Here is a 213,218-nt window from a genome sequence, read left to right as displayed (position 1 = left end):
CCTTGGCAACAGGAAGCTGGGGCAGGTTTAGAAATGCTGACATCTTGCCTCTCCTGGGAAGACAGCCCTCCGTCCAGGAGCTGGGGGAGAGGGAGCCCTGTGTTCTTGACTTCACCATTCTGGAGTGGAGTTTCCATCATGCTGAGCTGGAGGTCCGAAGTCCAAAATCAGTCTCACTGGTCTAAGTCAAAGTGTCAGCAGGGTCAGCACTTCTTGGAGGCTCTTGGGAGAATCCATTTCCTTGCCATTCTAGATACCACCTACATCCTTAGGCTTGTGGGCCCTTTCTCCATCTTCAAAGCCTGCAGCGTAGCATCTTCTCTGCTCTCTGACCTCCTGCCTCTCTTATAAGGAACCTTGTGTTACATCGGGCCCACCTGATAATCCAGGTTAATCTCCATCTCAAGACCAGGAAGTTGAGATTGGTTCAAGATGGAGGAGTAGAAGGACATGTGCTCACTCCCTCATGCGAGAGCACCGGAATCACAACTAAGTGCTGAACAATCATCAACAGGAAGACACTGGAACTCACCAAAAAAGATACCCCACATCCAAAGACAAAGGAGAAGCCTCAATGAGATGGTAGGAGGGGTGCAATCACAATAAAATCAAATCTCATAACCGCTGGGTGGGTGACTCACAAACTGAAGAACAATTATACCACAGAAGTCCACACACTGTACTGAAGGTTCTGAGTCCCACGTCAGGCTTCCCAACCTAGGGGTCTGGCAACGGGAGGGGGAATTCCCAGAGAATCAGACTTTGAAGGCTAGCGGGATTTGATTGCAGGACTTTGACAGGACTGGGGGAAACAGAGACTGAACTCTTGGAGGGCACACACAAAGTTGTGTGCGCATCAGGACACAGGGAAGGAGCAGTGACCCCCATAGGAGACTGAACCAGACCTACCTGCTAGTGTTGGAGGGTCTCCTGCAGAGGCAGGGGTGGCTGTGGCTCACCGTGGGGACAAGGACACTGGCAGCAGAAGTTCTGGGAAGTACTCCTTGGAATGAGCCCTCCCAGAGTCTGCCATTAGCCCCACCAAAGAGCATGTAGCCTCCAGTGCTGGGTCGCCTCAGGCCAAACAACCAACAGTGGGGAAGTCAGCCCCACCCAACAGCAGACAAGCAGATTAAAGTTTTACTGAGCTCTGCTCACCAGAGCAACACCCAGCTCTACCCACCACCAGTCCCTTCCATCAGGAAGCTTGCACAAGCCTCTTAGATAGCCTCATCCAACAGAGGGCAGACAGCAGAAGCAAGAAGAACTAAAATCCTGCAGCCTGTGGAACAAAAACCACATTCACAGAAAGATAGACAAAATGAAAAGGCATAGAACTATGTACCAGATGAAGGAACAAGATAAAACGCCAGAAAAACAACTAAATGAAATGGAGATAGGCAATCTTCCAGAAAAAGAATTCAGAGTAATGATAGTGAAGATGATCCAGGACCTCGGAAAAAGAATGGAGGCAAGGATTGAGAAGATGCAAGAAATGTTTAACAAAGACCTAGAAGAATTAAAGAACAAACAAATAGAGATGAACAATACAGTAACTGAAATGAGAAATACACTAGAAAGAATCAATAGCAGAATAACTGAAGCAGAAGAACAGATAAGTGACCTGGAAGACAGAATGGTGGAATTCACTGCTGTGGAACAGAATAAAGAAAAGAGAATGAAAAGAAATGAAGACAGCCTAAGAGACCTCTGGGATAGCATTAAACTCAACAACATTCACATTATAGGGGTCCCAGAAGAAGAGAGAGAGAAAGGACCTGAGAAAATATTTGAAGAGATTATAGTCAAAAACTTCCCTAACATGGGAAAGGAAATAGCCACCCAAGTCCAGGAAGCGCAGAGTCCCAGGCAGGATAAACCCAAGGAGAAACATGCCAAGACACATAATAATCAAATTGACAAAAATTAAAGACAAAGAAAAATTATTGAAAGCAGCAAGGGAAAAACAACAAATAACATACAAGGGAACGTCCATAAGGTTAACAGCTGATTTCTCAGCAGAAACTCCACAAGCCAGAAGGGAGTGGCATGATATATTTAAAGTGATGAAAACGAAGAACCTACAACCAAGATTACTCTACCTGGCAAGGATCTCATTCAGATTCGACAGAGAAATCAAAAGCTTTACAGACAAGCAAAAGCTAAGAGAATTCAGCACCACCCAACCAGCTCTACAACAAATGCTAAAGGAACTTCTCTAAGCAGGAAACACAAGAGAAGAAAAGGACCTACAAAAACAAACCCAAAACAATTAAGAAAATGGTCATAGGAAGATACATATTGATAATTACCTTAAATGTGAATGGATTAAATGCTCCAACCAAAAGACACAGGCTCGCTGAATGGATACAAAAACAAGACCCATATATATGCTGTCTACAAGACACCCACTTCAGACCTAGGGACACATACAGACTGAAAGTGAGGGGATGGAAAAAGATATTCCATGCAAATGGAAATCAAAAGAAAGCTGGAGTAGCAATACTCATATCAGATAAAATAGACTTTAAAATAAAGAATGTTACAAGAGACAAGGAAGGATACTACATAATGATCAAGGGATAAATCCAAGAAGAAGATATAACAATTATAAATATATATGCAGCCAACATAGGAGCACCTCAATACATAAGGCAAATGCTAACAGCTATAAAAGAGGAAATCAACAGTAACACAATAATAGTGGGGGACTTTAACACCTCACTTACGCCAATGGACAGATCGTCCAGACAGAAAATAAGAAAACACAAGCTTTATATGACACAATAGACGAGATAGATTTAATTGATATTTATAGGACATTCCATCCAAAAACAGCAGATTTACACTTTTTTCTCAAGTGCACACAGAACATTCTCCAGAATAGATCACATCTTGGGTCACACATCAAGCCTCAGTAAATTTAAGAATATTGAAATCATAACAAGCATCTTTTCTGACCACAACGCTATGAGATTAGAAGTAAATTACAGGGAAAAAAACATTAAAAACACAAACACATGGAGGCTAAACAATATGTTACTAAATAACCAAGAGATCACTGAAGAAATCAAAGAGGAAATAAAAAAATACTTAGAGACAAATGACAACAAATACACTATGATCCAAAACCTACGGGATGCAGCAAAAGCAGTTCTAAGAGGGAAGTTTAGAGCAATACAATCCTACCTCAAGAAACAAGAGAAATCTCAAATAAACAATCTAACCTTACACCTAGAAGAACTAGAGAAAGAAGAACAAACAAAACCCAAAGTTAGCAGAAGGAAAGAAATCATAAAGATCAGAGCAGAAATAAATGAAATAGAAACAAAAAAAACAGTAGCAAAGATCAATAAAACTAAAAGCTGGTTCTTTGAGAAGATAAACAAAATTGATAAACCATTAGCCAGACTCATCAAGAAAAAGAGGGAGAAGACTCAAATCAATAAAATTAGAAATGAAAAAGGAGAAGTTACAACAGACACCGCAGAAATACAAAGCATCGTAAGAGACTACTATAAGCAACTCTATGCCAATAAAATGCACAACCTGGAAGAAATGGACAAATTCTTAGAAAGGTATAACCTTCCAAGATTGAACCAGGAAGAAACAGAAACTATGAACAGACCAATCACAAGTAATGAAATTGAAACTGTGATTAAAAATCTCCCAACAAACAAAAGTCCAGGACCAGATGGCTTCACAGGTGAATTCTATCAAACATTTAGAGAAGAGCTAACACCCAACCTTAAACTCTTCCAAAAAATTGCAAGGAAGGAGCACTCCCAAACTCATTCTATGAGGCCACCATCACCCTGATACCAAAACCAGACAAAGATACTACTAAAAAAGAAAATTACAGACTAATATCACTGATGAATATAGATGCAGAAATCCTCAACAAAATACTAGCAAACAGAATCCAGCAATACATTAAAAGGATCATATACCATGATCAAGTGGGACTTATCCCAGGGATGCAAGGATTCTTCAATATATGCAAATCAATCAGTGTGATACACCATATTAACAAATTGAATAATAAAAACCATATGATCAACTCAATAGATGCAGAAAAAGCTTTTGAATTCAACACCCATTTATGATAAAAACTCTCCTGAAAGTGGGCATAGAGGGAACCTACCTCAACATAATAAAGGCCATATACGACAAACCCACAGCAAACATCATTCTCAATGGTGAAAAACTGAAAGCATTTCCTCTAAGATCAGGAACAAGACAAGGATGTCCACTCTTGCCACTATTACTCAACATAGTGTTGGAAGTCCTAGCCGTGCAATCAGAGAAGAAAAAGAAATAAAAGGAACACAAATTGGAAAAGAAGAAGTAAAACTGTCACTGTATGCAGATGACATGATACTATACATAGAGAATATTAAAGATGCCACCAGAAAACTACTAGAGCTAATCAATGAATTTGGTAAAGTTGCAGGATAAAAAATTAATGCACAGAAATCTCTTGCATTCCTATACACTAACAATGAAAGATCAGAAAGAGAAATTAAGGAAACAATCCCATTCACCACTGCAACAAAAAGAATAAAATACCTAGGAATACACCTACCTAAGTAGGTAAAAGACCTGCTGTACTCAGAAAACTCTAAGACACTGATGGAAGAAATCAAAGATGACACAAACAGATGGAGAGATATACCATGTTCTTGGATTGGAAGAATCAACATTGTGAAAATGACTATACTACTCAAAGCAATCTACAGATTTGGTGCAATCCTTATCAAATTACCAATGGCATTTTTTACAGAACTAGAACAAAAAATCTTAAAATTTGTATGGAGACACAAAAGACCCTGAATAGCCAAAGCAATATTGAGAAAGAAAAACGGAGCTGGAGGAATCAGGCTCCTGGACTTCAGACTATACTACAAAGCTACAGTAATCAAGACAGTATGGTACTGGCACAAAAACAGAAATATAGATCAATGGAACAGGATAGAAAGCCCAGAGATAAACCCACACACCTATGGTCAACTAATCTATGACAAAGGAGGCAAGGATATACAATGGAGAAAAGATAGTCTCTTCAATAAGTGGTTCTGGGAAAACTGGACAGCTACATGTAAAACAATGAAATTAGAACACTCCCTAACATCATACACAAAAATAAACTCCAAATAGATTAAAGACCTAAATGTAAGACCGGACGCTATAAAACTCTTAGAGGAAAACATAGGAAGAACACTCTTTGACATAAATCACAGCAAGATCTTTTTTGACCCACCTCGTAGAGTAATGGAGATAAAAACAAAAAATAAACAAATGGGACCTAATGAAACTTAAAAGCTTTTGCACGTCAAAGGAAACTATAAACAAGATGAAAAGACAACCCTCAGAATGGGAGAAAATATTTGCAAACGAATCAATGGACAAAGGATTAATCTCCAAAATATATAAACAGCTCATGCAGCTCAATATTAAAAAAACAAACAACCCAATCCAAAAATGGGCAGAAGACCTAAATGGACATTTCTCCAAAGAAGACATACAGATGGCCAAGAGGCACATAAAAAGCTGCTCGACATCACTAATTATTAGACAAATGCAACTCAAAACTACAATGAGGTTATCACCTCACACTGGTCAGAATGCGCATTATCAGAAAATCTACAAACAACAAATGGTGGAGAGGGTGTGGAGAAAAGGGAACCCTCTTGCACTGTTGGTGGGAATGTAAATTGATACAGCCACTATGGAGAACAGTATGGAGTTTCCTTAGAAAACTAAAAATCGAATTACCATATGACCCAGCAATCCCACCACTGGGCATATACCCAGAGAAAACCATAATTCAAAAAGACACATGCACCCCAATGTTCCTGCAGCACTGTTTACAATAGCCAGGTCATGGAAGCAACCTAAATGCCCATCGACAGATGAATGGATAAAGAAGATGTGGTAAATATATACAATGGAATATTACTCAGCCATAAAAAAGAACGAAATTGGGTCATTTGTAGAGACGTGGATGGATCCAGAGTCTGTCATACAGAGTGAAGTAAGTCAGAAAGAAAAAAAACAAATATCGTATATTAATGCACATATGTGGAATCTAGAAAAATGGTACAGATGAACTGGTTTGCAAGGCAGAAATAGAGACACAGATGTAGAGAACAAATGTATGGACACCAAGGGGGGAAAGTGGCAGGGGGGTGGGCGGCGGTGGTGGTGAGATGAATTGGGAGATTGGGATTGACATGTATACACTAACATGTATAACATAGATAACTAATAAGAACCTGCTCTATTAAAAAATAAAATAAAATTCGAAAAGAAAAAAAAGACCAGGAAGTTTCCTTTTGTTGCATAAGGCACCATATTCTGAGATTAGGACACAGCCATTGTTCTGTCTGTTGCAGGGTGAGAAGTAGGAGAAAGACAAAGTGGTGGCTTCCAGCTCAGAAGCTGGCACTTTTACACTAAGCCAGCTTGGCTCCTTCACTGACCTAGCTGGGAGAAGCCCCCCGTACTGTGGGACTGTCTGGGGAGTGTCTTTCCCAAACACCATCATGCTGGGGGTCCATCTTCACCTGGGCAGTCAGCAGAGTCCAACCTTGGTCTTCTTCCCAAGCCCAGATGACAATAACTACCATTCATTGAACACCTACTGGGCCTCAGGCTTGGTCTGAATCCATATGACTTCCCTTTGAGGAGATAGTGTTACACTCATTTTAGAGATGAAGAAACTAAGGCTTGGGAGCGTAACTCATCCAATACCACATAGTTAAGTGCGGGAGTAAGGATTTACATGTGTGGCAATTTTAAAATATGTCCACAGATTCTTTAGTACTCCTCCCTTCAAAAGGGGAGCTTAACTCTCATCCCCTTAAGAGTGGCTGTACCTGGTTGCTGGCTTCTAGAGAATGTAATGTCTTTGACACCTGAGACTAGGACAGCAAAGGAACTGTCGCTCCCTCCTTGCTTTCTCATAGGTACTTAGCTTAGGGGAAGCCAGTTGTCATATTGTAAGGACACTCAAGCAGCCCTTTTGAGAGCCTGGGTGAACCATCCTAGGAGAGATCAGCCAGCCCCAGTCAAGCGTTCAAATGATGGCAACCCAGCCACCATCTTCATCCTGCCTGCCTGAGAAACCCTGGTCTGAGTCAGAACCATCCAGCTAAGCTGCTCCTGAATTCCTGATCCACAGGAACTGGGAAATAATAATAAATGGTGGTTGTTTGATGCCACTGGGTTTTGGGGTTGTTTGTTATGCTAGCTGACACAGCAGCTGAGCCTCTGCTCATTCCATCAACTGCTGCTGTCTCCAAAAATAATCCAGTTAAGGAACTATTTCTTTGGAAGACTGAGAGAAGCTGGCCTTGAGGGGTAGAAGGTGGGTGAATTTCAGCGGATAAAAGCGAGGGATCAGTGCCCAAGGGAGCAGGGGAGAGAGTCACAGAAGATTGGGTGGGAGGCGGCCAAGGAGACGGGGAACCAGCTGCCAAGAGCTGTGGTAACGAAGCCCCAGGCATTCCCTCCCTTATGATCTATCAGGGGCCAGTTTCTTCTAGAGCCTTCGGGTTCTGACAGGGGTTCTTTCGAGAAGAGCAATGAATGGGCAACTAGAGCACCAGACCTTTAGAGGACTCGGTGCAAGGGAAGCTTCCTCTACTTTCAAGGCAGTGCAAAGCAGAGCAGACAAGTGCGACTAAGAGAACAACAGAAAACTGCATTCCGTTACCTACATGCAGTTTTAGCACAAGCAAGTTAATTTGAGTCATTCCTCTAAGACACAAAATTACTGATATCTACTGTTGTGTTACTTTAATAATCTTACTTAATTCCAAAAAACAACATACTATAAACAGCTCTCTCTGCCCCAAACCACCTCCCCCCAGATCCAAAACAGGTATCAGGTGTTTGTACACTGACAGGTTAATTTTTTTCTTAAAGCTTGAACAAATACATCTTTACACACACAGAAGTTGGTAGAAAGTAAGCCCTTACTGCTTTGTTAAAAATAAAACCCATAAATAAAAACTGTCTGGTCAGACTTCCAAGGCAAGAAAACATCATGTTTTACAATATATCTACCTTTTGATACATGTGTGTTTTCCAGTGATACGACTCATTCAAACCTGCCTGAACAAAGGGAAAACTAAATTTGAGACCAGGAAGGGAAAAAACACATTCCTCTTATAAGTCTTAAAGACAAGCAGCTATGGGATTCTGAAAATTCTCAATAAATAGTATACCGTATACAAATTTTTAACTCCATATATTTTACCTTTAATCAATGGCAATACCAATTATCACTGTAATAAAGCATTCAAATAACTTTCAAATGACTATGTATATTTATAGCAACAAAAAAAAAACGTGTAACGTTTAGCTCTTCTAATAATCCCAGAAGAGGAAAAGTTTATTATAAATTAATACTTGAAGATTCTAGCACAACTAGACTTAATCAATTTCAAAAAAAAAAAAAAATCCTACCATAAAGTATTATAAATATGGGATTCAGGAAAGCAGCTAAAGAAAAGCTTCTGCCTACTCAATGTGGAAGGCATCAAGCCACTCCCTTTGGGGAGAATTAATACTAGATTAATACTAATAATAACAATGGAAGATGGCATAAAGGCAGATATAAAGTAAAATTGATCCTTGATGTGAGAATAATTTTATTTCTTGCATTGTCAAAATGTCTTAACATTCTTCTAGAGAGACTTAGAAAAAAGTCATGCAAATAAAATTGTAATTGCATGCCAGTTCAGTGACTCTGTCAGAGGATTGCCCCAGAAGGGCTTTTTCAAAGAGTTTAAAAACCCATTCTAATCGCCATCCAAATTGAGGTTTACAACCGAAAGAAGAAGAAATCATCTATTCCCAAAGCAAATCCTATCTATAGACTTCACTTAAAAGGATTTTTTGCTTCTTTCTCAAATAAAAAGGAATTTTCCATATTGGAAAATTGGGAGTAAGGTGAGAGAGAGAGACAGATATGCAGGTAAAGAACCTCATTAAGGCAGGCAGAACATGACAAAGATCAACAGAAGAAAAATACAATCAAATGTCTGCAAATAGAATAGTTCCCTCCTTTGATGACAAATGAGTACCTGATCCTACCTGGGGGGACCTGCACAGGCTGCCTGGGAGTCTGAATATAACAGCTGCTCCTCTGGTATTTAGGGAATGATGCATTAGCTACTGCCTATCAGGCAACTAACAGAGCCAGCAACAAAAGGGTTGCAAAGACACCTTCAGAAACAGCCCTTTTGAGACTGGAAACAAAGTTTTGGCCAGAGAGGAACACGCACCCATATGTCTGAAAAGAGAAGCTTTTCAAAGGGGATCACTAACTACAGGTCTTTTATTTTAGAAACGTATCCACTCTGGTTGGTGATTCTTCTGCCTGAAAGGCCACCTTGAACTGCTAGACAGCTGATGTGACTGGACAGCAAATAGCAAAAAACTGTCTAAAATAGTTAATTTGGTGGCTACCCACAGATAATCCCTGCTACAGGGTTTAGAGTCTAAGGCTGGTTCATTTAATATGGTGACATGGTGACCTGGATTCCAGCAAGAACAAGCACAGCTTCCTTTAAAAAGGTGGGAGAAAGCAGAAGGAATGCCATGGGGGAGAGAGACTGAGTGAGAGAGAGAGAAACAGAGAAGTGAAAACCAAATGAAAAGATGCAATCAAAGTGATTTACTTTGTTGATGCACATCTGGGCCAGTTAGCAAAACCAAGGTACTCTCATTTCCCAAAGATGGAACAAAGGGTGGATTTAAATATCAAAGCTACATAGGTCCCTAAACCTGACCTGCTAAAGCAAAATGGACACATTGTTTCAAGACTGTCTTACCTGGCAGCTGGCGCTACACTAGAATGCCATGTCTCTGCCGTGTCTCTCCTGGCTCTTTGAAGCATGCTCCTTAGAAGGAAATACAGTTTCGGGACATTTGGACCCTCTTCTCTACTCTGGGGTGCTCTCAGCTTCCCCTTCCCCAGAGTTCCTGACATCACTTCTCAGGCATTGCCCTGAAAGGAATGGCTTCTAGTTTTGAAGGACCTTTAAATAAGAGACGGTCATCAATCCAGTTGCCATAGTAAGACAAAACAGAAGTTATGATTTCAGCCCATTGAAAAAATAGACATCCCTCCCCTCCTTGCTACCATAAATGCTAAGTGGAAGAAGATACAAATAAAAAGGGAAGAAAATATTGTCAAATTATTAAGAAAATGGAGAAAACAACCCAATCAATGGGGAAAACCATGTCAAAAACATAAAACAAACCCCAGAAAATAATACAAACCTAGGCCGTTTAAATAAGGATGGTGTTCAATACAAAATTTTAAATGCTTGCATCTTCTCATGTAACACATGACTAGTCCCAAGTTTTAGGAAATTCTTGAACAAAAGGTACACATCAAAGCAGTGAGGTAGCAGCACACTCCTTCCCCAAAAAGTTTTCAGGAAGAGGCTGCATAAGCGCCTGTCAGTGACGTCACCAGGAAGGAACCTGGTTTCCTGCAGGAAATTGCCCTGGGTGAGCTCCAAGGCTCCTAAACTCTAAGATTCTGGGATATGCTAAAAATACTGCTATGACTACAGTTTGATCTGATTAACCCTGCAGCCCTCTGAAATAACCAAGTCAACTCAAATAGCAAAGACATTCTACAAATTAGCTGAGTGTAGTGATATGTTTTTAACCCACACTCAGATCTATAACATACACTATAAATTTTTACCAATATTATTTGATGACCTTAAGTATTAAAAATCTATATAATTAAAAAACTCCCTATTATCAGTTTCTACTTCAAAATGCTAGTTGATATTCACTATACAGTACCAGGCAAAGATACAAGGAAATTGCTATATAGCAAAGCTGTCATGATTAAATAACAGCTACATCTATGTTCTGTCCATCTTTTGGATCAGTGCATCTTAGAGATTTTTTTCCTCTACTTTAATTGATCTTTCAGTATGCTGCTGAGGTGGGGGGAGGACAGGTATAATTATTTTCATTTTACAGATGAAGAAACAGAGGCACAGAGATGCTGAGTGTCTGGCCAGTCTGGAAATCCAGTACTAAACTGCCTTCCCACCTCCTTTTTGCAAAATCATCAGCAATACTCATGGAGAGGCATACATAATCCATTTTACTCTTCAATTAAAGCCAAGGGTTCAGAGAAGAGAGAAGGAATAAAGTGAGCTTTTTATAATTATTAAAAACTGAACACTGAGAAACAAAGCTGGGGCACTGACTAAGCTACGTATGAATGACGGGCTTTATGCTTCATTACTCATAGCTTCCTGAGCCTTCGGTTCTCCCAAGAGGTTCACTGTACAATAGTCAGCTTTGCATCCAACTTCAGCACACAGTGTTCCCAATCATCTCAGAGCTCTTTTGAGCAAAAAGAGCTAATTTAATAATATGTTGGTCGATATTAAGAAATAAATAGTATTAGTTGTTAACAGCCCTAGAATATAGAAACATAGCATTATGCCCAACCAATCCATCTACAAAAAGGTTAAGAAATGGAAATTTCATTTCAAATGGCTCCTCAAATCTATGGCTCATAAGCAAGCCATTAATTTCCAATGTCTAAATACCTTCAAAGGAGTAAATATTTATGTAATAGTCCAGTCATGTGAAATCTGCCCAAATAAGATCTGATTTGAAAACTTTCAATGTAAAGCGCTAAATTTAATGAAAAACAGTATATTTGCATGCTGTTAGTATGGTTGGTATCTAATGCTGTGATGGAGTAATGCTAATTTAGAGTTTGCCATATGAGAGGCATATGTGCAGCTTTTATTTTTTCCATATTAAAAATATTTCTTTAAACAAAAATAAATTCCAGTCAGCCTCTTATCAGGAAGGACCATTATTAAGTCTGCAAAACAGTCACAATGAAAAGAAGCCCAGAATATTAGCAAAAACTGTTAAATATGCTTGTCATTCTATACATAAGCTGAATTCACTATGATGCTTTGCTTAATTTGCCTACATCCCAACACAGGCTTTGAAAAACTCCTCTAAATGCCACAACTTTGTAAGGGACATATATGGTTTCATGATATTTCTGCTGCAGAAACTTCTTAGGTTATCACCTCTCCCACAAAAAAAATCCCAAAACCAACCAAACAAAAAAATTCAAATACCCAAAACCCAGCAGAGAGAGTTGACTAATCAAACTAAAATTTCCTATGAAGGCACCAACTATGAAGTAGCTTGGAAAAAAAAAATCACATTTAAAAAGTCTAGATAAAATCAACCAAATAAACAAAATGCATTCCTTACTTAATCTTCAAAAAACAAATACCTACTATCTCTGGATGTTTTAAATAACCAAGTTTAGGACTCTGAAGTCTTGAATAAAATCAAAATCTAACCATCTTTAAAGCTACCTTAAAATAATCATGGAACTCTGGAATGTTACCACCTCTTATAGCTATATTAGTTCTTAGGAAACCAATCTGGTATTACTAGTTTGAACTGTTTGTATCCATATATTTCATTTAGAAAGAAACAAATACAGATATCTCATACCCTGTGGTTGACTGATCATTCATACCAGAGAGTACTTCAGTATAGGTGGGGATCACAGCAGGGTAGATAGTGAATTTAAGGAATGGATCTTATTAACCATTTATACACAGATACACACACACACACACACACACAGAGGTACATTTCACTGAACTATTAAGTAACTAGTAACAATTAAGTGAATTGTTAAATAACTAGAAAATAGAATAGTATTTTTTCCTCCAAACTAAGGTATCTATTTAGGCTATTAATGCAGACTAATTTTAAGTAATTATCATGCAAGTATGAAGATTTGAAATTGTAATTTATAATTTAATGATTCCTAAATATGCTACCAGATTTAAAACAAAACCCTTTACTATAACCACCATAATCTGCTAACGTTTGAAAAACTGAACATGAAACCACTGTAGAAACTAACTTAAAAATAAAAAGTCTGAATAATGAAGATTATACATTAAGGGCAATAGTAACAAATAGTTATCTTTTTAGCTTTCATAACATACATATGGCTCAAATGAATCAATTTAAACTCTAATTAGAATTTTAAAAGACTCGAGTTTTTCACTGAATGTATTTGTCATTAGAAAAAATTTCTGAATTTTTCAGTTAGTAGGATTTATTCTGACATTAGAAAGCCAACACTAGGCTCAAAAGCAAGGACACTGAAATTAAAAAAATAAATCTGGATTACTTTGTCAGTAGGCTTTACTCAAATATCTAAAAGAATCACTCAGTAAAATAATAGTGTACTTATTACAAATTAATCTTTATCTTCCCAGCCCATTCTTGTTTTAAAACATATATACAATGAGACTAATGATACAACAAAATACTTATACTACTTCATACATTTTAGGTGTGATTTATTCTAAATATTTTAAGAAAAAAAATTTTAATAGTTACTATTAAAAAATACCTTCAAAACATTTACCATTCAAAATTTATAAAAAGTACTGATTTTATTGTGCTGAAATATATATTCTTCCCATAAAGATTTTATGTAAAACAACTTGTGGTTTGAAACAACTTTATTTGCATTTTCTATAAAAGCATTTTGACACTTCTAAAGTCTAATTAATTTTCTTCAAAATAGTTCATCTTTGCTAGGACAAAAGAAAAGTTTCATGTGATGTCTCAATCGGTGAATAAAAAAGGTTTATAACTTCACTCTTATGTTGATAAAACCTTTGCATTCGCTGAGTAGAAATAAATTATTGAGGATAAAATTATTTTAAAAATATACAGTGGAGTTAAGAGAGACAATATAACATCTGATCACAGTAGACCCTTTGAACAACATGGGGGTTAGGGGTGACGACCCTCCATGTGGTCAAAAATCTGTATATAACTTGTGGTTGGCCCTCCTTATATGAGGGTCCTCCGTATCTGCTGATTTAAGCAACTGGGAATCGTGTAGTACTGTAGCATTTACTATTGAAAAAAATCCATGTATAAGTGGACCCGAGCAGTTCAAACCAGTGTTGTTCAAGGGTCAACTGTACTTTTAGTAAAATGGCAAAGTCATGAGTAGCATAATTTTCTGGTATTTCAATGGTATGGTGTTTGAGAAAAAGATAACTGCTCCAAATGACTTCATGATTAAATAAAATACTTCACTGCACAAATGAATCTGCTTCTGAGAGAAAGTTAACATAGGCAGGATTAGAGAGATTTGAGAAAAGCATTCACCAAAGAAAAATATATGTAAAACAAGAGGCTTGTGGTCCCATTATGACAACAAGGCCAAAAGTGAGGGATTAACCCTCAGAGCAGAGATAAAAGTACAGTAATGAGAAGCTGGATGTAATCACCATTAAAACATAGAGCACATTTAATAGCTACCCAAACATTACCCTATGCTGGAAAAAATATGGTTCAAAGGAGATGCCCTCTCTCTGTTAGGCTGGGTCTTTCTTTGATGCTATCTGCAAGAAACACATTCACTTTGTCCCCAAGAACTCAATTTCTGTGTGTAAGAGAAGATTTTCCAAACATAATATCAACTGTGCTTCCGAGTTGCTGCTGATGTAACTGGGAACAGTATTCTCTGAATAGCAAGGTGTTAGGACTGACTTCCTCAAAATAACTATTTGCTCTTTAGTTGGTAGTTCTTTTATATGTGTGATTTTTTAAAAAATTAAGGTAACTTTGGGACTTCCCTGGCAGTCCAGTGGTTAAGACTCCTCGCTTCCACTGCAGGTGACACGAGTTCAATCCCTGGTCAGGGAACTAAGATTCTGCATGCTGCATGGTGCGGCCAAAATAATTTTAAAAATTTAGGATAACATTCACATAACATAAAATTCACCATTTTAAGTGTACAATTCAGTGTTTTTTAGTATATTCACAATGGTGTGCAACCATTACCACTATCTAATTCCAGTACATTTCATCATCCCCAAACCTCATCACCCATACACATTAAGTAGTCACTCCCCCATTTCCCCCTCCCACCATCCCCTGGAAACCACTGATCTACTTTCTGTTTGTATGGATATGCCTATTTTGAACATTTCAGGTAAATGGAATTATACAATATGTGGCCTTTTGTGCCTGGCTTCTTCCACTTTTAACTGCCTGTTCTTAGACCACTCCGAAAGGGCCGTAATTCCAAGTACACTGAACCGCAGGTGCTGAAGATTCTTGATCTGTCCTCTGAGTGCACTTTAGTTTCTACAGACCTCCTATGTATGATGATGTTCTAGTTCTTTGACTGCCTTTTGATCACATGAAAATGGACTGTAATGGGAAATACAAATTATTGTCTCTGGAATATGTCTTTGGAATAGAAAATAACCCATTGGATGGAGTTTCTGAAGTGGGAAAGAATAGCAAAGAACAGGGGAGTAAAATTTTTGATTTGACCATAATATCTTAACAGTGACATGTACCCAGGTTATATTTTTCTCAGTGACATTTAAGCTGTTCTGGAAGACTGAGAACACCAAGCCATTTTTTAGTATCTCAGAGCATTTAATAAGTGCTCTGTAGCGTGTGAAAACTGAAGTTCAAGTGAGAAGCCACAGTAGGCTGATTCTTTATCAGACTCTTGTTGACACTCATGGAGAGATTTAGTCTCAGAGTTAAATTTGTTCTCCATAAGTTAGTTCCTGGAGCTTCAACTCAAATTGTCATATAATTGTGCTTCAAAGTGAGTTTTTCATATGTTTGTCTTGTCTGTATGATGTAGAAACTCATAGATAAGGAATTAAGCATAATGTCTTAGCTTTCCAAAGGTGGAAAAAATATTGGTGTATTGTGTGTGAACTGTGAACTGGGTTAATCTCTGCAGAACTTTATAAAAGGCTAAAAATATTTGTATAAAATAGGAAGGTGTTGTCATCCCCAAAATCTTAGTCTCAGTCTGTCTTTCTCTCACCCACACATAAGAAAAGTCTTTAATTAGTACAAGCACGACAGAAACCATTTAGTAGCCTTTCTTTAAAACAAGAGGCAGAGATCTTATCTAACTTACTGTTATATTACCTGTGTCTAGAATAATACCTGGCTTGAAGCAGGAGCTCAAAAAATGTTCAGTGCATGAAGGAACAAATTTATAAATGTGAAGAACCTGTGACAACCAAGTTCTCACTGCCAGAAGGTACTGTGGGGAAATAACAACGGTGATTAAAAATGATGACTACCAGATTTCTGCTTTGGCCATAGTAGAGTAGCTTGTGATTGGAACTAACTCTCCCAGTGAAAACAACAATGAAAGCTAAATAAAATACATAACATCTGCTTATGGACATCAGGGAGCAAACCGATGTAGGCAGAACCTAAGGAGCTGTAGTCCCTGAAAGAAGGAAAGCACACAGGGGTGAGCTCCACATTCATTCTGCCTTCTCTGGAGGCACTGAAAATTTACACAAGGAAATAAAGTCTAGCATAAAGCAGCAATCCCAGTTGGTTGAAGAAACAAAGGTTGGGGCTTCCCTGGTGGCGCAGTGGTTAAGAATCCACCTGCCAATGCAGGGGACACGGGTTCGAGCCCTGGTCTGGGAAGATTCCACATGCCGTGGAGCAACTAAGCTCGTGCGCCACAACTACTGAGCCTGTACTCTAGAGCCCGCAAGCCACAACTACTGAGCCCACGTGCCACAACTACTGAAGCCTGCATGCCTAGAGCCTGTGCTCCACAATAAGAGAAGCCACCACAGTGAGAAGCCCGTGCACCGCAACGAAGAGTAGCCCCTGCTCGCCACAACTAGAGAAAGCCTGCGCGCAGCAACAAAGACCCAATGCAGCCAAAAATAAATAAATAAAAATAATTTAAAAGAAAAGAAACAAAGGTTGGAGTTTGGGCTACCAAAGTAGCTAGGACATGAGGGACAAAGTCCCAGAGAGTAGAAAAGCTCAGGAAAGTGAGCCTGAAATACTTCCTCTTGAAGTATTTGCCAATCCTAAACCATGTGCACAAGGTGAGACCTTCAGAAACCCAGCAAACAGCAGCAACTGGGAGGCTAAGGAGATGAGCAAAACTCTTGGTGCTGAGGAGAGAGAGGCTGGAGTTCAAGGTCACCAAGGTGAAGTGGCCCCAATAAACACCCCAGCTTTTCAAATGAGAACCCAGAGAGTCCATGTGCCAGGAATAAGGGAAAAACTGAAAACACTCCTAACAAAATCTAAAATCAACCCTCAGTGGGGTTATGGTGATCTGCCTATACTCTACCTACTTGCTGGAAGAAAACAGAACCATTTTAGGAGGAAGATATCATTCAGGGCCTCCACAATTTTTAATATGCAATGTATGGTATTCAGCTAAACTTACTAGGCATCCTAAAAAACAAAACCAAATGACTGAAAAACAAGAGGAAATATACATGGACAGTAGAAACAACCAATAGCTAGTAATTCAGACACTGGATTTATCAGACAAGAACTTTAAAATTACTTTGATTAAGAAGTTCAAGAATATAGAGGAAAAGACTAAGAATTTCAGCAGAGACCTAGAGTCTATAAGAGAGTCAATGCATATTTTAGATCCCAAAATACAATATGTGACATTAAAATTAATATTCATTAGATCCAGCAGAACAAAAGATAACTGAATTGGAAGACAGGTCAGTGAATATTACACAGATTGAAGTAGAGGGAGAAACAAAGACGGAAAACACAGGAAAGACTGTAAGATATATATGGAACATGGTGGAAAGGTTTGGAAGATTCCTAGAAAAGAGGAAACAGAGAATGGATTGGAAATAATTATTCGAAGAATGATTGGTTAAGAATTTCCAACATTGAGGAAGAACATCAACAGATTCTACAAAAATATCCTTCAAAAATAAAGGCAACATTGAGCTGTACACTTTTAATGGGTGAATAGTATGTTGTATGAATTTTATCTCAATATATGTGGTACAAAAGGAAATAAAGGCAAAAGAAAGTTTCAAAAAACAAAAACTAAGATAATTCATTGATAGCAGACTTGGCACTAAAGTAAATCCTAAATAGAGTTCTCCAAGCAGAAGGAAAATAATCCCAGATAGAAGTAAGTCTAAGGCGACTGCTAAATGAATTTTTAAAAAATCTCCAACAAACTAAAATACCAGAGAAAAAAAGGGTAACAGAGAATACTTGGTTTATTCAAAAGAAAGCAGAACAAGAGAAATAGAGGAACAAAGAGGAAATGGGACAAATAAAAAACAAACTGAGGTGGTAGATTTAAAACCAGGAATCAGTAATCACATTAACTGTAAATGGACTAGATACCCCAAATAAAAGACAACTCAAAAATCTTAGGCAAAATATTAGCACACTGAATCCAATGATATATGAAATGAATAATACACCATGACCAAATGTGGTTTATTCCAGGAATGCAACATTTGAAAATCAATTAGTGTAATTTATCACTATAAGAGGATAAAGGAGAAAAGTCACATGGTCATCTTAATAGAAATACTATTTAATAAAAACTCTCAGAAAGCTAGGAGTAAAAAATTTTGGGTAAATGGTATCTATTTTAAAATTTATATCAAACATCATATTGAATGGTGAAATACTGAATTCTTATTCTGAGCTCAGGAACAAGTCAAAGAGGTCCATTGTTACCACTTCTATTCAACATTTTGCTAGAAGTTCTAGTGAACTCAATAAGGTAAGAAAAGAAAAACTGGGAAGGGAGAAATGAAACTATCATTATTTACAGAAGATACGGTTGTACATATAAATGAAGAGACAAAAGAATCTACAGAATTATAATAATTGAAGTGAATTTAGTAAGGTTACTAGATGCAAAGGCAATATAAAAAATCAATTATATTTCTATCTACTAATAAAAAAGAATTAGCTAATAAAATACAAACATCAAAAATTCAGAAATAAATTTAATCACTACATGTAAATCTTAAAACATTGCTGAGACAAATTCAAGAGGACTAAGTAAGTAGAGGGATATACCACATCTATGATTGCAAAACCCAAAATTGAGGAGATATAAATTCTCCTGAAATTGATGTATATTTTCAATGCAATACCAGTTAAACCCTAATGGATATCTGCACCCACCCCCAAGGAAACTGACAAGCTGTTTCTAAAATGTGTATGAAAATGCAAAGGGTCAAGAAGAGCCAAGACTATCTGGAAGACAATCAAAGTTAGAAGTCTTTCATTATCAGGTATGAAGACTTTGTAAACGTTCCAACTGCAATGCACTGAGCTTTTCAATACATTGGCCTGGGTCAAGTGGATACTCTTACAGAAATAAATGAACTTTGGCTACTGTCTCACACCATATACAAATATCAGCGCTAGATGGATTGTATGCCTAATGTGAATGGTAAAACAAGGCTTTTAGAAGAATTTAAGAATATCTTCATAATATTGGGGCAAAGATTTATTAAACCAGACACAAAAATCGTTAGCAATAAAAGAAAAGATGGGTATATTGGACTTCATAAAAATTAGTGCTTTCTGGTCATCAAGGGTCACCATTTGGAAAGTGGAAAAGCAAACCAAAGAGAAGATGTTTATAATAATACATCAGACCAAAAACTCATATCATTAAAATATAAAGAACCCCAGCAAATCAATAGGAAAAAGACAGATAACCCAATAAATATGAACAAGTGACTTGAACAGGCACTTAACAAGTGAAAATTTCCAAATGGCTAATAAAGATATAAAAAGGTATTCCACATATCATTACTTCTCAGAGAGATGCATATTAAAACCACAACAAAATACATACTTACCATAATGGATAAAACCACAAAGAAATACACACTTGCCAGAATGGCTAAAACTAATAAGGCTGATGGTACCAAGTACTGCTGAGGACATAGAGCAGCTGGAACTCTCATACATTGTTGGTGGGAGTTTAAATTAGTACAACCACTATTGAAAACTATTTGGCAATATCTTCTACAGCTAAATATACATCCATCCTATGATTTAGTAGTTTTATTCTTATGTATACACCCAAGAGAAATGAGTGCATGTGTGCACTAAAAGATATGTACAGGAATGTTCATGGCATCTTTAGACATAAAAGCCAAAAATTATATGCAACCCACATGTCCACCAACGGTAGAATGGATCAATTACAATATACTTATTTGATGGAATACCACAGAGTAATAAAAAAGAGCAAACTATTGTTATTGCTACATGCAACAACATACATGAATTTCACAGACATTATGATATGATCAAATAAAACCAGACACGAAGACTACAGACTGTATAATTCCATTTACAAGAAGGTCAAGAACAGGCAAAACTATTCTATGGTGACAGAAGTCAGAACAGTGGCTACGTTTGAGTATGGACTGGGAGCCTCATCTTGATCCAGGTGATGGTTATATGGGTGCATATATATGTAAAAATTCATTGAGCTGTCACTTAAGATCTGTGCACTTTATACGTCATACTGCATTAAAAATGTTAAAAATATGATCACTACTTATGTAGTGTTAGTCCTCCATTTTGACTGGTCTCTTTGGCCATAGAATGTCAGGGGTCTGGGTGGAAGGCAGTAGGAAAAGTTTGGGAGGAGGCAGAGAAACAGAGAGGAAAATGTTATCAAATGGGCCTCCCAGAAGAAAATCACCACCTTACATTACAAAGCTTGTGTATAACATGTTGAATAAGTTCATTTATCCACACAATAGACAAATTAAAAGATATTTATCTATAGGCCATTGAAATAGCATTCTTGTAAAGTAGCCCTCTCCATGTTCATACCAAATGTTTGTATCTCAGAGTGGTAAGGTTGCGCACTTTCTCACATAGGATCATTATTTTCTTATTCCTAAATAACTTTCATCCCCAAATTTATCTTTCTCTGCCCCAATCGAGTCTTTATTTCTCTGATCTTAATTACAACCTATAAATGTTAGTCAATACGTATTAAGAAGTAGTGAGTGAAACACCAGTGTAGGGATACATTAATGTGTGTGGTCATACAACTGGAAAACAAAAAAACAAGAAAAGTACACGTGCTACAGTGAATGAAGACAACAGACAGCAGTGGACAGGAATGGCTTTCCTTTGAGTTGTGGCTTGACAATACTTTTAATTGTCCACATAGAACAGAGGAAAAACTATGTTTTTCATCTTTTTATCTTCCATTTACTTTCTAGAAAGACAAAGCCGTATCTTTATGCAAAGCAGTGGAAGAATTTACATAGTTACATAGATTACTGCAGCTTAGATGATCTTCAACAAGTTTTCAGTTCCACACCCAAGGATACATTACCATTTTACACAGAAGTATACAAGCTATAAATTAAAATGCCAGTCTTTTCAAAATTCTTCCAAGTATGTGTATATGTGATTTCCTCTTCCTGTTTAAAATTCGTGCAGTAAAGTTCTAGGGGTATTTTTCAAAATTTTCGTACTAAAGTATTAACTTTATATGTGATGTAGCACCTTTACATTCCCCTTCTTATCCATCAAAAGAAAGAGAATTATTGTACATTTAATCTCTCCTTTTACCAGTATTTATGACTTGAGCGAATAGGAGAGCACTACAGTACCTAAAATAAACTGTTATGAAGAATCAAATGTCTACCACAGCAACAGGTCTTTTAGGAGGATTATCATCGCACATCCATTCCAACACAACAGTGCACATTTACTCGACCAGCCTCTCACAAAGTTAAAAATAAAACTGCAGTTAAGAATGTCAAGTTCCTCAACCTTACTGAATTTTAGAACAAATAAAACAAGAGAAACAGTGATTTTCCAATCTATCTACAAGCAGAAATGCCAGGAAATAAACCTGTAGTATTCTGCTCATACAACTTAAATGTCCTTTTCTAAGTCATGACATTTTGGGGGGTTGTTCTTTCTGTTTTATTCTTCTTTTTCAACATAGGAGGACTTCAAAACATAAATTAAAAGATCAAAACTGCTCCCTATGGGAAGGAACAAGAATTAAAATGGATTTTTTTTTTTTTTAGCGAAGAGACAAATTTTACATAACTGTACAAATTAAAAATGTTATGGGCTTCCCTGGTGGCGCAGTGGTTGAGAATCTGCCTGCCAATGCAGGGGACACGGGTTCGAGCCCTGGTCTGGGAAGATCCCACATGCCGCGGAGCAGCTACGCCCGTGAGCCACAATTACTGAGCCTGCGCGTCTGGAGCCTGTGCTCCGCGACAAGAGAGGCCGCTACAGTGAGAGGCCCGCGCACCGTGATGAAGAGTGGCCCCCACTTGCCACAACTAGAGAAAGCCCTCGCAGAGAAACGAAGACCCAACACAGCCATAAATGAATGAATAAATAAATGAATAAATAAAAATTTAAAAAAAAATGTTATGCAATGGAGAAGATTAAATGGAAACCACATCATGTTAAGTATTATCCCATTTTCCTGTGCTCTGGAGAAACATTGCTGTATTGAATACTACTTGACTGATCTGAAGTATTCAACTCTTTATGACAACCTAAGCAGTATTCTAAGTAGAAAAATATTACAAAATGTCCTTCCACCTATTCCAGCAGAAATACACCAGGAAAATTAAGCCTGAAGAATAACTACCAAGAATCCTGTCTGTTAATTCCAGTCTCCTTCTAAATACAAAGTATCAAGCTTTTCACCATGTGCTCAAAGGAATAATGGAAAGGAGATGGCTGGCAATAAGCAGTACCTATTTTGCACTAATATGAAGAAGCCAAGACAGATGTATTTGGGAGCCACTTTAATGTCTTACTCCTTTTTGGTGTAATAGTAGGTAAATATAAAATACTGGCACCTGCTTAGTTCACAAATTCATGAACTGAAAAGTGGACAACTGCCTTGGGGAAGGGAAACACAATTACCTAATTACATAACAGGGAGCTGGGCATACAAAGAAAAGGGCTCAGAAGAAATATCTTGAAATCTCAAAGGTAAGAAATGCTGAAGATGAGGACTGAAATGAGACTAACAAAATGTTTCTAAGATGAAAAATGTTGCCTCCTTGAAAATATACTTTTGCCCCATATAAACAAAATTTAAATAATTACCCTTAAGGGAAACATTCTCTCTAAGGAATATCACAATTTGGAGTTACTTAACAAGACAGCAAACAAAACCTTTATGCAGCTGTAGCAGCTATTTTCTTTGGATGGTTTATACTTAAACTATTTATTTGATGCATCTGTTATCTTATGATTACTTTTCCATTCCTTGAGTTTTATAATAACTTGAATTTAAATTCTGAATTTTATTAGAGCCTGCTACATTCATTTTAGTGCCAGATAAAGGTATCAAATAAAGGGGGACTCTTGTGTGGGGTAAATAAATTAATTAAAGGCCAGAAATTGGGGTGTTACAGTGTAAGACATTTGAGGGTCCAAAAGTTATACAATTGAAAGATATTTCATTATATTACAATAATTCATCTATAATTATATTGCTATGGTGTAAGTAGCATATCAGTATTTAACTTATTTACTTAGATCTTAAGAATATCAGAAATGTGATCATACAATCACCTAGACCATGTTATTGATCATTGGGAGAAAACCCAAAGTAATAATGTGGTCTAACACACATATAGGGCCAATAACTTAGAAATTTTCACCATTTTGAGGTAACCTGTTTTTAATAAATATGACAATAACAGGTGCTTGAAATGTGGGCAAGGTGAATAAGTAGACTTTAAATTGTATACTTTTATAAAGTATTTGAGAACATACTCCAAAAACTGAGATACAAAAGGAATTCCCGTATTAAAAAAAATAGTCACAGCTATCCTAGTAGGTTTCTTTCAAATAACTTACCTTATACAAAGCCATTTTAGTTATTTATGTATCAGTAATAGTTTTTTATCAGCATATCATAGTTATTTAAGAAATCAGCAGTAATATAAAAAAATAAATAAAAGGCAGTTTTTCAAGGGTAAATGAATCCGTAATTCCAAGATGGACCAGAATATTGAAATTAACTCAGAAGACTTGATTTTCTGTTCCAGTGGTTCAGTGGTTTATTGTTTTATAGAGGTTTGGAAGAATTAATGAATTTCAAAACAGCTAATTTAATTCATTCAACCATAGGATCTGGCACAGTAATTAGAAGAAACTGGTCTTTTAAAATGTCTTTCCTCTATTACTTTCCTTTTCTTATTCTTGCCTCTCGATTAGCCATATATAGTTACAAAATATATGAGTCAGGATTTATGATGATATGAAAATTACATACACTATAATCAATAAAGGAAGAAGAGAAGGGATGATTTGGCTCTATCTCCAAAACTGTTACAAAGAGAATTTAGTGTATGTATTTGTTTCTCTTAAACCTACTTCTGTTTTTCTCCTAATACCAAAAAGAGTTCTTTCATTTAACATTTTCATATGAATTATTTTTTAGTTTATTTTTGATGTGACTAAACAAAAGCCTTGTGAATTTTAAAGTGCAATTCACTGACACTGACAGCCTGCATGTACCATAACTGCTGCAAACTCAGCATCTTTCTGTATTTATAAGTAGAGTGAGGATGAAGATATTCTATAAGTGGGCACTACTCTGAGTGTTTTCTGACCTCTTCTCAAAAGCCCATTCTAGATTATTCAAGGAGGCTCACCAGTTGATAAATTAGCCTTCTCTTTCCTTCCTTTTACTCTGCCTGCCATTTTACCATTTCATTTTCTGTCAAGTCCTCCAGAAGAAGAGGCAATGAAAATAAATGAAAGTGAAACCCACTGATTTCCAATATTCACAATGCATCAATTACACCATCAGTCATTAGGGTATACCAACCATTCTTCTGGATCATTTCCCCTTAGCAACAAAGTCCCTTTGGTTTATACTTTACTAGTATCTTCTACTAGAATGCACAGTTTTAAAAATGTCTTGAAGAGCTAACACATTTCTAGATATAGTCAACCTTACTATAGCTATAAATGGACATTTTCTTGATTATTGTAACCCTGTGCCTGATGGGGTCACATTCTGTGAATTAGCTACAGAGTTGTTTGGTAATAATGCACCTAAGATTTCCCGTCATTACTAAGAACAACCATAAGCTAGCAGTACAAAATTTTCATTGACTCAGTGAGAACTAGGTAGCCATTTGGGCCACTGAAAAGTATAAAAAGTTATTTCCGATAATCATTGTGGACAAAAATGTGAACAGGATAATACATTTTGAAAATAGTTTAATATTTGCCATTTTTGTTGCCTGTGCTATTAATATATACATTGGTTCAGTAATAAATATACTATTACATAGAGTGCAATATTTTTAGTATTCATAACTGGTTGAAATTAATGCTGCTATTATCTCAAGAAAGGAATAAATAAATATCATGCCCAATTCCAAACTAATGCTCAAGAGGTTATCATTAACAAAAACTACAAAATAAACATGTTGGGCCTTTTTAAGCATGATTCCTGTAAACATCGCAAAAAATCGCTTTTCTCAGTCCTGACATTTCGTGTGATGGCTTTAAAAGAAAATACAACATACAAATCCTATCACTTCTTTTTTTGCATAGGGGATGAATTAATCATATTTTAAAATGCAGCAATCATTCAGTGAAATGTCTTCAGCACACAGCACTTGTTTTCGGTATGAATTCAGAACTTTTGAGCAATAAAAGTGCTCTGCATAAGTTTATAAAATATGCTTTCTGGATTTAAATTTAACAGAAAAATTTCAAAACAAGTCATAGTTATAATTCTAAAGTATTATGTACATAATATCTGACTACAGGAGGAAAAGCCTCACTGCAGCACAGCACAGTGTACAAATAAGCACAGTGTTTAATAGAATTTCCCTTTAGGTGTTCCTCACATCAGTGCCTCTGGGGCTAATGATTACGTTATACAAGGCCCCTTCTACTTGTTGCATCCAAAGTGGAAGGGGGATGTGAGGGCACATTTAAAGTAGATAATGGGGGGCGGGGGAAAAAGGCAAAAATACAGTACATATGCTTTAAAGAGTGCACTTTATGAAATAGCTTGCTTTATTCATGTTCTTTTATAAAGTGCAACATTACTTAAAACAGAGACATGTACCTTAGTATTTTGCAATAACCATTAAAACAAATTGCCAGGAAAGAGCAGTGCAAAATTAAAAACATAACGTAGCTTAGCATGCATCTCAGATGGGTCCCCGATATAGAGCGTGGGACCTGAAGTTCTCATATCTTTTCTTTTTACTTTTTAGAAAAAGATTACTAATTAGCAGGTTATCGTCATAGGTAACCATAAAATAAAAACAATAAGTTAAAATCCTCTCTGAAGAAATAAGTTTATGCCACACGTAAAATTCATTACAGACTCTTTTTCAAAACAGACCTTTTTTTGCTGATACATCACTGTTCAAAGGGTGCAAGTCTCTTAAAAGCCCACGATGCCCACAGGGTGAAGCAAAAGGTATCATCACAGTACGAGGAACTCTTGCTGGCAGACATCTGAAGAACCTGTGACTTACTTTGTCAGCAGCTCAAATCTCACCCGTCCCTAATTAAACTGACATCTTTGCTCTTTCAGAAACAGTCCTGTTGGTACCATGCTAGGTCACTAAACAGCATGACATGTGGTCTAGTCACAGTAACATTCTCTGTCCAGTGCTTTTGGATGAGGATAACCAATCGGGTTTTCCTGAAAAAATTCCCTGCGAGGCAGATTCCGAGGAGACCAATGGGACACGTTTTTCAAAGCACAGAACCTGGCCGCAGGCGCACGATGAGGGAGCTGAAGGGACAATGGATCATCTGTTATGCTGCTACCGTTCCTATGCTACTCAGTCTGCGAACTGGAAGAGGGTCTCTGGGTTATTGCTGTCGGCAGGATTGCTGGGCTGCAATGTCTTTGTGGGTGTCCTTTTGCCATGAGAATGGGAGGAAGAGGAGTGAGAGCTTTCACTGGAGCTGCTGCGCGTCTCGGTACTGGTGCTGGTCTTCTTCATTTTCCTTCTCTTAGCCAAAGGGGCCTTATCAACATTCTGAAGGCAAAACCCCTCTCTCTTGTATTTGTTAAAGGCCTAGGGGAGAAAACAAGGGGAACCCCCGTGAAGGTAAAAGGATTGAAGTCTTCCTGGCAGTCATGACTTACAGAGAACTTGCATTTGGCAAGCTTGGCAACCACAGCTTCAAGTTGTTCTGGGAACATGGTCCTTAAAACCACTGTATCCAAAACTCCAGGCAGGGTACAGAAGCTCATGGGAAAGGGTTTCTGAGGGCTCTGTTTAAATCCACATGTTAGGGCGTCCAGGAGTCACAATTCTAATAAATATTTTGAAGAGGGCAGGGCTACCTCTCAGTTAAAAAACCACTGACAGACTGGAAATTCTTGAAGAATATCAGCAATCTAACTCACCTCTCTCCATTACTTTGACTAGTTCTGTGTCTGAGATTTAAAATTCCAACCACAAAGTCCCAACACAGAGCCCCTGATCTCCACTCCCACGTCAATGCAATTTGGGTACATCTTGGACACAATATATGCAGAGAAGATTAGCTCTATAAACCTCAGCCTGGCTTCCTCCTCACAGCAGCCTGTCTTTACTTTTCTTAGCTTCAAGCTTAGGCATTGCTAAAGTGACAACCTTACATCATATGTCACTGAGAAGGTTTGGATCACCTGCCTCAAATGCTTGCAGTTCATCTCTTCACACCCCACCAGATCCCAGTTCATTAATATTTTAATCCATTTCTGCAGCTGAAGAGGAAATGCTATCCTGTCTCCTTTCTCAAGATAATCCCTTCAGAAGTAATTTTATTTCTCTCTAACTCATTGGCTCCTTATCCTTAATGTATTTGCATCTGCTTGGCACGAATGTGCAGAATCTACAGTTATTGCTATGCAGTCTCAGCCTTTCAAGTATACAGTCTTTACTTAATACCAATTAATTTACTTCTTATCCCTCACAGTCTCTAGAACATATTATGCACAAAATGATTTTTGAATGAATGGACCTTCACATGTGCCTTAGTTCCTAATGTCCATTTACAGTTTTTACAGACAGTCATTTAGCTTATTTGAGAGAAAAAGTGTTCTAACACAGACTTGTGGTTGCCAAGGGGGAAAAGGGGTGGGGGAGGGATGTATGGGGAGTTTGGGATTAACAGATGCAAACTATTATATATAGAATGGATAAACAATAAGGTCCTACTGTATAGCACAGGGAACTAGATTCAATATCCTGTGATAAACCATAATTGAAAAGAATATGAAAACGAATGTGTATATATATGTATAACTGAATAGCTTTGCTGTACAGAAGAAATTAACACAACATTGTCAATCAACTATACTTCAATATAACAAAAATTTTTTTAAAGTTCTAATAGTATGCATGTTGTTTTCCTTACCGAGTCAAAAATTTCAACTATTCAAATATCAGACTACTGCCTCATCTCACAAACTCATTCTAAATGTCAAATAAATATTTTGTGGGTTAGCGGTGACTCTGGTCCCCATGCACTTTCTGTTTATGAATGTGTTTATATCATGAAGGGATTTATAAAAGCATATCTAAAATTAAAAGAACCCATTTTAAAAACTGTATTGCTAAGACGGTGTCTCTTAGCAATAGATTATAGAGTAAGAACATCTATCTGATCCCTTTCCAAACCGCCTTACAAGTGCAGAGCCCAGAGCCTTACATGGAAGGTTGCTTTCACACAGGTGTGCACAGCAGCTCCTGAAGACCCTAGAATGTCTGGAGTCATCAGAGGATTTGAGGATAGCTGACTGCCATCTTGAAGCCATTCATTGTATCTCAAGCCAGACATTTTAAGCCTTTTATTTGGATCGACTGTGAGAAGTCCTGTGGGAATAAATAAGATATTTTTATTTTAGGATTTGTCATTTCAAACATAGTTTAAAATCAACCTCAGACATAGATCTCAATTATGTTCACAAGACATGATGGTTTCTGTAAGGCGTCAACCTCCTACAAAGGTAATTACGTACATTTTCATGTACATTTAAATCCCCTAGTGAATACCGGATGCTAATAATAAAGCCCACAGTAGCCTATATCTGGAGGCTGTAGGCTAGCTGGCTTTCCAATCAGGAGAAAATAACCACCTAAAACAAGGACTCCCACTGGTGACCAGGCAAACTCCCCCAAAACAAAGAGTACCGAGATTTACTTCATTCATGTACCAACATCTTCTACAAGTTAGGGAGTGTGGAGGTATGCAGATGGACACTCAGAGAAGAGATGCGGGGAGGCACACAGACAAAACCCAGGTCTCATCACATTACACGACAAGTGCTGTAGCACGAGCCACGCGCACGGCAGGCCCAGGGGAAAGGCTCAGCCTGGGGAGTGCGGGCACCCTGGAAGGCTCCCAGGGGATGAGTCCTGGGGGATGAGCCGTAGTGGGTTTGATGAAGAAGGGTGCCCTTCTTCAGGGATTAGGAATAGCACATGTAAAGGCGAGCAGAATCCGAGCGCTCAGCACATTTGAGGAATTCAAGTGTTCGAGAATGGTGGAGCGAAGGTGACAGGAAGCAGAGGCAGGCAGGGCCAGGCTGTGAAGGGCTTTGAATTGTGAAGGCTGCACTCTGGAGTTTGACCTGAGGCTCACAGGGATTCTCTGAAGGATTTTTAACAGAAAAGAGGCATGATTGCATTTGGCTATTAGGAAGGTCACTGTGCCGACGGATGACAACCACGTAAAGTGAGAGGAAGTGAGACAAGTTGAAAGCATGTTGTGGATTTTAGGAGAGAGACGATGACAAGAACTAAGGTGACAGCCATGTGAGTGGGGAGGAGGGGTGGCTGGGAGGGATGCTGCGCCCGCAGGACTGGGTGCCTGGCTGCGGAAGGCGAGGGGGGTTGCGGGGATCTAGGGTGATGCTGGGCCCTGTCCTGGTGATCTGGCTTCGTGGCCATGTAAAAAGAGGGGGAAAGGAGGAGGCACATGCTTGGGGGAAAGGAGAGTAAAAAGGAAGAGGTTCATTTTGGAGGCGTGAGACTGAGATGCTGGTGGATCCAAGTGGTAGTTCACGTAGTGAACGTGGATAAGATTACTGAGGGAGAGTGTTCTGAGAAGAAAATAAGGCTGCACAGAGTAGCCTGAAACCTTTCAGAACACACAGGGATTCCCTGAGTAATTCACAAACAAATATATGTCGTGGGTATGATTCCACTTCAGTCACTACACATCATATAAAATACGAAATTTTTCATTAGATTCTTACCTTGGATCAAATCTTTAGCCTCTTGGGATACATTCTTCCAGGCTTCTCCTTCAAAGGAGAAATCTCCCTTTTTAATTTTCTTCATGATTTCTACCGCACTGGTGCACGTCAAACTTTTGTCATGAGATTGGAATGGAACTTGCCCTGACAACATTGTATACTATCAAGAAAAAAAAGGAGCAAAACAGAATGTCTGCCAAAATCACCATCAAAGCCACTCTGGTAATTTCATTACCAACTTAGCGTAATTTCCTAGATATTACACTTAGCATTACTGCGTTTAAAAGATTACATGATGGGGCTTCCCTGGTGGTGCAGTGGTTGAGAATCTGCCTGCCAATGCAGGGGACACGGGTTCGAGCCCTGGTCTGGGAGGATCCCACATGCCGCGGAGCAACTAGGCCCGTGAGCCACAGCTACTGAGCCTGTGCGTCTGGAGCCTGTACTCCACAAGACAGGCTGCGATAGTGAGAGGCCCGCGCACCGCGATGAAGAGTGGCCCCTGCTCGCCGCAACTAGAGAAAGCCCTCGCACAGAAACAAAGACCCAACACAGCCAAAAATAAATAATAAATAAATAATAATAAAATAAAATTTAAAAAAAGATTACATGACTTCAATCACTGAAACAACCAACACATTTCAGACTTGTGTGATATCAAGATTTAAAACCATTTTGATAACTGTATTCAGACAAGAAGAATAAAAAAGGGATACTCTAACCATCTCAAAAGATGGTATTAATGTTGACAGGGGGATGTGTACATGCCAAAGGAATTGCAGGCCCTGGCTAAAATGGCCCAGCAGGGATCAGGGGACACAAATGCGAATGGATCTTGAAGATGCTGAGCTGGAGTGGGTGTGTGGAACATAAGACCTGACTGACGGAGAAGAAATTATTGCCATGGAAACACTTGTCTGAGACTCAGGATTCAACATCCTGGCAGGGACACCTGGAGCCAGTACGAGTAGTCAGCTGAAATGGCTCCTTGAAGCTCGAACAAAACTGTGTACTGGGGATCAACAGATGCACTGATTCGTAAAGCTGCAGCAGCAGTCGCTGTACTATGGACACGGCACACTCAGAATCAACCCGAGGAGGTCCAGAAGGCACAGCAAATTACATGCATAGGTGCACATCACCTCTCTCTGTTGCACCAATGCTTCTTCCTTAACTCACACCTATGGCCTCACTGAGGGGGGCTCCTGATGATCAACTGATGAAGGAAGAAAGGAAATTGGGCCTACTTGTCAGGTGGGTTGGCATTCTTTCACTTGGGTGCAGCTGGCCTGTTAGAACATGAAAAGCTCAGTGAAGACACCAGCTCAGGACAATACCCTGTGGGGTTGGGGTGCTGTCCTTTAGGACTGTGCTGAACCAATGGCTGATCCATTGTTGCTGGGTCCCCCATATGTAGATTCTATGGGTGCACGACCCACTTATAGAATTCACGTTTCCTGTTCCTGCAGCCTTAGGGTCTGCTCAGTTAGAGGTCCTGGTTCCGTGAACTCAAGTGATCAGCTCCACTTGGTAACAGTAGGTGGCAACTCAATGGGGCACCCTCTGCTCTCCCTCTTTCCCTGCCTCCCTGGGATTATGGTCCTTACGTACATGATAAAACATAAGCTTTAACTTCAGGTTCTGCTTTCTGGGGAACCCAGACTAAAATATCTTTCTATTGTTGATGAAGATTTTGACCTGTTTCCAGTTTGGGGCATTTTGAAACATGCTGCTATATATCTTCTTGTACATGTCTTTTGGTACATAAAAATACACATTTCTGTTGGCTATATCCCTGAGATTGGAACTGCTGGGTCATTTGGTCTGTGTATGTTTGGTAGATACTGCCAAGTAGTTTTCCAGAATCTGCTCGGCTTCTTATCTTACCCCACTTCCTAACAGATACATCTGTGGCTAAGTACGAGAAAATATCCTTCATATTACAGTTTTTTTGCTCTCATGTGTAATAATTCAACAGGCTGTTGCGTGGAAAAATTAATTCTCCGTCTTTGGAAATCTTTAAAGGAGACTGGTGACGGGGACTTTGTAGGAAAGATCCCTTTTCTGGAAGAGTTAGAATTAAACAAACTTTAGGGCTCCTCTCAACTCCAAGATCTTACAATTTAGTTGATTATCCAGGAATCAACTTCTGTTAAGAATAATTCTGTGCCTGCAAACTGTTTGCAAATGGTGTGATAAGAAAGTATCTATATACATAAAGATATACATCTCTCTCTATATATGTGTATATATATGTATGTATATACACACAAGAGGGAATTAGGGAGAAAGGAAAAGTAAATGTGGCAACGTGTTTAAATGTTCACAGTGTTATTCTCCCAAATTTTCTCTAGGTCTGAAATTTTCACAACAAAATTTTGGGAAGAAAGTGAAAAAATAAGAAATCCTGAATAAAACACTTGAAGAAATATGTTTTAAATGTTATTATATTCCATCTTGTGGATTTTCTAAATACTGTCTGTTAAGCTCTGAATCATTGTGTGCCTTAAAATTCATATGCCGAAGAGCCAACCCCCAATGTGAGTGTATTTGCAGGTAGGACCTTTATGGAGGTAAAGGTAATGAGGTCATGAGGGTGGGGTCCTCATCCAATAGGATTAGTGTCCTTACAAAAAGAGACACCAGGGAGCTGGCTCTCTCTCTCTCTCTCTCTCTAAGTGCATGCACTGAAGAAAGGCCATGTGAGGACGCAGTGAACAGATGGCTGTTTGCAACCACAGGGGAAAGCCCTCACCAGATACCAACCTTCTGGCACCTTGATATTGGACGTCCCAGCCTCCAGACTGTGAAATAAATTTATGTTGTTTAAGTCACCCAGTCTGCAGTATTTCATTATGGTGGCCCCAAGCAGACTTAAGACACTGTGTAAACTCTATTTTAATTAAAGTCCTGTGAATTTCCAGTGAACTGCACATGCATGAGGTAGACTGAGTTGTAATCAAAGCTGCATGATATGACGTGATGCATCTTCCTGAAGTATTTGTTTTACCCAATGGGGGTAACATAAATTATTTTCATATTAAAGTATCCATATTCATGTGTATTAGATGCAACATGTAAAAGGGCCATAGATTTCTAAGGCAAACCAGATGACCCCCCCAAAAAATTTTGTGCTTACTATGGGATAGCTCAGGCTTTGTATCTAGATCCTCTGGAGATATGCACTCATTTATATGGAAAAGTTTGCAAAGCATTCCTATTTTTTTTTTTTTTTTGGACAGTTTAATGCAGGTGCTAACTGCTTTTCATCTGTATTTCGTGTCTCTAAAAGCAAGGATTTTTAAAAACCACAACCACAACCTATTATCACACCTAAAACAATTAGCAGTAATTCCTTTGTATCATCCAATATCCAGTCAATATTCAAATTTCTCCAATTGTGTTATATACATTATATAAATATATCTGTATGACTTAGATTTAGAGTTTGAATTTAATAAATAGATTTGAAATTAGAATTTGTTTGAATCAGAATTCAAGTAAGATGTAAACATTGTTTCTTAAGTGTCTTTTAATCTATAGGTTCCCAGGCTATTTTTTTCTCATAATTTATTTGCTGGAGAAACTCGGTTGTTTGTCCTGTAGAACTTCCCGCAGTCTGGACGTTGTGATTGTACTCTTGTGGTATCATTTAATCTGTTCTTTGTCCCCTGTTCCCGTTTAAAACTTGACAATTAGATCTAGAGAGAAGCCTGGCTTCTCTCCATGCCATTATACAAAGTTATTTCCATAGACAGGGCATTTGGAGGCTCTAAAATACCTGCCTGCATGTCTAAGACTGTCTTTTAAAACCTTAAAAAGCATGGTAATTATATTTGGCCTGTATTTAAGTAAGGGCTCTTTTACAAGGGGTAAACATATTATTGCTAAAAAAGAAAGGCTCTTTTTTATTTAGACGAATTTTTTAGGAGAGTGCTACTGTAATCAGTTTAAGTCAAACAAAACTCTCAAATCTACAGAAATTCGTTTTTTATTTTAATTTAAAAATCATATTCATAAATATGTAATTTCATTTGAAAATTATAAATAATGACTTAAAACTGCTGAAATAAAAACCATATAAAGCTTAAAAATAAAAGAACCATCCTGCAAGGACAACTGGCTGCCATTGGGGGAAAACAAACTGACACCAAAATAAATCCCAGATGGAGTGCATAAGTATAAAAATAAAACATAATTCTAAAGGAAAATTTAAGAGAATATTTTTATAATCTTGGGTTGGGGTGGAGTGACAATCTGACATCAAAGCCAGATACCATAAAGGAAAAGACTAACATATATTACAACATAAAAATAAAAAAACTTCTCTATTTAAGCCTCTCAAAAAACAAAATTAAAACCCCATATTACTACAAACAAAGTTTTCAAAGACATGAAAAACCAGAAAAAACATATCCAATATTAATGGCAGACAAAGGATTAAAATCCTTAATAGACCTTTCAGTTTCCATAAGAAAAATTTCCCCATAGGAAAGTGGGCAAAGCTCATAAACAGCAATTCATAATAGAGAAAATAAAAATGTTCAAATACATGAAAAGATGCTCAAACTGAATACTCATCAAGGAAATGCATGCAAATTATAACAACAGTAGGAAATAATTTAAAATTGAAATTGATAGTATCCTATGTATTCACATACAGTTGATGAGAACATGATCTGATAAACCTTCTAGAAGGAAATATATGTCAAAATAAAGATCTATATATCCTTCTCCTAGGAATCTATTCTAAGGAAATAATGAGACATCAAACTACATATATAACATAATCTCATTTGTTAAAAAAACCTGAATATATATACAAATATATAGAGAAATCTGTAGAAAGATATAAAGCATACATAATGGGGGTAGGGATGGGAGGAGAGTAAGAGCTTACACAATATTATCTCTGTATGATGAGATTACAAGTGATCTCACTTTGTTCCTTATATCTTTCTCTGTTGTCTGAAAACTTCTCCCTATGATTATGTATTACAGATTATATGCAGAAAAAGTAAAGCAATTTTGAGAAAAATACATGCCGAGATTTTTCTAGCTTAATGTTCTGTTTCTGATCCCGGCATCCAAGGAGATTTTGTGAAAAGCATGCTCACCACGATTACTATAAGTTACTATAAATATTTTTAATTTTTTCTATTAATTTGTTAATTTATCCTAAGTGATATTCCTTAATTACCTTTTAGCCTGAAAACCTCAGAGAATATATTTTAAAATATTAGTCTATTAATGAGTCACTTAGCTATTTTCACATTATATCTAACATGCATATCTTATGAAAATATACTACTGCTTCTTTAAAAATACATATATACATAACTGTAATTCACATTAAACACAGTTGCCTTAAATATTCCAAAATAAACCAAAATAAAAATTCCTACATTTTCTCCAATGTAAATTTTAAGAAAGGGAAATAGTCTTCAGTCAGGCCTTTTACTGAAAAGAAAAACCAATTTGCCAATTTTCTCACAAATTTAAGAAAAACAGCAAAGACAGAGATATACAGAGGACATCAGAGAACTGACTGTGTTTAACGGCCTGACATATGAACTCACCAAAATGACACCCAAGCTCCAGAGGTCACAGGACTCATCGTAGCCATTGTGATTCAAGAGCTCTGGGGCGGCGTAGTGAAGAGTGAAGCACGGCGTCTTCAGAGGCTGATTATCGGGTGGCTTTAAGCGTGCAAACCCGAAATCAATTACTTTAATTTCCAAATTGTCATTTTCATCAGTGAACAATAAATTCTGCAAGATACAAACACTTCATTAGTTTCTCGTTAAAATGTCATGGGACTTGGTGATGCATTTATGCAATATTACCTTTCTATCTATTTACATTGGATTCAGATACAGAAAGGTCTGACGGGGTAGGTCTGGGACCTGGATGTCAGCGTACTGTTGCTCTCTGCTTTATACTTTTCTGTATCACATCAATTTGTACAAGGTCATGTGGAACATTTTCAATGGGACCATGCCTCTTCTTTGTCTATGCTTTCCCTTCTGCTTGTGTCTGTCTTTGACCTCCTCCACCAACCTCCCTTCCAACCTGGCTCTCAGGCATCTAATCCTCATTTAGAGATGCCACCAAACAGAAGATGGAAATTATTATATTTTCTTCTAGCATTTACTTTTCTTTCCTGGCACTTATCAGCTCTGCAATATTAGTTCAATGTCTTCACCCACATTAGACCATAATTCCATGAGGCCAGCAACTCTGCGTCTACCTTATTCATGACTCTCTCATGTAGTAGATGCTTTGGTAAATATTCGTCCATTGAATGAAGTCATAAATAAAATAGTTATACATAATATCTAGTAAAGCCTATTAAAGAATACATGGTGGAGACATACGTTTCAGAAATATTTTTTTCCAAAACAGTTAATACTTGAACATTTTTGATGCTTATGGATATTACCCTCTATTATTCAGAAAACATTGTTATTTTGAATCATTTGCCAAGCCGTGTCAATCACTAAGGTTTTACTGATTACTTTTGTATTTACCACTTGTTTAAAAAAATCTAACTGTACTGATGGGCAAATCACCATTTTTATTAGTACATCAAGCTAGTACCCACAGTAATTTAATCTGATTATACTGTCTTTAGACATCCTAACAAAATCTGTTATGCCTTTTTGATCATTAAATTATTCCCCAGTTCTGGAACACAATTTGCTTTTTAATATTATTTGAAGTGAAATAATATATATCATAGCATGCTTCACTGATACAAAGAAGAAAAATCTTCTAGGCCCCCATTCAAACGTTAAAAATGAATGAAGTGGTAGGAAAGCAGCAAAAAAATTAACTGAAAGTTTTCTTAAATTTTCTATTATACAAAATGCCTAATCCTGAATTTGTGATGGAATTAAAATGTGAATATAATTCAATGGAAGGCTTCACCACAACTGAAGTCATAGCTGGGGTTCATGGACCGGGTACTTGGGAGAAGTCTCAGCAAATGACCCCTGAACTCTTCCACAGCACAAGGCACCGTGCTACATACAGAGCAGTGGATGAAGCACACCTGGCCTGTCCTCCCAGAGCCTACAAGACTTTGGAAATGACTTCAGTGTCTTCTATACTAAGACCGGCTAAGGACTTCCTTGTTCTTAGATCTTGAAATGGAGGAGACGTGGTACACCCCTCTGCACTCCTCTCCCAATTCTCAAAGTGTAGTTGGGTGTGCATGGTCAGAAGTGGCAGGAATTAGTCATTCAAACCACATTTATCCTTGTCTCAAGTTCTGCCAGAAACTAGTTTGATAGAATGTCTCATCTTTCAAGAATATGGGGACCAGTTTGAAAAATACAAAGCAGCTTACTAAGAATGTCAGCCGGCTTCTAAATTTGTTTGATTCTCACCTAGAAATTATCTTGCCTTTGCAGAATATGAATACCACATAAATATCTACCAAAAGATGTACAGTCAGATCTTAAAATGCTACATCAATGTGAAAGGGATTAAACTTTTAGCTTGAAAATAATATACTCTGCCACTTAAAAGTCAAAGTGAAAGCTATTTTATTAAGAAAATGTTAGTACCAAGGCACATTTTCATGTCTCCAAAATATATGTTGATTTAGGACTATAATGGTAGTAGAATGTCCTTAATAATCAGACAATTCTTCTTTTCAAATGACTATTTGAAGGAAAATCTTTATGACAGATTAGAATTAAGCTATGTGAGTATCTTTTTAGTCAGTAAAATAGGAAGGCAAATTTCAATTCCGCTGGAGAGGACAGTTGCATCATTTGAGACTCATGAGGTGACAGATGGCCAGTTATCAAAGAATAAAACATGTGAAAATGAATTCTAGACAGTCATGGAACAGATCTTTTCAATTAAAAAAATTACATGCTTGTTCCTTGTCTATCAAAAAAAAAAACATTTAAGTGGTATGCTTTCACATTTAAAAATAGACAGCTAATCTCCAATGTACAGAGCACCATATTTTTAGTGGGCGTTGTGTGGGAGAGTGAGAATTGTGATGAAGGAAGCAGAGGGGTAGCTATCATAGTTGCAAGTTCATAAAACACAATTCACTTTTGATTAATTACGAGTAATATGAATAACAGTAATAGAAAGTACATAGAAGCTTAAATACTTTGGGACTCAGTCAATTATATCTGAAGGCACAGAATTCCATTTTAAAAACGTCCTCTTCCTACCAATAATCCAAGGTACTTAAATAAAAGGCAAAAATGGTGCTTTTTGAGAAATATTCTTTTGTAACCTAATACAAAAATAAACACCAAATTATTATTTTAAATATACTTAAAAATGTATTATAATCACATCGTAGTTAAAATTGAAATTCTATTTTAGATAGTAAATATATATAATTTTGTATAGGGTAGAGGATGATTCATTGTTATTCTTTTATAAATTATTGGGTTTTGTTTTTCAATTTTCATTATTCTTTTGATGATTTTCTAAAAGGGAGGAATTTTCATATTTTTGATACTAAAAAGGGATCATTCTAGAGTTAGAACCTTCTTTCTTAACCTTTTGAAAGAAGAAATATATAAAAAGCTGCTACTTCTACATTGCTACACAGTTCTATAAATATTATAGTACATGAGCAAAGAAAAGCACATGTAAGGATGGCATAACTCATTAAACAAAGACAATGCTTTATATTTAAAAATTTAGAACAGAACAACATACATTGCTATTCATGAGCTAATCAATTTGATTACAAAAGTGAAAGATAAGCTTTCAAAATACACGGTTAAAACCCCTCTAAAATGGTATACATATAGGAGGGGCATTATTTTCTGCGACAAAAATTTCCATTGCTATTTTTAGTCCACAATTGTTGCATAAAGTATTTCTTCCATAAAAGGCTCTCACACTTACAAATATAACCTCAAGATGATCAGCTGGCAAAAAAAAAAAAAAAAAGAAAAGAAAGAACGAAAAGACAAATTTATTTTAGACTGAAATAGAAAAGAAAAAAAAAGTGCAAGAAACGTGATATTTGCAAGTATCTATTTAGCAGAAAGCCCTGAAAATAAAAAACCAAAACACCCCCCCCCAAAAAAGCCCACACGTATCTGGGGGATATTTAATAATGATGCTAGATTGCATTATATGAAAAAACATGTAATTTTATACCTCGGGTTTCAAATCTCTATGTACCACTCCAACATCATGCATATGGCTTACAGCTGAAACAAGCTTCCGCATGATGTAGCTGGCTTCTGTCTCACTGAAGTGTTTCTTTCTCTTAATGCGTTCAAATAGCTCTCCCCCGTTCAGAAGTTCCATCACTAGAAATGTGTGAAGCTAGAAGAGAAAGAAGAATAATGTGGAGGGCCTTAATGAAGAGGAGGAGAAGCTTATCAACGTATAAAACATTTCCTGACTATGAACTATAACCAATAAATTTAAATAGTCCCTTGTTAAAATAGTCAACGGTGATCCTTGTATTTTAGAGGAAAGAGTTGAAGGATAATGTGGCTTTTTTAGAGTTCTATTTCGGTAATGGAAAATTTCAAGTACTGCAGTGAAATCTTTGTATATCCTTTCCTTGACTAATTCTTCACTTGAATTCCATTCCAACCCTCTCTATCAAGTGTACATATCTTTCTTCTTAAAGTGTAACCTAGTACAGATAATAATGTGAAATTGGCTGCTTTAAATAATATAGATTACTGATGGAATATGGGCAACTACCCCCAGGAGGCCTGACACACACATTTAATGGCAAATTTACCTTTTAAAAAAGGCACAGTTGGATGATGTCACTTTAAATCTTCTGTTAGGGCTCAACAGATTAGTTTCAGTGTTCCTGTTAATTCCTATGCCAAATACCCATAACTCACTTCGGGATTTTTTTTTTTTTAAATAATTGCTTTTGATCCCAAGGCATTATCTTAATTAAATAGTATTAAAAGTCATGTATTTACTATGTTTTGCATACATTCCCATAAAGAAAAAATGTAGGAGCTACTGAAAGGCAAGGGAATTACATCAGCTCTCCGATGAACACAAATGGTTTAAAAAAGATACAAATCAATATTCAGATTCAAGTGCTATGCCTTATAACACCAATGTTACTCAACAAACAAAACGAAGTATGCTTTCCTTTGAATTAGCAAAGTCCAGGAAAATTGCTTCATTAAAAAGATGATTATAAATACATTATCCTGCACATAATGGGCAAATTCTAGAAGGTGAATAACCCTTTTATTAAGAGAATTGCTCCCAGGCTATTAGAGACCATGCTAATTTGAGTTTCTACATCAGACAAATTAAGATCAGATCTAAAGGTCTGCTACAAGTATATGCCAGCAAGCTTTAAAAAAATGAGGGGCAAGACCTATAGTGGTTTAAGAGATAGGTTTTAGAGTCAAACCTGCATCTGAATGCCAGTTCTGCTACTTACTTATGACCTTGGGGATGTTACTTTACCTCTATGAACTTTAGCACCCTTACCAATAAAATGTAGGTAACAGTGAAAAATGTATATAGAGTAGCTTGAATAACGGCCCTCCGAAGATGTCCATATCCTAATCCCCAGAACCTATGGATGTTACCTTATACAGTAAAGGGGTTTTTCAGAAGTGATTAAGGATCTTGAGATGGGAAGGCTATCTTAATTATCCACCAGAGTCAACAGTATGAGATGGGACTATGGAAACAAAAGACTGGAATGAAACATGGAAGGGTCACAAGTCAAGAATGTGGGCAGTCTCCAGAGCTAAAAAAGACAGGTAAATAAGCTGTCCCTTAGAATGTGCAGAAGGAACCAGTCCTGCTGACACCTTGACTTTACAGCAGTGAGGCTGATTTTGAATATCTGACCTCCAGACCATAAGATAATCCCTCTGTATTGTTTTAGGTTTGTGGTAATTTGTAACAGCAGCAATAGGAAACTAATAGAGTAGTAAAGCACAAATCATGGTACACAAACTACACTGCTGTAACAGTCAAAGTTGGAGACACACCCTCAATCAATTTCACCCATCAGTTGAAAAGAGGACTATGGTGGATTCGGGCATGATCTAGGCAACTGTGTCACCATCATGGAAAAAACAACCCAAACTATCAACAACTGTATATTAGAATGATAATATATTTATACTGGTATACATAGGATTACATCATGAGATGGTTTCTATTCTAGTAACTCTTGAATATAAAAATAGCAAATAATAAAGTTAATTCGTCACATAAATAAAATATCAGGGATGTAATTCCTGAGATCTGACAGTGGCCTGACGGTCAGAGATGGAAAGTCTTTCGGGGGAAGTAGCTAGGGGCACAGCTGCAAAACCGAGGGGTGCGTCGAAGGTCATCCACCAAGCCCTTGATGGATGTGTGGATCGCCTTCAACAGGAGACTGCCTAGGCTCCTTGTAAGCACCCCCAGTGGGCAGGGGACTCCACCTGCACTGTAGTTGAGTGGCCCGGTGAGGTGGAGGCCGCAGAGGAGCAGGGAGAACAGTTCCCCCCGAGCCCTTGCTTCAAAGAGCTTCCTTTCCTGACTATAAGCACCAAGAATGCAAGTAGATGATGTCATTTTTGGGTGCTCACTCACCTGATGTGAAAACCAGGCTTTGCGTCTGCGTCCTCTAAGGCAGTAGAACAAAGTAATTAAGTGCTTGTTCTGAGGTTGGACTGCATGGGTTCAGATTCCAGCAGTACCACTTACAAACTGGGAGACCCGGTTACTTAATTTCTGGGAGCTTGATGATACATGTAGAATGAGTGCTATAATACCTGTACCACGTAACATATGTGAAAATAAATAGCAGCAGTTATTATAGTTATGAAGCTCCTGCTGCTGCCGCCTGGTTTCCCCACCATGTGTCATTCTTGGCCACGGCACTCTGGGATAGTTCAATGTGGTAGAGAACTGGGCCACAGCTCTCCTAGGACGTGGATGTCACGGTACCACACTGGAGAGAGCCCAGAACCGGAAACCAAGTTTTCCTACTAGATTTTCACTGACCTGCTCTGTGACCTTGGTTGGACGAGTCTCATGATGCCCTCCCCCCTTTTTTTTTCCTGTGGGAAAACACTCATGACCCTTCTGAACCTCAGTTTCTTAGGACCAACCACATCCAGGATTGGTTTTAGCTCTTGCGCGCAGCATGCTGTCTTGCGTAAGACTGTGCCATCCCGCCCAGTCCCAGGAGGAAAGATGACTGTAATGGAGAGATTTCTGCAGGGAAGGAGACATGGACCTGCCAAAACAGTGTTCCTCCTGTCTCCAAAGTTATAGAACCCTGTGTGAGGGTACTGCTGGAAAGTGGGACTGGGGGTAGAAGGCGGGTAGCATGAGCTGGCCTGTGGCCTGAGCAGAATCTGTCACCTGGAATAAGAGGATGGAAAGAGGGCTTCCCTGGTGACGCAGTGGTTGAGAATCTGCCTGCCAATGCAGGGGACACGGGTTCGAGCCCTGGTCTGGGAAGATCCCACATGCCGCGGAGCAACTGGGCCCATGAGCCACAATTACTGAGCCTGCGTGTCTGGAGCCTGTGCTCCGCAACAAGAGAGGCCGCGATAGTGAGAGGCCCGCACACCGCGACGAAGAGTGGCCCCCGCTTGCCGCAACTGGAGAAAGCCCTCGCACAGAAACGAAGACCCAACACAGCCAAAAATAAATAAATAAATAAATAAAAATTAAAAAATGACTAATACTCTTAAAAAAAAAAAAAGAAAAAAGATGGAAAAAGAGTATCTTTGCCCTCTGCTTCCTATTTGCTCTTTAGTTTAAACTAATGAGGCTTTAGGCTAAGTTCTACTCTTGAAGTTAAAGGATTAAGTTGAAGGCTGAAAATGACTGAGTACTGAGAGGTACGCGGAGATGAAGCTTTGCGGGGTGGTAGCTGAACTGGCAATAAGCACAATGAGCTGGGCTTTAGCCCCCCGTCCTCCTTCCAGGTCCTACACGACCACTACTGAGTGAGAGAAGCAGAAGTGAGAGGAAGCATTGATTTGGGGGTGGGTGACAGTGTGTGTGGAGTGGCTTCTCACCCTCTCACGTGGCTCGGTCATGTCCCATATCCCTCCCCCTGACTTTGATCCAGCACCAACACAACTGATGAAAAGTAGAACCTTGTATATGAATTAGTATCCACAGAAAAAAAAGTGGACTACCTGATCATGAAAAACTTCGTGTAATTTCACGATATTGGGGTGTCCTTCACAGAGTTTCAGAGCTGTTATTTCTTTCTGAGTATTGGCTTCCAACCTGCAAGATGAAACAGTTAGTCTCTTCATCCCTCTTCACCAAGTTTTTGGAAGCATTGCCCCAATCCTAATTTTGTTTTTATTTACAGTATATTCAGAATGTAAGTGTCAAAATATCAGAATGATGCTTCCCTGAAAGTAGTGAGTCATACACCCACCAGAACAAGTAAAGCATTATTCTTGAGAAAAATGATCATTTCTGAGTCAGGAAAGAGCTAATCACATGAAGAAATGGATGCTCTACTTGCCTGACAATTTGGTAATAAGAATATACAATCATGGAGGTAATAATCAGTTACCAAAACAACTAGCTGGCTCTCAAACTACCTATAGGTCACTAAATAATTGCAGAACAAAATATTTCAAATATACAACTAATAGGAATGGCAAAAGCTGCTGAACTCACTAAGCGAGTCTGATTGAATAACACCGCCACAAGAAAGTCTTCTCATAATAACCGCAAAAGCATATCATACTATGATTTATGTCTAAAATGGATTACTTTCTCAGAGCTAGAAGTATAATGGATCAACTGATGAGCTGAATGGCTAAAACCTTGGTTAAAAACCTTATAATATACCATTATTTTCCTTTTAAATAAAAATCTTAATTTATAGAATCCATTGACTAGGACGAATACATAAGAGAGACTGCTGGAAATGTGATACCTTTTGCTGATTATTTTGACCGCAAATGCTTGGTTACTTTTTTTGTGTATGCACTTTCGACAGATTGAAAAACTTCCTTCTCCCAATGGTTTGTCCTTCAGATCTAGGTCATAGTGTTGATAGAATGGAGAGTCCTGACAGGAAACCAACATCATTTCACTTAAGAAAATATTAGTAATACACAGGGATAGATAAAATTGTTGAGTAATAGAACATTATTAATGTTAATAAATAGGAGTGGAATACATTTATAATCTCTAAAAATTCATCATTAGCTCATTTCTATCATGTATATCACTTATTTAAAATATATTACTTTCTATCGTAAGAAAGGAGCTCATTCAGATGGATGTTAATAATTCTCTAGGACAAATCTTACTATTTCCATTTATTCATTTTTTAAAACTACGTTTTAGTCAAATGGAAAGTCTATTAAATTTACTTGACTTGAGAAAGTCAATTAGTGTTGGTATTTAAACCATGAATATGTCATTTAATTAACCACATGGCTACACCTTCATCATTGCACTCCTTGCCACATTCGTCACTCCGGGACGATCGACTCCCATGTGAAACTGAAGAGGGTCTATGACGGCTGCATTACGCTTGAAGAGAATAGAAGGAGCAACAAAGGAATAGCCCTAAAAAAAAAAAAGAAAGGTAAAAAAACAAGGATTTGCAATTTTCCAGTTTAGCACAGACTAGATTGTAATAATTTTTTTCTTCTTTGACTCCGTGCTTTCACTGCTGAGGGCGTGGGTTCGATCCCTCATCAGGGAACTAAGATCCCGCAAGCCACATGGCGAGGCCAAAAAAATTAAATAAAATAAAAAGCTCAAATATTTGTTAAGATGAATCTAAAATGCAAGGTTATTTCAAATCAATAGAATAATGCTTTTCAGAAGGAGATCACGCCATCTTCTGGTAGAACTAAACCGATTCAAAACTAAAGGCAGAAAAATACTTCCTTCCTATCCCACCCCCAGTATCTGACTCATAGATATAATTATTTTGCATTGCTGATAAAAGTTTGCTTATAAACAAACACAACTAACTTCTCAAAAAAGGTACAGTTAAGGAACCAAAAAGTGGTCCAAATGCTACTGGTTTTCAAACTAGATAAATAGCAAGTTTCATTCCAGTCAGTTTCTAATTCAGCAATTATTTGACTCATTATATTTCCTTAGGTTAAATTTAAAATTGAGTTTTAGAAAAGGAATCAAATCAAACAGCAGAATGATGTGCTGAACCAAAAGTGGTACAGATCTTCCTTGACTTACAATGGAGTTACGTCCTGATAGACCCACCATAAATTGAAAATATCCTAAGTTGAAAATGCATTTAACACACCTAACCTACCAGACGTCACAGCTTAGCCTGGCCTACCTTAAACGTGCTCAGAACACTTACATTAGCCTACAGATGAGTAAGATCATCTAACACAAAGCCTATTTAATAATAAGTGTTGGATAGCTCATGTCATTTACTGACTACTGTACTGAAAGTGAAAAACAATGGTTGTTTGGGTTCCGATTGGTTGTAAGTGCATCAGCTATTTACCCTCGTGATCGAGTGGCTGACTGGGAGCCGGGGCTCACTGCTGCTGCCCAGCATTGTGAGAGGATCGTACTGCACATCACCATCCCGGGAAAGATCAAAACTCTAAGTATGGTTTCCGTGGAATGCGTATCACTTTTGCACCACCATAAAGTCAAAAAATCCTAAGTTGAACCATCGTAAATTGGGGACCATCTGTATAATGATGGATGATTAATCTGTTTAAGCTAGAACATTCACTAATTCGAGGAACATTTTTTTCAACATCTGCTTTGTCCCAGCCAAGTGCTAGCCACTAGTGTCACCTATGTCCAGAGACAGTGTCTGGACAGCCAGATTAAACCAAACTACTGGGATGCTAATGGGAGTCAAAGAAGTGAAGCTATGATGCCATTTAATAGAATATTTTATCTTAAGGCTGAGAAAAGATCCTTTCCTAAGTGTAAAATCCTTTCTAAATCTTTTTTACGAGTTGAGAAACAGTTCTGATTAGTCACTGAAGATAAGGAATCAGATAACACAGTTTATGAATTAAGGAATATTTTGTATGATTAAAAGTAGGGTAGTATTATGTTTTCTATAAAAGAGCTTGAACAGAAGTAAAATTTCAGGTGTAAATTCAACACATTTATTTGCAATATCTCTGTATTTAATAATTTTGAAGAGATTAGACAGTCCTGTTTTTCAAGATGCCAAAAAGCTTTCACATGGGAAAATTAATCTTTTCTTTCAAAGCATACATGGCCAACAAACACGTGTGGGCTCTTGGACATTACCTGAAACAGCCTCTCAGAGCTCTGGGGCAGTGCTGCGGGAGAGTAGGTGGGGTCCATTTCTGTGAACTCTTCTGCAAAGTTACTCACATCTAATTCATCTCGGATGACTGGCTTAAAGGGCGCGGGCACTTTTTTGGCAGCTAAATCATCCCAATTTATTTTCTAAAACAGAGAAAGAAAATTGGTACAAAGTAGAAATCAACAAAGTTGAAATATATTTTTGAAAAATAACAAAGATAATGATTTTAGTTGAACAACAGAGAGAGGCACATATTTATTTATTTTTTAATATTTATTTTATTTATTTATTTTTGGTTGCATTGGGTATTCGTTGCTGTGCATGGGCTTTCTCTAGTTGCAGCGAGCAGGGACTACTCTTTGTTGCGGTGCACAGGCTTCTCATTGCAGTGGCTTCTCTTGCTGCGGAGCACAGGCTCTAGGCGTGCGGGCTTCAGTAGTCGTGGCACGCAGGCTCAGTAGTTGTGGCTCGCGGGCTTCAGTAGTTGTAGCTCGTGGGCTCTAGAGTGCAGGCTCAGTAGCTGTGGCGCACGGGCTTAGTTGCTCTGCGGCATGTGGGATCTTCCTGGACCAGGGCTCGAACCCGTGTCCCCTGCACTGGCAGGCAGATTCTTTTTTTAATTAATTAATTAATTAATTAATTTATTTCAGGCAGATTCTTAATCACTCCGCCACCAGGGAAGCGCGAGAAGCACATATTTCAAACCAATGATTTTAAAAAATATTTTTTACAAGCAGGAGCACATTTTTTGACCACAGCTTATAGCTCACCAAAGCTGTGACTGAGATGAGACTTTCTCCACCACTGTGGAATCTCGTCCTGGCCACTGGGGGGCACCAGGACACCCTAGTTCACCCTTAGGGATAACAAAAATTATTTTGTCATGAGTCCCCTGAGACAGGCGTTAAGCCAAACCAAAACCAAACCAAACCTAAACTATAATAAAGGGCTTTAAAATGGATATGAATATTAACTCTAAAGGAACATCCCTATTTTTTAGAGGCAGTGTTAACTAGCTTTCCTTCTGTACTTGCTTTTCCTCCTGGCCATCTGGACAAATTAGAAAATAAACAAACTCACTCTAATTCATGCACTGGTTTATGTCTATAAGTCTAAATGATACTGTGATAGTATGAACTGATGTAACCATTCTTTTCTCATTCAACTGTATTCAAGCTATTCAACATTGCCTCTTCTCTCCCCCATGGGATAATCCAGGCCCCCTTTCTACCCATGTCAGTCACTGTCTGATAAACTGCCATGTCTTATATTATTCAAATTCAACCCTCTGTTCCGTTTTCTTTATTATCCTTCTGCCACGAAAAACAACCTCAGATAATACTTACTGAACGGAATCCCACAGATACCCTATTAATGTATTTCTCTTATAATCTAAGATGTCATCCTTGATAGTAAGATACACACTTATTTTATGTACCATTAAGAAAGAAAAAGCATTACCAATTAGAATAGTAAAATGTTGTCCACTGTAAGCTGCATACTGATTTCAGAGATGGTAAAATGTGAAACTTGCACTTCTTGGTTGATGACATTCAGTAAGTATAATCAACTAACATAAAATGTTTTTATTATGCCCTCTTGTGGAGGCAATGGAGGTAAAATCATTAAATTACAGACCTTCAAAGTTTTCAACTAAAATGGGTTTTAGAGATCATTTAGTTCATCCTCTTTATTTGATCCAGATGGAAATCGAAGCCCGGAAATCAGAACTAACCTTTTCACTTAAACATTTGGGAGGGTCAGTCTCTTGACTTTCTAGTTCGTGTTCTTTCCTAGCGTATGATTACATTACAAGCATATGATTACAAGCGTATGATCTGTGCTTGGCTCTTGTACATACATTAAGAGAAACTTCTAGAGTAAAGGGGTAATTTAAAGAAATATACTGTTAGCAGGAGAATGTTTAGTATGGAGAAAATTGAATGCTCTTACAATCCTCTCCACCTCCACCCCATTTGGGTCTTTACAAGTAGAATTTTGGTCTTTCCTGAAGTGTCCCTGTCATTTAAAAAGTCAAGGCAATTAAATAACCTAAAATTACTATTCTAAGCTATAGAAAAGAGAAATTTCTCTAATATGAAAGCATTTTGCAATATTCACAAGTACAGGGAACTGTGGAGAAAAAGATCCTACGAAAATATGATTTGGGGTATTTTGCTTGAGTATGTTCTTGAATTTTACCTTATTGTTAATTTTTGAGCCAAACTTCTGAACAAGGTATATGAAATAGTTTGTTCAAATGTTAACGTTTCCAAGCCATATTAATCTATGAAATGCACATGCTGAGAAATTAATTTTATTCTAAAGATACTTCTCACTATGTTACTGAACTTCTGTAAGATGTACAGTAATGATTTTCTAAATGGTTACACCAAGAGACTGAAATAAATGTGCCCTTTTTTGAGTATATAAGTACAGAGAGAGAATTCTTATTCTCAATCACTATTTGTTTTTCTATATTAAAAACACAATAAATAACAACATGAAAGCTTACTCTACAGCAGAGTTTTTTTCTTTGTTTTGGTGTGATATTTTCATTAATTTTGGTGATAATAATGTAAAAGCTCAGTCTGCAAAGTAAAAATAAAACCTTGATGGTCCCTTTTGAGCATCAATATTTAGGTCATGCTTATTGATATGAGGAAATTATTTAAAAGTCATAAGCTCAGAGTTTTAGGAATCGAGGTCATGGTATCCCAGGTTGACCATTAGACTGAAATAACTAGCCAACTCAGTCTATTTAACTTTTTTTTTCCAGTTATCTAAAATTTTGGTAATTTTTTGGACAACACTTAGCGTACTAGGTTGAGCAGACATGTTGGTGCTCTGCAGAATGGTCTTATTAGGCTTTTGCAGAATAAGAAAAGCACTGTTTCAAGTACAAAGAAAATAAATGAATAATTCTCTATATATTATAATACGTAACTGAGAAAGAGGCTGATTTTGAATTTTCTAAGATTTCTGGGAAAAGAAGAGATGAAATCACTATCTAAAAAGCATAACATAGTGGCAGTAATAGCTCGTGAACTGAGAAGTAAAAAATATAATAAAAGTCTCCTTAGTCTATATGCCTAAATCTTGAGATCACAAATGGAAATCAATACTCAGAAACTCTAACCAATAAGTATGTAGAGAATCAAATGTTATTATAATCCTCCCCTCTCTCCCTTCATATAGACCATTTAGGTCCCTACAAGTAGAATTCTGATTCTTCTTAAAGGGTCCCTGTCATTTAAAAATTGGGAGAAAATGACTCCAGAACAGCCCAAGTTCACTCATTTCACCAAGAATGCCAAGTACCCTGAAAACAGCAGGGCATATAAGACCATCTGTTCAATACGTTTCACCTGAAAAAAGAGATGTTCTTTGATTTCATCTGCATCACGTGGACCACATCCCAGTCTTTTCTTGGGATCTTTCATCAAGAGACGCTGAATTAGGTCTTTGGCTACAGCACTCATTTCTTGGGGATACGGAGGCTCGCTTTTTAATATTCTCCTGTAGGCAGATAAAACTTGCTGTTAAAACAACCATAGGATGAAGTTATAGTGACCGTATTCTTCGCAGAAAACAAGTATGGCGCAACACACTCTGAAATTGAACTCTATGTGAAAAACAGAGATAAAAATATGAGATACCATGAAATCAAATTTCTCAAACTTAAGCAGAAACAAAAAGCATTGATCATTTCCCAGTATAAGTCAATCCTCATGGGAAACTAACATCCCAAATATTTAATTAGGAAAAAAAAAGGCTTAGGGTTGGATTAGATCTCCTATCTATGGACTAGACTCTATGAGTAAAACTTTTACAATGGAAACAACTTTAATAAACTCAGGGAAGAGAATTCAGCACTCAGATTTGGAAGGACAAAAGAAATCCCAACTCTACCTGCCTAGCTTCTCTTGCCCTGTGTGCCAGTGAACATAAGGCGCCAGCGGGAATGGAGAGGGAAGGAAGCCCCAGAAAGGGAGAGTCAGAACCCGTTGGATGTGGCTCAACTCTTGATACCAGAGCTGGGGGCTCTTCATGGGATGAAAGCATCTGCTTATTTATCTGCGACGCTAAAACAGACTGGCAAGCCTTAGAAGGCAAGTGGTGCTCAAAGATGGAGTAAACGCTACTATTTATTACAGAAAGTAAAAAAATTAAGATGATCAGGTTTCTTGATGAAATATTTTAAATTATTCTAAGGTCACAGATGAAATCGATCCAATCCAAATGTACCTTTGCCCCTCTTAAAAGCCAGAGCAATAGTTTAATGAGAAAGAAATAATGGAAGGGGCTGATGGAAACTAAGAAGCTTAACATAGTACACATGGAGATAAACAGTTTCTCAATTATTTGGTTTGCAAAAAGATCCCCTGTTGTGCATTAAAATAGTAATAACTGTTGTGGAACAAAAAATAGATAATAAGTTAATAAGAGATAGTACAGTGCAGTTAAGAACAGGAATTTGGAGCCTTTTGGGATCAAGTTCAAGCACTGGCTCTGCCGCTTATTGGCTGTGTGACCTTAAAATAGTTAATTAATGCCTCTGTACCACAGTTTCCTCAACCGCTTTCTCAACCACAGTACCTGCCTAAAATGGGTATTATGCCTCTTAAATAAGCGAAGACGTGATGTACAGTGCTTGGCACCGCCCCTGAAACGCAGCAAACGCTTGATCAATATGAGCTACTCGCTGTCCTGCTCCCTCATTTAAGGCAACCACAAAGAAAACAGACAGACAGCCTGGAGCAAGGAGCACTGAGCATCAGGGAAATGACGGTGGGATGGTAACTTCTGACTGAACATTCCAGCAGTGTTGTTCATTTCAAAGTGAATTCTACTTCTAGCGCTCCATCCTGGGAACCTAAGAAAATGCTGAAAGAACAAGCAAAAAAAAAAAAAAAAAAAAAGCAGCAGAACCCTCTTTTCTTTCTGATTCTTTAGTGTTTTCCCATGGCTCACTGCCCGTCAGCGTTGCAGCATTAGAGAGAATCCTCTCCTGACATAAGGTGCGGGCACCCTGTTTCTCAGGGAAAAGCAAGCATAGCCTGTTCCACTTCTCCATCTTTAATGTCCTTTCTGCAGGCAAGGGTTTCTTGTGTAAAAGGACCAGGCTCTAGATTCACTGCTGCTGAACCATGTGTAGAAAGAAGCACTTTGGCTGACGTCATCTGAGGGTACCGACTCTGTACTGTTACTCTTACACCTAAGTCAGCGACGTTTACTGGCAGTCTGCTCCGTACCAAGCACTGGGGATAGGAATGGTCAGTCTTGTTGACTGTGGTGGGTTCGTGGAGAAGGAGGGCCAGCGAGAGAGCCATGAGCACCTGAAGAGAGGCACGGCCCCACCGAAATGCCCAGACTGGAAGCAGGCACAGGAGACCCCGTGCACACGTCAGGGCAGTAGTCCGGACACACAAACAACAGCATCGGTGTGCCACCGAGGTGTGCGTCAGGTCCACGTGCAAGGGAACGAGAGGTTTAGATTCGGGTGAGGCAGGGATCAGATCGGGAAGAAACTGAGTAGAAATCTACAGGAATTCCTGCTGAAAACAGTGCTGATGAGGGAACACGCAGAACAAACAGCGATGGCCCCAAACCCTCCCCTTTCCTGAGTGAGAATAATAGGGCCAGAAGCAGCGGGAGCAGACCCGCACAGAGCATGCTCAACACCCACCCGACGTAGAGGAGTGACAGCAGGAGCCTTGCTGGAGACTCACGGAGGGACCACTGCTGTTGTCATATAAGCAGAGTGAGACAGGGTTTCCTTAGCGATGTGGAGAGGCTCTGAAGCCCAGGAAGAGGACCAGAAACTGGGGATGGGGTGGTAGGGAGACAGTAGGCTCAACCCTTTCCTCCACGGGAAGATGATCCCGGATTTACCTTCTTCTTATACTGTTTCCTTGAAACGCACCGGGTCAAGATGGATGTGAAGCGTCAGGTGTGTGGTCATTCTGAAGTTACCCCTGAGAAGTGAACCGCGCCTGGCCAGACAGGTGTGAACAGGCACGTAGGTCCTGGGAGTCGTCTTGTCCAGGAGTATTTAAAACATATTCACGAGCCTCTGTGTGTTCTCTCTTATTCCCAAGGGTGTCCTTGTGGGGGCTTGGAAGCTGTGTTCGTGGGAGTTAGAAGCCAGAGTTCCTGCGCTGAGTTTCCTCTGCTGGGTGGTCCATGCCCGCCCACTAGGTCCCATCACTAATGGCTGAGCGTGTCCCTTCTGGTCTGGGAAGTCAGGTCTAGGTGGTTGGAAAGACCTCTGATGAGATGTGTTTGATGTTGTCATGCAGATACACTATGCTTCCTGACCTGTATCCTTCCAGAAAGCTAAGTAAAACTGGTGCCAGATTCCAGCCTATTGTGCCCTGTGAGTATGAATGTCAGCCTGAGGGCCAGCCCACCGTGGCTGTGCAGGGTGGGCACTGAGAAATGCAGGTGCAGGTGGAGGGTTTCTGTGGGATGCCCACTTGTAACAATACCAGGGCATCTTGCAATAAGGGCTGGGAGACATTTCTTGGGTGTTGCTGCCACTTTACCTCTTCCAATGTGCTTGATTTCTGAACTGGTAATAACCCAGAGCTATTTTTTCTTGCTTCCAAATGAATCTTAGAGCCCTCTGTAAAATCAGAACAAGCTCTGAATTAACATATCACGTTGAACACTTCACGTGTATATTATCATTCAATCCATACAAAAATCCTATCAAAAAGCTATTATTATCCCTGTCTTACAGATGAGGAAAGATTCCTTTCAAAAAAAAAGCAAGAAATATACATATGAATTAAAATTTCAACCAGATATTTTAGAACCTGGATAATATTAATATTTATTTGCAAGAATTAGTGATAACACAGCTTAGAAAATTTTGAAAAAGAAAATAACTGGGGAGAATTTGCCTAACTACATAGTAAAATGTATTATAAAACAAAACTGTGAAAGTGAAGTGGTAGTAAAATAAATTAACAGCCATATCAAGTGAATAGAAGAGACAACTTGAAAAATAACCAGGCATATACAAAAACTTTTTAAAAAGTTGTTTTTAAAAAGTGACCAGCCAACATAGGAAAGACCGCATTGTTTGACAAATGTGTTGGGTAAACCAGCTATGTGGGAAAGAAACAAACAAGGCAAGACCCTTGCCTTATACCGTAAGCCCAAATAAACTCTGAATGGATTGAGGAATTACATGTAAAATGCAAAATGAAATAAAATTAAAATCTATAATAATATATAAATGAATATAAAATTTCTTCCTATTCATGGATGGAAGTTTCTGAAAACCCCTGTGGTAAAAGAAATGCACAACTGATTAGCTTAAGAATTTATGGAGTAAAGGGTGAGGACATCAAGATTAAAATTAAACCTATGACGGAGAGAGAGGTAGGTAGATACAAAATAAGCAAGGATGGTAAAATATTCACGGTAGAATCACGGCAGTGAGTATGTAGGTGTCCACCATAACAAATATTTGCAACTTTTCATAATAAAATGTGGCGGAAAGAGTGAACCTATGAAACTTGGCACATGTGTTTGGTATGTTCACTAAAACATAACAACAAAGAACTGTCCCAATAAAAAGTTATCAGTGACCTTTAGGACAGTGGTTTATGCTCACCTCATCCCTCCACATCACCCACCCACATCACCTACATCCTACAAAATTGCCATTTCCCCCACTCTTTAACCTTTTCCTTCATTTTTCTTCACAGAATTTATAGACTATTATGTATTTATTTGTCTATTATTTATCTCTCCCAACTAAAATATAAGCTCAGTGGGAGTAGGGATTCTTTATTTTTTTTTTTTAAAAAAAAGCAGTCTTGTTCACTGCTTTATTCCCTGGGGCCTAGAACACTGCTTCAGCCTAGAGCAAGTCCTCAACAAATATTTACAAAATCAATAATTGTTCTCCATTTACTATATGAGGAGCTTTCCTCCTCAGTTTCCGTAGATGCCTGCAGATAACTTTTTCACTTTTTTGCAGATAGCAAATGATGAGTTGATTATTTCTATTTGTCCTCCATTTATAAGTTCACAATCTTCCCCATTTCATTGTGGACTCTCACTTCCTGGTTCCCCAGTGGTCCCCAAATCACAGAATCACATACGTGCCTGCCTGAGTTAGAACGATTTTTCACTGAACTACTGACTCTTGATTTTTGTGCAACACAAGGGGGATAGTAAAGCATATCATGGTGTTATGTACTCAGTGGTATACTACACAGCCATTACAAAAGTATGTTTATGAAGAGTTTGTAATTAGAGAATGCTTATAAATTTACACAAAAACTGCAAAATATGAAGTTAACTTCTAATATGAGCACAACATTATTCAGGTGAAGAAGACTAACGGGAAATAGTAGCAGTGTTCATCTCTGGGTGCTATTACTGCTGTTTTCCTCCTATGCACGCTTTAAACTATAGTGAACATTACTTTTAAGAATAGGAATGCTAAAATGAACTTCATTTACAAGATCACGGACCTGCTGAGAGCACTGCCCAGACTGGAGAGGACTCCAGGGAGTCTGCAGGCCCCTGTGCGTGTTTCCCCACCGTCTGAAAGGCATTTCCTTCTACCCTCCGCCTTTGCAAACCTCATCGGCGCTCTCAGCCCAGCCCATGCTGTCTCTCCATCAGGAGGGCGTCCCTGACGCTCTCAAGCCCCAAGGGACTGTGCCACCTCCCAAACCCAAGGGACTGTTCTGCCTCTGTACTTCCACAGCATTCATCTTACCACTCAAACATTTGTCAACACTCCCTCTTATGATGAATTGTCATCTATTTATTCCATATCTTCCCAAACAGTATGTAAGTTTTCTTAGGGCAAGAACTGTGTGCTTCTATTTGTCTTCCTCCTAGGAGTTAAAAATCACTCAACAAATCCTCAAGTGATTAATGAAATCAATCCCTCTGTTGTCTCTGGACCAGTCCTTCCCAATCCTTTACCTGAAATAAGCATCTGCCTCACCAGCAAACAGCCACACGGAACCAAGTATTGCCCAGGAAAGAGCATGAAGCAACTTTTCAGTCACTCTGCACTTGACCCCAGCCCCACCTCCCTGGAGCTCTGAGTCTGTAGGTAACTGAAGTTTAGCTTCCTTGTCTGTAGGACAGCACATGCTGCTACCTCATTTTCAGCATTGTAAGGATTCAAGGCCATGACATGGGTGACTCTGGGCACAGAGGTTGGCACACAGGGGGGCCCTCAGCCTGGCTACTCCACAGGAGCGCCCCTTCTCTGAGCCACGAGACTGGCTGCCCAGAGAGGACGGTCCCATGCGGTCACTTCCCTCTGCATGTCACTGAGCTCTTTCTCGATCCAGATCCACCTAACCTGTGCTTCCTGAGGCCACATCCACTGGGTGATTAAGAATAATGAGATTCTTTGGCTGGTACCCTTGCTGGCTTTTGCGGAATGTGCGACTCCACTCAAAGTCTCATCCAGTAATTCCTGGGAGTCCCCAGGGCATGTCTTCTGTGAGCTATGAATACTCCTCTTCACTCTCTCCTAAAGCATCTCGTTTTGTCTTTCACCCAGTTCCCCAACAAGGCCTCCGACCCCCACTGCCTGAGAAGCCACCCGACGGCTCCCATTCCTGCTGCTGCTTCTGGAGCCGAAGGGAGAAAATACCTGTTTCTCATGAGGTTAGAGGAACCAAAGATGTGTGCGTGATCTTGTAAAGATTTGGGCTAAATTCCTTTTCTTTTCAACTTATAGCATCTTCTCCCTAAAAGTGACAGATGAAACCTAGAATTGTCCTTCCTCGCTCAATGGCTAAGGCCTTTGTGAACCCAGCTGGTCTGCCTGGGCTCCTCTCCCTTCGACTCTCGCACAGTTAGATTACTGATGGGTCTACTAGACCGGCTTATCAGATGTGCCTGAATGCGTCTTAATCTCAGAGGTGGGCCCGGCTTAGGCTAAAGCTGGGATCCCATTTCACTCACCAGGGCTTTACCGGCAGACCTCTTCCCAGGCCCTCCTCCTTACTACACTCTTTTCTGTGCCCCAGACGATGCTCTCCAAGTCAGTACTTCTCCACCCACTTCCTTCCTAACAGGGCAAGATGACAGGGTTAGGAGAGTGCCCTTCCTAACAGGGCAAGATGACAGGGTTAGGAGAGAGCCTTGGGGGTTCCTGCGGACCAAGTGGCTGCATGTGACAACAAACTAAGGCCGTGTTGGGGGTCAAGAGCTGAGTGGAACACACGGAATTTCAAAGAGATTGAAATGGAAAGGAGCCCAGGCAGAAAGCAAGAGCCAGAGTACGGAGCCAAGATGCTCATCCAAAAGGATGGGGCCCTCCCGGGAGGCCTGCAGAACCATGGCACGTAAGGAACAGCAGATCACACCACAGACCAAAATAAATGGCGGATTTGTGAATGCAGGGGCTAACTCTTCTTTCCACGGCCTTTTCCAGTAGCTGTGAGGCTGACCTTTGAGGCTCCAGGTGGATGGGAGCAGTGGAGAACCGGCTGGGGTGGAAATCAGAGGTGGCAGTGAAGCAGGAGGTGGAGGGGAAGCTCAGGAAATGGCAACCACTCTGACGGCGTCTCTGAGGGGCCCTCTCCACGGCGGGAATGATCAGCCCTATGTTTTATGAAGGGCTCCAAACCCTCTCCCCACCCAGGGAGTGCTTCAGAGGCAAATTAGTAATTCAGTACCATTTGGCCCTCCCCCACACGTGTTATGCAAGGGAAGCAGGAGTGAAAAGATCGGAAGGATGATAAGAGGGAAGATGGAAAGCTGAGGATTATGGTGCCAAGGGAAGGGTCATTTTCACCCTGCTCCTCTTCCATCACTGGACTCCGGTCTGAAGCTGCTGTAATTGCATCCTGTTAAATAACAGGTAGAGGAATAGCTCTTGTGACAAACATTAATAGATTTGGGGTAACGAGTCAAAAAACACCTGGGAAATATAGATACTGCTATTGGATACAAAAATACCTAGAGAGAAGAAAAGAAAAAAACAAATTGCATATGGGGAATTAAGAAGGCTTTATAAAATATGCTGACAAAAAAATTTCATCATAAAGACATAAGAAGAATAAGAAAGCCAAGGAAAAAAATAAATTTGATCTCTTCTTAGCGTTAAGAAATAATGATACTTGTTGTTATTCTATACGTAACTCTGAAAGCAAGACATCAATAAACAGAAAATGTAAAATGATACAAATGGGCTAATTCAATATGTTACTGAATAATTAACATGGATAAAACAGAAAAATTCAACAGAATTACTGTTTTTTGATTTTGCATTTAGAAGACTAAATTAGCACATCACGCAAAATCAATGTTTTAAAATAATTACTTAAAGAGAAACACTCGTTGCGAGGACAGATAAATTCTTACCTAAACCAGGGGTCGGCAAACTTTTTTGTAAAAGGCCCATGGTAGGCAGATTTCTGAGATGCCCATGATCACTGTCTCCTTGTATTCACAGCCTCGTGTTGCCTGGACCTAGTGACTTTCTTATAACCAATATTACTCAGCAAAGATGAGAGAATGCCACTTTCATGATTAGGTTACAAAACATTCCATCTTCCTAGCAGACTCTCTCTATTGCCTTCCCAGCTTGCATGCTTCGATGAAGAAGCTGCCATGTTGGAAAGGCCCACACAGCAAGGAAGTGAGGGTGGTCTTCAGCCAACAGCCAGCAAGGAACTGAGGCTCTCAGTCCAACAACCCAGAGGAACTGAATCCTGCCAACAACCACATGCACTTGGAAGCAGATCCTTTCCCAGTTGATCCTTGAGATACTGAAAGCCCAGCCAACACCTTGATTGCAGCCTGTGAGTGACCTTGAAGTGGAGGACTTAGCTAAGCTGTGCCCAGATTCCTGATCTACAGAAATGCGGAGATAATAAATGTATGTTGTCTTAGGCCACTAAGTTTTGAGCTCATTTGTTACTGAGCAATGGATAATGGGTAACTAATACAAGGCCAGACAATACATTCTTCAGGCTTTGGAAGCTATATGGTTTCTGGGGCAACTATTCAATGCTGCCTCTGCAGCATGAAAGCAGCCAGACATGATACGTAAATGGATGAGTACTCTGTGTTCTAATAAAACTTAACTGATGGACACCGAAATTTAAATTTCATCTAATTTTCACATGTCACAAAATATTGTTCACCTCCTGAGTTTTTCAACCACTTAAGAATGTAAAAACCATTCTTAGCTCACAGGCTACACAAAAACAGGCAGCAGAATGGATTTGGCCATAGTTTGCCAACCCCCTACCTAAACAACACCTACAGCTCTGTTTAAACCATTATTTTTATAACACTTAGACCTGAATTTATACAACATTATGCTTAGGATAGCACTATGAAACACATTAGTAAAGTATACTTTATTGATGGATAATGAAATACCAAATAAACATCTCTTGGCAAGTATTTTGTAAATTTCCAAGGCAGAGAAAGTGAGACAGAAACAACCCTGCCGGAGATGATGGAGGAGCTGCAATCAGAACCTCTATGTCCTGATGCCCAGGTGAGGGTAAATCTAATTATCCTGGTTTACACAGCCCCAGGCAAGAAAAAGCTTCCTTCCTGAAGGGGAGGCAGAAAAACTGCTAGCAATACCAGTGGCTGAGGGGACACCTTCCTGTGTGGCAGTAACACATACCCTGAAAGAGGAAGCTCTACACAGAGGCAGTAAAAGCTAGTGGGAAACATACGTGTATGAAAAGCACATGCTACATACATGAAATAAAAATAAGAAACAGATTCCCAGAAAAGCTAAAGAGCTATCATTCAAATCTATAATGTTGACAATTTGATGTTTGTTCAGAATGGTACCGAGGAATGACGAATCTAGAAATCATTTCACATGAACAGTTAAGAGAACTAGAAAGGTTTACCCTAGATAAAACTATCTTCAGACACCTAAAGCAATGTCTGGAAGAAACCACAGAACTACTCTGTTCTTCAGAGGACAGGACCAGGACCAGGACCAGAACTGACTTGCAGAGGTTAGAGGAAACTAATTTCAGCTTGTTTTACGGGAGGAGAAATTCTGATGGAAGGGGCTTCCTTGAAAATACCTTACACAACAGTGTTATCTGTTTACTGATGGCACTCAGACAGAAAGGAGAGGACCGTCAGGGACACTGATAAAGGGATTCTTACACCATGGAGAAAGTTCTCATCTCATCCTAAATTCTTATCATATTTTAAAATTTGATAACCAGAGAAAACATATTTGTCCTGATTTTAGGCTACCTGTAGACAACAACAGGCAAACAGATAACTTGGATAATATATTATTCTGATGCATCTCAAATAAACTCTATAGAAAGTATGCAGAGTTCAGGGGAGATCACAATAATTAAGGAATGGAAGAATTCAATGATCAGAAAAAGCCCTGGCTATTTAAGACATCTGGGGACAAGGTAATGATACATTTATCTGAATGGTGCATATTTTATAAAGAACAGACTATAAAAGATTTTACACCAGTAAAGACAATCAGAATGATTATCTTGAAAGGCAAAAGTAATGTGGGATAATTCAGCTATTACACTGTTAGTAAATTTCAAGAAAACAAAACAAAACAAAAAAACCATGGAATCATAGGTTAACACCAAGCTTTAAACAAAATTATTAACAACATGACAAAGTGAATAATTAATTGATTAAAGGGAAAGAATCCTATTTAAATTCTTGAGAAATCTGCTCTAGTTTTAAGATTTTAGACAATATGATTCAGGCTCTCTTTCTCTTGCTAAAACCAGAATGCCAGCTAATTGATCTAAAGGCAATAAAAGCAATTTAAATTTGAACATCATTTGGTTCAGAATTTTCGTGCCATTATGATAAGCAATATACTGTCTCTCTACGGGCAGACCTGTGGTGGAATGGAAAACTGTAAAAAGAAGATTGCTTGTGTATGTGGAATCAGAAAGAGGGAATTAGGGGAGCCACTATTTAATGTTGTCAGGTTAAGTCTGCCCTTTCATTTATCACCATGACAGGTGTGACCCTGCAAGGGGACCCGAATTCTCAAGACTATGGGCGAGGTTTCCTACAATTCTGAGGCATTTTCAAACTGTCAAAAAGCACATTTAAAATAAGCAAAGTCATGTTTAGAATTTTAATAATAGGCATGATTTAAATTTGATTTTAACAAGAAATATTTCTGATCACTTAGCTTCAAAATTAAATAAGCTGTAATAGTGGGAAATTATTTACTTCCTAATATGTCCTGTAAACGGTACATTCTAAAAAAATTTAGCAGTTTTATTGAAGTAAAACTGATGTATTATACAATAAACTCACCATATAAAGTGTACAACTTGATAAATTCTGACATATATATATATATATATATATACACCTGTGAAACCATCCCCACAATCAAGATAATGGACATACCCAATGCCCTCCAAAGTTCCACTGTGTCCCTTTGTCATCTTTCCTGCCCTCCCCCCAGTCAACTGTCCCTCAATCAATTCCCACACTTGAGCCAGTTTATATGCCCACAACCTCTTGAATAAAGGGGATGGTGGGTCACCTTGAGGAAGGACCCTGAGAATTTGTACTGTTAATCTTCCTCCCAGCCTTCCCCAAAGGGACCCACGGCCTTTTACCAGAGTAACTGTACACTGGGGAAAGGAAATCATCAGACCTTTCGGGGACTACTGGTCACTGGTTCTGAATTGACACTAATTCCAGGAGACCCAAAACATTACTGTGGCCCATCAGCCAGAGTAGGGGCTTACGGAGGTCCAGTAATTAATGGAGTTTTAGCTCAGGTGCATCTCACAGTGGATTCGGTGGGTCCCTGACCCCATCCTGTGGTCAGCGTCCCAGGTCAAGAATGCATAATTGGAACAGAGATACCTGGCAGCTGGCAGAATCCCCACATTGGTTCCCTGACCTGTGGAGTGTGGGCAATTCTGGTGGGAAAGGCCAAGTGGAAGCCATTAGAACTGCCTCTACCTAGGAAAATAGTAAATCAAAAAGCAAGACCGCATTCCTGGGGGATTGCCGAGATTAGTGCCACCAGCAAGGACTTGAAAGATGCAGGATTGGTGATTCCCACCACATCCCCATTGAACTCGCCTACCTGGCCTGTGCAGAAGATGGACGGCTCTTGAAGAATGACAGTGCATTATTGTAAATTTAACCAGGTGGTGACTCCAATTACAGCTGCCGTACCAGTTGTGGTTTCATTGCTTAAGCAAATTAATACAAGCTCTGGTACCTGGAATGCAGCCATTGATCTGGCAAATGCCTTTTTCTCCAGCCCTGTCCATAAGGCCCACCAAAAAGAGTTCCTTTCAGCTAGCAAGGCCAGCAACGTACCCTCACTGTCCTACCTCAGGGGTTATCCGTTCTCCAGCCCTGTGTCATTGTTCAGTTCACAAAGCTCTTGATCGCCTTTCTTCTTCATAGATAATCACGCTGGTCCATTACATTGATGACTTTATGCTGATTGGACCTGGTGAGCAAGAAGTAGCAACTACTCTAGACTTATTGGTAAGACATTTGTGTGTCAAAGGGTGGGAAATAAATCTGACTAAAATTCAGGGGCCTCTAGTGGATTTCTAGGAGTCCAGTGGTATAGGGCATATCAAGGTATCTCTTCCAAGGTGACGGATAAACTGTTGCAGCTGGCGCCTCCTACCGAGGCACAGTGCCCAGCGGGCCTCGGGATTTGAGAGGCAACATATTCCTGATTTGGGTGTGTTACTCCGACCCATTTACCAAGTGACCTGAAAAGTTGCTGTTGAGTGGGGTCCAGAACAAGAGAAGGTTCTGCACCAGGTCCAGGCTGCTGTGCAAGCTGCTCTGCCACTTGGTTCCTCTGATCCAGCAGATCAGCGGTGCTGGAAGTGGCAGACAGGGTTGCTGTTTGGAGACTCTGGCAGCTCCTAGAGGTGAACTGAAGCACAGGCCCTTAGGATTTTGGAGCGAAACCCTGCCATCTTCTGAGGATAACGACTCCCCTTGTGAGAAACAGCTCTTCGTCTGCTACGTGGCCTTAGCAAAGACCGAACATTTAACGATGGGCCCCCAAGTTACACGCAACCTGAGATGCCCATTTATCTGATCCGTCAAGCCATAGAGTTGGCAGTGCACAGCAACGCTCCATCATCAAATGCAAGTGACATGCGCAAGACTGGGCTGAGCAGGCACTGAAGGCACAAATATGTACGTGAAGAAGTGGCCCAAATGCCCATGTCCCCGCTCCTGCCACAGCGCCTTCTGTCTCCCAGCCGGCATCTGTGGCCTCATGGAGAGTCCCCTACCTTAGCTGATAGAGGAAGAGGAGGCTCAGGCTTGGTTTACAGATGGTTTTGCATGATATGCAAAGGTGCAAGCAAATCTTCCCAGTGGGCAGAACTTTGAGCAGTGCACCTAGTTGTTCATTTTGCTTGGAACACGCAATTTTATACTAATTAATGGGCTGTGGCCAATGGTTTGGCTGGATGGTCAGGGATTTGGAAGGAACATGATTGGAAAGCTGCTGACAAGGAAGTCTGGTTGACAAAGATATTTGGGGATGAGGAGATGTGGACAGACCTCTCTGAATGGGCAAAAATGTGAAGACATTTGTGTCCTATGTGAATGCTCACCAAAGGGTGACCTGAGCAGAGGAGGATTTTAATAGTCAAATGGATAGGCTGATCTGTTTCGTGGATACCAATCCGCCTCTCTCCATTCACCCCTGTCATCACCCAGTGGGCTCATGAGCAAGGTGGCCATGGAGGCAGGGATGGAGCTTACGCATGGACTCAGCAACATGGATTTCTACTCACCAAGGCTGACCTGGCTTCAGCCACCACTGAGTACCCAATCTGCCAGCAGTGGAGACCAATACTGAGTGCCCAATCTGCCAGCAGTGGAGACCAATACTGAGTGCCCAACCTGCCAGCAGTGGAGACCAATACTGAGTGCCCAATCTGCCAGCAGTGGAGACCAATACTGAGTGCCCAACCTGCCAGCAGTGGAGACCAATACTGAGTGCCCAATCTGCCAGCAGTGGAGACCAATACTGAGTGCCCAACCTGCCAGCAGTGGAGACCAATACTGAATGCCCAATCTGCCAGCAGTGGAGACCAATACTGAGTGCCCAACCTGCCAGCAGTGGAGACCAATACTGAGTGCCCAATCTGCCAGCAGTGGAGACCAATACTGAGTGCCCAACCTGCCAGCAGTGGAGACCAATACTGAGTGCCCAATCTGCCAGCAGTGGAGACCAATACTGAGTGCCCAATCTGCCAGCAGTGGAGACCAATACTGAGTGCCCAATCTGGCACCAATTCCCAGGGTGATCAGCCAGCTACTGGTGGCAGGTTGATTACAGTGGATTGTTTACATTATAGAAGGGACAGAGTTTCACTCTAATTGGAAAAGACACTTACTATGGATATGGATTGCTTTTCCTGCATGCAATATTTCTGCCAAAACTGCCAAAGTTCCTTACACACTGTCATGGTATTCCACACAGCACTGTTTCTGATCAAGGGACTCACTTCACAGCAAAAGAAGTGCAGCAATGGACCATGCTCATGGAATTCACTGGTCTTACCATGTTCCCCACCATTCTGAAGCTGGCTTGATATCATGGTGGAATGGTCTTTCGAAGACTCAGTTACAGTGCAAGCTAGGGCATCAAGGTTCTCCAGAAGGCTGAAATGCTCTGAATTAACATCCAATATATGGTGCTGTTTCTCCCATAGCCAGGATTCACGGGTCCAGAAATCAAGGGGTAGACATGGGAGTGGCACCACTTACTACTATCCGTAGTGACCCACTAGCAAAATTTTTGCTTTCTGTTTGCATGACTTTATGGTCTGCTAGCCTAAAGGTCTTAGTTCCAGGGGGAATAATGCTTCCTCCAAGACACGAAACAGTGATTCCATTGAACTGGAAATTAAGATTGCCACCCAGCCACTTTGGGTTGCTCAGGCCTCTGAATCAACAGGCAAAAGGAGTTGCGACATTGGCTGGGGTGAATGATCCTTACTATCAAGGGAAGTTGGACTACTATTCCACAATGGAAGTAAGGAAGGCTATGTCTGGAGTACAGGAGATGCCTTAGAGGGTCTATGAGCATTACTAGAACCTGTGACGAAGGTCAATTGAAAACTACAACTCAATCTAGTCAGGACTATTAATGGCCCACATTCTTTGGGAATGAAGGTTTGGATCACCCCACGAGCTGAGGTACTTGTTGAGGGCAAAGGGAATACAAAGTAGGTAGTGGAAGAAGGCAGTTACAAAGACCAGCTATGACCCCGTAACCAGTTATAGAAATGAGGACGGTAACTGCCATGTGTATTTCCTCCTTATTTTGCTATGAATAAGTGTGTGTATAAATTATGTATTTGTTTCCTTTCCTCCCTTATTCCTTCATCATATCAGATAAGATGTGTTGACTTTATACCATGGTATTTAAGTATTTTAAATTTATAGCATAGTCTTTAAGTTATGGGATTTCAAGGAGAAGAGCGGATATCACTACACCACCCAAGGACTTTAGGTCCTCTTCTGGGGAAGGGGTTAGTGGGTTGTTGGGACAGCTGTATCATGTTAGGTGGAATGACCACCTTATTGTCTTTATTTGGAGATCAAGTACAGTTTAAGGAGATGCAAATGGCTGCCAAGGTGACAGGGGCTGGACTTGTAATGGTTAACTTCAAGTGTCACATGACTGGGCCACAGGCTGAGATTAAACATTATTTCTGGGTGTGTCTGTGAGGGTGTTTCTGGATGAGATTAGCATTTGAATCCCCTCCCCAATGTGGGTGGGCACCAGCCAATCCCTTGGGGGCCTGAATAGAAAGAGAAGTGGAGGAAGGGAGGGTTCAGTCCCTTAACTGCCTGCCTGCTCAACCTGCAACACTGGTCTTCTCCCCTTGGGCTGGGATTTGCACCATGGGCTCCTCTGGTTCGGAGGCCTTCGGACTTGGACTGGAATTGCACCACAGCTTCCCTGGGTCTCCAGCTTGCTGACGGCAGATCGTGGGACTTCTTAGCTGTCATAATTGTGTAAGCTGATTCCTTATAATAAATCTCCTTTTATATATATGTGTGTATATATCCTATTGGTTCTGTTTCCCTGGAGAACCCTAATATAGTCAGTCACTTTATTTTTAGCCATTCCAGGGAGTATATAGTGCTATCTCATTGTTGTTTGATTTGCATTTCCCTAAAGACTAATGATGTTGATCATCTTTTTATGTGCTCATTTGCCACCCACAGATCTTCTTTGGTGAACTGTCTGTTCAAATCTTTTGCCCCTTTTAAAAAATGGAGAGTTTTTTTTTTTTCCTTGAGTTTTGAGAGTTCTTTATATATTCTGCATACCAGTCCTTTATCAGACATAATTTGTAATTTTACCCCAGTCTGTGCCTTGTCTTTCCATTCTCTTAACAGTTTCTTTCGAAGAGCAGAAGTATTTAATTTGGATGAAGTTCAATTTATCAACGTTTGCTTTTACAGATTGCACTTTTTGTGTCTTATCTAAGAAATTTTTGCCTAACCCAAGGTCACAAAGATTTTCCTTTATGTTTTCTTCCAGAAATTTTATAATTTTAGGTTTTACATTTAGCTCTATGATCCATTTAAAATTTTTCTATAGAGTGAAGTATTTATTGAAGTTCACTTTTTTCCATATGATAGCCAATTGTTGCAGAATGATTTGTTGAAAAACTATCTTTCCTCCACTAAACTGACTCTGCACCTTTGTGTAAAAAAAAAAAATCAGTTACCTATATCTGTGTGGTTCTATTTCTGGGCTCTCTATTCTATTTCACTGATGATTTGTCTATTTTGATACAAACACCACAGTGTCTTAATTGTTGCAGCTTGTAAGTCTTCAAATCAACTTTGGTCTACTTTTTCAAAGGTGATTTGGCTATTCTATGCATTTAGACCCAGGTCCTATGCATTTAGACCCAGGGAGTCAATTTCTACTAAAAAAAAAAAAAAAAAGCCTGCTGGGATTCTAATTGTGCTGAATCTATAGATCAATTTGGAGAGAAATAACATCTTAACTATACTGAGTAGTTCCCTCACACATGGCGCTTATCACTACTTAACTGAATAGTATTTGAGGGGTACCTTCGGCAAAGCTCTGAACTTCACTCTCTCTCTGCAGCTTTCTCCTCTCCAACACTCTACCCTGCAAACTCCAGCTTCCCTGGCTTTCCTGGACTGTCATTTCCATCTCAGCTCCACTTGTGTTACCCCTCCCTGCACTGCAGCCTGGATACTCTCTCAAGGCAGTAAGCTGGGCAATCATAGGGCTCACCTCGTTTATTTCCCGTCTCTCAGGGTTCACTGTGCTTCATTGCTAGATGTTCAATGTCTTCCATACTGTGGTTTCATATATTTTGCCCACTTAAAAAACTGTTTCAGGCAGGAAAGTAAATCCGGTCCCTGTTATTCCATCTTGGTAAGAAGTGGAAGTCTCAATTTTTAATTTTTAATGTCAAATCTGTTCTCAAAGTTATAAAATTCAAGTAAAAACAGGACAAAAACATAACTAGTAATTAGTACAATGTTTTATCACACTTCGTTTATTTGTTCATTAACTCATTTCATTCCAAGAACATTCATTGAATTCTGCATGGTAAGCACTGTGCTGGCATCTAAGCATACAATGCTGAGGATCAAAGCCAGACAGGCCCCTGGCTCTCACAGAGCTTACAGTCTAGTGGGACAGACAGACATTAATCAAATAATTACAAACAAAAATCTAACACTGCAATTGTGATAACTGCTATGAAGGAAAGGAAAACAATGCTATGATAACCTACAAGAGGGTGATTTTATGGTATTTGTTTCTATTGAGCCTATATCCATGATTTGAAAAATATCACTACTGTTTCTTTAAGTTAAAGTCACAAAGAAATTCCATTATGTATACAACGGGAAAAAAGTATCCATCAAATAAACATTAGGTTAAGACGATATGCTAAGTACTTTGGAGCACACAAAAATTACGACACTATCTACGAAAATTAAGATCTAATTGGGCATATAAAATATAAAGAAATATAAAGGTTATATATCTATATCCTACAGGAATATAATTGGAAATTTACCACTTACACATCGTTTTTGTCTACCCCATTAAAAAAGGTATTTTTTCTATCAGCCCAATTGCAGAAGTTTGATCAGTTCCTTTGAGAAAACAATACACTTATTTTATTTTGTTAGGTCTTACCTAGATATCTCAGCTTGGGAATTCTTCTCTCCATCAACAGTGAAAGGAGATGCTCCAGTTAGTAATTCATACATTAGAACACCTAAACTCCACCAGTCAACTGCCTATAAAACAACAGTAATTTCATTTTCTAGAATATTAACTAATTTTATTTTATAAAAAAGAAAAATGAATAAATCTATATATTTGACAATATTTTGACAAAAAGATTTTGTACACAGCTTCCTGTGCAAGGAGTATTAAATTAGCACATGCAAAAAAGACATTGAGAGGACAAATATTCAGGTATCCTCAGAACAGAATTTAAACATAGAGAAGTCAATCAAGTGTTTCTATTGCTAAAAGTGTTTCAATTATTTCCTAAACTAGTAATGATTTTACTTAGGTTAATTAAAAAAAATTTTTTTTAAATTAAAGTATGGTTGACTTACAATGTTATGTTAATTTCTGCTATACAGCAAAGTGATTCAGATATATACATATATATATATAATTTTTTTATATTCTTCTCTATTTGGTTTATCACAGGATATTAAATATAGTTCCCTGTGCTATACAGTAGGACCTTGTTGTTTATCCATTCTATATATAACAATTTGCATCTGCTAACCCCAAACTCCCAATCCATCCTTCCCTATGCCCCAAAAAATTTTTTAAATTTTAAATAAATTTTTAAAATTTTAAGTAAGGAAAATCTTTGGACTTATGATAGGGGGAAAAACGTACCCATCAGCATTTTTATTAACTATTCAGCTCCAATAAATATGAAATTTCTTAAAGCCAAAGAACGAAAATGAAAAAAATCCCATCAAAAGATGTTATTTTTTCATAACCACCTATATCAATTCCTCTTATGGAACCAATCACATAAATCTAGCAGTCTTCACTTTCTGGGAGGTATGGAAAGACTGAAAATAATATAAAATAAAATGTGATCTACGTTGGAAAACAATTTATAAAAGCAGTTACCTGAACTGAGAGCATAACAAATTATACAGAATTTAAAGAATCTTGATATATTGAAAATTAGTTCCTTTACAATTAGGCAAATCAAGATTTCAATAATTGTTGGATATATGAGCTTACACCAATGAGAAATTAACTGGTGCTAAAATTTTAAACTCTCTGCTTCCAAATTTCAGAGCCAAGATTTCAGAGAGATGATGTAAAGTTTGTGAGCCTAGAGTTATTTTAAAGAAAATACATAACAATAATGTATAAACTAAATCAGTAATTCAATTCTTTTATTTATACAAGCAGCTTTACTGCCATCTGAGTCAGGACCCTTACAACGTTGGATCTGAACCATGCTCGTAAATTAATACAGATCTATAATCAGATTCCTAGTCACGGACTGAAACCAATACCACACAAACTTGAAGAACTCCTAAGGGCTCGTAAATGCACGATTAGTCGTTAGCAAGGAGACCACCGATTCTCCACTGTTAAGATATTCCTACTGGGGACTTCCCTGGTGGTCCAGTGGTGAAGAATCCGCCTTCCAATGCAGGGGACGCGGGTTCAATCCCTGGTCGGGGAACTAAGATCCCACATGCCACAGGGCAACTAAGCCCATGTGCCACAACTACTGAGCTCACATGCTGCAAACTACAGAGCCCATGTGCTCTGGAGCCTGTGCCACAACTAGAGAGAGAAAAAAAAAAACCCACACGCCACAACTAGAGAGAAGCCCGTGCGCCACAATGAAGAGCCCGCGCCGCAACAAATGATCCCACATGCCTCAGCGAAGATCCCGCATGCCACAACTAAGACCCGACGCAGCCAAAAAAAAAAAGATATTCCTACTGTATATGTGAGATTTTGAAAGGGGATGAGGAAGATGGGGAGATAAGGAGCAAAATAATAGTCAGAATTCCTTATTTGGAGAACGTTATTAATAAAGCAAAAGTGTTAAGAAAGAACTGAACAAATCTGTACCCTTTAATACAGGAAGAAAAAATATGTGACCTAGATTTTATAACTACTTAGAAAGGCTCATCTACAATCTTCATTTTGCACATACAAAGGGAAGTGAGGAGGGAAAAAACTGAGTTTTTTAGAAGGCTTAGGAAAACAAACTTAGACTATCCTGAATGCAGAATTGTTTTCTTTCTCCAAGGATTGTCACAATGGTTTTTTCTGTTAAAGAGGTAATCAACAACGTTTCCAATATCACTACAAAGTTAAAAGCAGAAATTGAGAATAAGAAAATATGAGAGAGTCCCTTTTTAAGGATCTCTTACAATGCAAATTATCGACTGAAGGTGAAATAGTTTCCATATGTTTTTCTAGCAAAAATCAATAATGCCAATAAGCACTGTCCATAGTCATTCAGCATGACTCCAATGGGGACAATGTGCATTGTTTATGCATTCATGACACCTCTGCATTGTACTGTGGCCCAGGTGTGTTCTAAAAGGCCAGGTCACATGCAACAGACAAAGGGTGATTTCTGTTTTAAACAGGGTTACAACGGATGCTTTGCTCAAGACATGATACTTTTAACAGAAATAAAATAAAAATTATTATTTGAAGAATTAGTCGATTTTGAGATTTCCTTTAACAAGAGTATTATTCTATAAAACAAAATATTATCCTCATCAACAAAACCTGAAAAAAGGGAAATCTAGAATGTCCTAACCTTTCCATTATCTTTTTTCCTCCAAAAGACTAGATATCATAATATGTTTGTGTATACAAAGCAAAGGAAAGGTAAAAAAATGAAGATAACACCAAAAAGAGGGCCTAAGTTATTAACTAGGATTCTTTTTTTTTGTAATTATTTATTTATTTATTTATTTATTTATTTATTTATTTATTTATGGCTGTGTTGGGTCTTCGTTTCTGTGCGAGGGCTTTCTCTAGTTGTGGCAAGCGGGGGCCACTCTTCATCGCGGTGCGCGGGCCTCTCACTATCGCGGCCCTCTCACTATCGCGGCCTCTCTTGTTGCGGAGCACAGGCTCCAGACGCGCAGGCTCAGTAGTTGTGGCTCACGGGCCTAGTTGCTCCGCGGCATGTGGGATCCTCCCAGACCAGGGCTCGAACCCGTGTCCCCTGCATTGGCAGGCGGATTCTCAACCACTGCGCCACCAGGGAAGCCCTAGGATTCTTAATATACATTTTATAGAGATATATCAGGAAGTGTCAAAAATAGAACATACCTTGTCATGTCCTGAATCTCCCCCTCTGACAATATCTGGTGCCATGTATTCAATAGTCCCACAGAAGGAATATGCTCTTTCAGCCTTAAACAAACAATCAAACAAAGAAAAAGGGATTTGATTTTAAGCTCGTATGACAAGTCACAAGAAGAGAGAGTTAATACTACACGGCAGTGTTGAGATACACCACAGTAGCAAAGTAGTGGTAGAAGCTACTTGACAGACCTTCTTCTCACCAGGACAGACCTATATATACACACCTATACAGTATGAGGTAAATGGGTAAACTTTTTAAGCCCTGAAACTCTACTATCATCCATCCGTCCGTCCGTCCCACCATCCATCCAACCATCCGTCCATCCATTAATGAATCCACTCATTCGCTCTTCTTTTTTTCTGTGTGTGTATATATTTCAATCACTGACTTCTTTAACTGTTCTTGTAAGTGCAAATAGTCCTAGTAGTGTGAATGACTTTATTTCCAGATCGGCAAGATTGGGAAAACATTGGGAAACCTGAAGGAGAAAGGAAGATCAAATACTAAGAAGGGAAACAGGGAACCCAAAGATGAAAAAGGATGAAAAGAATTTTTCCAATCTTACCATCATGTTTAAGTTTGGCACTGCCGATGGTGGGTTTAAGTGATGATGAGCAGAACTGTCTTTTAAAAAAAATACTGCCTCTTAAAGACAGTTGTTTCTCTTTTGTAAAACTTTAAAAAGGGCTAATTTAATATATCAGCCTAAAAATTAATCTTAAAAAATTAAGTAAAAAAGGACCAACTGTGTCATATCTCAATGTAATAAGGAGAAAAAAATATATGAATTGTTATGCAGATATATTAAATAGGGGAAAAATAATTCTTCTTTAACAATGTACATTCATATGGCTATATCTAAAATTTTAAAGGCACTTTGGTGCCATTAAAATATTTTACAAAACTATTTTAGTGGAAGCTTTTCAATTTACACTTTATTCTTCTTCTACCAGCAAGGTTTCAAGAAAAATAAGCATTCTTTTTATTCACCAGCTTTAAACATAAAGAACACTACCCTACCAATGTTATAGAAGTGGTAGAAGGCCCTAGTTTTATTGGCTGAAAGTTCAGCCCAGAGATAATGAATGTAATGAATTTATTTAAACCCTGTGATAACAAATGTATTAAAACTACTTAATTATGATATATACAGCTCAATAATTTTACATAAATAAATATATAATTTTATATAAAGAAAAATAAAATTAATATGGTTTATGACTCACTTCTTTTTATGTACTATATATATTGAAAGATTACTATTCCCCTAGAAACTAAAAGAAATAATCCAGTTATGCTTAGATCTGCAGAAAATTTTCTTTCTTGTTACCTGGCAGAATAATCTCATTGAACAGCTATGATAAACCATATATCAAATGTCATTATCTCTCTGCTTCATCACTTCAGTACCAAATGCTAATTTTGTATCAAACTACTGGAACGATTAAGGCTAAATAAAATTGATTTCATATAAATTTGCATATAAAAAGTAATGAATAATTTTAAACATTTTGTTAGACATGTTTAGATTGAAAAAAATATGTGAATGCTTAGGAAGCATTCATTTCTTCAATGAATTATTAAAAAAGAAATACTCCAAAATTACTTTTTAGTGGGATGGGGGGAGTGGGAGGGAGGCTCCAGAGGGAGGGGATATAGGTATACACATAGCTGCTTCACTTTGCTCTACAGTAGAAACTAACACAAATTGTAAAGCAATTATACTCCAATTAAAAAAAGTATATATATCAAAAACAAAACAAAACAAACAAAAAAGAATGTGTATGAAGTAAAGCCTGGTCATAGTTTGAAAATCTAAAAAAAAAAAATTCCCAAGCTTCATAAAACTAAATATGTAGTGTTTTTAGTTAATACACTATTTATTATGCAATAGCCCTTTATAGGATATTAAGCAAAAATCATTATATAGCTGACATAAAGAAACACATAAAAATTGCTAAGTCATAGTATTTATCATTTGATCTCATCTTTCTTTGTGAATTCCAGTCAACTGTTTTAGTTAAAATTAATTAATTTATTGAAGTATAGTTGATTCACAATGTTTCAGGTATACAGCAAAGTGATTTGGTTATACATATATACATATGTATATTCTTTTTTAGGTTCTTTTCCATTATAATGGTTATTACAAGATATTGAATACAGATCCCTGTGCTATATAGTAGGTCCTTGTAGTTTATCTATTTTACGTACAGTAGTATGTATCTGTTAACCCCAACTTCCAAATTTATCCCTCCTCCCCCTTTCCCCTTTGGTAACCATAAGTTTCTTTTCTATGTCTGTGTCATCTGATCTAATCTTAAAAGATATCTTTAAAACATATCCTAAATCAAGTTTAGATATATTGAAAGAAAATAAAAATAATTCTCCAAAATGGTTTATGAGTAAAAAGATCGCAAATTTTGATTTATTGCTTCTCTAGATTTTTATTTATTTAGAAAACTAGACTTTTTAGTACATATAAATTTTCATTTCTATTTATAGGCATATCTGTGTTACAAGCCACTTTGGAATAATGCATATTTTCTTTTAAGTATGCGATAGTGATTAAATTTTACAACTTGAAAGTCATGAAAATCCACACTCTCTTCTTCAAAATACTAGATATTCATAAGTTTAGTATAAAACCGGTAAGAAACATATGGATCTTATTGATTACTGTGGGAAAGATCTGATAGTCACCACCATTTTCCATGTCTCTTTTTTTTCTTTATCTGACAATGAGAACTATGCAACGATGCAGTTCAGTTCTCCATTGTCTTGACTTACAGGAAGCTCAGAACCACATTAAGTCCTCAAAGATATTTCTTCTACCTTCTCCGTGTGATTTCTGAGCTTTTTTAAAATTCACTTTAGCTTCTCCGTTTTTTGGGGGGAAGGAGGGAGGGACGTAAGTAGTGTCTACGTTAATAAATAATTAAGAGATAATTATTTATTTTATAAAAATTCCAAGAGACAGCAAAATTAAGCTTAAGTGTTGGGAAGTTCCAATCCCTGAGGAATAATAGTAAACAAAGACAAAGTATTTCTTAAGTCTCTCTGTTATTTTAAAACATTGCCATTTTAGCCTCTTGCAATTCTGTATATGCTTCTTCTTCCTCTGCCCCAAATGGAAGTGTTACTCCCTCCGAATTCTAACTTTTAGTGTGTCAGTCTCAGTTTTCTAAGAGTTTATCTTCTATTGTAAAAAATAGCCCCAATTTTAACTTTTGAATTTGTGTTTATCTGCCTAGGAAGATGCATGTTATCTAGAGCAGTGGTCACCAACCTTTTCAGCACCAGGGACCAATTTCATGGAAGACAATTTTTCCATGGACCAGGGGAAGGGGGGGAATGGGGGGATGGTTTAGGCAGCAATGCAAGCAGTGGGGAGGGATGGGGAGTGGCAGATGAAGTTTTGCTCACTCGCCACTCACCTCCTGCCGTGTGGCCCAATTCCTAACAGGCAGCGGACAGGTACCCGTCAGCGGCCCGGGGGTTGGGGACCACTGATGTAGAATGTATGCAGAATGCCTTTCAAATAATTGTACCCAGAAGACAAACTGATGAAGTATGATAGGGGAAGGTCTCTGGTGGGGACAAAAAAGATTTCAAGGTAATATGTTATGAACTATGATATAAAAAGGCTAGGATAGCATAGCTAAACTCTATTATGATTATTATTTATTAAAAATTAATATTTTTCTCAAGGAGACAGGCAATCAGCCAATTTTGCAGTTAAGTCCATACTATTTTATAAGCAACATTACTTATTAAACACTACAGTGTTAAAAGATTGTGAAGGAGAATTTAATTGAATGTGAAAATAGTAAAAGCAGTGTGTGCACCATCCTGGCACATAATACGGAGTATTCTTGTGTTTAAGTATCAGCTGATCAAGGAGGCTTCACTGTGCCTTAGAGAGAAAGATCAGGTAACACTGGACAAAAAACTGGTTTCCTTCTAAGGAAGAATCCAAATAGGAACTCAACTGCCAAACCCTCAGGCATTACTCAATAAACACGAGATTAAATCATGCCTAGCTTTTATTTGCCAATGTTTTATCTTGATCTTATCGGCTTATGATATATAGATTAATTTGTGAGTTAAATGTAAAATTACCAAAGAAATTTTTATTCCCCCATTCTGTATTTTTTCCCATCTCAATTTTGACAAATCTCACAACAAATATCCAAATGTTGGATTTTTAAGAAGAAATATTGCATTGCTAATCATCCAAGTCTATGCTCACAAGACAGAAAGGCGAATCCCTAGGTGCCAGCCACAAAGAGGATGCTGAAAACCAGAGGTACCCATAGGACCTGGGCCGCGGCAGCACAAAGGAAAGGAAGGGAAGTTGTTTCAGATCCTAGCAATCCAGAAGCTTGAATTTCAATACTTTTATAAGGACAAAAGATGAGGCCCTCGGCTCTAAAGAGGTGGACTGGAATTACTACTCTTGTGTAAACCTTGGAATCTAAGAAAGCTGAACCCTCAGTGAAAGCAAAGTCTAGAAAAAATAAATTCACCCAGTAGCCCAGGTTTGTTTCTGTCTGAGCCCTAGATTTAAAAACAAACAAATAAATGTTCCTCTTGTGGAATCAAATCCCTAGACTTGTGGCTCTTGTAGATTTGGGACCTAAATTTACTCTTTCCTCCATAGTATGGGAAAGTGAGAAAATCTGGTCCAACATGGTGACACTCTGGAACATATGACAGAACTAGAGGAATTCCCACTACTTAGCTGCCTCAGGATTCACACAGATAAAGCACTGAAGTCTCAAAATTACAAATTAGTGAACTATACTGTGCAAACAAAACAGAAGAATTACTTGAAATACTAGAAGAGCAATCTAGAAAAGGCCTAGTATGTTGTAAAAGATGAAAGACATAAAGGAAAATATCCATAAAACAATATAGCAGCATAGAAAAGACTAGAATGATATGAAAAAGAATACAATAGAACTGTATAAATGAAAAAATACAATAAAAATAGGCAGACTAAACAGACTAGACACAACTAAAGAGAATCTGTGAGGTATAAGACATATTTGAGAAAATTATCCTGAATGTTGCGAGAGTCCCAAGCAGACTAAATAAAAATATATCCATGGGTAGCAAATTTCTATTTTTTAACTTGAGTGGTGGTTATAAGAGTGTTTGCTTTATAGTAATAACTCACTAAGCCATATTTTCATTTTGTTTTTGTGTTTTATTTTACAATAAAAAGATACCAAAGACAAAAACCTAGTCCATTCCTAGGTATGTTCATATCCAGCTAAATTATCACTGAATATGCAAGGCAAGATAAAGGCATTTTAAGACAAAGATAGAGTTTACTATTCATTGATCCTTGTTTAAAAAGACATCTAGGGGCTTCCCTGGTGGCGCAGTGGTTGAGAATCTGCCTGCCAATGCAGGGGACACGGGTTCGAGCCCTGGTCTGGGAAGATCCCACATGCCGTGGAGCAGCTGGGCCTGTGAGCCACAATTACTGAGCCTGCCAATCTGGAGCCTGTGCTCCGCAACAAGAGAGGCCGCGATAGTGAGAGGCCCCCACACCGCAATGAAGAGTGGCCCCCACTTGCCACAACTGGAGAAAGCCCTCGCACAGAAACGAAGACCCAACGCAGCCATAAATAAATAAATAAAATAAATTAAAAAAAGAAAAATTCATTGTTAAAAAAAAAAAAGACATATAAAGGATGCACTTCAGAAATAAACTGAACTCACAAGAAAAGAGTAAGATGTAAAAAGCAGTAGTGAGCAGAGAAAACAGGTAAACATGTGAGAAAATCTAAACAAGGTTTGAATTTATAAAATGAAAATAATAATTACACAATAATCAATCTGGGAAATATAACACAAGATGGGACTAAAATAATAAGTAACAGTAACATATAAAACGAGATGGATAACTGAAGCTAAAACATTCTAATGTTCTTGTAGTGGTCATGACAATCATAGACATAATTGTTAATTTTAGACTCTGTTAAGTCGGTATACAGGCACACCTCGTTTTATTGTGCTTTGCTTTTTTTTAAAAAAAATTTATTTATTTATGGCTGTGTTGGGTCTTCATTTCTGTGGGAGGGCTTTCTCTAGTTGTGGCAAGCGGGGGCCACTCTTCATCGCAGTGCGCGGGCCTCTCACTATCGCGGCCTCTCTTGTTGCGGAGCACAGGCTCCAGACGTGCAGGCTCAGTAGTTGTGGCTCACGGGCCCAGCTGCTCCGCGGCATGTGGGATCTTCCCAGACCAGGGCTCGAACCCGTGTCCCCTGCATTGGCAGGCAGATTCTCAACCACTGCGCCACCAGGAAAGCCCTGTGCTTTGCTTTATTGTGTGTTTATCTGTGTTTCACAGATATTGTGCTTTTCACAAATTGAAGACTGTGGCAACCCTGTGACAAGCAAGTCTATTGGCACCATTTTTTCCAACAGCCTTTGCTCACTTCTTGTCTCTGTGTTATAGTTTGGTAATTCTCGCAGTATTTCCAACTTTTTCATTATTACTATATTTGTTGTGCTAACCCGTGATCAGTAATCTTTGATGTTACTATTGTTATTGTTTTGGGGTGCCATGAACTGGGCCCATATAAGACAGCAAACTTAAATCGATAAATGTTGTATGTGATCTGACACCAACTGGCTGTTCCCCCATCTCTCTCCCTTTCCTCGGGCTCTCCTATTCCCTGAGACACAACAATATTGAAATTAGGCCAATTAATAACCCTACAATGACCCTTAAGTGTTCAAGTGAAAGGAAGAGTCACACAGCTCTCACTTTAAATCAAAAACTAAAAATGACTAAGCTTAGAGAGGAAGGCATGTCAAAAGCCAAGAAGGCCAAAAGGTAGGTCTCTTGCACCGAACAGTTAGCCAAATTGTGAATGCAAAGGAAAAGTTCTTGAAGGAAATTAAAAGTGCTGCTCCAGTGAACACATGAATGATAAGAAAGCGAGATAGCCTTATTGCTGATATGGAGAAAGTTTTAGTAGTCTGGATAGATCAAACCAGCTACAACGTTCTCTCAAGTCAAAGCCTAATCCAGAGCAAGGCCCTAACTCTCTTCAATTCTATGAAGTCCTGAAAGAGACGAGGAAGCTGCAAAAGTGAAGCTAGCAAAGGTTGGCTCAGGAGGTTTAAGGAAAGCTGTCTCCATAACATAAAAGTGCAAGGTGAAGCAGCAAGTGCTGACACAAAAGTTGCAGCAATGTATCCAGAAGATCTAGCTAAGATAATTAATGAAGGTGGCTACACTAAACAACAGATTTTCAGTGTAGACAAAACAGCCTTCTATTGGAAGAAGATGCCACCTAGGACTTTCCTAGCTGGAGAGGAGAAGTCAGTGCCTGGCATCAAAGCTTCAAAGGATAGGCTGACTCTCTTGTTAGGGGCTAATGCATTTGATGACTTTAAGTTGAAGCCAGTGCTCATTTACCATTCTGAAAATCCTAGGACCATTAAGTATTATGCTAAATCTACTCCTCCTGTGCTCTTTAAATGAAACAACAAAGCCTAGATGACAGCACATCTGCTTATAACATGGTTTATAGAGTATTTTAAGCCTACTGTTTTAAGATCTACTGCTCAGAAAATAAGATTCCTTTCAAAATATTACTGCTCATTGACCATGCACCTTGTCACCCAACAGCTCTGATGGAGATATACAATGAGATTAATGTTATTTTCATGCCTGCTAACACAGCATACATTCTGCAGCCCATGGATCAAGGAGTAATTTCAACTTTGAAGTCTTATTATTAAAGAAATACATTTAAGGCTATAGGTGCCATAGACAAGTGATTCCTTTGATGGATCTGGGCAAAGTAAACTGAAAATTTTCTGGAAAGGATCCACCATTCTAGATGCCATTGAGAACATCTGTGATTCATGGGAAGCAGTTAAAATACCAACATTAACAGGAGTTTGAAAAAAGTTGATTCCAACTCTCCTGGGGGACTTTGAGGGGTTCAAGACTTCAGTGGAGGAAGTATCTGCAGATATGGTAGAAAAAGTAAAAGAATTGGAATTAGAAGTGGAGCCTGAAGATGTGACTGAATTGCTGCAATTTTATGATAATATTTTAACAGATGGTGAGCTGCTTCTTAGGGATGAGCAAAGAAAGTGGTTTCTTGAGATGAAATCTACTCTTGGTGAAGATGCTGTGAATATTGTTGAAATGACAATAAAGGATTTAGAATGTTACATAAATTTAGTTTATCAAGCAGTGTCAGGATTTAAGAGGTTTCCAGTTTTGAAAGTTCTATTCTGGGTAAAAATGCTACCAGACAGCATTGCATGCTACAGAGAAATCATCTGTAAAAGGAAGAGTCAACTGATGAGACAAACTTCACTGTTGTCTTATTTTAAGAAATGGCCACAGTGAGGTCAGCGTTCAGCAGCCACCACACTGATCAGTCAGCAGCCACCAACATCGAGGCAAGATCCTCCACCAGCTAAAAGATTATGATTCACTGAAGGCTGAGGTGGTGGTTAGCATTTTTAGCAATAAAGTATTTTTAAATTAAGGTGTGTACTTTTTAAAAGACATAATGCTATTTATAGCATACTTAGTAGACTGCAGTTTAGCATAGACATAACCTTTACATGCACTGGGAAACCAAAAAGTTCATGTGACTTGCTTTATTGTGGTGGTCTGAAACTGAACCCACAATAACTCCAAGGTATGCCTGCATAAGTTAAAAATTTCAGGGTAATAACCACTCAAAGAACAGATATAGAATATATATAACTTCTAGACAACTGGGAAAATGAAATAAAGAAATCTTAATCATTTAAATAGAAGAGAGGAAAGAAGGCGAAAAAAGCAAAGAGAAATCATGATAAAGAGAAACACACAGCAAGATAAGAGAAATAAATAAAACTATATCAGCAGTCATAATATACAGATTTAACTCACCAGTTAAAAGATAGAAACTCTCTGGATCAAAAACAAAATCCAGTTATATGTTATTTACAAAAGGCACACCTAAAACATAATGACAAAGAAATATTGAAAGTAAAGAGATGGAAAAAGATATATCAGACCAGCATTAACCAACAGAAAGCTGGACTATCTTTATTAATAGCAGGAAAATGAACTTTAAGGCAAAAAAAAATTATTAAAATTAGGCAGGGTCACTACATAATAATGAAAGGAACATTTCACTAGAAAATAACACTATTCCAAGACTAACACAATCAAAAATTTTTGAAGAGCCTTAAACCACATAAAGCAAAAATGGTGAGATTTCCAAGAAGAAACAGACAAATCCGCAATCATAGTGGGCACTTTAACATATCTCTTTTATAACTGACTGATCAAGCAGGAAAATAATTGGTGAAGCTGTGGAAGATATGCATGATGTTCACGAAAATATATAAAATTTGATATCTAACAGTTAGAGAATGACTATACAGTCTTTTCAAGTATTCATGGCACATTTACAAAAATTAACCAAATAATAGGTCACAAAGCAAATCTCAAAAACCACAGAAATAAAACCATATATGTGTTCTTGTCCAAACAGAAAGCAATAAAACTAAAACTCATTTACAAAAAGATAGTTCAAAAATCCTATATACATGAAAACTTAAGAACCCATTTCTAAATAATTCATGGCCCAAGGTAAAAAACCACAATAAATAACAGTAAAAATGCTATATATTATAACTTGTGAGATACATCTAAAGCTGTTCTTAGAAATTCAGTTTTATTAAAAAAAGAATGATTAAATATTAGTGAGCTGGATGTCCAACTCAAAAGTTTAATAAAAGAATACAAAAGAAACTAACAGAAAGTAAAAGGAATGAATTAATAAAGGAAGATCATCAAAGAAATAGAAAAATTGAGAGGCTTGATAAAAGCTGTTTCTGGAAAAAGACTAATAAAATGGACAAATCTCTAGCAAATTGAGCAAGAAAAGAGGAGGAAAGTTACACATCAGTAATATTAGTCATTTAAAAGGAAACATTACTGCAGTCACAATACAGATTAAAAACTAAAGCACTTCTATGAATAATATGATGCCAAAGAATTTAAAAACAAAAATATAACATTTTCTATAAAAACATAACTTACCAACATTGACTCAAGAAAAAATTGAAAACCTGAATATAACTGTAAATATTTTTAAAAAATTAAATCAGTATTTGAAAAGCCACTCATATGCACCTAGAAGGGAAAAAAAAAAAGAAAAAAATACACCCTCATAGCTAGAAGTGCATTCAGAGGAAACCTTCAGAGGAACTGTCTATCTTATATAAACTATTCCAAATTACTTTCATGATGTTAGTATAATCATGATGTCAAAATCAGACAAATACAATATTAGAAAGGAAAATTACAGGTCAACTTAGACAATAAAATCTTAAATAAAATATTAGCAAACAAAATCCAGCAATATATTAAAAATATATGTCACAGAAAGTAAAGTTTATTCCAAGAATTGAAAGATGGTTTAACATTGAAAAAGAAAAAAACCTATTAATGTAACTCACACCACTAGGTGATTAAAGAAAAAACCATAAGAATTTCCTTATATCAATATACTAAGAATATAATTTATCTATCAAAAACCTAGAGCAGATACCATACTAAATGGTTAAAACCTAAAACACATGGCCTTAAAGTAAAAAGCAAGGCTATATACATATAAAACTTAGTAGACAGAGCAACAAAACCAAACCAAACCACACATCCCCAAACACACACAAAATAAAAAGTATGAGAATCAAAAAGATACAAAGCCATCATTACTTACAAATAGTAGTTCTGATTTTTCTTTTAATATAGTAATCTACATAAAAAATCCAAGTGAATCTGCAAATTAGTGGAACTAATATGAATTCACCAATATTGCTATGTACAAGATCAACAACATTCCTATGCTTTGCCAAGAAAAACAGATATTCTAATTTTTGTCAGTAGGAACAAAATAAGTTAATAGAAATAAATCTAATAATATATGTATAAATCATTACAAAAATTAGAAAATATTATTGAAAGACATAAAAGACAAGGAAATAAATGGGAAAATATGAATATTTATGCAAACTTGTGTTGTTAGATTCAATACCCAAAGATCACAGTTTTCTCCAAATTAATTTATAAATTCAATACACACTGAGGAACAAAAGACCAAGAATAGCAAAGACAGTGAAGAGGCAGGAGGAAGGTCAGGGGAAATAAGGAGAGAATGACAGGATAAGAGTGAAGAGGGGAAAGATCTCACCTTTCCAGATTAAAGACATACCTAAAGCTATGGCCCTTTAGATTTTTCAGTTTTGACTCAGGGAGAGGCAAGCAGACAAACAGAACTGAATGAAGAGCCTAGAAATAGACTCACAAGCATGCATAGGAATTTGGCATATGACAAAGCTGCTTTTCAAATCAGTAGGGAAGGGATTAACTGACTATTCAATGAATAGTTCAGTCAACTGGGTTATCTATATAAAAAGAGAAAAAAATAAGATCCCCACCTCGCACATATATATAAATTAATTCCTAATAAGTTAAAGATTTCAATATGCTAATTTCAAAAAGAAAACAAAAGAGAATATCTTAGTTCATTGAGACAGGAATGGATTTCATTTTAAAAGATTCAAAGAAATCAACAACTTAACTTTACACCTCAAGGAACTAGAAAAAGAAGAATAAACTAAACCAAAAGTTAGCAGAAGGAAAGAAATGATAAAGATTGAAGCAGAAATAAATGAAACAGAAAACAGAGGAACAACAGAAAAAAACTAGCAAAACTTAGATTTTTGAAAAGATAAACAAAACTGACAAACTCTTGGCTAGATTAAGGAAAAGAGAGAGAAGATTCAACTAAAATCAGAAATTAAAGAGAAGACCTTACAAGAAACTAAATTATACCCCCACAAATTGAATGATTTAGAATGGATAAATTCCTAGAAACATACAATCTACCAGGACTGAATCATGAATAGAAAATTTGAACAGACCCATAATCAGTAAGGACACTGAATTAGTAATCAAAAATCTCCCAACAAAGAAAAGGCCAGGACCAGATGGCTTACTGGACGTTCTTAAAAAACATTTAAAGAAGTAGTAGGACCATTCCTCCTCAAACTTTCCCTAAAAAACTGAAGAGAACACTTCCAAACTAATTTTATGAGACCAACATTACCCTGATACCAAAGCCAGGGAAAGATACTACAAGAAAAGAAAATTACAGCCCAGTATCCTTGATGAAAACTGATGTAAAAGTCCTCAGCAAAATGCTAGCAAACTGGGGGCGGGCTCCAGCGCGGGAGTCCATGTGGGCGCCGGCGCCGTGGGGAGCAGCACGGGGGGACCATGGCGGAGCTGCAGCAGCTCCGGATGTAGGAGGCGGTGGACTCTATGGTGAAGAGTCTGGAGAGAGAACATCCGGAAGATTCAGGGCCTCATGTTCCGGTGCAGCACCGGCTGCTGTGAGGACAGCCAGGCGTTCATGCAGCAAGTGTACCAGTGCATTGAGCACTGCCATGCACCTCTGGCTCAAGCCCAGGCCCCGGTGACCAGCGAGTTGGAGAAGTTCCAGGACCGCCTGGCCGGGTGCACTATGCATGGCAACGACAAAGCCAAAGATTCAATAGATGCGGGGAGTAAAGAGCTTCAGGTGAAGCGGCAGCTGGAGAGTTGCGTGACCAAGTGTGTGGATGACCACATGAACCTCACCCCAACCATGACCAAGAAGATGAAGGAGTCTCTCTCATCCACTGGGAAATAGATGTCTGCTATTGGCCACCGGGGCTGAAGGCAGGAATGTATTTAAAAAGAGGAATGGGGATTTGGGTTTTCTGAGGAAAGTTTATGAATGAGGAAATTAAGGATGGCAGCAAGTTTAAGGCCTATGTCACTTGCCTCTGGACACTGGTTCCTTTGTGTTTGAATCCTAGAAAGTGAAAAAACCTGGTGCTAAAATTTGGGTCAGAGATAGCACAGGAGAGTTTTTGTGAGCCTGAATTTCATGTGGCCAGGGGCTTATCCTGGCAACAGGGAGTCTCCCTTGTACCAAACCAGAGCCCTCCAAGGTACCAGATTCTCTTAGTACACAGATACCAACAGGCTAGCAGGTTCATCTGACCTGCTTATGATCTGGTGGAGTGTGAGGAGAGGTGTTTCTATTTGTTGCCAGCTTCCTGTTTGCCAGAAGGATCACTACAACATTTTCCATAAACTGGAAATAAAACAAAATCCAGGAGGTCACTAATTTAGAAGGGGAAAGGAGGCTTCTGGGGATTTGTTTTGCTTGGTTTTGTTTTATATACAAGGGCATGAAGTTACTTTAAGATGTAGAGTTGGGAGAGGTAGTTTGGATAAAAACTTTGAAAGGGTCCTTGCGGATATTCATTTCTGGCCATCAAGATGTGGATGCCCATTTCTTAAAATTCTCACACATTACATCTTTCAGCCTGGAGACCCTGCAAAAATATAAGAATTGCTATCACACTGGTAGGGGAACCAAACCTTCCCTCTAACTGGCAGCCATGATGAGCCCTGAGGCTGTCTGCAGCAGAGTCAGCCGAGAGACAAGACAATCTTGCAGTGACACTCACCTTTGAAGGGAAAGGGGATTTTGACTGTGCTATATGCTAGTATTCAGGAATGAACAGCGAAAGGGAATGTTAGCTGCTTAATTAAGAGAGTTATGAAGTACTGGCTTTGGAAAAATCTGGTTTTCATAAAACAAAATAGAACGAAAGCCTAAACCCAGTATTGCTTACTTTGCCCCCTGTAATAACAGAGCTCTGTTGAAACGATCCCTTGGCAACACGAAGGTCAGAGGAGAAAAAGAAAGCAACTCGGGCAAGCTGTGACTCCTTTAGAGCAAAAAACAGGACAGCCCTTCGTTACCAAATACCACTTTTGCGACATGCGTTGTTCTTGCCCCAGTTCTGGCACCTTATCGTTTTATCAAGGACCTCGTTGTGTTTTTACCAACTTATTACTTGAAATGATAATATAACCTGTCTGTTTGCTATTTCAGGACTGTGATATATTTTCCTAGTGGTTTGGTTTTAAACATAAATAAGACTTAATTTTTCTTCCAAAAAAAAAAAGTGCTAGCAAACTGAATTCAACAGCACATAAAAAGGATTATACACCATGACCAAGTGAGATCTTGGAATGAAAGAATGGTTCAAGATTCAAAAAATCAATCAATGTAATACACCACATTAACAGAACGAAGGACAAAAACCACATGATCATCTCAACTGATACAGAAAAAGCATTTGACAAAATTCAATACCTTTTCATGACAGAAAAAAAACACTTAACAACAAGCTAGGAATAGAATTAAACTACCTCAACATAACAAAACCATGTATGAAAAGCCCACAGCAAACATCGTACTCAATGGTGAAAAACTGAAAGCTTTCCTCTCAGATGAGTAACAAGGTAAGGATGCTCCCTCTCACCATTGCTATTCAACACAGCGCTGAATGTCTTACCCAGAGCAGTTAGAAAAAGAAATAAAAGACATCCAAATTGGAAAGGAAGAAGTAAAATTATGTCTGCTTGCAGATAATATGATCTTATATGTAAAAAACCCTAAAGATTTCACACACAAAAAACCCGTAAGAACTAATAAGAGAACCAGCAATATTACAGGATACAAAATCAACATACAAAAATTAGTTATGGGAGTTCCCTGGTGGCGCAGTGGTTAAGAATCTGCCTGCCAATGCAGGGGACGTGGGTTCAAGCCCTGGTCTGGGAAGATCCCACATGCCGTGGAGCAACTAAGCCCGTGCGCCACAACTACTGAGCCTGCACTCTAGAGCCCTCGAGCCACAGCTGCTGAGTCCACGTGCCACAACTACTGAAGCTTGCACGCCTAGAGCCCATGCTCTGCAACAAGAGAAGCCACCACAATGAGAAGCACGTGCACCGCGATGAAGAGTAGCCCCTGTTCACCGCAACTAGAGAAAGCCCGTGTGCAGCAACGAAGACACAACACAGCCAAAAATAAATAAATTAATTTTAAAAAATTAGTTATGTTTCTATACACTAACAATGAACAATACCAAAAGGAAATTAAGGGAGAAAATCTCATTTAAAATAAGCATCAAAAATAATAAAGTACTTATAAGTTAACTTGACTAAGGGGTCAAAAGACTTGGACAATTAAAATTACAAAATACTGTGAAAGAAATTTAAAAAGACACAAATAAATGGAAAGACACCCCATGCTCATGGACTGGAAGACAGTATTGTTAAAACATCCACACTACCCAAAGTGATCTAGAGAGTCAACATAATCCCTATCAAAATCCCAATAACTTTTTGCAGAAATAGAAAAAAAGATCTTAAAATTCATATGGAATCTCAAAGGATTTGAGATTAATAGCCAAAACAATCTTGAAAAAGAAGAACAAAGTTGGAGGTCTCACACTTCCTGATTTCAAAACATATTACAAAACTACAGCAATCAGAACATTTTTGACTTAAATAAAGACAAACATACAGACCAATGGAACAGAATAAAGAGCCCAGAAATAAATCTTTATGCACATGGTCAAATGATCTTTGACAAGGGTGCCAATGCGGAAAGGATAGGCTCTTCAACAAATGATGCTGGGAAACCTGAATATTCATACACACAAAAAAATAAAGTTGGATCTTACCTTACTCCAAATACAAAAATTAACTCAAAATGAACTGAAGATCTAAATGTAAAACCTAAAACTATAAAACTACTAGAAGAAAACATAGGGGGAAAGCTTCATGACGTTGGATTTCGCAGTGATTTCTTGGGTCTGACGCCAAAAGCACAGCACCAAAAGCAAAAATAGACAAATGGGTAGACATTAAAATTTAAAACTTCCTTGCATCAAAGGAAACAAGCAAAGTAAAAAGACAACCTACAGAATGGGAGAAAAAGTTTGCAAACCATATATCTGATAGGGGGTTAATATCCGGAATATATAAAGAACTCCTACAACTCAACAACAAAAGAGCAAATAAATTTGATTAAAAAATAGGCAAAGGACTTCAATAAACATTCGTCCAAAGATGGTATACAAATGGCTAATAAGCATATAAAAAGATGACTCAACATCACTAATCATTACAGAAATGCAAATTAAAACTACGAGATATCACTTCATGCTCATTAGGAGGGCCACAATCAAAAAAGCAGAAATAACAAGTATAGGTGAGGATGTGGAGAAACTGGAACACTTGTGCTCTGTTAATGGGAATGTAAAATGGTGCAGTTTCTATGGAAAACAGTATGAAGGTTCCTCAAAAAATTAAAAATAGAATTGTCACATAATCCAGCAATTCTACTTCTGGGCATATATGCAAAAGAATTGAAAGAATGATCTCAAAGAGATATTTGTACACTCATGTTCATTGCAGCATTATTCACAACAGCCAATAAGTGAAAGCAACTCAAGTGTCCATCAGTGGACGAACGGATAAACAAAATGTGGTATATACATACAATGAAATATTATTCAGTCTTAAAAAAATATGGAAATCCTGTCACATGCCACAACATGGATAAACACTGAGGACATTATCCTAACTGAAGTAAGCTAGTCACAGAAAGATAAATCCTGCATGATTCCACTTATATTAGGTATCTAAAATAGTCAAACTCATAGAAACAGAAAGAGGAATGGTGGTTGCCAGGGGCTAGGAGGAGGGGAAAATGGGGAGTTGTTGTTCAATGGGTACAGAGTTTAGTTTTGCAAGATGAAAAAGTTCTAGAGATCTGTTGCATAAAAAATGTGAATATAGTTAACACTACTGAACTGTACACTTAAAAACGATTAAGATGATAATTTTTACATTATGTGTATTTTGCAACAATTTAAAATTTTTTTTAAAGATTCAAAGAATATAAATCTTAAGAGATTGGTAAATTTGATTACATTAAAATGTCAAATCTGATAATGGCAAAAACACCATTAGTCACAGTTAAAGGCAAGTAAAAGATCTGAAAAAGAAATTCACAAAATGCATAATTATCAAGGATGGGTAGCTGGAATATTTAAAGAACTCCAACCAACCAATAACATCAGAAAAAAATTGCAACACTGTGATAGAGAAAACACAGAAACATAAATGTACCTCAGAAGCAGAATGGATAAATAAACTAGATAATTCATATAAAAGAATATTATAGAGCAGCTAAAATGAATGAAACAGATTCCTGTTTATCAGCTTGAATAAATTTCAAAAATAAGTCAAATAAAAAACAATCTGCAATATAATATGCCATTTATGTACATTTTAGAAACATAAGCTAACAGTATATATTGTTTATGGATGTAATATATAAAGTAAGGATATTAAAACAAGATTAAATTCAATCCACCATCCACTCTTTGCCTGCACCTGTGCTGCTAAATGTAGTTTTAAGAAAACCATTTTTTCTATATTTGTGGCTGACAGTATATCTATCCCCAGTCTCTCTCTTCTTAGGTTTAAATTGAGCCAATGCTCAATTTTCAGTCCGTGTCTTACTTGACCTAACAACAGTATCTGATATAGTTGATCATTTATCATCCCTGAAACACTTCTTCACTTAGCTTCCGGGGACAACACACCTGCCTGTTTTCTTCCCAACCTCCTCATCCCTTTTTCTCAGTCTCTTTTGCTGGTTTATCTTCCTCTCTTGACTCTCTTAATGTTGGAATAACTAGAGTTTATACCTTTGTCGTTTTTTCTTTTCTATCTATACTTACTCTGTTGGTATTCTCATTCATTTTCGTGATTTTAAATACTACTTATATATTGGCAAATTCCAAATTCCTATCTCTAGATGAGACTTCTCTCCCAAATTCCAGATTCATATACCCTACTGCCTATTAAACATCTCTGTACATCTAACAGACATCTCAGACTCAATTGGTTCAACTGCATTCCTCCACCCACCCAAAACCTCCCCTTCGGCATATTAGTTGACAGCAACTTCATCCTTCCAGCTGCTCTGGCCCCAAACCTTGGAGCTACTGTTGATTCCTCTTGTTCTCTCACACCCCATATTCAAGCCATCAGGAAATTTCCTTAGCGCTAATGTCAAAATATATCTAAAATCTGACTATGTCTTCCAACCTACTCTGCTACCCCATGGTCTAAATCAATGTAATCTCTTGCTGGGGTTAATGCAACAGCTTCCTAACTGGTCTCCAAGTTTCCAGATTTGTCCCACTACAGGACCATCGTGCTTGGCAAACAGTATCTTCTTAGATAACTCAGGCCTTGTCATCTTCTACGCAAAGCTCTCCAGTGGCTCCCATTTCACGCGGAGGACCCATAGTCCTTACAATGGTCTCCCATGCTCTGCACGATCTGCAGTCCTTCCTCCAGATGACCACCTCCACGTCCTTCTTTCCCACTACTCTATCCTCACTCACTCTACACACCCACACTTACCTCCTTTTTGTTCACAAACAGCCCAGGCATATTCCCACCCGAGGGCCTCAACAATGACTGATCCCTCGACCTAGAAATCTCTTTCCTGGATATTGATACGGCTCATGCTCTCTCACTTCCTTCAAGTCTTGACTCAACTGTCACCTTCTTAGTGAAGCCTTTCCTGATCACCTGATTTAAAAGTCCAAGCTGCTCTCACCCTGCTACTTCCTATCTCTCTTTCCTACTGTACTTGTCTTTGTGTCAATTACCATTATCTAACATATTCCATACATATTTTACTTGTTTATTTGTTATTATCTGCCTTGGGGGGGAAATTTTTGTCTGTTTTGTTAATTGCTGGATTCCAACACCTAGATAGAACAGTGCCTGGATCACAGTAGATGTTCTCTCAATATTTGCTGAATGAATGGGAAAAACCCACAAATTGTCCATAACTGTATATGTGACTAGTGGGTGCACAGATTCTGCTATACCATTTGCTGTATTTTTATTACATTTGAAATATTTTATAATATAAAACATTTAAGAAGAAATTTGGAAAATATAAACATTTATTAATCACATTTATGCAATGTTAGTATTCCAGGGTGTCTCTTGCTAAATTCCCCTTATGGGTTTGAAAGTCCCTGACACTTAGAAAATAGATTAAAATAATCTATTTATAGGTTTATATATTCTGTTTATAGATTAATATATCCTATATTAATATAGAATATGACTGCTAAATATAGTTTTCAAGTAAATTAGAAGTATATTTAACATAATTTGAACAAATGGAATCTACAGTAGAAGTTTCTCTGAAAAGAATCTCAATTCAAAAGTTGTCCCTGCTAGCCCTGTGATGTATTTGACATAAAACCTGCCCATTGAACTTGTGCACTGAGCCTGCCTTAAGATAAGAAATAGTATATGAATAAATCTTACCTGAGCCAATAATTTCTCCCATAAGAAAAGTTATAAAGGGATCTGTGAGGCAGACACCTGAGGACAAAGCCATCTCTGCCACCCTCCCCCTCCTCCTGTCCAAGGGCAGGGGATCTGCTCTGATATCTGGTGGAAAAAACCTTTACAAATGGCTAAAGCGTTATGTATTAGTATCTGAATATTGTGTAATATTGTTTGAATAGAGGAAAAACGGGCCAAAGAAGAACCCTCTGACTGGTTTCTAGGTCTCCTACTTTCCCAGCACTTCCATCTCAATATTTACCTTAAAATAACTAGAATTAACCCAGAGTCATGATTTTGGCAAATGACTGATAGGACTTATCGACAGAGACTTAACAGGCTCTTCAGGAGCACATGCAAATGAACAGAATCGTGACTAGATGTCAGTCACTATGGATCTATCAGGAAGGGAGATGGACGAAACTAAAAAGCTGCCTTAGAGAGTTGGCTTGTCTGATTCCTCATGCAAACACGCTCTTTATGGATCCTGAACCTCACCTAGGCATCGTGAGACATGCACATTGTAACAGCAGAATCCTGCGAATGACATTATAAACTAGGCATTTATTAGACAAAGATGTAATTTAAAACTTTCCTACAAATAAGAAAATTATGGGAGAATAATTTAAGATTCTCATTTGTATGTTTTAATTTTACTCATAGTAATCTGAAATCTGAATAGTACCTCTTTAAGTGGAAACTGATATTTACATTGTGTTTTACACTTTAAAAAAGTACTTTCATGAGCATTAACTCATTGCATCCATATGAAAATTGTATAAATTAGATATGACAAATATTATTTTACAGATGAAGAAACCAAGACTGAGAGGAGTTAATGACTAAGTGACTTGCCCAGTGTCACACAGCCAGGAAGTGGAGAACCGAAAAGGATCCTCTAACTTCAATATGCGTTCTTTCCACTACACTAAAATGCCTCTTCTATGTTCAAAGAATTAATTAATGAATAACATTATCTGAATGGAGCAAAGATTGCATTTTTCTGTTTTCTGGAAAGAAAAATCCACAGGCCTTTTCCTTTTAAGTACAGCTACCATGGCAGTGAGTTATAATTAACTTAGCTACCTCTGTTTTAAATGTTGGGATGTTATTTTTCTTCTAGTTTTATTTATCTACCTGAGAATTCATGTTAATAACCTGTTGTGAATTTTTTCAAATGCTCCATGTTAAATTATGAAAACATAGAATGCATATACCATAGTTAAGTATAGGGGAATTAATAACACATGAATGTATCACTTTGACATTGTTTTCTTATAAATAAGAACAGATGCCCTTTTTAGAAAAGTGCCTTTAAAGTCTTCAATGTCAATGTTAAAATCATATATCCAATACCTAGCAGACTCACAGTAAGAACTCAACAAATGTTTGCTGAACTGTATTCTCAAAAAATCTTATGAAAAACATATATATCAGTGTGCAGATATTTAGAAACGTCTTCTTTTATTCTCAGAATTACAAGGGATTTGTGAAATTATGTGGTTGAGAAAAGAACATATCAGGAAAAGTATCAAATTTGTATAGTGTTCATTATCATATAAAAGATTGTTAAGGCTTCTAAAATAAATCAATTTTATCCAGTATACAATTTAGTTTAGCAAATTACAATCTAGAAATAATTATATGAGGTAATGATGAACACTTCTAAAACCTAGGCTCATGAGGGCAAGGAATTTGTTTCTTTCACCACTATATTTCTAGGGTCTAGTACAATACCTGGCACATAGCAGGTACTCAATAAATATTTGTTGAATTATTAAATTAACAAATATACAGAAAGAAGAGTAGTACACCATGAGTAGAAACTTCAAACATGTCTAAAAAGTAATTCCTGAAAATTAAATAGAAATATTTCCCAGATCAAATGAGAGCAGAATTTGTAATACACAAAACTGTGATAAACTGAAAAAGAAGCAGATTTTGGTGGGGGAATATTAATTCAGGTTTGGAAATGCTGGGCTTGTGTGATCTATGAGAGAGTCAAGGGGAGACACACTAGGGGCATGTTTGGGTCTGGAGCCCAGTAGAGCGGTCAGGGTTGGCCATGTATATTTGGGAATCACCAGCATACAGGGAGAGAGTGCAAGCATAAAAAGAGAAGAGTACCTAGGACTGAACTGTGAGGAGCCCTCAGGTAGAAGAGAAAGAGCCTGCAAAAGACACTGAGAGAGAGAAGGAAAGGCAGGGGAGCATGGTGTCACAGAAGCCAGGGTGAGACGCAATTTCCAGTTCAACACTACTAGGTAGTCAAGTAAGGTGAGGACTCAAAAATACTTAAAATGTGGGCTTCCCTGGTGGCGCAGTGGTTGGGAATCTGCCTGCCAGTGCAGGGGACACGGGTTCGAGCCCTGGTCTGGGAAGATCCCACATGCCGCGGAGCAACTAGGCCCGTGAGCCACAATTACCGAGCCTGCGCGTCTGGAGCCTGTGCTCTGCAACAAGAGAGGCTGCGACAGTGAGAGGCCCGCGCACCGCGATGAAGAGTGGCCCCCACTTGCCGCAACTAGAGAAAGCCCTCGCACAGAAACGAAGACCCAACACAGCCAAAAATAATAATAATAATAAATAAATAAAAGCATTAATTAAAAAAAAAAAAACTTAGGGCTTCCCTGGTGGCGCAGTGGTTGAGAATCTGCCTGCCAATGCAGGGGACACGGGTTCGAGCCCTGGTCTGGGAAGATCCCACATGCCGTGGAGCAACTAGGCCCGTGAGCCACAACTACTGAGCCTGCGCGTCTGGAGCCTGTGCTCCGCCAACAAGAGAGGCCGCGACAGTGAGAGGCCCGCGCACCGCGATGAAGAGTGGCCCCCACTTGCCACAACTGGAGAAAGCCCTCGCACAGAAACGAAGACCCAACATAGCAATCAATCAATCAATCAATCAATCAATAAAGAAATCTTAAAAAAAAAAAACAAAAAAACAAAAACTTAAAATGGAGGTCAATAGTGGCCTTGGCAAGAACAGGTTCAGTCAATTGGTAGGAGGTGCAAGCCAAACTGGAGTAGATTGAGGGGTGAGTGACCTGTGGGTAATAGACTGCACAGACAAATATTGACAAAGGAGAACATAGGGCAACAACTGGAAGGGAATAGGGGATTCTGAGATTGTTTGCTGTTCATCAGTCAGTCCATTCATCCATTCATCTCTCCAGTTCTAAACATTTAAGATGGGAGAGACTAGGCTTGCTTAAATGATGACAGAAAGGGTCCAAGCAGAAGAAGAAGAGGTAGAAAAGAAGAGGGGTCAGTTACAGATAGAGGTAGAGATGTATAATCTCTCTATATAAACTGGAAACCAGGGAGGAAACTCCTCAAAGTGAAGTTTAAGCTGAAAACCAAGGAGGTAGCATAAGAATAGACAAAAAAAAAGCTCATTCCAAGAAATGGTATTTTGATATAAGTCAGGCTGATGTGGGAAACCAAAAAGGAATGCTAGCTAATCAAAATAGAAATTGTTGGATGGGAATATTTTTGAGGTGCAATAGGTCTAGGCAGGGACACTTGCTAAGCGGATGCCAGGTGGAATAAGGGGGGAGCAAAGGACCATTAGATCAAGTTTTAGGGGACTCAGAAAAGGAGAGTCCCTACTTGAGCCCTAAGAGTTAAACCTGAAGCCTAGCAAGACAGTATGTCCTCTTCAGCTAAGAGGAATAATGAGCTGGTAGTCTGAGGGGAGAAGACAGATGAAACCATAAGGCTTAATAACACATGACTATAACACATAACTACATGAAATGCAGCTAGGTTGCATTGTGAATAAGGGAATCTATAAATTACTTCTCCACTTCAGATTGAATCCCATTGTTTCATTTTTGCACCTAAATAGCCAAGTGCTCAAAAACTGTGGCATCCGACAAGAATTCCCTTCATTCCCTTGAGGAATAGTTGTTGAACTGACCAGCAGAAAACACAAGTCTCTCTTGTGAGAAGTGACGCAGCTGATTCAGTCACCCAGCAGTTCTGACTAATTTGTATTACTGTATTAAAACCCAACAATTCTGATCATGTTTGATTTTTGTTTACCTCTTGCTTTGGTTTCAAACATTTTGCTCTTCCTCAGTGCCAAAGTCTGTTTCTGCCTATTGCCAAATGATCAGCCACACATGTCCAGAAATACAGGATTCACGAAATGATTCTTTCATTGTAGTATCACCAGAACCTAGCCTAATGTCTAGCAGATAGAAGTCTCTCAACAAATACTGATGAAGTGAATGAGTATATGTACGTGCGGTTCCACGGGGAGAGGAAAAAGTGATCACCAACTCTCTCTATGCGGGGGGAGTCCTCCATCTTTACATGCCAAGGGTCCTTTGACAGTCTGTTGAAGCCGACAGACCCCTTCTCAGCATAATGCTTTTACATATATTGTAGGACAGAGCAGACTAATGATATTGAAATACAATGAAATCAAAATATAAAGAGAAATTGTGACATCATCACAAATGTGCTTCTGCGGCGTGGGCTGGGCTTGCTAAGCCGCAGGCCTCACTGTAGGGAGATCTGGCTGGGCCAGTTCACTGGCAAAACCACTAGCCGACAGCATCTGTAGATTTCTGTTCTCAGTTCTCAGAGAGGAATCCTCCCAGCTCTTGTCTAGGAAGCCACGGTTCTCAGAAGGAAGGGGCAGCAAGAGGCCATGGCAGTTCCACAGTGCAGTGTGGCAATCTTCACACCACCCCCTAGCTTTGAGGGTGCCCTCTCCCTCAACCGTGCCCCTTGTCCCTGAATCCACAGTTTTGTCTATTTAACCTTGTCAGTCTTCCATGAGGGTCAGAAAGGCGAGGTTTCCTACGGGGATAGTGTAGATCTGAGATCTGGGGGGGTACCTGTTTCTTATATAGACTTCCAACTAATCCTCTTATGTCCTGCACTCTTGCTTTGAGCGATGCCTGATGCCCCCAATTCCTGAGCCTTTCTGGGGGTCAGAGGTGCAAATTAGCCTGCTTTGGGGATTCTCATATTTACTGGCTTAGGATTCAGCTGTTTCAGGCATGCTAAATCGGTTACAACTAGTATTTCTGCTGTCCATCTTCCAGAATCTGGTTGCTGTTTTCCTCTCTCCCTTTTGAGTATATGCCTATTTTACGCCTTTACTTTTACTTGTAGTAGGGTTTAGTGAGGAAACAACCATGAACATATTTCATCTGTCACATTTTTCAAGTTGCCACTAAAATTTTTAACAAAGTTTGAAAAATCAAACTTTGAAGAAAAATCCTTAAAAATTCATCTCATCTTTTTCATAACTATGATTTTTCTATCAAAGATAATCAACATATTGTTATACCCTCAGGTTCATGAAGGCAGAGACCATTTCCCTTTTGTCATTGTATTATCCAATACCTAGCATAGTAGAGGTGGTCAATAAATATTTATTGATAAGTGTGAATGAATATAGATATGATAAAAAATTGGGATCCTTTGTTTTCATAATTTTAGTACTTATCTAACTCACCTAGGACTGCTTTGGCAATATTCAAAAAAGCAAACAATCAGAAATACATACACTTAATTTGGAACCCAAATTACAATAACAAAGCCCTTTATTACAAAAATTTAACTATGATTCTGTATACTGTAACAATAATTTCTTGGATAGAAAGGAACTGGCATTCAAATTACTTAGTTGTCTTGAAAAACTAGTAGTGTAAAAATGTACTTTTTATTACAACTGCTACATAAATAGTATTTAATTACAACTAATAAATGTACAATTTTAAATATTATTAAATAAATCTTTAATAATAAATTTTAATCAATGCTGAAAACGCAAAGTCCTTCATATTTAAAATCTGTACATTAGCTACTACATTTTAGTTTGTATGGGCAAAAAAACAGCAAGTTTATTAAAAAATTAGGTCTAGTAGATCCTCGCTATTCTTGTCAAGTGAGTTCAAAGAGCCATCATAACATGTCCTACTTTGTAATTATAATGTAAACTGTATGTGCTTTGTTTTGTAATTCTTTATTGGCTATTATCTAAGCCACGATTTTCCTAAAAGGCCCAAAGCATTATTTTAAAATTTCAGTTATATTTTATGGAGAAAGTTAAATGCATAATTTTGCTTTGTTTTTAACTGGGGAATTCTGATATATCCGTAAAAGGATTACTGGAATTCTAGCAGGATGGTTCCATGGTAATTTTAAACTAAAAACTTTACAGCTATCCATGTCAAAATATTCCTCTGGGCAAACTTGTACAAAAATCCATAATCTGTTTAGTACTATCCCATTAAATGCTCATTCTATAGCTAATTTTTCATCATTGTTTACATTCTGTTTTACTAACTTCAAATTAAAATATAATACTCACTTCATCAGCCACAAACTCCTTACTCAGACCAAAATCTGTCAGCACCACATGGCCATTAGAATCAAGTAGAATATTCTCAAGCTTAATGTCACGGTATATAATCCCCAACTGTAAAAACAAACAAATACGCATGTTAAAATAACAATTTCCAAAAAATAAATTAGGAAAGTCTTTCTTATCTACCTTAAAAACAAACCAAAAAAAAAGGCATTCTTCTGCTCAGGGTGCTATGACGGCTCTTAGTCACAGGTCAGGGCAAATCTAAATGCCTCCATCTCAGGGTTTATCTGCTGGGTTCCCTCTGCAACCATGTCTTCATGCTCCATAGGGTACATTCCTGTCGGACTAGCTTCTGTTGGGTCTACTTTGACTACTGCTTCTTCCTGGGTTACTGTTCTTGATGGAGTTCATCCTCACTCCAGATGATCTTCAGGTGCTTTCTTAGCCAATTCATGTCCATCACTTCTAATGGCTTCAGAAGGCTTTCCTGACTAACCACTTCCCACACTGGTCATTTCCTTGTTTTTATTCCTATAGCATCTATATTTACATTGTACTTACCTAAAAGTAATTGATATTTTCTAGGTACTTCCTGCTTTTCTTGATATACCCATATCCAAACTCTGTTTTTTCACTTTTTATGCATTTACCTAGTATCTAGCACAGTGTCATATGTCAAATAGGTAATTAATAAAGGCTTGTTGAATAATACGCTCCTAAACACGAAGGTTGAAGATCACAGGTTAATTTTAGTTGATCTTTAGTTCTAAATAAGCAACGTAAATCTATTAGATATTTAAATATCCTTCTATTTTGTTTTGTATGTAAGTTTTATAGTAAAACACTTCAGCTATATAACATAAATGAATCTACCCAAGTTATATAAGAAAGTACTTGATATGCATGAATTCCACGTTTCATGTTATGTCAGCCCGAATTAAATGTTTTTAAACTTAGAAACACTGCTTTCCTCAACACTAAGTATATGAAAAATAAGACTCTTGATACTTTCTTAAAATTGAAACAAAAAATTACACAAGGAAAAACACTAGGCAATTTTCTTCCAAGAACCTCAGTGGGTTTTTTTTTCATATTTTAAAACATTATTATATATTGTAAATGCACAGTCTGTTAAACAGACATTTGACTTGAAGACTTACAAGCACCTAACAACCAGTATGACTTTTTTTTTAACAACCTCTTTGGAAAAGATTTTAGGAGTAAGTCATTTACTACCTACTTTACCTCATCACTTCCAAGTAAACTCCCCGTTTTTGTCTCTTCCTGAGAAACTCAGTGTTAGTAGCTATATCAAGATTATCATTATTAGCTTTGTGTTATATCTCTTTGTATTTATCTTGTTAGGTAGTCAGATTAAGAGAAATTTAGCTAAGACCTAATCTGCTATATACTTTCCCTCTATATCAATTACATTTATATCTTGTACTCATCATGTTCTCTACCTCTGTGTTTCTGATTACCCTGTTTTAATAATAATGAATGTTCATGGATTTTCCCTTTAAGAAACAGAATTAACAGTTTTCATACTAACTAAAAACTGAACTTACTAGCTTACCTGTCAGAGCTTTGTATTTTGTTTGTGTTTACTCTGGTATTTATGGTGATTTCCACCATCATTTTTATATTATAAAAATTACATCTGATTCCCCTAAGCATAAAACAAAGCTTTTCAGCCTATTCCCTGGCCCAATTTGGCTCATGTATAAAAATGTCCTAACTACTTTATACCCCACAAAAGTAACCATAGGCATAAAGCTCATCCCCACACCACCAATTCTATCAGAAGGAATACAGATGCCTGTTCCTATCACTTCAGTTCAGCTCCCACCTTACACTCCCCTTCCTTTCACTCATGGCACTGCAGCCCTGAGCCCCAGAGCCTTCTCTACTTCTCTCCTGTTCTTAGACATTTTTTCATTCATTCTCCTTAGAATTCCTATTCTGAACCCTGTCTCCCTCTACCTGCCCAGTTGTGTTCCTGTTCTGGGCTAGATCTACCCATTTCTTGATCCCTTCCTTCTTATATCTTCTCATCATCTTTTCTCACAGCCTCTCCCAACCGTTACCTCCATCCTGCAATTCTAATCTTCCTGCCCCTTTAAAAATTTCATCCTTCTTCCTTGTCTTTTTCCTTCATTTCTCTCCATTCTTTTTATGCTCCATAATCAGCACTTCAATCTTTTTTTTAATCTGTAATCTAGTGTAGCATCTGAATATATAACAAAGAAAAACAGCGGCTTTATGATGTACCCGTATCATCCGAATTTAGCGACTCGCGTCATCCTCCTATGGTCTCACACAACTTTGATAAAAATTATTCTAGTACTTTCTATTTCTTGGAAATACACACAAGCCTAGGCTACATAATGACTGTTTGCTTCTACAATAATGCTTCCTCATTAAAAAAATATTTTTAGTCAAAATTTCTTGGATCAAGATTAGTAGTATCTGAAATAATATTTTTTAAAAGTTTTAACTGATTTTATAGAGTTCAAACAGCATCACATACATATATGAATTCCACTGAAAAATTTGAGTAACTGAGTTCATGCCACATGAAGGCAATGGAGCAGGAGGGAGTGGGGGAGCAAGAGAGGACCTTAGGGTTGAACCAAATGGAAAAGAAAGCAAGAGTGGGAGAGGGGTATAGCTGGGTAGCATAGGTAAGTGCTTCTTACAGATATTCCAAGCTAATTGGGAAACATACTCTGAAGATGCACAGGCAGAGTCTGCAATGGAGTAAGTCACAATTAAGGAAATACATATTATGACTTGTGGGTTCACCTTAAAGGTTTTTTAAAGAATGAAAATCTTTTATTCTAATGATACTTTGTAATAAGCATCAGAATTTTTCATGAACAAATCCAAAAAAATGCTCAGGTTCTACCTTTTTAATCTGCATCCCAGGAACTATAAAAGGAAAGTAGACTTTTACAAAGGGAATGATGAAATTGAAAAAATTGGTAGTGGTCTATGAGTGTGCTTCCACAATCTCCACGAAGACAATGACATGTACGCATTAGCTCTTTTAGCTCCATCATTACTTTAGTTACTAGATTTTCTAAAAAAGGAAATCCCAAAGGTTAAGCATCTCTTACCTTGTGGAGATGTTCGAGGGCAAGCACGATCTCTCCAACATAGATCTGCACCTCGTGCTCTGTGAAACGCTCTCTTTGAGAAAGATGAGTAAAAAGTTCTCCACCATTTATATAATCTAAAAATGAAATATATTTTTTCTGTCTTTGACTTGTATTCATAAACTAAAGGAAATATTTCCTTTTAACCACTTCAGATTAACTATAAGGCATTGATTTTAATACATTATTTTTGTACAATTCTTAGTACATAGTTTCATATAGAATATATTACTAAATTCATATAAATACAGTTTCATAAGTTAATGACTACCCTAAACCACAAATGAATTTGCATAGAGTATTGCTATTAAAACTATTACATGAAATCTGCATATATTTAAATAATTTTCCCAAATCCAGCATATCAGAAACCTCTGTCATCACCATACAATTCTTAACTTGCTGTAGAGTACCAAAACATCAACCACTACAATAACTAAAATAAAAAATGAAAAAAACAAAACAAAACTCCCAGCCTTTCCTTTGTAGTAATGGCCGGTCACTATTTTTTTTTTTTTTAATTATTTATTTTATTTACTTATTTTTGGCTGTGTTGGGTCTCTGTTGCTGCAGGCGGGCTTTCTCTAGTTGTGGCAAGCAGGGGCTACTCTTCCTTGTGGTGTGTGGGCTTCTCATTGTGGTGGCTTCTCTTGCTGTGGAGCATGGGCTCTAGGTGCGCAGGCTTCCGTAGTTGTGGCTCATGGGCTCAGTAGTTGTGGCTCGAAGGCTCAGTAGTTGTGGCTCATGGGCTCTAGAGTGCAGGCTCGGCAGTTGTGGCACACAGGCTTAGTTGCTCCGTGGCATGTGAGATCTTCCTGGACCAGGGCTCGAACCCGTGTCCCCTGCATTGGCAGGCGGACTCTTAACCACTGTGCCACCAGGGAAGCCCACGGTCACTATTTTTAAGCAGATTCCCTATTTTCCAGAATTGTCTGTGGAGAGCCCTTCCAAAAATGTATATTTGGTAGCAGGTAGCCTTCTTATGGTTCCACATAACTCAAAAGTAAAAGTAGCACAACATGGGTGAATCAAAACACCTGAAACTAAACGATTCCCATTTCCCTTTCAATTTGCCCATTTTATTCCAAGAGGAATAATGAAATAAGAGAGAAAAAAGCTACAGTGAGACATAAATTAGGACTTGAATAGTAATAAACCACAACTGTGTTCATAATAGGCTCTAAGAAGACATTTATTGATAAACTGATAATAGTTTCATCAGAAACTAACCATTACTATCTTACACAACATTTGTGTGTGAGAAACAATGTACACCTAGAAAAGAGTCACAGATATAGATTAAAGCTTTTCTCCTAAAAAAAAATCTGAAAAGCATGTATCCCAAGTATATTCATTTGTCAAGTTTACCACAGTTTGATAAAAGACCAAAGCAGAATCTTCATTAACTCACAAATTTTTATCTTGCCCGTTTAACTTCAAGTTCCAAACAGCTGATGCAACAGAATGAAAGAACTCTAAAAGCTGGTTGTTTTGCAATGTATTTAACAAAGCACATGCCAGCAAAAAGCACTGCCCTTTTAAGACTTTTGTATTTTGCCAAGAGGTTTTAATTATATCTTAACACAAAGCTAATTATTAAAAAGGTGTAAAGGAACATAGCATTCCTGCAAACTAACAGTGAATTTTTTCTACCTTTAAGTAGTTACTTATTTAAATCTAATACTGATGTTTATGCATATGGTTTCCATAGTTAGTCATGGTACAGATATAGGCATTCATAGGTCAGTTGACCAACTGACAAACTCCTACACACCCTTGAATGTCCTACTTAATTATCTCATCTTCAATAGCCACTCCAGCAGAGTTGATCACTCCCTTTTATGTTACCCCCTGTGTTTATTAAAGACTTATACCACTGCAATTATCTTGCTGCACTGAAAATGTTTATTTGCATACTTCCTTTCTCTGCTAAACTCTGAGCTTTTTAAAGTCACGATCAATGTATTCATCATTAAAAAAAAAACACTGAAACTCAAGGGCAAATGAGTTGTAAAAAAAAAACAACAAACAAGAACCCAATGTACTCCTGTCTTTGAGGCAACTTGATATAATCCAAAGAACCTGGGCTTTATAATCAATAAACCTCAACTAGACAATGGCTCTACTGTGTCCTGTCTTGAGCAAATAAAGTCTCTCTCAGTGTCAGTTCTTTATCTATAAAATGAGAATCAGAACTACTATAGATTATTGTTTCTTGGAACATAGAAAGTGTTTTATTTTCATTTACTGGGGAGACTAAGAAAAATTAACTGTAAATCTAAGAAGACAAAACTAAAACAACATCAAGTCACCTACTTCCTACTTGTAGAATAGACCAACAGCCCAAGGTGAAGACTTGACATTCATAAAATAAATATGCTTTATTTGTAGGTACAGAGTTGCACACTTTATAAGCTGAACAGCCAACTCTATCCAGTGGTCCAAGCTGTCAACATTGGTAAGGCAGATACATAGGCTGCCAAAGGACTGTAACAGCAGGAGCTGCGATATCTGGAGTGGTGTTACAGAGTAAGTGCTATCAATAGCAGGGATATGAGGTTAGTGGGAATCTCTGTAAGCTAAGTACCTAGTACCCTCAGTTGTTATAATTCTAGTTGTTTTGTTTGGTATGTAGTGGTATCTCGTTATGGTTTTAATTTGCATTTTCCTGAATAATAATGATATTTAGTATCTTTCCATGCCTTATCGGACATTTCTATACCTTCTTTTGTGAAACGTCTATTAAGGGTTTTTGGTGTTTTTTTTTTGCCCCTCTTGGTTTTTTCTTTTTTATTTGAAACATAATTCACATACCATGAAATTCACCAATTTGAAGTGTAAATTTCAATGGTTTTTAGTATATTCAGAGTTGTGCAGCCATCACCACATTCAATTTTAAAATATTTTCACACACTCCCTCCCCAGAAATCCCAATTCATCTGCTTCTCCTTTAGTTGCTTGTGCTTTTTTAAAAAATTTTATTTATTTATTCATTTATTTATATTTTGGTTGAGTTGGGTCTTTGTTGCTGCCCGCAGGCTTTCTCTAGTTGTGGTGAGCAGGGGCTACTCTTCGTTGCGGTGCACGGGCTTCTCACTGCGGTGGCTTCTCTTGTTGTGGAGCACAGGCTCTAAGCGTGCAGGCTTCAGTAGTTGTGGCTCATGGGCTCTAGAGCGCAGGCTCAGTAGTTGTGGTGCACGGGCTTAGTTGCTCCGTGGCATGTGGGATCTTGCCGGACCAGGGCTCGATCCAGTGTCCCCTGCATTGGCAGGCGGATTCTTAACCACTGTGCCACCAGGGAAGCCCAGTTGCTTGTGCTTTTGATGTCACATTTAAGAAATCACTGCCAAAACCAAGGTCACAAAAATTTACCCCTATGTTTTCTTCTAAGAGATTTATAGGTTTAGTTCTTACTTTTCATCTTTGATCCATTGAGTTAAGTTTTGTATATGTTGTGAGTTATGGGCCCAATTTCATAATTTTGCATATGGTTATCCAGCTGTTCTAGCACCATTAGTTAAAAAGACTGTTCTTTCCTCATTGGTACCCTTGTCAAAAAATCAATTGACAGTAAATGTGAGGGTTTATTTCTGGACTCTCAATTCTAATCTATTATCTATATGTCTATCTTTATTCCAGTGCCACACTTTCTTGATTATTGTAGCTTTGTAGTAAGTTTTAAAAGTGTGAGTCTTCCAACTTAATTCTTCCTTTTCAAAATTGTTTTAGCTATTCTAAGGTTCCTTGATTTTTCCACACAATTTTAGGATGACTTTGCCAATTTCCATAAAAAAATAAGCTGGGATTTTGAGAGAGGTCTGTTAAATCTATAGATCAATTTGGGGAGTATTGCCATCTTTATAAAGGCTTTCAATCCGTAAACATAGAATCTTTTACCATCATGAAGTATCCCTTTTTATCTCTAGTATACTTTTTTGTTAAGTATATTTTGTCTGATATTAGTATAGCCACTCCTGCTTTCTTGTGGTTGCTGTTTGCATGATTTATCTTTTCCTATCCTTTTTCTTTTTAACCTATTTGTACCTTTGAATATACAGTGTATCTCCTGTAAACAGTATATAGTTGAATCTTTCCCCTCGTCTGACAATCTCTGTCTTTTGATTGTACTGATTAATCCATTCACATTTAATGTTACTATTGATATAGTTGGACTTATGTCTTGCTATTTTACTTTTTTGTTTTCTACATATTTCGTATCTTTATTTGTTCCTCTATTCCTCCTTACTTCTTTCTTTTTCATTAAGTAAATATTTTCTAGTGTAACATTTTAGTTTCTTTAATGAATTTCACTTTTTTTAGTTATTTTCTTAGTGGTTGCTCTATGGCTTACCATACACACATTATCACAAACAGTTTCAGATTTATACCAACTTAATTCCAGTGATATATAGAAACATTTCTCCTACATAGCTCTATTCTTTCTTCCTCCCTTTTGAGCTATTATTGTTATACATAGTATAACTATATATGTTACAAACCCAACAATACATTATAATTATTACCTTATATAGTTTTATGTCTTTCAAAGAGGCTGAAAGAAAAGAGAGCAAGTACATATTTAGAGTTTGTCATATTAGCCTTCCTATTTACCATTTTTGGTTCTCTTTATTTTTTCTTGTGGCCCCTGGAGGTGGACAGCACAGAGGTTTCTGGCCATTGTAAGGATTTCATATTTTACTCTGAATGAAATAAGAAGCCTCTGGAAGATTGAGTACAACAGTGGTATGATAAGACTTCCATTTTAACAGGATCAGTGACTCTGGCTGCTGTGTTGAGAACTTTCAAGAGGGAAAGTAGGGAGATCACTTGCAGTAAACAAGAAGAGATGATGGAGCCTAGGAGAAAGGTGACAGCTTGGTGGTGGTAAGGATCCAGCCCTACTTGAGCACATGAAGAGATGGAATTGGTGTTACCTGAGATGGGGAAGGCTGCAGGAAGGACAGATTTGGAAGGGATGACCCAGAGTTCACCTCTGGAAATGAGGAATGCACAGGGTCTAACAAATAGTAAAAGCTCAATAAATGGTAGTTATCATCATCACCATCACCATCTTGAATTATATATTCTAAGACTGTTAAAAGGTACAAAAGAGCCCTTCTGGAATCCTTTTAGGAAAAGGAAGATAAATTTCTTATGGCCAGTTAGATCATTAAGAGGAAGGTGCATGTAAATTCCTTGAAATTATGCACAATTTTTTCAAGTATATGTAAGCATGTGTGCATTCTACTGAGAAGAGAGGGTCCACAGCTTTTATCAGATTTTCCAAGGAGTTACAAGCCAAAAAAGTTTCCAGAACATCACTCAAAAGACAGCATTAAAAATTTGAATGGAAAAGTGCCTATGAAGTTTATTTACAAACAAACCAATGAATGCGGACTGCCAGCACATGGGAAACATCTGAGAGTAGCGTCTTACAGCTCGCCAGCACCATAAACTTCATCATCACAACGCAAGCACCCAGCGCCATTTCTCCTGAGCATTTAGATCACTTCTCCCTGACTTCTGGCCTTGCTTGGCATAGCTGTCCTGGAGCTTATTGTATTTAGAACTGGACTACTGAGGTTCAGAGCTTTAAAAAGTGAAATGGAGCATGAGGTTTTCATTGTCAACAAGATCTCTGCCTACTGAGGATGTGCTGGAACTGCATTTCTGGTCTCTTTACACCTCTGTGTTTATCCAGAGAGCTAGCAACTCTATTAGGGGAAGGTTAGGGCTTGGCCTTGAAACTAAAAACAACTTAGCGAGGCAGTGACACAACAAATAAAACAAAATTTAGAGAAGACTACAGGGATATTATTCAATTTGAGTTGAATTATTGATATAAAATGTTTACTCTCTTGAAAGAGAACACTGGAATCAAGAATGCAGGCAGATTCTGGGACAGAGTTAGCAGTGGCATGAATATGGTCAAAGACATCAATGAAAACCCAGATCATTACTAACATCTGAGAGGAAGAGTCTTCTCAGCTTTGTAACTCATGGAACATCCACTTTCCCCTACCCCCCATCCCAACCCTTTCCCACTGGGCATAAATTACATTTCTCCATAAAAAAGACTTATTTAAAAGCTCAGATGGAATAAAGCACGTGAGTGGAAACTGTCTACTACTAGAATTATTTAAGATCTACTCTGCCTGGTGGGCCTTGGTCCATGCCAACTCATCTACCCTGAATACTTTCCTGTCAAAATTATGGATTCATTAGAATTCTAGAAATTAGATTTCTCAAGTCTCTGCCAATTTCTTTCTCAACAAACTGCAAGCACGAGGGGTTTTTTTTAAGCCAATGCCAACGGTTTTTATTCTCTTCATGATAAGAAATAGCATGAGAGTGTCCAGTTTTTATTGATATTCCTGAGGCTTTTTGCCCCTGTGGACATACAACGAAAATGGACTAAGTGGTGTTGGCTCAGTTTACGCTCCTGGCTACTGCCGTTTGTGTAGAAGCAGCATCTTAGTAACCCCGGTTAGTCACGGTAAGTGGGAAAGGGCTCCTGGCAGATAAGAACTAAGAGATGTAAAACAGGGTTTTGGCTGCCTTCCTTTAAAATCTGTATCTCATCACAGCTCACTGCTTTTGAGACTAGACAAAGAAATAAAAACAACTAGAGATATTGGGCACTTTCTATGTGCCTGTTCTATTTGGATATGATAACAAATTTGATCCTGATAAACAATGCTACGAAGTTGGTGCTATTAAAATAATAGTATAATCCCCAGAGAAAATAGGTAATCTCTAGAAAATACTGAAACCCAGAGAGGTTAAAAAAATTATCCAGAGTTGCATATCTGTTAAGTGAGAGAATAAGGATTATGAACATGGGCAGTCTGACTCTAAAACAGTGATTTTTTTAAATGCTATATAGGTTGCCCTTTTTCCCCTACTGATATAGTTTTTACTATCATTTATCAGGACCAGCCCCACTGGGCAACTGGTATTGCTAATTACTGTCAGAAAAACTGTCTTAAAATCAACTATCCTGTCCTTCAAATATCTGAAAGGCTTAGAGCCAATAATTCTATATATTTGGTCATAAAGTTTCTCTATTTTACATGCTTTTCTTAATCAGGTTTTGGAGGGCTCATAAGAATGTCACAGTACTCAGAAGGAGACATTCCTAGGGGGCTGTACTAAGATTTCTTTTTAATGTCCACAGTAAACAATAAGTCTCCATCTTTTTTGAGAATGTGCCAACCTAAGATTATTGCTGACATATTTCTGACATAGAACTTAAGAAAGTCAATTTATATCTTGTAGGAGAGGGCCTAGGGCTGTTTTCTCCAAAAAAGTACTTGGCCTTGCCCTGCAGTTCTCATCTTAACCCACCTGCCTGTTAAAGCAGATGGCTCTGAATTTGACCACAAAGAGCTACATTCTAGGTTCTTGTCAGAGAGTAGAACCTCAAATTGCCTGCAGTCCAAATCTCATCATATGTTCAGTTGTGAGAAATAATACATACAGGACAATAAATGTAATCTTTACATCTTTCTCATTATTTACTATAATGACTTCAGACAAAGCCACAAACTTGGATAACACTGTTTTGGAAAAATTATACTCTAACCTTGTTCCATAGGCTTACATTGTAAGGGACAGTGGCATAAAACTTGGAATTATATCCTTAGTCAAGGAAGGCTGGTGAAAATTGTCCATTATATCTGGGTCCTATTTAAAAAGCTTTTCCTAGATCATAATGCCTTACCTATGGGTTTTTTTTTAATATCTTGATACAATTTCAAACTTACAAAAAGTATTTGCAAGAACAGCACAAGTAATCCCCATATAACCAGCATGCAAATTCACCAATTGTTTATATTTTGCTTCATTGGCTTTAGTATTCTCTGTGTAATTCCCCTGAGCCAATTGAGAATAAGTTGGAGACATCAAGCTCCTATGTCCTTCAGTGTGCAAATACTAAAAAAAGAATGCCCTTTCATATAACCACAGTACAATTATCAATATCAGAAACTTTATGATAAAAATACTATTATCTAATCTATACTCTCTATTCAAAGTTTGTCATTTGCCCCACTAATGCTCTTTGTAGCTACTCTTCCCCAGCCAAGGATCTGGTTTATGATCACATATGCATCAGATATCATGGCTCTTCAGACTCTGACCCTAAGTCACAACATACGTACATATTAATTTTATTAATTGCTGCCAATGTTTACAGGTACCTTCCTCCAAAAGGTCATTTATATTCCCCACTAACAGTGAATGGATGTCTTAGAAAACAAAGTTCTCACCAACTCTTGATATTATCATTATCTTTAATTTCTACCAATTTGATAGGCATTTCAAATTGGACACAGAAATTTTGAAGGTGCAGAAGAAAGAAGAGGGGAAGAAAATCTGAGAGTTTGCAGCAGCCGGACTTGATAGATTTTCAGTGGCAGTAGGACAAGTGGGCACCTCAGACAGGGAAGACGACGTTGATAAGGCTGCAGGGCTGAGAAGTAGTAAGAGGTTAGCAAAAGTCACATGCCGCTCAGGAGAGAGGAGTAAAATGTCTGCTAACCTCTGTGAAATTCTGTTGAGACTATCAGCATGAATTTCAGGCCAGACCCAGCTGACACATTTTGGAGACATATGAGGAAAGCTTAGAAAGCTGGTACTGGAAAAAAAGTTTAGAGAGTAATCAAAGCAACTGCCATGTCAGGCGAGGAGGAAGGTTAACAGGGCAAGTGGTTCTCGTGTGCCAGACCAGGCAGATGCCAGGCCAGTAAAGAGGCACGTGGAACCCAAAGATGTTGCAGGGAAAGGGGCAGGAAAGACTCGAGGGAAGGCAGGGTCATTGAGGATTGAAGAACAGGCCCAGGGAGTGTGAGAAAGGAGAAAAAGAGAAGATTATGGTCAAAGAAGAAACCTGATTAGAAGTCTTAGATGTGCAACTGGTTTTAGTGACAAGGCCCAATGTGTGACTAGGCTTATGAATGGCTACAGTGAAGTAAAGGTTAAAACATCACAAGTCAAGGTGGCTTGGCATGGTGTTGAACTGGTTATCAATACGGCTGCTAAAATTGTGGAAGGGGATGGAAGGAAACTGGAGGAAAGGGAAGCTAGGCCTGAATAAGTCACTGGAAAAGGCGAGCACGTGTCCCAGGAGTCAGTTAAGTACAGGACTGAGGTTAGGGAGTTGGAAAAAAGCGCCTTCACAAATGAAGCTCTGGTGGGAAATGACTTTTAAATGACGTTTAACTACCATTACTTTGTTGAGCATAAGGGGCCCCTCTGTAAAAGGGGCTGCTGGATAGGTACCATCCTCCAAGGACAGGAGGTTTTACTTAAGATAAATTAGGCACACTCGGTTAAGATTTAGGGTGCTTGTGCACATGGGGTTATCCACCGAGCACAATGGAAGGGGTTAGAAGAGGAAGATAAGGGAAAGAATGAGGTTTAAGCAGGGGAAGAATAATTTTAAAATTCCTAAAGACATTTTTTTAAAAAACCTCCAAATCTTCTAAAATAGTAGACACAAAGATAAGCTTTATAGAGAGTATAGTCCACAAATAGATTCATGCTTTTCTAATGACGTTTTACCTTTTAGTCTAAAAGCTTATTTAAATGTATGCTGTCAGAAAGCAAAGTTGAAATGTGACACCAATGAGGCAGATGAAAGTCCCAGGGCAATTTTCTCTCTGCCAGGCACAGGGTCTGACACTAGCAAATATAAAGCATCCACTAACATCAGTTGCATGAATTGAATAAACATGCAATACTCTGCTTACTGGCTGCTGTAGCCATATAGGAGAACTAGGGCAGATTTTTCATCTCAAGTTTATTAACAGTAAAAGTAGAAAGAAATAGTTAAATATTATAATAGCTAAAAACTGCTATTCAGATAGACCAACGGGCAGCAAAAAAGAAGGGGAAAAGTAGAAGGAAACGGGTAATAACATAGCAAGAACACATTTCCTGATGAACATATCTCTTAAATTCTGATCTCTTCCCCTCCTAGAAAGGTTCGGAGTAAGTCTTAAGATTCATTCTGTTCATAACTGAAGAAGAGAAGGAGACCATCAACAGTACACCTTTGTGACAATAATTATAAATAAACAAGTGAATAAATATGATATGTTCTCAGGAGCTGTGAGGCACATTTCATCAATGTGACTCTTACGAAAAAACATTTATCAACTTAAAATTATACTGAGATTTACTTACAGTCCATAAAATGGAATACCTCATATGATGCTTGTATAGACTACTGGTTCCTTGATTAAACCTAAAAGGAACTTCCTATATGAAAAAGATTATATCTCAATTCATTTGTAATTGCTAGATGATCTTCTTTATATGTAGAATGGCTTATACTCTATATCCATAAAATAGGAATATAAATAATTCCAACTCGCACATAAGATTGTCATGGTGATTAAATGAGCTATTGAGAGTTAAACTTGGGCCAAACATGCAGTAAGCATTTATTTAAAAATGACTATTGACTACTGTTATTGTTTACAGACATCAGTTACAATTTATAGAACTGAAAAATAATGACATGTTTAATTATAATGATTTTAAAATAAAATTCAAATTTATGGTGTCCTGACTTACCTATTCTCTCAATGTAAGCATAATTTCAAAGCTTATAAATGTTTAATATATACTTCTACAAAGTACTACAGGGTCTAATTAGTTTTAGTTGGTATTAAGCAAAAGAGAAATTTTCTTAAATAACTGATATTTTAGTGCCATCCTCCTGTTTCAAAATTGCAGAGATATCTGGTTTTTATTCAAATGCAAATAAATTGCTTTTAAAGATTTTTATGTGACAGTAGTTAGAGTGCCAGATGAAGCACTCTGATGTTGTGTTTCTAAGAAGCATAAAAATAACACAGAAATCACACAAATAATGTGAAAATTCAAAGTCACAAAATCTCTCCCACTTTAAAACACGACCATCCTCCCTAAATCCCGTATGTCCCATCTTCTCTTCTCTTCTTCCTTTCATGGCAAAAGTTCTTTAAAGAGTGCTCTACAGGGCTTCCCTGGTGGCACAGTGGTTGAGAATCTGCCTGCCGATGCAGGAGACGCGGGTTCGAGCCCTGGTCTGGGAAGATCCCACATGCCGCAGAGTGGCTAGGCCCGTGAGCCACAACTACTGAGCCTGCGCATCTGGAGCCTGTGCTCCGCAACAAGAGGCCGCGACAGTGAGAGGCCCGTGCACCGCGATGAAGAGTGGCCCCCACTTGCCACAACTAGAGAAAGCCCTCACACAGAAATGAAGACCCAACACAGACAAAAATAAAAATAAATAAATTAAAAAAAAAAAAAGAATAAGAGTGCTCTACATGTCTGATCTGACTCTCCTTACTTACTCTCCGTTCACTTCCTATTGCTGCTGTAACAAATTACTACAGATTTGGTGGCTTAAAACAAGACAAGTTTATTATTTTATGTTATAGATTAGAAGTCTGGTGTGGGTGTCACTGGGCTAAAATCAAGGTGTCAGCAGAGCTGCACTTATTCTGGAAGTTTTAAGGGAAAGTCTGTTTCCTGCCTTTTCCAGCTTCAAGAGGCTGCCCACATTCCTTGGCTCATGGCCTCTTCCTCCATCTTCTAAGCCAGCAGTGGCAGCTGAGTCACTTCCCACACTGCATCACTCTAACCTCTTCTGTAGGCATATCTCCATCTGACTCTCCTCTTCTGCCTTCCTCTTCCACTTTTATGGGCCCCCCCAGGGAATCCAGGATAATCTCCCTATTTTAAGGTCAGCTGACTAACAACTTAAATTCCATCTGCAACCTTAATTTCCTTAATTTGTTTGTCATGTAACCCAACATGCTCACAAGTTCTGAGGATGAGAATGTCAGCATCCTTGGGTGGCTGTTATTCTGCCTACCACAGCCTCTATTCACTCCTAAACACAGGGCTGTTCCACTTCCACCCCCATAACACCAGTATAGTCTAAGGTTTAAAACAACCTCATGTTACTAAAGTAAATGGATACTTTGCAGTCCTCATGTTTCTTGACTTTTCAGCTGCACTTTGCAAACCAAGAGAAAGACTATTTCAGGAAGAGCACAGCACAAGAATCATCCCTGTGGGTCCAGCCCAAAGTGAGTCTCCCCCAATGGTTGTGTTAAAGCCACTTAATTTGGGGTAGTTTATTATGCAGAAAAGGCTAATGGATACACTAATAACTTGTAGATCATGCTTGTAACCAAATAATTTGCTCAAGATCACACAGTTATTAAGTGATGAAGCTGGAATTTAAATCCAAGTTCATCTGACTCTCAAATCTAAAGGCCCTGCATGGCCCGCCTTTACTACACTATATTCCCATTTACCTTCCTGTCTTTAGGCTATCACAGATGCTGGGTGAAGCCTTGCGTCTGCAATGTTCATTCCTATCCTCTCCTGTTGCTCCTCTAATTTCTATTTTTCCTCTTAAGTTACACTTTAAATGTCACTTCTCTGGACGGTCTTCCCTAATAACCCAGAATAGACTTAGGTCTTTTCACTAGTAACCTCTGCATTTCCTTCCAACTACTTATTTCAAGGGTTATTACTTAATTGTGTACTGATTTGTTTAATGTCTGTTCCCCTTTTAGATTATAAGGCCCGGAGGACAAGAATCTTGTCTAGGTTGTTTGCTACTCTTATCCAAGCACCTGGCACATAGTAAACAGGCAAGAATTTGTAGCATGAATGAAGAGTTCTACAACTGACAACATCTTGATGCAGTTCACTTGTTGTATCAAAGGGTCAATATCCCAAGAGTCCTCCAAGAAACCTACACAATGAACTTGAAGACTCTGAAGCCATATATTATCTCTTAGGTGAGCCATCATTTATTCCTCTCCTTTCAAGTTCTGCAAGACTCCTGTGCTTCTAAGTGGCTCAGTATTAGGCCCATGGACTGTGGGAAAAAGGCTTCACCAAAAGTTTGGCTGAAGTTTATGTCTAGAGAAGTAACAAGTTAGAATGCTCAAGACTTCTACCAATGTGCAATAATTCTAGTACTTTGACACATTAATATGTCCTTTAGAAAATAATTTAAAATTACACTGTTAAAATGCCAGATTCTTTATTGTTCCCTTTTGAAAAAAGTTCTTTTTCTCTATTTTACTAGAATGACATTAATTTAGGTCAAACTTTTTTCATATTAGGGACGTAATTTATGTCTCATTTCAGTGACACTTAATTGACACAGATACTTAACAACAGCAAGTAGATTTTGTTTTGTTGTTGTAAGGTTACCCCACCCTCAATAACATTTCTTCTTGGATATAGGATAGCGTATGTGTGTGTGTGTGTGTGTATGTGTGTGTGTGTCTGTCTGTCTGTCTCTCTGTGTGTATAGGAAGATGGGTGGAAACTGGAGGAGAGAGAAGGAGCCTTTGAACTAGTAAATTTATTTTTTTAAACAATGAATTAACTTTAAGAACTTGAACTGAAGATCTCCACAAAATTTCCAGGATTCTAGCAACTCCCTAAGACAAAACTTTTAATATAGTTGTGACAATATCTCATGGGGTTATCATTAATGATACTGTATTATGAAAGCTGCTAAGAGAGTAGATCTTAAAAGTTCTCATCACAAGAAAAAAAATATAACTATGTGAGGTGAAGGATGTTAACTTATTGCAGTGATCATTTCACAATATATACATATATCAAATCATTATGTTGGGTACCTTAAACAAATATAATGTTACATGTCAATTATATCTCAATAAGACTAGAAAAAATGTATCTCATGAGATTAACATTAGTGCAAACAGCATCTGCTTTCAATCAAAATTATTACTTTTAAAGTACATATTATTTAATTTACATTTCAAAACAAAAAAAAATTAGGTGTTCAAAGTCACCTGTAAGTATTTGCAACAATTTTTTCTTATCACACTATTAACATCACTGTTAAGAAGCCACGCTATTAGAGCATTAAGAACACGGAAAGAATTCACTTTGTCAAGAAGAAACATACATTGTTAGTTGGTAGAGGACAGTTTCAGCTGCTCAAGACCTCTACACATTTGACTTGACTTAATGTTGAACCCAGAAACCTCTCTACTGTTTGTAGTTTACGTGCTTCTATTAACAGACAGAGAAACTGAAATCCACTGGAGATACTGAGTTGCATAAGCCTTAGAGTATTACTGAGAACTACAGAAACTTCCTGATAGCTCTATTTTCCATTGAGGATGCAAAAGGATAACCATGTAAGGATCTGGCCAACTTTTTAGGCTATGTCTTGTTCATGCAATCTCACGGAAATCTGCTGGTAGGAGAGGAAGTAGCTGAGTTAACTGACAGAAAGAAGGGCTAAAACCTACATCTCCTACTTTCAAAGAAAGAGTCTCTGTTCTGCTTTCACTCTCCAAACACCTACTTCTATCTAGTAATGTTCTGACTGACCTCTCGTCCTCTAGTCTTTTTATCTCAAATTCTTAGAACTTCTCTGTTTCATATTTCTTCTTACAGTGGCAGTTTCCAAACAGCTAACTGCCATTATCCCATATTTCCCCCATCTTTCAGTACCCACCCATCCCCAACCATGCCCTGTTCCTTGGTCTTTTTTTTTTTTTCCTACAAAATTTTCTGTTCCTTCGGAGACACTTCATGTACATCAATCCCACACATTCTGGTCCTCACTTCCACCTACTCTTCCTCCTCCAGACCACCTAAATCGTGCTTGATTCCTCCCTGTCTGGTGTCTCAAGTGCAGTCTTAATGTGATGGACCACACATACCTGAAGGTAATTTCTTTTTAATGTCATGCCAGAGTCATCTCACTTTTTTTTCTGGTTTTAGCTCAACATTCGAATGGCACCTCTTGCGAATGCATTCCAGGGCATCAAAATCATTACAAAGTTCTGACAAAGACATATCTATTTATCAGTGCTGTGAATTAGTCATATTTACTTCAAAGTGGGGAAGCTCCTTCAGTCACTGTCTGTTTTGCTCTGTGCTGTAGAATGCAATGGATCATGAACGATTCTAATTGTTACCATCTCAGCAAGTATCCTCACCCCTGCAATTTCTGAGATGAAATTAATACTTGAAAGCGAAACTTTAATGTCTTAAATACCTTTTAGCTCATGTTGAAAGGATGACTCATGATGACAGAACTATCTACAAGGCAGGGGTGGCATTCATTATTGAGAATGCTCCTTGGCATCACCTTTATAAATACCTTTGTGATTTGCTTCTTTAGTGTCTTGTGAATTCTGATTAATCTAACAGTTTACACAGTCATAGATCAGCTGGTGTTTGGACAAAATTACTACTAACAGACATCAGAGGACACCAAAAGAAAAATTGTTTTTTATGGATTATTTTCTACATGGCATTCCTTCCCACTGACAGTTGAAATGAATACGAGTTTTAAGAGCGAGAGAGAGAATAGATGAAAATATTTTTATATTTCTTGTTGTAAGCACGCAGAGAGAGGTACAGAAAAAGTGATAAAAAGAGGTATGGCCTCCATGTTATAATATTTGGAAAGGCTAAAACAATATAAAGGAGAAAACCCATCAAATCTATATGATGCCATTAGATATAAATTAAAACAAAGCCTAAAAAGATATTAATAATGTAGAATTAGAAGAAAAAAACATAGATGTGACTTATAACAGATGAATTTACTTCAGGGGTCAACAAATTACAGTCCAGAGACAAAATCTAGTCCACTGCCGCTGACCCCTGATTTAGAGGATAGCAGAAACAATACAAATGGGTGGAAGGCAATTACACCTAAACAAAGAATACTGTGGGAAACAATCATCCGTACTCAGTGCTGAGAGAAATGCTATGTTCCGTATCTGGCAAATGTCAAAGGTAGGCATCTGTCAAAGTAATACCAACACTACAATGATCTTATCATGTGGAGAAGCCTGTGCTAAGGAAGCAGTTTATACCAAAGGAGCAGCCTGGTGAAGAAATCCCCAGTGAGCCACGAATCCTGGTAGCAGCGTGATGGCAGCCTAGACCTGCATCTCTAAGTCTACTCCCGAAGCATCTTAAAGAACAGCAAGAATGACTGTAAACCTCCACAACCTACTCCTTCAGCAAAACTTAGAGCCTAAGAAAATCCATACCCACCAAACAGCATGCGGTGAGCAGGCTGAGAAAGAACAGGGCAGGACACAAGCACTCGCGGGAAGGTAGGAAAATGCAGTAAGACAGCAAGAGATAAATGAATGTACAAAAATTAACAGCTCTCCACCAGAAGATATGGTTGGAAAGAAGACCCTACTAACAACAGTGACAGATGATTGAATATCTAAGATTAACTTAAGAAATGTGGGTAGGAGGAAAATGATTTAAAAAACTCCTGAAGGTCTCAGAGGAAGAGTTCAACATATGAGAAGACATACCATGTTCTTGAACAGGAATAACCCAAATCATAAAAATGTCAATTCTCCCTACATTTTTAAAAAAATATAAAACAATTGCACTAAAAACACCCTAACAAGTTTCCCCCCCAAAAACCAGGCAATTTGATTCTAAAGTTCATGTTGAAAATAAACCAACATGATGGGCCCCCAAAAAGCTCTGAAAAATAAGAGAAATGAAAGATAAAAGGGGTGTAGCCTGCCCAGGTATTAAAACTTATTGTAAAACTTTGATAAACTAAAACAGTATGGTAATGGCATATGGTTCAACCAAACAAACAGGTCAGTCAGTCAGTCAGTAAGCAGACCTGAACATATATGAGAATTTAAAATATGAAAAAGGCAGCACCTCAAGTCAGTGTAAACTTGGACTTTTTACTCCATGGTGTTGGGAGGAGTAAACATCCACACAGATGTTCTCCATGCAAAAAATTAAACCATCCAAGTACTGAAAAACACATCAGTGAACTCCTTTATAACCACAGGAGTTGAGGAGATCTTTCTAACTATGACTTAAAATCCATAAGCCATAAAGATAGTTTTTAAATAAATTCTACTATACATAAATTTAAAATTTTTACATGGTAAAAACATCATAAAGTCAGGACAAATGGAAAATGGAAATATTTACTATGTATATCACAAATGTTTAATCTCTCAAAGAGCTCCTAGAAAATTGAGAAGAAAAAATGGGCAAAGGGTACAAACAGACAATTCTCAGAAAAAGACAAATGACCCCCTTAAACATATGAAAAGATGTTCAACCTCACTTAAAAAATGCAGATTAACTCTACACCGAGACACCACCTCATCTACGAGACAGGCAAATATCCAGAAGCTTGAGAATATATGCTCTGTGGAGAAATAGATACTCTAATACAATGCTGGTGGGAGTGTAAAATGGTAAAACCCTTATGGAAAAGTATATGCAAAATTACAGATGGCAAAAATATACATCGAGCAATCTCCTTCCAGGAATCAAGCCTACAGTTTTTCCCTATGCAAGTGGGAAATGACATGTACAAGTTGTACCCTGAATCATCAAAATAAAAGACTGGAAACAACCCAAGGATCCAGTCCTAGAGAACTGGTTAAGTATGCTATGGAATGGAATGGAATGCAGGGATAAAGATCTTCCCCATTCTTTTTTATGCAGGGATAAAAAAGAATGGGGAAGATCTTTGTGAACTGTTACAGAGTAAACGCTAGGATACACTGCTAAGTGAAAAAAAGAAAGGTCAGAATAGTATCAATACCTAGAGCAGGCTACCTCTGGTTATGACTGAAGACAGCTGATTATCAGGGACCCTGAAATACAGCACCATTTGAGTTTGCTCTTTAACTTCTAACTTTGACTATTGACAATTAAAGGGACTGCGTCTTGCCTTTCCATCAGAAACTGCATCTCAGGGAAACCAAAACATTACAGTGGATGAGAGAAAACCATACTCTTCAGAAGAATGACAACTAATAAATATAGAAGAAATGACAGATTTAGAAAAATCACCATTTTGCAACTCATGATGAAACAGTTGATTTAAACAAAGAATTATGAAGTGTTAAATGTTAAAACCATAAAGTGTCAAAACATCACAGAGATTATTTTCACTTCTAAGGAAAAAAACATAACTCCATTATAAATGGATCAGACTGTCATCTCTGTAACTGCCTTAGCATTACTAACAACCAGTTAATAGGTTCCTCTTGATGTGATATAATATGAAATATGCAACATCACCTATGGTGTGTTCTAGCTAAAATATTTAATGTCAATCTGTCAAGACTTTAGCTCTAATTTCCCAAATACTGGAATTTAGCAGAGGAATAACCTAAAGATACTACAAGATATTTTTTCAGACCGATAAACCAAGGATATGAAAAAGGGAATGTTCCAGATTAAGAGACTTCAAGGACATAACAACCAAGTGAGTGTTCCTGGTTTGCACAAATCAGCTGTAAAGGATATTATGTGACAATGAGTGAAATGTCAATATGAACTTGTATGGTAGATGGCCACAAATTCTTTGCAGTCGCCTCATTAAGAAGTGAAGTCTATCGAGGGTGTGGAGAAAAGAGAACCCTTGGCACTGTTGGTGGGAATGTAAACTGGTGCAGCCCCTATGGAAAACAGTATGGAGCTTCCTCAAAAAATTAAAAATAGAGCGACCATATAATCCAGAAATTCCACTCCTGGGTATTTATCTGAAGAAAACAAAAATACTAACTTGAAAAAATATATGCATCCCCATGTTCACTGCAGCATATAATAGTCAAAATATGGAAACAACCTAAGTGTCCATTAATGAATGAATGACTGAATAAAGAAAATGCTGTGTGTGTGTGCACGTGTATTTCTATATATATGTAAAATGGAATATCATTCAGCCATAAAGTAGAATGAAATCTTGCCATTTACGACACTATGGATGAACCTTGAGGGCATTATGCTAAGTGAGATAAGTCAGACAGAGAAAGACAGATACCATATGATCTCACTTTACATGGAATCTAAAACAAAGAAACAAACAAATCAAGCTCATAGCTAGAGAATAGATTGGTGGCTGACAGAGGTGAGGGGTTGGGGGGATGGGCAAAATGGGTGCAGGGAGTCAAAAGGTATAAACTTCTATCTCTAAAATAAATAAGTTATGGGGATGTAATGTACAGCATGGCGACTACAGTTAATACTACTCGACTGCATATGTGAGAGGCCCTAAGAGAGTAAACCTTCAAAGTTCTCATCACAACCAAAAAAGTTCTGTAACTGTGTGTGATGGATGTTAATGAGACTTACTGTGGGGCTCATTCTGCAATATATACAGGTATCAATTCATTACGTTGTTCATCTGAAACTAATATAATGTTGTATGTCCATTATACTTCAATTAAGAAAATCTTAGGGGCTTCCCTGGTGACTCAGTGGTTAAGAATCCGCCTGCCAATGCAGGGGACACAGGTTCGAGCCCTGGTCCGGGAAGATCCCACATGCCGTGGAGCAACTAAGCCCGTGCGCCACAACTACTGAGCCTGTGCTCTAGAGCCCACAAGGCATGACTACTGAAGCCTGCGTGCCACAATTACTGAAGCCCACGTGCCTAGAACCCATGCTCCACAACAAGAGAAGCCACTGCAATGAGAAGCCTGCGCACCACAGTGAAGAGGGGCCCCTGCTCACCACAACTAGAGAAAGCCCGTGTGCAGCAACGAAGACCCAAGGCAGCCAAAAATAAATAAATAAAATAAATAAATTCATTTAAAAAAAATCTTTAGAAAAAACGTGGAAAGAAGCGAAGTCTATTTCCCTAGTCACTATATCTGGGTTGGTCTCATGTTAGAAGTGAGGCTCATAGGGGCTTTTGGCAGTACCTGTTAGGCTGAGCCCTGGCTCACGAACTTCCAGGGAAACAGCACAGGTTAATGTGTCTCTATAGAGCTCATGAAGTCGGTTTAATTCATGCATGAACATGAGTTCATTTTTCATACAGCTTTTTTAGAGACACAAGCCATTGTGCATAATTGAGCCAAATCCTTCAGTTCTTGTGTTTAGAAAGGTAACCAGTGTGTGTTTTCTCCTCTTAATCTAGTGTGTGCAGTTACACATCTGTCTGTGGATAAACTCATAATGTTCATTGCTTAGCATCTCCTATGAACTGATTCCCAGGGAGGAAAACCAAAAGGGAAACCTCCGATTCCTCTCCTTTCAGCAGATGTGGGGGAGATGGTTGGAGGCTATGGGCTCACCCGTGAAGTTCAGCTGTGTGTGGCGAATTGTTAGCAGTCATGTTCTGACTTGATGTGAGGAGGCTCCACATCCACCCCTCTGTGGGGACAAGTGACTTGTGAGATTAACCCTGGGAGGCAGGTGGGTCAGCGTGGAGAACGAGAGAGGCCCTGCCTGGCTGGGGAAGAGGAATCGGTGGTACCAAGAGAGGAGTGGCAGCCCTCCTCCCCTTCTACCTTGAGGAGGAGGTGCCAGGAAGTTGCCCCCTTATCTGAGCTCCAGCTCAGGGGGAACTTGCTTTGTGGCCTCTGACACAGAAGCTGGAGCCCTGCCTCTCCACTGCTAAGTGGAATCTGGAATCTCTCATCTACCTCTTAGGCAATCAGTTTCTACATGTGAGAAGCAAGCCTGTGGGCCAGTGTCCTCATACATGCTGTGGCCTTAAAAAATAATTCAGAGGTTCCCTGGAAAACCAGTCCCAGGGTTCCTACAATTGGTAGTTTCTACCTGAATTTTAACTGGTATTGCGTACCTGGATTTTGATCAGTTAGCCTTAATTATACCTTGGCATAATCATTTCTGGTGACCAAATCATAAAGTTCTATCAGGGCACCTGTGTCAGTGGTGCTATGCTGGTCAAAATTTGAGACTTTGAAATAAAAAATTTGTCATATTCATGCCTCAAAAAAAAAAAAAAAAAAAAAGAAGTGAAGTTATGTAAGTTCCAGAGCCTGGCCTCGTAAGGCTTTGCAGCCTCTATGTTTGCCTTCCTGGCTGTCTTCATGAGCTGCCCTGAGACTGCCATGATATGAAGAAGCTGATCTACTACTGCACTGGGAGGATGAGAGGCCATGTGAAGAAGAAAAGAGGTGCCCCAACCAATAGCAGCACCAACTTTCAGACACAAGAATGAAACCACATTAGCTCTCAAGCCCAGCCAGCTCTCCAGCTTATAGCCACACGAGCAAGCCAGCCAACCCATAGAACCATGAGAGATCTGCCCAGCCAACCCAGAGAATCATGAGAAAATAAATCATTGTTTAAGCAATGAAATTTTAGAGTGGTTCATTATGCAGCAGTAAATGTGTATCACTGAATATTAAATGAAATGAAAATTTATTAACCAGGAAAAGTGGACATCATTAACTGAAAGAAAACAACAAAAAAAGCTGGTTACAGAGAAGCAAGAAGAACTACAATCCTGCAGCCTGTGGAACAATAACCACATTCACAGAAAGACAGACAAGATGAAAAGGCAGAGGGCTATGTACCACATGAAGGAACAAGATAAAACCCCAGAAAAACAACTAACTGAAGTGGAGATAGGCAACCTTACAGAAAAAGAATTCAGAATAATGAGAGCAAAGATGATCCAGGACCTCAGAAAAAGAATGGAGGCAAAGATTCAGAAGATGCAAGAAATGTTTAACAAAGATCTAGAAGAATTACAGAACAAACAAACAGAGATGAACAACACAATAACTGAAATGAAAAATACACTAGAAGGAATCAATAGCAGAATAACTGAGGCAGAAGAACGGATAAGTGACCTGGAAGACAGAATGGTGGAATTCACTGCTGCGGAACAGAATAAAGAAAAAAGAATGAAAAGAAATGAAGACAGCCTAAGAGACCTCTGGGACAACATTAAATGCAACAACATTCGCATTATAGGGGTCCCAGATGGAGAAGAGAGAGAGAAAGGACCCGAGAAAATATTTGAAGAGATTATAGTCAAAAACTTCCCTAACATGGGAAAGGAAATAGCCACCGAAGTCCAGGAAGTGCAGAGAGTCCCATACAGGATAAACCCAAGGAGAAACATGCCAAGACACATAGTAATCAAACTGACAAAAATTAAAGACAAAGAAAAATTATTGAAAGCAGCAAGGGAAAAACAACAAATAACATACAAGGGAACGCCCATAAGGTTAACAGCTGATTGCTCAGCAGAAACTCTACAAGCCAGAAGGGAGTGGCACGATATACTTAAAGTGATGAAAGGGAAGAATCTACAACCAAGATTACTCTACCTAGCAAGGATCTCATTCAGATTCGATGGAGAAATCAAAAGCTTTACAGACAAGCAAAAGCTAAGAGAACTCAGCACCACCAAACCAGCTCTACAACAAGTGCTAAAGGAACTTCTCTAAGTGGGAAACACAAGAGAAGAAAAGGACCTACAAAAACAAACCCAAAACAATTAAGAAAATGGTAACAGGAGCATGCATATCGATAATTACATTAAACGTGAATGGATTAAATGCTCCAACCAAAAGACACAGGCTTGCTGAATGGATACAAAAACAAGACCCATATGTATGCTGTCTACAAGAGACCCACTTCAGACCTAGGGACACATTCAGACTGAAAGTGAGGGCATGGAAAAAGATATTCCATGCAAATGGAAATCAAAAGAAAGCTGAGTAGTAATACTCATATCAGATAAAATAGACTTTAAAATAAAGAATGTTACAAGAGACAAGGAAGGACACTACATGATGATCAAGGGACCAATCCAAGAAGAAGATATAACAATTATAAATATATATGCACCCAACATAGGAGCACCTCAATACATGAGGCAACTGCTAACAGCTATAAAAGAGGAAATCGACAGTAACACAATAATACTGGGGGACCTTAACACCTCACTTACACTGATGGACAGATCATTCAAACAGAAAATTAACAAGGAAACAGAAGCTTTAAATGACACAATAGACCAGATAGATTTAATTCATATTTATAGGACATTCCATCCAAAAACAGCAGATTACACGTTCTTCTCAAGTGCGCACAGAACGTTCTCCAGGATAGATCAAATCTTGGGTCACAAATCAAGCCTCAGTAAATTTAAGAATATTGAAATCATAACAAGCATCTTTTCTGACCACAATGGTATGAGATTAGAAATCAATTACAGGGAAAAAAATGTAAAATAACACAAACACATGGACGCTAAACAATACGTTACTAAATAACCAAGAGATCACTGAAGAAATCAAAGAGGAAATCAAAAATTACCTAGAGACAAATGACAATGAAAACACGACGATCCAAAACCTATGGGATGCAGCAAAAGCAGTTCTAAGAGGGAAGTTTACAGCTATACAAGTCTACCTCAAGAAACAAGAAAAATCTCAAATAAACAATATAACCTTACACCTAAAGGAACTAGAGAAAGAAAAGCAAACAAAACCCAAAGTTAGCAGAAGAAATCATAAAGATCAGAGCAGAAATAAATGAAATAGAAACAAAGAAAACAATAGCAAAGATCAATAAAACTAAAAGCTGGTTCTATGAGAAGATAAACAAAATTGATAAACCATTAGCCAGACTCATCAAGAAAAAGAGGGAGGGCTTCCCTGGTGGCGCAGTGGTTGGGAATCTGCCTGCCAGTGCAGGGGACATGGGTTCGAGCCCTGGTCTGGGAAGATCCCACATGCCGCGGAGCAAGTACGCCCGTGAGCCACAACTACTGAGCCTGCGCATCTGGAGCCTGTGCTCCGCAACAAGAGAGGCCGCGACAGTGAGAGGCCCGCGCACTGCGATGAAGAGTGGCCCCCGCTCGCCGCAACTGGAGAAAGCCCTCACACAGAGACGAGGACCCAACACAGCCAAAAATTAATTAATTAATTAATTTAAAAAAAAAAAAAAAAGAAAAAGAGGGAGAAGACACAAATCAATAAAATTAGAAATGAAAAAGGAGAAGTTACAACAGACACTGCAGAAATACAAAGCATCCTGAGAGACTACTACAAGCAACTCTATGCCAATAAAATGCACAACCTGGAAGAAACAGACAAATTCTTGGAAAGGTATAACCTTCCAAGACTGAACCAGGAAGAAATAGAAAATATGAACAGACCAATCACAAGTAATGAAATTGACACTGTGATTAAAAATCTTCCAACAAACAATAGTCCAGGACCAGATGGCTTCACAGGTGAATTCTATCAAACATTTAGAGAAGAGCTAACACTCATCCTTCTCAAACTCTTCCAAAAAATTGCAGAGGAAGGAACACTCCTATACTCATTCTATGAGGCCACCATGACCCTGATACCAAAACCAGACAAAGATACTACAAAAAAAGAAAATTACAGACCAATATCACTGATGAATATAGATGCAAAAATCCTCAACAAAATACTAGCAAACAGAATCCAACAACACATTAAAAGGATGATACACTATGATCAAGTGGGATTTATCCCAGGGATGCAAGGATTCTTCAATATACACAAATCAATCAATGTGATACACCATATTAACAAATTGAAGAATAAAAACCATATGATCATCTCAATAGATGCAGAAAAAGCTTTTGACAAAATTCAACACCCATTTATGATAAAAACTCACCAGAAAGTGGGCATGGAGGGAAACTACCTCAACATAATAAAGGCCATATATGACAAACCCACAGCAAACATCATTCTCAATGGTGAAAAACTGAAAGCATTTCCTCTAAGATCAGGAACAAGACAAGGATGTCCACTCTTGCCACTATTATTCAACATAGTTTTGGAAGTCCTAGCCATGGCAATCAGAGAAGAAAAAGAAATAAAAGGAATACAGATTGGAAAAGAAGAAGTAAAACTGTCACTGTTTGCAGATGACATGATACTATACATAGAGAATCCTAAAGATGCTACCAGAAAACTACTAGAGCTGATCAATGAATTTGGTAAAGTTGCAGGATACAAAATTAATGCACAGAAATCTCTTGCATTCCTATACACTAATGATGAAAAATCTAAAAGAGAAATTAAGGAAACACTCTCATTTACCACTGCAACAAAAAAGAATAAAATACCTAGGAATAAACCTACCTAGGGAGACAAAAGACTTGTATGCAGAAAATTATAAGACACTGTTGAAAGAAATTAAAGATGATACCAACAGATGGAGAGATATACCATGTTCTTGGATTGGAAGAATCAATATTGTGAAAATGACTATACTACCCAAAGCAATCTACAGATTCAATGCAATCCCTATCAAATTACCAATGGCATTTTTTACAGAACTAGAACAAAAAATCTTAAAATTTGTATGGAGACACAAAAGACCCCAAATAGCCAAAGCAGACTTGAGGGGAAAAAACGGAGCTGGAAGAATCAGACTCCCTGACTTCAGACTATACTACAAAGCTACAGTAATCAAGACAATATGGCACTGGCACAAAAACAGACATATAGATCAATGCAACAGGATAGAAAGCCCAGAGATAAACCCACACACCTATGGTCAACTAATCTATGACAAAGGAGGCAAGCATATACAATGGAGAAAAGACAGTCTCTTCAATAAGTGGTGCTGGGAAAACAGGACAGCTACATGTAAAAGAATGAAATTAGAACACTCCCTAACACCATACACAAAAATAAACTCAAAATGGATTAGAGACCTAAATGTAAGACCGGACACTATAAAACTCTTAGAGGAAAACATAGGAAGAACACTCTTTGACATAAATCACAGAAAGATCTTTTTTGATCCACCTCCTAGAGTAATGGAAATAAAAACAAAAATAAACAAATGGGATCTAATGAAACTTAAAAGCTTTTGCAAAGCAAAGGAAACTACAAACAAGACTAAGACAGCTCTCAGAATGGGAAAAAATATTTGCAAACAAATCAATGGACAAAGGATTAATATCTAAAATATATAAACAGTTCATGCAGCTCAATATTAAAAAAACAAACAACCCAATCAAAAAATGGGCAGAAGACCTAAATAGACATTTCTCCAAAGAGGACATACAGATGGCCAAGAAGCACATGAAAAGCTGCTCAACATCACTAATTATTAGAGAAATGCGAATCAAAACTACAATGAGGTATCACCTCACAGCAGTTAGAATGGGTATCATCGGAAAATCTACAAACAACAAATGCTGGAGAGGGTGTGGAGAAAAGGGAACACTCTTGCACTGTTGGTGGGAATGTAAATTGATACAGCCACTATGGAGAACAGTATGGAGGTTCCTTAAAAAACTAAAAATAGAATTACCATATGATCCAGCAATCCCACTACTGGGCATATACCCTACCCAGAGAAAACCATAATTCAGAAAGACACATGCACCCCAATGATCACTGCTGCGCTATTTACAATAGCCAGGTCACGGAAGCAACCTAAATGCGCATTGACAGACAAATGGATAAAGAAGATGTGGTACATATATACAATGGAATATTAGTCAGCCATAAAAAGGAACGAAATTGGGTCATTTGTAGAGACGTGGATGAATCTAGAGACTGTCATACAGAGTGAAGTAAGGCAGAAAGAGAAAAACAAATATTGTATATTAACACATATATGTGGAACCTAGAAAAATGGTACAGATGAACTGGTTTGCATGGCAGAAATAGAGACACAGATGTAGAGAACAAACGTATGAACACCAAGGGGGGAAAGTGGCGGGTGGTGCGGGTGGTGGTGTGATGAATTGGGCGATTGGGATTGACATGTATACACTGATGTGTATAAAATGGATGACTAATAAGAACCTACTGTATAAAAAAATAAATAAAATAAAATTCAAAAAAATAAAGCTGGTTACAAATCCTATGTACAGGACAATTTCACTTTGATAAAACATACATGCATGCAGACACACAGATAAAAAGGTCTAGAAGGATATACTAGGTAATAACAGAGAAATATATGTATAATGAGGTAAACTCTGGGTAGTGAAAATATATGTTTTCTCTTCTTATTTTTGTTTTCCTATAGCTTCTATATGCATATATATGCTTTTGTAGTAATAAGGCAGTTGTTAAAAATATTATGTTTTTAAAAAGGTCTATAGTGTTTACTTACTCATCAGAGCAGAAGGTCAGCTGGACCCCTGAAAAGCTTGACTTGTAAATTCTTGCTATTAACCTCTAACAGTACCCAAAAACTAGATAAAGTAAGTTAATCAATAAGCCTTTAAAGACAGTTATGGGCTGAAACTGTCTCCCCCAAATTCATATATTGAAATCTTAACCCCCAACACCTCAGAATGTGACTGTATTTGGAGTCAAGGCCTTTGAAGAGATAATTAAGTTATTAAAATGAGGCCATTAGGATAGGCTCTAATCCAATCTGATTCCTGTCCTTACAAGAGAAAATTTGAACACAAAAAGGGACACCAGGGGTGTGAACGTACAGAGGGAGGACCATGTGAAAAGGCAGCAAGTGGGGGGCCCTCTGCAAGCAGAGGAGAGAGGCCTGGGACAGACCTTTTCCTTATGGCCCTCAGAGGAAACCATCCCTGCTGGCACCTTGATTTTGGACTTCCAGGTGCCAGAACTGAGAAAAAAGAAACTTCTGTTGTTTAAGCCACCCAGTCTGTGATATTTTGTTATGGCGGCCCTAGCAGACTGAGACAGTACTTGGAGAACTGACCTGGCGTGAGTTCTAAGCACTGCAAACAAATAATGGAACCATAAAAACAGTTTATAATAATGTCCTGTTCAAGATTTCTGAAAAGTTTTGTCTTTAAAGTCAAATAGGGACTTCCCTGGCGGTCCAGTGGTGGTTAAGACTCTGCGCTTCCACTGCGGAGAGCACGGGTTCAATCCCTGGTCGGGGAACTAAGATTCCACATGCCACGCGGTACGGCCCCAAAAAAAAAAAAAAAAAAAAAAAAAGTCAGATAACAACTACAAACAGGCACAAAGAGAATGACAGTAAACATATCCACGAGGAGAGGAGGTAGAGGGCATGCTTTCAAAGTGCACTGCCATATGATGGAACGAGTTCACTGTCTACATTCTACTCGTGAGCTGGCACAAGAGATGGGTTTTCTTATCTTGGTTTGTATTTATTTATTTGTGGGCTGCTGACAAAGAGCAAAAGTAATGAAGAGCCAACAACAAAAAAAGCAACATTATCAAGGACTATTTGTTTTTTAATCAGATCCAACATATTTCACTCATCTACTTTTAAGTTAAAAATATCAGGCTGGCCAAAAGGCTCCTTCAGTTTTTAAGTAAAAATGAAAGACACATTTTTTATTTTCACCAAGAACTTTACTGAACAACGTATTCACCGAACCTTTTGGCCAACCCAATATCATTTATAAACTATACTATTACAATAAACAATTTTTAAAAGATTGAATCCAGTTATGGTCAGAGAACAGAAAAAAGAGAGAAGAGAGAGAAGCTGTGGTGTGGTGATGCAGAGGCCAGGAGTTTGGGTTCTTACTGCTTCTGGCTACTACGATCTTATGTCCCCTACAACCTACTGGGTAAAAACACAGAAGGAATTATATTTAAAAATCAGTAAATAACATAGCTGAGCAGATACACATGGGGGCAGAATGAAGGCCTGAAACAACAGGCAGATGATAACATTAGTGGAGACTCTGACAGGATGGGAGAGACTGTGGCCTATGTGTATGAAAGATTTGGGATGGTTAGTTGACGGTAAGCACTGCAAGAGAGGCCTGAAGTGTAACTTCATGACTCAAAAAGTGAATGCAATTTTAGGCATCACTAATAAAAGTATAAATTTCAAACTGAGAGCATTCGCTAAAGTTGCCAAATACCACTAGTAATCAAAGAAAACAGGAGCACTGTTGGGCAGACTTTGAAATGAGTCAGATCTGAGTTCCAGTCTTTATTCTCAAGCTTATACAAGATACGTGACTGCAGGAAATGCAGCTTCCAGAACCTTCAACATCTCTGATGAGAGGACTGTGGCAGTGTTGCAGGGGTCAGTGATACTGTGGGTAACACCTAGTGCGGTGCTGGTACACTGAAGGCACTCAAGAAATAGCTAATGCTTACAGGGCACTGTGTGAAATTCTACTCCATCTAATCCACAGAAGAGATCAATAACAAGGGATTATAATACATAAGTGCAAGTTCTCAAAAGAATGGGACTAAAACTATAACAGAAGAAATATTCTATGATGGAAGAGTATAATACTAGAAATACTGCCATGTAGGAATAGAAAATGGTACAACTTTTCGCAAAGAAATCTGGCAATATGCACAGAGGACATTTCCAAAGTCCGTATACAACGGTCCAACTCTGGGAAAGGAAAGGATTCAGAAAGTGTCTGTGGGTAGAAACGGGAGTGAGCAAAGGGTTGACTGATTAGTGGGTATCTCCATGAAAAGCAGGTTTATCACCAGAAAGGCAAAGCATCTCTAAGAATAGAAATCTTTTCTTTTTTCTTTTTCCTAATTACTGATTTCCATAAATATCCCCTTGTTGGCCCAAACGTGTACGTGCCTAAGAATTGTGGCCCATTTTCCCACTCAGCTCAGCACATTTGAATGGAAGACACCACCCAGGGGAGCAGCCACCCAAATGACTCCAGTGTTTTAAGATTCATAAAGGAGTGTGGAAGAGAAGTACACAAATTCCTTCAGGATGGGAGGTCCCAAATCCAGAGCAATTCATGATGTTCAAGGAAATGCCGCCACTGAGAGAGGAATGAAAGTCAAAAGATTTCAGGGCTTCCCTGGTGGTGCAGTGGTTGAGAATCTGCCTGCCAATGCAGGGGACACGGGTTCGAGCCCTGGTCTGGGAGGATCCCACATGCCGCGGAGCAACTAGGCCCGTGAGCCACAACTACTGAGCCTGCGCGTCTGGAGCCTGTGCTCCGCAACAAGAGAGGCCGCGATAATGAGAGGCCCGCGCACCGCGATGAAGAGTGGCCCCCGCTTGCCACAACTAGAGGAAGCCCTCGCACAGAAACGAAGACCCAACACAGCCAAATAAATAAATAAATAAATAAATAATTAAAAAAAAAAAAAAAGATTTCATTTCTTCTAAGTCTGAAGTATGCTGCCTTTCGAGTGCATGACGGCACGAGACCCAAGTTTTCGTAAAAAGTCAAAAGTCTGATGACAACTGACACTTACCTAAAATGAGATGAAGCTTGGTTTCTGTCTGGAAAGCGTAGTGCAAGGTCACCAAAAACGGCGACTGCCTGATGTGCTCCAAGACCTGTCGTTCTGTCCTCGTGTGCTCGGTGGTTTTGGCCTTTTGAACTATTGTTGCCTTTTTCAAAACTTTCATGGCATACAGCTTTCCAGCATCATGACCACTTATTTTACGAACCAGAAACACTTTTCCATAAGCTGAAAATGAAAAGAAAAAGAGTTAAAAGGCTACACAGGCAGAGTGGTAATTTAGTGCAAGTCGAAAGTTACAATGCACAAAAGAACACTCTTTGAATGAAAAAGTATCCTTAGTGCTGTTTCCAATAGTTCTTTGATATATTTCTTCAATTTTATGTCAGACATATTTCTAGGTCTAGCCTTCAATATTTACATATCTAATCACTGCTGACAAAGTTATGCTTTCACTCTTTTACTGTTATTCTCTCCTCAGTATTTTTAGCTGTAGAAAACTAGCTGTTATTATGGTCAATTAACCACAATCCAATTCTGGAGCAACTAGGACATTTTAGACATCAGATAAAAACCTCTAGGTTTTGCTGCTGTTGTAAACAAATGAAAATAGTTCTTAAGAATCTCAAAAAACAAAAAATCTCATACACACATATAATTCAAGTACCTCAAGTACCCCTCTATACTTATTTAAAAAGTCTAAAGCAACATAAGCTGACATTATATAAACAAAAGAGATCTCCAGATGTGAAAGACATTAAAAGACCCTAAATTGCAAGCAGTACCAACACAAGCCCCTTTACGTCTCTGGGCAGTAATTCACAGGTTAGTGGGTCAACCTCGCCACATTCTCCCTAAGTGAGGGCTCAGTTGGGCAAATCCTGTGTGTAGTGCCACTGCCCTAAGTGAGGCATTGGGGCCATATGGATACTGTGCCCACAGCAGGTATCCGCGTTTATTTCCCTAGGGAAGTGGGGAGAGGGCAAGAAGAGGTGGGACGAAGGAGGAAGGGGAAGGCAGGCAAAAACACTGAGAGGGAAGGGGTAGGCCCCCAATTCATCCCTACGAGTTATAAAGGCTCTTTTCTTCTCAAAATGCAAACACCTCCTGGGATGGCTGAGCCCAGTCCCACTTTTGAAGTTAATCAGACCATCTGCATTCATCAGACCATTCTGGAGTTGGTCTGAGTTCTGACCCAGACTGGTGCTTCCATAGACCCTGCCCACACCTCGACAGTATTTAGCACAAAATCCTATTCTAATCCAGCCACTAGACCAAGAGAGCTTTAAGGCAAGGGCTCTTGTATCTTGGCTGTTATTCAGTTTAGTACTTCAGGAAGTAAATGAGTGCCGACCCAGTATGTACAATGGACAAAGAACGGCGGTGGTACTCCTGAGGAGGGAGAGAAACAACATTCCTCAAGGACTTGGCGATGCAGTCTCCGTGCCAAACATATCCACACAGTGATTCACTCACTCCTCAGAACAGCCAGTGAAGTTGGTACTTTCAGTAATTCCATTCTGCAGATGCGGAAACAGATTCAGAATACTTAAGCACGTGGCCAGAAGACTTGGGTAAAAAGTGGCAGAGCTGATTCAGATGAAAGCAGTGTGATTCCAGGGACCACACGCTTAACCATAAATGAATTTTTTCTTTAAATAAGAGAGATTCTTCTTCAGTACTAGAAATTGGATGTTCTGGATTTTAATAAAACCAACACCATAAACATGCTGAACACATTCTGGGATACAGAAAAAGTTCATAAAAGGTTTGTGTCTTATCTCGTTGTAAATAAAACAATTATAGATTGAGAGCTTAGTAAGGCAGAAGTGAACCAAAAAAGAAAATGACAACTTTTAGAACCTAACAAATTAACCTAAAGTATACAAATGAAAAAAGTTAATCTATTCAAAAGCAGTGAAATGAAGCTAGAGAATATTCTAAAGAAGAGTACTGTACCTTCCATGGAGTAAGGCACTATATAAACCCAGAAGAAAGTCAAGTCCTCTCTAATTACAGGGCTTTTGTGTTCCCTACACACATGGCACCTGCCCTAGATTCCTGTTCTGAGGTTCCTATCTCCAGAGTGCTGTGGTCCTTAGAAATTACGTTATCCATCTATCTTCTCCAACAAAGAAAATCTTTCTACAACATCACGGAAAGATGGCTAAGAGCTTCTTCCCAGTGCTCACGTGTGTCTTTCAGTCCAGGTGCTGACCCATGTGGCAGATGGACCACAGGGTGTTAGCATCTAACAGCTGAGTACCTGTCAGGCACTTTAGAGTTGGATTACTTCATTTGATTCTTCTTGCATCCCTACGAGGAGGTGAGGAGGATGACCTCCACTTTACAGATGAAGGAACTGGAGCGTAAAGGAGCTGGGTCCCTTGCCCAAGGTCATACTTGCCCATGTGGCCTGACTCCTGAGCCCACACTCGGAGCAGTGCTCCAGCTAGCTGCCTTCCTAAGGTGAATGACCTCATAGGCAAAGAAATTAGGAACCAGACATTAAAAAGAAGTCACAATACAGGTTAGGTAGGTGTTCTAATGGTGGAATAGATACATTTCTACTACTTCCAACTAGAGGAGGTTTCATAAAGTCACCCATTTTATTGATGGGGTGATCTAAATATTCAAAAAATATGCCTTACCTTGAGTGGAAACAGGCCTTTCTACAATATTCATCTGTTAGCCCTTCTATACCTTCTGGACTTACAAAAAATAATATTACTCTTCTTTTCTAAGATAATTTTTAAAATATTTAAAAATACTATTATGCCATCTCATCCAAGCAAAATGTTCTTTCTTATTCCCTAAACCAATCTAAAAGTAAATGACTTTAAGACTTTGTACCACTAGGAGGTGCCCTATATGTGTTCCGTGAGTTTGTAAATACTTTTTCTTTGATTTCTTTCCTATTACCTTAAAAATGTCATATATCACTCCAAATAAATGTGAGGTAGCAAAGGACGTTAATGCATGTGGGCAAATAATATAAAATCATCCTTAATGCCACGTTATACACTGTATGGTCAAATAATAAACAGTCATCCTCCTGCCATGTGATGATATCCAGAAGTTTTCCAATAATATGAGCTAAAGACTACATATTCTGCCTTTACCATTATATTTACCTATCAGTAAAATGTCGGGGGGAAAAGTATGATGAAGCTCACAAATCTTTTGATTTTACTTTTATAATTTCCATGATTAACTAAAGCTATGGTACTTCTATCACATGGTACATGCCAATAGATGCTTACAACAATAAACTTCAAGGAGTGCCTCACAATGTTCCAAGCAACAGATATTTCAGATAAACAGGATCTTACTTACAAGTAGGCTGCTTAATGAAACAGAGTTTGCCTCCAAACAGCGTTGTGTTTTGAAGCACCCATAAGGCTGCTTATCACATTGCAAAAGGGGAAGAAAACACATTCACTGCTGGAGAGACCTTGAAGAAGCCACCTTCTCTGACTGAGCTGGTTTGCAGATTAGTACAGAGGGAGAAAGTGAAGGAGTCCTTCTGTTGAAGAGTGCCATCCAGTCTAGAACCACCTACATGCTTTCCAATATTTTAAGAGGGGCCACTGCAACTGAACTTGGTGGCAATATTATTTCCTTTTAGTCTGTAATGAGATGAATGACTACCTTGTTGTGAAGCCAATTCCTGGCTTTCGTTCACTGTGTGCTGATGTTGTTAAAGAATTCCTATTTTGAAAGCATCTTTTGGAAACTGCAACAGCTACCAATGGTGGAAACTCTTCTGGCCGAAAAAGGTAAACAATAGTACTTCCGGCTCAGATGGAGCCCCTAAAATGGATGTTTAGCAACACAGCTGGGATTTGCTGCTTAGGTGAAGAGACTAAGCTTCAGGCTTCAGCATAACTCTAATTTCAGCATCAACGTGCAATGGCTTCAGATGCACTCCCAGCAATCTTCACAGAAGCCTTGTGTACTGCTCTGATCTTATCAATTTCTCCAGAGCCAGGGCCTTTCCAAGATATTCTGTCAAGAAATGTGAGCAGAAGAGGGCATGGAGTTCACTGGTTTCCCAGAGGACAAGGCTAACAGCGCTTGATGGGACTTGAGGTAGAATTTCTACTTAGTAGACTGAGGGAAAGTAAACTCTAAAAATAAATGACAAGAAGGATTAATTCCTGACTTAGCTTGACAGACACCTACGACCATATGAATGAGGTAAATCTTTCAATTCAAGGCCCGACAGACACTGTTCTGGATGTAACCGATAACCTGTGTGCTCTTACAGCCGCAGGTTATAGCAGCCGTTTCAAAGAGAGGACTGGATCCAGACAACCATGTAAGCTTTTCCAAAGCTGGGGGAAGAATTCCATAGGTTGGGGGGCAAACTACAGATACCTTACAAAGGTCATTTCTGTTCAAACTGAAATATGGATTTAGAATCCTAGTCTACCTGACACAGCACAATGTTGCCAATGGTCTCAGTGGTTTGATGATAAAGGAAATCATGTAAAATGAACTAAACGCAGTGTCAAGGGGAAATGTCTAGTTCCTTGGACCAGGTCTCAGTTTGCTTTTCCACAGATGTGACTCCTATTCCATTGGCCCCAATGATCATTATGAATCAGGTTTTTAAGCACGTGTTGTCATAACAGAAAAATTAAAAAGGGCTGATGGTTTTAAAACAAGATGACACTCATGCTGTCACATCATAAGCCACTGCACAATATCAACTACTTTTTCAAGCTAAACAAAAGCAGCCTTCTTGCTTAAACTTATTTTGAGCATAATTAAACTGATTTTTTTCACTTTATTTGCAAAGTCTGAATTCATTAAAAAAAATTTTAGGAAGTAGCCTTTATCTTGGCATGAAAATGATGAGATCAATTTGTTAAAAAAAGTATTTTTACAGCCTGTCTATAAAAGCAATCAATTTACAATGCCATATAATTAAATGCAAGGAAAATCTGTCTATGTTTACATGCATTATTCTGGAGAAAAGGGTTAAGAACTAGAAGGCCTCTGGATTAATTCCTTCAGTAGAGTACTTATCCAGGACACGCTGCTCCCATTGGGATCCAAATGCTCCACCACCGTGAGATCCCTGTCTTCTGTCACTCAGACTTTTATTAATGCTGCTCACAACCCTATACATTGTACACTCTGCTTAACCAGCCATGCCACACTTTGTGTGCATTCCAACCTTGCAGCATAAACTGCTGTACTCAAACTACGGCTTTAAAAACAGGATGGCAGAAGCTCTCTTGGCGACTTCCACTTAGACAACGCCCAACACTAACTGGTACCCCCCCGCCGGTTGTGCACTGCACACTGATGCCTATAACCAGTTCACACGTGCACTGCTGTGCCCACGCCGTTCAGCTGTCTGCTTCACACCAGTCACTGACACTCGCTGCCTCACTTGTGTGTGCCTGTTGTATACGTTATTCTTATATAATTTAACTACATATTACATAAGCCACTGAAATGTAAATGTGAAAGAAAAGAGAAAAATGAGGTTAAAAGCTTTGAAAGAACTACATAAAAGCAAGACACTTAAGAAAAAAGAACTGCTGAAAAATCAGGTGTGGGTGAAACAACTATAAAAGGCTAGGGGAAAAAATTGTGAAAATCTAAAAGGATTCTGTATCCAGATCACTTCAAATGTGTCTGGTTCTCACTCCACTTTAAAGAATTGGAAACTTAATTTTAGATGATGCATTACAAGTGCGGTTTATGCAAAACAAACCATTGTTTAAGAACTTACTCTCAAAGAGTCTTGTGCCTACACGCAAAGTGAATATATATTTATATATTTTAAGTGAAAAGTAGTATGCCCAAAGTACATGTATATATCCTTTTAAAATGATATTCCACTTTAACCAACTTTTTCTGATTAGCCACAAGTACCAGTCATGTCACATGAGGGAGACTCCACTAACTAAAGGATCATATTCAATGCTGCTGGAATTCATCCCTCTCTCACCCTTCCAGAATAAGGGAATTTTTTTCTTTAACTTTTTATTTTATATTGGGGTAGAGTTGATTAACAATAGTTTCAGGTGTATAGCAAAGTCATTCAGTTATACATATACATGTATCTATTCTTTTTCAAATTCTTTTCCCATTTAGGTTGTTACATAATATTGAGCAGAGTTCTCTGTGCTATACAGTAGGTCCTTGTCGGTTATCCATTTGAAGTATAGCAGTGTGTACATCTTAATCCCAAACCCCCTAACTATCCCTTCCCCCAACCCTTCCCCTGGTAACCATAAGTTCGTTTTCTAAGTCTGTGTGTCTGTTTCTGTTTTGTAAATAAGTTCATCTGTATCATTTCTTTTTAGATTCCGCATATAAGCAATATCATACGATATTTCCCTTTCTCTGTTTGACTTGTTAAATCAGAATCTTGTTAAAGAGTGACTTGACCACCAACCATACTAGCTCTGCCTCTCAGCTTGCTTTCCTCCTCAATCTGGTAAACATAACTTTTGTGTTGTCATCTAAATTGTTGATAAAAATATAACCCTTCTGGCTCAAAATACTTGATTTCCCATTACTCTTAAGATAAAGAGAATCCTTAATATAACCTAAATTATCTGGCTTCTACCTACCTCTCTCCACCTTCTCACCATCTCATTTTCTCACTCCTTCAGACATACAGCCTTTCCTGACTTCCCAGACTAGCACAGTTCCTCTAATTTTATACTCTCATAACACCCTGTCATAGAAATTGTCAGAAACATGAGTTTTCATTTATTTGTGTGATTGCCTCATTGTGTAGCTTCCACAGGACTGTAAATTCCACAAAACCAAGGACTATGTCCAGTTTTACTCACTTTGTATCATTAGCAAATTCTAGAGCTGGCACACTGTAGAAACTCAAATAATGTTGAATGCATAAAAAAATAAACAAGATAGCAAACAAAGAAAGAGTTCTGTAGCATATAGCCAAATACCCTCTTCTCAGCTGACAACTCTGATCTAAAGTTGAAGGTGGGTCTTTAGGAAAAGAAACTAACAGTGCAAATCCGCAGTACAGAGCTATATAGCTCACCCACTCTTTCCCTTTGGAGAAGGAACAACGGGCTTTCATGAAGTAATCACCTTTAATTTGGGTATTAAATATGATTCCTGACAACACTCCCTGGTGAAAGTGAGCTCAGGAAACTTAGCTGCCACCACTGCAGAAAAGGAAAATGTCTTAACATGGTGACATCTGTAACTGGCCACTGCTTTGTGACCTGCCACAACTACATAAGAACTGATGGCCAGTGCCTGGCCACATCCCTCTCTCATAGACAATTTAACTTGAGGAAAGACTGCTACCTTTCCACGTGTGACATGGACACTGACAACCAACCCACCTGCCTTCCCCTCCACCTTGCCCTGTAGAACTTCATTCACCCCAAGTCAGCAGGGTCAGAAATGGAACCAAACAAGAAAAACTCTCTTGGAACTCTACATTTCACTTGTCCTGCCCTTGGAAATTGGTACCCTTGTTAATAGGCCAGCCAAACGTACATGGTAAGTAATGCTAGGGCAGTATATGTCAAGCCCCAGGAAAACCACCATCACTGAAAGGGTTCTCAGAAGAGCAGCTTCATTTCAGTGTTAGCACAGCACAAACAGTACACAAAAAGCAAACACTCAAGGGGTTCAATGGTGAAACCTGGCTGACCATAATTTGGTACTTCTAAAGACTCATCTGAAATATCTGATTAATGAGACCTCAGAGCTGAAAAGAAACATTACTGTCCATCCCAGTAATTCTCTAAAATCTACCCTATGTTAAGATAGATGGACAGAAATCACCTCACTTGGACCAAAGTAGTAGATAAGTTCTACTCAGACACACACTTTAGTGAATTGAGGTTTAATCTTCTGTGTGCCACTTTTTAAAGAGACTATATACAATAAAATTATGCTTTTTTCAATAATATCTTCATATCCTTTATCAAAGATGCTAGTCTCATGATCTTATTTACTGACCACAATAAAGGAGCCATTTGATAACTTCAGCACTTATTAAAAGTCTCTCTAGACCAGTTTTTTTTCAAACCATGGGCTGTGACCCATTAGTTGATGATAATATCAATTTAGTGGGTCCAACCAGCATTTTGAAGCTAAAATACTAAAAAAGAACTGAATATACTAAATGTGTTTCATGAATCTTCTGTCTCCCCTTTATACACACACACATGTGTAGGTATATGTGAATGTAAACAAGTCTAAGCACATGAGAGAGGAAAAAAAGAGGGCAGTACAGAACAATGGCTAAGAACATAGACTCTGGTGCCTGGCTGCCTGGGTTTGAATCCTAGATATGCTGTTTAGTAACTGTGTAACCCTGGGCAAAACAGGAAACACAACTGTGTCTCAATTTCCTCATTAGGGATAGTAATAGTTCTTAACATCATACAGTTTGGGGATTAAATAAATTAATATAAGGATCCAGAGGAGGGCCTGGCAGATAACAAACACTACAGAAATGTTAGTGGAAAAAAAGTGTGTGTATGTGACTGCACGTCTATACACATACATAAATACACATACTGAAAAGCAATACAAAAATGTACCTATTTTGTCCTATGGGTAATAGTCAAAAAAGCTTGAAAGCTACTGCTCTATATGAATTTATATGCCTTTCCTTTAAAAAAAAAAAACAAATTATGTAGGCCAAAGAACTTTCCCTTTATACCTACCTCCTAGTAAACTCAGGGTTAAATTTAAGACTCAATTGCAGTGACTATGTCATCCCAGATGTCTATAACATCTATTTCACTTCCCTATTATCTGGCTTTTGCTCTGTTTTCATCTGTTTTTGTTTTCTCTTTTTATTTTTTTTGATTCCTTATCTTTTTTTCTATCTTTGAAAATGCCCTTAAATCTCTTTTCGAAAGTCGGCAAATTTTAAACGTTGAAAGTAAAATGCACTTGATTTCACATATTTATCAAACAGAAGCACTGATTCCTAAATTCTTTTATAGAATACATAATTGCACACTAAATTCCAAATACTAAAAAAAACCCCACATAACTATAAAACTAAGTATTTCAACATAATTTTAAAATAAAAAGTGAGAGAGTGGCATGGACATATATACACAACCAAATGTAAAATAGATAGCTAGTGGGAAGCAGCCACATAGCACAGGGAGATCAGCTCGGTGCTTTGTGTCCACCTAGAGGGGTGGGATAGGTAGGGTGGGAGGGAGACACAAGAGGGAGGAGATATGGGGATATATGTATACATATAGCTGATTCACTTTGCTACACAGCAGCAACTAACACAACATTGTAAAGCAATTATACTCCAATAAAGATGTTAAAAAAATTTTTTTAATAAATAAATAAAGTAAAATAAAAACAGAATTTGAGCCATTTAATACAACCATTTTTAAAATTAGCCCCTGTTGCCAGGATTTGTAACATCATAAAAACAAAATGTCTAAGATTAAGAAAGGTAGACTGATTAAAATAGACTATTCTTCTAACATACAAGGAAAAGCTGTGAACCCAAAACATGCTTGATTAAATACACAGATGCTAAAGGCAAACAAGAGACACAGTAAAAGCACATGAAATCATAGGTGGTAATTTTTATGAAAGAGACTGAGGTAGGCCATTTGTTTCAGGTATAAAGTTATATCCTCTCTAGAAGATATAGAACACCAAAGATCTGGAAGAGAGTTAATAAAAGTGCCAGGATTCCAGACGTAATCCAGTTTAAGTTTTTAAACTAACCAGGGCCATTTGACTCATTTTCTTAATTACTTTGAATGGTCAAAAACAGTTGCACAGCTGAAATTAGGACCACGAAACCAGTGCATTTTCTCATGGATGGTGTTAGCGTCTAAAAAAAGGACTTAATATGCGAGAAGGTTGAAAATAAAAAATAGTTATAGGAATGATTATCTATGGAGTCCATTTATGCATACTGTATTAGCTTGAATAATTAAAGACTAATTGTATAATGTCTTCTAGATCAGCACTTCTTAATTTCGGAGAAAGCACTAAGACAGTACATGCATTAGTCCAGCTAATTAACTGCATGTATGTATGTGGCCGTGGCCGACTCCTGACTATCTCCACATGGATGACCCACGTAATCCATATGGCATTTCTTATCCCTGGTCCCAGATGACTTGAAAACCAGAGATTCTGGTCCATCAGGCAAGAAGAAAAAGTCACAAAGGAAACCATGTCCCGCTGTGAGGTCTAGACTTGAATTGATTACCCATAGAATGTGATTACCAGAGGACCTTACTAAAAGGAAAATACAGGAAAACAAGGAAATAAGGACCAAGAAGCACATTCATATCAAATTATTCTGTTTATATCTCAACAAACAAGCTATTTGAGTACAAAAGGCTTGCCTCCTCACTCTTGCTCCAAAACTTCCCAGGGTTCAGGCTGAACCGAAACCCCAGCTTAGACCACATGCTGCTTAGGCTCTTCCTCTGCCCTTGCTACTCCCCTCACTCTCTCCTGAGAGCATTCCTGCAATAAATCAAGTGTGCCCAAATCCTTGTCCCAGGCTCTGCTTCTAGCAAATGTGACCTACAACAGCATCAGGAATAAGTCAAATTGTATTTATACTAGGGAGACAATGTCAACCAACATGTTCAAATGGAATCGTCTTTTGTGGTATAAAACATCACAAACATTTGACCTCTAAGATTTCCTTAGACACTGTAGGCTTACACTGAAGCACAAGGTATAGTGGGTACACACAGATGCAAAATTATAAACTTATTTGAATGACGATTTTGACAATTTAATGAATACAGGCTTTTAAAAGTACTATTTTAATAGGGATACTTTCCGAACACCTAAGCGAATTAAATGACAAACGATGACTAAGTCATAATACTTTTTAAAACAGTTTTTATATGCCTCAACCAAAGTTTTTTTCCCTTTGATCATATGGCCAAAAAGTAGCTGTGTCTTTAAGTTGCCTAGTGCAATTCCTAGCACCATCTAGTGGCAAATTACCCAGAAAAAGAAACGTGTCTTATTTAACAAATAAGATGTGTTTCTGAAAAGTCTGCGGTAAAAAAATATATATATATATTTTATATATTATATAAATATATATATATATATATAAATATATATTTTAAAAGGCTGTCTTGTTGGGGATGATTTTCACAGAGTCTGGGACCGAGGAGCAAAGAACTATCAGAGTTAACATTTCAAGGATGGCACTTAGGCTGGGGTAAACAACCCAACAATAATCTCTCCTACTTGACAGTATTTCCACAGAACAGCTTGCAGCATCTCCCACTGATTACATGACCAACCCCTGACCCCCAGCCAAAAATAAAAACAAAAAAATAAAAACCCACAGGATAAAGAAAAAGTAACCTTCTTACGAGGGCACCAGGCACTGAGGAAAACACAAATGGTTGCTGCTCAACAGACATTATGGGAGGCAAGGCCTTTTGAATCTCTCTACTCTGCCAGCACTCATTTGAAGATTTCATAAACCCAGAAATAAACATTAAATGATGGCCATTATTATTCAATTTTCAAGTTTGTATGTAATATATCCTTTTTTTAAATGCTCACTATTCTTCCCCCAGCACCCAAACAGTACTTGCCTCTTAATAAAACATGTGAATGGGGCTTCCCTGGTGGCGCAGTGGTTGAGAATCTGCCTGCTAATGCAGGGGACACGGGTTCGAGCCCTGGCCTGGGAAGATCCCACATGCCGCAGAGCGGCTGGGCCCGTGAGCCACAACTGCTGAGCCTGCGCGTCTGGAGCCTGTGCTCCGCAACGAGAGAGGCCCGCGCATCGCGATGAAGAGTGGCCCCCGCTTGCCACAACTGGAGAAAGCCCTCGCACAGAAACGAAGACCCAACACAGCCAAAATCAATCAATCAATCAATCAATCAAACATACGCATCTGATTCAAGATCCTCATTAAAAAAAAAAAAACAAAAAAAAAAAACATGTGAATGAATGAATCCCAAGAGTAATGGGAATGAAGTGAAAGGTTTTAAATAGAGAAGTGACATGATCAAACTTATACTTAAGAAAGGTCCCTCTGGTTGTAGTATGGAGAACAGATTAGGAAGGAACAGCCTGAAACCCAGAAGATCTTTTGGTAGTTGCATGTCCCTATTTATTGCTGGACATATTTTAGGCTTTACAATAAAATATTTGTTAAGAAATGACTATCACTTATGTATCAAGCTAATCTGAGACATTGGTAATGCATTATACTAGCTCTTTTAGAAGCTGGGCTTCTTTCCCTTTCAGATATATAAAATTTATATAGCATTTACTATATGTCAGGCAATCTAAATGTTTTATTACTCATTTTATGCATATTTTAGCATAAGACTGTTAACCTAACATACAAAAGGTTGTTCAGAACCTAAAATGTTTGAGTAGTTAAGAGAAGAAAACAAAGAAAGAAACACAGTCTTCATTTGACATGTTATTTTGAAGGTAATATACAAATCAACTTTTTAGAAATGCTAATAAAATTTCAACTAACATCACTTATGAAATATTTGTTAGATTTTTATTATTAGAAATATAACTTTAATTGAAATTTCTCCCAGATATGCTAACAAAGTGACTACATGAAAGAACTAATAATCTATCCTTATGAATAAGTCCTAAATAATTTTGTTTTTCTAATTTAGGGTGCAGCTTTAAAGTGGAGTTCCCTGTTGAATAAATAACTGCAACTGATGGTTATCTAGCAATTGGCAATTCATATTGATTATCTCACTGATATTATCACAACATTGTGAGATAGATACTATTAACTTAGGCCAATAAAGACTTAGGCTCACAGAGTTCATGCGATTTACCCAAGGAACACCAGTAGGCAATGATAATGTCAAGATTCAAACCTGAGTCTTCTAAGTCATCCTTGATATCCAAGTACTTCACAGCTATGAATGCACCAAAATTAGAAGAGAAAAATCAACTCAGCTGCACCCTTTACAGTTACAGGACAAAATTTATCTTTTTTGCCATAATGACAAAAAATCTCTGAAGTACAGATCTAGTATGATGAATAAAGAAAATTCAAAGAGAATACATGTTTCACTTCATTAAGCATCAGAATTACTAGTAATGCACACAATGGATACATTTAAAGACTTTCTTCTCTACTTAGACAGATGTCTCAAAGAAAGCAAAATCGTTAAAAGGAAGGCAGCAGAAAAGGAGAGAAATTAGAAAGAATCATTACTCCCACAAACAATCCAAAATTTCATCATGAAACAAAATAATTCTAAAAGATGAACCAAAGATACTTCCTGAATTTGGGAGTATCAACCTCGAGAACAAAGCTAGAGACAAAAGCATGAATTATATACTTGTTAGACTATTATTATACTTCATACTGTTATGGGCTATGGGGAGGGAGGAGGGAAATAGGGTTGGAAACATATATAAGGATGATCTTAAGAGTTCACAATCTAGAGGAAAAATATAGCAGATGTGAAGGAAGATTCAGAGAACCACTGACTGCCATTTCTCTACCAAGGACTTTCAGTGCCACAATTCAGAGAATGAAGCAATTGGGAAGGATTCGGACAGGTGGAAAAGGGAAGGAGCACTAAGGTAGGGGAACAAGATAAGGCAGGGCCTCAGAGGATGGGAAAGTACACATAATTGTAGGGGAGTAAAAGAAAATCAACCAGACTAGTAAGTAGGTGGAATATTGGGGTTAACTGGAGAAAAAATACAGAGCTAAGCCTGAAAGCAAGGCAAGAATTTGGACTTGAATAATAACTAGGAAAAAAGCACTATAAGTTCTGAAACAGGAGAATAGCATGATAATGTTGAATTTTAATGAGGCTGCATATTATTTATAACAGAATATGTATAAAATGCATAAAATGGAAGAGAGAACTTGCAGAAAGACCAATTTAAAAAACCTTAACAACAATCCATGTATAAGGTAATATGAGCCATGGCACTAAGAACAGAAAAGGTAAATCCAAGGGTCATTTTGAAAGAAAAATTATAGGATTTTGTGAGAAACAAGAAATAAAAAAGTCAAAATAGAGAAGGGTCAAAAATTATTTCCCAGTTTCTAGCTCAGGAAACTGATCAACAAGATTAGCAATAGATCAAAAGAAACAAGATAGCTGAAAAGATACAAATCAATACTCTGAGTAAAAGAGAGATTTTTTTCATGAATATTACATGCATTTAAGTATGAGATCAAAAAGTAAATCTTTCATTTTCCAATATTCCACAAAGTCTTCAAGATATTGGATGAATAACATTTTTTCTGGTTCAAAATACATAAAACTTAAATCATCAGAAGATTTCTCAGTTTCACTTCCAAAGAAAGCCTGACATGACACATAAAGACATCTGATGAGGCTTTTCTATTACCCTAAGTAGTTCTGGAAAAAATTAGCTTAAAAAGGTAATGAAACTGAAAGATTAGTGGTGAAATTTTTGAATAAAAGTTGAGATTTTATTATATTCATAATAAAAGTTTCCACCTACTCCATTTAGTCATCAAAATTGTGATTTTAAATACAGAACACCGACAATGACACTTCTTAGTTATTCCATCTTCTCATAAGAGCAAGATACTGTTAGCTGATGAAAAGGAAAAGCAGTACCCATGGCTAACAAGAGACCAGTTTCAGGAAGAAGCATGAAATGAAAACGCAAGTAAAGCATTACTGGTAAACTCTTTTCTCACGTTTGCAGAATTATCTTAAAGATCTGCCTATGATAGAGCCACTCAAAAAGTTGAGGTAAATAATGAGACAAAATGTTATATATGTTGAAAGAAAACATATACAAGGTTTGTCCTTTTTTTTTTAATTATTAGCACCTTTAATTATTATTTATTTATTGATTGATTGATTTGGCTGTGTTGGGTCTTTGCTTCCGTGCGAGGGCTTCCTCTAGCCGCGGCAAGCGGGGGCCACTCTTCATTGCGGTGCGCGGGCCTCTCACTATCGCGGCCTCTCTTGTGGAGCACAGGCTCCAGACGCGCAGGCTCAGTAGTTGTGGCTCACGGGCCCAGTTGCTCCGCGGCATGTGGGATCCTCCCAGACCAGGGCTCGAACCCGTGTCCCCTGCATTAGCAGGCAGATTCTCAACCACTGCACCACCAGGGAAGCCCACAAGGTTTGTCTTATAAACCTGATATTAAATTAAAAAACTTTTTTAATTAAAAGAATTTTTAACTGACCTGTAATTTTTCTTCCTCATACTCTGTGTGTTTTTGGAATCAAGGTTATACTAGCCTTATACAATGAGTTGGAAGAAATAATTCCACTTTTTCTGTCCTCTGAAAGAATTTGTGGAAGATTAGAATTATCTACGCCTTGAACGTTTGGCAAAACTCATTTTTGAAACTGTACCAAGTGTTTTCCTAGCAGGAAGATTTTTACTTACTGACCAATTTCTTTAAGAATTATAGGACTGGGCTTCCCTGGTGGTGCAATGGTTAAGAATCCGCCTGCCAATGCAGGGGACACAGGTTTGAGCCCTAGTCCGGGAAGATCCCACATGCCGTGGAGTAACTGAGCCCGTGCACCACAACTACTGAGCCTGTGCTCAAGAGCCTGCGAGCCACAACTACTGAGCCCACGAGCCACAAGTACTGAGCCCGTGTGCTGCAACTACTGAAGCCCATGTGCCTAGAGCCCGTGCTCCACAACAAGAGAAGCCACTGCAATGAGAAGCCCACACAGCACAACGAAGAGTAGCCCGTGCTCGCCGCAACCAGAGAAAAGGCAGCACGCAGCAACGAAGACCCAACGCAGCCAAAAATAAATTAATTAATTAAAAAAAGAAGAAAAAGAATTACAGGACTATTCAGGTTTTCTATTCTTTTTTCAATCAATTTGGTCTTTTACACATTTCAAGATTCATGTGCATGTTAAAATTTGAGGAACACTACCTCAGACCACTAAATTCCTATCAACTCCCAAATTATGTGCTATTTTTGTCCAATACTTCAATTTTCTTTTTTTAACCCCACAAATTAGACATTTCAACTATGGTTTTACACAGTCAATATTGTTTAGATCTTCTTTATTCACCAACACTTTTTCATCCCAGAATCTCTCCTGAGATCACTTTCCTTCTCCCTAAAATTATATCCTTTAGAAATTCTTTTAGTGAGGATGTACTGGTGGAAAACACACTCAGCTTTTGTGTGTCTGAAAATGTCTATTTTGCCCTCACTTTTGGAAAATAGTTTTGCTGGGTTTGCAATTCTAAATTGACCGTTATTTTCTCTGGGCATTTTGTAGATATTCTTCCACTCTCCTATGGCGTTCATGGTTGCTGTTGAAAAATCATTTGTTAATCTACTCATTATTCCTCTATAAATATGTCTTTTCTCTCTGATTGTTTTTAGGGTATTTCTCTGTCTCTGATGTTCATCAGTTTCTCTGATGTATCTAGGTAATAATTTCTTTATACTTGTCTGCTTGGGATTTTCTGTTTCCTAGATCTGCAAATTTATATGCTTAATCAATCCTAGAAAATTCTCAGCTATTATCTCTTTGGATAGGACTTCTCCCCACTCTATTGGCTCTTTCTGGGATTCTGACTAGACAAATTTATATGCTGACAAGACCAGCCACATAATTGGCAGGCTCAGTGCGAAATGAAAATCTGGGGTGCCTTGTTCATGAAATATTTAAAATTTCAGAACAGTGAAAGCAGAGCATTAAACCAAAAGTGAGGCTCTTCTACTGCAGGGATCTCTGCACCTGCACAAGTCATATGCCCATGAATCCCTGACTTTAGAGCAGTGAGAACAGTGATAGCAAAAATTCAGAAGGCACAAAGAAGTATAAAGCAGAATATCAAGATCATCTAACATCTCACCACCCAGGGACAGCCACACTGTTATCATTTTGGTGCACAGATCAGAGATTTTTCTATATATTTACATGTAGACATTTATTCACACAATTTTTATACTATGGAAATGGTACATTGTACATTCTCTTCTATAGTCTTTTCTCAAATTTATTACATAATGGAGATCTTTCAAAAATGTTAGTAAGGGCTTCCCTGGTGGCGCAGTGGTTGAGAATCTGCCTGCCAATGCAGGGGACACGGGTTCGAGCCCTGGTCTGGGAAGATCCCACATGCCACGGAGCAACTAGGCCTGTGAGCCACAACTACTGAGCCTGCGCGTCTGGAGCCTGTGCTCCGCAACAAGAGAGGCCGTGATAGTGAGAGGCCCGCGCACCGCGATGAAGAGTGGCCCCCACTTGCCACAACTAGAGAAAGCCCTCGCACAGAAACGGAGACCCAACACAGCCAAAAATAAAAATAAAATAAATAAATCTTTAAAAATTAAAAAAAAAGACCAACTAATAACAGTAACAGCTAACATTTAAAAAAAATGTTAGTAAATACAGATCATTTCAATCCTATTGCACAGATAATAGAACATACAGATGCATGTTCATTTAACCAAATTCATGTCATTAGGTTTCCAAGAGTCTTGAATTTTTCATTATTAAAAATGATGAGCATGGACTGTCAATAAAATTGAGCGAGGACTGACTGAATCAATCAGTATAAAGCACTTCACAGAGTAGTTGGCAAGTAACAAGCTCTCCATAAATGTTAGTGGTTTTTTAAAAATATTGTGTCCTGTGTAAAAACTGAATTAATTTACATTCCCAACAGCAGGGTAAGAGAGATTGGTTTTTCTTGATCCTTACCAATTCCTTTAAATTTTGCCTTTTGTATTTCTTCTATGAATGCTTTGTTCACATTCTTAGTTCTCCTATTGGATTCCTTATGCTTTTTAAAGATTAATTGATTTCTGTATTGGGGCTATAAATCCTTTGTCATAAGGATATCAAGTACTTTTTTTCCTGGAAAAAAAAAAAGAATTAAGACTTACCTCCAGTTCCTAGGACCTTTAGGAGCTCGAAATTTTCAATCCCCACCTTCTCTGCATGTCCTGTTAAATTAGCTAAAAAAGAAAGAGAAAAAATAAATAATTAAGGGGATAAGCAATAGGAGGGGGCCCACAGGGGCTTCTGAGGTACCAGCAGTGTTTTATTTCTTGAGTTGGGTGGTTAAACCAGGATTCACTTTATAATTATTCGTTAAAATGTACAGCTATGTTTTGTGTAATTTTCTGTATGTTACATACTACGATAAAACTTTTTTTATTTAAATGTTTTTTAAAATTACTGATTTGTTTTTTGTTTTTGTGGGTTTTTTAAAAAAATTTTTCTGGGGGGGCTGCACCGGGTCTTAGTTGCAGCACGTGGGATCTTCATTGCAGCATGTGGACTCTTAGTTGTGGCATGCAGAGTTCTTAGTTGCGGCATGCAGATTTCTTAGTTGTGGCATGTGAACTCTTAGTTGTGGCATGCATGCGGGATCTAGTTCCCTGACCAGGGATCGAACCCGAGCCCCCTGCATTGGCAGTGCAGAGTCTTACCCACTGGGCCACCAGGGAAGTCCCACAATAAAACTTTTCTTTTAGAATTTAGTAACTATATAACATTTGTACCAAAGGTTAACATAAAAATAAAGTGCTCTACTTTATTAAAATAAAGACTCTCTAAAAGTCTGAGTCTAAAGTCTTTAAAAATAAAGACTCTCTACTGACCAGATAATCTGAAAATGAACACAAATTCTAACATGTAGATAGATATGTAGTAGAGAGAAAATTGGACAGATTTAGACGATGCATTCATTTATTCAACAAATATTTACTGACTATAGATGCCATTCCCAGGTTCTAGGCTGGGCTCCACTCCCATTTCTGTCACTAAGCCCTTGAACAGGATGTAGCCTGCACTGGTTACCTGACCACCCTGCATCTCAGTTCCCTCATCTTTGAGGTGAAAGCACTGGTCTCAGTGAATGCTAAGATCTCTGCCAGCTCTAAAATTCGAGGACTACGTTTAAAAATATAAACTCTTAAAAGACATATTCTGTAGCAAATAAACAAAATTAGGATACCTTATAAATGAGCATTTTCCAGAGCATATTCCAATGAATTCTGATCCTATCCTATGAGATGTTAATAGATGTTATGTTTGGGGGGAAGGTGGGGAAAGAGTGTTCTGGTTGAATAAATTTGGAAATAGTTAGCTTAAACAAGGTTTAACAAGTTTCTTCAACGCTGAACCTCACAGATCCTGCACCATAAAAATATGCATGTGGAGCTTCAAGATTGCGATACTTATATTTGACAAATTTATTGGACTATGAATTACTTTTTATGGTAATAACCTATTCATATTGTGTGAACCAGCATTCTGTGATAAGAAAGAAATGATTAAGAAAGGCTTGGTCCAAATCCTAGCTCTACCACTTAAAAGCTCTGTGACCGTGAATAAATTACTTAACTTCTCTATGTTTCATATCCCTGTAGTGTAAAATGGGGATAATAAAAATTCCTACCCTCAAAGCATACTGGTGTCTACAATTTACTTTGAAATGTATTTTTATTGGGTTGGCCGAAAGGTTCGTTCGTTTTTTTCCGTAAGATGGCTCTAGTAGCACTTAGTTCTGTTTAACTTCATTCAAAACAGTTTTGTTAGATTGTACGTGACAGCTGTCATATCAGCGTGCATTTAAAAAAAGACGTCAAAATTGGTGAATTTTTGTGTAGCCATTTTAATATTGAAGATGGAAGAAAAAAGCAACATTTTCAGCATATTATGCTTTATTATTTCAAGAAAGGTAAAAACGCAACTGAAACACACAAAAAAAGATTTGTGCAGTGTATGGAAAAGGTGCTGTGACTGGTCAAACGTGTCAAAAATTGTTTGTGAAGTTTCGTGCTGGAGATTTCTCGCTGGATGATGCTCCACGGTTGGGTAGATTAGTTGAAGTTGGTAACGATCAAATTGAGACACTGACTGAGAGCAGTCAACATTATAGCATGTGGGAGATCGCCAACATACTCAAAATATCCAAACTGAGCACTGAAAATCATTTGCACCAGCTTGGTTATATTCATCGCTTTGATTTTTGGGTTCCACATAAGTTAAGCGAAAAAAACCTTCTTGCCCGTATTTCCGCATGCGATTCTCTACTTAAATGTAATGAAAACGTTCTGTTTTTAAAACAGTTGTGATGGGCAATGAAAAGTGGATACTGTACAATAATGTGGAACGGAACAGATCGTGGGGCAAGAGAAATGAACCACCACAAACCACACCAAAGGCCGGTCTTCATCCAAAGAAGGTGATGTTGTGTATATGGTGGGATTGGAAGGGAGTCCTCTATTATGAGCTCCTTTCGGAAAACCAAACGATTAATTCCAACAAGTACTGCTCCCAGTTAGACCAACTGAAAGTGGCACTCGACAAAAAGCGTCCAGAATTAGTCAACAGAAAACGCATAATCTTCCATCAGGATAATGCAAGACCACGTGTTTCTTTGATGACCAGGCAAAAACTGTTACAGCTTGGCTGGGAAGTTCTGATTCATCCGCCGTATTCATCAGACATTGCACCTTCGGATTTCCATTTATTTCGGTCTTTACAAAATTATCTTTTTTTTTTTTTTTTTTAAATAGCCATCTTTCCTAAAGATGGGTTTTTTTTTTTATTCACTCTTTCCAAAGATTGAGACATCCATCCTCACTGAAGACCATACATCTATTTTTTTTTTTTATAAATTTATTTATTTATTTATTTTTGGCTGTGTTGGGTCTTCGTTTCTGTGCGAGGGCTTTCTCTAGTTGCAGCAAGCGGGGGCCACTCTTCATCGCGGTGCGCGGGCCTCTCACTATCGCGGCCTCTCTTGTTGCAGAGCACAGGCTCCAGACGCGCAGGCTCAGCAATTGTGGCCCACGGGCCCAGCCGCTCCATGGCATGTGGGATCTTCCCAGACCAGGGCTCGAACCCGCGTCCCCTGCATTGGCAGGCGGACTCCCAACCACTGCGCCACCAGGGAAGCCCCAAAATTATCTTAATGGGAAAAATTTCAATTCCCTGGAAGACTGTAAAAAGCATCTAGAACAGTTCCTTGCTCAAAAAGATAAAAAGTTTTGGGAAGATGGAATTATGAAGTTGCCTGAAAAATGGCAGAAGGTAGTGGAACAAGAGGGTGGATATGTTGTTCAATAAAGTTCTTGGTGAAAATAAAAAATGTGTCTTTTATTTTTGCTTAAAAACCGAAGGCATCTTTTGGCCAACCGAATAAAAAGATGGATTGATGGACACATATAGGTATGGACAGATATGTGATAAAGAAAATACAACAAAATGTTAACTGCAGAATCTAGATAGTGAGTGGAAGGATATTCAGCATACAACTCTTTCAAATTCTCTGTATTACATTTGAAAATGTTCATAATAAAATGGCACATAATAAAATAATACCTACCTCATTGGGTTGTGATGAGGATTATATGAGCTTAATTCACATAGTGTTTGCTGTGTTCCAATAATATTATTAGTGTTTGTAAATAAATTAATGCTTTGGGACTACAATTTTAAGAAAATTAGACCCAACTAAAAACTTCCAGAATTAAAAGTTTCAGGGGGATAAGTAATTTCAGTGTCTTTCTGAAGTTTAACTAAACATAACTTTAAAAAATATTTTTAATTGTGGTTAAAAACACATAACACAAAATTTACCATCTTAACCATTTTTAAGCATCAATACAGTAGTGTTAACTATAGGTACCTTGTTTACAACAGATCTCTAGAATTTTTTCACCTTGCAAAACAAACTCCATTGAACAATTCCTCTTTTCCCTCTCTTCCAAGCTCCTGAGAACCACCATTCTACTTTCAGTTCCTAAGAGTTTGACTATTCATGCATAATTTCATAGTGGGAACAAATCAGTGTACATGGCCCATGCCTCAAGCTCACACTGGTTTCAATATAAATCTAAAACAAATACCAAAAACATAGGTAGTATCTTAAAGTAAACACACAATAGCATATCCTCCTGTAGTATGTCAAGCAGGTTATAGTAAAAGTGAAGCTCACAGGAAACCATCACTTTTGAAATAATGATTTGGCTCTAATTGAATGTTAAATTCTGTTATTTTACTGTGCAAGATTTTTGAAGTTTAAGACATTATTAAAGAGTCACATGTTAAAAATTATCAATCCTGTTTCTCGCTGTTAGGAGTCATCTTTTATTTACTATGAGATGTGTATAGGCCCAGCTTTCCAAAAGCATTGTCCAAATACTATTTCTCCCATATCTATATTTGCAGCTGGACTAGGAAGATAAGAAACTATCTTTTGATACACAGCCACTTCAGCCTTTCTACACTAACCATAGAATTATTCTCATAGGAAATTAAAAGAGGCCACAGATTAATTATACTTGGTTCTACAAAGCATACCATCCCGGAAAGCCTGATCATTCACTAAGATTGTTCAGATAATCTGTGAAGGCCTGCTTTTGTTCATAATCTACTACCGCTATTATTTGGTTTCTGCCATAAATTAACACTTTGTCTGCAAAGGGAGCTCAAGCCTTCCCCAACCTCCAATCCTGGGGAGAAGGAATTGACAGAGCTCAAGAAGAACAGCACTGATGCCTTCGGTATTTGGGGGAGGAGTGGTCACAGTGGTAAAGGTTCCCCCAGGAGGAGGAGGTTAGCTCTGCTTTCTTCAAGGTATGTACTCTTTGGAATCTCCTCTCTTGGCCTTAGCTGTGGACGAGTTTATTTACTCTTTGTATTGCTTTTCTATCAAGATTGTTACCAGGTGGCTGGTGAGTTAAGGTGGAGCTTGGGAGAGGGTCTTCACTCCCTCATACCTCAAACCCCAGGTCCTAGGAATTCTGGGCTTGAAAAGAATTTAGCCCTAGGCTTATAAAAACACACTTTATCCACCTCGAGTTTCTCCAAGAATTTATCTTTCCTGGCCTTTCCTTGATTAAGAATGGTTAGATTCCAGTGAACAAGCTTAGAGGGTAGTATCTGCTTAGGGCAAAGGGCCCCTGTGGCCCAGTGCAGCTCACCCAGGTCAATGATTCACTTTGGGGTAAGGGACCAAAGATGAAGCTTGACAAAATGTACTCTTTTGGTTTACCCTGTCTTGTCTTAACCTCAGTTGAGGCCCAAGCAGATGCAATAGGGTTTTTCACCCAAAGTTCATAGCTTACATTAGGGTTCACTCTTGGTGTTGTACATTCTATGGGTTTGGACAAATGAATCCACCATTGTAGTATTTATATCATTCAGAGTAGTTACTGCCCTAAAAATCCTCTGTGCAGGTTTTTGTGTGGACACGAGTCTTCAACTCCTTTGGGTAAATATCAAAGAGCACAACTGCTGGGTCATATTGTAAGAGTACGTTTAGTTTTATAAGTAACTACCAAACCGTCTTCCAAAGTGGCTGTATCAACTCTGCGTTTACACCAACAGTAAATGAGAGTTCCTGTTGCTCTACATCCTCACTAACATTTGGTTTTATCAGCGTTCTGAATTTTGGCCATTCTAATAGTTGTGTAATGGTATCCCACTGTTGTTTTAATTGGCATTTCCTTGACAACATATGATGTGGAATATCTTTTCATATGCTCATTTGCCATCTGTGTATTTTTGTTGGTGAGGTGTCTGCCAAAGTTATTGGCCCATTTTTTTCAATCAAGTTGTTTATTTTCTTATTGTTGAGTTTTAAGAGGTCTTTGTATATTCTGGACAAGTCATTTATCAGATAATGTCTTTTGTAAATATTTTCTTCCAGTATGTGACTTGTCTTCTCAGTCTCTTGACATTGTCTTTTGCAGAGCAGAATTTTTGAATTTTAGTAATTTTGATAAAGTACAGCTTATCAATTCTTTCTTTCATGGATCATGCCTCTGGTGGTGTACCTAAAAAGTCATCACCATACCCAAGGTCATCTAGGCTTTCTCTATGTTATCTTCTAGGACTTATAGTTTTATGTTTTACATTTAGGTCTGTAATATACTTTGAGTTAATTTTTGTGAAGGATGTAAGGTCTGTTCCTAGATTCAATATTTTGCATGTAGATGTCCAGTTGTTCCAGCATCATTTGTTGAAAAGACTATCTTTGTTCCACTATATTCTTTGTTCCTTTGTCAAAAATCACTTGACTATATTTATGTAGGTCTATTTCTGGGCTCTCCAGCCTGTTCCTGTCTATTCTGTCCTCAATAACACACTTTCTTAATTACTATAGCTTGATAGTAAGTCTTACAGTAGTGGGTAGTGTCAGTCTCCTGACGATTCTTCTCCTTTAATATTGTGTTGGCTATTCTGGGTCTTCTGCCTAACCATGTAAACTTTAGAATCAGTTTTTGATCCTCACAAAATAATGTACTTGGATTGGATTGGGACTGCACTGAATCTGTAGATCAAATCTGTAGACCAAGTTGGGAAGAACTGACATCTCAACAATATTGAGTCTTTCTATCCATGAACATGGAATATCTCTCCGTTTATTTAGTTCTTCTTTAGTATCCTTCAACAGAGTTTTGTAGTTTCCTCATATAGATCTTGCACATATTTTGTTAGATTTATACCTAAGTATTGCATTTGGGGGGGGGTGTGTGCAAATTTAAATGGCACTGTGTTTTTAATTTCAAATTCCACTTGTTCATTGCTGGTAGGTAGGGAAGCGATTGACTTTTGGTTATCAACCTTGTGTCTTAAAACTGTAATAAAGCTGTAATCTCTTATTAGTTACAGGAGGGGTTTTGTTGTTGTTGTTGTTGATTCAAATTTTCTACATTCTCAATGTCCTTTTAATTTGCATTTTCTTGATGACATGTTGAACATCTTTTCATGGGTCTATTAGTCATTCGTATTTTTGTGTGTGTGGGAATTGTCTGTTCAAATCTTTTGTCCATTTTTTATAGCGTTGTTTGTGTCTTAACTGCTGAGTTGTAAGAGTTCTTCACATATTTTAAATAAAAGTACTTTGGCAGACATATGTTTTGCAAATGTATTCTCCATTCTATAGCTTGGCTTTTTATTTTCTTAATTTTGTCTTTTTAAAAGCAAATTTTAAAATTTTTGATGAAGTCCATTATTTTTTTTTTACAGTCTATGCTTTTTGGATTCTAAGAAATCATTGGCTACCCAAAGTCCCAAAGATATTTTCTAAAATGTTCTTCTAGAAATTTAATAGTTTTAGTTCTTACATTTAAGTCTATGATCCAATTTGAGTTAACTTTCTTGTATAATGTGAGGTAAGGATCAAGGTTCTTTTTTTTCTCATACAGGTATCTAGTTGTTCCAATACCATTTAACAAAAAAAAAAAAAAAAAAAAAGAAACCCTCTATTTTTTTTACCATTGATTTATGTTAGCTCATTTGTCAAAAATCAATTGACCATATAAGTATGGGTTTCTTTCAGAACTCTCTTTTCTGTACCAATGGTCTATGTGTAGCCTTATGCCAGTAGCTCACTGCCTTGGTTATCATAAGTCTTGAAATCAGGTAATATAAATCTTCCCATCTTGATCTTCTTTTTCAAGATTGTCTTGTGTTTTGTTATAAATTTTAGAATTAGGTTTTCAATTTCTATGCAAGAAACCCTGCTAGGATTTTTGTCTAGAGTGTTTAATTATAAACATTTATTTTCATCTAAACTACTAGATTAATAGTTTAACCTATTAACAATCTAATATAATTATTGGTATGGTTGGATTTGGGTCTACCATTTCTGTTGTTTGGTCCCACGTTCCTACTTTCCTGACTTCTAAAAAAAATACTTGAATGTTTTTTAGAATTTAATTTCAATTTTCACACTCATAATTTAACTCTTCTTCTCTGCATTATTTGTGTAGTTGTTGCTCTAAGGAGTACAATATACATCTCTATTCACAGTCCTCTTACAGTTAAAAAAAGTACCATTTCACATAAAATATAGAAACCTTGCAATCATCCTTCCTGGTATAGCCATCATACATTATATGGGATTTATATCTTCTATATATGTTATAAACTTCACAGACAATGTTATGAGTTTTGCCTATATGATACATTTTATAAAGAAATAAAGAAGAAAGACAGAGACAGACTTTTGCACTTCTCCAGATACTTATCATTTCTGATGATCTTTCTTTTCCAAGGATCCAAAATTCTATCTGGTATCACTTTTCTTCAACCTTGAAGAATATCCTTTGACATTTCTGTAGTACGGGTGATGAATTTTCTTAGTTTTATCTGAAAGAGTCATTCTTTTACCTTTATCTAAATTTTCTATTGAGATATAATTAACATACCATAAATTCATCCTTTTAAAGTATATAATTCAATGTTTTTTAGTATGTTCATAAGGTTGTGCCATCGTCACCACTGTCTAATTCCAGAGTCATCTTCACTCTTGAAGGATATTTTCCTTTGATATAGAATCAAAGGAAAATATCCAGGCTTTTTTTTCTCCTTTCTTCCAGCACTTTAAACATGTTCTTCCACCCTCTTGGTTTATGACATAAGGTCAGTCATTACGTGGATTACTGCTCTTCTGTCTGAAATGTGTTATTTTTCTCTTACTGCTTTCAACATTGCTCTTTATCTTTGGCTTTCAACGGTTTTGCCATGATGTGTCTTTTTTTCTTTTTCTTTTCTTTTTAAAATTTTTATTGGAGTACAGTTGATTTACAATGTTGTGTTACTTTTTGCTGTACCTCAAAGTGAATCAGTTATACATATATACATATCCACTCTTTTTTAGATTCTTTTCCCATATAGGTCATTACCAAGTATTGAGTAGAGTTCCCTGTGCTATACAGTAGGTCCTTATTAGTTATCTATTTTATATACAGTAGTGTGTGTATGTCAATCCCAACCTTCCATTTTTATCCCTCCCCCCTTCCCCCCTGATAACCATAAGATTGTTTTCTACATCTGTAACTCTATTTGTGTTTTGTAAATAAGTTCATTTGTACCGTTTTTTAAGATTCCACATATAAGTGATATCATATGATATTTGTCCCTCTGTCTCACTTACTTCACTCAGTATGGCTATCTAGAGGTCCATCATGTTACTGCAAATGGCATTATTTCATTCTTTTTTATGGCGGAGTAATACTCCATTGTATATATGTACCACATCTTCTTTGTCCATTCCTCTGTCAATGGACATTTAGGTTGCTTCCAGCCATGATGTGTCTTGATGTGGACTTCTTTGGGTTCATTCAGCCTGGCATTCACTGAGTATCTTACATCTGTAAGTTTCTGTTTTTCATCAAATTTGGGGAATTTTTGCCTTAACTTTTCAAATATTTGTTCTATCCCATTCTCTCTCCTCACCTTCTTAGATTCCAATTGCATGTATGTTGGATTGTTTGATACTACCTAAGAGGTCCCTGATACCCTATTCGTTTTTTTCTAATATGTTTTCTCTCTGTTCTTCACATTAGTTGATTTCCATTGTTCCATCTTCAAGTTCACTTACTTTTCCTTCTGGCATCTCTATTCAATTGTTAAATCCATCCAGTGGATTTTTAAATTTCAAATTGTATTTTTCATTTCTAGAACTTCCATGTGGTTCTTTTTCACTGTTTCTATTTATCTGATAAGATTTCTTATTTTTTTCATTCACTGAAAGCATGTCGTTTTATTTCATTGAGGATACTGTAAGAGCTGCTTTAAAATTCTTGTCTGCTATTGCCAATATCTCATTCATCTCAGGCTGGGATTCAGTTGTTTTTATTTCCTCCTGGGATATATTACATTTTCTTGATTCTTCATACTTAGGGTAATTTTGGATTGTACCCTGAACATTAACCCTTAAATGTTAATTGTGAAAATTCTAGATTGTTATTCTTTCTCCAACAAGAGTTGTTTCTTTTGTTTTAGCAGGCAAATATCTTGGCTTGGCCTGGCTTGACTTGAATTACAAATCTGTTTCTTAGAAGGCAGCTCTAGGCCAGTTCAGATTTCTTTTGTATTTAGCTGAGTTCTGAGTCTGTTGTACTCATGCATGGTTCAGAAGTCAGTCAGAGGTGTATGTACAAATTTTGAACACAAAATTTGAGGACTCTCCCTCTTCTAAGGCTCTTCTCCTTCTGGAATTCCTTCACTATCTTCAGTAGCCAAGGTTCTATGACTTTAGTTTTCCAGTTTCTCTGACCAGAGAGACTATTGTTTTTTTACCAGAGTCCAAAGAATATGGCCTGTACTTAACCAGAAACTAAAATTAGTGAAAAGGCAATGATTCCTTCCTCCTCTCCTCCAACTGTGTACTCCCCATAAGAGTCTATCTGCTTCTGTTCACTCTCAAGTGCCTTAAACATTGCTTTTTCTATTAAGTTCAGTTTTTATAGTTGTTTTCTGCAAAGTAATTCTCCAGTAGGAGGTCTTATTCTGACATTACAGGAAGCAAAAGTCTTCCTACAGTCAACATTATAATAGTAGTTTCTGCTTTTCACTTCAACTACTGCCCTAGGAAGTTAACTTCAAAGGGCAAATAAAATTTTAAAGGTGATATGACATAGGCCCATCTCAAGGATCTTGAACTTAATAGCCATATGATTCTTTCTTTTACATAATATCTGTTAGACAAAGTTAAGTGATCACACATATCGAAGCAAATCTTTAGGAAGCTCTATCATATTTAGGCATGGGGGAGTATTTGTTAATTAAAAGATTTTTTTCATTGTGTTAATGAAAAGACACATTTAAGCACATGGTAAATACGATGTTATACAGAATCCAAGCAATGACAAACATATATTCAAGCATGTGAGTCTAGGAGTCAAAATGGTTCTCATTTCTCTATTATTATCTTTCATTGTAATTAGAAGTCTTTGAGCATGAAAGTCTAAAAATAAACTACATTTCTCTTAATTAAATTGTTAACCTAAGAGCAAGGGCTCAAACTTCCCAGCAACACTACTAACATTTATTAGAACAAGACTTAAAATATTTACACACTTTATTTCATCCTAGAAGTGCAATAAACATCAGCCACTTACAGAAGGCTGTATTTCTGAGTCATTCACCTGCCTTGGTAAAGTCCAAAATGATATTGATCAGATGGTTTGGAGCTACCTGGATGCCTGGGACCAGACTGTACCAGAAATAGTCCTGGGGCTTCCCTGGTGGCGCAGTGGTTAAGAATCCGCCTGTCAATGCAGGGGACATGGGTTCGAGCCCTGGTTCGGGAAGATCCCACATGCCGCAGAGCAACTAAGCCCATGCGCCACAACTACTGAGCCCACGCACCACGACTACTGAAGCCTGTGTGCCTAGAGCCCATGCTCTGCAACAAAAGAAGCCACCGCAATGAGAAGTCCACGCACTGCAACAAAGAGTAGCCCCCGCTTGCTGCAACTAGAGAAAGCCCGCGCGCAGCAACAAAGACCCAATGCAGCCAAAAATAAATAAATTTAAAAAAAGAAAAGAAAAAGAAACAGGCCTGTACTGTTCTCATACAGGCCTGTATGAGAGAGGGAGAACTGTCCATTGCCTTTCCTCAAACACGAAAGGAGATGGTACTTACTGTAGCTGTAGAAGCTCTTTTTCCTGTGTCAGGCATGCTTCTGCCCTACCCTCTGTCTAGTTCTCCCCAAAGATAAAAAGAGGTTACTAACCTAATTATTCAAGAGTCCAAAATTCTGATTGGAGACAGTCAGTAGTAAGTAGAGTCTCTGTGTTAAGAACAGTCTCCACCCAAGGTCTGATGTTTTGCCTCAAATTTCTGGCCTGGCCTGATCCCCTGCGAGCAAATGGCCATTCTTTTGCATGCCTCCCTTCACTACATATAGTGGTTTGGAGGTTCTCTTGGGACCTGGTGTTCACTCACTAGTTTGCTCTCCCCTCTAAACCTTCTAACTCACACACCTCAACATGCTGGTCCCAAGATTATGATTAGATAGGGTTGGGAGTGAAGTAGGAGACCTCACTTAGGCCTTAAGCCTGAACTGCGTGCACCAATGCGGCTTTTAAGGAGCAGGTTTTTGGGTTTTTTAAAAAGTTTTTATTGGAGTACAGTTGATTTACAATGTTTCGCTAGTTTCAGGTGTACAGCAAAGTGAATCAGTTATACATATACATATATCTACTCTTTTTTACATTCTATTCCCAGATAGGTCATTACAGAGTATTGAGTAGAGTTCCCTGTGCTATACAGTAGGTCCTTATTAGTTATCTATTTTATATATAGTAGTGTGTGTATGTCAATCCCAGTCTCCCAATTTATCCCTCCCCACCCTTATCCGCTGGTAACCGTAAGTTTGTTTTCTACATCTGTGACTCTACTTCTGTTTTGTAAATAAGTTCATTTGTACCCTTTTTTTAGATTCCACATATAAGCGATATCATATGATATTTGTCTTTCTCTGTCTGACTTACTAAGAAGCAGGTATTTTCTAACCTAGTGTTTCCAACTTCTCCTTCTTGTCCCTTATAACATTACTGTCAGCCACTTAACCATATGCTATAATCACCCAATACTTTGTTACTATTATTAATTTGGACAAACTGTTGTCTATTAGATCAATTAAGAATAATACAAAAAATTTTTTTAAATTTTTTAAAATTAAAAAAAAAAGAATAGTACAAATAAATATTTATTTTACCTTAAAAAGAAAAAAAAAAGAAGCATTCCACATTGTCGTGTTGGAAGCTTACTCAGCTTTTACCAGCATGGTACTGAGTCCCACCAGCTACTGTTCCTTGAAGACCATTCCCTCGTGACTCCTGAGGGATAAGAGTAATTTTGACTGCACAGAGTTTGGGCATTTCTGGATTTTTGGCTACAATAGCTTAATGGCACCAAAACCCCATACTCAGTCCCTAAATCCTAACTAAAGAATTAACTTCTTCCCACAGAAACAGTGCCTATGAAAACTCTTCACAAATATATAAAAAATAACAAAGAATATCAACAAACTTTAAAAACGTAGACTAGAGCTACTTAGCTGGTACATAGTATGACCATATCAGTTGTTTATATCTGGCATCTATTTTGATGCCCACATCATATGAGTTATTAAATATTAGTAAAGTTGGACTAAAACAATAAACATTTTTAAACTTTTCAAGGTCTACTTTAGGCCTATCTCTATTATTAATCAGCTTAGACAGTCTCCTCTCATCAAAAGCATTTAAAGATTTTTTACACTAATATAATACTAAGTTTAATCACTTAGAAAGGATAGGTATGAACAGTTTTGATGCTTTCACAAAGCAATTTTAACCAGTTTTTTTCTTATTAAAATATTAGGACAAACAGATGGAGAGATATACCATGTTCTTGGACTGGGAGAATCAACATTGTGAAAATGACTATACTACCCAAAGCAATCTACAGATTCAATGCAATCCCTAGCAAATTACCAATGGCATTTTTCACAGAAGTAGAACAAAAAATCTTAAAATTTGTATGGAGACACAAAAGATCCCGAATAGCCAAAGCAATCTTGAGAAATAAAAATGGAGCTGGAGGAATCAGGCTCCCTGACTTCAGACTATACCAAAAAGCTACAGTAATCAAGACAGTATGGTACTGGCACAAAAACAGAAATATAGATCAATGGAGAACAGGATAGAAAGCCCAGAGATAAACCCATACACCTATGGTCAACTAATCTATGACAAAGGAGGCAAGGATATACAATGGAGAAAAGACAGTCTCTTCAATAAGTGGTGCTGGGAAAACTGGATAGCTACATGTAACAGAATGAAATTAGAACACTTCCTAACACCATACACAAAAATGAATTCAAATGGATTAAAGACCTAAATGTAAGACCAGACGTTATAAAACTCTTAGAGGAAAACATAGGAAGAACACTCTTTGACATATATCACAGCAAGATCTTTTTTGACCCACCTCCTAGAGAAATGGAAATAAAAACAAAAATAAACAAATGGGACCTAATGAAACTTAAAAGCTTTTGCACAGCAAAGAAAACCATAAACAAGACGAAAAGACAACCCGCAGAATGGGAGAATATACTTGCACAAGGGATTCATCTCTAAAATATACAAACAGCCCATGCAGCTCAATATCAAAAAAACAAACAACCCAATCAAAAAATGGGCAGAAGACCTAAATAGACATTTCTCCAAAGAAGACATACAGATGGCCAAAAGGCACATGAAAAGCTGTTCAACATTACTATTAGAGAAATGCAAATCAAAACTACAATGAAGTATCACCTCACACCAGTCAGAATGGTCATCATCAAAAAATCTACAAACAATAAATGCTGGAGAGGGTGTGGAGAAAAGGGAACCTTCTTGCACTGTTGGTGGGAATGTAAATTGATACAGCCACTATGGAGAACAATATGGAGGTTCCTTAAAAAACTAAAAATAGATTTACCACATGGCCCAGCAATCCCACTACTGGGCATATACCCAGAGAAAGACCATAATTCAAAAAGACACATGCACCCCAATGTTCACTACAGCACTATTTACAATAGCCAGGTCATGGAAGCAACCTAAATGCCCATCGACAGACAAATGGATAAAGAAGATGTGGTACATATATACAATGGAATATTAGTCAGCCATAAAAAGGAACAAAACTGGGTCATTTGTAGAGACATGGTGGATCTCGTAACTGTCAATACAGAGTGAAGTAAGTCAGAAAGAGAAAAACAAATACTGTATATTAACACATATATGTGGAATCTAGAAAAATGGTACAGATGAACCTGTTTGCAAGGCAGAAAGAGACACAGATGTAGAGAACAAACGTATGGACACCAAGGGGGGAAAGGTGGGGTGAGATGAATTGGGAGATTGGGACTGACATATATACACTGATATGTATAAAATAGATAACTAATGAGAACCTGCTGTATAGCACAGGGAACTCTACTTAGTGCTCTGTGGTGACCTAAATGGGAAGGAATCCAAAAAAGAGGGGATATATGTATACATATGGCTGATTCACTTCACTGTACAGTAGAAATTAACACAACATTGTAATACAACTATACCCAAATAAAAAAAAAAATTAGGAACTATCCCATTGAAAATCCTTCCCTTCTGGATTAGTGTTATTATCTTCTTATAATGTATACTCCCTAGTTAGGAAATCACTTTTAAGACTGAATTTAACTAAGCCCTTTACAAGAAGTCAAAGGATTTCAAAAAATATGTTTGCCAAAACTCTAATAAATTCCAATATTTAAATGACTCCCTTTAGAAAACAGTTTGGTTAACAGTTCTTAAAGGAAAAATCTTATATTATACAACGAATATAAAATACTTGGTTCTTTACACTATAACTGGATTCCTTCAGCTCCTCCTATAATATTAATATGGTTATGTGCACTGTGGGAAACTTTGACTGACATAACTTTTCAAATAATAAATTTAGACAAAAAAGATAACTGTCTTTTCTCCCAAATTTAAATAGCTCTTCTGTTGTTTTTTATCATGAAATAATCCAGGTTCACAGTTTAAGAAGATAGACAATATAAATAGTCCTAAAGTAGACCTTGAAAATCTCCCATAGTCCCACCACTGAAAGATAACTCTTGTTAATCCTTGGCATATTTTTCTAAGATCTTAGCCATAAACATATGATTGCTAAACGGCTTCTTATCCCAACTTTCTAGGTAATTCTATTACCAAACATAATTTGTAACACACATTATCTATAATTTTTTTTTTAGGTTGTGAGATATTTAACTTGGAACTTCCCACTCTTACGGAGGAAAACAATCAGTAACAACACATTTTTTATTCTGTTGCCATAGTTTCTGCTAAGCTGTACAAATGTAATTGCACAGAGCATGTGCTGAAATCATTTCATTAGATCCAGTGATTCACTTATGTTAAAGCTAAGAAAAGCCTTAATTTAAAAGGTCTTAAGTAGAAATAAAGAGAATAATGCTTCTGAAGCCATTTCAAGTAGGTTTCTTGGTATATGACTAAGGCACTCATATACCAGATTTTATTCAATGAATTAGCTACTTATTAAATTTGCAATAAGCTGAGAAAATGTAATTTAATAGAAAAAATTATGGAGTCGGTGGACATTAAGGGGAATATCATTATCATGTGAAGTTATCAGACAACCTCATTGAGAATACTGGTCCTCATTCACTCATTTAAGAAACATTTACCAGTGCCTACTAACACCTGAACTAAGTGTTAGGTCTTCTGCTAACAAGCACAGGATTGGAACTGGCAAAGATGACAGAATGGCTGGGAAATTCTGGACCAGAAGAAGAGGTGGGGCAAAAGCAAAGTAGGAATAAGTATTTTGCTAGCAGAGAAAAAGTGGACTGTTCTCTTTAGCTATAAGAAAAATGTGGGGAAAACAGTAAAAATATTACATAAAATAGGTACATGAAATGAGATGATTCCAAACCTGGACTGCCAGACTAATTAGTTTTAATTGAATCCATAAGCAATAATGGCTCTTGACAAGATGAAGGTAAGGTTTTAGGAAAATTACCCTGGCAATAGTGTGTCATGCAGATAGAAGCAAGGAAAGACTAATACGAAAAGCTGGTGAGGTTATTGCAATAAACTAGATGTGCGCTAATGAGGATCTGGTCCAAGTAGAAACTAGAAGGAAGAGAAAATAATGAACTTAAGAATCACTGAAATACTCAGTTCAAGAAACATTCGCTGAACACCTGACTTGGATGCTGAGACTGCAAAAGCAAACAGGAGAGGGTCCCCACTTTCAAAGATAAACTAACTGAACTTCTGTTCCATTTTCCCCCATTGACCCCATATCTAAAGTACAAGAAGTGAAAGTCTGGTGAATGGTAGTGTTACTGCAGAATTTTGTTGAAAGGGGAAGTTAAAAGGGAAAGTTGAAAGGGGAAGTTTTGGGGTTTCAACACTGATTTTGAAGCGATGGCATGACATCCCCAAAGGGCTGTAGTGTGGGCAGTTCTAGAGAAGGAACTAAAGTTCTGCAGAGATAGCACGCTGATGGGGATCAGGACATGCTACCCCAAGATATAGTACCTTGGTATACTGAATATTTTAAGCTGAAGGAACTTGAGAAAGAGCACATACAAGAAGGACTTTCTGACCTTCCCCTGAAGCATGTCACAAAACCCTCACGTGCAAGGGGCCCTCCCTATATTCAGAGGAAAGGAGCATCCTTATTTTTGAAGACAGGGGACACAGAGAGGAATCTGAACAAACAGGACTTGCTAAGTTTCCCCCAGTTTACTACCCATACCCTTTTCCCATGACGCTCCATTCTTCATCAAACCTAATATTAAAAAGCTCGGGTTTAACCATTACTCCAGGTCTTTATTTCCTTATGAAGCCTCCCATGTAACATAAAACTTACATGAAATAAATTTATATACTTTTCTCTCATTAATCTGTCTTTTATCATAGGGATCCAAGTTGAGAATTTAGAAGGGTAGAGAAAAAAGTATTTTTTTCCTCCCCTACAATGCACAAGGTTATTAGAAGGGGCAATGGCTAAAGCTTTCAGAAGAAAACCATTCAGGAAACCACAAAAAGAAGGGCAAGTCTTGATGATGACCAGCAGTTAGGATGCAAGAAGAAGAGCCAGAGAAATGGTTAGAAAACTAACAATGTATAGAATCCAAGGAAAGACAGAATGTCAATAAAAAATTGATCATCAATGAAGTCACACTGCATACAATGATAAATATATATATTTGGTCTCAGTCCTAAAAGCTTAGGAATCTCCAGAGTGGTAAGAGTCTCTTGTAAGCTAATGAGATGACTGGTGGCTGGGGGCCGCTAGACAGCTTCAGGATGGGGGCTGGTTGCTACAAACCAAGGACTTTCAGCCCCACCCTCTTGCCCTCCTTCCTCCCACCTCTGGGGAGGGAAGAGGGGTTGGAGATTGAGTTAATCACCAATGGTCATTATTCAATCTATCATGCCTCGTAAAGAAACCTCCATAAAAACCCCTAAACAACAGGACTTGGGGTTCAGAGAGGTTCTGGGCTGGTGCACACATAGAGGTGCTGGGATGGTGGTGCTCCCTAAGAGGTTAAGAAAGTTCCACAGTTCTCAGCGCCTCCCTCACGCCAAATACCCAGCCCTACAAATCCCTTCCATTTGGCTGTTCCTGAATTGTAGTTGTATGAATACACAAAACCCGAGCCTCAAGTCTACACAGTGACGTCAGGGTGCGAAGGTGGGGATGGAGAAACAAAATAATATCCTTAAAAGCAATGGAAACAGATAATTTTGTTCAAGAAATGGGCATATAAAGGGAAGAAATAGAGGAAATGGGGAAGAATCATATGAAACTTTTTTCCAACTTAGAAGGCAGATGAGTGAGATGAACAAAGGGAATAAGGGAAAGGCTGGAAAGAGTGGAGGTGGGAGGGATGGTTTCTAAGGAAGCAGATCCTTCAGAAAGTGATAAATAATAGGATCTTGGACAAAAGGATTAAAGGACAGAGAGAAGGATAAGGGTATGTCAAGGCGTTAAGGTTTAAAAAAAAGATTACATATAGCCTTTCTAATGGACACAAATGGTCTCCAAAGAGACTGCCAGAGAAGCAGTGCATTGAAACAAGAGTAAAATGCCTCACAAATCAGCCTGGCTAAAATATACAACAGAGGCTGAAGTGAGGTCTAAGAAAAATCACCGTAAGCCGGGTAGAAGGATTTGAAATATCCTAATCAAAAGAACTAAAATATTTAAAGAATGCACAACAAGGGCTTCCCTGGTGGCGCAGTGGTTGAGAATCTGCCTGCTAATGCAGGGGACACGGGTTCGAGCCCTGGTCTGGGAAGATCCCACATGCCACGGAGCAGCTGGGCCCGTGAGCCACAATTGCTGAGCCTGCGCGTCTGGAGCCTGTGCCCCGCGACGGGAGGGGCCGCGATAGAGAAAGGCCCGCGCACCGCGATGAAGAGCGGTCCCCGCACCGCGATGAAGAGTGGCCCCCGCTTGCCGCAACTGGAGAAAGCCCTCGCACGAACCGAAGACCCAACACAGCCAAAAATAAATAAATAAATAAATAAATAAGAAAATCCTAAAAAAAAAAAAAAAAAAAAAGAATGCACAACAAAAGACAGACTGGACAAAATGAAAACTAAAAAATAGAATGCCAAATTGGGCAGTGTGTTTCTAGCACTTTCCTGGGAATAACCTAATCAACAGCTTCAAACACCAGGTTCCCTAGGTAGGAACACCCCTATCCTGGAGATGGCTGTATCATGCTCCTGAGCCTTTCTGTCTTTAGCTATTAGAATACACAACCAACTCCCTTTTTTTCTAACTCCATGCTTACCAAGCAACCCAATTTTCACTTGATACCCTTACCCAAAAAGAAAAATGCACTAATCAAGCAAACACAGATGTTTCATGTACTTGTTGATTTGCATTGCCCATTGTAAGTTGGTAACATGTCACTGGGGTTTACATCAGTCTTTTGTGATTATAAGTAGAACTATATGCATGAAATCAGAGCATGAAGAGAAAACACAAATAGCATAATGATCCAACATTGAATCCTATTTGCCACCAACAAGGAACACTTAATTAACAGCAATACATATAAGACACAGAGGTAGTATACTGTGACCCTGTCAATGGTTTTCTGACTTTTTTTCGTTTCAGAAGAAAAGAACAATTATAAAAAGCAACATTGTGAGATTTAGTTGTGAATGCAATAGGAAGTAGAGAACCTTATAGCCTGCTGCAGCTGAAACTGATAAAATGAAGCCATAATTTATTATAAATCTATGATCTACAGAATACTATCAATTGCTAAAACTTAATGTCTACACAAAACCTTGCCAATTTTCAGGTACTTAACCGATTTTTTTTCCCATTTGAGACATTAACTCATCAATTAAAAAAAAAAAAGAGAAAGAGAGAAACAAAGCCTAACGAGTTAATGAAAAAGTTCCTGTTTTTGGTAAAGGAAGGAGTTTTAGTCCCGGTCCAAATTCCCTATTCCTCAATTATTAGTTTCACCTTCCCCTTTCCAGCACCTTCAATAGTAAAGAAATCAACATTAACCTCTAATTTCCAAGTGCCAGTGTGAAAAAGATCACATCACGACATTGTGGACATTTTCCTCTTTTTAAAACTTTTATTATGACCTGTAACAGAGAAAGTCTCAGGGATGGGGTCAACTGTAACCCCACCATCCTAATACTAGCTACTCTCATTTTGTGTTCATTTCCAGTCTTTTCCTGTTGTGGATGTATCCTGGTTATCAGCTGGGTCTTGCCAGCTCCTTAGAATCCAGACTGATGGACTCAAATCCTGCAGAGACAAGGCCTGTGCAAGTCCAAAGCCTCTCCTCTCCCAAGGTTTCCATCAAGTCCTAAGTGGTAATCCTCAGCTCCCTCTGAGGTACTCAGGATCATCTCTGTTCTGTGCTGCACCCACCCAAACAAGACTTGGGTCCTTCTCTGAGTTCTACAGAAGACAAAGGCAAAACCCAAACACATGCAAAAAGCATTCCTTAGCACAAGAGACTTGAGTGAAGATTTCTGGAGAAAGGCAGAGGGGCAGCAAGCATGGCAACACTATAAAGGAAACTGGAAGTGGGAACATCTTTAATCTTTCTCCATGCTCCATCATCAGGGGAGGTCTTTATCTCACCTATTACCCGGCCTCACATCCTTTTTCTGACTTTTTTCCTCTTTTCTCTCTCCTTCCTCATTAGGAACAAAACCAACAAATCTGTCCCCTTGTTTCCTGCCAAGCAACTTCCTCCACTTTGTTTTGTTGGTGGTGGTGGTTTTTAATTTATTTATTTATTTTTGGCTGCATTGGGTCTTTCTTGCTGCGCGTGGGCTTTCTCTAGTTGCAGCGAGCAGGGGCTACTCTTCGTTGCGGTGCGCGGGCTTCTAATTGCAGTGGCTTCTCTTTTTGTAGAGCACGGGCTCTAGGTGCATGGGCTTCAGTAGTCGTGGCACGTGGGCTCAGTAGTTGTGGCTCACGGGCTCTAGAGCGCAGGCTCAGTAGTTGTGGCGCACGGGCTTAGTTGCTCCACGGCATGTGGTATCTTCCCGGACCAGGGCTTGAACCCATGTCCCCTGCATTGGCAGGCGGATTCTTAACCACTGCGCCACCAGGGAAGTCCAGCTTCCTCCACTTTGGACCTCTCAGTCCCAGCTAACATTCAGACTCACAGCCGTAACACAGCCTGACAACAACGCGATGCCTCCACGGCAGTTACCTCCATACAAGGAATTCTGGTGCCCACTGCAGTGATAATACATTTTTCTTCTCCTTACTTATTTTGTAGGTTTTATGTAGTCATCATAGCCTACATATATTGATACATATATAGTCCACTAACTGAAGAAACATTCTGAATGCTTACTTGTAGACAATACTGTGCAAAAGCCCTGGCAAGCAGACATACTCTCTGATGTCAAGCAGCACAGGGTCCAGAGGAGGCACTCAGGCAGGTGAAGCAGCCCAGGGTGCCAGCACTAGCAGAGTGGTACGAGGTAGGAAGGGTACCAGAAGAGCACGTGAGAGCATCTCCCCTCAACTGAAGGTTTGGGGGAGTCGGACACTGATGGACAGCACACAGAAGCTTACCAAGAAGACAGAGAACATGGCGTATCTGGGAATCGGCAAAGAGAACAGATGGGCAAATGCAGGCAAAGGAAGGAGAAAGAAGGCCCATTAAGACACAAGGCAGGAACGAATTCATGGAAGACTCTGATTTTAAAAAGCATGTATTTTGTTATAAAGGCGATGGGGAGCCAATGAAAGATTTTAAGCAGAAGATTAAGATACAGTTCTGTACCTTAGAAAGCCCAGCAGCAGCAGCAGTGGGTAAGATGAATTATAAAGGAATCCCATGGAAGGCGGCAAAACCAACACACAGGTTGATGCAGTAGTCAAGGACAGAAACGATAAAGGCTACACTAAGGCACTGGAACTAGGGGAAGAGGGGAAAAAGTAAATTCCTCAATATGTTATTCACCAATACTACTAAGCACAAAGTGAAAACACTGAAATTACTAAAATAGCTACTGTGCAATCTTTAAAATTCAAATTGATAATCCTTAAGTGACCATGAGATCATAAAGCACTCGGAGTAAAACACAAGTTAAGATCAATTTTCGGGACTTCCCTGGTGGAGCAGTGGTTGGGAATCCGCCTGCCAATGCAGGGGACACAGGTTCGATCCCTGGTCCCGGGAGGATCCCACATGCCGTGGAGCAACTGAGCCCCGTGCGCCACAACTACTGAGCCTGTGCTCTGGAGCCCGTGAGCCACAACTACTGAGCCCTCGTGCCACAACTGCTGAGGCCCGCGCACCTGGAGCCCGTGCTCCGCAAGGGGAAAGGCCACTGCAATGAGAGGCACACACACCGCAACGAAGAGTAGCCGCTGCTCGCCGCAACTGGAGAAAGCCCGTGGGCAGCAGCTAAGACCCAACACAGCCAAAAATAAATAAATAAAATAAATAAATAAAAAAGATCAATTTTCAAAATGGTGCACATGAACCATATTCATTTGTCAAAACCCAGAAATGTACACCAAGAAGAGCAAATTTTATTGTATGTAAATTATACCTCAATTTAAAAAAATTAGGGTCATAAAGTAAGAATGATGAAAATATGTTTAAACATGAATATTATAAAGAAGAAACTTTCAGATTCAACATGGATTTTCTTAATGCTTTTTTGGTTATTGTTTTGCACAAATGTATTTACTTATCAAAGTTAATGCTTACTTTTTAGAAAAGTCCCGTATTTCTAAACAGCAATATAAAGCTTCTAAGGCATTTTTCAAAATGCACACATTTTTGATACATCTTATACTACATCATCTAAGCACCTTGTTCTTAAATTTTATAGAAATAGACTATTTGTTTATGAATGCATTATTTTTTTAAATTTATTTTTATTTTATTATTTATTTTTGACTGTGTTGGGTCTTCATTTCTGTGCGAGGGCTTTCTCTAGTTGCAGCAAGCGGGGGCCACTCTTCATTGCGGTGCGCGGGCCTCTCACTATCGTGGCCTCTCTTGTTACGAAGCACAGGCTCCAGACGCGCAGGCTCAGTAGTTGTGGCTCACGGGCCTAGTTGCTCCGCGGCATGTGGGATCTTCCCAGACCAGGGCTTGAACCCGTGTCCCCTGCATTAGCAGGCAGATTCTCAACCAAGGCGCCACCAGGGAAGCCCGAATGCATTATTCTTAAGTGTCAGAAGTTTTTCTGTCCTTGCTGGAAGAGCATGTGATTTAACCGCACATCACTACTTAACATGCAGCTTTGTGAGTGTGGGTATGTATAAGTTTGGTTAACATAAATTTTATGAATTAAAAAATAAGTATGTGAAATGTCTGTGGAATTTCCAAATGAAGATGGCCAATGGAAAATAAAAATTTTACTGTAGTCAGATTATTTAAAAAATTCACAATCATTTTAAAACATACAGCTTTAAAAGAACAGTTAATTCAATACTTCATCTCCTGGCCATGTCATGTGACTGAACTTAACACGCACAAAAAGGTGAAGTAACAGATAATTTAAAGAACAATATAGCACATCAAAATGACTGCACAGAAACTTTTAGAAGACTTGTTTTCAAAAGCTAGTTCCCTTAGTGTTAGTTTATAAATCATTGACTGCCTAACAGTTTAAAGACAATCATGCTTCGAACCTAAATCTAGATTAGACAAATAGAACCTCATTATTTACACTCAGCAGGCTTTCCTTATTCTTAAGTTTCACTCTACCTTCATTTACCATAGGAGACATGCTTCAGTATTCTGGCAAGCAAAAAACTAGATATCTTATAAATGACAAAAACTTAAACCATTACAGTAAGGCAAACATTCCAGCTTCCAAAGTGCTACCAAAATTATTTTGGTATTTGTTGATATATTTTAAGTTATATCTTCCATGCAAGATATAACATAGTTTTTAATAGTCACAAGTAATATTCCCAAGGATCAGATTTCAATTTGATGTAAGAAAATACAACAGCACTTTGTTCCTCCTAAGTCATAACCTCACTTTTCCACTGCAGTTCTATTGTCACCTCTACAATTAATTCTACTGTGAGAAAGTACTTTATCAACACCCTTCCGTTTTCTATTTTCCAGGCTACATGCTGCTCATAGTGTCAATTTGGTTTCTATTAGCACTCAAATGTAGCAGCCTTGAATCAAATATCGGTTTGCAATAACTTGTGCTTACAGCTATAAACTTTCACAGGGCTGCTGCAGAACTCGTTTTTCAAGAAAAATCCAACTTTTAAAAAATGTTAATTTTAATTCATGATGAACTACCTAATTTAATGCCATGAACACTGGAAACCAAAGAAACTTAGTTCATCCCGTCTTGGCCTATCCTTCCTCTACTTCAGTTTCAACTGTGTTTTCTTCAACACAGCCATGCTCCAACCCCAATTCTGTGATTTAGAAGAAAGAGGTCCAGGAGTGCTCTGGAGGGACTTACAGGCACTAGAACTCTATAGCAACATGCTCCCCTGTGATCCTTCCTTTTCTTATTTCAAAGGTGAAGTGTGTAACCCATTCCCCTGAAGCCAAGTTGAGCAATCATGACAAGCGTATGAGCAAAATTATGTTGCCATGTAAAAAGGTACAGATCATTTGTGCCTCTTAAACATAATTGTTTTTATAATGCTCCCTGAACATTTAAATTTTTTATTTTATTTTAAAATGATTTCAAAATCCAAAGCTGCAAAAACAATAGACAACTCTCATATTCATAATCACTAATTTTTAACATTCTGCCACATTTGTTTCCTGTCTTATTCATACACTCATACACACACACACATTACTTATTTTTTTCTGATCTAATTCAGAGTAGTTCACACACGTCACGCGTCCTTACACCTTAGTATTTCAGTGTGTTTTTCTTAAAAATTCTCTTAAGTAACCTCAGTATAGGTATCAAATTCAGAAACTTCAATATTGATAAAATATTTTAATCTATGGTCCCTATTCTGATTTGTCAGTTGTTTGATGTACTTTGTGATGGCTAATTTTATGTGTCAACTTGGCTGGACCACAGAGCACCCAGATATTTGGTCAAGCACTATTCTGAGTATTTCTATGATAGTGTTGTGGGGTAAGGTTAATATTTAAGTTGGTGTACTTTGCCCTCCATAAAGGTGAATGCACAGCAACACTCCATCATCAAACGGAAGTGACGTACATGAGACTGGGACTGAGCAGGCGCTGAGGGCACAAATATGTTCCCTGAAGAAGTGACCCAAATGCTTGCAGTCCCCACTCCTGCTACACCGCCTTCTCTCTCCCAGCCTGCATCTGTGGCCTCATGGGGAGTTCCCTAAGATCAGTAGACAGAAAAGACAAGACTCAGGCCTGGTTTACAGATGGTTCTGCCCAATACGGATAGTTACAACACTATAGCTCTTTTCTGGGACATTCCTGAAGGTCAGTGGTGAAGAGACCATGTGACCAGCTATAGCCATGAAGACTGTAATTGTCATGAGAATTTCTCCCTTGTTATCTTATTAGTAATATGTTTGTGTGTGTGTGTGTGTGTATAAAACAAGTATCTTTATTCTCTTCCCTCTCTTATCCCCTTATCATGTAACATATAATGTATTAAATTTATTTCATAGTATTTAAGTTACTGGATATCAAGGAAAAGAGTAAACATCACTCAAGGACTTTGAAGCCTCTTCTGAGGAGAGGGTTATTGTGTTTTCCATTGTACACAAGATAGTTGTAAAATGTTAGCTGGAAGTGTGACCTTATTATTGCCTTTATTTGGAGATTAAGTAAGGTTTAAGGAGATGCAAATATGTGCCCAGATATCTGATCATTCAAACATTATTCTGGGTGTTTCTATGATGACGCTTTTGATTAACGTTTAAATCTATGGACTTTGAGTAAAGCAGATTGTCCTCCATAATGTGGGTGGGCCTTATTCAATCAGTTGAAAGCCTGAATAGAACAAAAGACCAGCCTCCCACAAGAAAGAGAGAATTCTCCAGCACACTGCCTTCGACTGGAATTGGAACATTGGCTCTTCTGGGTTTCAAGCCTGTCAGCCTACCTGGTAGATTTTAGATTTGCTAGCCTCCACATCATATGAGCCAACTCCTTTCGCTAAATCTCCTTCTATATTTATATACATCCTATTGGTTCTGTTTTTTTGGAGAACCCTGACTAATACATCCTTTAATAGCATTTTTTTTCTTGCATACAAAGTCCAGTATAGAATCACATATTGCATTTATTTTATCATGTCTCCTTAATCTTGTTCAATCTTGAAGACATCCTCAACCTTTGTCTTTTGTAACTGACTTTCTTTGAAGAATAGATGTGTTTGTTTAAATAGAATTTTCAGTTTGACTGAAATTTCCTCATGGTTCAAGTTATGCATGACCAGCTAGAATACTACTCAAATTATGTGTGCTTCTCAGGGTATCACAACCAGAAGCATACAAAGCATACAATGTCAGTCTGTCCCTCATTGGTGATGTTCTCTTTTGATCACTTAGTCAAGGTGCTGTCCAGTTTCTCCTTTATGTAGGTACTAATCAGGGCCATTAAAGTACCCTATTCCTCATCAAACTCCTGCACCTAAATTTAGCATCCATTGATGAGTCTTGCTTGAACCAATCTTTACTATAATGATTACAAAATAATTTTCCAACTTTTCCACTCCTTCCATGTTTATCAGTCAGCACTGTACTGAGAAGAATCCTCCCTTCTTCCTATCTATCACCAGACTATTCACAGATTACTATTTTTCCAATGACTTAAAATTCATTCTTGCCCTTAATTATTTTGATGCACAAATTGACCCATATTTGGTCAGTGAAAGCAGCTTCAAGCTGGCTTCTCTGTCCTTCTGACATGACTCCTTCATTTTCTTTTCTTTCTTTTTTAAGCACTTCCTTGCTTTCTCTTAAGTAGCCTTGATTCCTTTTAATGGGAAATGATATTAGAAACCAAGATCTGGGTGCCAGTTGTGTTCATTGCTACTGGAATATCTTACCTTCTAGGCTCTTTCATGAACAGAGCTAGGAAATGCACGTTTATATGATTTTATATATATTAAATCTGCTATACAAATACTTATGCTGTGTATGGACTTAACACTGTATACAAGGCTTATGTTGTACACGTTATATGTGTCTTTCAAAATATCATAAGGGATTCTTCATTCAGCTGGTGTATAACCATTTGCTTACAATTTCCTAATGAAAGAATTATTTGTATGTGAAATTATTTGACCTTATTTCTTATTTACTGGTTTAAGTCACCATAAATAAACCAAAAAGCACATGGTCAACTCACCCAGAAAAATAAGAATATGACAAGTACAACAGTAATGATCTAACTATGAATGATGAAACCCAAATATTACAATGTTGAACCAATGGAATGTGAAGTACATCAATAACCTCCATGTCTCTAGATAATCTGCCATGCTATCACTAAGCCACCTCTCATCAAACAACCTGTGTGCTCACCTCCCTGTGTCTACCCAAGAAACATCAGAATGTCAGCAACTAGAGGATACCTGGTAGCAGCTGAAGCAGAAAAAGAGGCTGAGCAATTTGAGGAGTCAGGTCCGATACCTCTTTCCCACCACCTTTTATGCTTGGAAATAAATGCTTGGATTTGAAAATGTTTACATGGTGTGTGTTGTTTCTTAGTTCTGCTCCTGCATGCTACACCTCAAAGAAAAAGATTTTTGCTGTGACCTCAAGTAAAATTGAAAATAAATCTAAAATTGGGAACAAACATGTACACATACTTATGGTCTAAGCCTACTTATGCAATACAAATTACAAATTGTTTTATCAACAATATAATTTAAGGCTTACAAAATGTTCCTCTATCTGTGGCTCCCATCTTTGTTTCAGTATCAGCTCTCTAACTAAATACTAAGTGTTCATCATCAGCGCTTTTCCCCAGTATGTTTGGATGAAACTCATTGTCCAGCATATTCCTCAGGAAGACTACTTGTGTAAGGTATTCTCTGAGTTCTTGAATACTTAAAACTTTTCTATAGCTTTAATCTTGAAGCCGAATATAATTCTTGATGTGCCCTTTCTTTCTTTATGCTTCTTTTTTTTTTTTAAAAGTTGCTCCAGTGTTGCCTTGATGTCACTTTTGAGAAGTCTGATGTCAGCTAATTGTCCTACTATTGTGCAATTTAGTTCATCTTTTGGCCTGAAGCTCTGAGAATGTATCTTTAAAGTCTAATAGTATCACTGGGATATGTCTCAGAGCTGATCATTATATCATTATCAATTTTTCCCAGTACCCAGTGGCCATTTCAATGTGCAGACTCAAGTCTTTTTTTTTTTTTTTTAATAAATTTATTTATTTATTTATTTTTGGCTGCATTGGGTCTTTGTTGCTGCACGCGGACTTTCTCTAGTTGTGGTGAGTGGGGGCTACTCTTCATTGTGGTTCGCGGGCTTCTCATTGCAGTGGCTTCTCTTGTTGCAGAGCACGGGCTCTAGGCACATGGGCTTCAGTAGTTGTGGCACATGGGCTCAGTAGTTGTGGCTCACGGGCTCTGGAGAGCAGGCTCAGTAGCTGTGGCACACGGGCTTAGTTGCTCCGCGGCATGTGGGATCTTCCCGGACCAGGGCTCGAACCCGTGTCCCCTGCATTGGCAGATGGATTCTCAACCACTGTGCCACCAGGGAAGCCCCTCAAGTCTTCTTTTATTTTTGGAATTACATTCCTTAGATAGTTTATTTTCCTTCTTTAAGAAATCCAGTTACACATGTTACAACTTTGTCCGTCTTGCACTTCAACTACTTTCTCTCTGGCCTCTTTTTCTTTCTGTATCTAACTTTAAAAATTTTGTTCCCCTGGTTTTCTTTAATGCCTCTTATTAAATTTTCACTTGACTCTATTCTTCCTAGAGGACTTTGTTATTTAGTCTTCATTTCTGATATGATTGTCTTTTCCTTCATTTTTTTCCCCCTGAATTCAATCAACTCTCACTGCATTTCTTTCTTGGTTTTTTGTCCATTTCTTTCTTAGTTTTTGAATCTCTGATTCAAGTGTTTTTTTTCAACATCACCTACTGCTTTTCTAAAGATATTTATTTGGTTGGAAGTATTGCGTTCCTGCTTTTCTTCTGCATAATTTAGGGGAGACTTTGCACCACCTGGAATGTTTGATTTGTATTTTGTTTTCTTTTTACAGCAGTTTTATATTACATTTTTTTTTCTATTTCTAGGTATTTCGGATCCAAGCTTCCTAGTATAAGAGGGTCCTATCAGTTTAGTGAGGTTCACTTTGTTTCATGGATGATGGGGCGGGACTGTGGGTAACTTTTATTTCTGCAAGGTCTGTAATTTTCTCCTTTTATTTTTTTCTCTTCACTGGCCACATTCCCAAGGTGCCCACCCCTTCCATATTTATTCTCCTCTAGAAGTGATGCTTCTTTAACGCTGCCACTTCTGATCCTGCTCCCTTTCAAGCCCTTTTCCTTAGCCAAAGCTGGGAGCTACCAAGTCCCAGGATGGGAATCAGTATTTTGGCATGTGCTGTTGACACGTTCTGTTTTGAGGCTGACTTTGGCCTGTGTTTTGCCTAAGTTTTCTGTGCCTCTCTCTTATTTTTTCAAGAGTCTCTTAAGACTACCCGCTCCCACTCTATGCCCCCACAGGACTGCTGCAACAGGAGCTCCACTGGAACTCGCTGCTCTTTTCCTTCCCTACTTAGACGTCACCTGAAGATTATGGTATTCTCCATCTCTCAGCAAAGCTGAAGTTATGGGTCACAGGTGGTTTGATTTGAGCTCATTGATATGGGGTTTTTTGGGGGGTAGGGGTGGGGGGAGTGTATATGGAGATTTGGAATCAGGCCAACTGTCATTACCAGTCCTGGCATATGTATCCTTGTTCACTGTTAAAGTATCATTTCTGGAATTTCAAAAAAACAACAAAAAATCCTCATGGCAAACAAAGTTCCAAGCTAGGTCTGTGAGTCTCTTAGAGCAGGGGTCCCCAACCCCTGGGCCGCGGACCAGTAGCGGTCCGTGGCCTGTTCAGAACTAGGCCGCACAACAGGAGGTGAGCGGCGGGCCAGAGAGCGAAGCTTCATCTGCCACTCCCCATCGTGCGCATGACCACCTGAACCATCCCCCCTGCCCATCCACGGAAAAATTGTCTTCCACGAAACCGGTCCCTGGTGCCAAAAAGGTTTGGGACCGCTGTCTTAGAGGATGTCACAAAAGTTTAAAACCCTCCAATCTCATCTCTGCCTGATCCTTAATGGAAAGCTAAATGACACTACCCCTTTTCTCTTAAAAAATCGTGGATTATTTGCAGCTTCATAGTCTTAAAAATTTCTGAGAGGCCTCATATAAGGCTTTCCCTATAGTAAGTTTTATTGCTCAGAATCATCTAAATTATATTGCAGCAACATATTACCCCAGTGGCTTAAAACAACCACTTATTTCTCACTTATTCTACATGTCCATCGCAGGTTACCTAGGGTTCTGTTCCATGTCTTTTCTACTATGTTACCCAGGATCACAGAGAAGCCACCATCTAGAGTACTGAGAGATGATGAAGCAGTGGGAATAAAATCTTTGAAGGGTGTCACACTGGCAATTAAACACACCAGCCCTGAAGTCTTACACGTAACCTGTGATCAATTTCGTTGGCCAGAACTAGTCAAAAGACTCTACCCAAGCACAAATGGACCTATCTTGTGCCACAGGAGAACCAGAAATCTGTATAATAGAAGCTTCATCTTAAATCTGAAATATTCCTAAATATTTCCATTAACTGTAATAAGGAAATGTACTTCTTAGCATGTGAAAACTATTTAGATTGTATTAAAATCAAAGAAATCATGTTCTAATGAAATTTAAATGACATGTAGTAAATCCAAATAAGACCTGTCAAATATATGTAATATTTTAGTTGGCCAAGTGACGGGAACTAAAATGCTTTAATTAGAGTTCCCAGAAAACAAATTTAGCTGTAGCCAAAGCAAGCTATTGCCAACTTTAAATTATGGAAGATGACTGTATCCATAATACCCTAATGAACAGAATTTGCATGGATTTTAATAAAGGGAACAATGAACATATGCACAAATAGGCTTATGTTTATATACTCAGATGTTTATGTAAATACATATTTAGATGTTATTAATTATCTGCTTACTTAGCACAAATACATCAGCATATCTGAAGGGGTAGTAAACACAAAGTAAGGTATTTATTTAATTTGTATTTATCGTCGTTCTCTAATTTGGGCTATACACCTGCAAGGTAAAAAGGCAAGTTTTAAAGTAGCTATAGTATCTGAACAATAGTACATTGATAAGCATAACCATTAAAAAAAAAATTCAAGGACATCCATAGTGAAAGATTAACCACAGAAAAGACTTATTTGCTCTTTGTTGTATGTCTGTAAAAGGGAATTTTAAAGAAATATTACAAGAATAAAAAATTGAACACCCATAGTTTCCTCATGGGAAATGACATAAAAAATTCAATTTTGCTTTCCCATTATTTGCTTTATTATTGCCTTCCATTTTCTATAACTATTAAAATGTGGATGAAAACATACTAGCTTTTAAAAAGCAGCTTTCTACTTTACTAAGCTAGCTTCATTTATGATATTGAAATTGACTCTGAAAATAATGGGAGAATAAAAAATATTAAGAGTTCACAAAGGAAAGGATAGAAGTAGTCAACAGCTAAGCCAAAAAGTATATCTATAAAAATGCCATCTTAATTAAAAAAATAAAACCCAGAGTATACTTTAAAATGTTTATTCTAGGGCTTCCCTGGTGGCGCAGTGGTTGGGAATCCGCCTGCCAGTGCAGGGGACACAGGTTCGAGCCCTGATCTGGGAAGATCCCACATGCCACAGAGCAGTTAGGCCCGTGCGCCACAACTACTGAACCTGTGCTCTAGAGCCCGTGAGCTACAACTACTGAGCCCACGCGTCACAACTACTGAAGCCCACGTGCCCAGAGCCCATGCTCCGCAACAAGAGAGGACACGGCAGTGAGAAGCCCGCACACCACAACGAAGAGTGGCCCCTGCTCGCCGCAACTAGAGAAAGCCCGCGCGCAGCAATGAAGACCCAACACAGCCAAAAAAAAATTTAAGTAATTAATTAATTTTAAAAAAATGTTTATTCTACAAATATCTAACCAGTTCTAATTACATATAGGCACTGTATAGAGCTGTCTAGAACAGCAGTGGCCTAGAATTTCACTGTGTAGGTTAGAATCCAGGCACCATTTACTAGCTGTGCATTCTCAGACAAGCTGCCTAATCCCTCTCTCTGTACCTCTGTACCTTCATCTGTAAAGTGAGGGTATTAATAGTACTGGCCTTACAGGATTTGCTGTGGGGATACAAAGAGTTAAAGTATTAAAAATTCTTAGGAAAGGCAGTGTTTGACCCAAACCAGATATTGTACAGATTAAATAAGATAATGAATGTACTACATCACTTAGAATGATGCCACATAGATAGTAAGTGCACAATATACATTTACTGTTGCTGTAATTCACTGAACAGAAATCATTTATTGACTTCCAATTTCAAGATGGTAAAGACCTTCCTATATCCTAGTCTTCCAAAAAAAAAAAATTCTCCCAACCAATAAGGTAAACAAGAAACCTATTACACATATGAGAACATAATCAAGACATTTTAAGATCCAAAAAATCTTTAAGAAAAAGCCACAAGATCTAGAAAAACGGATTAAGCACATCATGCTCAAGACGATAGTGAAGGAAAGTTCCATGAAGACAATTACAGAGTAGCTGAGAGTAAACAATCCAGATGGAAGAAGACAGAGGGTTCCAGAAGGAATGTTTTCTGGAAAAAAGTAGAGCTCATAGGTTATCTCAACTACAGAAAACCATACAGAAAGGTAATTAACAGAGCTGCTAAAACAAGTGGGAACACTTAGAGACTCAAAGAAAAGTAAATAAATGGAGAGATTGGGGTAATTTAACTCCAGGAAAAACAAAAAATTTATACAAGGAAGGAAACAAAAACATAATATACTTGGCTCAGCTATGGATGTTTATATAGCCATTAAAGATTGAATATGGATTCAACCAGGACTGTAATACAACTTCATTAAAATAGATGAGCAAAGAAATAAAGGAGGTCTAAAATTGATGACTCAAGAGCTGCAAAATGTCATTTTAAATCGGTAGACAATATTAGAAGAAAGCAGAAACCAGAAATGGAATGGCAGATAAGGGTCAGTGGCTGCTGATTTTGTTTTATAGTGCTATCTGACTAAGTATCTACATGGATTAATTTTGATAAAAATTTTAAAATACAGAATATTCGTGGAGTCCTCTCTGTGGCAGATACTATATGCTGGTCCACATACCACCACCCTCAACCACCGTTTTCTTTGTCTTGAGAGGTTGGGAAAAAATATTCAATTTCACAGCCTCCCTTGCAGAAGGATGGCCACATGCCACCGTTTGGCCAAAATCAAAACATACAAAAAAGAAGAGGATTTCAAATCCTACATAGGAAGAAAACACCTCACAAACAGAAAGCGTTTTCCTCTTGCCCCATATTCCTATCTGAATGTGGAGAGTCAACATCAGTAGTCAACACTGAGGACAAAAGTCACATACTGAGGTCAGCAGAGCAGAAAGACAGAAAGAGCCTAGATTCTTGGCATGGGCTACCTGACTCCAGACTCCTTGTTATGTAGGGTTTTTTAAAATTTAAATCCTATTTATTTAAACCACTGTAGTTGAGTCTTCTCTTACCAGTTATTATAATAGGCCCTGGGAACCAGTTTTCTCATGTCAATTATTATTATGATAGGCACTGGGGAACAAAGATGAAGAAAACAGCTCCCCAAAAGCTTACTATCTAATAGAGTAAACATTACCAATAAACAACTATAATACCAAATAAAATGCACTATTGCCAAAATGTGGAGAAGCCAGAGGAAGGAGAGATCATATCCAGCTGCAACATGGGGGAAGGCTTCTCCTAACTTCTATGGGCCCTGCAGAACTGAGGGAGTTTTAACAAAAATGTACATTCCATATTAAAGAAATACCACAAAAAAAAAGAACAACCCAGAAACAGACTCACAGATATAGAAAACAAACTTGTGGTTACCTAAGGAGAGAGGGAAGGGAGAAGGGACAAATTAAGGGTGGGTATGGGATTAACAGATAAAAACTACTATGTATAAAATAAATAAGCAACAAGGATATACCTTAGAGCACAGGGAATTATACCCACCATCTTGTAGTAAACTATAATGGAATATAATCTGCAAAAATTACTGAATCACTATGCTGTACACCTGAAACTAACACAGTATTGTAAATCAACTATACTTCAATTAAAAAAAAAAAAGAAAAGATAAGAAAAGACATAGCACAGCACATGTGCAGGGAAGGTACAGAGAATTTTCAAGGAAAGCAAGTGCTTCTGTGCTCAAAGACCTAGTTTCAAATCTCAACCACATAATTTACCAGGTTTGTCACCTTGGAGACTGTATTGTATTTGTTATATATATTTATGTATATAAAAATTATATATATTTATGTAAATATAAATATATATATAACTGGCAAAGGATTACTCTCCAGAATTCATATTCATAAAGAACTCCTACATAAAAGTAAAGAAAGATAAACTACCCAACAGAAAATCAGGCAAAAGACACAAACAAGCACTTCATAGAAAAAGAAATCTAAAAATCCAATAAACTTATGAAAAATGTTCAACCTCATTAGTAATGAGGGAAATGTAAATTTAAAATCACAATAAGACCACAGTAAGATTCACACTTCCCATACTGGCAAAGATTTTTTTTTTTAAATCTGACAAAAACTGCTGGGCAGAATGAAGAACAAACAGATTACTTATACATTGCTGATAAGAGTATAAATTAATACAACAATTTTGAAAAAAAATCAGTATTATAGTATTTGACTTCCAGATATATAGGTTAAAGAAAAAACATATGTACCAGGAAAAATGTAACAAAAAAATGCTCATAGCAATAATGCTTTTAATAGGAAAAAGAAATCAACTCGTGTTCATTGACAGTAGAATGAATAATTGTATTCTTTATACATGCAATAGTTTAAAGCCATAAAAATGAATGAAATATACCTACATGCAATAACATAGATCAATTCAAGAACAAAAGGCCAGGTGAAAACACTCAAGTTGCAGAGGAATGCATATAGCAGGATTTTATGTTTACATTGTTTAGAGATCTACATATATGATAAAACTACAGAAAGCAAGAGAATGATTAACACAAAAATCAAGATAATGATTACCCCTCTTAAAAGGAAGGGTGGAATTGGGGAAGAGTCTCTAAGGTACTTCAAAAGGAATATTCTTTTTCATAAACTAGGTGATAGATTCTTGGACAATTGTTGTAGCATTATTCATGGTACTTTACACATATTTTATATATATTTTTAGTCTATTCCATAGTTTAAATCATTATTTTAACTACATAGAATACACTTTGGACCAGACTCATCCTTAACCACAGTAAAAAAACAGAAAAGACAGAAAATGATGCAGATAATTTGAGATAGAAAGAAAGTGACTGAAACAAATATAAATCTTTTAAGTCAACTAAGTCCGGTTTTGTTACAAAAAATAAGGAAGGTGGAATTCACTCCATTGTACATGCTCTCAAATATCAGAATATCTGTCATGTTCCAGAAACTACTCTGGGTGATTAGATACAAATGTGAAGAAAAGACAGAATCCCTGTCCCCAGAGAACTTTAATGCCAATGAGAAGTCCAAAGCAATAGGGGAATAAAAACGTTTCAGATCAGCCAACGGGAAGATAAAAACTCAACAAGCAATGTTAAGCAGAGTAGAGGCCCAACCCAACACAGAAACATCAGAAAGATTTCAATTCTGTTCTAACAACACTCAGAAACCCAAAAGAGAAGAAAATTCACTTTGGAAAGTTCTAATTTGGAATTCTAGAAGATAATTTTCATGTTGACTTACAATAATACATGCTGGTCTCGAAAGCTTATCATCACTTCTGATAGGGTACATCAATGTTCTCACTAACCTAGAGGCCACTGTTCAGGAAATACAGCCACCCAGAGTTCAAATACAAGTCCCCAGCTGGAACAGACCTCAGAGAGCCCTCCTAGATTTGAGGAAAGTAGCTCATTACAGCACCTTCACTCCCCGAAAGACAACATAATTCTCAGAGCCTCAACCAGATAATTTTAACTAAAATCAGACAGCAGAAAAGCAATGAAATGCATTGAAAGCATCAAGAAGGGAAACAAGAGAAGAAAAGAAACATGGGAAGAAAAAGAAAGTACTATAAAAGTAAACATTAACTATAAAAGGCACAGCAGTCTAAGGCATTGAGTATGAGAACACCAATAGTCTCACATACCTTCAGCATTGCTGTCAAAACACAGCACAATAAATGTTGTTCACGGTCATTTTAAAAAAGGTTAAATTATAACCAAAATATTCTGTTTAAGAAGTTAGGGACACAGGACATGTAATCACAAGAAATGCAGCATAAAGCACTCCTCTTAAACAGAGAAAAACAATCCAATTTTAAAACAAAAACAATTTTTAAGTAAGGGGGCAAATGATAGGACAGACAATTTCACAAAAGAGGGAAACTAAATGGTCAAGAAATCGAATTTTTTTTGGTTTTGCCTCATTTTTATTTATTTTTTTCAAGAATTCTATTAAACCTATCAGCATTCAGGGAAATGATAATCCAAAGAGAGAGATTACTTTACCCCATCAAATCAGTTTAAAAATTTAAAACCAAGAGTTGACAAAGTAAAATGAACCCTCGTGTCCTGTCAGCGGGAATATGAACCGGCACAATCAATTTGGAAAGCAGCTTGACAATACTGAATAAAATTAAAGCTGTGCATACCCACAACTCAGTGATTCTATTCCTAGGTACACACTATAGAGCAGGGGTCCCCACCCGCCGGGCCGCGGCCTGGTAGGAACCGGGCGGCACAGCAGGAGGTGAGCGGCGGGCAAGCGAGCAAAGCTTCATCTGCCGCCCCCCGTCGCTCCCCATCGCTCGCATTGCCGCCCGAACCATCCCCGCCCCCGACCGTGCAAAAACTGTCTTCCACGAAACCAGTCCCTGGTGCCAAAAAGGCTGGGGACCGCTGCTATGGAGAAGCTCTTGCACATATGTATGTGGACACATAAACAATGCCACAGTAAACATAACAGTACAAAATTAAAACCCTAAATGCCCATTAACAGGACAATGAATAAAGAAAGTATGATATAATCATACAATGGAATACCATAGAGCAATCAAAATAAATTAATAAAAGTTACAGATGTCCATACAAACAACTCTCACTTGTAATGGTAGCTACGAAGAATATATATAATACGGATAATAAGGATCTGTATATGTTTACTAAAGATGTGTATATCATGTGATATCATTTATGTAAAGAGAAACACATGCAAAATATTATTATGTACTGTAATTTATGTACATATACTTATGCTGTAAAAGTATAAAGACATAATTGCGATGCAAAAACTACATTCAGGGTAATGGTTACTTTTGGAAAGAAAGACAAAGGGGAGATGACATCAAGAAGGACACATGAGGCTTCAACTGAATTAGTAACAATTTCTTGGAAAACAGATATGAACCCAAGATCACAAAATGTTAAGATTAGATAGCAGGACTTGGTAGGTTAATGGGTGTCTGTTCTCTACACATATCAGAAAAGATCCATGCTTTTAAAAATGACCTCTTTAAAAACAAAACACTAAAGTAACTGACAATTCCTAAAAAAAACCCCAAAACATTCCTTGGCTCGCCACGCTCGTTCCTCACCACCCTTGTCCTTACACCACCCCCGATGTGAAATACATAAATGAATAAGTCAAGGTATGTTCTTCTCAGGCAGGGTGAAAAATCAGTCGTGAAAAAAGTATTAGGCAGGGCACAGTTTCTGCAGTGCAAATACCTAGGTTCACACGCAGTTTTGCCACTTGCAAGATGTGTGAACTAGAGCAAAGCCTTTAACCTTGGTCTCCTCTTCGTCTGTGACACAAAGACAGTAACAGCACTACTGTACAGGGTAGTTGATGATTTAATGAGAATGCACAGGTAAAGCACCGCCTGAATTATACTATTACTAATAGTAATCATAACTGAGTAAAAGTATAGGAAGTCTCAGGCCCTGCCTCAAAAGATTAGAGTGGTTTGTTCACAATCTTTTGAATGGCTTAACAGGGGACATTGCTAAAAATAGCAGGGTCAAATGTCTTCTCGCAATGACCACCTGAAACTAAAATGTTTCCAAAGAAATTACTCCACAGTTCTAGATCCATGTGGCTTGCTTAGCATTTCTTTTGAAAAGAGCAAATATAGAGTCAAAATATAGACTAGTACAGGTAAAAAATTATCACACAGTAGAACTAAAGAAAACGATCTTTCAATTAAAACATTATTGAAAAGAACGCCTATTCCTTACGGCACACAAATATCAGATGACTATCCATCCTGTTCCCTTTGTCTTTTTCCTTTTTAGTTTCAGAATATAAAAAACTAACAAATCTATTTTCTGAACAAATTCATTTACAGAGACAAATTTCCCTTCTGACCTGTACATTAGTGAACTGATGCGGTACTATGTTGACTAATGCCTGCTGCTTATAACAGTATCTTTCTACAGGGAATTCTGGATGAAATCTTTCTTTTTTTTAATCTACACTGAAGTCCTATAGATCTCTTGTTTAATCTTTAAAACCTTATTTGATTTTTGCATCTAATAATCATGGCCCACAATACCAAATGTAGTATTATAAATAACAAATGGGTTAAATGGATCCCTTGGTCTGAGAAGAAACAGCTCTCACTTTAAAAATGTTTATGTTCTGAAAAGTTAGGCAGGAAAAAAGAACAAATTTTTATCAATAGAATACTTAATAATTATCATGTAAAGGGTCTTCATTTTCACATACCCAGTTTCCTTAAGGATATACAACCATAGTGTCAAATTCTTTATTTCAAAACCAGATACAAAACAAAGCACAAGCCAGATATGTGCAGGGTGCTAAAAAGTAGCAACAACTGAGCAGAAGATGGATTTTGACAATCCTGTTCCCAAAATCAATCAGATTAATTCAGTACTGTACATTTAAGAATCAAATTTGTCTTTTCCATAGGTATGTGGAATTTTAGCCACACGGCACATAAAATATATCTTGTATAGCAAAAAGGTAGAAAGTCACTTATACATTAAAATGATCAATTAAAAAAAATTTTGCAGAATCTTTTCACAGATACTCTTTTTCAAAAAGAAACCATGAATCATTTCAGATTCCAGACTTTTAACTATTCAGCAATATTAGAAAAAGTATTTATGAAAGACATTTCAATTTTCAAAAATCAATCAACATTATAAGCTCTGTGGGAGAAAATGGTAACCTTATTACCTTAAACTTTAGTATTATTATAATATAAACCTGATCATTATTCAAATTTTCTACTTTCTTATCTTCTTTTAAAACTGAAGATCAATATGATCCAAAAGTATGCACATTATTCCTAGTGGATAGAGGTGACATTCATCTACTGACTGTGTTTCTATTCTAAGTAAATTAATCCAATTAGTGGGTACCACTATGTATCACAAAAAAGAAACATGTGGTTTGCTGGAGACAGTCACAATTTGATGGGGAGACAAACAAGTATATAACTACAATGCAATATAACACATGTAATTAAAGAGAGGTAAAAGGAGTTAGGAACACAAGGAAGTAGCAAATATATGAGCACGGAAACTGAAAAACTATCAGGGAAGATTTCAAAGAAGAGAAGATGGTAAAGTTTGAGCTGAGTCTTTAAAAGTACAGAGAAACTTCTGGGCTGGGGGGATAATGATAGCTGCCGGATTTCAAATCTCATTCACTCTCAAAAACAAACAAACAAACAAAAAACACAACACCATAAAACCAACAAAGAGGATTTAAAACCACATATGACCCATGCCTTCAGCAGCACCAGGGGACAAAGACTACTACAACCTTTAAAAGACCTGTAATTGAAAAACAGACCAAATTCGACAGAGTTCCCACCAACCCCACAGCAAGTCTGCAGGTTTAGAGACAGGGAGGGACACATAAGAACCACTGAAAAAGAGTAGAGGGGCACCCAGGGCTTAGACAAAGCAAGACAAAAATCATCCCCAGAGAGGGTCCAACAATAAAAGACAAAATACTACACGCAGGTCAGGACTTGGTACTTTAAAGTGCTGGCTAGGAAAGAGGCTTGAGAGTCAGTGGGATCCGACAGAAATCAGGGAAGCACAGCTTCTGAGGGCAAACCAGACAGAGAAGGGGAGGCACCCTTGGAAACAGGGCAGTGAAGGGAAAGGGGACAAGAGGGGGAAAATTAAGGATGCCACAGAAACAAAAGAGAAACAAGAGCTATCCCACCCCTTGCCCTAACACCATCCAAAAAGCACAGAGGGTGCGATGGAATTCTCTAAGAAGGGAATGAACAGATGCAAGAAAGCAAAAAGCAGGCCACAGACACAGAAAACTACTGTTAAAAAAACCCAGAAAATGCTAATAAAAGCATTTCAGCTGATAAACCCTTCCCCTTCCAAAAGAAAAGCCACAAAGCTGAAGAAAACAGTAACACAACGCTCCGAACTGAATTAAAATCTTCACACAAGCATTTGAAATATGGAAACAAAACAAAACAAAACAAAACAGTCCTGAGGCAGAAATACAAAAACTAAGAACAGAAATGAGCAAACAAACAACAACCAAAAAAGGAAGAAAGGAAACAAGAGTTGACTGAACTCAGAAAAGAAACAGAAACGAAAGTACACAGACATTTTTCAAATAGACTGTGAGGGGTGCATCCCCCAACAATGAATCCCAGGAAAAGGAGAGGAACTTATTGGCAAAGGGATGGGTACATTCATGGCACAACTTGTAGACTAGAGAACTCTCAACAACCCCTACGGGCTGGCAGGTAGGGCCAGCTCACTGAGGACTTTGACAGACAAGCTACCTAAGGCCTATTGATTTCACCTTCAGAGGTGGAGAGGCAGTATAATCAAGGAAGAAGAGAACCTGTTTTGGATTCAGATGAACTCAGTTTAGAACTCAAGTTCTACCATTTACTAAAGCTGTGGTGAGCAATTATTTTTACCACTCTAAGCCCCTTATTTGTAATCTGTGATTGGGTGGGTGCATGAACAGTAGGTAGGCAGATGGATGGATGGATGGACAGACACATACACACACAACAACAACAACAGTTGTACCTGTCTGAGCCTGAGTTCCTCCCAAAAGCAGAGAATCAGAAAAGGACCTGTAAATAGGTAATTTCATTGGAAAGAGAAGGACCAAGGAGGCTGAAACTGGAAAGGAGCAGGAGTCAATACAAGTGTACCTTATTGAGACGCTCACTGCTCTGGGCAACTGGAGCTCAATCTTGCCAAGACTCTCTGAGGAATGATTGGAAAGCTCTTAGAACTGTCTGTGCAAAGACAGGGAAAAGCATTTCTCCACTGGCTCCTGCCCCCTCTGGTTAAGGGCTGCCCTAGGGGGAGCATTAACTTCCAGGCACTTCCAGGCTGAACAAGCCTCTGTGCCCTCCTACCTGTATCTCCTGCTGGGTGGACCTTGGAAAAGCCCTAGAGCAGAAAGGAAAAGATGTATACTTGAGGAAAAGTGAGTACACTTGAGGTAAGACACTGTCGGGGCAAAGTGAGTCAAGGCCTGCACGGAAGAGTAGGAAGATGATGTGAGGTGGTGCTTCAGAGGCAACTGATAGAGTGCAGCTCAGATCCCCTCCTGCTTCCATTAAATGTAAATCAGTCATTGAATATACATGTATCAAATCATCACTGTACACCTTAAACTTACACAATGTTATATGTCAGTATATCTCAATAAAGCTGGAAAATAAATAAATCAGTCATTGAGTCTTTTTTTTTACTTTGTTATTTTATTTTATTTTTTTATACAGCAGGTTCTTATTAGTTATGTATTTTATACATATTAGTGTATATATGTCAACCCCAATCTCCCAATTGGTCATTGAGTCTTAAAGGATGAACTAATGTTGCTACTACTTAATAGTGACAGGGAGGAGCTTATCTTGAACTCAAGGGCTTTACTAGGATTTTTCTTGTTACTTCCGACCTAGTGAACAATGCTCAAGAGGCATCTGCAGCAACGATGGTCCAACAAAGGCGAGGTAACTGAAGGCTAAGATCCATCAGACATTAAGGTCTAAATCATACAAGACAAGTAACATCCTGGTTGGTGGTCCATCTTTCTGGCCCCATGACCTATTAGCCATCACCCCAGAGCTCGGTGGGTCAGGGCACCCTGAATGCCACTCTGGCCCATGATGGTAATGACATCCACCTTGCCCCTGATGGTAAGTAACACGATGTGGCCTCTGTTATTCCACAACCCCATCATTTCTATGGATACTAGGGAACCCAGTTCCATGAAAGCATTTCCTATCAACCTCAGCCAGTTTCCCTTCAACAGTGCATTCTGTATTACCTTAGAGAATGAGACGTTTTCTTTGGACCCTCCTAAGGAACATGGTCTGAAAGTGTGTTCTCCAGTCTCACATGATAAATCCGCTCGAATATCCTCTTGAGAGTTCTGACCTAAATACTCTGCCAAAGCAGTTCTTGCATATTTATCTACTTTATTGTAGGTCATATTCATGTCCAAGCTTCAAGAAACCATCCCAGCAGTATATTAGGAGGAGTGTTACCAGGGTATTAAATCCTGAGTTATGAATACTGGTCCTATATTAATAAATTCTCCCCTATCCAGTCTTATTATTCTGCCACTCCTGGTCCAAAACCTTCAAGATCCACAGCCCCCCCCCAACCCCCCTGCATGCTCCTCCTGTTCCTATCAGTACATATTAGCCAGGACCTGGAATTACTTGCCTGAGTATTTCCTCCCTGATTAGATTATGCTGAGATTGCGTCTAGTTATTGTTCTGGAGGCAACAGGGATAAGGGATGGGACATGTTCTAAGGAGAACGTGCATCATCTTGAGAGGCATCCACCTCAATGGGATCTTTGCATGGTCTCCAAACAAGAGAAGGCTGTTCTCTTCTAACAAGGCATTGACTCTGCCTGTCCAGAGGATTCAGGGAAATTCAGGGGTTCAAGATTCTCAGGCTTATCCACCCAGATGTTCCCACATGAGATCTTAGGGTCCTACTCATTGGGGCACTGACTTTGGCCCTGAATACCTATCAAGAGTGTATAGGAGAGGCAGAACCACTATGAACCATGCGTAACTTATATAGTGGTTTGACCTCACACAGGTACGGGAGGTAAACAGTCTATGTAAGACTGTTGCTTCTGTGTCTAGAGCTGAGCCTGAAGACATCAGGGCAGGCAGTTGGAAAGCAGAGATGGATATGATGTGGAATGGAGCAAAGAGAAACTGGAATCCCAAAGACAAGCTGGAACCCATGAAACCAAATAAGAACCCACGTCTGTCTCTCACTACCTATGTGCCTCCAACTTTGATGACGCACGTAACTGCAGAAAAGCTCCACACACTGGCCCAGAATTCTAAGAAGCTGATGGAGGTGATCCAACAGGAGCTAAAGGAGCTGCAAGCCTGGCTAGAGCTGCACGCCTGGCTAAAGTTCTACGCCAACAATATGACACAGCAGATCAACACAATGTGTGCGAGTCTAGTACCAACCTTCATATGTAAAAGAAATATGGCTGCTGCTTCGCTTCCGCATTTAAATCTCCCTCAAAATGTCCAGAGATCAGAAGGGAGTTCAGGGAAATGGAATTCCAGTGTAGCTCAACTGACACAATATAAGCAAACCCAAAGAAGGTATAGAGCTCTACCGCCCTTAGGACAAAATCCTGGGCCTGCTTTTTTAGCATCATCTGTCCTATGGCTGCAGGCGATGAGGAGCTTCTCAAATGCTGCCACAGAGGCCCTCTTCTCCCAGCGTGCCCTGCATTGATGACTAGCTGACCTAAGTCTGCCGTTTTCTTGTTTTCAAGGTTTCCAAATGTAAAATAGGTCAGTCAACTTCAGTCTTTCCAATTACCAGTCCCCATACCACTCAAGTCCCAGAGCCATGGCATAACCCAACACTTACCTTCTATACGGTGCTAGTCCAAATCCCAATGACCTGCAGTGGGGGTCTTAGTAACTGTTCTGTCACACATGCCGAGGTTCTCACCCCCCACTACCGCCAGCAACGTGTCTTTGTTGCAGTCTCACCCGTAGGTGATCCACTCCAATGTCCCGTCCAAGGTATGCTTTCTAGAGCCACTATAGATGCTGCCTTAGCCGGGACTCACGTGTAAGCGGTTCATTTGGAAGGTAATCCCAGTGAGAAGGAGTGAGGAAGAACTCAGGAGAGTGAAAGAGAGAAAAAGAAAAAGCCGATACAAGGATGCATTATCAACTCAATCTAATGTGGACCTTTTGAGGAACTTATGGGATGCCTCTCAGAATTCTCCACTTTAGGATCAATACAGAGAAGCATTTAGAGTCGTCCCTTGGTATTCACAGGGGAATTGGTCCCAGGAGCCATCTCCTCCACCAAAATCATCTGAGGATGCTCAAGCCCCTTACATAAAATGGTGTGGTATTTGCATATCACCTACACAATCCTCCCGTATCCTTTTTTTTTAACATCTTTATTGGAGTATAATTGCTTTACAATGTTGTGTTAGTTTCTGCTGTACAACGAAGTGAATCAGCTATACGCATACATATATCCCGATATCCCCTCCCTCTTGCGTCTCCCTCCCACCCTCCCTATCCCACCCCTCTAGGTGGTCACAAAGCACTGGCTGATCTCCCTGTGCTAGGCGGCTGCTTCCCACTAGCTATCTACTTTACATTTGGTAGTGTGTATATGTCAATGCTACTCTCACTTTGTCCCAGCTTATACGTCCCCCTCCACGTGTCCTCAAGCCCGTTCTCTACGTCTGCATCTTTATTCCTGTCCTGCCCTTAGGTTCATCAGAACCATTTTTTTTTATTCCATATATATGTGTTAGCATATGGTATTTGTTTTTCTCTTTCTGACTTACTTCACTCTGTATGACAGACTCTAGCTCCATCCAGCTCACTACAAATAACTCAATTTCGTTTCTTTTTATGGCTGAATAATATTCCATTGTATATATGTGCCACATCTTCTTTACCCATTCATCTGTCAATTGACACTTAGGTTGCTTCCATGTCTTGGCTACTGTAAATAGTGCTGCAATGAACGCTGTGGTACATGACTCTTTTTGAATTATGGTTTTCTCAGGGTATATGCCCAGTAGTGGGAATGCTGGGTCATATGGTAAATCTATTTTTAGTTTTTTAAAGAACCTCCCTACTGTTCTCCATAGTGGCTGTATCAATTTATATTCCCACAAAGAGTGCAAGAGGGTTCCCTTTTCTCCACACCCTCTCCAGCATTTATCGTTTGTAGATTTTTTGATGATGGCCTTTCTGACCGGTGTGAGGGGATACCTCATTGTAGTTTTGATTTGCATTTCTCTAATGATTAGTGATGTTGAGCATCCTTTCATGTGTTTGTTGGCAATCTGTATATCTTCTTTGGAGAAATGTCTATTTAGGTCTTCTGCCCATTTTTGGATTGCGTTGTTTGTTTTTTTGATATTCAGCTGCATGAGCTGCTTGTATATTTTGGAGATTAATCCTTTGTCAGTTGCTTTGTTTGCAAATATTTTCTCCCATTCTGAGGGCTGTCTTTTCACCTTGTTTATGGTTTCCTTTGCTGTGCAAAAGCTTTTACGTTTCATTAGGTCCCACTTGTTTATTTTTGTTTTCATTTCCATTTCTCTAGGAGGTGGGTCAACAAGGATCTTGCTGTGATTTATGTCAAAGAGTGTTCTTCCTATGTTTTCCTCTAAGAGTTTTATAGTGTCTGGCCTTACATTTAGATCTTTAATCCATTTTGAGTTTATTTTTGTGTATGATGTTAGGAAGTGTTCTAATTTCATTCTTTTACATGTAGCTGTACAGTTTTCCCAGCACCACTTATTGAAGTGGATGTCTTTTATCCATTGTATACTCTTGCCTCCTTTATCAAAGATAAGGTGACCATATGTGCGTGGGTTTATCTCTGGGCTTTCTATCCTGTTCCATTGATCTATATTTCTGTTTTTGTGCCAGTACCATACTGTCTTGATTACTGTAGCTTTGTAGTATAGTCTGAAGTCTGGAAGCCTGATTCCTCCAGCTCCATTTTTCTTTCTCAAGATTGCTTTGGCTATTCAGGGTCTTTTGTGTTTCCATACAAATTGTGAAATTTTTTGTTCTAGTTCTGTGAAAAATGCAATTGGTAGTTTGATAGGGATTGCATTGAATCTGTAGATTGCTTTGGGTAGTAGAGTCATTTTCACAATGTTAATTCTTCCAATCCAAGAACATGGTATATCTCTCCATCTGTTTGTATCGTCTTTAATTTCTTTCATCAGTGTCTTATAGTTTTCTGTATACAGGTCTTCTGTCTCCATAGGTAGGTTTATTCCTAGGTATTTTATTCTTTTTGTTGCAATGGTGAATGGGAGTGTTTCCTTAATTTCTCTTTCAGATTTTTCATCATTAGTGTATAGGAATGCAAGAGATTTCTGTACATTAATTTTGCATCCTGCTACTCTACCAAAATCATTATTGATTAGTTCTAGTAGTTTTCTGGTAGCATCTTTAGGATTCTCTATGTATAGTATCATGTCATCTGCAAACAGTGACAGTTTTACTTCTCCTTTTCTGATTTGGATTCCTTTTATTTCTTTTTCTTCTCTGATTGCTGTGGCTAAAACTTCCAAAACTATGTTGAGTAACAGTGGTGAGAGTGGGTAACCTTGTCTTGTTCCTGATCTTAGAGGAAATGGTTTCAGTTTGTCACCACTGAGAACAGTGTTGGCTGTGGGTTTGTCATATATGGCCTTTATTATGTTGAGGTAGGTTCCCTCTATGCCCACTTTCTGGAGAGTTTTTACCATAAATGGGTGTTGAATTTTGTCAAAAGCTTTTTCTGCATCTATTGAGATTATCATATGGTTTTTATCCTTCAAGTTGTTAATATGGTGTATCACATTGATTGATTTGCATATATTGAAGAATCCTTGCATTCCTGGGATAAACCCCACTTGATCATGGTGTATGATCCATTTAATGTGCTGTTGGATTCTGTTTGCTAGTATTTTGTCGAGGATTTCCGCATCTATGTTTATCAGTGATACTGGCCTGTAGTTTTGTGTGTGTGTGTGTGTGTGTGTGACATCTTTGGTTTTGGTATCATGGTGATGGTGGCCTCGTGGAATGAGTTTGGGAGTGTTCCTCCCTCTGCTATATTTTGGAAGAGTTTGAGAAGGATAGGTGTTAACTCTTCTCTAAATGCTTGATAGAATTTGCCTGTGAAGCCATCTGGTCCTGGGCTTTTGTTTGTTGGAAGATTTTTAATCACAGTTTCAATTTCAGTGTTTGTGATTGGTCTGTTTATATTTTCTATTTCTTCCTAGTTCAGTCGCAGAAGGTTGTGCTTTTCTAATAATTTGTCCATTTCTTCCAGGTTGTCCATTTTATTGGCATATAGCTGCTTGTAGTATTCTCTCATGATCCTTTGTATTTCTGCAGTGTCAGTTGTTACTTCTCCTTTTTCATTTCTAATTCTGTTGATTTGAGTCTTCTCCCTTTTTTTCTTGATGAGTCTGGCTAACGGTTTATCAATTTTGTTTATCTTCTCAAAGAACCTGCTTTTAGTTTTACTGATCTTTGCTATTGTTTCCTTCATTTCTTTTTCATTTATTTCTGATCTTATCTTTATGATTTCTTTCCTTCTGCTAACTCTGGGGTTTTTTTGTTCTTCTTTCTCTAATTGCTTTAGGTGTAAGGTTAGGTTGTTTATTTGAGATTTTTCTTGTTTCTTGAGGTAGGATTGTATTGCTATAAACTTCCCTCTTAGAACTGCTTTTGCTGCATCCCATAGCTTTTGGGTCATTGTGTTTTCATTGTCTTTTGTTTCTAGGTATTTTTTGATTTCCTCTTTGATCTCTTGGTTATTTAGTAGTGTACTGTTTAGCCTCCATGTGTTTGTATTTTTTACAGTTTTTTTCCCCTGTAATTGGTATCTAGTCTCATAGCATTGTGGTCAGAAAAGATACTTGATACGATTTCAATTTTCTTAAATTTACCAAGGCTTGATTTGTGACCCAAGATATGGTCTATCCTGGAGAATGTTCCATAAGCACTTGAGAAGAAAGTGTGTTCTGTTGTTTTTGGATGGAATGTCCTATAAATATCAATTAAGTCCATCTTGTTTAATGTATCATTTAAAGCTTGTGTTTCCTTATTTATATTCATTTTGGATGATCTGTCCATCAGTGAAAGTGGGGTGTTAAAGTCCCCTACTATGATTGTGTTACTGTCAATTTCCCCTTTTATGGCTGTTAGCATTTGCCTTATGTATTGAGGTGCTCCTATGTTGGATGCATAAATATTTACCATTGTTATATCTTCTTCCTGGATCGATCACTTGATCATTATGTAGTGTCCTCCTTTGTCTCTTGTAATAGTCTTTATTTTAAAGTCTATTTTGTCTGATATGAGAATTGCTACTCCAGCTTTCTTTTGATTTCCATTGGCATGGAATATCCTTTTCCATCCCCTCACTTTCAGTCTGTATGTGTCCCTAGGTCTGAAGTGGGTCTCTTGTAGACAGCATATGTATGGGTCTTGTTTCTGTACCAATTCAGCTAGTCTTTTTCTTTTGGTTGGAGCATTTAATCCATTTACATTTAAGGTAATTATCATTATGTATGTTCCTATTACCATTTTCTTAATTGTTTTGGGTTTGTTTTTGTAGGTCTTTTCCTTCTCTTGTGTTTCCCGCCTAGAGAAGTTCCTTTAGCATTTGTTGTAAAGCTCGTTTGGTGGTGCTGAATTCTCTTAACTTTTGCTTGTCTGTAAAGGTTTTAATCTCTCTGTCGAATCTGAATGAGATCCTTGCTGGGTAGAGTAATCTTGGTTGTAGGTTTTTCCCTTTCATCACTTTAAATATGTCCTGTCACTCCCTTCTGGCTTGCAGAGTTTCTGCTGAAAGATCAGCTGTTATCCTTATGGGGATTCCCTTGTATGTTATTTGTTGCTTTTCCCTTGCTGCTTTTAATATTTTTTCTTTGTATTTGATTTTTTATAGTTTTATTAGTATGTGTCTCGGCATGTTTCTCTTTGGGTTTATCCTGTATGGGACTCTCTGCACTTCCTGGACTTGATTGACTATTTCCTTTTCCATGTTAGGGAAGTTTTCAACTATAGTCTCTTCAAATATTTTCTCAGACCCTTTCTTTTTCTCTTCTTCTTCTGGTACCCCTATAATTCGAATGTTGGTGCCTTTAATATTGTCCCAGAGGTCTCTGAGACTGTCCTCAATTCTTTTCATTCTTTTTTCTTTATCCTGCTCCCTGGCAGTTATTTCTACCATTTTATCTTCCAGCTCACTTATCCATTCTTATGCCTCAGTGATTCTGTTATTGATTCCTTCCAGATTATTTTTAATTTCAGTTATTCTGTTGTTCATAACTGTTTGTTTGCTCTTTAGTTCTCCTAGATCCTTGTTAAATGTTTCTTGTATTTTCTCTATTCTGTTTCCAAGATTATGGATCATCTTTACTATCATTACTCTGAATTCTTTTTCAGGTAGGTTGCCTATTTCGTCTTCATTTATTTGGTCTTGTAGGTTTTTACCTTGCTCCTTTGTCTGTAACATATATTTTTGTCGTTTCTTTTTTTTTTTTTTCTTGATGGGTGGGGCTGTATTCCTGTCTTACTGGTTGTTTGGTCTGAGGCGTCCAGCACTGGAGTTTGCAGGCAGTTGGATAGAGCCAGGTCTTGGTGCTGAAATTAGGCCCTCTGGGAGGCCTCACTCCGATTAACAGTCCCTGGGGTCTGAGGTTCTCTCTTAGTCCAGCGGTTTGGACTCAGAGCTCCCACCACAGGAGCTCGGGCCTGACCTCCGGCCTGGGAACCAAGATCCCGCAAGCTGGTCATGGTAGCTAGGGTCCTGGCAGGATTAAAACCTGCAAAGTTGGAGGAAAAAGCACCCTTCAACATGAGAGTATGTGGTTCCTGAGGGCTACCCAGATGTCTTACGTTCAGTAGGCAGTTGGGCGTAACTGATAAGGAACTCAAGAAAGAGACATAAGCTGAAAATAGAGACTTGGATGGTAGTTCAAGCCATGATATTTGATTTCCCAGGAAGAGTATATGCAGAGTTAGAGGAAAAGAGGGCTGACAACAGATTACCAATATGTAAGAGACAAGTAGAGGGATGGAGGCCAGTGAAAGAGGGAGATGCGGCAGTCAGTGACAGAGCAGAGCCAGGAGGAGGAGCACAGTATCACTGGGTAAGGGAAGGGCAGAGCCCATGTTCAAGCGCCAACCACTCTAAAGGGGTTAAGTAAGATAAAGCAGAGACATTTCTACCAGATTATGAGAACCGGGAGACAGTAATTTTAGAGAGAACACTTTTGGCGGGGAGATTGAGTTGTAAGTCTGATGGTACAGCACATCAAAGAGTGAACGGAAGATAAAGAAGCAGAAACAGCTGGTATAAACTGCTCTCTCAACATCTGGTGGGAAAGGGAATGATAGCAAAAACTAGAGAGCCACGGAGGATTTTTTTTTTTTTTAACAAGATGGTTCAACTGTGTTTGTAGGAAGAGGAGCCTGAGGATCAGGGAAAGAGGGGAAAAAATAGAGTGAGTTCTCCGAAGATTTCAAAAAGAGGTGTGAGAGCACAATATGACTCAATCATCTTCATTTAACATGCCTGGATTTGTTCTTCACATACCAACTAGGAAATACGTAGTTAGCATCTAATTTACTGGGACCAAACCAATGAAGTTGTAAAATAACTTTTCTTGTAAAACCTTGCCTTTTCTTACTCAACGATGCAAAAACATAAGCATCTTGGACTAATTTAGTTTCAGTCAAAAGGTGACAATTGTATGCAGTGAGAAAAAAATCTTTCTCTGCTATTTCAGTTCTTTTTTCCCTTTTTGTCAGGGAGAAATAATTTATAAAACACTTTACCAGATAAACTCTCATTTGGGGGTGTCCAGCATTGTACTGACAGCACATACACAACTCTGAAATCTAAAATCTTTAACCCCTGTCTGCAGGGTCCAGTTAGCCCCATCCTGAGGACTATGTGAGACCTTGAAACTAAGCTAAGTAGCTAGCACATTAGGTTCCTTTTAACTGCCCTGTGGTAAGCTATTCTGAAGCTGTTTAGATTTGTGGTTGGGCCTCAAACCATGTCTGTGGACAACATTCTGCTGGAGGCAGAACAAAGTTATATTTAATATCCGTGTACTTTAAAACAATGCTGCCCACTTTTTCTCTTATTGCTGGGGTCACTTGCCCTTAAGACTCACTGTACTTTCAGTGTATAAAACAGCAGTGTTTACTTATCCAATTGATTCTGCAATTACATGATTGAGCCAATATGAAAACTGAGTCAATAAGAAATGCTTATAAAGCAGTAACAAACAGCCTTTTTTTCCAATACATGTACCAAATAAATTTAACTAAGAAGAACTGAACTAAATATAAAACACTTCAAAAAGAACATTATGCTTACCAAGAATTTTGGCATGATCCAGAGAACATGTTCAGGGAATGACCTCTGTGGAAAGCACAGAAGCATTTCAATGGCTATGCCTGAAAACCTCTTTCTGTACGTTGTTCTACAACATTCTACCATAAACTTTCATCTTATAGTACGTGAATTCTGTGTCGGGACTTCCCTGGTGATCCAGTGGGTAAGACTCCGTGCTCCCAATGCAGGAGGCCGGGGTTGGATCCCTGGTCGGGGAACTAGATCCCGCATGTATGCCACAACAAAGATCCCACGTGCTGCAACTAAGACCCGGTGCAGCCAAAATAAATTAATTAATTAAATATTGAATTCTGTGTCAATTTTTTGTGTTTTTCTGTATCTAAAAAAATTTTAAAGACCAGAATAACACTTTTTTAAAACAATGAAGCTATTTTTCTCTTCTTGAATAAAGAATTGCCTTTCTTCACAATTCAGAGAAGAAACAAAAAATCCATGTGCTCAAAACTCCCATATCTTCCTGCCACCAAATCTACAAATGCACCTGTATCTGCCCTCTCTTCCCTATCATAATAGAAGCAATGGGCCTTCTCCTAGCAGAGGCCAATTGCTCCCCTCCGATCCCCATGTCCCCCTTCTCAGGGACTTTGGTGCCCTCAGCTATCCCCCCTTGTTTTGTATTTTCAGTATCTCTCTTTCTGTTTCTCCCTCTCTCTCTTTCTCTGTAATGGATTCACACTAAATGTGTTCTAGCATCACTCATCTTAAAATAACAAAAAATAACCCTCCCCCTGAACCACACATTCGCCTCTGGCTAAGTCTCTCTCTTTAATCCCCTCCGGAACCAAGCCTCTCAAAAGTTTTCACTTGCATCCACTCCTCAACCCATTCCAATCTGGCCTCTCCCACCAAATCTCCACTAAAATTGCTCTTGATAAGGTCATTAGCTGCTCAGTCAGATCTGACACATACCCCTTGAAGCACTTTTTCCTCTTTGCCTTCCCCAACACCACAACTTTCCTAGGTTTTCTTCTGTTTTTTTTTCCTGGCTGTTCCTCCTCTGTATTCTTTCTCAGCAACTCCTTTCCAATCCGTCCTCTACATTTTGGAGTTTTCAGGGCCCAGTTCTGAGTCCTCTTCCTTTTTCTATTTGACAATTTCTCCTAAGATGATCTCTCTGCACCTGGGCTTTAAAAGTCATCTAAATGCCAGTGATGCTAGAATTTTTACCTGCAGCCCAGACATCTTTTCTGAGCTCCAGACCCATGTCCCACTGATGAATGAAAGCACAATAGTTTAGATGAGCCTGGGGGCCAGACCACTTGGGCTTCAAAACTAGTCCTTCTACTTACTTCCGGGGTAATCCTGTGCAAGTTGGTGACCTTTACAGTTTCCCCATCTGTAAAATTGGAATAATAATAACAGTACTTACTTCATAAGTTATTGTGTGGATTAAGTGAGTTGATAAAAGCACCTATTGATCCTTTGTAGCACATAGCAAGGTTTCATTACCATGATTACTATTACCATATGTGTCCATTAGAATATGTCAAAGGTATCTCAAAACTTGACCTGTATACAACTAGGTCCTATCTTTTCTGCCCACTCCAAATGCAACTCCCCTGGTTCACCATCTGTGAGTTCTAAGGCAGAATTCTAAGATGACCCCAATGACCCTTTGCATGACCTCCTTCCCTTGAGTGATTGAATAAGATGAAATATCACTCTTAGGATAAAGGGATTTTGTTGTAGATGTAATTAAGGTCCCAACTCAGTTGACCTCATGATGGGAAGATTGTCTAGGTAGTCTGACCTAATCACATGAAGCCCAGAGAAGATCTGGAAGTCAGAGAGTCAAAGCACGGGAAGCATGTGACACACCTTTGATGCCTGAAGATGGAGGGGCCAAATGAGAAGGAATGCAGATGGCCTCTACCAGCCAACAGAGGCCCCTGGCCGACAGCCGTCGAGGAAACTGAGACCTCAGACCAAGACTACAGGAACGCAAATCTGGCAACTACAGCAATGAGCTTAGAAGTGGACTTTCACCCAAAGCCTCCAGACAAGCACTCTGTCTGGCTACCATCTTAATTTCAGCCATGCCATGGAAAATTTTAACTTATCAAATTGTGAGCTGATAAATGGGTGCTATTACAAGCCACTAAGTTTGTGGTGATTTGTTATGTGGCCACTGAAAATTAATACACCATTTGAACAAATGGTACCTTCAAACATATGTTTGTTCCAGCTCGAAAATCCCATATCACTACCACACCAAGTTCTGCTGATTCTATCTCCTAAATATATCTCAAACATATTCATGATTCTTAATCTCTAATTGTTACCCAAACTTGTATATTCCATCTGAACTTCAGCAATAGCCTCCTAACTGGTCTCCCTTCAGACAATCTTTCCTTCCATCCTCCTCACAGCAAGGGAGTCATTTTTTACAGTACAAAACTAATCTCTGAAAAATCCTTTAACAGCTTCACACTGCACTCAGGATAATGCCTGAATGCCTTATTATCACCTACAGAACCCTGCACAAACAGCCCTGGCTACCTTCTCAGCCCCATTTCCTGTGACTTTCCTGCTTGGACACGATGCCCAAGCCACAAAGGCCTTTCTTCCAGTAACCCCAGCATGCCAAGCCATTTCCCACTTCAGGGCCATCTGTGTTACTTCCTTTGTCAGAAATGCTTAACTGTCCCCCCTACTCTTCACCCCATGATAGCCAGGGCCTCAGCTTGAACATTCCCACTTCCCTCACCCCTCCCCTGAGGCCTGGCCACCCTGTTAGACTCTCTCATAGAACCTGTACTTCTTCACCGTTTATCACAATTGCAATCATATGGTTAGTTGCATGATTATGTATTTAAGGTCTTTCTCTTAGGTATAGTTCAATGAAGGTAGAAGCCATGTCTAACTTGTTCCCTGCTAAAACCCAGCATCTGCTATGGTGCCAGGCACACAGTGTCAACAAATCCTTAATGGATGAATAAAACCGTGACTGTTTTGCCCAACTTATATATGACAAAATTACGTCAAAGTTACAAGTTTGATTTGTGTGTGCCCATTAGATTTGTCCTACTCTAGCCCTAATTATGATGTTTCCTTACAAACAAAGGACAGTGGTATAAAGGAAAAATGGGCAACTTCATGGGAAAGGGTTAATGCAAATCTACTGCTAAGTGTTCATGCCCTCTTGATGCAACACCATTCATTTAGATATGAAGGGCAACATTATCCTTATTACATATTTTAAATAGTTTTTCCTTTAGGAAAAACATGTAATTCCACTCCAGTATTGAAGTGGTTTGAGGACAGAGTACTTCAGTTGACTGAATTTTCCTATTAATGATGGGATATTCCACTAATGTAGAAAACTGCCTGGTACAAAGACAGCCCTGTGTATGACTTCCACCATCTTGCCAATAAAATTTCTTTTTAAAAGTATGCCTTGATTTTATTGATTTCTCCTTATGTATTTTTTAAAACTCTAAAATGGTATTAATTAATCGGAGACCTCACTTTTTTTTCTTTTTAGAAGAAATATAAAAATAGCACGAACATCACGACAAAGATTTTATTTAAGAAGCAAAATACTGGGTACAAAGTCAAATATCTTTCCATATTGTCCATCTTACTCATGGTTTGTATCTATGTGTTTGTATATAAATGCATTTAATTATATATTTACCTAATTCCTCTCTTGGCCCAGAAAAGACTTAAGGCAAAATAACTAAAGCATAAGAAAAGAAGAAAGAAAAATAAGAAGAAAGATTAGGGACAGAAAATGACACCAGGAAGAGGCTCAAGATGCATGCCAGACCACAATTTTATGTGGTGTAGGCTTGAGATGTGAAGCATTCTAGCCACCAACTTGATAAAAGAGGTCTGCTCCAGGGATCCACTTCACAGCATTCCTATGAAAAACAGAACAGCTGGTCAAAGCAGCTCAGCTAGACTTGGTACTAAGATCGGAAAGGAATGTCTTCTTGGGGATTCCCTAGAGACGACATCATTCTACTTCTACTAAGAATGACATTGGTTACCATTTTCTACTAAATAGTTGTTTAAATGACTAACTGCTTCACATTGTTATCCTATTCAGTTACCCAAGCCTGGGGCAAAATTATCTCCTGGTTCATCCAATCTTAAGCAAGATGTGTTAGTTCCCTATTGCTGCTGTAAAAAATTACATAAACTTCATGGTTTATGAACAACATAAATCTGTCTTATTATAGTTCTAGAGATCAGAAGTCTCAAACCAGGTCTTAAGGAGCTAAAATCAAGTGACAGTAGAGCTGCATTCCTTTTGGACACTCCAGGGGACTATCTGTTCTTCACCGTCTAGAGCCTGCTCACATGCCTTGGCTCATGGCCCCCTTCCAGCAATGGCTTCAGTCCAATCTCTGATGCCACTGTTGCATCTTCTCTCCCTCTATTTCCATTCTCACAACACCTTCTCTCTGACCTGCCTACCTCCCTCTCATAAGAACCCTGTGATTACATTGGACCCACCTGGATAACTCCCCATCCTTAATCACATCTGCAAGGTCTCTTTGCCATGTACAGAAACATTTACAGGTTAGGACATGGACATCTTGGGGGGAGGAGGTGTATTTTTCAGCCTACCACACAAGACTCTATTTACCTGTTTGCAGCTACCTGCAATTTACAAATTGTAATGATGTGTCAGAAAAATAACAATGTAAAGCCAAATTTACATAATAACAGTAAAGCCACAAATGGAAAACTTAATCAAAAGTATTTTTATTTCAAGAGTTAATCATAGAATTCTTTTAAGTACCAAGTTTACCTTCTTTATTCCAAATAATTTGATATACAAAAATATTATTTACACAATGTTTTGTCAGGAACACACTAATTATATAAAAAGAAGCACACCGCCACAAAAACTTGAGTGTGAAATACATAAAACTGCAATACCGAATACTGTGCCCAAAATCGGGAACTTTAACTCCCTATTCTCCCTGCAGTCACAGGGCAGGGTGCCTACTGAGTACTAAAGAAAAAAAAAAAAGTGAACTAGCCAGCTCACTCACAACTTTAGGAAGGTATAAAGTCCAGAGAACTTCCTTGATTTTTGGAGGAACAGATATAGTTGAACCCACGGGGGCACTGCTAGAGACAAACATAATGAGGGCAAGATTCTATTTTAGACCCTATTCATCTTCCCTGAAAAACAAGAGGAATGTAGGAGTGCTCATACCATTGAGGTGCACCAAGATCTGTAAATCATTACAGGAGCTCAAAGGAGAAAACTGTGACAACCCCTCCCGCCCACAGCATTTTGGGATTGACATCTCTCAACACTGTATTTAACTGTGAAGCTTCAGTCAACACATGATGCTATTATGCTAGATTTTCCCTAGAGGAATTTTCACCAAGCATTAGCTTCTTTTTCAGGGGAAGAATTCAATCCTGCCCATCAGATCACTTATGTCTCCAGGAAGCTGAGGTTTCATGACTTTTTCTTGCTTTGCAGTAGAGGTTAATGTTGGGTCTGATACAACAGTTGACTTGTCACCTGAGGAGCTCCCCCCCACCAACCCCCCACCCCTGTTATAGACTGCAAACACAAAATATACTTGAATCCCCCTTGATTTAAGGGCTGAGATGCCACCTACTGTGCCCAAATAGATCATTTTCTTTTCTTTTTTTAATTAATTAATTTATTTATTTTTGGCTGCGTTGGGTCTTTCTTGCTGCACGTGGGCTTCCTCTAGTTGCGGCAAGCGGGGGCTACTCTTCATTACATTGGTGGGCTTCTCATTGCAGTAGCTTCTCTTGTTGCGGAGCACGGGCTCTAGGCACATGGGCTTCAGTAGTTGTGTCACGTGGGCTCAGTAGTTGTGGCTCGCAGGCTCTAGAGCGCAGGCTCAGTAGTTGTGGCGCACAGGCTTAGTTGCTCCGCGGCATGTGGGATCTTCCCAGACCAGGGCTCGAACCTGTGTCCCCTGCATGGGCAGGCAGATTCTTAACCACTGTGTCACCAGGGAAGTCGTAGATCATTTTCTTAATCTCTAAAACTCATGGTAGAAAGAAGGGATTTTCTTATAAGTCTAGGCTCTAGGGAATTAAGATAGGGTACTATCAAAAACCTATTTATATTTTGACCATCCAATGTATCCTATAAAGCTAAAGATAGAGCACAAGTTCTGCCTACTCTTCCCAAGGTGAGGAAAGTGTGAAAAAAAGGGAAAAGTACACACACAAACACAATATATATTTATACGTGTATAATATAAAAAAGGAGAGCTGCATTGTTCTCACAGATAACTAAGATTGTCACTGAAATTTTTCAAAGTGTCTTTTTCTAGATAATCATTATGTTCCTAAAAAGCTAAGTATAAATAAAATCATTATAAATGGAATCATATTCAAAGAGCATCAGGGAATTATTTTTCAATGGGATTCAATCATGAATCCTCTGGCAAAACAGAATTATCTTTTAAAGTAAATCAGCACTTCTGACTTTTGCCTATACCAAGATTTCCATAGAAATTCCATTGAAGACCAACTTAATGCTGGTAAGTACTTTGGATATAACTCAGTCCAACACCTTTACTTTATGGATCAGTAAACTTAGGCTCAGAAAGGCAAAATGATTTATCTCAAGTCACACATCAAGTTTGGGGCAGAGCTAGAAATATAATCCACCCTCAACCTCTGTTAGCCTTTACTTAGAAGACCCTAAGTATGGATGACAGCAATCAAATATGTACGATCTTTAATTGGAGGCAGAAATCAATCAAGCATATTTTGGGGAAGCCAGACAGAGACATCACAGAAAAACAAAACTAGAGACAAATACCTCTTATGAATATAGACACAAAAATCCTCTACAAAACACTAGCAAACTGAATCCAGCGTGGTGTATAAAAAGAATTATACACATTACCAAGAGGGATTTATCCCAGGAATACAAGGTTGGCTTAACACTCCAAAATTAATTAATGTAATACACCTTATCAATAAAAACAAACAAAAAACCCACGTGATCATTTCCCTAAATGCAAAAAAAAAAAAAATTCGACGCCTTTTCATGATTAAAAACACCCAAACAAATTAGGAAAAGAAGAGAATTTCCTCAATCTAATAAAGGGTATCTATGAAAAACCCACAGCTAACTTCATACTTAATGGTGAAAGACTAAAGCTTTCCCCCTAAGATCAGGAATAAGACAAGGATGTGTGCTTTCACCAATTCTATTGAATACTGTGCTGAAGGTTCCAGCCAAGACAATTAAGCAAGAAAACTAAATAAAAGTCATACACATTGGAAAGGAAGAAGTAAAACTATCTCTATTTGCAGATGATGTGATCTTGTAAGACATCCAATAAAAAAACATTAGAACTAATATACTAGTTCAGCAAGGTTGCAGGATACAAGATTAATATACAAAAATAAGTTGTATCTCTATATACTTTTAGTGAACGATCCAAAAATTAAACTAAGAAAATAATTATTTTACAATAGCAGCAAAAAGAATAAAATATTTAGGAATAAATTTAACACAAGAAGTGTAAACATATAGTCTGAAAACTACAAAATGTTTAAAGAAATGAAAGAAGATCTAAATTAATGGAAAAACATTCCATGTTCATAAATCACAAGATTTAATATGCTAAGATGGCAACACTCCCAAAATTGATCTACAGATTTAATGCAATCCCTACCAGAATCATAGTTGGCTTCTTTGCAGAAATATTGACAAGCTAATTCTAAAATTCATATGGAAATTCAAGGGATCCAAAATAGCCAAAACAATTTTGAAAAAGAAGAACAAGGCTGGAAGACTCACAATTCCCAATTTCAAAACTTACTAAAAAGTTACAGTAGTCAAGACAGTGTGGTGATGGCATAAGGACAGACACAAAAATCAGTGGAATTGAATTGAGAGTCCAAAACTAAATCCATATGTCTATAGTCAATTGATTTTTGACAAGAGTGTTGAGAAAATAAAATGGGAAAAGAATAGCCTTTCAACAAATGAGGCAAAAACCTAAATGTAACAGCTAAAATCATACAACCCTTAGAAGGAAACAGAGATATAAAATCTTTGTGACTTTGAATTAGTCAATGATTTCTTAGATACAATACCAAAAGCAAGAGAAAGAAAAGAAAAAAGAAATAAATTGGACTTCATCAAATTAAAGACTATAGTGCTTCTAAGGTTATCACTGAAAAAAAAAAAAAAGGATAATCTACTTTATGGGAGAAAATATTTGTAAACCATATATCTAATAAGGGATCTGTATCTACAATACATAATAATAATAAAAAAGACAAATTAACCAATTAAAAAATGGGCAAAGGATCTGGATAGACATTTCTCCAAATATATACACATGGCCCATGAGTACACGAAAAGATGCCCAACATCATTAGTCATTAGGAAACAAATCAAAACTACAGTTAGATACCACTTCATACTCACTAGGTTGGCTATAAGCAAAAAGACCTACAATAACAAGTGATAGCGAGGATGTGGAGAAACTGGAGCCCTTGCTAGTGGGACTGTAAAGCAGTGCAGTCACTTTGGAAAACTTAAGTTAAACATAGACCTACCACGTGATCCAATAATTTTACTCTTAATATGTACCCAAGAAAAATGAAAACACAGGTCCATGCAGAAACTTGTACACAAACGTACATAGCAGCATTATTCACAACAGCCAAAAGGTTGAAACAACCCAAATGTCAATCAAATGATGAATGGATAAAATACAGTACATCCACACAATGAAATATTATCTGTCAATTTAAAAAATGAAGTGCTGACACATGTTACAAATGGATGAATCTTGAAAATACTATGTTTAGTAAAAGAAGCCAGTGATAAAAGATCAAATATTATAAAGTTCCATAATAAGAAATGTCCCTAGGCAAATACACAGAAAGCAGAATTAGCAGTTGCCTAGGGTTGGGGATGGGTTGTGGGAATGTGGAGTGACCGATATAAATGGGTAAGACGTTTCTTTTTAGGGTGATGGAAAGTTCTAAAATTAGACTGTGGTGATGGTTGTGTAACTATAAAATTTATTGAATTGTACACTTAAAACAAGTAGATTTTATGGTATGTAAATTATATCTCAAAAAAGCTGTTTAACAAAAAAAGACATTGCAGCTTCCACATTCAATCACTTGTTCTGGGGGAGCCAGCTGTCATGTCATGAGGACATTCAAGCAGCCCTATGGAGAGGTCCACATAGCAAGGAACTGAAGCACCTTGCCAACAACATGTGAGTGAGCTGTCTTGGAAGGGAACCTCCTGCCCCAGACAAGTCTTCAGGTGAATGCAGTCGTGGCCAACATCGTGACTAAAACCTCATGAGAGACCCTGAGTCAGAACCATCAGGCTAAGCAACTCCTGAATTCCTGACCCACAGAAATCATGTTGCTTTAGGCCACTACGTTTTGGCATAATTTGTTGCACAGCAATAGGTAACTAATACCCCTTCCTTGACCCTCTCCTCAGTGTTAGGCTCTCTCTCCTAATGACGGACACCTAAGGAAATGTCTTCCCAGCAACCCTTCCTCTTTTAAGAGTTTAGCTTCCACCCCCCCATCCATATGTTCACCACAGTAGCTGTCATGTTAGTAGAACATGATCCCATTCCCTGGCCTTAGCTGAACAATCCAAAAGTAGGCACCTTACCAAAGCCAGGCTAATAAAGTCCTTCGCTAATATTTTTGTAACTGAAGCTGATAAAAAGGCAGTGTCTCTCTGGTACCGAGAGCTGTAAGATATAAAACTTGGGGTCTGTCAGCAGCCATGTTCCTTCCCATGTGGAAAAAGGTGAACAGCAGTGGAGAAGAATGAAGCCATCACATAGAGACAAGCAAAGATTCAAGATGGAGAGAGTACAGACAGCATCAGTCTCTGGTTCCAGGGACTCCTGATGCAACTCAGTCCTTTCAGTGGGAAGACCACATGTGTCTTGTAACCCCAGCATATAAAACAGAACTCAGTACCTAAGAGGTAATGAAATATTTATTGAATAAATGAATAAGATAACCCTTCCAATAGTACCCGCTCTTTTTTGTTGCTGTGGTTCAACAGAGTTAGATTTGAAACCTAGAAGTCCTAAACCTCTTCTTTGCTAACTTTATACTCTGTATATCCTTCTATTATTACATTATGACAATATACCCTAATTACTGGTTTACATGGCCTCCTCCCCTACCATCAGAGGGCAAGAAATTTTCTCAGTCATTTTTTGTACCATCAGTACCATTTAGCCTAGAAAACAGAAAGTGTCAAGAAATGTTTAACTGATCTAATCAATCCTTTACTCTTGTGATCTTCAGATTTACATGCAACCAACATCTCCTGAGCGCCTAATCTGTGCCAACCAAACCAACAGTCTCATTCAATTTTCACATTCAGTAGATGAGAGAAGTGAGTGTGAAAGAGTTGAAATGACTTGCCCAAGTCTACATAGCTAGTAACTGGCAGAGCTGGGATTTGGAACTAAGTCTTCCAATTCCATGTCCAGGGATGCCATGCTACTTGGCCTACACTATTGGAACACTTTCCATGTCCTTACATGTAACTTGTTGCCTTTTCACTCATCCTACAGCAGACAATACAATGTTGAGCACAAACGGGCAATCGCCAGCTGCTGACTTGATATGACTATATGCTTGTCCACATTTTGAGAAGCAAGGGACCACATCAGATCAAATTACTTTGGTGCCTATTATAGCATCATGTGCTGACAGGGGCCCAGTTGGCTGCAGATGAGAGAATCTTTCAAGCTATATTTTAACAGTGTTTTTGACCACTATATCCGGTCAGTTGTTCCAGTGTTCAGCAATAAATCAAAGTGACTGTTCATTTCCTTTGACAGTTAACAGTACTAATGAATTCAGTATAATCTCACCATCCATCAGAAAAATTTCTAAAATGCAAACTTGAAGCTGATGATTCACACAGTAGAGAAGGGGAAATAAAGCAGTTCTCATTGTTTTCTACAAAACTAGCATTGTAAAAAAATTTTTAAAAACTAGCGTTGTTTGCAAAATCCAGAAACTGAGCAGTTAGATGACTACTAATAAAATAGGTTGCTCCTTGGTCATTTAGCAAAAAGCTGCTTGTTGCACCACTGTCAATGGCTGAGGAGCATATGATTTCAAGTAGCTTTTGCTGTACAGAACGAGTCTACATACATAAATCAGTGAATCGTTACGTAAGAAAAGAAAAATTCAAAATTTCCACACCAGAAAACACCTGACACTGAGCCTGGCACAAATCAGATAGTAATACTGAATAAATGTTTACTGAATAAATTATTGAATAGCCCTTTGAAAACATCAGTTGTCTATTAAATTGAGAGAGAAAAATCAAACGAGCCAAACATACACAGGTTACGTTAGGAACTCCAAAAAATTATGGAGTAACTGGTTCAAGATACATAACAAATTCACAATGACCAAAAAAAAAGATTTTAAGCCAATGTTTAAAAATGTTGAAATAAGTAAGCATGCATTTGACATCCCTCTTAAATTAAGTCACCACACTGGCGCTCAGTGTAACGCTAACCAGTAATAACAAAAAAATAAAAGAACGGGTGACAGATCTAACTTTGCAATCTGTTCAAAACAGTAACAAGGTGTACTAGGCACGCACTTGAAACCTGCTATTTAAGCTCTGTGTCTACACAATAAAAGTATCCCAATATGCCAAAGAAGCTGAATCAAAAGCCTTAATAAACACGAGAACATTTAACAGTAATAATGAACAATTCATTAAAATGTATTATCTGTTCAGAAGTGCAAAAGGATCTCTAATAGGAGACTGGGCTCCACAAATATAAACCCAACCTATACTGATTAGTCCGAATAAGCATTTTCCAAAATGAACAACCCATAACGAATAACGTAACAAGTATAAAGCCTGGGACGACTCTAGTGATCGCAAACATCAGAACGTGAGCGCTTAAGCTGGCTAGTCAGCCGCTTTTACCTAGAGCTTCAAATTTACTGAGCCTTCTTCTCAAGAGACCTTTGAAAGAAATTTAAGGCCAAGTATAGTATCTCATGATGATTGCAAATAAAGGCACTCAGTCCCTGGAGCCCGCGATCCCTCTTTATGTCACTAGAGACTGGACTCCTGAAAAGGCCGGGGGAAAGCCACCCTTTCATCTTGCACAGGACCGCAGCACCTTAGGGACCCCTCTAGGGAAGCAGAGGAGCGGAGAAGTGAGTCATGCTCCAAAACTAAGCGTCGTTCACCCTGCACTGAGGAAGGTGCACCTTTCACCCTAGACAGGATGCAGTGACAGATGTGGCACCTGTGCGGGAAGGGGGCGCAAAGACATCCTCAGAGTCAGTGCCAAGAGGCAGCTGTCGGCTGCTCCGCGGGCCCCAACGCCCCGCGCCCGCCGCTCATTCCCGAGCTGGGGAAAACTTTCCGCCAGCTCCCCTCGGGCGCGCCCCCACCTCCCGGGACCCCCGGGCTCCCGCCCCGTCCGAGAGGCCCCGCCCAGGGCCCGCCCCCCGCGCCCACGGCCCGGCCCCGTGCCCCCAGCCCGAGCAGACCCCTGCGTGCCCTCGGGGCGCGCCCCAGCGCCCAGCCCGGCCGGCAGAGGGCGGGGTCGCTCACCCGTCCGCAGCTCGTGCTTGACAGTGAGGAGCTGCTCTCCCCCGGCGCCGCCGTCCCTGCTGGTCCCTGTGGCGCCGCCACCGCCGCTGCCGCCCTCCTCCTCCATCTTCTCCCTTTCCCGATCCCGCGGGGTCCTCCGAGGGGACCCGGGAGACAGCGGACGCCCGGGCCCTCACAGCTCCCGCTGCAGCCCCAGGAGCCGGGGTGCGGCGGCTCCAGAACTCGGACGCCGAGACGAGTAGCTTTCCCGCTCTGGCCGCACGGCTAGCTCCTCCGCCTCCTCCCCCTTCGGCGGGCACCGCTAGTACCGCGCAACCAAACCGCCCCCTGCTCCGCCGCCTCCTCCGTCAAGCTGCTCCGCCCACAGCCAGCAAGGTAGAGGAGCCATTCGAGCCGCCATCGCTTATTGGGCACAGGGCGCGCGCATCTGTCAGCGCCGGCTCCCATTGGACAGTCCTCTCTGACGCGTCACGAACCGCCCCGCCCCGCTCCTCGAGTTGTTGTTGCTTGGCGGGGTGGCAGGAGAGGGAGGAGCGCGACCGCTCCGATTGGTGAGACCGGAGTTCTGCCCCGCCCGTCTCCGCTGGTCCGCACGCGCAGTCAGAATCTTCCTTTCCCTGACATTCCCAGAACGGTCACACCCCTCATTCCCCAGCTTCGATCTGTTAGTAAACAGTGTCTAGTAGTCAGGAGGCGCTCGGGGTCTGTGATTGGCTATTGCCGAAAGAGGCGGGGAGGGCTGATTGGAACGTTTGGTCCGCCAGTCACTGTGGACAGAGGAGGAGCTTAGAAGAAAGCGCTTCTCACGCACGTGTTTGCAGACGTACCTGATGGTCCCAGGCAGCGATCCACAGGTGTGTGACCAGCTGGACGACAGCGCGTCTTAAAAAGGTGTTACTCGCCCTAGTGAGTCCTAAACAAAGTTAAGTGGAGTTCGTGCTTAAGTACAGGTAGTTCTTAGACGTTTCAAAAATCCCGGCTCTCCATGAGGACTTTTGCAAAGGATAAACATTTCCATTTTGTACAAGACGCATCCTAGGCACCAAAAGGCTACAGAGATTAATAAAATAGAATACAATCCCTGCCCCTAAGCAACTTTCAATAGAACACGAGAAACAGACGATCTGTGAAATACATAGGAAACTGTAAAGCAGAATTCGAAATAATACAGTCGTACAAACTGTTAAGAGAACTGTGCAGATGGCAATAATTATTCTCAGTAGAGGAGCTGGGGAAGGCTTTTAGGGCAAGGAGGCATTTGAGATAACCAGCTTAAAAGGATGGGTGAGATAGAAATACCAGCAACAGATACAGGGATAGTAACTGTGAGCTAGGCCTGGAAGTGGGGAAGGCAAGGGTAGGTTAAGTGATTGATAAGGCTGGATGGAAGTATGACGTAAGAGACACAGCTAAAAAGGTAAGATTCCGTAAGATAATGAAGAACCTGACCACAATGCTAAGCAGTGCAGATTTTATTTAGTACAGGATGGGGAACCTCAAAGAGTAGCTACGATATCAAAGCTGTTCTCTTGGAAGTTAGCTTCAGTTATAGTGAGAAGATGGACTGAAGGGAA

At 38.4% G+C, this 213,218-nt stretch overlaps 1 protein-coding gene, 1 non-coding gene and 1 pseudogene across 2 annotated transcripts; 1 reads left to right on the top strand and 2 right to left on the bottom strand.

The window, feature by feature from the left end:
* Positions 1 to 25,111: 25,111 nt before the first annotated feature.
* Positions 25,112 to 211,999, bottom strand: RPS6KA5 (ribosomal protein S6 kinase A5). The gene is made up of 17 exons (XM_007180869.3): positions 211,645 to 211,999; positions 147,445 to 147,516; positions 129,593 to 129,811; positions 99,585 to 99,700; positions 96,466 to 96,573; positions 70,747 to 70,830; positions 67,585 to 67,688; positions 49,754 to 49,904; positions 46,367 to 46,528; positions 44,549 to 44,674; positions 44,034 to 44,167; positions 43,273 to 43,366; positions 39,281 to 39,451; positions 35,713 to 35,904; positions 30,134 to 30,293; positions 28,585 to 28,748; positions 25,112 to 26,960 (listed from the first exon to the last, which is right to left on the bottom strand). Exons 1-17 carry the CDS (start codon positions 211,748 to 211,750, stop codon positions 26,721 to 26,723), a joined length of 2,403 nt encoding a protein of 800 aa, XP_007180931.1. The 5' UTR covers positions 211,751 to 211,999; the 3' UTR covers positions 25,112 to 26,720.
* LOC102999642 (protein FAM136A-like) lies at positions 83,109 to 83,523 on the top strand (annotated as a pseudogene).
* Positions 147,939 to 148,011, bottom strand: TRNAG-GCC (transfer RNA glycine (anticodon GCC)). The gene has a single exon. It is a non-coding gene; the product is annotated as a tRNA-Gly (tRNA).
* Positions 212,000 to 213,218: the final 1,219 nt, after the last annotated feature.

Source organism: Balaenoptera acutorostrata, chromosome 3 (assembly GCF_949987535.1).
Source record: "Balaenoptera acutorostrata chromosome 3, mBalAcu1.1, whole genome shotgun sequence".
Taxonomy (NCBI): domain Eukaryota; kingdom Metazoa; phylum Chordata; class Mammalia; order Artiodactyla; family Balaenopteridae; genus Balaenoptera; species Balaenoptera acutorostrata.
The sequence above is the reverse complement of the archived record's forward strand: the minus strand, read 5'-3'. Positions and strand labels throughout refer to the sequence as shown.

Bases quoted from the DNA above. Each gene is read 5' to 3' on its own strand.
- RPS6KA5 (XM_007180869.3), bottom strand. From the start codon at position 211,750: ATGGAGGAGGAGGGCGGCAGCGGCGGTGGCGGCGCCACAGGGACCAGC. The intron at 129,812-147,444 runs GTAAGTCTTAAT...TTTCATTTTCAG, and splicing joins AAAGGTCCTAGGAACTGGAG to CTTATGGAAAAGTGTTTCTG. The intron at 28,749-30,133 runs GTAAGAATCTAA...TTATTCCCACAG, and splicing joins GGCTAAAGATTTGATCCAAG to GACTTCTCACAGTCGATCCA.